The sequence below is a fragment of the Paramisgurnus dabryanus genome, chromosome 18 (genome assembly GCF_030506205.2).
Source record: "Paramisgurnus dabryanus chromosome 18, PD_genome_1.1, whole genome shotgun sequence".
In the NCBI taxonomy this organism is placed as follows: Eukaryota; Metazoa; Chordata; class Actinopteri; order Cypriniformes; family Cobitidae; genus Paramisgurnus; species Paramisgurnus dabryanus.
In genome coordinates this window covers 24365804-24654161 of record NC_133354.1, presented here as the reverse complement: position 1 = coordinate 24654161, position 288358 = coordinate 24365804, and the positions used below count along the sequence as shown (strand labels likewise).

The window sequence follows — 288358 nt, the reverse complement described above, 5'->3', positions numbered from 1 at the left end:
GGGAAAGGGCCACAACCCATCACCCTTATGCTTCATTTCTTTGCCGAACACTCTTAAAAATGCTGGGTTATTTTTAACCAACCCTTGGGTCAAAATGGAACGAACCCAGCCCAGGTTGAATTTTAAAGTACTGTATACTGTGTTGTTTCAACCCAGAATGATTTGTTGTTTAAGCGAAATATAAACATTTTCTGGGTTAATTTAACCTAGCGATTGGGTTTTCCCCCATTTGACCCAGTGCTGGGTTAAAAATAACCCAGCAATTCTTTAGATTGCACCGGCTAAAAACCAATTGGTTGTCACATTGTGTCAGAGTGTCTTTGATGATTTATTTACTTCCTGTTACAATACATTCTAAAAGTAAAAAGTATACACATTTAAAGCCAAGACCCCAATTTTTAATTTCATGTAGGAATTACTGCTGAAAGATTTTTTGAAGATGAGCAATTCATGCATGGGTAAAAATTGTGACAACCAACCCCGGTGTCCCATAACCAATATGGTAACAGATTGCCCCCATTTTCCAAGTACAATATATCTATTTACATCTCTGTGTATTTCAGTAGATGGCTGCATTACACAACAGTACCGCATCAACACCTAAATAGTTATTTGCATTATACTGTATATCTTACAGATTTGACATGAACTATTTTAACACAGGTTGTAATTTTTTCTTATCAATCACTGTGTTTTAAATAGTGCTCAGCGGTTTTCTCTCCTATCATATTCAGATAATAGAGAGACTAGAGACATAAATGACAGTGATCAATAACAGAGACTTAACAGACTTTCCATCGCAGACTTCCATGAAAGCTAAAAATACACAAAATACACGTGCTATCCTTTCAAGTGTGTGTGCGTGTGTTGTGTACTTTTTTGAACCCATCCTTGATACACTAAACCCATCCTTAAAAAAAGAGACATTACTAATTGTACAGCCTGTTTATTGACTTTCAGAATTATGATACAAATATGAATAATATCAGTTTTATCATTGAACTAACTCAAATATAGAAACTTAAATAAGTTTCTCATCTTTTCTCTGACAGGTCCTTCTCCTTACATCCTAGCCAATATGTGGCAATGGATCTTGGGTAAGGAGGGGTCACACGATCAATCCGCTTGGTCTGCAGGTCCACTCTGTAATATTTATCTAGAAGACAAATAACGCAGATATAATGTAATGTATCTTTACATGATCCTTGCCATCAGTTAAAATAAAAAATGTTAAATTAACATTACATAAAAATCTATAAAAAGTACAAATAAATGTTACTTAGGATATTGCTTCTTATACCTTTCTGAAAGAAATAAACATTCTGCACTGGCGTGGCTTTTTCTTTGGTAACATCCATATCTGAATAGTCATCTGTGTCATCATAGCTCATTTCAAAGAGAGATGGGCGTCTTCCACGACCCTTTCTCTGATGTTTACCATGCTTTTCTGCTCCAAAATACCTATAAAACCCATACACACAGGGTTATGTGTAATATATACATCTTATAAATGGCCTTTCAGGGGTCTTGCTCATCTATGTATATAATTGTGCTGTCAGACCTTTCCTCATAGTCCAAGCCAAAGTCTTCCCAAAACAGCGAGCGACTAACTCGAGATCCTCGACCCCTGCCCTTCTTTCTCCGGCCGCTACGGCCTCTGCTCGGACTGGTCGATGAGGGCGGTGAAGGCCCGGGACTCAAGTACAGTCTGCCTACCATTGCAGCATCCACAGGCGGTTTGATGCCGACCCAGTCTCTGGAGATGAGCCGTGGTCCTTTGTCATACCTTTGAACTAAAGCGAAAGAACTTAAGTGAATTATAATTGAAAAAACGACGAGTGTATGTATGAAGCAGGTCACAAAAAACAGATCAAAGGTCTGTTATGGACTGCAAGGGAAAACAATGCAACTATTAAAATTCGACTTATCATTTAAGCATGCATTGCAGTTTTTAATGAGGACAAAATGTTTCTTATAACTTTTTATTGGTGAGGTCAAAGGCTGTATTGCAATAAAACAGTGACTTATGTAATATAGTTAATATTAAGACATAACTTGGCTCGCTGTTGGATTTACAGTACTATATATTTTATATGTCACGTTGTGCTTATTGTTGGGTATATTGTTAAGACATTTTCTGCTTTGTGATGGCTCTCCGCTTGATAACATTCAGTTAATTTAATTGTAAAGTAAAAGTCACTGTATAATGATGTAGACAGAAACTTACTGCTTTGAAAGAGCGAGGACATAATGTTATCCAAGTCACAGTACAGACTTGTGTAATGCGTGAATACCACCGAGGGTGAGGACTTGGTCATTTGGACACATTCTTCATGGGACGGCTGGTGTTTGAACTCATACTGGTAATACTGATTCCCTGTGGGGGAATAAATCAATTGGGGTGGGGCTTTATAAATGCTTTCTTCTAACAGTCATTTATTTTAATACAGTTCACATCACTTTATTTTAATTTTACATACCTTTGAAGAAATAAACTTTTTCCTTCCCATGATGCCCTGGGGCAGGGATTGCAAATGCAGCATTGATGTCACCCGGAATGGACTCGAATCCCAGAGATATGTCTCTCGGGTAATCTTTATCCATGACATCGCCATCAAAACGCCAATACTTATTGCCCTGCCATTAAGCACATGCCAGTTTTTTATTTTTTGCTTTACATATTTTAGTTTGGTTCAAATGAGTTTACGCCATTAACATACCTTGAATAAGTAAGTCTTTCCCTGGCAGTTAATGCGAGTGAACGCAGCATCAATGGGACCTGGGATGCCCCACACATCTTGAATGAGTTTGGGATAGCCCGGCATTACAGATTTCTCATCCAACTCAAAGAAATATTCTCCTGAAACACAAATTTAAATGAAATGCTGGATTACTCTAACCAAGAGAAAAGCGCATTATTGTATTTAACATCCAAACTCACCCCTGAAAGCAAAGATAGAGCCATTCTTTAACTGCATGAAGGCGTCGAAGGGGCGGCCACTACAGGCTACGGCGTCTGGATCGGATGGAGGTGTGGCGCTGTGGTTTGCAGTTGTCAATGGGAGGATGGTGGTGGTTGTCAAGTCCGGTTCTGCTGTTGCGTTTGTTTCCGTAGGCAATTCCTCTTCAGGCTCCTCAAATGTGTCGCCACGAGCTGAGAAAGAGTTTAAAATATGTATGACATTCGCTTAATCTTTTATTAGGTTGTTAAATGTTCAGTTTAGTGCCATTGGAATGATTGTTTTCAAATTGGTTTCCTGAACGCTGGCCATCTGCCACTGATTGAGTCGGTTCAAACAAGAAGCAATGTTTTGATCAATACCAAAGATCATACACTTTTATGGAAAATCAGACAATAACTGACAAGCTTACACACAATCTTAGCATATAGCGATTGACAGTGCATAACGAGCTATACATTTACTTAGTATGTGTGGATTTCTGTAGGATTGAACCTGCTGCTAATGCAAGACTGCTGACTTGACAGTTTTCCAAAAGACAACCATTGACACCTTGCACAAGGAGAGCAAGACAAAAAGGTCATTGCAAAAGAGGCTGGCTGTTCACAGAGCTCTGTGTCCAAGCACAATAATAGAGAGGCGAAGGGAAGGAAAAGATGTGGTAGAAAAAAATGTGTTACAGTACTGATCAATCTACAGGTTATTTAGTGCTCTAACATCCTAAAGTTTGACTTCTCAGAGTTTTTCAGAATAACAGTAAATCAAGTTTATATGTCAGGAGTTCCTGTTCGTAATACTGTTGCATTATGTTAAAAATGTATATTATACTCATTTAATAAAATTTTCATAGCATTCATACTGTTGAAAAAAAAATATTATCAACAATTCAAGTGTGTACTGTCGAGTTTATATTTTTATGCAAAGATAAATGACAAAATATTTTTACAGTTTCATAATAACAAGGTCATAGTCCAGAATCTAAAAAATCTATCTTGTACTGTTGTATTACTTTCATCCACACTGATGGGGTCAATAGTAGCAATGTGCAACTTATGTTCAATGTGAAATTATACTAAAGTTGTTCTACATTTTTGTACACCTGGTATTGACAGACCACACACTGTAAAAGCAGCAGAAAGTTAAAACAACTTGGTTTTGCAAGTCAATTAAAAATCTACTATTTTAAATTTTGACTCGTGATAAGTTGACATAACTTATAAAAACAAGTTGAAATTGTTTAACTTAATTTTTTAAAATTAAAGTAACATACAAATATATATGATTTTTACAGTGCACTTGTGAGTTATTGACTACAGCAAAATATATATCTCTCTAAAACAATTTTTTTCATTAATTTTTTTCTGAAAATTTGTCCTTTCGCTCCTGCTGTCGCCTACTTAACAGGTCAAAAATACAGGAAAACATTTGTTACGATACCAGTTAACATGTCTTACCGTTAGAATTTTCATGAACCAACAATTAGTATTCTATATTGTAATAATGTTGTTTTAATGAAATATAAGATAATTTGGCTTGCCATATTATTGAAAACTCAAAGTTGTACTAAGTTCTTACTCTTTTTGCGACAGGTGCTGTCGAAATCCGTGCAACAGCTTCCATAGTACTTGCACATTTGATCACACTGACATTTCTTCAAAGGATCAAATCCATTTTTACAACGCCCCACGCATGATTCTGCACAAAATACAATAATTGTTTTAATAGCACAGTAAAAATAAGCTAGAAATACACACAAAATAGTATGATGGAATGGTATTACCCTCCGCAGCAAAAGAAGTGGCCAACACGACAACAAGAGACAATAAGATCACAAATTTCATTTTAATCTGCCAGCAGTGAGTAGCTGAACTCTTTTCTCTTAAAAACAGTGTGACTGAATGAAAGAGGACAGCTCATGAAGGCGATCGATTGTTCCAAAAGTCACCAACCCCCTTGTTTGTTCAGCTTTGACCCAAATGTCGTCCTCTTACCCGTAAATAAAACCACAGGGTTGATTCAAAGACATTTTTCCTAAGATTTAAACGAATCGGTCAGCACTGTCAGGAAAAAAATGGTCAGGTGGGACAATACCCTTTAAAAAGGTCCTATAGGTACCATTTAGGTATGTATACATTAGATACTAACATGTAATTTTGAGGTACTAATATGAACTAAAAGTGTACGTTTTGAAAGGCTCCTGCCCCACTGACATTGGACAATTTCTGGACCATTTTCTCTGACAGCGTATAATTTATAAAGATATTGCCAGTGGGTTTTTAAAATGTGTGACCTAAATAAAGTATTGAACTGTGAGCCACAGAGTCTCACATTAACTCCTCTGTTTGTTTATAAAATGCTTGATGTTTAGACTTTGACATTCAAATTGGATCCACAGTAAACACAAAAGAGATTAAGATTATTGCTATATTTAATTTACATTCACAGTATATGTAAGACATGAAAGCTCTATATGATTAAAAAATGATATATTCCAATCTGAGGATGATCTGGAGTGTTTCTACAAGGGCTATTAGCATAAACTTTAATGTAAATAAGTAAGTAATAAATAAATGTTGGTCTCTTTACATTTCTATGGCATGTGCTGACCAAGGTGCTGAAAAGCTTGGGTTTAGTTTAAAGGGGACATTTCACAAGACTTTTTAAAGTTAATCTCTGCACTAAATGGCTTGGATAGTGCAGATCAAGGGGTGGTATTATACTCTTCTGACAACACAAAGGGAGCCAAATTTCACCCAGATATATATTTCATAATATAGTTCACCCAGAAATAAAATTCTGTCATTGTCTCACCCTCTAGTTGTTACAAAGTTGTTATAAACAGAACGTTTTTTGCTAAACAGAAAGAAAGATATTTGTAATGAAGAAGGAAACAGGAGCAACATTGACTTTCATAGTAGGAAAGAAAAATACTATAGAAGTCAATGGTGCTCACATTGGTTACACAAAATATCTTTCTTGGTATTCAGCAGAACAAATAAATTTATACAGGCTTGTAACCACAAGAGGGTGAGGGTTTGACTCACACAGTCATATATGTGTGTGTGTGTGTGTGTGTGTGTGTGTGTGTGTGTGTGTGTGTGTGTGTGTGTGCGTGTGTGCGTGTGTGTGTGTGTGTGTGAGTCAAACCCACAGCCCTTTATGCTATAGGCCTATATATACACAGTACTGTGCAAAAGTCCATGCCAGAATTAGATTTGTTGTTTTTGCAATATTATAGTGATCAAAAATAATTGTTTATCAGTCTCTTTAATAAAATACATCCAGAAAATACAGGAAATGTGTGTGTAGTATTAAAAACTGTATAAAAGTCTTTTTACTTCATTCTGCTCAAAAACGCTCAAGATGTGTTTAGTGCCATTGCGAGGTCCCACTGAACACAGACGATGTCTAAAAAATACATTTAGTCCTGAAAATTTAATTTTTTTATTTTTTGTACATATTTCCTGCATTTTCTGTTTCTATTTTAATAAAATAGTATTTATTTTGTAGTATAGTAACATTTGTCCATGTGCTGTGTTTAGATAACCCTCATAATCTTTCCATTAAGCGGTGAGTTGATGTCCTTGATTCTCTGACTATTTTGTAGAATGACTGAACTTTGGCTTTTATTGAGGTCAAAATCCATAAATGGGTCATTCAGGAAAAGATAACAGACTGAATTCAAGAGCAAAGTTCATTATTAATTTACAGTATTAATGCATTTAATACATTTTAACATACCTGCTGCTTAAAAGAAGTGTAAGGTGGGTTAGCAAAGACTGGGCAGAAGTTTTTGACAAGAAAGTAACAAACTTTTCACCCATGCTATATAATCACTGGGTATTACATATTTGCGGCACAACTTTCATATTTTGATCCAAGAAAAAAAACAATATGTGTCCTTGAGAGTTATTTCCCAATCGATTGTGTTTGGACGACAGCCAAAAGCCATTAGGCAGTGTCGCAAGATAAAATTAGCCTTGGTGTCTGTTAGACTACTATGAAGATGTTACAATGCCCATAAAAGCTGTCTATGTCTATAATAATGCTGAATATACAATATCCATTAAACTATATAAAAGTTCAGTCTATTCATTCCGTCAATAAAATGCCATTGGAGTCAAACCAGACTTAGAAATATCATCCAAAACAGTAAGGCTTAAATAGGTTCTCTATTTATGTCGTTCTTTAAATAAGATTTATCCAGTGTTTAACAGAAACCCGTCCTCAACACTCCAAAGGTTGTGAAAGTGAGATTGTGCAACATACAAGGAAACTTTATCTCTAAGGAACAGACTCGGAAGATGAATAAAGCTTTGGAAAAAAAATTGAAAAAATATGTTGGACCTTTAGCACGCATCAGGCGGATACAGCTATAATAGGACCACAAGTCCGTTAAAAAAAATGTATCATGGCACTGAGATTTTAAAATGACACAGATAACTTCATATGCAGCCAAAACACAACATCACAATTTTCATACATACCTCTGTATTTATAGGAAGACTGTAGGGAAGATTTCTTCCTATATTAAATCTGATTTAATCTGAGTTCAAAGTCTTTTAGGATTAATAATTAATAAAAAAATTGTAAGTATAAGCAATGGTCTCTGTACTGTACTGTACTGTACTGATGACTATAAGGCGTTCACATGCTGATATTGTTGTTCTTGATCTTAATCATTGTTTTTATTTTCATGCTTGAATTGAGTGTCATAAAACATATTCACTTCCTTGTAATTGATTTTATGATTAGGCATTCACAAACCATAATCATTTTTGTCATATATTATGAACAAAAATATGTTTTTGAATTTGAATACCTAATGTATATAATTGTTTTGTTAATGCAAATAAAAACAAAATTTTGCTGAATACAATGAACACACGTTTTACCTTCACACGTGATCAGATGCATCTCACTTCAAATGTTTTGCCTGTGATTTCAACCATTTCCTTCTGTTTATCTGTAATTCTTACTCATTATCACATGTTTCCAAATAACAAGCAGTTTCGGTAACCTTGCATGAAAAGCGGTGATGTACAACATTCTCGGGATTCCTAATGTTTTGTTCTTTGCTGACACAGTATGATAAGTTGAAAAGTTTTTAAAACACCATCAGATTAAGTCTCAGAACAGATAACAAAAGTGTTAATCTTTTGACCACAGAGTAATTTACATTTTCAGTCCATCTTTATCCCTCCCCTTTCCATACCCCCGTTTACCCTCCCCTTGATCACAAAGTTAATGTTTAATTTTTCTGATGTGACGATGACTATAAACACATTGACCATACTCAGCCTCTTGCGCTCGGCTCCCATCATCAGCATTGCTTGCTCTTCCTTCACCACACGCCTGTCATCAGTAGTTCGGGAACAGAAGACATGGACATTAAGACGGTTTTCCGATGGCTGTGGGTTCACAGAAACTACCTGATCATCTTCATCACCCCCTTTCTGATTCTGCCTCTGCCTTTGGTCATCCCTACATCAGTAAGTGCTTCTGTGCACCTGTATTTTGATCTATAATGGCTTCTTTTTACTTACTCTATAAAATATGGTCGCACTTTAATTTAGGCTACAGCATGTACACTTTGTATACTCACTCACTCATTAAAATACTAAATAAAGTAAGATAACTATTTAATATTGAATTTGGGTAAGGTTAAAAAAAGGTAAATTAACATCAATAGTTACTTTAACATTTAAAGGGCACTGCCCAGGGGCCATTTTTGATTTTTTTCCTGACACTGTAGGTGAATATATAAAATAATAGGATGGTAAAATAAAGTGCTACCAAATTTATTTGTCAGGTAACCTAAAAATGTGATACTATTTTGGCATAATCAATTAGACTAAATAGACTATTAAAGTTACACTTTTCAGTCTACGTTTGTGTTTGTGCGTTTTTACTGAAATTGAAAACAAGAAATGAGCATAACTAAAATAACCCTGTGGTTTAGCTCAGATATCTGTTTATCCATCTTGGAGCTAAACTTTATTATAATACTGTAGATTTAAGATGTGAACAGCTGGATTTACACAGCTTGCAGAGGTCATCCAAAACAGCTGAGGTTACAAACAGAGAAAACAAAGCAATGTGCCACACGGTTTCTCCAAAAACTTTGTCCTCAAGGACCCCACTGAGGATCAAAGATTGATCGTACAACACTGTAATAAATGATTTGTTGACTTAAGAAGTAAGTTTCCTTGTTACCTCACAATTTTAAGTTGATTTGACTTAAAAATATCAGTTTATTAGTGACGCAAAAACATTATAAATATTATGTATATTGTATATATAATGTTAAATATTTTGAATTTGAATTTTAATGAAAGCAGGTAACTTACTATTTGATTTTACAGTGAATGCTTTATTTCACTGTAATAATTGCTGTTTGCCAGTAACTTCCTGTAGATTTATTTTTATCTAATTTATTGCAAACAGTTTGTTTAAAGAAAAATTAATATTAATATAAATTTATAAAAAACCAGCCTCATGCAAAGCAATCTGGGAATCAGAAATCCTACTTCAACCTTTTCCAATTTTTTTCTGATTTTGGTTCCCAGAAATGCTTTGCATAATGCTGTACTTTTTATAGTTTTTTTCCTGTAAAGATAAAGTCTTGTTAATGTGTAATATTCATTTATCTTTGAACAAGCTGTTGCCAGTAAATAACATACATTTAAATCTACAGTAAGTTACTGGCAAACAACTGCGAGTCACTGTCATTTCTATAGAAATGTAAAACAGGATTGAATTTGGCAGCAAATGGACAGCAGCTCCTAGGAATTATTTTGCCACAACTCTTTTAAACATCATTATTTATTTTTTATATTAAATGCCTTACACCATTTCAGGTTAATTTTCCGTACAATAAACTGATTACTGTATCGGAAAGTTTAAACATGTTTTAATGCCTTTCATCTAGTCATAAAACTCAATAGTGCCTTCATAAAAGTGAAATGCATTAAAAGATGTTTATGGTGGTTTATGATCAAGGGTAACAGTTATCAGTGTTCTGAGATTTAAAAGAGATACAGTATATATTGACCCCATGCATGCACAACATGTAATAGAGATATAAATAACCACACTGAATGCTTGAATCATGCTGTTTTCACTGTAAAAAAACATTACTTCAATTGGTAACACTTACGTGTAACTAAAGTGAAATTTAAAGTTAAGTAGTAAAACACTTCAAGTGTTAACAATTTAAGTAATTTTTTTAAGTTGATGCAACTTTTCCCTTTTTCAGTGTATGATTAATCATTTCTTCCTCATTGCTGATCTTGTTACATTCAAAATGTGCCTGTTGTGATCATTAGGAAGCGAGATGTGGTTATGCCATCATCCTCATGGCGCTGTACTGGTGTACAGAGTGTATCCCATTGGCCGTCACAGCCTTGCTGCCTGTTGTCCTGTTTCCTATGATGGGCATCATGGAATCTGACAAGGTATCAGACTGTTAATGTTCACATGCACTGTAAAAAAAAAATCTTTGCTGCCTTTTTTGTTAAATCAACTTAGATTTACAAGTCATGTCAACAGAGATGAGTTGACACAACTTATAAAATATAGCAACACAGTCTCACACCCATGGCGTCAATATTTGACGACACTTGACCATGCGTCAATATGTTGACGCGGAGGGTATACCTTTCGCGTCACTTTTTGACGAACTGGGGACTTCAATACTATTAGGTACGCGAAATTAAACAGTTGTCAACTGACATTGGGGTTAGGGATAGGTTTGGGTAGGGATGTCATTATGTAAATCTAACCCTAAACCGACGCGAAAATGGTAGAAAATGGTAAGAAAATAGGAAAGAGAATTTCGCGTACCTGATAGTATTAAAGTCCCCAGTTCGTCAAAAAGTGACGCGAAAGGTATACCCTCCGCGTCAACATATTGACGCATGGTCAAGTGTCGTCAAATATTGACGCCATGGGGTGAGACTATAGTTGAGAAAAGTCAACTTAATTTTATAAGTTATAGCAACTCACCTGTACTTATAACAACTCTGTATCTCTAGTCAAGATAAATAATGGTAAGTTGAAATGACTTGTAAATCTGAGTCGATTCAACAAAAATGTTTTAAGGCAGTAAAGTATTTTTTACAGTGTGTCTTGACAATGTTATACTTCAAAACATGTTTAAAAAAATATATAGCCTATTGCCTTAGTTTGTTTTATATCAAAGCATGACTGAAATGATCATGGTCACGTGGAGTAGACTGAAAAACATTTAGGACTTTATCACATGCCTCGTCAGTATTATTGACATCATCATGAGATCTACAGTATCTGTACATATCTAATGATTCAAAGGACAAAACTTTAGAAGCTATAAACGCACTTTTATGAACCTCACATCAGATCTTAATCTTTTTTTACATTCTTTATCTTTTTCTCCACGTTGTAAAAAAACACACAAGCATTTTTGACAAATCAACATATATTTTTGTTACTTTAACTTTAAAAATGAAGTTAAACAAATTGAACTTGAAGTTATGTCAATTTTTCACAACCTATAGTAGGTTGAATAGACTTCCAAAATCAAGTTGTTTTAACTTCATGCTGCATTTTAACAAATAATGCGGTTTTAATGGGATTGTATGCTTGTCAAAAGTATAATGCACTGTAGTATGATTTAAATTAGTTGTTTATTAAACACGTTTCATTTTTAACATTTTGATTGGATGGGTGGATTGCTTGGTTGTATTATTATTTATAAATGTTACATTATATTGTGTAATTATATTATATATTTAATGGTTTTTTCAAATAATTATATTTTTAGTAGGGCTTGGCATAGATTAATCTCATACAAAATAAAAGTAATTTTAAGTTTGTGATGTGTGTAAATATTATGTATATATAAATACGCACACATTCATATATAAACATTTAAGAAATGTTTTATTTAAATATCGTTTTTTGTGTATATATAATTTAGAATATATCAAAATATAAATAAATATATATACACATGTAAATGTTTCTTAAATACATACATGAATGTGTGTGTATTTATATATACATAATAATTACACACAGCACATACTCATATATTATGCAAAAAATTACTTTTATTTTGTATGAGATTAATTTAGATTAATCTATGCCCAGCTCTAATTTTTAGCTATTTATATAATTTGTTACCTATTGTCATGGATTACAAGATGTTACAGGCCATAAGAGTATCATCAGTTTTTTTCATAGTGTTCACTATTGACTCATGCTCTCTATTTACTCAAGTTACTTTTATGCATTACAATATTAAGTTACTCCCAAAAATTAACTAATTGCGTTACTTAGTTACTCTTCATGGAAAGTAATGCTTACGTTACTTTTTAGTTACTTTTGCGTTACTTTTTCTTGGCTAAGGCTCGATCTCTTTTAGGTCATGCAAATGTTTTTATGACTGAAAAGTTTTGCAGAAATTGCATATTTCATCACAAAAATGTCGAGCTCTGGCCTGCCATCTCATTTTCTGACTCAAACTATTCCCACACGTACGCGTGTATGCATAGAGTGCATAATGTGACTATGTTTAGTTTAATTCATTTAATAATTTTTTTTATTGAATGAATTAAACTAAAAAAGTAACTTGCATTACTGTTTTCAAAAAGTAACTCAAATATTAATGTGTACATTTATAAAGTAATGCATTACTTTACTCGTTCCTTCAGAAAAGTAATATTATTACGTAACGTTTATTGTTAAATAAAACCATTAGTAGTCACAATTAGCATATGTTTGTCTTTCAGGTGTGTATTGAGTATTTAAAAGACTCCAACATGCTTTTTATCGGGGGACTGTTGGTGGCTATTGCTGTTGAACACTGGAACCTCCACAAACGCATCGCCCTCCGGGTTCTCCTGATAGTTGGAGTTCGACCCTCTTTGTAAGACCACAGTCAGACAAAATGCCAAAAACTTGTGTTTTTAACTAATAAGCTTCTTCAACGATAACCCTCTGTCGTCTACAGGCTGATGTTGGGCTTCATGGTTGTGACCGCCTTCCTCTCCATGTGGATTAGCAACACGGCCACCACAGCCATGATGTTGCCCATTTCTCAAGCTGTACTCGAGCAGCTCAGCGCCACAGAAGCAGAAGCTGATGAGAAAGAAGGACAAGATAACCAGGCTTTCGAATTGGCTGAGGTCTCCGACACCAAACCTGCTTTGGAAAATACTACCGGGGACAGACTCAATAGTATGTCTGACATCTTGATATAACATATCGTTTGATAATACACAAGGGTTACTTCACCCAATAATGATAATCCTCTTGTATTGTTTTATACAGAATATGTATTAATTAAAATGTTTTCCATACAATGAAAATCAATAATGACTGAGGCTGGCCATCTTTACTACACTATCCAGTAAATGTTGGAGACAGACAACAGAATCATCATTTTGGGTGAATTGTCCTTTGTTGTTGGGTAAAGTTTTGACAAATGTGGATCTTTACAATTCATTTAAACCAGTGGTTGGCATTGTTCATATTTCATACAAAAGTTAAAACAGTTTTTATGGGCAACATCCAAGATATATGACACAATCCAACACGCTTTTAAATCTTGACAGACAGCTCAGATCCAGAAACGGGAATCATTTCAGCATCTGAAAGCAGGGCGATGGAACGCAAGGCTCGAAATCTTCATCTTTTTAAAGCGATGAATCTTTGCGTGTGTTACTCTGCCAGTATCGGAGGAACAGCGACTTTAACCGGCACAACACCAAATCTCATTCTGAAGGGCCAGATGGATAAGTAAGTACATCAAATCTCACACCACATCTGTGACAATAAATCAACATATAGTGAAATAAAGAAGCAAGCCATTTTAATAAGAATAATTTATATACATTTTCACACTGGAAAAAAGTTGGTTCAACTTGAAAAAGTAAGTTACCTGATTGTCATTTTGAGTTAATTGAACTTACAAATATTTTAATTTTTACACAACTTTTTTTGAGTAAACTAACATTTTTAAGTACAATCAACAAAAAATTTTAAGGAAACCAGTTAAATTACATTTTTACATTGAACCAACAAATCTTTATTTTTACTTTTCATCTGGATGATATAGGACCTGGCTACTGCTTTATCCAAAATAACAGCTATTACACCAAATAGTAATTTAATAATGGGTTGCCAGGTCTGCTAAAAAACAGCCCAATGACCCTAACCCAAATTCCAAAACACTAAATATGCCCTCCCATACCTAAAATACATCTTTTAAAGTCACTGTTATGCATTACACATAATATAATCTTTAAAAAATAAATAGTAATCACACTGTCTGTTTTAAAAAAAAACTTTCATCTTCAACCTGTGGAAAAAAACAACCCACGGCAACAGTTTAATATCAGCCTAATTCTGTAGGAAAACTGCAAACTTGGCAACCTCGATCCTGTTAAAATAGCTGTAATATCGAATCGATAGAATCATTCATAAAATGATTTTTTTTTATTAAAAAAAAACACCACATACAAGATTTAAATGATAAGATTCTCAGTGCTTTGGGCCAAAAAAAGAATCAAATAAAAAAATGTTATTGTATGTTTAAAAATGTATGTTAATCTGTAATACTGCGATTATCCACTAGCACTTACCCAATTTATAAAAAACTGAAGCAAAAAAATTATTTACTAATTTTAAACTGTGTGTGTTTTGAATTCTGAATCTGATCTCTAACAAATTTCCTTCACAAAAATGTAACTTTGATTTTTTTTTTTTTTTTTGAGTTTATAAGCAGGTAATTATAGATAGAATAAAAAGTGTTTTATTCCAGTTTTGTTTGTTTGTTCATTGTTTGTTTGAAAGCAGAGGGTATTTTCTTTCATTTGATATGTTTTATGTTTATTTATTTTTAGAATAATTTTTTCCTGGAAGGAATTTTGTGAAACTTGTTTGAAAACCACAAAAAATTCTGAGGGGCAACTTTTCCAAAAAAGGCTGGCAGGGAATGAATTAAAAAAGATTTGTTGGTTAGGGTTACTTAAAAAAGTAAGTTACCTGGTAGCCTTAAAATTTTGAGTTAATTCAACGGAAAAAAATATTAGTTACAAAATGTAAAAACTGTTATATCAACTAATATTGTTGAATTAACTCAAAATTTTAAGGCAACCAGGTAACTTTTTAACATTGCATCAACCCTAATTTTCTAAGATTCTTTTCTATTGCCTTATTACATTTTTATTAAAATAAATAATGTCTCTCGTTGCACTTTTTACAGGATTTATCCACAAAACGGTAATGTCATCAACTTTGCCAGCTGGTTCGGTTTTTCCTTTCCAAACATGGTGTTGACACTTCTGCTGTCCTGGCTTTGGCTTCAGTGCATGTACATGGGTTTGAAGTAAGTGTCTGTGAAGGCAATCTGTGCTATCAGATTGAAAATTTAGAATGCATTGTCCTAAAATGTAAAATGTGTCCTTAAAGAGACACTCCACTTTTTTGAAAATATGTTTATTTTCCAGCTCCCCTGGAGTTAAACATTTGATTTTTACTGTTTTGGAATCCATTCAGCTGATCTCCGGATCTGTCTGTACCACTTTTAGCATAGCTTAGCATAATTCATTGAATCCAATTAGACCATTAGCATCGTGCAAAAAATAACCAAAGAGTTTTGATATTTTTCCTATTTAAAATTTGACTCTTCTGTAGTTACATTGTGTACTAAGACAGAAAACTGAGAGTATAGTTTCTAACCATATCTGCCTAGAAAATCACAACTTTTAATTTTCTGTCAGTTTAAGTACACGATGTAACTACAGAAGAGTCAAGATTTAAATAGGAAAAATATCAAAACTCTTTAGTTATTTTGGAGTTCGACGCTAATGGTCTAATCAGATTCAATGGACTGTGCTAAGCTATGCTAAAAGTGCTACCACCAGACCCGGAGATCGGCTGAATGGATTCCAAAAAGGTAAGAATCAAATGTTTAACTCTAGGGGAGCTAGAAAATGAACATATTTTTTTTAAGTGCTGTGTCCCTTTAAATGTAAATTATATCTTTGAAAATAATACTAAATTTACAGTTTGCTGATTTCTTTTATTTCTTTAGTTTTAAAAAATCATTCGGCTGCGGACAGACAAACGATGGAGACTCACAAGCCTACAATGTGATGAAGAATGAATATAAGAAGTTGGGTCGCATGTCTTTTGCCGAGTCTGCGGTGCTCACCGTCTTTATATTACTGGTGGTATTGTGGTTTACAAGAGAACCAGGTTTCATGCCAGGCTGGGCTAGTGAGCTTTTCAACAAAGACGGAGAGTGAGTTCAAAAACATTTCACCCCAAAACTATTCTGCAATCATTTACAACAGTACTCACCTAATTACAAACATGATTTACTCTATGAAGAAGTTTGGCCAACCTGATCTTATTGGAAAACTATTTCAGTTTTATTTGAGTTGTATTTGGTGGTGACAAAAATTTTTTTCATTTTCTTATTTGTCTTTTCACAGTTATGTCACGGATGGCACTGTAGCCATTTTCATGTCAATGCTGTTCTTCATCATTCCATCACGAGTTGAGTGTTGCTCTTCACAGAAAAATTTGGATGATGATGAGTCTGAAAGAGTAGATCAGGATGGTAAGATCCTCCTCCAATAAGAGCATCCTAAATACAGTATTTGCTTCAGACAAAAAATATACTACAGCTGCTGGCTTATCTGTTTTACAAAGCAGGAGAAAAACAAAATACAAAGAACACACAGGAGAAGGCGACAACCAAGTGGATTGCTCCTCCGACTCTTTTGAACTGGCAAGTGGTGCATGAACGGATGCCCTGGAACATAGTTCTGCTGCTGGGAGGAGGATTCGCTTTGGCGAGTGCCAGTGAGGTAAAATATGCTTAAATAACACATAACGAGTATTTTGGGGCATTGAACATCACTCCATATTGTGCTCAGTCATGGTTTCTTAATTCGTGTGTTTGTGTGTGCACAGGAATCTGGATTGTCCAAGTGGTTGGGTGCAAGTTTGTCTCCTCTGCAGAGCATCCCACCCTTCGCCATCGCTCTGACAATCTGTCTGGTGGTGGGGGTGTTCACCGAATGCTCAAGCAACACAGCGACCACCACTCTCTTCCTCCCTATTCTTGCTTCCATGGTAAGTTTGCATGTAGAGCTTGAATCAGCCTATGTTTTTTTCCAAACAAAAGACAAAGTCATGGTATTAAATCATGTATCTGCTAACTTGTGAATGCTTAAAATGTCCTCAGGCCACAACAATCGAGCTCCATCCTCTATACGTCATGATACCGTGCACCCTTAAGGCGTCACTAGCGTTCATGCTTCCTGTTGCCACTCCACCCAACGCCATTGCTTTCTCCTACGGCAACCTCAAAGTTGCAGACATGGTATGGTTGGACATTTATCTACTGCGAGCTCAGTTAATAAAAAAACAACAAAAAGGTTTCAAAGAGTTTATTGTACATAACATATGACATTCACAGTGCAAACTCAATGCAAATGTTACCTTAAATCGATATCTCAGTATTTAGACACTTGAAGGAATAGTTCACCCAACAAGGAAAGTTCTGTCATTGTGTTGTTGTACACCTGTATGAGTTTCTTTATTCTGTTGAGCAGTACACATTGACTTGCCCATAGTATGAAAAACAAATACTATGGAAGTCAATAGGTACTGTCAAATGTGTGTAACTAATATAATTATAGTGTGACTATATTCTCTCCTCTTCTCTCCTTTCCTCTCTTCCCTCTGCCTTCTTTCCTTTTCTCTCTCTCTCCTCTCTTCTCTCCCCTCCTTTTCTCTTCTTCTCTTCTCTTCTCTTCTCTCTCTCCTCTTTTCTCTTCCCTCTCCCTCCTTTCCTCTCCTCTCCTCACTTCCCTCTCCTTTCACTACTCTCTCCCCTCTTCTCTCATTTCTTTGCTTCTTCTCTACTCTCCTTTCATCTCTTCCCTCTCTTATCACTCCTCTCTTCCCTCTTCTCCTCTCTCCTTTCACTCCTCTTTTTCTTCTTCTCTCTTTTTATCCCTCTTTTCTCTTCCCTCTCCCTCCTTTCCTCTCATCTCTTTCCTTTCCTATCACTCCTCTCTTCCCTGTTCTCTTTTCTCCTCTCCTCCTCTTCTCTCTTCCGTTTTCTCTCCCTGTCCTCTTTTCTCTTACTTCTCCCTCTCTTCCCTCTCCTATCACTCCTCTCTTCACTCTTCTCTCCTTTTCTCTCTTCCCTCCCCCTTATTTCCTCTTTTCTCTCTCTTCCCTCTTCTTCTCTATTCCCTCTCTTCTATCCCTCTCCTCTTTTCTCTTCCGTCCGTTCCTCTCATCTCCTCTCTTTACTCTCCTTTCACTCTTCTCTTCCCTCTTTTCTCCCATCCTCTTTTTTCTCTCCCTTTCCTCTTTTCTCTTCCGTCTCCCTCTTTTCCTCTCATCTCCTCTCTTCACTTCCCTCTTCTATCACTTCTCTTCCCTCCTCTTCTCTCCTTTCCTCTCTTCTTCCCTACTCTAATTTTCTCTCTTCCCTCTCCTATCACTCCACTCTTCCCTTTTCTCTCATTTCCTCTCTTCCCTCTCCTCTTCTACTCTCTTCCCTGTCCTCTCATTTCTTCCCTCTCATTTCTCTCTTCCCTCTCCTTTCACTCTTTCCTCTCCTCTCCTCTCCCCTCCTCTTCTCTCTTCCCTCTTTTTTATCCATCTCCCATTCTCTTCCCTCTCCCTCTTTTTCTCTCATCTCTTCCCTTTCCTATCACTCCTCTCTTCCCTGTTTTCTCTCCCTGTCCTCTTTTCTTTTACTTCTCCCTCTTTTCCTCTCTTCCCTCACTTCCCTCTCCTATCACTCCTCTCTTCACTTCGCTCATTTCCTCTCTTCTCCCCTATTCTCCTTTTCTCACTTCTCTCTCCCTTATTTCCTCTTTTCTCTCTTCCCCTTTCTTCTATCCCTCTCCTCTTTCTCTTCCCTCTCATCTTCTCTATTCCCTTTTTTCTCTCCCTCTCCTCTTTTTCTTCCTTCTCCCTCTTTTCCTCTCATCTCTTTCCTCTTCTCTTCTTCTCTCTTCCCTTTTTGCTCTCCTTCTCTTATTTTCTCTTCCTTCTCCCTCTTTTCCTCTCATCTCCTCTCTTCCCTCTCCTCTCTTCACTTCCGTCTTCTATCCCCTTCCCTCCTCTTCTCTCCGTTCCTATCTTCTCCCCTACTCTCCTTTTCTCTCTTCCCTCTCCTATAACTCCTCATTTCCCTCTTCACTCCTTTCCTCTCTTCTCCCCTACTCTCCTTCTCTCTCTTTCTTCCCTCTCATTTCTCTCTTCTCTTCGCTCTTCTCCATTCTCCTGTTCTCTCCTCTCCTCCTTCTCCTTTCACTCTTCTCTTCTTTTCTCTTTCTGCTCTTCTCCTACCTCTCCTCTTTTTTCTTCCCTCTCCCTTTTCTTCTGGGTGCACTGTGCCTTTAAGCGCGATGTAAATGTCACTGTACATTCAAAATATCCCTGTGTGCCTGAATACATTTTGTTGTGTTTTCTCTGAAGGCAAAAGCAGGATTAATGCTCAACCTCATTGGCATTCTGTGCATCAGCCTCAGCATTAACACTTGGGGATCAGCCATGTTTCAGCTCAACACTTTTCCCTCATGGGCCAACAGCACAAGCAACAACAACACACATGGAACACCATGATCGACGTCCCATTAAATCCTTTGGTTTAGAGAAAGTACTGAAGGGCAAAAAGCATCATAGTATGCAGAATCCCACCTTTATCAATGACCTCTGGTGCTAGAGCTCAATTTTCTCTCAAACATCTACTTTTCACTGTATTACGTCAAGCACTCATGACCAAATGGTTTTGAATTTTGCATCTCAGTATTTAAAAATTCACTCTCAATGATCAGAAAGACAAGCCAAGCCAAGCCAAGCAGGTCTTTGTAAATGTGAGTTGGCCCCATCTAGTGGTTTTGCTGCCCCATTGTGGTGGAAGATGATCTTCATCAGAAAAGGTTCATACAGAGCTCTGCTGGACATAATGGGTTTGGGGTTTCATGAGCTCGTCTGTTCTTCCATTTGTGCTGGTTCACGAAAATTTAATTTATAGGGTCTCGTTCAGACCTTTTATATTTCTGATCCCTTTTTGGATCACTGAGCCTGTGTTTACTTTTTTAAAACACATTTGAATAAACATATACTCCAAACTAAACTTGCTAAATAATTGTTTTATTTTTAAATTAGCCCTATTTATAATAGTATATGGCATGTGTTCAGAATTTGTCTCTTTTATGAATTAAAACAAATTGTATAGATACATGTGACAACATTTACTGTACATCAAATGCGTAAAATAAATATATTCTTACTTGAGAGTTACAATGTAAAAAGAGAAAGTTTGAATAACTTGAAATATTTTAAGCTTATTTAAGTATAGAGCTTATTTAAGTGTTACCAATTGAAATAAATTATAAAAAAATGTTTTTTCACCTTACATTAATACAACTTTACAGTATATAAAATGCTCATTTATTTTAAGAGTCTGCAAATACTTTTTAGCTGCCTTAATTTTAATCATATTGGCTTTACAAGTAATTTCAATTTACCATTTAAAATTTGACCTACACTTGAATTTATCAAATTTACTTAAAGTTCATCAAAAAAAGAAAATTTCTGTCATCATTTACTCACTCTCATGTTGTTACAAACCTGAATATTTATTTGTTCTGATGACCAAAAAACAAAATATTTTATGGAATGTTTGTAACTAATCAGAGGCCCCATTGACTTCCATAATAAATAAAAGAATACTATGGAAGTGAATGGGGCTCATGATTGCTTTGGTTACAAACATTACTCAAAATATCTTCCTTTGAGTTTATCAAAACAAAGACATTTATACGTGTTTATAACAACATGAGAGTGACTAAATGATGAATTTTCATATTTGGAAATTGGGATTGTAAAAATAACTTGTTGCACATACATTTTTAAGTTTAATCAACTTGATATTGTAATTAATTTCAACTTTCTTGAATAGTGACGAGTTGCTATAAATTATATAAAAAAACTTAAGGTTAATTCAACTTAATTTTTATAATTTATAACAACTCCTCCTTGCTTGTCAAAAAAGTTAAAATTAATTGTAAATTCAAGTTGATTAGACTTAAAAGTTTACAAGGTTTTTTTACAGTGCATCTCTTTAACCATTTTCAACTTGGTTTTAATAAGTTATAGCAACTCATACATTTTACTTAATTTAATAAGATCAATAAGTGTCATAATTTAAAGTTTTAAATAGCCAATTTAATTAAAAATAAATATTTAAGGCACCAAAAAACATTTACAGTGTAGTTATTAAAAGAAAATATTTGGTATATTATAAAGAAACCATTTATCTCAAGATGAATATATCTTTAAGCTAAAAGGATTTTTTAAATTAAATTTTAAGCATCATTGTATAAAAATAATCCCGTCTTACTTAACTAGATCTAAAGTGACAAGTAAACATTTAATTAATTAATATTTATTTATTAATTACGGTTTTTATTTATTAAACAATTTATTTACAAAAAGTACAATAGAGACAACTTCAATATTTTCAAAAAAATTCAACATATACATTTATTTCACTTTTATTCCATACTGGCATTGAACTGTCCAAAACATATGTTTTTATTTATTTCATCAAAATCATTTACAATAAATCACAATCTTAAATAAAGTTGTTACATCTTTGACTAGAAACATTTTCAAGTTATTCATCATCGGCTTTGACGCTCAGAATTTTTTAAAGTATTGTCTTTACCCAAACCAGAATTGTTTTTTCTTACGTCAGTCTCCTAAACACACATCTTGCACTATGAATAGAAGGATCATAGTTACGATACATCCTTGGATGAAACGTTAGATCTAACCTCAGTTACGTGCACTAAACATCCATGAAGGAGCTCACTGGAATGTGAGAAAAAGGGAATGTTATATAAAGACAGGAGATGCCTTCTGACCTCTCAAACTTTAACTTTAAAGTACTTTAGAAAGTTGAAAACAGGTTTCTTATTCTGTGTTTTCTACGAATACAAAAACAGACCACAATATCTGGACAGTTGAGATGTCAAGGCTTGTAAGATCCGCTGTGATCCCGTTTCCATTCTGTTAGACGTTTTCCATAAACATATTTCAACCTTTAAAATGTGTTACCAAAGCGACTTCATGTATACTTAACTGCACACCACTGGATATACAGATGACAGATTCATGATTTTTATTTAATTAAGTTTTAATTTTTTTCTTCGTTTTAATCCACACAAATATCAACAAAATTAAGTTTATATCAAAATATATCTAATGCAACACAAATCTATCAATATTTTGTCAAGGTCTCGCCATAAAATCATATTCTATTTACCAGAGCATGAAACATGATGGGATGTAGCTTATTCGGCCAGAGAAAAGAAATATTTGACATCTACAATACATGATGACCTTATCTGTTTCTAATACCCACACATACAAACACACACAAAAAATGATTTCATCAAAACCCACACACACACAAACAATAAACATTAAACCTAAGTACCATTCACATTACCTTACAGTGCCTTGCCCGTATAAAAATGGGCTGGCACTTAATTTGCTTGTTGGGGAATCTTACAAAATAAACGAAGAGAAATACTTGCTGATGTACTGTGAACGATGGCAGTGTTAAACTCAGAAGGATATGTATGCATCAGACCAGACTGTACAGTAGTAAAACCGCCTCGACGCACTGCAGGCCGTCATCTGTGACACTGATTCAACTGTTGGACAAAGACATGTGATTGGTTCTTAGGTCTGTCAGTCAAACACACTTTTGTCCTAAGGTCCTCCGCTGTACGAGTAATCTGCTTTGTTGTGCATGACCAGCTTGTTGTCCACAAAGTAAAAGCTGTCAGACTGCGTCTCATAGGGATGAAGGATCATCTCACGTACTGGATGAAGAACAAAAACATATGAGAGCTCAAAGTCCCACATTTATTTATTTTTAACAAAAAATAATTTTCACATATTGTGGCAAAGATATTGAATATAACAAGATTTTGTGTAAAATGTTCGGCAAGTGTGCGTTTCATATTCACATATCTAGAGCCCTTTGAAGCTGCAATTTTGAACTGCATAAAAGTTAGACATGGCAGCGTTCAATGTTAAAACCTCAGCTTACTAAAGATCACGGCACTTACTGATATCTTCAGAGAGCGGTGGAAACTCATAGATGTGCTCGCATGTGTTCTTGCTGCTGGGGATACAAAAGCCGAACTCAAAGTCGAAACTCTTGAGCAGCTGTTCACGGGAAGTAATGCCTCTCGATCATCCGAAAGTTATTGATGGGGATATCCCCTACTGTGAACTCAACGCTGAAGAAAGAGAAGATATTCAGTTCTGGTACCTCAATATTCATTCATCTTGGGAATTCATTTACTTGGGGAAGTGTATCTGCTCTTTAGCTTCCCCAAGGTGAAGTTTATTTTAGCTGTTTAGCATTTATTACCTCTATGTGAATAGGAAATGCTTTCATTGGTATATTATGTCTGTTTTTTGATCGTCTGCATGATGACTTTACTAAATAATAATTTATGTTGATTTATATTGGTATCTGACCTCAATAATCAAGAATCTACTGAAAGTTAACACTTCTTTAGTAATGAATGTAGTTTCTTTGACCTACAGTATATGCTACCTTGTTTATTTTTGGAATTTGTAATTTCCTTTAAAAAGATCAGGCTATGAAAGTATAGCACAGTCTCTTTATATACATTGCTGTACAGAGACTTCATTTATCACGTCTACAACATGTATTGAAAAAAAAAATTCTTTCATGATGAGATTTCTCCTATATTTACAAGAGCCCTATTTGGAAGGTAATTGTTTCTCATGGGGACGTAAGTTAATTCAGCATTTATATGGGGTAGTTAGTGATTTTATTGCTGTCCGAAACCAAAATGTCATTGTTTTTCTCCGACCACCCAGCTAAAAAAATCCCTGCCAAATTATGTTTTTTGACAAACACAAAGGTCAGACTGCGTCTCATAGGGATGAAGGATCATCTCACGTACTGGATGAAGAACAAAAACATATGAGAGCTCAAAGTCCCACATTAAAACCTAACAGTTAACTTAACTCAAACCATTTAAGTAAACCGGATGCATTAGACCATTTAAGTTTTAAAACACATAAATTTAAGTTCTGTGAACTTAAATATAAGTGCATAACTGCATATGACTCAATTTGTTTAAGTTCACAGTACTTAAATGTATGTGTTTTAAAACTAATGCAACCGGTTTACTTAAATGGTTTGAGTTGAGTTAACTTTTAGGTTTTACAGTGTATGGTAATTTATTTGTCATCCGAATCCACATTTCTTCATTTATGAAAGAAGATCAAGGCAAAAGTCATTCTGAAAAGCACTGTATTGGTCATGTGTTTTGCGTTATTTTGCATTAGTAAAGGAGCTTTTTTGTGCATTTAAAACATTGACACATTCATAACTGAAATGATAAAAAGTAGGCTATATATATATATATATATGCTTATAATTTAAAATATATTTTTTCATAATATACAAATAAAATTTCACCAGTATATTTTTTAGCATTTTTGTATATTTTGAAATATATTTTAAAGCATTTATTATTAACATATATCACATTGGAAGAAAAACTTTGTATGATATACAAACATGTAAACGTAACAGGTTTGAATAGAATAAAGTTTAATTTAAAGGACAAGTTCGGTATTTTAGACTTAAAGCCCTGTTTTCAGATTGTTTATGGTGAAATAGAATGGTTTTGACTGAAATTTCGACATTTTCGGCTGCCCTGAGAATTTTTGGTTGTTTGTTTTTCAGCTCCTACCTTTACAATGGGTTTAATGGTGCACTGGAACAATCCTTCCTAAAATGCATTAAACTTTCGTTTACAAAGACGTGAAACTCACTGAGTGGTCAGGGGTGTTCACTGATATGCTCACACAAAAATCGCTGCAAAAGATGCTTTCCAACAGCTGTTTTAGCATTCGTTGTAAACTATTTTTCCAAACGCCTCACACCCATATATTCTTCCGCGTAGAGCTTGAATAATAAACACTCCAGCCCAGGTGGTGGCGCTAATCCGCCATTGACAATTGCAAAAATACAAACAAAGTTCCCGGCGTGGAGTAATACCGTACCTCACAGGACATCTAATACAAGTCAATGGAGTTGGTAAAAACTACGATAAAACAGCTGTTGGAATGCGTCTTTTGCAGCGATTTTTGTGTGAGCATATCAGTGACCACCCCTGACCTCTCGGTGAGTTTCACGTCTTTGTAAACGAAAGTTTAATGAATTTTAGGAAGGATTGTTCCAGTGCACCATTAAACCCATTGTAGAGGTCTGAGCTGAAACACAAACACGCGAAAATTCTCAGGGAAGCCACAAATGTCGAAATTTCAGTCAAAACCATTCTATTTCACCATAAACAATCTGAAAACAGGGCTTTAAGTCTAAAATACCGAACTTGTCCTTTAAACTGCTCAACTGCAAAAAAATATAATTCTAATTTTATATTTTATACATACTTATACATTTTATAAAAACTTTTATATTTTGGCCAAAAAATATATATTTTTTTCCCTATGGGTAATTAGAAATGTATTTGTTACCCCTGAAATACATTTTGAAATGTATGTTAATATATGAAGGTTAAAACTAAATATATTGTCAAATATCACAGGCCCGTCGCCAAGGGCAGGCATTAGGAGGCAGTGCCCCCCCCAGATGACACAGCTTACCCCCTAATCGTATGGCCAAACGTATTATTTAAGATTAAAAAATACTGCGTGAACTTGAGCACTTTCATTACGTATAAGAGCATGCGCTCTCTCTTGATTAATATGCGCCCTTTTCAGTACTATTTAACCATAGCAAAGGTACTACTGATATCTTCAACGGTAAGAAAAAGATCTTTAAAATTTATATCAGATAATTTAACACATTATTACACTAAACGTAAAAATATAAAACATAATTATATGAAACTAACATTTATATTAAAACATCTCCAAAAAAATAATGTTGCATTTGTAGGCTGCATACGTCATTAAGTCTTATTTCAGAATATTAACATTTATAAAGTTGACTATTATTCTTAGTTGATTGTAAATTCTTGTAATGTGCTTATGACTTGCGAATCTAATACTCTGTTACCTAAAATTAACCAGTCTTGTTTACGTATGCAGTCTTCATATGCCACCTACGGAGGCTAGCCTTCAGATTGAGAAACGGACAGTTTCTCATTTTATGAAGTGTGCCCCCCGATGAAAACAAAATTCCATCCATATACAAATAAACCAAGTGTTTGGGTCATGTAAATGATTATGTGATTGATTTAACATATGAAAAGTGCATTTCCAGGTGTTTAGAATTATAAACTCACATATCCACCGTGAGTTTATATCCATCTGAATGAGTATCATCACTAAGAAGCCATGGAAATGTATTTTTAACAGACATCCTTATTAAAAACAATTACCATCAGAATAGGGCTGAAGAGAAATATATAAAAACATTTCTGACCACAACTGTAAGTCACAGATTGCTGTTTTTGAACCCAAAACATTACAGACTAACAGTTTTGTCCTTTATGTTTTTTTTTAATGATTTTTTGCTTTATGTATCTTGACTTTTATGCTTATGGAGGACTGGAAGTGGCACTTAAAATAATAATTAAAGCTATTTATTTAACATTTACTTAAGTAGTACTTACGTGGCTCCTACTTGTCGTAGCCTAAGGAAAGCCGGTGTAAACTGATACCGTACAAAGCGTCCTGCGTTTGGATCGACATCTCTTTTATCCCCTTTGTTTAAAACATAAACACACAATTATTAGAAACAATTCATTATATCACATATATACAGTATGTGCCTAATCATAATAAATATATCATGACTAGGTGACATTTTGAAGTTAATTGTGTAAAAACAAATTCCTTAAAGGGGACATTTCACAAGATTTTTTAAGATGTAAAATAAATCTTTGGTGTCCCCAAAGAACATGTGTGAAGTTCTAGCTCACAATACCATATAGATCATTTATTATAATATGTTAACTCATTCCCCACCAGTTTTTTTTTTTTTTAAATTGCCCACCAGCATATCTTTGTGATTTTCACAAAAGTTTCACAAAATGCCTTCCAGAAAATGTTCTTCTATAAATATATAAACATACAATGCTTCAAATGAAAGAACAGACCCTCTTCAATATGGGTAGTTTTCTTCAAAAATACCTAATTTTGAGCGAAAAGCTGAAATAATTGCATTTTTGTAAAGGACTTTTGTTTGAGATCAGATTCATAACGATGAATAAAACATTCACTGAGTTTCTATGTTGTTAAATTACTTCAACTCGTCAATGGTGGGGAAAGAGTTAATATTGACACTTTGTAGGTGTGAGCAAAAATGTGTTGTTTTTGGGTGTGTCCTTTAAAATGCAAATGAGCTGATCTCTGCACTAAAAGAGGCTGTTTACACTTGGCATTAACATGCGTTTTCGTCGATCGGATCACAAGTGGACGACGTTAATGCCAGGTGTAAACGGTGTTCAAAACGTTTTGAATGTGTCCACTTTCGACCACTTTTAACCACATCCAGAGGTAGTCGAAACCACTTTCGATTGGATCACTTTGGAGTTGCGGAACGCATATGTGGTTGAATGTGTTTGAACAGCCACACGCGACCGCCTTCCCTCCGCCCATTTATCTAATCTGGGGTATTTAACACAAGTTTTACGTGTTTTTTCAACTTCTGGCGTGAACATACGGTGAACAGCGCTATTTTTAGCCTTTCATTGATAAATCTAAAGCGGCTGATCTCCGTAGTTTCGTTTTGAAAGCGTGAAAGTTGCGCGATCCTATTTCATCAATTGCGCTGAAAATTCAGAGAAAGCTCTAAAATATACACGTACAAAACTCTGTGCAGCATGTTTACTTGCTAAACAAGCAGTGGACTACGACATAATATTAGTCCATATAAACTCATAATTACTCGCGCTCGCGTTTGAATGACAGCAGAGAGACTCGCCCACCGTCTTACGGACCTTCCCCTCACAGTATTCAGGACAGAAGCTGTCGAAAGTGGACAAAAGAGTCGGATTTAAATACCAGGTGTAAACGTAATGTGTCTCTCTCGTCCACTTGTGATCCGATCGATGAAAACACATCTTAACACCAAGTGTAAACAGCCCCTAAGGCAGTGCCGAGGTTGGATAGTGCAGATAATCCGATTATAATAAGATCCCCTTCTGACATCACAAGGGGAGCCAAATTTCAATTACCTATTATTTTTTATGCTTGTGGAGAATGGTTTATCAAAACTACGTTACTGGGTTGATCTTTTTTTATGTGTTCTAGGTTGATACAAAGAGGCTGTTTAAACTTGGTATTAAGATGTGTTTTCATCGATCGGATCACAAGTGGACGAGAGAGACACATTACATTTACACCTGGTATTTAAATCCGTCTCTTTTGTCCACTTTCGACCGCATCTGTCCTGAATACTGTGAGGGGGCGGTCTGTGAGACGGTGGGCGAGTCTCTCTGCTGTCATTCAAACGCGAGCGGGAGTAATGATGAGTTTATATGGACGCAAACTAATATTAAGTCAGAGTCCACTGCTTGTTTAGCAAGTATACATGCTGCACAGAGTTTTGTACGTGTGTATGTTAGAGCTTTCTCTGAATTTTCAGCGCAATTGATGAAATAAGATCGCGCAACTTTCACACGCTTTCAAAACGAAACTACGGAGATCAGCCGCTTTAGTTTTATCAATGAAAGGCTAAAAATAGTGCTGTTCACCGTATGTTCACGCCAGAAGTCAAAAAAAGCCGTAAAACTTGTGTTTAATACCTCAGATTAGATAAATGGGCGGAGAGAAGGCGGTCGCTTGTGGCTGTTCGAACACATTCAACCACATATGCGTTCCGCAACTCCAAAGCGATCCAATCGAAAGTGGTTTCGACTACCTCTGAATGTGGTTGAAAGTGGTCGAAAGTGGACGAGTTCAAAACTTTTTGAACACCGTTTACACCTGGCATTAACGTCGTCCACTTGTGATCCGATCGACGAAAACGCATGTTAATGCCAAGTGTTAACAGCCTCAAACACTGGGGACCCACTTAAACATGGAAAAAGTGAGATTTTCATGATATGTCACCTGTAAAATTACCACCAAAAACAAATACAAGTGAAACAATGAATCATTAAAATAGTCAACAGGAAATAAAAACTTTCTCTAAAAGGAAAGTCTAACCCAGAGTCTGAAATCGCAGACAGTAGGTACTATAGGGGGGCCGCGAGACGGTGCCAAGTGGGCCCCAGTTTTATGATATTTTATAAAATACATTAATTTATCATAGATTTTGTGTAATTAAAAATAAAAATAAGCCTACTAACCTACATCACTACTTTGTATAATTTAATATGTTTTGTTTAATTAAAATATTACATTTTAGAACCGTTTTTGTCATAAATTTTCTTTGGGGGGGCTGCGAAAGAATGCACCGTATACAAGGGGGGCCGCACGCAGAAAAACTTAGAGAACCACTGCTACAGAGTATGAATATGGATAGTATGAATAAATTCGGACATACTACATCCGCCATGTTGATACATCACATGTCATAAGTCATCATAACAAGTTATTAGTTAACTGGAATGACGTTAAACCAGCGCAGTTGGGTGCATTTGTATTTGAATAGAGCCCTGTTACGGCTTTTGGATGTTTTTGAGTATGACAACGCCTCTCCTTCCTCTTCATTGGATAACTCCTCTCCTGGGGGCTCAAGGGGCAGTAAAGTGTCCATTGAGTGATCATGCCAAAAGTAGTAGGACATCCAGGTACTGTTTTAAGAATACTATGAATTCAGACATACTACTCGCATCGCCTACTACTACTACTACTACATACTCTGGAAGTAGGCGGTTTCGGATGCATGTAAGTATTTTTGCAAGTCAAATATCATGAGCCTTTGCTATTCACGTGGTTCAGAGTTTTCCAGGTATGTAAACCTCCTGGCAACATACACCGTTATAAGAAAACAACAGACATCTGATACATGAGCATCAAGTATCACTGCATTACATTAATAATGGATGCATTTATGACCACACGAAGCCCGGTTCAACGTGATCTACTTTACAGGTACACATTCAGATATACAATGCCTAGACAGTATCAAGCTGTATCTCTCACCTGTGGACGGGGGTTTGGTGATCTCAAAGAGAACCGTCCCTGTCTCCATGTCCCTGATCTTGAACCTTGTGAAGTCAATGTTGTATACATTGTCTTCTGGACTACACAGATAATCTGCAGACAAACACAAACACAATGAGTTAAATTTGCATATTTATGTTCATGGCAGATGGTTTCTTACCATAATAACTTATTACAAAAGTTATATAATGGTTCTTGGAAGTTTTGTGCATGTCAGTGTTCTAAATGTCAATCTGTCCACCACAGCATCATTTTGACATTAAGCAGCTGTAGTGTGGCTACATTATATCCTGTACATATACAAGTTAAAGTGAACAATATGAGCGTAGTGACTACAAACAAAAGTACTGTGTAGTTCAATGTTGATGAAATGATTAGTACATTCAGGTCCCGATGCCTCAGAGTAGGTATAGTATATTATTTGGCCATTTTATCATCTATATCAGGTAAATAACAGTCAGGATGTGTCTCTTTTGGCAGGGACCTTGACTGTTCACACTTACCCTTTAAACACACATGCACTTACATGTACGAGTTATTTTTGCATCAGTAATCCCTGTAACCATTAGGGCTGCATAACGATTAATCGCGACTAATCGTTTGCAGAATAAAAGATTTTGTTTACACCATATATATATATATAAATTGTTTAATAATATAAAATGTATACAAACACGTAAATATTTCAGCATGCACCATTTTTTTTTAAGGGGGCACAGTTTGCACAGCTCACAGAAACTGGTGCATAAACAGACAATAATGTTAACGTTTGTTGCTCTACAGGTGAATCTTGGGAATTTATAAGAGTTGTCAGAATGCATGTGGGCTGTTATTTGACAAACACTTTGAGTCTTATACAAACAGAGAATATTAAACACAAGCAATTTTGTTTTACACAGAGCAAGGTTATCAATTCATATTTTAGCTTAAGTACTGTGACTTACAATTTCCTGTTTTAGAGTGTGCAGAAATATGCATGTTGTGCATGATGCATCTTCAACAACCTGATCGATACTGTAACCTTTGAAACTGTGATCAATCCTGTGTCATCTTTAAATAAACACCACTTGAACTAATCTGGAGAGAATAAAACGTCTGAAATGATTCCCTTCTTTGTTCAGCGGTACAATACAAGTGCAAACAATAATGTGAACAGAAACATCAGATGCAATTCACATCAGAGTGCTTACACAACAATGACATTTCAATTGCAAATGAGCTTTTTATTAAGATGCACAGTCGCTAGCATTAATATTCAGAGTTTGTTTTCCGATTTCCTAAGCAGACACCCGGGAGAGTGACTTTAGGGCTGAATATTGTGATTCAGTTTGCATTGGACATCCACGAATCTAATTTTACATCTCTAACACTAAATAATTGTTTAGAGAAAGCACCGTATTAACCAATAGTGTGCATTTATGTTGTTACATTGCTGCTTTTGATTCAAGTCAGAAAACTTCTGATATGAGATTTATACATATACCGAAATAATAGTGGATCTGTGATATATTGCAAAGTGTGAAAATGTAAAAAAAATCACACATAATGGCTTAAGATCAATCGCAAAAATGTATGAATATATACAGTATTGTACTTGAGAATGCTGAGGATATAATTTATAATGAACACATTATTTGTGCAGTAGAAAAAAAAATATTAAGCTTGCTTGAAAATTCTCTATGGCAGTAAAAGCATAATAAACACAAAAATAACAATAGAGCTGCAAGCAGCAATTACCTGGGTCAAGCTAAAAAAAGGCACAGAATGAAATAGTTTGAATGAACAGTTTAAAGAACCTAAGGAAACCTTATGATTTCAGATGAGAAAAATGCAAAATAGATCAACAAAAACAATCTATGTTCTTGCCCATTGCAATCGTCATTGCAATCGTCTCACTCCTATTGAGAATCATGTAATGCTAGATCTCTGAAGAAAATTATGTGAGTGGTGCTTGCAGTGGCAATAATTAATTAATTAATAATTAGTTACATTTATATAGCGCTTTTTCAGTGCTCAAAGCGCTTTACATATGAATGGGGGAATCTCCTCAACCACCACCAATGTGCAGCATCCACCTGGATGATGCGACGGCAGCCATATTGCGCCAGAACGCCCACCACACACCAGCTTATTAGTGGAGAGGAGACCGAGACAATACTCGGGTCACAAAATGTTACAGTGGTGCTAATGAGTCAAAAGAGCCCACCCCAACGTCTCTACGATGTTCTGATGCAGAGATAAAGCTCTTGCAAAAATGGTTGATAAGGTATTCTCATTGGTTGCTAGGGAGTGATTTGGCATCCACCAATGATTATACTCCAAGCCATGAAAGGAATAATCCATGATGACTTAAGGTTTTAGATGTACTGTTGCAGTAGTTTTAGAAAAAAGAAATCTCTCTCTCAAAACCACTAGGTGGCGCAATGACAAAATTGTGCATGCAACCTCAGGTAATAACTGTGTCACATCTAGTTAGTTTTATGACTACACACTTTAGTTTAGTGAAGAAACAGTTGTATGACCATAGGGTTGCTTGATATCAAAGGTTTTGTTTAATTATGAGGCCAACTAGTGGTGCAAGCATAATTTTTTTTGTGTAACCTCAGACTGTGGTTATACATCAGCGTATCAAATCTGGTGAAAAAATCTATTTTCGTTGCGAAGAATTTTTCATTTTTTGCAATTTTCTGCTATTTCTGATCAAAATTTTTCTAAAATCTCCAATAGAGTTTTTTGTTCAGAAGGAATGTAATGTTCTTCCTATGGTGTTTTCGAGTCGATCGGAACAACGCTCGCGGAGGTATTCGCGCATGTTTTTTAAGGAATTTTTTGCTGCGCAGGGCTAACCGTATGGCGAATCCTGGCATGTTTGGTAGCGTTGGCCTTGGCAACTATTCAGGACTCCAAGGAAACAAGTAACATCAAAATACTTCGACCGCAGCTAAAGTTATAGGCGTGTAATACATTTGTATGACCACTAGGTGGCTCTGCAACGAAACTGTGCATGCACCCTCAGTTCCTGACTGCCATCACATGTACCAAGTGTTTTGTCAATACGCATAACTTTGGTGAAGCCTCCAATCCATTTTTTTGTGCTCTACATAAAATTCGTTGACATGGTATATGGAATTGGGTAAGCGAATCGTTATGAATTCCATAACTTTTTGCATTGAGGGTCTATAGATGATACATATCGATTTTCTTGACAATCAGGCAAAAGCTCTAGGACGAGTTCGCAAAAGTAGGTTTTACGAATAATTCAAAATGGCGTAAAATGTTCATGATGGAAAATGATTATCCATTCGAATCGTCTTGAGTCGATGAATCAGAAGAAACAATAATTTTGTTTGTAGGCCTTACGGATCAGAAGTTATAAGCAAAAACGTAAGTGCAACTTTGGACTGTTGGTGGCGCTAGCGGGTTTGATATAGAGACTCCAAATTTGCTGTGGAGACTTTTTGGACAGTCCTTTAGAAGCGTGCCAAATTTCATAACTTTCCCATGTACGCTGCGCTATGGGCTGCCCTAGACGCAATGGCGGAAGAAGAAGCCGGAAAGAATAATAAGAAAACTAACGGATACAATAGGGGTCTTCGCCCATTCTGGGCTTGACCCCTAATAATTTCTGCATATATTGAAAAATTAATTTAGCATTTACTTTATTCTGACCAATCACTTTAAATGCACATTATTACATTATAACAATTTTTAAATAGAGTACCGCAGGGATGACGTATTTTTGTAGGTTAACCCGGAAGTTTAGCCCGGGACAAATTGCAGGATTTTTGTACTCCTATAAGATCCTTACCTTATCACACTGTGCGAAATGGATAGTTAGAACTTGGATACGGCAAGCATGTGTAGACTGTACGATGATGACACCGCAGCTTCGATGGCTGCGTCACACGTTAGCTTCAACTTCCACCATGCGCTAGTGGTAAACAAATACCAGTATGCAGGTCGTAAGCAGCAAACACACAATGGCAATCTTTCGTCAGGGATAGCCAAAAACCGTGCAGTGTATCCTGGGTCTTCACAAATGAACACAAGTTTTATTCATTTTTAAGTCAAAATTCGTCTTTTAATATTTCTGTTAAACAACGCACTTACACTTCAAAAATCATATTCATCTGAAAAGATGAACTTTCGTTAAACACAGAGCTTGTTTTTTGCACTAATCCAAAAGTCTTTGGGAAAAATGAATGGGCTTTTTTGCGAGAGAACCAGTCTCCCGCTAACTTCCGGCTTGGCCTACAAAAATATGTCATCCCTGCGGCACTCTATTTGCAAGTAGAAATTTCCCAAGTTTTTGTCCAATCAAATGCTAACTAGAATGGGAATATCCCCCATGTAGCAAAAGTATCAAATAAAGCCCAACTCACAGTACATGTGCTCTTCAACAAGCCCAGGGCTCAGATTAGGCCCTATAAGCGGCTTTAGCAACTCTGGGGTGAATGGGAGGCGATCAGGGGATTTAAGGGAAAGGCAGGTTTCTATGTACCTCTCTGTGACGTAACGGCAACACTGACCAAACACAGCCCGCAACCAGACCCCATCCAACCAAAACTGTTTTTTTAACAGTCTTAAACTCTCACAGAGCAGACAAAAGCATGCTTGAGCTCTTAAATAATAATTCAGAAGAGCATGCCAAATCACCCATCATGCAAACATGAAGACAGCAGATCAGTGTTTTTGTCAGTGGAGTTGTTTTAAGCAGTGGACACATGGGTGATCTCAAGGCGACCTTAAATGCAACCTATTATGCACTTAGGTTATCTTTACAAATAATTTAAAGTTAAAAAATAAAGTTATCTTCTGTGGCATTAACCTTTATAAAAATCTTTCCATTCCTAAAGTCCTTATGAAGGTTATTGTTGTTTATATGTCTATGTGGTTTTTATAAAGGGCACCTACTTCATTGCTAAAAACAACATAATTTTGTGTATTTCGTACATGTTATGTAAAAAAATGTAAATGTCAATCGTGAATAACAAGGCATGACCGATCCATGTTCTCATTCTGTTTACGACAAATTCTGACTCTACTATCTGAATGTCTCAACAGAAATCAAGACTCATCATCAGACCAGACAACATTTCTCCAGTCTACAACTGTTCAATTTTGATGAGCTCGTGCAAATTGTATCATCTTTTTCCTATTTGTAGTGGAGATGAGTGGTACCCCGTGGGGTCTCCTGCTGTTGTAGCCCATCCGCCTCAAGGTTGTGCGCGTTGCAGCTTCCCAAATGCTTTGCTGCATACCTCGGTTGTAACGAGTGGTTATTTCAGTCAAAGTTGCTCTTCTATCAGCTTGAATCAGTCGGCCCATTCTCCTCTGACCTCTAGCATCAACAAAGCATTTTCAGCCACAGGACTGCCACATCCTGGATGTTTTTCCCTTTTCACACCATTCTTTTTTAAACCCTAGAAATGGTTGTGTGTGAAAATCCCAGTAACTGAGCAAATTGTGAAATACTCAGACCGGCCCGTCTGACACCATAATGGCTTAAAATTGACCCAACTGCTGGGTTATACCCCATGGCTGCATAACACAACCCAAAATTTGGTCAATTTTAACCCAGCATGCGTTCTGTTCAATATTAACCCATTATGGGTCAAAAATAACCCGGAAATTTTTAGAGTGTAGATTCATTCACAGAGAGGTGTTTACAATAACTCATCATACATCAATAACAATGACTCATCATAAAGCTATTAAATAATCTGTTTGGTGAATGACAGCAAAACTAATAAGGATTATTGCTCTGATCTTATTCCTCAGTATCGTGCTATATAAAAACTGACACCTTGAAACATGAGTTCATTTGTGCACAACATTGACTGCCACCCGACCACAAATAAAGTATCACATAAATGAACTCACCACCTCATCACTCCATCTGGCTAGAAATCTACGCCAGCATTTTGTACAAGAGAGATGAGATAGAGAGTCTATGTGAGTGTGTATAGGAATGTGTGCGTGGTAGTACATTAATAATAGGTGGAGTGTAATCCACTTTCAGGCAGATCGCCCAGAACAATGAGGTAATTCACAGGGTAGCAGGTGTGTGTGTATGGGTCAGGACATCTTTCACAGTGGATAAGACACTTTAGAAATGTCTTTCAAACATGAGATATTCATACGTAACATTACATTACATTTAGCAGACGCTTTTCCCAAAGATTAGAAAACATGAGAAATGTCATAGGGAGGCAATAGTAGCAGCATGTATATATGTTTACTTAATACTGGATTTCACTGAAATAGGAAAGTTCCAGTGATATAAACAACCGGGTCATGAGTTGTGGGCGGAAAGTAAAACTGCATCAAATGTCTGTGTTTGGTTGGCAATCGGCGCGTAAGTGCATATAATGTAAACGACACGAGCATGTAGTGAATCATAAGTTATCCAGAGATAGTGAGATAATGTTTGGTGTGTGTTGCTTGCTCGTGACTCGCGGTACACCTCCAGGACCTCTGATTTTTTCGTAAAGTAGGGTTACCTGATCTGTCTTTGATAAATCTGTTAAAACGAAAGACTCAAGATTAACAAGAGATAAGCAGAAACAGCGTGTGTTACGTGACCTTTACAGCTAGCGGTTAGTGCATGTGGTCTGAGACATGGTGTTTATGAAAGCAATGCAGATTTATATTACAGTTTGAAAAGTGTGTACACAGTCAATAATCTGTAAATTATGTCTAATAATAATTATGCCTGACTAAATAAAACTCATGGTAATCGACAGATCGAAAATGCATTTGTTAAAGTTTCATTGACTAATATTAACTACCCAGCCTTATTTCACGAGAATTCATACATATTATATGAGTTGGCTAACAATGTAAATCGTAGAAAAATGTATGATTATTATAAAGAAAACAATAATGGGTAAAATTTTACTTAAAGTGGTGTTCATAAGACTGACATGACACCTTCATAATCATGACATGACACGTGTCATGAACATGAAGGAGATTTTATGCAAATTTATGACAACTGTCATTAAGTGTCATTGACTCAATTATGTCATTTTTAATGCAAATATGACATTGTTTGAGATGTCTTTATGACAACAACTTGACATTAAGAAGACAATATAACTTTCATAATTTAAGCGCTGCCACCGAAAATGCTCGGTCTCCTCTGTTCTTACGCTTACACTGTAGAACATCGAGAAGCATCTGATTGGACGACCTCAATTATCTACCGTGAGTTTGGACATGTAGCATGTAGTCATTATTAATAAACAGACATATCAAAAAATAGGTAACACTTTACAATAAGGTTCCTTAGTTGACTACATTAGTTAACATGACCTAATATGGAACTGCACTTATACAGCATTTATTAATCTTTGTTAATGTTAATTTCAACAACTACTAATACTTTATTAAAATCTTGTAAACGTTAGTTAATGCACTGTGAACGAACATGAACAAACAATGAAAAGCTTTATTTCTATTAACCAACATTAACAAAGATTAGTTAATACATTAACTAATGTTAACTAATGAACCTTATTTTAGAGTGTTACCAAAAAACATTTAGATTTATGTATGTGCACAATACATAAAAAACTGACAATTAACAGAACTTGTTCTTCTCAAGAAGAAGAAAAACTAAACAAAAAAAAGTGTAATTAATTTGAATTAATTAACATTAAATTAAAGTTTTTGCAGCGATATGGACCAAAAGCTGCATGCCTTAACCCACCATTGTACAGTTTTAATTTAATTTTAGGTAAATCTGTTTCCAAATGCAATAAAATATAATTTTATTAATTATTATTATTATTATTGGATGATTGGTTTTATTTCTCCAACACCTGGAGGAAACAAAAATCTGAAATGAAGAATATTCATGAAGCTGTTATAAAACTATATGACAGAGTATTAACACTTAATGACATTTTAATGACAAATTTAATTAATACCACTCGAGTTGAGGTCAAGAAAAATGTTTATGATTCTATTATAAAACTATTTGACAGAGTATTGACACTCAATGATATTTTAATGACAGTTTGTATCAGCTGTAAAAAGTGGTCAGACAAAATTATAATTACATCATGACACCCAATGTCAAAACCACATGACAGTTTAATGTAATGTTAACCCATAAAGCTAGGTAGTTTCTTAATTTTGATAATTCATCTGCCATGTCATGTTTATGATAGATTTATGACAAGTTATGTTGACTTGGTAAAGTCAAGTTGTCATAAAAATGACAACTCAAACAATGTCATCTTTACATTAAAAATGACATAATTTAACAAATGACACTTAATGGCAGTTGCCATATACCTGCATAAAATCTCCTTCATGTTCATGAAGCGTGTCATGTCATGATTATGAAAGTGTCATGTCAGTCTTATGATCACCCCTTTAAGTAAAGTGTAACCCAATGATTAAACCCCAATGTCAGGGGCGAAAGCAAAGCGTACAAAACATACGAATGAGGTCATACGAATTAATATAAATTATAATACACGTAAACAATGTACGAATTGCCATGAGGTTGTGTTGAAATCAGATACAGTGATGAAAACTAAACATGACGCAGTAAAAATAGGGCATCAGTATTTACTGACTTTCAGAAACAACATATTTTAGTTTTAAATTGTGGGTATATTTATATACTATAATATTCTCTTAATCAAATAAATTACAGAAAAAACAGCTAATTCACAACACAATAAGCCTAAAATAAATAAGAAACCATTCAGCCTTAAAATACATGAATCTGGTTCACTAATGCAGACATCTAATATCAAACCAAATTAGGACTCTTCAACATGAAAATAAACGCTTGTGCATATTGTGACATATTCCTCAGCCCCGTGCATGATGTCTTTTGCAAGCCGTAGCTTGCAATCATTTCCTGACATCTGAATTGAAATCATTACTAGATGACTTATTCGATAAAGTCATTTTGAAAGACTTAACCGTTTAGCACCATCTTGCAACACTTGAGTGCACATAAACATGAACAGGATGTAAAAACATGCGGCGAAAACCCCAAAAGTACTTGATGTTCTCATCTTTGCACGCAAACAATCGTGAACATGACATAAAGAGAAACCTGATAGAGGTCACAAAATAACAAGCATGTCTGGATGATTTAGGCTCAGTATAGCAAATGCCCGGTCGAGAAATTTGCATCACGGCCAGCACAAACATGACCACCGTGCCTTTGGCGGTTTGTATGTGACCCTGGATCGGCCTGCATCAGTATCAAGCAGTGAAAGCGTCAAGTGAGGCTTGTCCACTTAAAGCCACGTGTCAAACACAGCGACCTATAAAGACTCTACAGTGAGAAAAAGTGTGACAGGAAACCACCAACTGTATGTCAGACACCGGCCGTTCTGAGTTATGTTGTGAACTCCTTCACTATGTGCATAATATCAATGCTTAATATAAGATGTATAAAGTGTTTACTGATCCCAGACACCAAATCTATGTAAGCTATAAAATGTACTTTAGACTGTTGAAGTCAAATACAATGACTATAAATGTCCATAAAGATGTACAGCAAATATTTTCTATGCAAAAGTACGCAAATCACTTGATCACCACAGTATTGTATTTAACTGTATGTCACATATTACAGTACTAAAGGCGCTGAAGGGTCAGACTACTAAGGATACTTGGTTGCAAAGAAGCGGTGTCCATTTTTAGCACATTAAGCTTGGCAGATTAGCCATCTGGAGTTTACAGGTGCAGATTTAGACACAGGAAACGACAGTAAAAGCAGATACTGGAAAGCAAAGGTAAAGGTAAGGGTGAGATGTGCTGTTGAATGTCATCCATTCATTTAAATCAAAGCTAAAATTAGAGACAAAAGCGCACATGAGTGCAATTTTATATTCTATAAAAATATTTTTATTAAATTTATTTCTTTAGGTGTTAAATGCATAAAAAAAGTGTAGTGTCTCTTTAAAATTGTGTCATTGTATTCTCATAAAGTTCACTGAATCTTGACAGTTTAACAATAAATGAATTTAAAGGCATGATTAGTGAATTAGTGAGGGTGTACTAGCACTAGTACCATATTACGCTTGAACCACAAAGGACTACCGGTCTTATATCTATTCTGAGTCACATAGGCGAAATTATGCACAGTTCTTTCATGTATTAGGGCTCTTTGATCAGTAAATCTTATTAATCTAAAATCACTGTGAGTTCAGTGGTTTATAACATGCATTTAAAAAATAATAAACTTGTCAAACATAATTAGAGATCGAATGATATTTTCAGATATTTTCCCCAATATTTAAGCATTTTCCCATTATCAGAAATCGGTTTTGTAATTTCGGATTGACCGATAATGCAGCCATCAGTTAATGATTCATACAGATACCATTAAGTATTAAAGAAGACACGTGTCGTCATCGCAGTTACGCATCTGGACTGAACTTAACTTCCGGTGTCTGTTTGTTTCATGTTCTGGCTAGTGGCTAAACTATACTCTGGAACAAATCCCTTGCTGAAAATAACAAATTGTCGCTGTCTGATGAAAACCATGTGTCTATTTTGCCGATTTTTAGATTTTTCGACGGATTGAATGTCCAGGTTCATTTCCGTATACAGTATGCTTCACATATCTAAATGGCCAATGAAAAGTTGATTTTCATGTATATCCATTTGGTGTCAAAGCTGTCAATCACGCCGCATATCTCCCGCCCTGTGGAAGCATCTCGCCGGTCTCGTGAAGTTTCATCAAAGCTCAGCACTGGATAGCCGAATAAACATAGCCTGGTGAGAAAATGACTTTCCTTCATCGAGGTAAACGTTTCCCCCCTGACGCCAGACGTACGTCTAGGAGTGACAAAATTACAGTAAGTATCTGTCTAGCATTATCATGTCATTGTATTGATTCATTGTCCCTTTATAGTTTGCAAGAGACATTTAATAAATGTATAATTAATATTAAATAAACTAAGCGTATTTAATAAACTGAGCGTATTCATCTCTCAATATAAAACGCGACTTGGCCATTCTAATTAATGATCGGAAGAACGCGTATCGACCACCGTTACTGTAAAATATGCACGTATGTCCATTTAAACTCAATTTTGGTCAAATGTAGATTACATCATTACACTGGCAAGAATATGGTTACATGTAAAGATGCCGTAGCGTTGTCATACATGGTATTCAACTGCTTTTGAAATACTGAGTTTTTTCACTTCATGAAAAGTAACCGTTTTGGACATACGTGAGTTTCATCGGGCAGCGGCGAAATGTTTTTGTTTCCTAAAGATGAGGGTAGACGCGATCATGGATCATCGCTATGTGAAGGGACATTTGGCACCTGATCTGTAGTTAACATTGTATACATTAAAGGAATAGTCTACTCATTTTCAATATTAAACTATGTTATTACCTTAACTAAGAATTGTTGATACATCCCTCTGTCATCTGTGTGCGTGCACGTAAGCGCTGGAGCGCGCTGCGACACTTCGATAGCATTTAGCTTAGCCCCATTCATTCAATGGTACCAATCAGAGATAAAGTTAGAAGTAGGGATGCACCGATACTGGTATCGGCCTCGATACCACATTTTCTAAAGTACTCGTACTCGTTAAAAGTCCCCCGATACCAGGGATCGATACCACGGTCTGAGAAATGTCTATGTTTGAGCGGCGTGTAAGGGGTTAATGCCTTTTGTGTTGTCCAAAGAGGCAGAGTTTACAACAAACTGGAAAACTAGTCCCTTTTTTTTGTTAAATTATATGACTAAGGCTGTTACCTGTAAATTTAAATCATGTTTTTTATTAAGTACTCCGTATCGGTATCGGCAAGTACTGAAATGCAGGTACTCGTACCCGTACTCGTATTCCAAAAAAGTGGTATCGGTGCATCCCTAGTTAGAAGTGACCAAACACATCAACGTTTTTCCTATTTAAGACTAGTAGTTATACGAGCAAGTTTGGTGGTACAAAATAAAACGTAGCGCTTTTCTAAGCGGATTTAAAAGAGGAACTATATTGTATGGCGGAACAGCACTTTTGGGAGTACTTCGACTCGGCGCAGTAACACCCTCCCTCTCCCATTATGAGAGGGAGAAGGGGAGCGGACTTTTTAGGCGAGTTGAAGTACTCCCAAAAGTGCTGTTCCGCAATACAATATAGTTCCTCTTTTAAATCCGCTTAGAAAAGCGCTACGTTTTATTTTGTACCATCAAACTTGCTCGTATAACTACTCGTCTTAAATAGGAAAAACGTTGATGTGTTTGGTCACTTCTAACTTTATCTCTGAGTGGTACCATTGAATGAATGGGGCTAAGCTAAATGCTATCGAAGTGTCGCAGCGCGCCCCAGCGCTTACGTGCACGCACTAAGATGATAGAGGGATGTATCAACTCTTCTTAGTTAAGGTAATAACATAGTTTAATATTGAAAATGAGTAGACTATTCCTTTAATTTTAAACAGTAACATTAGCTTAGTGTAGCTTTTGATACGATTTGAACTAAATCTAGTTGTTGTTTATTTTGCTTGTTATCCGAAATAAACTACTCTAAAATGACTCTGTTGTTACTGATTCTTTTGAAAGTATACCTGAAGTAAAATTTGTGCCACAAAAGCTTATTGTTTATGTTGTTACTATTGAAAATGTCTATATATAAATAGAAATCCAAAGGTGCATGGTTACAGTTGAGTGGGGTTTCTTAATGGCCGTCTTCACTGTCTACATGCAACAGCAAACATATAGCCCAACCACTTATGTCAACATCACACACAAATGACTCAGAGATATTTTTTAATGAATACATTAAAATACTTAAGGGTTATCTGTATGAATCATTTACTGAATCCAGTCATTAGTTATTAAATCCACCAGAAAGTTATAAAATTAACATCTGACTGAAGCACAAATCCTCATAACTCACATCCAACACCAAACTGTTACTATGTGTATTCATTCAGTCTACTAATTTATTGTCATGGTTTAAAGGTCCGGTTTTTCCTTATTCCATTTTTCAAACTTTAGTTAAGTGTGTAATGTTGCTGTTATAAATAATAAAAATAATAAAATGCAAGCTCAAAGTTCACTGCTAAGCGATATATTTACTTTAACAGAAGTCCCCTTTCAAAGCCTACAGACGGCTTGGACTACAGCCCTCTACTTCCTGATTGAATGACGTCAAAATAAGAGTTTCTGACTAAACTCCGCCCACATGAATACGTCAGTCACCAGCTTTGGCTCAAACGGCTCTGCTAAGCTAAGCTGCTGTTAAATCACAACATACTAAATAAACTACACAATGAGAACTCTATACGCATTTCTGAAGGAGGGACTTCACAAAACAAGGAAGACATCAGCCCGTTTTTAGGAGAGTGAAAACAACGCTATAGAGTAAATTGTGTAAAAAATACTTTTACGTTTTTTTACACGTGAAACATTAACACATGTTTTATTGCGCACCGTAAACACAATCAAAGATCAAAACCGCATGAAAAACGGGACCTTTAAAAAAAAATTCTATTGCAAAAAGGTGCTTTAAAAGAGCTATGTATAATTTGTTGAAAGACACAGCCTGAATAACCGAAACCATTAGATTGGTGTAAGACTTAAGGACTGTAAAGAAAAATCTAATTCAACTGACTGAAATATGAGTATTTTAACAATACAAAATAAGGGGGGAATGGAAACTAGGCACACGAGTGAAAACCTGTCTTTATAATGCACATGAGGTCACATAAGACTTTCATTCATATGCATGCAAATGCAGCAGACCGGAAACACAAGTTCATGTGAAAAATTATGCTTTTCAGCACATTTCTCTGTTTGGTGAACTCTGACGTGTGAATTCATTCGCGCAAAGACGTGTGACCAATACATCATCGATACGTCTCAAGAAACTGAAAATAACAGTATTGAACAGTATCCCATTTTGTACAATTTAAAAACATTTCCACAGTGATAAACACATCATCATGTTTAATTCATTGGGGTAGCAGTTAGGTTGTGCGTTTTCTAATCTGTCAGGGTGCTGCACCACTTTCGCAGTAAACTTGTGCCTTTTTTGTTCAGACAGCAACACGTTATTATAAGGCTGGGCAATGTGGCCAAAAAATTCACACACTTGTTTTTCGTATCCGTCAATATCGATAATTATCATGATAAATGACAAATCTTTATTTCTGTCCAATTTAAAGGCAGATTTTTTTAAGTTGTAAAAACCAGACAGTTAATTATGGTTTAAAAATGTTTTTTTTTTACTCAGAACATGACAACTACTTTCCAAACAAGTGATCAATTGAAGTAGAATGGAGATTAGAATATTAGTAGTAAAATCAATATCACAACGTCGTCTTAATGCCCTTGCTGCTAGTGCCTGCATCAAAAATGCTACATTCCTTCTTCTTTGCACAGCATTTAGTTTGGCAATTACAAGCTGCACTGGTAATAAATGAATAACTTGCCCCATCGTGACTACCATGTAGTCCTTTCTTAACTTTCCAAGCGTGCCTTGTTTCGTTTATGTTGGTTACTAGGTTACCAATACCACTGACATTCGCTCTAAAAACTTGATGGAAACGACACCTAATTTCCTTTGTTTGTTTTTCTTTTTTGGAAATTTTGGAAAGATTTTTTTTAAATTATATTGTGATAGTAATCGTTATCGAATTATCACCCAGCACCATGTTATTATATTAACTAACATTTATAAAGTGACATTTGTGAATTGATACAAATTGCTAGAAGATAGTGACTCCTGTGTGATCCATTATCCCCCCACCCATAGTATATAATGCTTAACTTGTACGTCTTGTCCTTTTGGGAGCTTGACATCCCTTGGTACCATCCACTTTTATTGTACAACAGAGAGCAGCTAAGATCATAAAAGGTCTGCATGACAGAATGAATTTGAATTATTGGAAAAATTTCACTATCACAATCAAAACAGAAAGTGTCACTTTCCTTTTTTAACCTAAAAATTACCAAAGCAAGAGACTCATCTCACATGCAAATGATTTATGTGAATGGAAAAATAGCCCCTGTCTTACATGTTTGTTGTTGATAGGCCTACCTAACGGTATCATAAACTAACATGGGTGATTGTAATTTAAGAGTCATGCTTAAACAACCAAAAAATGTCATTCAACATCCTCCGACCTTTCACAGTGCTGACAGTACACAAACTCATTATCATGTGTCAAAGCTTTAGTAGTGAAGAGATGTTATTCAATACACAGCAATTTGGAGATGACTTCACTGAAACATCAGACAAGGCATAATTAAATGCAATTTCTGAGAAAGGACAGGATGTTAAGAGTGAACAGATGATGAAATGATCCAAAGTTTAAATGTTGATGAATTCATGAATCATATGAATGAATTACAACTCTTAACATCTTAAAATTTGTTACTAAGAGGCACAGTGAGGTGAAGTTTAATTCTCCAAGAGACTAATAAGGCGTTTACAAAGATGTTCCACCATCCCATCTCAAATCTGATGTTTTTCAAACCGGTTACATGGTTAAATGTCAACATGTGCCTCAGCAATTACTATAAGCAAGCAATGCATTAGTTCAATGTTTCCCAACCCAGTCCTTTGTGGCACCCCTCCCAGGATGAAACACCTGATTCAGCTCATCAGCTTCCTCCCAGAATATTGGAGATGTCTCCTCCTAATTAACACTAACAAGCTGATGAGATAAATCAAGTGTTTTATACAGGGAGACATGTAAAACATCCTGGGAGGGGTGCCATTGTGCCACATAGGACTGGGTTGGGAAATAATGTATTAGCTCATGGTACAATTGGTGCCAACAACATTTTTAAATGCTATCAGCTGTTCGCAAATAATGATAATGGGTCTTTGAAAAAAATGCAATTATTTTTACGCTTAACTATAATTTAGCAAAAGAATTAAAAGACCTAACTGTTCAGCCCTTAAAGCCACAATATGTAAGATTTTCACCACTAGAGTTGCTATTTCAAATTAAAGGCGAACCTTAAAGGCGGGGTGCATGATCTCTGAAAGCTAATGTTGACATTTGATATCACCTAAACAAACACGCCCCTAGCCCAATAGAATCTGGACCTTCTTTTGATAGGCCTGCCCCACACATACGCAACCCAGGCAACAATGTCGGTTAATTGACACGCCCCTAATTGCTAATTGGCTACAAGTGTGTTTTAGGCCCGACTCCCTTTTCCAAAGTGTTTTTCAAAAATCATGCCCCCCTCCTTTAATGACGTTCTGAAGAAGAGTGGAATGATGGTAGATGTTGTTTTAACCATCCAGAGGCGTATGGAATTCGCTAATCGTACGTGAGGCCGTGCTGTATCGTGGAAGCCGAGCCGTGACTTATTCATAATACAGCACTAACCTCGACTATCCTATTGCATTTATAAAACGGTTACCACACAATGCAAACATTAAAGTAAAAATATGTATCAACAAAGCTTTTATTACGTTAAATCACTAAAGGCCTTTCTTCCCCTGGAAGAAATAGTCCTTGAACGACTGAGAACAGCAACAGAATGTGTCACGTTTACATTGCTGAGGATGCTGTAGGCCTGGGACGATTAATCGCTATCATATTAATAATACTTGTCTGAATCAAGTCGCAAAGGTGATATTATGCACAGCTCTTTCATGTATTACGGCTAGGAAGTCCTTATCTGAAATCACTGTGAGTTTGAGTTGTAGCGCCCACTGCGCCTGTCAGCAGAAAACAGCCGAGACGTTTCTGACTTATTAAAATAAATATGTAATCAGAAAAATATTAATTTCTTTTAGAAAATATGACACATTGATGTAGATTAAACTATTCAACAGTATATCAAATCAATCAACCTTAGAAATATACGCAACATAAAAAGAATAATATGTACACAAAACATAACTTATAATACTAAAACAGTGACAAGAAAAATTTTTTTGATAAATACACTTTTATTTAATAAAGGTTTTAATTGTTTATTTTAGAATATCCAGCCGTTATATGCAGCAGTTGCAGACGCGCAATGACTCTTGGGATATCCTCGGCTGTTAAGGATCCATTCGTTCTATCCTTAACAGCGCGGAGAAATAAGGACGCATTTTGAGGCTTCATTCTAAGCACCCTTAGTTTGAATTGGGACAGCCTTACTAGCCTCAAGTCGCGCTGCTGTGACGCAATTGGTCTTAAAATAGAAGGTCGCAGCCTTTGAATTGGAACACAGCTCAAGTGTAAATGGTCCTTTTTCTGCAGCGCATATTGAGTGTCTGCACAAGAGCGCCCTCTGGCTTTTGGATGTAGCAGCATTTCACCGTAATTCATTGAGAAGCATAGCACGCAAAATCACACGATTAATCGTCCCAGGTCTACTGCACAGAGATACACAGAATCGTGTGAATTACCACCACAGCTATTGACCAATCAGAATCAAGGACTGGAACTAATTATTTTATAAAGATGTTTAAAACTTTATCTTTGTAATTATCTTCATTGGTGCAAGCTGGCCTTTATACATATAAAAGAAATCTTAACTTTAAACAGCCACTTTAGAGCACAGTAGAGCAGTTAGAGGGCTTCAAATGCTGACAGATAAGAAGAACTCACAGGATCTGACAGAACTAACATTACATGTTTAAACAGAACTGATGTTAGATCTGTGCGATGAGCAACCAACCAAGATAAATATGTCATGAGGAAAAAGAGCAAAGCATAGGTTTGTTGATTTGTGTGGGTTGCGTTTTTCAAATGTTTATAGAGGCCCAACACGACAGCATATATAGTCAAATCCTTCAAAGCAGGTGATATTATGCAAGTGCATTAGTTGAGCGGGTTCAAATCGAATCTAAACTCCACAATACTGCACTTGTTAATGCACAATAGAAACTGAGTTTCTTAGAGTGTTCACAAGTTTGCATGTAATCGGATTTAAAATAAAGCATATTTGGAGTGTTGAGTGACCGGAAGGGCTCAGAGTTCGGAATATTACCCCGAACCCTTAACTGGGATGATATACTAGCTGAGAGTGTGGTGATGGGGTGGAGGAGGGATGCTGCAAAAACTGTCTCCCAAGCCAAGTTGCTCTTGACTCAAAGTAAGAAGTATACACAGCAAAGAAGGATGATGTGTTTGCATATAAAAAAAAATAAAGAGATCAATGCCAAGTGAGGGACATAACAAGAGTAAATGTATGCATGAGGAAGTGCAAGGTAAACTCATTTGATTAACACTGTGTGCATTTACATTACATTTCTTTGGAAGACGCTATCATTCAAAGTCTGTTGGTTCGAAACCAGGACCTTTCGCACTGGTAACACAATGCTCTACGCAACTGAGCTACAGTAACATTAGTCATGTATATGTACAACAATACAATTATCAGTGACTGCTGATTCAGATTAACCCTTTTTCACATAATAAACCAAGCAGAGAAGATGCACAGTTCTGTCTACAGTTGCTATAAAAAAATCTAATTGATTCACATTTAAACTTTTTATGTGGCCTCTTTATTAAGTCTCACTGAATATGTTGTATAAGCTTAAGGCCTTTAAAAACAGTGATTAAAAACAGAGGGCTTATTTGCCACCTGTTACCTAACCATGCTTAGGTCTGCAAAGCGAAACAATCTGAAGAGGTTAATTATAGTTGATCCTTGGGAACTCATTGTGTACGCCATATACTTGTCTTTTATACTTCAATTGTAGTAGTATACATAACCCAAATCTGTATACTTTATACAGTATTGTAATGTTTAGACGTCATTAGGTTGAAATGTTGATGGTAAACACTGATGCTTGAGATACACTGCCTTTGTCATCCGATTATTAAGCACGTTTCTTTAAATTACTGATTTTTATTTGGCCAAATATAATATCTAAGTGTTCATAAACATAACAGTCTGTGTTTTCTCGGCATGCCTAAAAAGCCTGAATCAGCCTCCTGCGTCGCAAATTATTCAATAGCTTAGCGATGTATGACGGAAAAAACCGAGTGCGATACGAAGGCTCGAGCACTTACTTTCTGTGATCTTCTGCAAACCCAGCACATCTTCAGGGGTGATCGTTTTGTTCGCGAGCAGCTCTTCTTCTGTTGTTACGGGTACCCCGACATTTGTCGCGTTGCAGCCCTTCTTGACTTTCATGGCCTCGGTTGAATCGGGCTTCGAGTTCGGTCTGCCGCCGTGGATGCTGAGGCTGTTGTTTCCTTTGCCGGTGTCTCCGCCGCCGCTGCAACTAGCGGGATTAACGCCGCCGGACTTCTTAGAGCTCGATGGGTCCTGGCTCTTGCCTGTGCTGGTACAAGAATAGCTCATTATCCGTTCCTCCTCCTCCTCCCCCTGCTCTCCCGGTCTAGCAAAGACACAAAACAGTCACCCTCCCGCACCCGAAGGGCTGAGCAGGTCGCCCGCTTATGGTATTTAAATCCTACCGTTCTCTCAACGTCTGTCTGCGTGAGACAGGGGTAGCTGCAGCTTGGAGCAATGGGCGTGGCAAGAGGTAGGGGCGTAGCAAGAGGTAGGGGCGTGCTAAGAGGTTTCTCATTGGTCAAAGGAGCTTCCTCCGGGCAACTGCTTTGGCCAATCAGCCGTAACCATAGTTATACGTCATTTCCTTTAGCTAAAATGAAATCGTAATTTTCTTTTGAAGGAAAGAAGAAGATGGATATAATACATGTGCGATATAATTTGATGGTCTCTTTGCTTGACGTCTTTTCAGCTTCGGGGATTATTTAATTGTTGTTGACAGATACGTTACAGTGAGAAAAATTAATGACTGCATTTGCATCGAAGACATCCGAGTCGGCGATTTATGTCGATGTCCGTTCTGTGCTCTCAGTGTTGTTAGACTTTGTGATACAAAGCCATTTGCAAAGCCACAGGTTTCGCGCGGTTCGCCATGAAGGGGGTCACTATGCGTTCTATTTAGATAGAGAGTTTGATGGCTTCTGTTCGAAGGAATGAGTTTTGAACACAAGAACACAAGCCTTTGATGACAACTTCAATTGACGTTTAAAAAAAATTATTGTAAAATTACTGAATAAATGTTTTTTGGATAAAATGGTGTTTGTTTTGCTTAATTGATTAATGTCACTTAAAAGAAGTTTATTAAACCGTTTTTACTTCATTTAATAATTATATGGTGAGTGTTTTATCATACACGTACATGCCTTTATACAGCCAAAACATTTGCTGTACCATTTTTATAAAAATAACATTACTTTTAGATACATTTTTATCTTTAAAATAATAATTAGTTTTTTAATGATTTTTTTATTTTATTATTTAGTTCAAATACAGACATTTCAAGTATAATGCAATAAAAAACGATGAAAACAAAGCATTGTAAATACAGCTCAAAATGGGTAAATCGGAGAATAACAAGTATAAAATGAAAAATACAAACGAATACAAAAATAAAAGTTTATGAATCAAAGTAGTTATAGATATTTTCGAAAACGTTTTGTTTTGTGATCTCATGTTTGAAATGGTTTCAAAGTATACTGCGGGGTCTTATAAAAGGTAATATAGGAGGGTTTCTTTTATTTGTGTATTATGCATATAAAACGTCGACAAAATAATTTAATTATATATTTTTTTCCAGAAAAATATGGGTTTTGGAAACAAAGTAAAATGTCATGAGGTTCTAAATTCTAATACTGGGAATTTCTATTGTAGGAATACCTATTTTGAAGTCAGTCCAAAATGAAATAGAAAAAGGGCAATACAAAAATAAATGTTTAATATCTTTAAGTGATGTTTTACAAAAAGGGCATTTATCACAAACATTATGAATGTTTTTAATGATTGATCCTGAAAAAGTTGCGGTGGTGATGACGTCATGTAACCCGCGTCATACAGAAGGTGTCGAAGGTAACGTACTTTTGAATGAATTCTCAATATCATTATTGTTATTTTTACAGTGAAAGAAATGTATTTTGTATAGTGTTATATATGCAACTAAATAGTGTGCTATATGAATAGTTGCCATTAGGGGGCAACGTTCTATATTAGAGTGAGTTCTGTACTGAAAGCAGTAAAAGAAGTGAGTGAATCAGCAAACAGCGTGTGAGTGTTGCTCTGTGTGTTACGATAAAATTGCTTATATACATACATCAGCAAGCAACATAATATATAGTGATTAAGTTTAGGGCTCGCTTTTATGCGGATCATGAAGCTTTTCGCGTCCAATTGAAAAGACCTTACGGCACGCCCCATTCCTCGTGGCACGCCCCATTTCTATCCGAACTCTTGCCACGCCCATTGCTCCAGCCTGCAGCTACCTCTACTTGGTCTGCGTTCAATATGAATCACTCCGGCGCTTCTGTTGAGGACTGTACCATTTTACAACGGAGGGGGGTCGCTTGACGTTCACTGGACTTTTGCGAGGCGACGGCTGATACGATTTGATGATTATCTTTTGAATGTTGTACACAATGTCTTGTTTGGAAATTACTTGGTATAAAGATGACCTGGGAGCATTCTAGTATGAAGTGTGTTTTAGAGAAATTTTGTGAAGATTTATATTTCCCCTGTTTGTCGTGTGGTACGATCGAAATTGATTCGTGAATTGTTCGAGAGTGCATCATCAGTCCAACAAAGACAAACAAAAACAAAGCACATAATATAAAACATTTGCACAGTAACTACTATTAGAATTTTTTTTTTGGGGGGGGGGGGTACCGGCACCATTTTTATTTAAAAAGCGCCTCCTAAACTATTTTGTAAATATATAATTAAATGTTGAGTGGTTTTGTAAGCTCAAATAATTTAATTCAGTACAGTACTGAATTAACAAGCGTACAACCACACAGTCACACGGGGGTGCGTTTCCCAAAAGCAGCTATTGTCGAAAGTTTTTTCGTTATTAAAGTTCAATGGTAAACAACAATTAGCTAACGATGCTTTTGGGAAATATACCCAGCAGGACGAGATAGGAGTTACTGCAGAACCATACGTCATGAAAGTCTGAGGATAATAGTCTGACTTGTATTCAATTTATTTATTTATCTATTTTTATTTTTTTCTTAGTTGTATTAGTTGAATTTTTAATACAATAAATATTTTTTGTTAATGTTTTTTCACTCCCTATACATTTGTTCGATGAGAAAAAAAGTTTAGTTTACTTGCGAAATGCTTTTTTAATTCAAATGCTCAAGCTTTGTTTATGTTATTATTATTATTATTATTATTATTACTATTATTACCTTTAACTCAATAATATTACATTATTACATTAAAAAAATTAAAATACATTTTATCTTTTTTACAGTCTATGCTTTTACATTATTTTAGAACACTTATAAATGACAAAAAAAGTGTCACAATATATATTTATATATAATATAATTGCATTTCATATATCGTAAATATATCTTTTTAATTCAAGCTTTTTAATAAATTGCTTGATAGTAATGTGGTTTGAAACTTTGAAACGGTCCAAAACACGGAAGTAGCGGGATGCCTAGTAAGGCAACACTTGCTCCGCCCACTTCCGGCCTCAGACTGTATGCTGGCCCTTGTGGCATAATGGTTCTGCGTTTCTGCAGTTAGAGAAAAGTGATTCAGTTGTGTTAGAAGTGTCCACGAGAGGACGCCACAACACCGATTAGGAAATAAGGCTGATAAATGGTATTCAAATAAATGCCCCATATGTTCTGTATAGTCCCCAAATAAAGTAAAATTTAAAAAGACGTGCTGAAATCTGACAGGAGTTAGGAAAAACATAGACAGTCTACCTTATAGTAGACTTTATAGCTGTATTTAAGTATTTTCTAAAAAGTGTCAATTACTTTTCTTATGATTTAATGCCATAAAGAAGGCAAAACAAGCTATTTTCAGAGGAGTTCCATTTAATTGTTTTGGTCAACTTTCTTATTTGGTTCAGTCATTTATTATGAGAATACTTAATCACAGAAACAGTAAACAAAGGTATTTTATAATGCAACCTAGCAGTTTTTATCTGTTCATATCATACTTAAAAAAATCCCTTTTAAGCTATTTAGTTTTGATGATTTTTAAAACAACTACAATACAAAACCTAGGACAGATTTCAGACCTGTTTTAGACATTTTTTTGTGCTGTAATACCTCATAATGTCTCAGACAGAGGAAGCATGTGTGTTGAAGTGGGCAGGTTCATTCATCTGGGCCTGCTGAGCTGGCTCATCTCTTTGTCATCACAGCGTGCCTGCTCTCATCAGCAGAAACCCTGGTACACACATGCAGAGATTTTTACACACATCTAACTACGTTTAAACCACACACATACACTAGGCCTGACAGATACACACGATGCACATATTTGACGCACACATGGTTGGCATTCTGGCCTAACAATGTGCTGACCTCAGTCTGTGTACCGCTTTTGTTTTCTAAAGTTAAACATCAAACATAGATTTAAACTGTGGAATGTATATTCCTATTATTTTAATATCACATGATGCAGTATAAATTATATAAAGTACATCCTCCAATGAAAAAAACTAATTCCTAAGGTTCATATTCTTTCAAGAAACCCATGAATTTAGCCACCTTTCCCCACCTGTTGCTTTTTAGATATTTAACGCCTTAACTGGCACAGCCCTTTTTGACTGGGGGGTATGAAAAGGTTATGTACACCTTTAAATAAATTTAACTATGACAATTTTTTGGTCCAGAAGCCTTATCTTGGTCTTGTTTTAAAGAAGGAGGTGAAAATTTGGTTTGTGTTACACTTTTAGTGGTTTTACCAACAACGACCACTAGGTGTCAACGGTTTGCTGCATACTCTTGTCACAAATTAATAAATTACTCTCTCTGGATTATTATTACTGCTTAAATGTTTTGAAACAGAAAACAACATTCTTAGACCTTTCCAATGATATATAGTCAGGGCCGTCACCAGAACATACTCTGTAAAAAATACTTTGCTTTTAAAATGTTTTAAAAAAAACATCAACTTGGATTTACAAGTCATTTCAACTTACTATTATTTATCTTGACTAGAGATGAGTTGTTACAACTACAGGTGAGTTGTTATAACTTATAAAATTAAGTTGACTTTTCTCAACTATATTTTGTAAGTTGTGACAGCTCATTTCTGTTGACATGACTTGTAAATCTGAGTTGATTTAACAAAAAAATTTAAGGCAGCAAAGTATTTTTTACAGTGTATAGAACAGGGGGCATTTTGTTTTCATTGGGGGGCACACTTCATAAAGTGAGAAACAGGTTAAACAAACAAAACTTATTTGAAATAGACCAATACAACTACAAGGTTGTCCAGTCTAAAATGACAACAAAACACATACTTCACGCCTATACATGGTAACTACTAAAGTAAACTCAGGTGTCCCGCTCATGAGACAGCACCAGTTAGCCTAAGGGTTAATATTGTATCAGCTTCATCTCTTTAGAAAACACTGAACATTACTACAAACATATATTGAATTACAGCCTCACTGAAAGTACTGTAAACCTTGATATTATATATTTATTTTATTAGTATATAGTATGCATTGACTTCTCAAAAGTATAAAAATGGACTGATCAAAGTAGCGCGACGTGAGATTGCTCCACGCCTGTCATTGGTGCAGGTCACATCATTGTGAAAAGTGCGACGAGGAAAGAAAAGACTGCAGCTCAGGTCAGAAACAAAAGGCATCCAAAGCAAAGTGCTGACGGCAGACTGGGTCTGTGTGTTATAGAGGCAGCGTCTGTATAAATACCCCCACAAATGCTTGAACGGGTGACCGCTTGGTGGATTCCCCTCAACGCACATAGCTCGTTCTGTTGGTAAGTCTGGGAAAGCCTCTAGGATTCAACAAGCTACATCACATCTACACATAATGACCAATCTAAAGATTTGATGTACAACTGATATGCATTATGAAATGTAAACCATTTACTTCAGCATCGTTCAAGCTTGTCAGACACAGACAGTTTAGTTAGCACACACTCAAAAAATGGGTTTTGTAGCACTGTTCATTATACACAAATATATTTAGTTACATTAACACATACACATTTATTTTTAAGACAAAATACAAGTGTAATTTGTTATGCTAAATCAATTTGTTATTCACTCTGGTTTACCTAACTACCTATCTTTAAACTAAAGTAATTGGTTTACTTTTGCGATAGAGAGTAGACCTATTATCAGGTTCATATTCCGGAACAGAGGGGGCGGTAATGCTCCATTAAGCTGGTTACCAACCGCCGGTAAAAAAGAAAGAAGAAGAAGAAGAAGAATTTTTTTCAAACTAAAGGATGTGACGTCATTTTAACGACTTCCACGAAGACGGCGCGCCGGTGATGGTGTGGTAAGTAAACTAAATACGTTTATTCTTCAATCCATCTTAAAACATTGTTGAGGCAACTTTATTTTATGTTTAAGGCGATGGTGTTTGTTTTTGATGGTGATGATTTCACGTCATTTGTGCAGCAGTGAGGTAAAGTGTGTGATTTGTGCGTTTCAAATGTAATGGAGTGCTTCACGCGATCTGTCGTGTGACGTGTTTAAACCGTATTAAACGTGATGTACTCGTGTTTAAACAGTATTAAACGTGTTGTTCAATTTCGGCCATTATTAGTGTTTTATGATAGCAGCAGTGTTGTAAACTGCGTGATTTGTGCGTTTCAAAATGAACGGATTGCTTCACGTGTTCGTGGTGAGTTGAACTTCGATTTTCCGTCGTGTTCCGGTGGTAACGTTAGCCATTGAACTTGTTTTACTGGTGATAATAGTGCTTTTGAAACGTATTTTCCTGTGTTTAGTCAGAGCCTTTTCTCAAGGGGTTCTTAAAGTTTATTTTTATTTGTTACTCTGAATGAATACTTAAATTAAGTTATGTTGAAATGTAAAATTTGTGATCTAAAGTACTAAAACATGAAAGACTGCTGCACGTGCGTTGTGGTGGTTATCATAGATATCATAGTACATATTCTAATTGATATATTCAAGACATGATATGCTCTACTTGTTCATTTAAGTAGGAATTATGCTACAGATGTAATATTGCATGACGACAAAGGCCCACTTTCACTTGTAATTTGTGTGCATGGCATGCAGTGCACTGTCATCAGAAAAAGAATACTTTGCTGACATAAACAGTCACTTAAAGAAGAGTAAAACGGTATTTTGCATGTTATCAGGTTGTGTTTTCCAATCAAATGTCAATGGGACTTCTATATCACACAAAAACAGAAAACACAACCAGTGAGTGATTTTAAGCCTGGTGTAGTTTCCATTGCTGAAGTATTACAGGAGGTCAAACGTTTTTATGGTGATGAGGCAAGTGATGCTTTTGTTCATGACTGAAGCCAGATGTGTTTTATTAAAACAGATTATTTAAACTAGAGCATATCACACATTTTTTAGGTAAACTGCATTGTATGTTAAAGTCTGTCAGTGCCTATTTTAGTTAGCTGATGATTGATTATCCATTGCTTGAGTTATATGGTTGGTGCTTTGTTTGGTGACTTTGAAAAGACAAGTCCACGCATACTGTATTGTAAAATATGCTTTTATTTTGTTAAATGGACAATTCATAAGTTAATGTTTTTTTAAACCATACTTACAATTGATTTAAAAAAAATAATTAACTAAATTTTACTTGTTTTCCACAGTCATACCACAATGACTTCTCTAGTCTGGCTAAAAGTTACAAAAGGTGATCCTTCAGTATGCCATTCCTACTTCAGTGAGTGACCTGTCAAAGGAAATAGAAAAACAATGTAATCTACAAGGACATTTAAGGCTGCAGTTCATGGATTCTGACTTGGGCAATTAGTTTTTAAATCTCATGTACACATCTGAAATTCAAGACAAAAGTACACTAAAGGTGGTATTCCTGACAACACCAAGTGATTGTGACAACTTGCCCCCACCACAACTGAACAGTTCTCAAAAGGAGTACCTGCTCATCACCAGCTCTTTCACTTTCATCCTGTGACACAGTCATTTTGTCAACCCAATCTACATCATTAAGCTCTGACTGTGTTGCAAAAGTGTGTATTGCCAAATATATAACAAAACTGAGAAAAATTGGCTTTAATGAAGTGAAATTAAATTTACTCAAGCCCAAACCAGCTGGAATTTCCAGTGCTGTTTACCATATATATATATATAAAAAAAACATGCAATGCTGAGGTGAACTACTGCCCTTACCATCCACAAACGGAGACATCCAAAACACTGGAAGTAGTCAGTTTAATACTTCTGTCTGAAATGAAAAAGAACAATAAGAAAACATTATGAATGCTGATGGACAAGACCTTTTCTATCAAGAGACATGAGGTTGTCAAGGAATCGCCTTCAATAGCAGATTTCAAAACTAGATGGCCTGCTCTTTTCAGAAGGGAAGAGGTGAGTGAAAAGTTTTTGAGTCATTTATGTTTAACTTTATTGGTTTTGTGGTAACAATAATTTATTTTATTTTGTAGATTTGTGCAGAGTTTAAAAGAATCACAACAGCCCCATTGGTGTCTACATACTTGGCGAAGATGAATCCATATTCTGCAAAGCTTATAAGGATCTATGCAAAACAATGGACAGAGAATTAAAAACCTGCTGGTCTCCACAACACGGGTATGATGAACTGCACTCATTAAAACCTTATAATAAAACTTCTTTTTGCACTGGTGAAATTGGAATTAGAAAGTTTCTGGAACTTGTAAAAAAAGAAACATAGGTACAGTTTAAAGTGTCCCTTTTTGTTGTTGTTTTCCACTTACATGCTGTATTTTGCATAATAATCTAAAAATAAAGGTAAATGTTTACCTGATATTGTGAATGCTACAATTAATAAAATTTTGATATTTACATATTTAGACTGACAACATTGATCAGACTCCGATCTTTCTTTGTCTACCTGAATGAAGACCCGACCAGTCTAATTAAAGAGTATTTGGTAAGTATATGTGCATATATATACTTTGCTGTATTATCAAGGAATTTAAATGTTGTGGTATCCCAGGTGAAAAAGTAGTACACTTCCATATTGTACTTACAGTGCTCTATTTTAAACTAATTTATACTTGGTATACTAAAATTTATTCTTTAGTACTTTTTAAGATGTTCTTAAGATTATCTAAGTGTACTTATTTGTGCTGTTTTGAGACAACATGATTACGAAACTAAAATGTGCTTTGAATATACTATCTCTGTATTAAAAATGTATTTAGTTAAAACTTGTAAACTTGAACCCAACTTTCATACAAAGATGGGTTCAAGTTTACTACGAGTGGTACTTAAATACATTTTTAAAATAGATTTTTAGAACATTTTAGTTCATATTCATGGTGTCTTAATAATAGAACAGGGAAGTACAATTATACCTTGTTCACACTGTCAGTCTAAATATGATTTTGGTGCATATTCGAATCCATCAATTCCAATTCAATCACATTTAGAACGTGTGAACGGCCAAAAACCACATGAAATCAGTGTTTTTTCAAATCTTTTTCGGGCTACATCCATGGGTGGTTTAAAATCCTTTTCAAATCGCATTTCTGGAAATCCAAGCCAGTCTGACCGCTCTGATCGCATTTGTGTAGCTTTTCGGTTATGTCATGCTGTTGCGTCACATAAAACGTAAACACGTCAGATGTTGAGGCAGATTGTCGTCCATAGTTTTACAGAATCAAGTGATGTGTTGGTTTTGAATAACATTAAATGGTAAATGAGATTTTTCTGAACTTATTAATAAACATAAAATAATTTTATCATTGTCATTCTCACCTGCAGGATACAGATGCACCCAGTACCCAGGAGGCGATCCAGAAGATGGTGATGGGAGTGCTTGTTGTAAAAATGTATGGTTCAGACATCGAAGACAGCCCAGCAGATGTTGGAGTGTTATTAAACGGATTAAGAGTTCTCGGACCTCAACAACATTGTGTATGCGACAACCATGCTGATGGGACTGAAATATGAACTGAACTTGAATTCAGGTACACTTTTGAAGTATTGCAGTTGTTGTTTCTGGAGCTAGATGGGAAGTAACTATCTCATAAAGTTCAGACGCTGAAGACCAAGCCTTTTGCAGATGTTTTGAGAAAGGAATGTTTTAATATTTCATATGTAAATGCCATGTTTTTGAAATGGCAGTACAATAACATTCAGGAAGTAAGCAGTGTCGTCAATTTATTTTGATAGTTTTGCAGTGTGTTTTTATTTAATTAGATTAATGTAGAGTTGTTTAAAGCTTTGGCTGTACGTAAATGGTCCTGCATCTAATTTGTCATGGAATGTTAACGTTTATAATGTTTTTACAGTACCATTTAACTTAAAATTATACCAAAGTTGTTGAAAAATCTTTGAAAGTCGCATGTGCCAGCTCTCTGAATGGAGAGCAACCTATTTTGTCAGTTAGCATTACAGTTGTGTAATAATGTTGTTTAATTATACGTATCCGGGGGCTTGAAAAAACTGCCTGAATGGTGCTTCGTGCATTTCATTTGTCAGTAAGTGTAAAAAATTGTAATGTTGTTATAAGGTTACATTGTAATATCCAAAGTCCTTGAAAAACTTTGCAAGTTTTTCAAGTTGATGAGTGCATCTCATTTGTCGGTATATCCTTTACGGTATCTGTAGTTTAAGTGCAATAAACATGGCTTGAAGAACTGGTGTCTGAGAATCTTTTATGAATAAAATGAATGTTATATAGAGTTTATTACAAAAAGTATATTTTTGTGTGTGATTTAACTTGAAATAGAAATTGTTGTGTTAAAGTAAATAAAAGTAATTGGATGGAACCACTGTCCACAATGTAAATGAGTTGTATGAATAAACTACTCTTGATTTGGACAAGCAAAAAATATTTGATTAGTTTGTACAAGTTAAACACATGTTCAGAAAATGTAACAATCTTAAGTTATGGATAAGTAACTAAGATAATTTTGTTAAACATTACCACTTCACATTAGTTATTTATTATTCAATTGTGTTGCTGCAACAAAAGAATTTGGCATTGACTGAAAACAACCCTTAAATGTTAATAAAAACTAACTGGGTTGTGTGGAACCACTGTCCACAATAAAATTGTGTTCGTTTAAAGTATCATTTTTTTGAGTGCAGACAGCAATAATGTTTCACGTCATTAGCGTTGACAAGCAGTTCAGACTGTCATGTTTTGCATTATTGTTTTTGATTCTTATGGATATTAGCTCATTTATTGCTATTATAGGTTAAATGTTTGTGTGTGTGAACTCTTCTGACATGTTGACCAATTTTTTGCATACAGGTCAGTCAGCGTTGAGATTTACCTGAAACAATGGCTCTTACAAACCCTGTGTCCATGCCCATGGGACCATGGAAGGTACAGTGACTTGCAACTCTTCAGTGACTACTAGATTATATTAACCAGCAAGACTTATCTAGCTCAGTAAACCAGAATCACCTACTGCAGTAGGCCAGCTTTGTTGGTTGATGGCATGGCTGTTCTGGTTCAGCTGGTAGACTAATATCAAACTAGAACTAACCAGCATGGAAATTTATGCTGTTTACACCTGATATTTTGATGAATTTTGGTCGATCGGATCACAAGTGGACAGTGCTAAATACAGGTGTAAACATGGTGTAAAACATTTTGAGTTCATTCACTTCTGACCAGATTCAGAGGTTGTCGAAAACGCACTCGACTGGATTTCTGTGCCACATTTGCTCATGTGATCGAATGTGTTCGAATAGCCATAAAATTTGACCCTGTGGGTTCTCCAAGGTTATATCAGGTATAAACAGGGCCTTAAATGGTCTTTTTAACATTTAAACATTCAGCTTATATCAAAAATATGTCACCAAATTTTATTTAATTTTAGAGCATCACAGCGTCTTCTTGTATTATATCTGAATCAAATCATTTTAAACTCTAAAGCAAAAACATCTAGTGAATGTTTAACTGTTTCCTTGCCAGGGTGGTGATGGCGCAGTGGATAAGACACTTGCCTTTGGTGTGAGAGACCCGGGTTCGAATCCACTGTGACACACCATGGTGTCCCTGAGCAAGACACTTAACTCCTAGTTGATCCAGAGGCGTGCGACCTCTGATATATATAGCAATTGTAAGTCACATTGGATATAAGCGTCAGCTAGTTGAATAAGTAAAAGAAAAGTTGGCAGCACCAGCATTTTCTTCTTTAAATATATAAACATACAATATATCAAATAAGAATAGGCGCTCTGCTTTCAAACAAAAAAGTTTCATCCTACCTTAATTTGTTCTCTTTTAATCATCTCTCAAATATGGGTAGGCTTCTACACAAATACAAAATGTTTGAGCAAAAAGCTGACATAATTGCGTTTTTGTGAAGGATTTTTGATAGAGATCAGATTCAGATCGATTCTCAAAATATACACAGAGTTTGAGCTGTTTGCCCTGAGGGAATACCTTCGGGTTTATAAGTTGTGTAAGAGCGCCACCTGGTGGATGATAGCGGAAATACGGATTGCCAGAAAAACTCGTCATTGGCAGAGAAGTGTTTTCTCTTACTTGACGAGTTAAATCGTCAATGGCGAGGAAAGAGTTAATAAAGACATATTTCCGAAGTGAAACTAGAGGAAAATAGTGGGGGCTGCTTGTGTTAACATTGTGATTGGAAATAATAAAGTAGGCGTTTCTGGCATCAGACTGACAGTTGGAGGGGTGGAGTTAACGGATGCTCCCGCCCAAGCTGTCTAGCTGAAGTCATCAGAGAATGATCGCCACAAGAGGGTGGAAGTACATTTTCAGATTTTAATAAAAGTTTGAGGGCACATAAATTAAAAAGACTTACACTGATAAATTGTTTATAACAATCACTGCACCATTACATAAAATATACACTTTACATTGGCACTTTAAGTTGGCTTGTTTGTTTTCCAGATCACCGTTTATGACCAGGAGCATTTCCAGGGCAGGCGTTGTGAATTCACCTCTTGTTGCCAGAACATTATGGAGTTCGGAATGGAGACCATCCGCTCCCTGAAGGTGGAGTGTGGCGCGTGAGTAAAACCTAAAATATTTTTCATTACCATCTTAATTTCCACATTGCTCCTAATGTCTCCTAATCACTTCTTCTTACAATAGCTGGATTGGTTTTGAGCACACTACCTTCAACGGCCAACAGTTCATCCTGGAGAAGGGAGATTACCCTTGCTGGGAGGCCTGGAGTGGCAGCAATGCCTATCGCATTGAGAGGCTGATGTCCTTCCGCCCCGTCTGTTCTGCGGTGAGTGAAACCATCTGCACACTTATAAAGACTCACCTATATGTTTTCAATATGATTAAAGCATTGAGCCAAAGTATAGTCGCTGTAATGCCCATACCTGACACTAGACTGTGGCTCAACAAAGCAGAATTTAGAGTAGGAATCATTATATCCTTTACATTTCTTTTAGCAAAGCTTTTTTATTCTTTATTCTGAAACAGATGCACAAGGATTCCCGTATGACTCTTTTCGAGTGTGAAAACATGACTGGAAAGGAGTGGGAGGTGTGCAATGACTACCCCTCTCTGCAGGCTATGGGATGGTGTAACAACGAGATCCGCTCGATCCGGGTCATGAGTGGCGCGTAAGTACGATTGCTCAAAGGCCTCACATCTGATCATTTAGTTTATATCATAATGAAATAGGGTTGTAATTTTGTATTTCATCTTTATGGTAAACTTTTATCTGGGTTTGAAAACTGAGTAAGCTTCTGAAACAACATGTGCTCCACTCTGCCTCTGTGCTTTACCACTGCCTCTGTGTATCTTTCCTATTTCGCTAGCTTTGTATGCTACCAGTATCCTGGTTACCGTGGTTACCAGTACATTATGGAGTGTGACTGCCACGGAGGCGAGTACAGGAACTACAGAGAGTACGGATGCCACGCTCAGACCCCTCAGATCCAGTCGATCCGCAGGATCCAGCACTGAGATCGGCTGTGTCCTCTTTAACTTTACCTCTTCATCCTTCTGACCCCCAGTTCCTTTCATTCTCACTATCCCTCTGTTCCCAGCCTTGCAGGATGGTCTGTTGACCAGGCAGGTTGGTAAGCTGGTGCTACACCAAAGCAACAAGTCCACGGCACTTTCTAATCCACTACGCAAAGAAAGACAAACTATTGACGGCAGGAACGATGAGATTTGTTTCACTACAAGCGAATGGACGTGGTGTGATGAGAACCCAGGAACAGTGCTCTGCTTTCGTCATGACTATTATCATGATTGTAGCCTTCGCAGTTTTCATGGTCAACTTCTGTATGATATTTGATGAATAAAGAAAATAAGCATAAAAGCCAAATACACAGAAACGAATAATTGATTACGACTGAATGTGGTGTGTTGATCTCTATCAGAGAACATACTGTAGGGAATAAACCCTCCAAAGGATAAAAGTCATTTTAAAAGGGAATTAAACAATACAGTACATGTACATGATGTGTGGGCATGTACAATGTGTAATGAAATGTTTAAATATTCAGAATATTCATTGAAACGTAAAAATGGGGAGGATGGCCAAAATGTATAAACAGCTTTATGAACTACATAAGCATGTAAAAATATAGATTTCTTAGAGTTTCTAGTTGTATATAATTGTAAATTGAATAATATTTTTGTTCAAAATTAATCTCTTTAACAACAGTTTAGATGCCTCAAGAGTTTTAAACAAGCATTATTAAGTAATATCAAAGATAATGGGAAACAATGCAATGCTCAATATGGCCGCTCTGGCAACAGAAAGTCCCGCCTTCCAGTTAAACGAACCAATCATCAATCAATGAATACTGACATTCTGTAGGGGAGGGGCTTTAGACGAATTTGCATGAGGCACTTGCCAACCTGTACACATGTGCAGCTGAAACGACTTAAAAGTGTTTTTGGGCGCAATGTAATTTTAAGAATCTAAATTTAAAAAGTGGTATCGGTGCATCCCTAAACTGTACATTTTGGGATGCACCGATACCACTTTTTAAAGGACAAGTTCGGTATTTTACACTTAAAGCCCTGTTTTCAGATTGTTTATGGTGAAATAGAATGGCCTTGACAGAAATTTGGACATATGCGGCTGCCCCGAGAATTTTCGGGTGTTTGTTGTTCACCTCCCATCTCTACAATGGGTTTATAGGTGCACTGGAACAATCCTTCCTAAAATGTATTAACCTTTCGTTTACAAAGATGTGAAACTCCTGAGTGGTCAGGGGTGTTCACTGATATGCTCACACAAAATTGCTGCAAAAGATGCTTTCCAAAAGGTGTTTTAGCATTCGTTGTAATCTTTGGAAAACTTTTTTTCCAAACGCCTCACACCCGTACATTCTTCCGCTTAGAGCTTGAATAATAGACACTCCAGCCCAATTGGTGGCGATAATCCGCCTTTGCCAATTGCAAGAATACAAACAAAGTTCCCGGCGCGGAGTAATACCGTACCTCACAGCACATCTAATACAAGTCAATGGAGATGGACAAAACTACAATAAACCTGTTGGAATGCGTCTTTTGCAGCGATTTTTGTGTGAGCATATCAGTGAACACCCCTGACTCTCTGTGAGTTTCATGTCTTTGTAAACGAAAGTTTAATGCATTTTAGGAAGGATTGTTCCAGTGCACCTATACAGCCATTGTAGAGGTGGGAGGTGATACAAGAAACACCCGAAAATTCTCAGGTCAGCATCATATGTCCAAATTTCAGTCAAAACCGTTCTATTTCATCATAAACACTCTGAAACAGGGCTTTAAGTGTAAAATACCGAACTTTTCTTTTAAGGATCGAGTACGAGTACCGATATTTTTTTCCTGGTACTCGCCGATACCGATGCTTGTTCTACTGTTTTTTTCATGTGGCAATTTTCTAAGAACAACACAATGAGACTAATGAACATATCAGCATCTTTATTTTTAACAACTTCAACTCATATTATAAAAAACAAATAATTATTTTGTGCTTCTCATCACAAATTTTCAAAGCCAACATTTCATACTGTCCAATAACCTCCAAAGGGCAAAACCAAGGTCGTAATGAATGTAATTTTTACCTGCCTGTCACAAAGCTGTCAAAGTGCTAAAGAAATCACAGACAACAAGACAATCAAATTTGTCATAAAGTGTCATAAAGTACTTCACGTGAGCTATCTGTCTTTGGTATCGGAGTATTTTTAAGAGTATGAGTACAAGTACATGAGCTTGGTTTCGGGCCTGATACCAATACTGGCATCGTTATGGGTGCATCCCTATATCAGGTTAAACTGTTGGATCGAAATATGTTGTTTAATTGTGACTTTAGCAACCAATTTCAGAGATATCTGTCTTTCCTCATTCAAGTTGACTGAATATGACTGAAATAACTGTCCAGAAACATTGCATAGATGGCCACTAGTGGCACAACTGACCTAAAGGGACTTTGGTACAGTAATATGTCCCAGTTCACATAAGCCCTCTACACACAGACATTGAGGTTATACTAGTATGCACAATTAGAATTAGTTTGTCTTAAACCGTGTTGGGGGTAACGCATTACAAGTAACTTCCATTACGTAATAATATTATTTTTCTGAAATAATTAGTAAAGTAACGTATTACTTTACATATTATTTATGTAAAGTTACTTTTTAAGAGTTACTTTTTAAGTTACTTTTCAGTTAAATTAATTTGATTAAAAAAAATTTACTAAATTAAACTGAACATAGTCACGCAGAACTATGCACTCTATGCGTGCATGCCTGAGCGGAAATAGTTTGATTCAGAAACTAAGATGGCAGGCTAGAGCCTCAGCCAAGTAAAAAAAGTAACTTAAAAGTAACTTAAGTATTGCTTTCCATGAAAAGTAACATAAGTATTACTTTCCATTAAAAGTAACTGAGTAATGCAATTAGTTACTTTTTTGGCGAGTAACTTAACATTGTAATGCATTACTTTTAAAAGTAACTTTCCCCAACACTGGTCTCAAATTGTAGTAGCCATATGAATCCAGCAGCCATATCACCTTGTAGCCCAAGACTGATTGCCCACTGAAGCTAAGCAGGGTTGAGCCTGATCAGTACTTGAATGGGAGACCTCTTGGGAAAACCAGGTTGCTGCTGGTAGAGGTGTTAGTGAGACCAGCAGGGGGTGCTTGCCCTATGGTCTGTGTGGGTCCTAACACTCCAGTATAGTGTTGTGGACACTGTACTATCAGAAAGCATCGTCCTTCGGATGAGATGTTATACCGAGGTCCTGACTCAATGTGGTCATTAAAAATCCCAGGATGTCTTTCAAATAGGTGTGCCCTGGCATCCTGGCCAAACTTACCCATTGGTCTACTTATCATCCCCTCATATACTGATTGTCTATATCACAATGTCTCCTCTCCACTAATAAGCTGGTGTGTGGTGGGCGTACTGGTGCAATATGGCTGCCGTTGCATCATCCAGGTGGATGCTGCACATTGGTGGTGGTTGAGAAGAATCCCCCATTTATATGTAATGCATTTTGAGTGCTGCAGAAAAGCACTATATAAATGTAACTAATTATTATTAGTATGTTCAAATAAGTATCCTTGAAGTACCTAAAATGGTTTACTTATTCCAAACTTTGGAAATGCAGATTCATGAACCGTCCAATATTACCCATAACTCACTGCGAGAAAGAAGGAGTTTAATGATGCTTTACTAAATTAATAAATTAAATTTGCCTATACAGCAAATATTACTTGAGAAATAATTAATTAAGAAAACACAAAAAGCAATGTTAATCTAGGCAACAACAGTCATGCGATAATTAAAATGTCCCAGTGTTTGCATACTTTTTGCTATGCACTAAAATGTATATACCTTCCCATAACAACAATTTTAAATAGTTTTAGTACATATATATGTAAGTGAACTAAGATGCAGCAAATGACTGACAGTAGGCCTAAATATAAATAATAAAAACAAAAGAAAGATCTCATCAAACTATATGATGCTTAAACACACTGCGATATGTAGAGGTAAAGTGTTACAAAATATTATTTAATGAGCAAATATAGATCTTGACTGAACTATACAAACACAGACAAGTCAAAGCATCATGTGAGATGTAACATCTTTATTAAAACAGCATATGATAAACAAAATCCTCTCTTTTAAAAAAAATATAGGCTACAGCTGCATTTGCAAGCTGATTGAAAAGCTTACGCTTGACCTCAGTGTACATTTCTGGCAAAGCTTCTGTTGCAAAGAAGTAGGGTCATATAGCGATATTGACCCTATTTTGTCTTGTATCCCGTTGGGAAAATTACTGATACATTATCAAAACTCAATATACGGCCCAAGTCTTACTTCAACAGTAAGTTGTATTAATCAGAGACCATATGACAGTGGTATCCAAAATGGTGCCCGTGGGCACCAGGCTGCCCGCACAGAGTCTGTTAGGTTCCCACCATATCACATTCTATTAATGGTCTGAATTGTAATATTTATTTATTTATTTATTTATTACATATTTTTAATATTAGATTGGCTTCTTTTATGTATGTTAACATTTTAAACAATGATAAAACATATCAACAAGTAAAAATAAATAAAATAAACAAGTAAAATAAAAAAGTTTTGAGTAGATTATATCAAAAAAGTAGCCCTCCAGATCGTTTTATCTGTAAATAGCACTTGCTCACAAAAAAGTTGGAGACTTATGAAATATGTAGGCTAACTTTTTTAAACCAAATTTAAAACAAAAACCTGACCAGTTTAATAACTGAAATATAACATTTTCTTTATTCATATATTTCTCATGCTGTAATGATGGCGGTAAAAACAAATTTACCGATACAGGCTCATTCATTCCTCACCTTGATACTCTGCACAGTCGTTTCGTTAAACATCAAAGTATCGCGAGAGCGCAGCTTTCGAATCGATCTCGCGGTAGCCTACTACTTTGACGTCAAAATCCGAACGGTCTGCGCAGAGTCTGATAAAGTCGAAAACACCTGTAATTTGTAAATTACCCGGTAGTAGCATGCAGCAGTGGTAAAGTCCTGCGTGTGTTGGAAACCAATTTTATACTGATTGTGCCATGTGTGAACTATTAGTGTCCGTAATTCACATTCAAACGGTTTAATCTACTCACCGACAAACCTACGATGGTGCAACATAAAGCAAACTATAACGACAAAACAAAATATTTTAAAAATACTTTATTGTAAGCTACATGACATACTACCGAACACAACATGCATATTTTGTTGCTCATTTTGCAGAATATTTTAATATTATCATTGCACCAAACGTACGGTTTCAAACACAGTAATGACGTGAACGACGAAACATTCACTGAATATTACAATTACGTAGACCTGACCGATCGCCTTCAAAGTCTTTCCAAAACATACGCACACATTTGCAGCCTCTCGAGTATCGGACAGTCTGTTGAAGGACGGGAACTTTGGGTGATGAGGGTGACAACGAGTCCCAGTATAGACGTGCCAGGGAAACCGAGGTTCAAGTATGTAGGCAACATTCACGGTGACGAGGCGTTATCCAGGCAACTGTTAGTGTATTTAATTGAGTACCTGTTAAGTCAATATGATCGCGATGCGCGCGTGAGTGAGCTCGTGGACCGGACTGATATCTATATAATGCCAAGTATGAATCCGGACGGGTTTGAGAAGGCTGAAGAGGGAGACTGTAGTGGCCGCGGTGAGGTCCGATACAATGCCAAACATCACGACCTTAACAGAAGTTTCCCAGACCAGTATGAGCCTTCCACTAGCATCTTAAACGATATACCGGAGGTCAAGGCTGTGATGAGCTGGATACTTGAGAAAAAGTAAGTTAGGTTTTGCCTTTTTATAGATTCCATTAAAATCAATGTTTGGTAACAGTAAATTCTATAAGATGTGATTTCTATAGTTTTAAAAATGTTATAAATTGCTTAAATTAAAAAAGTACAAATTATGAAGTGCCTAAAATGTTATCTCGAAACTTTTCCTAATTTTTATAATAAATAACACCGTAGTGGCAAAAAGTCATTTCCGTGGAGAAATTGTACAATATTTAACTTTAAATGCCCCTCTGTTTATATCAAACCAACAAAATATGAGGTGTATGGTACAAAATTACTAACACTAAACTTTTAAAGTATGTGTTGGACAAAATAATTTAGCAAAAATGCAAACCAAAATGTCTAAATCTGGGTTTTATTAAAATGTAAAAAAAAATGCTTAGAAAAACTAAAATCTCTCATGTAAGTAATATTTTTGTGATTCTCTCTTGTGGTACTATTTTAGTCATTGTCCTGGTCTATCTTCAAAAACGTTGCCGTTTTGTGGTCTTATTTTTGCCAAGCTACCTTAAATTCAAAAATAAATAAAAAATAATTAAAATAATTTAATAAAAAAATTAGTTTAAAGAATACTGTACCAGGGCAGTAACCACAATTGAGGGGGACATGCTCCCCAAAATCAGAAACCGACCAATCCCCCCAAGTTTGATTTAATAATGCATATAGCCCGGAATGTTTTGGTCTCCTCCTACATTGTTTAAGATGTACTGTACGAGTCATTTGTGTGAAATAATTATTGAAATGTAAAAAGGGGATGTCAATGTTTTTTTAAACCATTTTGTTTAAACAAAGATTTCTTAGGGTTTCTAATTGTCAATTAAATTTTAAAAAATTGTAGCCATTGTCCTGGGCTGTGTCTTTAAAAGTTTTGTGCACATTGTGCTGTAATGAAGAAGTGTTTAAAAAGTTTCTAACCTGAGTTTGTTTAAACTCCAAATGCACCAATGCATCTTTTATAAAATATCTAAATAAAGACATTTCACAAGATGTCTTTCTTAAGATGTCAAATAAATATTTGGTGTCCCCAGAGTACGTTTGTGAAGTTCAAGCTGAAAATACCCCACAGATAGTTTATTATAACATGTTAAAATTGCCACTTTGTAGGTTTGAGCAAAATTGTGCTGTTTTTGGGTTTGTCCTTTAAAATGCAAATAAGCTGATCTCTGCACTAAATTGCAGTCCCGTGGTTGGATAGTGCAAATTAAGGGGTGGAATAATTATAATAAGATCCCCTTCTGACATCACAAGGGGAGCCAAATTTCAATTACCTTATTTTTCACATGATGCAGAGAATATTTTATCAAAACTAAGTTACTGGGTTGATCTTTTTCACATTTTCAAGGTTGATAGAAGCACTGGGGACACAATTATAGCACTTGTAGCATATTGAGCGAAAAAACCTGTTCGCGCATTTCATTTTTTTTTCACTAGTGCCTTGCACTAGAAGCCTACCTTCTATAGGAATGAATGGAAACACGTTATCCATCTCACGTCGTTGCACACGCACCAGCACCAGCGGGCACACTGGCGTGGCGTGGAGCAGAGTGAGCTTATAACGGTCCCAGACAGGCCCCGGCTCAATTGAAACCCTGATTACATGCTATTGCGAACTCGTGAGATGTAAAGGGGGAGTGAAATTGCAGATTAGTGTCGCCTTTGACAGATTTTTGAACAATATTCGCTATTCAATATAAGGGCTGCACGATAAATCACATGCGATATCACGCGCATCTCGTCAGTAATGCCAGTTCCTTGATTAGTATTAAATCGCCAACAGCTGCTTTCAGATGGCGCGGCATTAAATGCACAGAGCCGTAGTTCCCTGACAAGCTGGGCCATATCGCATACATATCGCAGGCGATAAGTCCGCGATAATTAATACGAAATTGCCCCGATTGTCTGTGCAGTTAATGCCGCTCCATTTGAAAGAGCTGATGGCGATTTAATACTAATCAAGGAACCGGCATTACTGACGAGATGCGCGTGACAATCACATGCGATTTATCGTGCAGCCATATTCAATGTTCTGTAGTAATTATTCTTCAGTACAGTTATTTCTACAATATCTAATATTCAATATATCACCCAGTCATACATAGCATATACCTCTGTAATCTTTGTCAGGTTTGTTCTGTCTGGTAGTCTTCACGGTGGTTCTGTGGTGGCCAGCTACCCTTTTGATGACTCCAGCTCTCATAAAACCTCAGGACTTTACAGCTCTACGGCAGACGATGCTCTGTTTCGCTATCTAGCGCAGACGTATGCTGAAAACAATCCCATTATGAGAATGGGTGAACCACATTGCCCTGATGATCCCAACAAACACTTTAAAGATGGTATCACCAATGGTGCAGAGTGGTATGATGTCCAAGGTAAGCCAACTGTCATAGCATTTTATCTTCATGAAGCTCTTTTGCACTGCTGTTTGGTGTCCTGTGCTTAGGTGGGATGCAGGATTACAACTACCTGAAAGGGAACTGTTTTGAAGTCACTTTTGAATTGAGTTGCTGCAAGTATCCTCCAGCGTCTCAGCTTTACATCGAGTGGGTCAACAACAAAGAGGCACTTCTTCTTTACATGCAGAATGTGAGATTATTCAAATTCTTAGCATTGCATGCGTAATATTCTGCATGAATAGTGATCGTTGTTTTTTTGCCGATTTCAAGGCTCATATTGGTGTGAGAGGTTTCGTAATGACCAGGTCCGGCCTTGGTCTTCAAGATGCGACCATCTCGGTTTCGGGAATCGATCACAACATCACAACCTGGACGTTTGGTGACTATTACCGCTTGCTGCTGCCTGGAATATACGACTTGACTGCTAGTGCCCCTGGGTGATTATACTGTGTGTAACATCACTAACGGTGTAAAGGTTTTAAACAAAAAGGTTTTAAGTTTTTCGCATCACAGGTATCTCCCAAAAACTGTGAAGGAAGTACCAGTGGTCGAAGGCAAACCGACGGTGCTAAACTTCACTCTTGAGGAGACTGAAGAGGCGATGGTAATGTCAGAGCCTGTGCTTTCTGAACAAACCACCGTAACCAATGAGGTTTTCATCACCACAGTACCTTCCACCCCGAAGTCTCAAATCCAATCCTTGGACTTCCGACATCATAGTTATGATGAAATGGAGATGTTCCTGCAGCTGTTCAGCGCTGTCTACTCATCCATCACATACCTATACTCTGCTGGAAAATCAGTGCAGGGCAAGAATCTATACGTGATGGAGATATCCACCAATCCTGGAGTTAGTCAGCAAGGTACAACTTTATACAATCATATTTGATCTATAGATTTCAAGTTAATCCAGCATGCTGTTTATGTACAATTTCTTGAATGTGATAATCAACCAGGCAAACCCGAGGTCATGTTTGTTGGTAACGTACTTGGAAATGAGGTTATCGGCCGTGAAATTCTTCTGAACCTTATTGAATACATTTGCCGCAATTACGGCAAGGATCCTTTAGTCACCGGTCTGGTCAACAGCACAAGAATTCACATCATGCCTTCCATGAACCCCGATGGTTATGAATTGGCACTTAAAGGTGAGAGCGAATACGTTTGGTTTGGTGTGCTGTCGCAGTGTCATCTTCTGTATTGATCATTTTGTATTCCTTTAGCCCAAAAGGGACATTTAAAGGTCTCCGTTCTTCGTATCATTGGACATAGTAATAGTCACCGTGTGGACCTGAACACAAACTTTCCTCAACGTACAAAATCAAAACTTGTTATTGAAGAGGAAACTCAAGCAGTGATTAACTGGATCAAGTCTCGCTACTTTGTGCTGTCTGCAAGTATTCGTGGAGGTACTGTGAGTTTTATTTTTAGTTTGTGATACATTCAATGTTTCAAGTAAAACTGAACTGTATCGTCTTTAGGGTTCAGGGGAGTAGAGTATCCTCATTCCATTGACTCTATTGATGAAAATTTGTTTAAATATGTTACAGAAGCCTTTTATATGGTAAGTGTGCCGAATACTAAAGTATAGCACTGATTTATGTTTTTGTCTTTCTCAGTTATTTTGGACGCTTACTGTTGTGTTTTTATTGGTTCCAGCAATCTCAGGCTTTACAGGAGCCCCAGGCCTGTGATGTGCCGAGAACCAGAGAGAAAAAAGCCAACAGGCACCGTCGTCCGCCAGTGACTGGTTAAAATATTCAACTGTTCAACCCCTCCTAAAACCAATTACTGTTCTTTTTATTGTGAGATATACATTTTTGTCTTCTGATTGTATGTAGGAACTGATATGCTGACTTGGGCTTATAGTGACACAGATAATTTAGCTGTTAACATTGGTCTGAGCTGTGATTTGCGGCCACCAGAGGAGTCGCTCTCAGAATACTGGGAGCAGAATCACAAAGCCTTGCTACAGTTCATACAGCAGGTAATGTACTCTAGATAACAAATTTAGCCAAGTGTATCACCTTCCATCCTGAAGAGGTGGAATTTCGGTCCTTGGCCCTCTAGAAGTGGAATTTACTAGCCATGTTCGTGGTTTGTGTGATGTTAGGTTCATTTGTTTGTGAGGGGTATGGTGACTGATGCTCATACTGGCAAAGGCATCTCTAATGCCACAGTTGTGGTGGAAGGATCCAGGCACCAGGTTCACACCAACAGTGCAGGACAGTACTGGAGACCCCTGGCTCCTGGTTCTTACCATATCATAGCTTCTGCTCCAGGGTACGATACAGAACATTAAGGGACCATTTGAGGCCTTCTGATCAGTTAACAAGCACACTGACACTGTTGTCGTGCTTTACCTTCAGTTACAACACAATGTCTGTATCCGTCCGGGTGTTGGAGACTCGAGTGGAGCAGGTGGACTTTAAACTGGACAGGGACACATCAGAGCCATCCTTGGAGGAAGAACAACAGAAGGACTTTGAGAAACTGGTGGAGCGGCTTTTACCCGTTGGTGCGTTAGATAAATTTGTCCATAGCCTTCTGCCAGCGCAGATCCTGCAGTATCGCAACTACAGAGAACGTGCCGAGTTCCTCCGAAGTCTTACGTTCAACTTCCCTCGCATCGCTCGCCTGTACAGGTAACTGCACTTCTTCAAAATGTTATTAAATCTGTTGTTTCTGTCTTGATTGAAACAGTTCTCTTAATGTAACTTTGGCAAAGGCATCAAAAATAGTTTCCTTTTAAAGCTCACATAACATGCTGTTTCTGCTTATTCCCGAGTACCTATTCATGAGTATCAGTCAGTCATGTGACATTTTACGTCATTTCAGTTGCCTGCCGCCATCTTGAAAACCTAACGAGTACCAGTAGGCTACTGACAATCATTGGCTAGCTTGCTACGATTTACGGATTTCTTATCTTTTACGGTCTATGATCCTTACAGATACGGGAAATGCCAAGAAAGACCACATTTCGCACCTCGACTGTCATGAAAAGAAACGCTACTTTAAAAAAATATCTTTGTTAGGGTGTGATGCCTACTTGATCCCTGATGCGTTCTTCCAGCCGCTGTCCACTGCTACAGAACTACCACTATTTTTATACCACTAAGAAGGCGCAACACAACATGAAACTTTGCTCGAAGTATCAGCTTGATCTCTACACATGAACGCGAGCATTGAGAACATTGTTTGTGCACACAGAGTTTACTAAAAAGAAAGGTTTTAAACAACTGACTTTGGTGTTTTGGTGTCCGCTCGCTGTCTTTGCCAGACATAAAGAATCGATTTCCGAATGCGAATGAATGAATCTCATATGAGGCTCCTATTTTAACTAGAAGGTCAATATTGTTTTTCACTTGCGACAAAACAACGAAATTATCTGGCATTTATATGGAACTATGCTTTAGGAGCTATCCATCTTTACTCTCCTCCCTCCTTACGTCGCATTCGGACATCGATACATCTTGACCGACAAGATGGCAGCGAGCGGACGCCAAATCAACCAAATTCAGTTGTTCAAAACCTTCTTTTTAGTAAACTTTGTGTACACAAACAATGTTCTCAATGCTCAAGTTCACGTGTAGAGACGCAGGTGATACTTCGAGCAAAGTATCATGTTGTGTCGAGCCTTCTTAGTGTTGTTAAAATAGCGATTTTGATGCTCACAGCATATTGAAGGCATACCTTCTAGTTCTTTTGCGACCACTTCAGGTACTCAAAATGGTGGAAGACAAGTTTTGCGATGTGAGTGACATCAGCTGATATTCATGAATAGAATAGTATTGCATCATTCATATATTCAAAGAATCTATAGTTTTATCAGATTTATAAGATAGAATTGGTACAAATTATCTTTCTAAATAAATACGAGCTACTGGAGGCATACCGTTTTGTGTCCACATAAAACATTATCCCACTATCTCTGGATAACCATATAGTGAATCATAAGTTATGTCGTTTACATTATTTATATGCAAAACACAGACGTTTGATGCAGTTTTACATACTGCCTGCAACTCATGACCCGGTTGGGACTGCCCCATTTCAACAAAATTCAACACACACGCACAACTCCGCTGCTACGCCAGATAAATAAACTATATCCATTGTTTTCATAATGATGGGTTCATTGGCAAGCGGAACAAGATTAAATTTCCCTCACAAACAATAACACACTTCTTTGGGGACTTTGATTTCATGTCAGCTTTTGGTTGGTGTGTGCATGCGATATTTCATGTGTGCCCATATAAGGACTTCCACTGTACTTCCTGCACTGAAATTGCTCATAAAAGAAATAAAGTGAGATTGTTGCATATGAATATTTTTTTTGTTTGAAAATAACTTTCCCAAACTTGTACGAACCCTGGTGAAGCGCATTCGGCACAGAAATACTTGTCACACATCCAACTACTTTTTTTTGACACTTTGCCTTGTGTTTAGCATGAGGAGTCCAACTCTTAAGGGCCATTTACATTATAACAATAACTAAAAAAAAAAATTTTTTCAAGTTAACTCAAACTTTTCTAGCGTCCAACTACGGTCAAATAGCATGATTTATGTGCTTCATTCGTGTCTGTTGTGAATGCACAGTTAAACCGTGTCAGAATGCATGAAATAGCATACCCCCCTCCCAAAACTATGTTCTGCAATGTGACTGCAGATATGCACATTGAGAAGCTGATGCTGAAACAATATATTGTGCAGCCCTATGTAAAATTGTTTTTTAGTTTGGGTCAGAGCGTTGAGTTCAGGACAATCTGGGCCTTGGAGATCTCTGGCAATTTGGAGATGCCTCAGTCTGCTGAGCCCAAGATTCGTTATGTGGCCGGTGTCCATGGTAACGCGGCAGTCGGCCCAGAGCTGCTGCTCGAATTTGCCTCTGTTCTCTGTCTCAATTACGGCAGGAATCCCACCATTACCAAGGTAGACAACCAAATCCTCTCAACCAAAATTTCCTCTCTCACTTGCTTTCTTTCTCGTAGTGAATCTTAATCTTTTCTCCAGTTAATTGACAGAAGCAGGATCCTGATTCTCCCGTGTGTGAATCCTGATGGCCGAGAGGAGGCTCAGGAGGGTCAATGCTCTTCCACTGAGGGCTACACCAATGCACAAGGCACTGATCTGGATACCGACTACATCTATGGTCAGTCAGCTGCTGTGAAATCAGGTTATTGATAACCAGTTTAATGAAAAGCCCTAATTGCTATTATATTATTCTCTCTTACAGTAGGCAACGTGTCCGTCCAGCCAGAGACTCGTGCGGTGATGAATCTGATTAAAGGAAGTGGTTTCTCTCTCTCTGTAGTGCTGGAGGGGGGCTTTCTGATGGCCACGTATCCCTACGACAGACCCAACCAACATCGTAAAAACATCACATTATTAGTTTTATGTGCTAGCTGGGGTACACATTTGAACATCCTGGCAACCTCCTAGTATTGTGATGGCAACCTTTGCATGGACAATCACCAAAATCTTTCGTGTTGTCCTTTATAATTTTGGAAAGTCCATTTATATAGAAATAAGGATGTTATGAAATGCTGTTGTATTCTGTTTTAAAGCTCAAAATGAAGAGACGTTGAGATATTTGGCCTCCTTGTATGCCAGCATTCATCCATTCATGCACATGGGTAATGTGGAATGTGCAGAAGAACCAGGTACTATTAAAAGCTTTTAAAGTCATGAAGTAGGTGATGGTTTAATATGCTTTATGATGTGAATAATATTACTCAGCCATAGAAATCCCAGGAGGCGTCCTGAAGGGTGCAGAGTTTAACGCTCACACGGGCAGTTTGAAGGTACTTGAGAGATCTGTGCTGAACATCTAAATTTAAAATTGATGGCGGATGATAAAAACCTTTTTTGCGATATATGGGAGTTTATGCAAAATTGTTGTTTCCATTGGCACATTTTCATGACAAAAAAAGACTTTTTGGGTGCACTGTTCCTTAAAGAAAATACAACTGCTGCACTTTCAGGACTTCAGTTTGGATGTGGATAATTGTCCTGAGATCACAGTGTACACTGGCTGTTGTATGTACCCACCTGAATCTCAGCTCTTCTCGTTGTGGATTGAAAACCGAACACCCCTTTTCCGCATGCTGCTGGAGGTTTATTTAATAATGAGTATATGTATAAGTATATACATTTAAAGCAACACTATGTAGTTTCCATGTAAAAATGATTAACAGCTCCCCCATGTGGTTGAAAAGCGCAACAGTGCCTGGTATCAGACACTCTTCTGCAGGGGGAGGGGCGGGGCTGTGTTTCCTACCCTCCACCGCCACTTTCAGAGTGTGCTTGTAGCAGCTAGGAGGTTGCTCAGGTTGCAGCAACAGTACAATTTGTCCAGTTAAAAGTTGTTCTATCACTGAAATAATTTTAGAGACATTATTTAAAGGTAAAAAAACTACATAGTGTTGCTTTAAGGATATGTCACACTGAATAATCTTTATTCTCTGAAGGCTCATAGAAGGTTGAGTGGTGTTGTAAGGGACAGTAAAGGCCGACCCGTGTCAGATGCTGTTGTTGTGGTGAATGGATCGGTAAGCATCTATGCGGACAGTCAGGGTTACTTCACGACTCTGCTGGCTCCAGGTACACACCAGCTACAGGTGCAGGCCCATGGATATCAACAAGAGCTCCAGCAGGTATTGCTCTGGTTCACAAACTGCAGAGTCCAATCATGCTTTTTTATTTAGCTCATGTCCAGCAGGTTAAATCATTCTGATCTCTTTGATTTTAGGTGAATATATCCTCTGACAGACTGACCAGTCCCATTGTGATTGACTTTACAGCAGATAGGGTTCCCCTTGACCAGGGGGTGCTCATAATTGCATCAGGTAAAAACATCCAATATTGTGCATATGAGATTATTCCTTTATATTTTTTCTTTTCATATACTAAACGGTGCACTCAGTAGTGGACAGCTTTGAAGTAATGATGAAACTTCTTGTTTTAGCATCATTGATGAGCGTCTTGTTTTGCGCTCTCCTCGCCTGGCACCTCCGCTCTGCCAAGTTCAGCAGGATACGGGACGGCTTTCACTGGTGTCACAGTAACAGAGAGAGTCTTCACATGGAGGCCATGGCTTCTGAAAAGTCACCGTTGCGACAGGAGTTTTTGGAGGACAGCGAGAGTGAGGACGACCCTTTCTTTGTGGAGTGAATGTGTCAGTTTAGACTGATGAATAAGTGTTGTAACATTAAGAAGGACTAGAGTGACAAGAATTCATTGGTACTCCAGTTTGTTTGTTTTTTCATTGGGAAATAAATGGCTTTCATTTTGCTTATTTTGTGTGCTTATTATTATTATTATTATTATTATTATTATTATTATTATTATTATTATTATTATTATTATTATTATTTGTTGTTGCACGTTCACGAGTGTTGTTGTTGTTGTTGTTATTAGTGGTATTATTTTGTTGTTGTGTTGGTTGTGGTAGTATAAGTATTTTGGTGATGATATTAGTGGTATTGTTATGGTTATTAGTATAACTAGCGGTATTGTTATGGTTATTATTAGTATTACTAGAGGTATTGTTATGGTTATTATTAGTGTTACTAGAGGTATTGTTATGGTTCTTATTAGTGTTACTAGCTATATTGTTATGGTTGTTGTTGTTATTAGTATAACAAGCGGTATCGTTAAGGTTGTTATTATTAGTATACCTAGCATTATTTATGGTTGTTGTTATTAGTATAACTAGCGGTATTGTTATGGTTATTAGTATTACTAGCTGTATTGTTATGGTTATTAGTGTTATTGTTATGGTAATTTGTTGTATTGTTATGGGGATTATTGTTATTAAGGGTATTGTTATGGTTGTTGTTATTATTAGTATAACTAGCGGTATTGTTATGTTTTTTGTGTTATTAGCGGTATTGTTATGGGTATTAGTGATATTAAGGGTATTGTTATGGTTATTATTAGTATTACTAGCTGTATTGTTATGGTTATTAGTATTATTAGCAGTATTGTTATGGTTATTAGTGTTATTGATATGGTAATTCGTGGTATGGGTATAAGGGTTATTAAGGGTATTGTTATGGTTATTATTAGTATAGCTAGCGGTATTGTTATGGTTATTATTAGTATAGCTAGCGGTATTGTTATGGTTGTTATTATTAGTATTGTTATGGGTATAAGCGGTATTGTTATGGGTATTGTTATGTGTATTAGTATTATTTGTGGTATTGTTATGGTTATTAGTATTATGGTTATATTATTATTGTTAAATCATAATAATAACTTATTATTATTATTATTATTATTATTATTTAGTGTTGTTATTATTAGTGTGTTGTTGTTATTATTTTTATTGTTATTATTTTTATTGTTATTATTACTATTATTTTTATTTAGTGTTGTTGTTATTATTAGTGTGTTATTATTAGTGTTAGTGTTATTATTAGTAGTAGTAGTAGTGTTGTTTTTATTATTATTATTATTATTATTATTATTATTATTATGATTAGTGTTATTATTACTTTTGTTGTTATCATAAGTGTTGTTAATTTTAGTATTAATAATAATAATAATATAACAATAATAATAATAATATGCAAACAGCAGGTGGCAGTAAAGCACAGAGATGGATAAAATAATATTCAATTGAATTGCTTAATATTGCAGTTAATTCATATTTGATATTAATATTAACATTTGACATATTAATACTTGATGACGTTTCATATTGAGATTTCTTTCTAAGATATCTTTCTAAGATATCAAAGATAATTAAATGATGTATTCATGATTTGTGTGTGGTCACTAATGGTCACTAAGCAAATTCACGCTCTACCATCACCCAATTTTTAGATTTTTCTCTGCACCTAAAAATATAAAAATGCTACAAAAAAGATTCACTTGAGGCATCCTGGACAAGGTTTAGATTAACCCAGGACTATGCCTTGTTTTTTTTTTTGGACATTTAAGTAGTTTTTTTTTTTTTTTTTTTACAAACAAATAATATAAAAATAGTTTTTTTTTTAAACAAAACAATGGCACTGATATATGTTAAGATGTGTTAGTGAAAGTTGTTTTTTTAATTAAGGCTCAAACATACATTTTAGTCTGGGACTGATAAACCCTGTCCTTGAAACCGCCCCATAATGTTTTGCTTCTGACTTCATACTCCTCCTGGCACCTTTATTTTTAAAAGTGCGCATTTAATTTTAATGTTTATTTATTGAGTCATCTGAAGCATCTAGATGTTGACATTTAATATTAAATATTAGTATTGATATTAATTTTTATACCTCAGATAGCTCTAACACTTAACTGCCCACATCTTTATCAACAGAGTGCATCCATTATAATGTCCTTTACATTGATGCAGAGTAGGTTGTATTTCTCTGTTCTTCAGATGGAGTTATGTCATGATCACTAGTATGCTCTGGCATAGGGCCATTATACCAAGGTGCACCCTATGAGAGATTTCTGAGTGGATTTGAGTGGTAAAGTCCATTAGGAGTTTCCTGGAATTGGCAGCCTAACAGCTGTGGTTTACCTCAACATCTCCATCAAACCGCTCGCTCTGCTCATGATCGGCGTATTCAGCAACACTTACAGGCAAACGATCCAAGCTGTGCTTTTAGACGTTCGGAAGACACCGATGTGCAGAATTGAGCTGAGACATTTGCATGCCTCTGTCAGTTCTGCAGGTTATAACGTGCACGGGCGGTGGGCTCCATAAAACACAATCCTGAAAGCTTTAATGCTATAGGACAGGGTTCCCGAAATCTTACCCTGAAGGGCCGGAGCTCTACAGAGTTTAGGTCCAACCCTACTCAAACGTACCCACCTGTGATTTTAGTGATCATGAAGACCTTGATTAGCTTGTTGTGTTTGATCAGGGTTGGAGCTAAACTCTGCAGTGCTCCGGCCCTTCAGGGTGAGATTTGGGGAACCCTGCTGTAGGAGATGTAAGCTGAGGAGGTTTGTTGTTCAGTGGACGACTAACTGTGCAGCACTACCCCTCTCACCAGGCCTGCTCTGTATGTGAACGTATGGATAAGTGCTATTGATTTTCTTCATTTGGCAGAATCTTTAGTCTGTTTAAACCCTTTCTCCAAAGATCAAGAGCTCAGTGCTGTTGGTGTTTGGTTCAGATATAAAATAAGATCATAAAGATCTTTAAAGGGTAAGAACTTTATTTCATATAACATGTAAAAAATCAATAATTACTTGATAATTACTAGTAAATAGCATGTAAATTATACAAATGTCTTGAGATTTTGTACATTATTTCAAAGATTTGATTATTTATTGTTCAAAATCAAATGAATAAAATCATAAATAACTTTTTTATTAAATAATAAACAGATGGAAAGCATAAAATATCAAGAATCAACTTGAGTGTACAATTTGTTTGAACTTTCTGTAAGGAGTTGCTAGAAATTATTTTTAAACAGTTGGATTAGCTTAACTTTGTTTTATAATTTAGCAAATCCTCACTGGTCAAGAAAGTTGAAATTAATTATAATTACAAACTGATTAAACTTTAAAATCTTAGTGCAACAAGGAATTTTTACAGTAAGTGATCATAAAAAGTTGCTGTTTGCCAGTAACTTTACTGGGAAGCATTCTGGGAAGCAGAAATCCTTATCAACCTTTTTCTGTTTTTTTTTTTTCGTTCAGATTTTGGTTCCCAGAATGCTTTGAATGAGGCTGTTATTTTAGTTTTATTCTGTAAAGACAAAGACTTTGGACTTAGGAAAAACAAGTATGATGGAAGTCAATGGTTACAATCAGCTGTGTGCTTACCATCATTTATCAAAATATCTTCTTTTGTGTTCTTCAAAAAAAAAAAAAAAAATGAATACAGGTTAATAAGAACATGAGGATGAGAAAATAACAGATTTTTAATTTTGGGGTAAACTATCCTTTAAATATAACTAAGGACATCAAACTTGCTCCTAATTTCATTATCAGATTATTTGATTATGAGACTTCAGCATGGATTTTACAGGCAGGGTCACATATGTTCTAATGTTCAAACCCATTTACAAGAAAGATGCTTTCATCATTATCATCCCCAGCTGAATGCTCAGCCATTAGTGAAGGTTAAAATCATTTTGGAAATGATAAAAACTAAAATATTTTGGTTTTGGAGAATAGACGATTACTTCCAAATGTCTTCCTGGTGGAGATCTTGTATCAAAGAGCTAATTGATTTTGGGCATCCATAAACACTTGACTTGTTGGATGTGGTCAGGCCCAACATCTTTTTGAAAATGCACACAAAATGAGGCATTTTATGCGCTTAACAAACAGGATATCAATTACAAGATCTCTTTGTGTTTATTATGGTTTGAATAACCAATTGATAGCAGAACAGGATGTATTTTGCTAAATTAAAATAATTGCACTGCATTAAACCCTTGTATGTCAGAATATAATCTGTATACAAATTACTAAATATTTGTCGGCCCAGCATACGCAATTGCACAAATATATGTTTTAATGCAAATGCAACACATTAAAAACACATTAACACTAGAAAATCAAGTAGGGTTTGTTTAATTTAAAACGTGCACAAAATATAGCACCAAATTCAGATTTTCAGACATGCATGTGCTTTTCGTTGTGGTGAAAGAACAATGATTTGCTAAATCCATTCATATAATGGTCTTAATCATTACATTCACCTGTCTGTCCAACATTCTGAATAAGTGTGTTTAAAGGCTACTTGTTAAAACACATTTTTCCTTGGCGGCAGTATAAATCTGTTAAACAAAAGGCAAAGTATATATTACAATCTTATAAACTGTGCTTTGTGATGCATTACAGTTAGGGTTGCAAAGGGGCGGAAATTTTCCAGTAAATTTGGAATTTTGGAAATATTCCAAATTGGAAAATTACATTTATGGAAATTTAGGGAAATATATATGAACTATATCATAAATAAACATAAATAAACATTTTGTTTGGTCATGAGCAGACATGCATGCAATGTAATACAAATTTTGAAGAATCCTGATACTTGTGCTCATCAAGCCTGGATTTATTTGATCAAAACCCTTTAAAAAAAATCATTCTAATATGAACACACAGCACAATGAGATTTTAAATAAATGTAATTTAAGTGAATACATGCAAAGGTTAACATTTAGACTTAATTTAAGAAATGATATGTGCATGTTATGGAAGAATGCAAGTACATGCAGGAGGTGTGGCCTCAATGGCCCTTCAGTGTGCTATGACTGGGGAATTTTAAGGGTAGATATTCAACTGAAATTGCATTAAATCTTGTTGTTTTAAACTCAAATTCCCAGTATATTCACATTATTCCTGTTTATTCCCGTTAATTCCCATGGAAAGTTTCCAGCCTTGAAAATTCTTGGAATTTTGCAACCCTCACTGGATAAATAAATAAATCAGGCTATATACTTAAGTGTTTACATATCTGTTTAATATGTTTTAAGAAAAAAAAATAAACAGATTGAAGTTTGATTCTTTGAATGGAATACAACATGCAAGACATTTGCATAATACAAGAAATACATTTAGATTGTGTTTTGCATAGAGTTGACTGATCTTTGAGAGAATTGAAATGTATGCATTAGTGTTTTTAAAATTATGAACAGAGCTTATGTATGGTGACAAAAATCATAGTAATTGGAAATTAATTAATAAGATTTGTGCAAAATTAGAGCTGCTAACGCTTTGTTGGATAAGCCATAAGCCTTGCCTTGTCCTGGTAAGAAAAATGAGAAACTCAAAAGACAAATTTACAACAAACCTAAATTCCAAACATACATTCATATGTCATATAAATAATAAATAGATAGATAGTCTGAAAGCTACAGAAAGGATAGAATTCATTGTCACTTGGCTTTGGTTTTAGCTCCAATAGCTGCTTACATTCATGCTCTTGTTTTAGATTCTGTAGGACGTCCATGACTTCAGCCTATCAAAACCCTTGGGGGGGGGAAGAAAGAAATTTAGGTGTAGGCAAACAGTATATACATCACATTTTGACTTGGTAATATAATACTATCTCTATTGACAATAATACTAAAAATTTGTGGTTAGGATCTGCACATGCTATCCTATGAGTATGAGCAAAGAGAGAGAAAGAAAAAGAGGCAGACACTTACCTGTTATCGTCAGATAGAGGACTATAGCCAGACCCACAAAGATGGAAACGACACTGAGCAACAAAGACAGACGTCCAAGTCTCTTGCCACCTTCATAATCTTTTGCTTGTATCATGGAGCGAGCCTAAGTGAGGAAAAACCACCCACGTATTAGTTTAAATAAACTAACATTGAATATGTAGCATGACAACAATGACTTTTACTATAGTAGGCTAAATACTGTAGCCTATAGGCAGCCATAAATTTGACATTATTATCATTTATTATTTAGATTTATTTAAACGCAAATGGTAGCATTCAACATCTTGTCTTTATTCAGCATAATTGCTTTATATCAATTCAAAATTATAAGCAATAACTTCATGTGATCTCTAACTGTCTGGCACCAAGTTAAACTCACCATATGCGCAAAATAAAGCGCAAACACGTTTATGGGGACCGCAGGACAGAAGCATGAGATCACGGCCAACCATATGAAACTACAGGGCTCGGGCTCGTCGGGTGTGGGCGACGAGGCGCGGCTGAAACTGCCCCGGGATTCAGAGAGCGGTTCGGTGCCGACCTTCTCCTCATGTTCATTCTGGTCCGTTTGAAGAGACTTAACGCTGTCGTTATCCGGCTTGTGATTCAATTCACCCTTCAGCTCTTGGGTCGAGATGTCAAGAAGTTTTTGGGTGTCCCCGAAATCAGAGGACTGAAGCGCGGCGCTCTCTCCCAGCGCACCTGTCGCGTGAGGGGCATCCGTATTGATAGCCATCGCTTACGGGGAAAAAACTCTTATGAAGTTACGTCCGTCAGGATTTCTTCATTTAATCCAATTAATCACAATGGTGACGATTGAGGATTTCGCAGAAACGATGAAACGGCTGTTGGACATCCACTCATCAATATTTCATCAGACGCGTATGACATTTGAGATGAGACTCGAGTGGATCTTCAGCTCGTTCTGGATGCTTTGCGTTAATCAATCAGTTTGCATCGGACGCATCTTGAGGGCGCGCCACCGGCGCGTTTTTTTATTGGTGAGCTTGCGTTAATTGACGCTGCGCGCGTGCCGTTTCACTTCTGTGCATTTTAAATAACATTAACTCTTCTAATACAACGATTTACAATTATTGACTGTTCGTTTTTGTTTATTCTTAGACATAGGGATGATTTATTTATGCATTTGTCAGAAAGAAATACACGTAAGGATTTTGCTGACTTGGTTATGCCTAAACTTTTTTTAAGTATTAACAACTTTTTATCGTATTTATTAATGATATGTTATATATTTATAATATTAATAGAAGGTGGGTTTGGGTTATTATTTGTTCTTGGATTATTCATTTTATTACGGTAAATGCATTAAACTGTGTTGTGCTCTCTACCGACCAATGTCGCCCCCTATGGGTCATAATTTTACATCATACTTCTGAAACGTTCACTATTGAAGGCGTGCATTTACACGTTCAACTGATTTGTAGACTTTGTATATAATATAAACTTACTGACTAAACTTGATCAATTAAAAAACATTTACAATTTACATAAGGCTATATTTCATTTCAGACCCTCTCTAGCCTTTATCTTCTGGTATGCAGGCACAGGAACAGGCCATATAAACATTATAGAAGTTCCTTTACGAAAATTTGGGATGAAAATTACCCTTGTAAAACTTTGTGACAGCCCTGGTTGTGAATGGATGAATCTTTTGAAACTGATTAAGTTGAGTTCAGTTTAAAGGTCCATCAAGCCAACAGAGAATGTGTTCAACTAACAATTAATTGATAAATGTATTACATAATCTTTTTACATTTTTAAATTGTATGATCTGAATAAACATTAAATATTTTCAAACTTACTAAATATTTAGTTGATCACTTAATTATTTGTATTTAATTAGTTTACAGTATATTTGTAATTAAATTGAATATATTTAATCACAAGTACACTCTTTAATTTACGCTTCAAAATAAAAGTGCTTCACAATGCTTTGGATAAAAAGTATGAAAGAAATGGTTTTTCTAATCTGAAAGATAAATTGAATATCTTTATTCTCTCTTTTCATGCAATGTGTACTTAGAACAAACCCAGCAATTGGTTTAAATTAAACACAAAGGGGTGGTTTCCCGGACAGAGTTTAGATTAAGCCAGGACTATACCTTAAAAACACATTGCTGCTGGGCATCTTGTAACAAAGCGGTGGCACTGATATATTTAAAAATAAGTCAGTGCAAGCTGTTTTTATACGAGACAGCTCAAACATGCATTTTAGTTTGGGACTAGTCTTAAGCACTGAAACTGCACCATAATGTTGGAAGTTCGATATTTGACACAACCATGGGTTTGAACAACCCAACATTTTGGCACAACTTTTTATATTTCTACAACTTCATTTCCAGACTTACATAAATTACATTTTAACAGAGTAGGCTTTGGGCCTTACAGTATATTGTATTAAAGGATCACATGAAATTGTGAAGATTATATTTATTGATAGAAATTCTCAACTAAATCTGTCAAATATGACCCTGTCTTTGAAATCCCATGTAAAGTCATTTTTTGTTTTACAGTTTTCTACATAGAATCATCATTCATAATTTAAAGATCGTTGTGTGAAAATATAACACTGTTTTGTTTAACATCGACTGAGTAAGGTCATGTAAAAGATTAAAATCACAGTGAAATTAATAGGTGAAATCATTGATCTCAGAATTAGATTTTTAGACTTTTAACTAGTTTTTGGACAGGGTCATGTCTATGTGTTAAAAAGTATTTTTAAAATCATGTATTTTCCACAAATGAATCATCAAACAAACATGATTTAAAATTACACACCAGCTGTCTAAATGCTTCTTAAATGAACCTTTAGTCCCGTATCAATTCTATTGGAAGCCAGACAGCGCAATAACAATGATCTTAGGGGCTGTCCACACGGAGACGCGAATCACTGTATACGCATAAATTTGTTATCGTATTGGCGTTTCATCCACACGGATCCGGCGATTTCAGAGAGTGAAACCGCTATTTTTTGAAACCTGGTCCTAAAGTGGATAAATCTGAAACCGACACCTTTGCGGTTTCGTCTGTACAGCCAATCCGTATATTTTGTGAAGCGAAAACGTCATCACATCACGTGTCGGAAGCGTCCCACGTAACAGCAACAACAATAACGGCGGATTACGTGATTGTGTTCGTGCTACAGAAGCTACTAAAGCCTACTAGCTTTATTACAGCAAAATCTATTGCGTCTATGCAATTGTGGTGACCAACAAGCGATAATGGACAACACCATACGTTGGCTATGCGCATGCTCGTAGTGATGGTCGCTTTCGAAGCACTGCTTCATGAGGCTTCGAAACCTTTACGAATCTTTTGTTTCGAATCATTGGTTCGGAGCTTGTTTCAAATTTGGCCAAGTCACGTGATTTCAGCAAACGAGGCTTCATGACGTCATTACTGTTTCGAAACGTTTCGAAACTCCGTTGGTTCACCACTAGGGGGTGTTTGAGACTAGAAACGTGTAAAGGATTAAAGTATGTATGTCACTCATCTAATTACATTATGTTAACTGGATAACACTGGATATAACTATTGTATAGTTTAATAAAATAATGTATTTTGATTACACAAATCAAACCTAACTATATGATTGTTTTAGCTGCTGACCAGCATAGGGAATCTCTATGGCTAATTTATAAGACATGTTGATGATACAGTACTGTGTGTTGTACCTTTTCTTCTTAATTGAGTCTTTTGGGGCATCTTATGCCTAGAATTATTCAAGGAGGTTGATTCTTTTAACTTCCTTTAAAGTTTGATCAGTTGTGCATAATGACATGTGCAACAAATGGATATAGGGTGTCAAACTCATAGATTTGCATCATTTAAAATTCAGATGCTCTTTTTAAAATATTTTGGGTCAACCTCTGGCACAGCTTTAAAGCTGAAACTTATCAAATCCTATCAGAGGTCCAGAATGTCATTGAAACACACCAGTGGCTTTGCTATCATCAGTATTAAACATGTTACCCCTTGAAGTACCCCTCCCCGCAGAGCCCCCCCACATAGCAAATCCCAATTTAACCCCTGCAAACAACTGAAAAAACTTAAGACAGATATTAAAATATGCCAGTGCTATTGTAAAGGGTTAATAAATGTTTATACAATAATTAATTGAAATTTGACACCCCCCTATATTTTTTTTAATGTGAACACCAATAGTTCAGAATCAGTTCACCGCCACGCCAGCGGGTGGCGCTTGAGCGCTCCTGTGAATCACACTATAGAGACTAGCTTTTCCCCGGGTGTGATCTCAGAAGTAAACAGATACACCAAGGGAACAACACTTATTTTGTCTGTCTCTTTATTATTTCACAGATACACAGTGCTTCATTGCCTGTGTGTCCTTTGCTGCCAGCTCAGATATCCCCTAGGTCTGAGGCCGGTAACAATTGGGGGCTCGTCGAGGGATTTGCACATCTCGTCTGGAACGGTTGTCATAGGAACGTTGGAATTCTGTGCCCAGTGTTTCAGGGAAGACTACTTCGCCAAGTGTCATCCAGAGAACAGCTGCCACAGGTGAAACATCAGCATGACTACTTTAAGCCCACGGCGAGTGTTGCTCTTCAAGATCCAAAAGAAGCTTTCAGAATTGAGTTTTAGCCAGCTGCAGACTGTTGCAAGTTCGATAGATGATGGCCGTGAAACTTATGATGTAGCAGATCTAAGTGAACCCGAACTTTACGACCTAATTGTCGACTATATCAGAAGTGAGGAGTTAAAAGCTACAGAAGATGAGGGCATGACTCAACTCCTCCTACTTTCTGACCTACTTAATGACATGCTATCAGCTCCAGGAGCCAGAGACGCCGAAGCTGGTAATGTGGCACCTGTCCTGAAGGGAGATTCACCAACACAGCACGAGGGTCACACTCCAACTGATGACAATGGAGAAGTTCGCACACAATCGTTACACGCGAACAGAGACACTCGCACTCAATCGTTACACATGGACAGAGACACTCGCACACACTCGCTACACATGAACAGAGAGACTGGCATACACTCATCATTTCAGGGCAGAGACACCTATGCACTTACCAGAGAAGTCACCTCATCAACGCCTGGTATGCCCAACCACATTGGTGCTGCTCCTTTGGGTAGGATGAACTCATCTAACATTTCTGACCATGTTGTAAGATTGTCTGATGTTTCAGCTTTGTTACCACGTAGAGAGTTTAGGTTACATGGTGGTCAAATTTGTGATGCAGGCTGTGACATGTCTTTTAATTGTCTCTGTAAGCAAATGGATGAAGGGTTGCAGGAGGGTTTTAGTGAGTCTGAGATTATCAGAGCTGTCCTTAAGATAACAAAACCTGGTACATTCAGAGAGATGTTGGTTAATAAGGATGACCTCACTATTGAAGGGTTGAAAAGATTTCTGCGCTCTCACATTAGAGACAAAAATGTAACTGAACTTTTTCAAGAACTAACTAGTGCTAGACAAAATGACAAAGAAAGCCCACAACAGTTCCTTTACCGAATAATGGGTCTAAAGCAGCGTGTTCTTTTTGAGTCGCAACAACCTGGTGTAGGTTTTAGCTATAACAAAGAGCTCGTTCAGGGCACTTTCATGCACACTCTTTATCAGGGGTTAAATGAGAGAAACGGCCATGTCAGGCGTGATCTTAAACCTTTTCTCTCAGACATGCAGGTTAGTGATGACTTGCTCTTGGAACAAATAACAAAATCAACAGCTGAGGAAGAAGGGCGATTGAAAAGACTGGGTTCAGTAGGTAAAAACAGACCAGTTACTGTAAGCGCAGCTCAGCATTTCCAAAGTGAACTGAACACCCAAACAAAAGTTGACGCTGAGTTACAAGCAAACCGTGATGCTATCAAAGAATTAACTGCTCAAGTTTCTTCTCTAACCAAGCATCTAGCCCAGATGTCTACCCCCACTGAGGCTGTGAAACAGAAAGACTGCCACTCACCTACTGATCGCACACAACCACCGTTATCTGAGACGAGAGGTAAATGCAATGACTGTGTACAAAATAACAATACAAACTGTGTTCACTGCTTTGTTTGCGGCCAGGCAGGACATCGCGCTATTGGCTGTCTCCAACGAAGGTTGTCGGGAAACGGGAAGAGGTCGCTGGAGAGGGGCAGCCAGCGATCCTAAGCGGTGATGAGCCCCGAGAAAAGGTCAAAACACCTAAACACTCACAGTCAAACTTACAGTACCAGTCAGACCCAAAGAAAAGAGTAGCTCAACTCATTGGTAAGCGATGCATGGTCTCATGTTCCATCAATGGGGTACCTCTTCAGATGCTGCTTGATTCAGGGGCACAAGTGACCATGGTGAGCAAGTCGTGGATTGAACAAGCACTACCCTGTATCAAAATACAGCCACTTGGATCGTTATTTGATAATTCCCTTGAAATTTCTGCTGCTAATAATACGCAGGTTCCCCTTGATGGATGGGCAGAGATTGATCTTCAGATATGCAGCCAGCATTATGGGCGCCTGACAATCAGAGTGCCACTGCTTATCAGTCGTGACTGCAACTACCCTCTTTTAGGTAGTAATGTAATTGCGGAGATGATTAAAGCAAACATTGATCAGAACGATGTTGTTGATGTAACTGCAATATTGAAAGAAGCTTTGAGTGTCAGTGACAACACCGTGGAAGCATTAGTCTTCACTCTCCAGACCATTGGACCCACAGAGATGCCACAGTATAATGTACGCCTTGGCAACAAAGGTGTAAATATCCCTGCAGGCAAGATCCGTGAAGTCCAGTGTAGAATTCGAGGATGGCACAGTGGAGGTACGATTATGTTTCAGCCTAGCCCTGAGAATCTTTCCTCTGAGGGTCTAGAATTGTTCCCAGCTTTAGTCGATGTCCCTGTTGGCTCATCCAAGCGCATCAAAATCCCGATTCAGAACTCGACAAAACATGACATCTATCTGGCAAAGAAAACCGTTCTGGGTACTCTTGAAGATATACTTGATCTTAAACCAATCCCACCTTCCTCCATAAACTGTGAGCCAAAACATCAGAATACAGCCCACTTGTGTACAGCTCAATTGTGTACTCATGAACAGACTTCGAGAAATGAAGGAAGGCATAAAACTACACACGAGATCAAAGACAAATGGCACCCTCCTGTTGACTTGTCTCATCTAGCTGAGGAAGAGCAGGAGATTGCGAAATGTATGTTATTTGACCAGTCAGATGTCTTTGCCAAAGATGACACTGATATTGGTTGTATTTCTGACTTACAACTCAAAATCTTCTTAAAAGATGATACACCGGTTCAAAAGTCCTATAACGCAGTCCCGCGGCCCTTGTATAGAGAAGTTAAGGAACATGTTCAAAAGCTTCTAGATCATGGATGGATTAGGAAGTCTGTATCACCTTATTCCTCTCCCGTGGTCTGCGTAAGGAAAAAAGATATGAGCCTACGCCTTTGTGTTGATTTTCGTGGACTAAACAACAAAACTATCCCTGACCGTCACCCCCTTCCTCGTATTCAGGATCTATTGGATAGCCTGGGAGGTTACTCTTGGTTTTCCATACTTGACCAAGGCAGTGCATATCACCAGGGCTTTGTTGAGGAGAACTCCAGACGCCTAACAGCTTTCAGCACGCCTTGGGGATTGTATGAGTGGATCCGTCTTCCTTTTGGCCTTTGCAATGCACCGGCGGCTTTCCAAAGGTGTATGGAAGGTGTGTTGAATGGTCTGAGGGATGAATGTTGTTTTCCCTACTTAGACGATGTTCTCTGCTTTTCCAAATCCTTTCAGGACCATGTTAAAGATTTGAAGAGAGTCTTTTGCCGCTTACGGCAGCATGGTGTGAAATTACGACCAAAGAAGTGTGAATTATTTAAACAGCAAGTGAGGTATGTTGGGCGTCTAGTTTCAAGTGAAGGCATTCAAGTCGATCCCAAAGACTTTGAAGCAGTGCTGCAATGGAAGGACCGTGAACCAAAGAATGTTGGAGAAGTCAGAGCTCTTTTGGGATTTTTGGGCTACTATCGGTCCTTTATTCAGGATTTTTCTAGAATAGCCCGACCATTGTTCAAGCTTCAAGAGAGTCCTGATGAGTCTAGAGAGAAACCTGTCAAAACTCGAACAACTAAGCAAAGTATAAAAAAGGGGCAGCTGCCATCCAAGACACCAGTCCAGTGGACCCCTGAACACCGTGCTGTGGTTGCTCGCCTTGTCGACATGTTGACCACCTTTCCTATCTTGGCATACCCAGACTTTAATTTACCTTTTGTCCTTCACACCGACGCATCCAATGAAGGTCTGGGGGCTGTACTCTATCAGGAACAAGGGGGTAAACTACGTGTTATCGCCTATGGCTCAAGGACACTCACACCTGCTGAGAAGAATTACCACCTTCATTCCAACAAGCTTGAGTTCCTTGCCTTAAAGTGGGCTATTTGCGATAAATTTCGAGATTACCTTTACTACGCCCCTACGTTCACTGTATTTACAGATAATAATCCCCTTACCTATATCTTGAGTACTGCCAAGTTGAGTGCTGTTGGGCATCGTTGGGTGGGTGAATTGGCCGACTTTCACTTCACCATAAAATATAGACCAGGCAAGACGAACACTGATGCCGACACTTTATCACGGTTCCCAGTGAAGCTTCAGGATCACATCAAAGAGTACTCTGAGGTTTTACCTCCAGATGTTGTGTCTGCCATATGGCAAGGAGATAAAGCTCAGAGTGAAAGAGAAGTACCATGGGTTGCGGCCCTTCAGCTGAGCTCCAGTGATGACACCATGCATCCGGCCAGCACAACCTTGTTCCCTCCAAAAGACATTCGAGCTGCCCAAAAAGGAGATGCTTCCATCTGTGACGTAATTGCGTTGAAAGAGAAAGGATGGAACCCCAATGACAAAGACAAGCGACAAATGGGACCCACCACACGACGGCTCATACACGAATGGAGCAAACTTCGACTTGACCAGGGAATTTTATACAGACAGACTGAACAACACAGACAGCTGGTTCTCCCTGACTCTCTAAAGTCTCTTGTGCTCAAACACCTTCATGATGACATGGGGCATGTCGGGGCTGACAAAGTTACTCACCTGGCGAGGCAAAGATTTTATTGGCCTTTCATGCAGCGTGATATAGAACAATATGTCATCCACCAGTGCCCATGTATTAAACAAAAGCGGCCGGCTGTTCCAGAAAAGGCACCAATGGGCTCTATTACAACGAGTGTACCATTTGAGCTACTGTCTGTTGATTACCTGCATCTTGAACCGAGTAAGGGTGGCTACGAGTATATCTTGGTTCTGGTAGATCACTTTACTCGTTTCGCCCAGGCCTATCCAACTCGGAACAAATCTGGAAAAACCGCAGCTGAAAAGATTTTCTTTGACTTTATACCACGCTTTGGGTATCCACAAAAGCTTCACCATGATCAGGGCCGCGAATTTGAAAACAACTTATTCCAGCGGCTTCAGCAACTGGCTGGCATTACCCATTCTCGAACGACCCCCTATCATCCACAGGGGAACCCTGTTGAGCGCTTGAATAGAACACTTCTTCAGATGCTACGAACACTGTCAGAGGAAAAGAAATCAGAATGGAAAGACCACTTACCACACATAGTGCATGCATACAATTGTTCGAGGCATGAAGCCACAGGGTATTCACCATTCTTTCTTCTCTTTGGAAGGGCCCCACAGTTGCCCATTGATTTGATTTTTAACCTGGATCCTGAGCCACAGTCTGAAAACCGTCAGGAATATGCGCAGAAGTGGGCTTCCCGGATGCAGGAGGCATACAAGATTGCCTCTGAACATAGTAAAAGGAGCTCTGCAAAAGGAAAAAAATATTATGATCGTGGTGTCAGAGGAATTGTGCTTCAGCCCGGTGATCGTGTGCTTGTACGCAACCTGTCAGAGAGAGGCGGGCCCGGCAAACTCCGTCCTTACTGGGAGAACAAGGTTCACCGTGTTGTTGAGAGGATGGGAGTTGGTCCTGTGTATCGAATTCAGGCCGAAACCGGTGATCGCACTCTACGTGTCTTGCACCGTAATCTTCTATTGCCTGTGAATGAGCTGCCCATTGAACATAGTGGAGAGGACAATCGGACACGGAAACAACAAAGGCAGAGACAAAACCACCAGAACAGCCGACATCACAGGTCTGATACCTTAGAGCAGGACTCCAGTGATTCAGAGGATGAGGAAGAATATGCTTGTAATCCCAGACCAGTCCCAGTATATGAAAGGGGAAAAGCCACCCTTAAACAGTCACATCATGAGCCAGGTAGTGCTTTGCGAGTAGCAGCACCAGAGTTCCACCCAGAACATTATAGAGCTGAGCCAGATAACCCTAAAACATATCAGCAACCACCTCGGGTTGTGACACCAGAACCAGTACAAGCACTGGGTGACCTGTTGCCATCTCGGGAACCTCAGGAACAATTAGATGACTGTCTAGCTGGAAGCAGTCATGAGGATACGGACCTGGGGGTGGATCCGGTTGCACAGCCAATCAGTGGGGAAGACATCACTTTGCGGAGATCTGCACGTGCAGTAAAGCCAAAGGAGATGTTCACATATAATCAGATGGGACAACCCACATACCAACCTTGGAGACCAGGAGTGAATGCAATGCATACCTGTGTACTGTACCCTATTCATGCTTACCCTGTCATATCTGACGCTTGCCACTATCCTTCACCACCTGTGTGGGCATATTAGACTTAAGGAAAAATTAGGCAGTATTGTTGATATTCAAATACTTACCTGTCCTTTCATCAGACTGATAGCTCTTTATTTTTATTTTTTTTTTCCTCTTCTTCGGAGAAATACAACAACTTTCTGCTATTCTGTTGGGTTAGTTCTGGATGCCCGGAGGCATCTCTAAAAGCAGGGGAGAGTGTAAAGGGTTAATAAATGTTTATACAATAATTAATTGAAATTTGACACCCCCCTATATTTTTTTTAATGTGAACACCAATAGTTCAGAATCAGTTCACCGCCACGCCAGCGGGTGGCGCTTGAGCGCTCCTGTGAATCACACTATAGAGACTAGCTTTTCCCCGGGTGTGATCTCAGAAGTAAACAGATACACCAAGGGAACAACACTTATTTTGTCTGTCTCTTTATTATTTCACAGATACACAGTGCTTCATTGCCTGTGTGTCCTTTGCTGCCAGCTCAGATATCCCCTAGGTCTGAGGCCGGTAACACTATTGTTTATTAATTCACACTCTAGTAATGTCTAAGGCAGGTTTATTGAATTTGCTTAAACATCTTAATGTTACCAAGGCCTAGAACAGGCTTCAACAAAGCCTTGACTGAAACCAGGCACATGTATATGAAATAATGACAAAGTTTAAATAATGAATTTTTATTTTTCAGCAAGGCAAAGGGACATTGATGAGGCACTGGTGGACATGATTGTGAAGGATTCCCAGCCATTTTCCATGGTGGAGGATGAGGGCTTCAGGGCTTTTGTGCAGAAACTGGATCCAACATATGTGCTTCCATCAAGGCATGGGCTGAAGAACATGGTTGCTGCAAGATGTAAAGTGACAAAAGAGAAGGTGGTGGAGGAAGTCAAAAGCGCAAACACTGTGAATCTTACATCTGACATGTGGACATCAATAAATACGGAGGCATACCTTGCAGTAACATGCCATTATATCAATGAAGAGAAGTTGTGTAGTGTTGTGCTGGGAGTTTTGAAGTTTCCTGAAACCCACACAGCAGAGCACATCAAAGAAGCAAAGTCCATTTTGCTGGAGTCCTGGGGAATAAGAGACAAAGTGACATGTCTCATCACAGACCATGCCTCGAACATGACACTGTGTGCTAATCTGCTTCAGATTAGACATATTCCTTGCTTTGCACACACCTTAAATCTGGTTGTAAAAAGTGCGCTCTCTCAAACAGCAGATCTTAGTGCCATTCGAGATCACTGCAGAAGAGTTGTTACCTTCTTTAGATGCAGCACAAATGCCACTGAGAAACTGTCAGCAATTCAGCAGCAGATGGGCAGACCGAAGAAGAAACTGATTCAAGAGGTGGAAACAAGGTGGAACAGCACATTTTTCATGCTCCAAAGAATATATGAAGAACGTGAAGCAGTTGGTGCTGCTCTAACATCCTTAAACACCAATGTGACACCCTTGAACAGTGGACAGTTTGAAGCAATCGCACAGTGTCTTCAAGCCCTTTCAGCCTTTAACCATGCCACAGTTGAGCTCTCTGCAGAGAAAGTGGTCACAGCTTCAAAAATTATACCCATTGTCAGAATGCTGTTTTATAAAATAAACGAGAAGGCACAGAAACTTTCATCAACAACAGCAATTGAGCTCACAAACAACTTGATAAAAAACCTTAAGAAACGTTTTGGAACAGTGGAATCCTTGAGGACCTTGGCTAAGGCTACACTTTTGGATCCCAGATTCAAGACTGTTGTGTTTGGCTGTGCAGCCAATGCTGACGCTGCGGTCAAGGACTGCATTGCTGAATGCAGTGCAGTGATGCGCGAAACATCATCGGCTCCACCACCTGGGTCACCTCAGCCATCAACTTCAGCTGCAGCCACTTCAGCAGAAGGACAGGAAGACAGAGAGAACCTATGGGAACTCTTGGACAATAAGATACAGGAAACACAAAAGGTCCATAGTGTCACTGCTGATGCAACAGTTGAAGTACAGCGATATTTAAATACACCATACATGAACAGAACAAGTGATCCACTGGAGTTTTGGTCAAAACATCAAACTTTCTTCCCTCATCTCTTTCAGCTTGCCAAAAAATACCTCTCAATACCAGCTACATCTGTGCCATGTGAAAGAGTTTTTTCCAAAGCTGGAGAAGTTCTGTGCAAAAAAAGAAACCGGTTAAGTGCTAAAACACTACAACAACTTCTGTTCTTAAATAAAAATTCATAATGTAATTTTTGCATTGGTCTTGTGTTTATTTTGTCACACTTCCATTTTTTAAAACACAACTTCAATTTCACACACAAGTGCATGTTTATCTTACTGTCCAAGAGTCCCCATAGTGTTCATCTCCATTCAGTTCACTTTGACTTTGCATGTGTTTTATAGGCAGCTTTGATGACAAACACATGTGAGTATAGACGGGTTGCACGGCGACGTCACTAACTGGTTGCGCGCGCAACCGAGGGGCAGAAAGAAGAGACGTGCATTGTGTTGTATGCTAGTAGCGGTGTCTGTAAGTCAAAATGCCAAGGAATTTTTGCGTGGAAAATAGTACCAACAGAGTCAGTGCTGGGTGCCTGATGTTAACATACCAGTAGATGCGACTATTACGTTACTAGCATTATAATTATAAAATTATAATTCATACATGTATCACAGTAACACTGCAAAAATAAAGACAGAAAAACAGATACAACTAAAATCAAGTCTAATTTATGTACAAACATTAAAGAACGCTTCAATAATTAAGGTTGTTGCAGTAGCAGATCAGCTCACCAATCGGTCTTTCTGCCCCTTGGTTGCGCGCGCACCCTGCAATGTTTGTAAACTTGCAACCCCTCTATAATTTAAAAGTAAAAGCAGGTGAATTGTCTAATTAACAAAATACCCTAACTGAAACACATAATCCAAACACTAATTTTTAATGGTATTTAATGACTTAAAAAATATTTTGACAATACTACACTGTTGTGAACATATTTACAATAGTTTGCCAAATGTGTCATTATGTTTGGACCTAGATTTCAGTGTTTACACTAATTTGACCAGCAGGTGTCGCCAGCGTGTGCGGTGTTTCGAACGCTTCGAAAAACTGAATCAATTTGCGAAGCAATTGGTTCAATTGATTCGAAGCTTCGAAAAGCTTCGTTTCTCCCATCACTACATGCTCAAAGTCTTCTTCTCCGTGTATAGTGTATATCTGTGGCAGAATTACAGCGCCCCATACTGGTCCGGCATATATACTACACCGCTTTCAGTCGGTTTCAGTGGTTTCGTGTTTACGGATTATTTTTTTAGAGCAAGGAAAAAAAATGATCGGATAGGGAATGCACCGGCTTCGTGTGGATATAGCCTTAAATTTGTGATAACTTTTATAAGGCAACACTTATGCTATTGTCTACAACACAGATCATTGTGCCTAAGTGATATGTGTGTGTGATTTAGAGACTGCTATAAAAGTGTGTGCTATTGTGGTGAGACACCCTTCAGACTAGATTCACCGTTAAAACAATAGAGATTTACAATGCATGTTAAAATATTAAGTTTTATCAGCTCTAAAACCTATGCACAGAAACTTGCATAGAATGATCTCATGCATGCAGAACTCTCATTTTCTTATAAAAAGTGAATATAAACTACTGCTGTGTATGTGTATTTTTTACTTTCATGAATGTGATACTTAAAAGTTTCCACACTTTTCCATGAACTTTCAGATCCTAACAACTTAAATATTAAGTGCACAAATGTTTCACTAATAATAAAGAAAAAAACACCCATTAGCTTTAAACATTTTATTGTAGCAAAGAAAATCTAAATGGATTAACAATGACAGTTTTGTCAACTTTACTCACCTATATCTAAAAAGAAAATGCTATTTTCTTCAAAATATTTAATTCAGAAATGCATACATTTTACTAATTCAATTTTTAAATGTCACAGATTTGTAAAAAAAAAAAAAAAGTGAAACACTAAAGATCCACCTATAAAGAAACAAGTCAACCTCTGACAAGACACTAAAATCTAGGCAACGTCCCACAGAGAAAGATTTACAGTGGAGTTGATCCAAAGTGGAAAGGGTCGGAAGCGGTTTCAGACGGACAGAGCTGACCACAACAGTTCTTCAGCTGGCAGCTTTAGCATCAGGTCACGGTCATAAAGTTTGCCAGAGAAGAACTGCTGTAGGTCAGTCAATATTCAACAAAAGTCACAAGTCATCCAGGTCCACTATAAACCTAGAAGAGAAAAACAAGGGAGAAAATTACTATGTGACAATGCATACAGTAATGCAACTGTGTTATGACCAAACAAATAGTTGTTTTCTTTCCAGTTTTATAAAGAAGAGCATTTGTTATATGCAGCATCTGCAAATCCAGAGGATGGCACAGTTTACCATCAAACCTAAATGTATTGAGTTAATTCACAATATCAATGCTTCTTTAGCTTTAATTTCCTATCTTAACAACCTCAACATCCAGAGTCTGTAGCCTTTACTATCAGAGTTAAATAAGTAAGTTTAAACCTAGATTGTGCAAACTTTGTTAAACTATGACGAGGGCAATAATGTGACCTTAAAATGGTAGGAAAAGTAAATATATAAAACCATAATAACATACATTTTCAAATTTTTATACAAGTATCACTGTCTTTTAATACTTTCAAGGCATGTCAAAGTAAAATCTTAAAAAATGAGATTAAAGTTCATGTAAAGTCAGATATTAAATGTCTTCAGAGATCGTCACGATACAGAAAGTGTGTTATTAACCACACACCCAAATTTGAATGCTATAAAAAGAATGATTTTTCGATTAATCGTTTTTTTTTTAAACCTGGTCGATTCTCAAAGTCCATGAATAACCTGATCCTGTTTGATCAAGGAATGACTTTTTTTCTGTATACATTTTTCATGTTGCATCAAAATTTAATTGTATTTAACATAATTGCATGCATTTGAACATTAGAGATTGGTTCTGTTAATGTACCCAAGTGTACCTAAAATAAAAGAGTTTAATATACAGGTTTGTGGCTATTAATTTCTTTTGATTAATTACCCTTGTAAACTTATGTTCACAGTTCTTTTTTAGAAGTATAGAATTTGTATTAAATCTATATTTATTGAGTCGAATCGAGCATCGATTTGATAGCTTGGGAAGCTGAGATCTCTCTCAAGTGCATCAGAAAAACAATCCAACTCTGCATTTCAGTACATAGTTTGCAGTCTTCTGGGCATGTTTCAGCAATAGATTTCTAACATTGATAATGTGTTTCGAAACTATTCTCAAGACTGACTTTAAAGAGACTTTGTGTAATTGAGTATGCGTTTATACAAAAGCAACTACTTAATCATAAAACTATTCTTATATTCCTATAGGCTCACAGTCACATTGCACTGAAGGTGACAAACGCGTCAATCACGGACTTGTGTTTCATGAATGGGGCCCAATCAGAATGCCTGTCATTCCTTAGATTCCCAATAAGTCATGAAGATATATGTCTCTCACTCACTGTTGCTTTAAACAACCTAAACCTAGTCTCTTCGGTTCTTGTTGAAAATTTTCCAGAAACCCCTTTTTATTCATATAAGGGAGTCCTCCATATCAGGGGTTACCAATATAACACTGAGGCAGCAAGGAAAAAATATGCTAATTTTAAAAAATAGACTGCAATAGCAAAAATAACAGGCTTATCATTAAAGGACAAAAGAAAACAATTCTCATCTTTTGTTGTAGACGTCAAAGGCTAGGTGTAGTGAAATACAATGAAATTTTAACACAAATTATGTTGTGCTAAACACCACTTGTGAATTGTTGACTGCTGCAAGCATAAAACTCATCACCATTTTCAATGTACCTATTGTAAGGCCTATGCAATTTATGGTAATATTATGCAATATAGTAATTGTAATATTAAAGGAACACGCCCACATTTTGGGAATTTAGCTTATTCACTGTATCCCCAGAGTCAGATAAGTCCATACATACCTTTCTCATCCCCACGTGTGGGTAACGCTGTCTGACGCAGCCCCCGCTAGCTTAGCTTAGCACAAAGACTGGAAGTGAATGGCTCCAGCTAGCATACTGCTCCCAATAAGTGACAAAATAATGCGCAAACATTTTCCTATTTATGTGTTGTGATTTGTATAGTCACACCGTGTACAAATAAAAAGGACTTATGAGACACAGCCATCTATTAAAAGTATACATATTGGGAACTATAAAATGTAGGAAAATGTTGGCGTTATTTTGTCACTTACTGGGAGCAGTATGCTAGCTGGAGCTATTCATTTCCAGTCTTTGTGCTAAGCTAAGCTAGCGGGGGCTGCTTCAGACAGAGTTACAGCATGCATGGAGATGAAAAAGGTATGTATGGACTAATCTAACTCTGGGGGATACGGTGAATAAGCTAAATTCCCAAAATGTGGGCGTGTTCCTTTAATATAATATATAATGTTAAAGGGGACATTTCTTGAAAATCTGACTTTTCCCATGATTAAGTGCTATAACTGGGTCCCAACCAAGTGCTTCTATAGAAAATAGGGATGTAACGATTCAATCACGTGTCCCATTAAAAATGCCTATGTGAAATCGATTCTGAATCGCAAGGCTGCGATTCTTTGTTTCATGCACAGCTTGTGCGTGTAACACAGCTCTGTGATCAGTAGAAAGTCCTTATCAATCTAAAATCCCTAAGTCTGAGTCGTTTATAACGTGAAATTAAAAAAGCAACACTCGTTAAATAAAAATCATTCAAAATATGATTTATTATCATGAAAATACCAGAAACAATTTGAAGAACAGCGTATAAACATTCCTGTAGACATTTCCTGGAATAGCGTTTGTAATACTACTTCTTCTGTGGCACAAATGGAGTTTCTGCACAAGAGCGCCCCCTGGCGTTCGGATGTACCGGGATTTCACCATAACTCATTCAAATTCATTCATTGAGAAAACGAGCATTTGCACGGTTAATCGTTACACCCCTAATAGAAAATGTGAAAAAGATCAACCCAGTAACTTTTGGTTTTGATAAACCATTCTCTGCAAACATGTAGGTCATTGAAATCCTATATAATCATTATATAGTCATTATAATAATACCGCCACTTAATCTGCACTAACCACGGCACTGCCATTTAGCGCAGAAAGAGATAGAAAATAATTGACAGCACAGTTGAGTTTCAATTACAACAAAACACATTTCCATTTCATCAGGTCATTTGCATTTTAAAGGACACACCCAAAAAAGGCACACGTTTGCTTACACTTACAAAGTGTCAATTTTAACATGTTATAATAAATTATCTATAAAGTATTTTGCTCTAAAACTTCACATATGTACTCTGGGGACACCAAAGATTTATTTTACATCTTAAAAAGTCTTGTGAAATGTCCCCTTTAATAATACTTATAAGCTACAATCTTGTTAATGTTACCACTTTTTCACCATGGCTGGGCCTGGGTGGCACTTGGTCAAAACCAGCTTGGATTTCCACTGAAAAGGGAGCCGAGAGAGTCACCAAAAATGTGAATCACAAACGTGCATCAATTTTTTGAGCATACATGACTTCTTCAAACAGGTTTCACACTGAGGTCTACAATAAAACCTTCGCTCATTGACATCAAAAGGTTAACTTTGCTGAAGACCAGCAATGTTTCAGGCTGGTTTAAAACCAGGACCAGATCACCGGTTCAGAGTTTTCTGGTGTGGAAAAGCACAGCCCTGTCCAAATTGTGCAGTCGCCTCCAGCCCCAGTAAAAAACCAGTATGAGTTGGATCACCAACATAAAAGTTATCAAATCACAAGCATATAAAACACGTCTCCAAGCAAAAGCCTCCGTAACAGTTACCATGCTCATAATTAAAAGGTACAAAAGCTATCACTGGGGCAGTGCCCTTTCAAAAAGTACACCTTTGTACCTAAAGGGTGCAGATTAGTACCTCAAAAGGCACATATCTGTACCTAAATGCTACATATTAGGACCTTTTAAGAGAGTAGCATCCCAGCGACAGCTTTTGTACCTTTTTATGACAGCGTAGGAATAATAACTCATCAGACTAAACCTATGACAGACCGCTCAGACCTTGTGTTATGTCTCCCTCCCCATCCTGTGATTGGTAATCATCTACCATTCTTCTGCTGTACTCCGTGTCCCACGTTCATGCCACCCTCCCCCATCCGGCAGACCGGCACAGACACGCAGACATGAATCAGCAGGCATGGAGGGGAAGCCAGAGAACAAGGTAGGCCTTGACTGCATCGTGTCAAGAGCAAAATATAGACATAATGTCATCTATGAATCACAGAACAATCAGGGACCCAATAAACTACTGCAGTATTAATAACCTAAATGTTTCGTTTCCACACTTAAAAAAAAAATGCTGGGTTATTCTTGTTACCCAGCATGGGGTCAAAAAGAGACGAGCCCAGCAGCTGGGTTGAAATGAACTCAGAAAGTGTTTATATTTGACCCAACAATGGTTTAAAACAACCCAGCATTTTAAGTCGAAACAACCCAACATGGGTTAAATTAAAACCCAGCAATCTGGGCTTGTCCCTTTATGATCCAATGCTGGGTTGAGAATAACCCAGCATTTTTTAGAGTGCACCTTAACTATTGAGGGCGCTTGATATAATTATAAGGGCTCCCTTGCAAAAGAGATTTGAATATATCAATGGGACATCACCTGGTAAAATAAAGGGTAAAAAACACTCATTAAAATATTTAAAAATTGAGCACAATTACAGCATGTACTTATTATATTATTATAATTATTATTATTATTATTATTATTATTATTATTATTATTATATTATATAACAAAATGACTGGGGTCATTACATAAATGTGACCCAGTCTGTAAAGTTCATATTATTTTTTGTTATTTACCTTTTTATGTAAAATCCTCTTTCATAATAAAAAGAACATTCTGGATAAAATATAACCTTACTCTGTCAATATTAAAGAGATCAAGGTTGTGTGTCAAAGATCAATAATTGAAATCAAACTTGCTCCTAGTCTCATCTTTTTTTACAGACAGTGTTACAAATAATGCAAATAAACAAATGTGTGTTAATCCCAAACATTATGAAATGCCGAAGAGTTCGATGTGCAAACAAATCAGTCTAAAAGAAGAACTGAATCATCCCTTTCCCCGTCACAAGTCAATCTATTGATCCGGTCTGGGTGTACACAAGCTGCAGTGCGTGAATGGAAAAGGAATCATTAAGGTCAGCACGCTAATGCTAATGGCTAACACAGTAGACTACATTGTAAGCACTTAAGATGCTCTTATGGTACCAAGACACCAAACATTTGCACAGAAGGAACAATTACACTGCTCATCTTATGCCAACACGATAGTCATCCACACGTATGCTCCTTATGAATGGACTCTGACAAAGTGATATCTATGAGCATGAACTGAATCAGTGTGACTACAGAGAAGCAGGGTGGAAAGATGTCTCCAACGGTCTTTGACGTTTGAAGGGAAATATAAACCATGGCATTGTGAGGCCTGGGGCTGAATCAAATGTGGCCGAGTACTGACTTGCCATAGAAGCTGCAGGGAGGGCAAAGGGTGGCCATTTTAATGCACTGACATCAATGATGAAATACGCCATTCTGCGATGGTTCTGAATTTATTCTACGATAAAGGTTTCAATGTATTTGCCATTTAAAAAGTTTATATAATGCAACATATATACAATATAATGAAAAACGCAGATATAATATAACAAGCGTCTCCTCTTTAGCAGCATCATAACTGGGGGAAGTATGACGCACACATTCCTTACCATCTGAATCATCTATAAAAGCGACACTGGGGTGTCATTTGGAAATATCGTTTCCTTTCCAATTTGTTGAAGTACACGTTGTTGATCAGATTAAACGTAAAAATATTTAAACTATACATTTAATTCAAAGTGACTTACAAATAAAGAGCATTTATATTTAAATCTAAGTATGAGATGGGAAGTTTGATATCAATCTTTGACATAACCATACTCAATCAATATTAAAGATATCAAGGTTATATTTTTACAGAATAGTCTCTATTCAGGATGATTGTATGTAGTAAAAAGTGACTTTAGCTGGGTTTTCCCAGGCAAGGTCACATATATAAATCATGCTAGTATCCTCACTGTTGTTTAAAGGTCAGGGTGTTGACATATAAAATATATTTTTTGTAACTTACAGAATAATGCTTTCACGTCAATCTCTGATTCATTTACATCTGATTGGACCGTCCAGACTGTGACGTCAAATGCGCCTGATATTTCCTCATCAGGACTAAATGGGTTACATAATGACGATCTTACCCAACCATATCAGGAAACAGTTAAGCAGACACGTTGGCATATATGCAGCAATGAAAGAATTGACGTGGTTTACTGAATAATCATACATTTACTAAACGTGTCTCTAAAAGGTTGAATTAAACTTTTTTTGAAAAAGAAAAACTATATAAAAAAACACTTTTAAAACGCCATCGAGTAAAGGCTTTGTAGCCTTGAAGTTTGGCCGGTGTACAGCAATGAAACTTATGTAATAATCTACAGCCATTACACAATATATTCGATAAGGGTTTGTTGGTAGAGACAACATTACGTTATTTTCTTCAAATTCGTCGTGAAAATAAAACATATTCGTTTCTTTAAAGCTCCCGTTTCTTTCCGCCCCACCTAAGTCACGCATTGGCTTGGTAGAGAGTAGAGTAGGTGAACTGCCTCGCCTTTCCCCGAAGCTAATAAAGCTGTTTAACGCAAACCCGACGGAGGGCACGCTGCGGATTAGATAAAAGACGAAGCTGAAAATGTAAAAAGTTGTTTAACAAAAACGCTCACCTCAATGTTAAAGTCATTTCTCCGTTCCTCCTCTCACGTTTACCGGCGTCTGCGATCAGCTGGCGAGGGAGTGACGCGATTTGTAACAGCTGGCCGCTGGACCTGCGACGTCAACGGTTCGCTATGACGACTGTCTTCCGTAGCACGTGAATGACTTCAGTCTCAGCCAACAGTAAGCCTAGACACCAAGGAAAAGGGGCGGGTTAGTATTTTGCCAACCAATGGAAATATCTTCTGCTGAGTTATCAGCCAATCATTTGCACGTGTGACAGTTTTCCGAACACTCCCTAAAGTTTTTATTAAATCTCCAAATAACTTTGCATTTATGCAAAGAATGTTCACTAAGCGTTTATCACGAAAATGTAAAATAGTGAATATACAAATAATTCAACTCTTAACTAAAGTGTGCCTTACTGAATAAGGTTTCACGTTTTGTTCAACTTATGTAACACAAAATATTCCTTTTTTTTAAATAAATTCTTATTTCATAATTTATCATACGCATTATTTTCTTTCAGCTTCCTACATTATGTATATGTACTTAATTCATTTTTGTCTGGATTTACATGGTCTTTTCGAAGTAGCACATGTTATACACAGATGTTACCTTGACAAAGTGTTTGTTGGCTACATACCCAAACTAATAAAACGTTTGTTAATGAAAATGCCATTGAACTGCATTTCTTCTCATGCTTCCCTCTGTAACCTTTATTACTGTTGCTAAGTTTGGCTGCTCAACACCATGTTCTGCACTTTAACTGATGGCCTTGTTCTAAGTATAGGGCCAGTGTCTGAGCCAAAAGCAGATATCTGAGGTCGTATCACTTTTGAATGAAATCTCAAAGAAAATTTATAATTTCAGCCTAAACAGAATTTTTACATAGCTTGTGATAAAAATCTTTATTGGTCAAAGGTTAAGTTTTAACAGGGTGTAGACATAGCGTGTCAAATAGCAGATCTTGTGAGTCAACAGGACATCGGTGTGTGTGTGCGCGCGCGCGCGTGTGTGTGTGTGTGTGTGTGTGTGTGTGTGTGTGTGTGTGTGTGTGTGTGTGTGTGTGTGTGTGTGTGTGTGTGAGAGAGAGAGAGAGAGAGAGAGAGAGAGAGAGAGAGAGAGAGAGAGAGAGAGAGAGAGCTGGGAGGAGGATGGGAGGAGTTATGTTTCCATGGAGACGCGTCATCACGCACACGTAATGACCTTTCACTCTGATTAAATACTGTGAGTTATGTAAACATAGTTGGTATGATCGTTGTAATCGTAACGCATTGGATAAAAGTGTCTGCCAGATGCGTAAATATAATGAAATGTGTATTTTAGTTAATCTGCAGCAGTATGTGGCGATTGTCTGGTTACATTACTGGTAGACTTAGTTATGACATCGTTTAGAGATTGACGATTAAAAGCCGCTTCTCAAACAACAAACATGAATGAAGAGATTTCAATTAAAAGAGGCTTTCATGTGCCACCATTGACTGGTGCCACAACGAAAGAGAGTAAAACAAAGAGGAAAGATACAAATAAGAAGAAAAAGAAATTGAGTAATGGAGCAAATCCATCCAAGAATTCAGGTGAGTTGCTGGTTCAAGCTCATATTACATAACACTATTACTTATAACATAACAAATAACAATGAAAGGTTAGCTAAATAATGCTCACAAAACTTAAACACGAGAATAGAAAGTATATAAAGTGTGGCAATGAGGTGAAAGTCTTAAGTGCAATTTTTGTATTTACATTTCTATCTCACTTGTACTTATTGCTGACACTATCTCACATTGTGTAAAAAAAATTTATTTGACACAATGCATCAATGTAATAAATTAAACTTGTGGTCTCTTTATGTTGGGAAATTAAATTGTTATTCATCTTCCAATTTTACCACCATCTAGAGAAACTACAGATGGAACAGTGGACCAACGGAGAGATGAGTGATGCTCAGAGCAAAGGTCTTGTCAAAGCCAAAGAACTGAAGAAATTCAAATCCAAAAATCTCAAGATGGTATCACAAGTAGCTCCTGTTCCAACAGAGGAGGAGAAGTCTGACTTGACCCATCAGGATCAGGATAGCTTGAGGTGGGAAGGAGTTCTGGATGATCCCATTGCAGAGGCCCAACGCCTGGAGGTCTATAGAGCCAACCGCCGAAAGCGATATTTGGCATCCAAACAGGCCTTTCTACAAAACAATCAGACTGGTTTATGTATAGACTCAAATGCCTCAAAACTGAATACACAAAACAAGGCAGGAGGTGGCATGGCGAATTTAGTCACATTATAAACCTGTTTTAATGTTAGGAGTCTATTTGAAAGTACTAATAAAAAAGCAAGAGGCAGGTCATGTGTTTAACTGTTACATTTGATGTATTTTAGGCCATGAAATCTCAATTTGTTAATTTAAATAATTTGTTACAATATAATTTTTTTAAAAGTATAGCAATCCACAGATCTGCAGTTTCTAATTCACTCTGTAGCAGTAGCAAATGTTATATGCAGATATTTTTCGCCTTCCTGGATCGGTCAATTAAAACCCCTTAACTGGCACTGTCCTGTGAGCGGGACACCTGAGGCTACTTTAATTTTTGCATGTAAATTTTAATCTATCTCAAAACTATATATTTTTGGGAAGGTCTAAGAATGTATTTTTCATATTTCCAAACATTATAGCATTAATAATAATGCAGTGACAGTAATTTATTAATTTGTGACAAGAGTGTGCAGCAAACCGTTGACACCTAGTGGACGTGGTTGGTAAAACTACTAAAAGTGTAACACAAAAATAATAATTTTTGTGATCATTTTATGTATAGTATACATTATTTTTATTTATTAAAATAAATGTAAACTATTAGGGCTGTAACGATTAATTGTGTGTCCCATTAAAAATGCCTTTCTGAAATCGATTCTGAATCGCAAGGCTGCGATTCTGTGTTTCATGCACAGCTTGTGCGTGTACTACGGCATTTGGTCAGTAGGAATTCCTTATCAATCTAAAATCATTATGAGTCGGAGTCGTTTATAACGTGCATTTAAAAAAGCAACACCCGTTAAATAAAAATCATTCAAAATATTCTTTATAATCATGAAATACCTGAAACAATTTGAAGAACAGTGATATAAATATTCCTGTAGACATTTCCTGGAATAACGTTTGTAATGATACTTCTTCTGTGGCACAAAGGGAGTTTCTGCACGAGAGCGCCCCCTGGCTTTGGGATGTGCCGGGATTTCACCGTAATTCATTCAAATTCATTCATTGAGAAAACGCGCATTTGCACAATTAATCTTTACAGCCCTATAAACTACTATAAACATTTTTATTTAATATTTTCACCTCCAGACCAAAATTAGGCTTTTAGATAAAAAAAATTATATTAATTTGAAAGTGTACATCACCTTTTCAACCCCCCACCCCCCATTCAAAAAACGGTGGCGCCAGTTAAGGGTCTGCTGTTATGAAAATAAAATCCAAACAAATGAAGCAACTCATTTATTAATCTTTAAAAATTACATAAGTGTGTGTGAATGAAACACAACTAATATGAATACAGTACACTCTTAAAAAATATTACTATTTATTAAGGGGTGTAATAAAGCAACACTGTATTTCATAAATGAAACTTCCAGCCGTCTTCAAATGCTTTGTGCCTCTTTTGGGTTTTATGGCCCATATTTCACTACTTAATTTTGACTGTCATGTATGACCCATATTTCCTCCATAATTCTTGCTGGTTAGGACAGGAGAAGTGAATTATGAGGATTTGGAAAAGAAAACTGGGTTGTGTGGTGAAAAAGAGAATAAAAGATGAAATAGGAGAGCAGCTCAGCATTTCTTTTGTAATATGGCCCTTTGTAACACGTTGGTCCTGCTCTATTATATATGAGCACCTTTTGTGACCACCGTCAAATTCGGCACACATTGCCCAGTGTTTTTCTAATCCTTATAAGCGCTATGATTGGATGTATGCTCGGTGATGGTATGTTTTAAAACTTGATGACCAATTACGCCACCTAGACCCATCAGTGTAGTGATGTACTAAATAACTAATTTAATCTGCAATAGCTATACTGTTGTTTATAAATGATAAATGAACATGAACTATACAAACAAAACATTTTTCAGTGTTATCAGTATACTTGGCCTCTTAAAAAGTTTAAGAATAACCTCCTGAATAAAATGTCAAAAAAAGTTTCCTTTGATACTATTCGATTTGTATCAAGTTGTGATCTACACTCCAAAAATGCTGTGTTAATGCAACTAAGCGTTAGGTCAGAAACTCTATAAAAATGATATCATATATATTTTTATGTCACTTTAACTTAACAAATTAAGTAAAACAATTTGAACTTGTTTTTCTAAGCTATGTCAACTTATCAAAGTAGGTTGAATTGACTTTTACAATTAAGTGGTTTAAACTTCATGCTTTATTTTTTTACAGTGAAGGGACAGACCCATCTGATGTTTATTTTGTCCCAATAACCCAGCATTTTGAGTTGAAACAATAGTTAAATTACATCCCATCGGGTTAACCCCCTGCTCAATGTGTGTGTGTACACAGTCACATTCCATGTATAAGTTACCATACACTGCGTCACCTTTACACTTCACTTCTCTTTTTATGAAATCATACTAATTAAAATAATGGGTTTGAAATACTGTGTGTGTACGGTTCACAATAATTCTGACAAAAATCAAACTTGTGAGCCAAAGCTTACATTCTGTCATGTAAAGCTCAGATAGCAGTGGTGATACAAGAAATACAGTTATACAAAAATATCATAAAAGTTTCTGCTTCATCTGTAGTTGTGTAAGAGTTGCAAGTTTCTGTTCTGAATATGAATATAAAAAAGGCAAAATCTGTGAACTGTGTACAAGACTTTTGCTGAGACATACTGTAATATACCCGCCTCTATCAATGAATATCAAAATATCTGAGTTTGAATCTGTTGAGTAAAGACACAAGTGGATGGGATGGATTGTGGACAGAAAAACTGAATCAAGTTGATTCTGAGTACAGGCTGTTGTCAGTGGTCACAGGGGCTCGATCTTCAACCAGCTGAGGTCATCCGACCTACAAACAAAAGAAAACACAGTAAAAAAATTACCACAGAAACTTAAAGGGATAGTTTACCGGAAAATAAAAATTCTGTCATGGTTTATGCACCTTCAGATTGTTCCAAACTTCTATAAATTTCTTTGTTCTGCATAATAAAAATTAAGATATTTTGAAGAATGTTAGTATAAAAGGGATAGTTCGGCCAAAAATGATATTAAACCCATGATTTACTCACCCCCAAGCTGTCCGAGTTGCATATGTCCATCGTTTTTCAGACAAACACATTTTCGGATATTTTAGAAAATGTTTTAGATTTTTCAGTTGATTAAATGTAAGTCCAAAAAAAGTGCATCCATCCTTCATAAAATAAATCAAAACGGCTCCAGGATGATAAACAAAGGTCTTCTGAGGGTAATCCACGTGGTGGTGTTGTAGAAATATCCATATTTAAAACTTTATTAACGAAAATAAATACCTTCCGGTAGCGCCGCCATCTTAGACTCTTCTGTATTCAGGAGAGAGTATTAGCGTAGTGTACGCACTTTTCTTAGTGACGTATGACAAATTCGGAGGGCGGGGGCACACAGCAGCAGCAGAGTAACCTCCGTAGGCTGCGTAAGCTCTCATCCTGAATGCGAACGCGACTAAGATGGCGGCGCTACTGGAAGGTATTTATTTTCGTTAATAAAGTTTTAAATATGGATATTTCTACAACAACACCGCACGGATTACCCTCAGAAGACCTTTGTTTATCATCCTGGAGCCGTTTGGATTTAATTTGTGAAGGATGGATGCACTTTTTTTGGACTTGAAGGTCGTGGACTATGGGTGGACCCCGTAACATTACATTTAATCAACTGAAAGATCTAAAACATTTTCTAAAATATCCAAAAATGTGTTTGTCTGAAAAACGATGGACATATGCAACTCGGACAGCTTGGGGGTGAGTAAATCATGGGTTTAATATCATTTTTGGCCGAACTATCCCTTTAAGCAAGCAGATCTGGGGCACCATTGGCTTCCATTGTAGGAAAAATAATAGTATGGAAGTGAATGGTGCCCCAAATCTGTTTGTTTATTATCTTCTTTTGTGTTCAGCAGAACAAAGACATATATACAGTTTTGGTGCAATTTGAAAGTAAATAATGACAGAGTTTGAATTTTTTGGTGGACTATACCTTTAATGCAGTTCCTTGGCTTGTATGTATGCCTATACGTATTAATGATCCCTCTTTAATAATTCACCATGTAATATTTTCTAATGTAAAGTTTCAGATGTTTTCTTGTTTTGCTTAGGGATAATATATTTTTTAAATGACAACTGGACATCCTTAATAAATTATATATGCAAAGTGACATTATGTGCTACCTAAACTTAAAAAAATCCTAGGTTATTTTCAAGCAAATGTCAGGTCTAAAGGAACCTGTTGGATTGTAATTTAAATTCTTCTAAGTTCTTTCAACCCAAAATGCTGGGTTGTTTTAAAACCTATTGTTGGGTAAAATAAAATTGTTTTGGTTTAATTTAAAGGGGACATATTATGAACTTTTTAAGATGTAAAATAAGTCTTTAGTGTCCCCAGAGTGTGCATGAGAAGTTTTAGCTCAAAATACCCCACAGATAATTTATTATAGCATGTTTGTAGATGAAAGCAAACTTGTGCCGTTTTGGGTGTGTCATTTAAAATGCAAATGAGCTGATGAAATAGATGGTGGGTTGTTGAAATCAAAACTTAATTGTGCTGTCATTTTTTTCTCTCTGCAGATAAAGCGGTGTATTAGTATTGTAAGATCCCCTTTTGACATCACAAGGGGAGCCATTTTTTCACATGCTTGCATGGTTTACCAAAACTAAGTTGATCTTTTTCACATTTCTAGGTTAATAGAAGCGGCGGGGACCCAATTATAGCACTTAAACATGGAAAAAGTCAGATTTTCATGATATGTCTCATTTAACCTATCTGCTTTAACCCAGCACTGGGTTGAAAATAACCCAGCATTTTACCACAGTTGCTGATATGTACTGTACGTCACTGTGAAGCTATAATAGTATAAAATGTGTATTTTATTTCTAAAAAAAAATACTTGGTTCATCTCAGTGAGGTCTGTATATGTTAAAACCGCTGAATTGGTGTTGCAAGTTTTTTGGCTCACTCACTTTGCCTCGGCCTTGGTTATCATTCGTCCCTCTGCCAACCTCTCCGCCACCACTGAAACTGCAGGTTCAACATTCAGTCCTGCTGCAGCCACGACTTCATCATGCCTGTTGTTAATATTTCATCGTCAGATTAATATATCATGTACGAATTTAGAAAGCTGTTGGTTTTACATGATACTGCTTCTTACTTGAGGTAAAGTGCCAAAAATTTCATGTTCTCAAATTTCCCTTTCAGCACCATCTCAGTGTATCCCTCTCCATATCCTGCACATATATAACTTTTAACACATTCACTTACATACAAATACCAACTTTGCACAGTATTTGTGAAATAAGTAAGATGAGCAGACCAGCGTATCGAATGGTTCTTCCCAGCAGGACGGTCCAATAGAATGGCACTGTGTTCAGCTCCACCTCTCTGTGCAGCATGCTGAAGGCTGCGATCCTTCCTAACAAAGCAAATATTTTATTAATATTTGCCAAATCAAACAACGTTTAACCTCTCTATCACATTTCTATCAATTGAAAACCCGGACTATTTCATCATAGTCCATTTTAAGTTTCATAGTTCCAAAGTCACAGTCATGCATTCAATAAAACGTGAAACTAAGATTGGCAACAAAAGTTATGGATTACCATGTGCCTGTGCTACCTGCCAATGGCCAATGTTCACTCTCTGGCCTTTAGCTATTTTCAGAGGGAAGGAGGTCAGATCTCCTGCACAGTAGACGTCTCTTATATTGGTCCTCATGTACTGTAAGGCAGGTGTACGATTCATTTTGAAGAATAAAGACATTGTCTGAGCTGAAAGAATGAGCTCTTACTGTACCTTATCTACAATGACATAGTTTTTGGAGTCCATCCTTATGGGACTCCTTTTCAAAAACTCTGAATTGGGATTTACACCTTGAATAGAGAGTTGGGAGGATGAGAGAGGCGTTTTAGAGAAAGTTGTGTCAGAAAAATAAAAAAGGTGTGGTGTATTTGACAAGGTTTAAAGTCTTTCAAAAGCATATTTTAATAACACACCTTTATAATATAATAATACAATATTGTTTATTAACTCTACATACCAATTCCAACTATTAACACATCCGCTTCAAGTATGGTGCCACTCCTCAGTTTCACAGCCTTAACCTGTAAAAAATATGTAGTTTTGCTACACTGTAAAAAATGTTTGTTGGTTCAACTTAAAAAAGTAAGTTACCTGGTTGACTTGAAATTTTGAGTTAAATCCACTTATTAATATAAGTTAACTAAAAAATTGTTGTGTTAACTAACTTACTTTTTTTAAAGGGGTCATATTATGAATGTTTTTAAGATGTAAAATAAATCTTTGGTGTCACCAGATTGCATATGTGAAGTTTTAGCTCAAAATACCCCACAGATAATTTATTATAGCATGTTTGTAGGTGAAAGCAAAAATGTGCTGTTTTTGGGTGCGTCCTTTAAAATATAAATGTGCTGTTGAAATGCAAACACTGATCACCATAATGGTGGTTTGTTGAAATTGAAACTCAATTGTGCTGTCAATAATTTTTCCCTCTATTTGCACTAAATAGCTTATTGTAGTAAGACTCGAACCTATGTCACAAAACAGGCAAATTTTGAAATACCTATTTTTTTACATGCTTGCAGAGAATGGTTTACCAAAACAAAATTACTGGGTTTTTCTTTTTCACATTTTCTAGGTTGAAAAAAGCACTGGGGACCCGATTATAGCACTTAACCCATATTTGTTGTTGGGGCCATTATTGGCCATTATTGCTTTGAAATTTAAAAAAAAAAACTCAACAATATATTGTGGGCAAATTTACTACCCTTTCGTGTTGTTAATGGCCACTAATTTAAACGGCTGTAAAAATGTATCAGATTAATATTTTTTTCCAAATTGTTTTGGATAAATCTGTTAATCAACCTCAGTACTGATCAAAACTACCAAATGTTTACAAAAATTCCACATTTTAACTCTTTAAACTCAAGTTTATAAGTGGCATCACTGATTTGGGGGAAAGAAACACAAAAATACTGATTTTCAATATAAAAAGTGATTGTGGTCTTGGGCATGTAAAGATTGGTAAAAACATTGGCTTTGATGCATTTTTAGTTTTTGTGCAGCATTAGATAAAAACAATTTCTCCCAAATGTATTGTTTTGGGCCATTTTTGCCCCATTGACTTCCATTATAATAACAATGTTTTTTTTTATTGCAAAGCCATGACACATTATTATCATGCATGTTTGATTCTTTGTGGTTTTTCCTTTTGCAAAGAGGTAAAATGTGTCATTTTTACTGTTGATCACCATGTGGCACCATTAACCCTTTAGTAAGCCTGTGCAAAAACAGCTTAATTCAAAGCCAATGTTTTTACCAATCTTTGGCATGCCCAAAACTTTGAAAAAGGTGAAGAAAAATCCAGTCCACAATCACTTTTATATTGAAAAACATTAATTTTGTGTTTTTTCCCCTCAAATCCGTGACATCACTTATTAACTTGGCAATTAAAGAGTTAAAATCATGATTTTTTTTTTTGTAAACATTTGGTAGTTCAACACAGTCTCACACCCATGGCGTCAATATTTGACGACACTTGACCATGCGTCAATATGTTGACGCGGAGGGTATACCTTTCGCGTCACTTTTTGACGAACTGGGGACTTCAATACTATTAGGTACGCGAAATTAAACAGTTGTCAACTGACATTGGGGTTAGGGATAGGTTTGGGTAGGGATGTCATTATGTAAATCTAACCCTAAACCGACGCGAAAATGGTAGAAAATGGTAAGAAAATAGGAAAGAGAATTTCACGTACCTGATAGTATTGAAGTCCCCAGTTCGTCAAAAAGTGACGCGAAAGGTATACCCTCCGCGTCAACATATTGACGCATGGTCAAGTGTCGTCAAATATTGACGCCATGGGGTGAGACTGGGTTGGGTAGTTTTGATCAGTACTGAGGTTGATTAAAAGATTTATGCAAAAAAATGTGAAAAAAAATATTCATTTGATACATTTTTACAGCCATTGAATTTAGTGGCCATTTTTTACGGCACGAAAGCGTAGTGAGTTGGAACAATGCACAAGGGTTAACTTCTTCCTCGCCATTGATGAGTTAACTCGTCAATTAAGACAAAGTGTTCCCTGTCAATGATGAGTATTTCCGGCTTTCCACAATACCGCTACTATCCACCAGGTGGCGCTCTTCTGCAACTTATAAAACCCGGAAGTATCGCCCTAGGGCAAACAGCTGTATGTCCATGTATATTTTGAGGAAAACTCTGAAACTGATCTCTATCAAAAGTCCTTCATATATTTATATATTTTAAAAAGAACATTTTCTGGAAGGCATTAAACTTCATGAAGAATGCTGGCGCTGGCTGGCAACTTTTTAAAAAAACACTGGCGGGGAAAGAGTTAAACATGGAAAAGTCAGATTTTCACGCTATGACCCCTTTAAGTTGAACCAACTTTTTACATTGTAATAAGTTAAATGAACTGGATAACATGCCATTCACCCAGTTTGCTTTCTTTATAATAAAAAAAGAAATAAAAGAAACTCCACACCCTCCTGTTCTCGCCTCGAACCTCAGCAATGGCGTCATTCATGTGAAACACCACTCCCCTTTCCTCCAGCATCTGAACATACAAACAAACCTGAATAATCTTGTTTCAATAACAAACCAGATATGTACACGACTGATATGTTTCACTTACTGTCATGGTGAGCTTTCCTATCTCTCGGCCCAAGGTCCCCTGATAGGGTAGCTCGGTGGCTCCAATGATCGTGATACTGCTGGCCATATCTATCATGTATCCTGCCACTTCCATTCCTTTAAATTTTACACATAATGGATGAGTCAGTCTTGCGATAATAATAAACATGTTAAAGAAATAGTTTATGTTGAAATGAACATTAGAAGAATGGCAGTATGTGTGTACCAACAAATGAAGTGCCCACAATGACTGTCCTGCAGCCTATACAGGCATAGTGGATGCTCCTGGCATCTTCAGGTGTCTCCAGCATGAACACGTTATCCAGGTCTGCACCAGGGCAATCCAAACATTTTGCTCTAAAGAATTAAGATGAAAATGTCTGTAAGTTTTGCATGGACAAAACTGGCAACTGCAAAGAACAACTAACACTCTAAATCCATCTGACATTAAAGGGAATGGGAGATGAGACTCTCATTTGTTTATTGCACGTTACACCCAAAACACACCCATTACTCATTATAAGAATAGGAACAACCCTTTTAGACTGTGCACCAGGCGCATAGACCATTTTTCCTATCGTTAAACTAGCAAAAGTGGATTCGGACACACCTTAAGTGCACTTGCGCCGTGTGCTTTAGACCATGCTTAGATCGTTAAAATAGGGCCCATGATGTATTGAACACTTTATTTTTACAGTGTTAAATCCTGCACACACCTTATCGTGAGATACTGTACATACCTGCACCCTGTTGCAATAAGGATTTGATCATAGCTCTGGATTAAGCCATCATCAAATGTCACTGTTTTCTTATTTGTGTCTATTGATAAAGCCTAGATATAGAAAAAGAGCAACACATGGTTTGTTTCATATAAATTTGATGACATGAAAGAGACAACATAAGATTTAGATCTCACCTCTTTTTTTAGCCAGACCTCAATATCATACCTATGGAAAAACTCCATTCTTCTCATCAGGAGACTGTCACTCTCCGCGTTCATTACCTACATCAGGATTTAAATTAAACTTTAAAGTCAGTCAGATATTAAATGTGTTCTCAGTTTGTCACACCACAGAAAATGTGTTATTAACCACCCAAAGAAATTTGAATGATTTAAAAAACCGCTTAGTAAATAAACTAAGTAAATAAAACCACTAAGTAAATAAAATAAGTTATCTCTGCTCTCAAACGCTGGGGGCGTGTCCCCTGTTAGCACTGAGACCACGCCCACTCATTGAAAAGCTGCTGTCTCTTTAAACTTTCAAATACCGCTGGAACTTGCATAAATGCACACGATTGTTTTAGGGGCGGGGCCATGCTTGTTGGCTCCAATGCATCATCGAGCCACCATTTTAGCCCCGCACAAATAACACAGAAATGTAGAAAAACTGTTCAAAGGTAACTCTACAATTCAGTACTACATAGTTCACAGTCTTTGTAACGTGATTCAGCGATACATTTATAAAATTTATAATTCACTTTACATGAAATTTAAATGTAGGTAAAACAGATCCATCAGATCTTAAACCATCAACTTTGTCTTTGTGCTTATTTTTGTTAATGTTTGTTCATTTGTAACAGCACCAAGGATTGTTTTACTGGCTGTTCTGTTTTAAATTGTTAACAATATTGATATAATTTATTTTTGTAAAGTGCTGATGTAGTATACCATATACAAATCATTCAAATCTCACCTTACTTAGTCTGGTTTTGTCATATGGAAGGAGATCATCTCTAGACACCATGATAATTCTGCCACCGTAGTTTTCTTGCCGAAGTGTCTCAGCACAGATCAGGGAAGCTGCCCCTGGACTCAATAAATCATTAATACTTTCTTCATGAAATGAAATAAATGGGATCTATACACACAGGTCAGATTCAAGCGTTTCTCTCTCACCTCCTCCTAAGAGCATCACAGTTTGAATTACTCCTTCATCTCTTTCTCCCATCCACTTTAATCTCTTGGGTTGACCCTGAATCTGCACAGAGGTCAACAGGAGATAACAGATTTTTACGGACATATAGAAATGATGGAGTGAGTTTACTGACTACACTGTAAAAAGTTTAAACAACTTGGTTTTGCAAGTCATTTTGTTCTAAGCGTTGACCTGTGATAAGTTGACATAACTTGTAAAAACAAGTTGAAATTGTTTAACTTAATTTTGTTGAGTTAAAGGGGACAGAGAATGAAAAACCATTTTAACCTTGTCTTTGTTGAATAATGGTAGTCTACCCGCATTCACGAACATACAAAAAGTGCTAGACATGCTAAACATCTCAGTCTCATAGAAATTCCTCTTTTAGAAATGTCAGCCAGAAAACGGCCCAATCTGAAAAACTGATGCTTATGACATCACAGGCATCTCATTGCCCCTCCACTTTAAAATAATTGGCTACATTTTTTGAGTGGCAGCAAAGTCGGCCAATCAGTAATGAGATTGCAAGTTAAGCCAGTAGGAGGAGCCAAATAGGTGCAAAACCACTTGTTTAAAATCCCCCACCCTAATAGAGCTATCTGAGAGAGGTTTTTAAGAAGCTTCTAAGGCATTACAGACCCAAACAAAAATTTGTCTACATGTCACATCACAGAACAAGGATAAATACCCCGTTCAATCATTCTATGTCACCTTTAAATTAAAACTACATGTTGATTCAACAAAAAATGCTGCATTTTTTATTGTGTACTGTCAAAACTGACCAAACTAATTATATAATTTAGCCAAGTATTAACTAATTATTATATTTTTTATTTATTTTTTAGGGCTTCCTAATGACTTCCTAATGACTAACAAATGCAGTAAATTGAAATAATTTGGTTTTGTATGTCAATTCAACCTACTATTTTAAGTTTTGGCTTTAAAAATTAACTTATAAATTAAAGTTAAATTTTTTTTACTTGTTTTTTTAAGTTAAAGTAAAATAAAATAAACAAAATTGCTGCAGATTTTTTTGGCGCAACTAATCGTTTGCAGAATAAAAGAAAAGTTTATGTAATATATGTGGGTGTAGTGTGTTATGTGTATATATAAATACACACACATAAATGTATATATTTAAAAAATATTTGCATGTGTATATTTTTTGCATAATTTATATATACATATTAAATATTTTAATAATTGTCATAAAAGTTTAATATTTAATTTAGGGTTTTCAATAATCATTGTGGAACTTTACCTTTCTTTTAACAGACACGTAGACTTTGCTGTTTTCAATTTTTACCTGTTAAGGTCAGACAATAAAATTGTTAGCATATTGTGAAAAAATTTACTATTTAAAAACAACACTGTGGTTTAACTTTATAGTACACAATTATATCATTAACTGCACTGCCATGATAAAATGGTCCAAAATGGTTGGTATTTGCCACTGTGGCGGTACCCGGTAGCCTTTCAAAAAGTACACTTTTGCACCTTAAAAGTGCACATTAGTACCTCAAAGGTACATATTTGTACTAAATGTATACATATCTTAACCTGGCTAAATGGTACATATTAGCACCTTTTTAAAGGGTACTGCCCTTAGACATTATATACATAGACACCTCAGGACGTGCTGGAACGTAATCCAGCGTCGCCACCATATTGGTTAGGTCTCCTCACTGTACGCTAGCACCAGAGTCAATGGGATTCAACGGAGAGCAACTATGCCCGTATTTTGTGCAGCTTCTGGTTGCAATAACCGGTGCAGTATTGATAACAGATCTCATGGAATTATCTATCATAAGTAAGATTGAACAATATTTGTGGTTATTTTACCATTTATAATATTAAATCATCGTAACTTCAGTTACTTACGTGTAACCAAATTGTTTGAAAATCTAGAAAAAAATTAGGAAGTTATGATTATTGTAGTTGGGGATACAAATTCATCAGTAGAAATAAATGCAGGGGAGCGCACTGGGGACCCATCTGAGATGGCGGCCGCACTGATACGTCAGCTTCAACAGGCAGCGTCAGTTTATGAGACGTCTACGTATATAATGTTTATGGTACTGCCCCCGTGACAACTTGGGACCATTTTGCTACAAAAGGTTCTACATAGTGGTGCCATAGAAGAACTATTTTTGGTTCTCCAAAGAACTATTCAGTTAAAGGTTCTTAACCCGGTTCTCATTTGGCCCGAACCAAAGGCAAAAAAAACTAGTAGGTCTGGTTCCGTTTTACACAATATGGATTGCTCTGGTCTGAACCAAAATGCAGTTGCGTGATAACATCCACATCACTCGTTGGCCAGAAGTTACACCGCTGTTTATATAGTATAGTTTTGTTGCTCATGCTAACTGTCAACAAACACTTCCTCATCACATAATCCACAGTGCTGCTGAATATGGCAGTTGGATTAGTTCAAAAACACACAGTTCATTTTGCTGTTAGGTATGTTCGAGGTCAGATCACGTTTTCACCACAAGCGACCGCTCCAGAGTTCCCTTGAAAGTGTACCGCGACCACCTCTTTAAGGAGGTCTCAGTCCTCTTGTTTGGTCCGCTTCTGGCGCGCACACAAGTTCGATTACTGAATTCTCACCTGCCCAAACGAACCGCACCAAGGGGGATAACGAACTCTGGTACGATTCAACTGAACAAAATAAGTCAGGTGAGAAAGCACTCTACAAATGGTTCTTCTATGGCATCATGTAGCACTTTTATTTTAAAGAGTCTATGTGTGTGTCTATTTATTGCAAAGTGCCTTGTGGCAGGGCAAACAGTCGATTCCAGGATACTCCTCCACATCTCCAGTCTTCACATTGAAACAGGAACCATGCCAGGGACAGCGAACCCTGTGACCTGACAGGACACCTGCAGAGGAACCATACATTTCAACTGTTATCAGTGGCGGCCGGTGACTTCTTTGTCGAGGGCACACAATGCGAAGCTCTTCACAACATGTATGTGTGGCTCGTCATGTCAAAATATGTGTTCGGCACATCACGGCGCTTCGAATGGGTTTATGATAAAAGAGACGCTCAATTTGCTAGATACTCTTTTATCTTAAACCCTTTCGACACGTGCAGCAGGCATGTATTTTGACAAGACACATGATGCACATGGTTCACATGCAACCAACACATATTTTGTCACTGTCCACCACTTACTGATATATTACAAAACCGCAAGATTTTTCCACTTAACTGTTATCTATATGGTAAAATCAATGTGTAATATAATAATTTATGAGATGGCATTTTCTCAGTATGGTCCTGTATTTATTCTTCCTGTAGCTCAAATGGTAGAGCACTGTATTAGTGAATACACATACTATACTAATAAAATGTACACTGTAAAAAAGTTTTATTTACCTTTGCTCAGTGCAGCACCATAGTGTGTGCATTGGTTGCTGATGGCACTGTAAACCCCATCACAGCGTACCAGCAAAACATTGTGTTGACCCACCTCCACCTCCATCATTCTGGATCATGAGAAGAAGTCACATTCACAAATCTTACATTTGCTCACTTTAATTAAAAAATGTAAGGCAAAAAAAAACTTTTAGAAACAATTTCGATTGGTTAAACCTAAAAAATGCAATTTCTTTTAAGTTAATTAAATTTACACTTAACAGTGTATTTATTCAAAACATCCCTCATAAGTATGAGACAAAGATGTAACTTACTCTCCATCTTTAAGGTGTGACTCCACACAAACCGCCTCTGTCACCTCCTCCTCCTCTTGATCCAAACTGACCTTTAAATCTATGACAATAACATTCAGGATTCATCAAAAATGCATATTAAAAGTCAACACATCAATGGGTTTGATAATATTGCATTTCACCTGAGAACAATTTCAGGGAGAAAAGCATATTAACACAATGATTCAAAAGTCAACAAAATTATGAAAGAGTTTATATCCGATAGAGACTTCCCACAGCTTGTGAATTTTCACAGCTCATCCAGTAGTCATAAGGATCTTAAAAAATAAATTGATAAAGATTGCGCTAACAAATAGCAATTTCCAGCTAATGTAATATTTACAGCAGAGCACAAGAAAAAAAATTCCTGTCCTTGTCAAGACTTTTAAAGACTTTGAACATTTATATGACTTTCACTGTTTAAATAACTGTTTGAAATCTATAAATAACATATAATACTAAAATATATTTAACCTATATTCATTTTATAGTGTGCATTCAAAAAATATTGCATTGTTTTAACCCATAGCTGAGTACATTTTGCAAAAAAATCAAACAATAGGTTATAAATAAACCTATACTTGGTTGCTTTAATACATGGTTGGTGGGTTTGTACATGTATTTACCCAACCATGGATTAAAAAATCATGTATTTTTTAAGTGTGGAAACCTTGTAGATATTTGTATAGGCTATATGTTTTACAAATTTTGTACAAAGTGAATTTTACAAAGCATAATTATTATAAAAATTAGGGCTGTCCAAAGATTAATTGCGATTAATCGCATACAAAATAAAAGTATGTTTTTGCATAATATATTTGTGTTCAATGTGTGTAATTATTTTGTATATATATAAATGCACAAACATGCATAATATAATATAATATAATATAATATAATATAATATAATATAAGGTAATATAATATAAGGTAACGTAACGTAACGTAATATAATATAACATAAGGTAACGTAACGTAACGTAACGTAACGTAACATATATATAATATAATATAATATAATATAATATAATATAATATAATATAATATAATATAGATTTTTATAGATTTTATTATATATCTAAATGTAAAAAATATATACATAAATAACATGTTTCTTAAATGTATGTGTGTGTGTGTTTATTTATACATAATAATAACACACAATTCACACGCAAATATATTACGCAAACACAAACTTTTATTTCGTATGTGATTAATCGTGATTAATCTTTTGACAGCTCTAAAAAACATTATAAGGAAACCCCACCCCTAATCCAACGTCACAGGAGTGAAAGAAAATCGTACAAAAAACGTACAAGTGTGGTCATACGAACTAATACGAATTAGTCAGCTTGTAAAATACGCACAATATTCAATTGGTTAGCGTATTTAGTATAGACTGAGGCTTTACGTTTATAAGTATGCAAAGAATGCAAAGTATATGTGGACACACATGGACGACCGAATGTTCAACAGATGCTTCAGGTCATTTTAAAAAGAGTGGTGATGAAAACGTATAATGCATTAAATAAAAATATGTAATGTAACAGAACTCCTTTAACATGATAAACACTGTAGTTTATAGATGATTGAAAAATAAAATTTAGTGCTAACACACTGTGAAAGGTGTTAAGTATTCATTCAAATTAATAATAAAAAATATCCTAATAATACAAAGCCCTAATATTTAAATAAATCTCCTGATAAAAATTAGATGTATTTATTGATTTATCTTGAAGAGAAAAGAATACAATTAAATAATGTGCGTACCTGATCGCTCCTCAGACATCACACAATTGATTTGCGGGAAAGGGATTGTCCAAAAAAAACTCTTAAAAACCTTTTTCAGGTGACGGCTTTCCAAAACCCAAACTCTCTGGATGGCCGTCATGAATGTAATGATTGGTTAAAGAGTCTCCAATCACTGAGACAAAACTGTCCATTAGACATTATATTATCCTGATGCTTAAACTCACTTGTTACACCCCTCAAGAGGCCACATTTAATGTTTTTGAACAGAAAAAGAAAACTGTGTTTCCAAAGCTGTTAGTCAAAGGGATTGCATACATTGTGATGAGAGTGCTGAGCCAGCAACACACAACAATAGACATGTGAGTGTAAGGCAAAGTAACTCTCTCTCTCTCTCTCTCTCTCTCTCTCTCTCTCTCTCTCTCTCTCTCTCTCTCTCTCTCTCTCTCTCTCTCTCTCCTCTCTCTCTCTCTCTCTCTCTCTCTCTCTCTCTCTCTCTCTCTCTCTCTCTCTCTCTCTCTCTCTCTCTCTCTCTCTCTCTCTTTCATAGTAAACCACTCACATAGTTACAGTTTACAATAGGAATGTATACGAACATTAAACCATATGCTATAAGTCAAGACATGGTCTGTGTTGTCCTTTACATAAACAAGTTCATAGTATAAAATGTGAAGCCTTCTGTGAAATCCTGGCTTAAGTCTAATTATTAGGAGCATCAAATTTGATTTTACTCATTGATTTCACATCGATGTCTTTAAAGGAAAAGAAAAGTAAGCAGTAAATGAATATAATTGAATGCTGAATCTTTTAACCAACAACTGATAGACTGTAAGTGGCCACTAGAGGTCACTAAGTTTACCTTTCCATTGAATGTCAATCACATTACCGGGTTGAGACTGCAACCCCGGAATCTGAATAGCGACAGATGGTTTCTCTGCTTGTGTTTTCTTGCTTGTGTCCGGGGGACTTGGATATGCTTTTTTGATTATAAGTCAGCGATTGTTGCAAGCAGCATTATATTGAGGATTTGCAGTTGCACCCCTTGGTGAGCGGAATGAGGTGTGTAGTTTGTAGACACAGCCCATAACCCAGCGGATTATGCATCTAGAGGTCTTCTTGTTCCCAGTGGGAGCACTATTCCAAACTCAAGTCCTCTTCGTCACCTCGACCCCATTTTGGAGGAGGGACTTATTCGCGTTGGAGGAAGACTTAAAGGTTCCACTCTCAGCCAAGAACAAAAGCACCCCATCATTCTCCCTAAGGACAGCTACATTACCAAGCTGATTTTATCCCATTACCACGAAAAGACCTGTCATCAAGGTCGAAATCAGACTATGAATGAGCTGCGAGCAAACGGATTCTGGCCTCTCGGTGGGAATAAGTCAGTCGCCAAATTAATACATGAATGTGTGAGATGCCGGAGGCTCAGAAGACCGACTGAAGAGCAACGAATGTCTGAACTCCCCAGAGAGCGCTGTGAAGTCTCTGCTCCTTTCACATTCTGTGGAATGGATTGTTTCGGCCCATTCATCACTAAACGAGGCCGCAAGGAGTGTAAGAGATATGGACTTATCTTCACATGCTTAGCTTCTCGAGCAGTTCATCTTGAAATGCTGGAAGACATGACCACGGACGCTTTTATCAACGCCTTGAGGTGCTTTATTAGCCTTAGAGGAGCTGTTAGTCACCTTTACTGCGATCAGGGCTCAAACTTCGTGGGTGCGAAGAACGAGTTAAAGGAAGCGCTCAAGCAATGTGACGCAGAGGCTTTGAAAGCTTTTCTTGCGGACAGACAGTGTGAATTCATTTTCAACGCCCCGTCTGCGAGTCATGCAGGCGGGGTGTGGGAACGCCAAATTCGGTCTATTCGTAATGTGCTGAACATCACAATTGCTCAAATGTCCAGGAAGATTGGACGATGCTTCCCTGAGAACCCTACTCTACGAAGCTATGGCCATCGTCAACAGCCGTCCACTAAATGTCGATGGAATTAATGACCCAATGACTTTGGAACCTTTAACTCCAAACCACCTTGTACTGATGAAGTCTAAGGTCGCCTTACCACCTCCAGGAAAGTTCGTCAAAGAAGATATGTATGCTGCAAAGAGATGGCGCAGAGTACAGTTCTTAACTGAACAATTCTGGAGCCGGTGGAAGAAAGAATACCTCTTGAATGTGTCTACGAGGCAAAAATGGCACGTACCTCGACGCAACTTGCAAATAGATGATATAGTCATCATCAAAGAGGATACACTTCCAAGGAATCAGTGGCAATTAGCTCGTGTAGTCGAGACTACAGAAGGATCAGATGGTTTGGTTCGTAGAGTAAAGGTTCAAGTTGGAGATAAAGGACTACAACAGAAACAAAGTCATAGCTACAAACATTCAATTATTGAACGGCCAATTCAAAAATTGGTACTTCTCATTGAAGATAAAACCAGTAAGTTAACGCCTTGTTAACTAAGGGAAAACACTTACATCAGACGTGTTCAGTTAAGGAATGTGAAACAAGTTTATGTCTGCTTGCTACTTATATTCATATGCTTTATAGTCTGCTTTTCCATAGTCTAGAAATCATGTTCTGAATAACTGTTGGTTAATTCCTTTCTTTTGCATTCATTAAGTATAACATGATTTGGTGGGAGTGTAAGTGGCCACTAGAGGTCACTAAGTTTACCTTTCCATTGAATGTCAATCACATTACCGGGTTGAGACTGCAACCCCGGAATCTGAATAGCGACAGATGGTTTCTCTGCTTGTGTTTTCTTGCTTGTGTCCGGGGGACTTGGATATGCTTTTTTGATTATAAGTCAGCGATTGTTGCAAGCAGCATTATATTGAGGATTTGCAGTTGCACCCCTTGGTGAGCGGAATGAGGTGTGTAGTTTGTGTTATGTTTATCAAACTTTTATTTATATCATTGTTTTGCAAGCTGTTCGCGTGGTCTGAACGCATCACGTGTTAACAATGTTTATATTTTGTACCTTTTTATTTCTATGTCTTGAATGTAATTTGATGTGAAAAATACTGTGATAAGCTTATAAGTATAAAAAACAATGTTATAATCAGGTTTATGTGACCTGCTATTTGTGTTTACTTTTAGTTTTCACGGTGCTTATGAAGAAGATTGAAAATAAATGATTAACGTTACACCCGTTAGAGACTCTCTGCTTGTTATCGGGAAACCGGGGGGCAGCTATAGTGAAAACTCAGCCGCTGAGCCATCCATCCACGCCATCTTCGTTCAGCTGATATGAGATCGGCCAACGCTACACGTGCGAGTGTGTGGATTCCATGGCTGCAGCGAGAGGCCTTCATCGACTAAGCTGGTAAACTCGACTTGAGACATCAATATAGAAGTCAGTGCCACAAATGGAATTACATGCTCAGTTAATTCATATGGGACTTTGCACATTTTAAGAAAATAAAGAAAGGCAATATCCAAATTACTTCAAGAGGATTTTGACTGTGCTACAAAGTACTGTAAATGCTAGACCAGTAAGACAAAGCACAAAGTCTAATGGCACAATTGTTTCACTTCTCCTGAAAGACTTTAACCCTTTAATTCTGACATCTTTGAGAAATAAATTGTCTGTTTGCAAATTGTCAGCAGTAATCTTGTTAAGACATTTGTATTGTATCTGTTTACTCTTTGGGGTCCAGCACAAGTGTAAACGTCTGATGTAAGTGGCAGCATAGTTGAGAAGTCTAAACCGTCATTTACTTCAAATTGAGTTTAGATGTAACCCCCCCCCCCCAAAGCTTTATAGTTTAAACAGATCTACTGAGTCTTTACAATGTCATCTCCTGCCGACAATATGGAAAACCCTTCAGAAGCACACCAGACTAGGTCAAGCTCCCGTGAGCGTAGTTTAACAACAAAGGGTCAAGAGTTACGTGAACAGGAAGCAATAAAAAATGAAAGGATATTCAACAAAGCCTATGATGCCTGGAAACACGTAGCAAAGGAGGTTAGAACCAAATTAAAAGTTTTCTGCTCTGCTGAGGATCTTGATAGGATTCAAACAGAAGTCAAATCTAAACAAGCTATAGTACACCAAAATTATGAACCCATTCGACGCAATCAAACCGCTACTCCAGTTATCACCAAAAGAATGGATGCATGTGACACTCTAACAGTTGAGATCTGCGACCTTGTCAGCAAACGGCTAAAGAACATAGACGAGGCTTTCAATGACCAACTAGAGAAAGCGAGAGTGAGAATAGCGCTAAATAAGGATGATTATGGGTCAGTTTTTGGGAATACTAAAACAGAAACAGTAACTTCTGAATCATTACAAAGATCAGAACTTAACTCAAGCGTCAACTCAAAATCCTCTAGCAAACGTGCAGACGCCGAAGCAGAATTAGCAGCCAAAGTAGAAGAGGCTAAAGCCATGCAAAAAATACAAGCCCAACAAGCGAAACTCGACAAACTGGAAAGTGAATGGAAACTCAAGGAAACTCAAATGTTAGCAGAAATAAAGCAAAGGGAGGCTGAAATAAAACAAAAGCTAGAAGCGGAAAAGACAAAGTTGCAACAACTACAGGTAAATAGCGAAGTAAGAGTAGCAGCAGCTCGCGTGAGAGCCTATAACAACTTTGATGGTCTCGAAAGTTTTAAGGAAGACACAGATCAGGAAACTCAGCATGATCAACAAGACATGGGACCCGAGATCTCGCTAAATCCGCAAGCAGCACCTTTCCAGCCTCACTTTATACCCTCCAACGTGAAAGTAACTCAGGACGAAACAAGTCTCGCTCAGGCAATTGCAAGCTCACTTACCTTAAGCCGCCTACCTGTTCCCGAACCGACTGTGTTCTCTGGTGACCCCCTAAAGTTCATAGACTGGAGGATATCTTTCTTGGCTCTCATCGATCAGAAACCCCTTCCTGCTAGTGAGAAAATGTTTTACTTAAAGAACTACCTCGCTGGGGAGGCACGTAAGGCCGTAGAAGGATTTTTCTTCCACAACTCAGAGCAAGCATACAAGGGCGCCTGGGCAGTCTTACAGGACAGATATGGAAGTCCATTCATTGTCCAAAGAGCATTCAGGGACAAGCTCACAAAGTGGCCAAAAATTGCGGCAAACGATCCAATAGCATTAAGAGAGTTCGCAGATTTCCTTCAAGGCTGCGCCGAGGCCATACCTCACGTCAAGGGCCTGAGCATTCTAAACGATTGTGAAGAAAATCATAAACTCCTTAAAAAGCTGCCTGAATGGATGATACGCAGATGGAGCCGTATAGTTGTAGAAGAGCTAGACAGGTCTGGAGAATTTCCAAGCTTTGCACACTTCACAGGATTTATGCAAGAAGAAGCTCGCGTCGCCTGCAACCCCATTGCATCCCCTCTCTTGATGAACCTTAAACCTAGCGACGAGAGATTCGCAAGAAGAGCTAAGGCACTCAACACAAGCATACAAACGAAAAGTCCCATCTCAGGAACCATCGAAAACCCAAACTTGAGGCTACCTTGCTTAGTCTGTAAGGATGAAACACACGGCGTCGTCAAGTGCCCAGCCTTCGCAGCAAAGACTCCAGATGAAAAGAAAGCCTTCATCCTCGAAAACCACCTGTGCTTCGGATGCCTAAGGAAGGGGCATATTACCAAGGCATGTAAGAGGCGTCACACCTGTGGTACTTGTGGCCGACGTCATCCAACCTGTCTGCACATAGACAGAGACAGGAATCCCGCTGAACCTGCAGACAGAGAGTTTACGGCTCCAGGGAACCGTACAAGCAAGGAAATTCAAAGGGTTATGTCTCATGCTTTGACCCAGCATAGCTCTGCTACATCTAGCATTGTTCCAGTTCTCGTGTCGTCAATCAAAGAACCCAAGAAGGAAACACTCACCTATGCCTTGCTCGACACCCAGAGCGACTCCACCTTCATCTTGGATGATCTGGTTGCTGAACTTAATGTAAGTGTACAGCCTGTGCAGCTTAAACTCAGCACAATGACAGCTGTCGATACAGTCATAGCAAGCAAGGCTGTGTGCGGTCTACAGGTCCGGGGACTCAACTCTGAAATTTACGTCCAACTACATCAGGCGTATGCACGAGAGTTTATTCCAGTCGATAAGTCTCACATCCCTACTAGAGATACAGCCCTCCATTGGCCTCATCTGAAAAGTCTGGCAAAAGAGTTGCACCCGCTTCAAGATTGCGAGGTGGGTTTGTTAATCGGCTACAATTGTCCGTCAGCTCTGGCTCCTCTGGAAGTGATCACAGGTGAACACAGCGAACCATTTGCGCAAAAAACTCTGCTTGGATGGAGCATAATCGGATCAGCCAATCCTTATTTGGACAGACGAGGAGATGAAAGCTTTGTGCATCGCGTCGCAGTGAAGGAGGTACCATTGGCCACTGATGTGTTGAAAGTACTGGAGTCAGACTTTAATGAGAAAAGTTACGAGGACAAGTACGTATCACAGAACGACGTTCACTTTATACAGTTTCTTAATGACAACAATATACAGAAAGATGACGGCCGTTTCGAGATACCTCTACCCTTCAAGGACAATTGTTTCCCGACTCTACCGAACAACAAAAGGCTGGCTACTCTCCGACTGCAACACCTAGAGAAAAAGCTAAGGGCTAACAAACAGTACCTCGAGCAATACATTGCTTTCATGGGTGAAATTATACAGAAAGGTCACGCTGAGCCAGCCCCTCCACTCGCTGAAGGAGAGACGGTGTGGTATATTCCCCACCACGGAGTGTACAACCCCAAGAAGCCAGGGAAATTAAGGGTCGTGTTCGACTGCTCGGCAAAGTTTCGAGGGATCTCCCTGAATGACACTCTGCTAACGGGGCCCGATCTGATTAACTCTTTAGTAGGAGTTCTTTGTCGCTTTAGAAGAGAAGCTGTGGCTGTGATCTGCGACATCGAAAAGATGTTCCACCAATTTAGCGTTTCGCCCAAAGCCCGCAACTACTTGAGATTTCTGTGGTGGAAGGACGGATTGCTCAACACAGAACCACAGGAGTATAGAATGTCGGTCCACCTTTTCGGAGCTGCATCCTCCCCAGGATGTGCCAACTTTTGTCTTAAATATCTGGCACAAAACAACAAGGAAAAACACCCTGTAGCCTCTGAATTCGTGGAAAAGAACTTCTACGTGGACGACGGATTAACCAGCGTCCCTACAGCCAAAGAAGCCAAAGAGTTAATCATCAGCGCTCAAGAATTGTGTCAAGGTGCCGGCCTGCGGCTGCATAAGTTCAACTCCAACCTTAAGGAAGTTCTTTCCTGCATTGCTCCCTCAGAAAGAGCCATAAGCACTGATACCTTTAACTTCCAAACTGATGCAACCTCAGAAGGACTCGTACTTGGTATCCAGTGGTCAGCAGAAAACGACACATTCAGTTTCCACGGTAATGTAAAGGACCACCCCCCAACTCGCCGTGGTCTCCTGTCAGTTGTGGCTTCCCTGTATGACCCTCTAGGGTTTATAGCCCCCTTCATTCTGAGTGGCAAACGCATCCTGCAGGAACTATGTTGCAAAGGCATTGAATGGGACGACCCTATTCCTGAGTACTTGCGTTCACGGTGGGAGGAGTGGAAAAACGACTTGCAGAATCTTAAAGAAGTCACCATACCTCGTTGTTATCATCCTCAAAACTTTGGCAAGATCGTCAGAGTGGAACTGCATCACTTCTCGGACGCTAGTACCACAGGTTACGGGGCCTGCTCCTACCTAAGATACAAAAACGACAGGAATGAGATACACTGCAGCTTCGTTATGGCTAAAGCGAGGGTAGCTCCTCTGAAGATCACAAGCATTCCACGATTGGAACTCTCTGCCGCAGTCACTGCAGCCAGAATGAGTATCATGCTAAAGGCGGAGCTTGACATGAAAATCGAGCAAGAATTCTTCTGGACAGACTCACAAGTAGTACTCGCCTATATTAACAACGAGGCGCGAAGATTTCATGTGTTCGTGGCGAACCGTGTACAATTGATAAGAGAGATTACAGACCCAAGCCAATGGAACTATGTAGACACAGCCCATAACCCAGCGGATTATGCATCTAGAGGTCTTCTTGTTCGTGACATCTCCTCCACTAGCTGGTTGTCAGGACCCAAGTTTCTGTGGGACCAAAAGCCACTGCCCTCGCTTAAACCATCTACCGAGTTGCTTGTAGGTGACCCTGAAATCAAGTCAATTCAAGTGCATGCTACTCAATTTAGCGAACAAAACGACATCTTGGAGCGACTGAGTCGATTTTCCACCTGGACGACACTGATTAAGGTGGTAGCCAGAATTAAAAGACTTGGGTCTAGGCAGAGCCATTCAGCTGGTGAAGTTGTGACCGTTGAGGAACGCTCGAGAGCCGCTAAAGTGGTGTTTCAGCTCGTTCAGCTGCAAGCCTTTCCCCAAGATCAAAGGACGTTGCAAAGAAATCCCAGTGGGAGCACTATTCCAAACTCAAGTCCTCTTCGTCACCTCGACCCCATTTTGGAGGAGGGACTTATTCGCGTTGGAGGAAGACTTAAAGGTTCCACTCTCAGCCAAGAACAAAAGCACCCCATCATTCTCCCTAAGGACAGCTACATTACCAAGCTGATTTTATCCCATTACCACGAAAAGACCTGTCATCAAGGTCGAAATCAGACTATGAATGAGCTGCGAGCAAACGGATTCTGGCCTCTCGGTGGGAATAAGTCAGTCGCCAAATTAATACATGAATGTGTGAGATGCCGGAGGCTCAGAAGACCGACTGAAGAGCAACGAATGTCTGAACTCCCCAGAGAGCGCTGTGAAGTCTCTGCTCCTTTCACATTCTGTGGAATGGATTGTTTCGGCCCATTCATCACTAAACGAGGCCGCAAGGAGTGTAAGAGATATGGACTTATCTTCACATGCTTAGCTTCTCGAGCAGTTCATCTTGAAATGCTGGAAGACATGACCACGGACGCTTTTATCAACGCCTTGAGGTGCTTTATTAGCCTTAGAGGAGCTGTTAGTCACCTTTACTGCGATCAGGGCTCAAACTTCGTGGGTGCGAAGAACGAGTTAAAGGAAGCGCTCAAGCAATGTGACGCAGAGGCTTTGAAAGCTTTTCTTGCGGACAGACAGTGTGAATTCATTTTCAACGCCCCGTCTGCGAGTCATGCAGGCGGGGTGTGGGAACGCCAAATTCGGTCTATTCGTAATGTGCTGAACATCACAATTGCTCAATGTCCAGGAAGATTGGACGATGCTTCCCTGAGAACCCTACTCTACGAAGCTATGGCCATCGTCAACAGCCGTCCACTAAATGTCGATGGAATTAATGACCCAATGACTTTGGAACCTTTAACTCCAAACCACCTTGTACTGATGAAGTCTAAGGTCGCCTTACCACCTCCAGGAAAGTTCGTCAAAGAAGATATGTATGCTGCAAAGAGATGGCGCAGAGTACAGTTCTTAACTGAACAATTCTGGAGCCGGTGGAAGAAAGAATACCTCTTGAATGTGTCTACGAGGCAAAAATGGCACGTACCTCGACGCAACTTGCAAATAGATGATATAGTCATCATCAAAGAGGATACACTTCCAAGGAATCAGTGGCAATTAGCTCGTGTAGTCGAGACTACAGAAGGATCAGATGGTTTGGTTCGTAGAGTAAAGGTTCAAGTTGGAGATAAAGGACTACAACAGAAACAAAGTCATAGCTACAAACATTCAATTATTGAACGGCCAATTCAAAAATTGGTACTTCTCATTGAAGATAAAACCAGTAAGTTAACGCCTTGTTAACTAAGGGAAAACACTTACATCAGACGTGTTCAGTTAAGGAATGTGAAACAAGTTTATGTCTGCTTGCTACTTATATTCATATGCTTTATAGTCTGCTTTTCCATAGTCTAGAAATCATGTTCTGAATAACTGTTGGTTAATTCCTTTCTTTTGCATTCATTAAGTATAACATGATTTGGTGGGAGTGTAAGTGGCCACTAGAGGTCACTAAGTTTACCTTTCCATTGAATGTCAATCACATTACCGGGTTGAGACTGCAACCCCGGAATCTGAATAGCGACAGATGGTTTCTCTGCTTGTGTTTTCTTGCTTGTGTCCGGGGGACTTGGATATGCTTTTTTGATTATAAGTCAGCGATTGTTGCAAGCAGCATTATATTGAGGATTTGCAGTTGCACCCCTTGGTGAGCGGAATGAGGTGTGTAGTTTGTGTTATGTTTATCAAACTTTTATTTATATCATTGTTTTGCAAGCTGTTCGCGTGGTCTGAACGCATCACGTGTTAACAATGTTTATATTTTGTACCTTTTTATTTCTATGTCTTGAATGTAATTTGATGTGAAAAATACTGTGATAAGCTTATAAGTATAAAAAACAATGTTATAATCAGGTTTATGTGACCTGCTATTTGTGTTTACTTTTAGTTTTCACGGTGCTTATGAAGAAGATTGAAAATAAATGATTAACGTTACACCCGTTAGAGACTCTCTGCTTGTTATCGGGAAACCGGGGGGCAGCTATATAGACTAATACTTAAATAGACAAAGATGCAAAAAATAAATCCAATAAACACCCAAGTGTCACGACAGCTTGACTGATCACAGTTGAAGACCTTGTGTTGTTGAACTTCAGCCAATGTTTACTCCATTAAAGCTTAAATGCATTCAGCAAGGACATTAAGCATTGAGAATGAATCAACATTCATTTAAACCTCTCTGCACAGATGCGATTTGTGCTCAAGAAGCTGATTAAAAAATTTGTGTCGGTGGATTCATACAACATCATTTGCATTAAGAATAAAGATTGTTTTGTGTGAAAAACAAAGTGTGATGTGATCTGAAACAGTGGTGCTCAATGGTGTTCAGCCCACTAGAGGGCAGCAATATACCACCAGTGAGCTGTGCATGAGTGAGAATGAACAATATGACGTTCATAAACATCAAGATTTTTTGTGTTACTGTACATGATACTGTATTCTTAATATAGTAAAATTATAATAATGGTACAAAGGCTGTTACTGGGATGGTAGCATATAAAGAAGCGTAATATGTAGGTACATATATGTATACCTTTGGTATGAATCTTAGAAGTACTAATATGTACCATTTAGGAAAGTGACAGCTTTTTTCTACCTCTTTTCTCTAAGTTTAGTATTACCTATATTGAACTGATAAACTGTAGTTAACTCAATGAGCGGGACACCTGAGCTTACTTTAATATTTTACATGTAAATTCTAATCTATCACGAAAAACTATGTATCATTGAAATGGTATAAGAGTCTGGAATACATATTTCAACAGTGTTTTATAAAATATGAATTGATTCATTTATGAAAAGAGTGTGCCTCAAAGCATTTTTATCCTGCAAAATATCATTGTCCTGGCAGCGGGACGGCTAAGTTTACTTCAGTGTTTTGCATGTGAATTCTTATCTAATCATAACAAACTATATTGAAAGCTCTAAGAGTGTAGATTTCATTTATCATCACCATTTTGAGACTGTACGACTAATTATGACTTAGTGAGGGTCAGTTTCGAAAATGTCACAGGTGGACCCATTTTGTTTTTATGTATAGCACCAATACCCTATTCTAAAACTACACAATCTTGACAAACTATATATCACTGGAAAGCTCTCAGAATATAGTTTTCATATTTCCCAGTCATCTGATGGTAGAAATAATATACACTCTAAAAATAGCTGGGTTATTTTTGACCCATAATGGGTAAATATTGGACAGAACACATGCTGGGTTAAAAATGACCCGATGTTGTGTTGTTGTTGTTGTTGTTATGCAACCATGGGGTACAATAACCCAGCAGTTGAGTAAAAACAACCCAGCATTGGGTGAATTTTAACCCAGCAGTGTGTTCTGTGACTGTCCAATATTTACTCATTATGGGTCAAAAATAATCCAGCTATTATTAAGGTGTATGGCAGTTTTTGTTACATGACCATTCCCCAATCAATTGCATATTAATTATTATATATTCATAACACACTCATAAAAGCTATATATCATTGGAAAGTAATAAGAATGTAGTTTTTATATTTCAAAACCTTTTAGCAATAATAATAATGCAGTGACAGTGATTTATGAATTTGTGACAAGAGTATGCAGCAAACCGTTGACACCTTGTGGCCATTGTTGGTAAAACCACTTTTTTGTGATTTGAACTTGAAACTTGGATTACAACTACTTTACAATTATGTCTTAAATGTTATAGCTTTTCCTGCATGAAACATATTCATTGTTATAATTGTATGTATTAAATATATGCCTTGTTGCATTATATTTATTTATTACAATAAATTTAAACTGCTATAATTATTTATTTATTTAATATTTTCACCTCCAGACACTTTCACCTCCAGTGAAAAATTTCTAGACCAAAAACATGGCAGAGTTATATTCATTTAAAGGTGTACATCACCCCCAACACTCAAAAAGGTCTGCCCTAGTTAATGAGTTATTATTAACTATCAAAAGATTCAAAACACTATTAGTACTTAGGAATACAGTTTACTACATTTTACTATGGTAAATAAATAGTAAAGAATCTTAAAGTATTTTTGTGGGAGTGTTTGGACAGCACCCACGACGTCCACAAGGGAGCACTGTGTCGCTATCCAAGGTGCTGAAAGCAAACCATTGAGATTGTGAATGTGAAATTAAAGTGCGACAATGTTTTCTTTTTCTTTTTTTGCACGGTTATGTGCGTCACACAGTACAAGTCTCTATGTGGCAAATGTACCTCATCTCATTATATACCAGTGGCCAAACGACCTTGAGCACATCAAGATATGCGATCTCTCAAAATAGATGAAAAACACAAGGACTTCGTTGTCACCTGAATCCACTTCATTGGTTAAATGAATGAGATTTTGGCAGATTCCTGTCTCTTACGCACTGGTTTAATGGAGATGCTTCGCGCAGGAGTCCTTCATCAGCCCTCATTTGTTAATAAGTAAGTACCTGAATGTGCCTTATGAAGCATGTTGTAGCATAGGCATGTTGTAATGCCATTATCATTGTTGACCTTGAAAACAAGTTGTCTCTAAAATCTTAAACAGTGCAGTGATTTTAAGGCATCGAGATGACGGAGGTAGCCTAGACTCTGTAAGACTTTTTACATAACCTCGTCATTAAAGCACTGTAAAGACAAACATAACATAGTCCATATGCTACATTTGCATGTGTTTCATCTGGTATTGCATAATGTTCCCTGTTTATTAAGTTTACCATCGTTTATTGACATTTTCCAAAGAATGAATTTCTACCCGAAGATTAAAATCGTGTAGTAAGATGACGTTAAAATCATTGTGGTAAAGGCGTTTAATTGGTACATATACTGTATGGTAGCTTATGGTTGTCGATATGTAGACGATAGATTGCGATGTTTACAGTCATTTTGCAGTTCCTGGGTCAAAATGTCCCGGCTGTATCAATGACATAATCATTATTTTCACCTCAAGATGCTAAAACAAAAGAGACAAATTCTGCCAAAAACATTTTAGTTTTAACACATCCAGACTGTTAAAATAGTTATTAAATGGAAAGTATTTCTGCACATACATATTGAATACATTTATGATTTATGATCTAATGGCATCAAAAAGTAATTTGCAATTAAATTAAACATTTTGTGGCTCAGGTGTCCATAAACCTTCTTCACTGGTAGAAAAAAATTCAGAAATGGTCCCTAGCTGTCACCATTCCAGTACACATTTGCACTAAAAGGGCAGTTTCCCAGACAGGGTTTAGATTAATCCAGGACTAGGCCTTAGTAATGTTAGGAAATTTAAAGAGCACCAATTGTTTGATTTATGATTTTACATTTCCTTTGGTGTGTAAGTGTGTATTAGTACATGTTAATGATATGCAAAAGGTACAAACCCCAAAGTAAACAATGACGCGAGTTATCGCCTCCAACGTAAAAAAATTCTTGGACTACAACAAACACACGGATTGTAGGCAACAGTTTACTTCCTGGTATTGGTGATTTAGACAAGACCGACATTATCATAATTCCTCTCGCTTCAGACTCATAGCCTGTAAGTTAACTCCTGTTAGCATTGCATTGTGAGCGAATCTTTCAAACATAGTAAGGAGCGTCACATTTCTGGCTGATGTCAGAGGTATTCAGGCCAATCACAACGTACAGATTCGCTGGCCAATCAGGGACACAGAGCTTTTCAGATCGGTGAGCTTTATACAAAATCAGAGCGTTTGAGGAAGGCAGGGATATCTGGAGCAACAAAAATGTACGGTGTGTAGAAAATAATGTGTTTTTTGAAACATAAATCACGCGAACACATTATACCATAGTATTATACCAAATACACAAAATAACGTTGTCTTTTAGCAATGAAATAGGTGCTCTTTAAGACAGCTCAAACTTGCATTTTAGTCTGTGACTAGGATAAACTCAGCCCGGGAAACTACCAAAATCAGTTATTTTCAACTCATCATTAGGACAAAAAGGGTCGGACTCGAGCGCACCCGTTAAGTTAAATTTACACAGAAAGGGTTTACATTCAGCCCATTGTCATGAAATGCATATAAATAGCACAAAAAGTTGTGCAATAAATATGGCAAATTCCAATTTTGTGTGCATATGATACGCCACTCCATCCCTTTTACTTTATCTTTTCATGCCATTTTGGTTTCTCTTTTTTTTTTCTTTTTTTTACCATTGTCACTTGGGTTTGGGGTTACAGCAAGTTTTTGACACAAAAAATGACATCCTAAACCAAACCCCAATTTTAACCCCAACTCTAAGCAACCATGGTTTAAAAATACACAAAACATGAAGAAACCTACAGTATATGTTAAATGACATCCTAAATCAAATCCCATATCTAACCCCAAACTCTGCCCCAATGGACCAGTTTTGACCATTTTTTTTAATCTCACAGTGTATGGCCTCTTTTTATTGAATATATTTCATAATAAACTCTTTATTTATTCATCAAAACAGTTGCATTAAACCGCAGACCTCTTGAAGTTTTCTATGGATAGATCTACACTTGCCCAACAGGTGGAGAGCGTTGAGCGTAATGCAGCATTCTTGCAGCAGGAGCATCGCATCCTGCTGAATGGTCTTCGTCTGGAGATACGACACTTGAAGAAACGTTGCAATGGTCTTTCACTTTTTTGATAGTACAGTGTAAGGTTAATGAGAACAAAATGGCTTTATAACAACAATACTTATCTCATTTGTTATCTATCACATTTTTGCAGAGCTGAGTTGTGATCTTAGTGCAATGCCACCAGTAAGAAGCAGTGAAGGTCAGTCTTACAAAATTTTCCGCTCTCTTACGCTTACAAAGCACACACTTTACACCTATATGTTATTACAGATATTGAGCTAGAGGAAGAGTTGCTCCAGGCAAGATTATTGGAGACAGAGCAGCATCTGGCCGAGCAGGACAGTTCAGTGGTGGAGCTGCGGGCAGAGCTGCGGAGAAAGGGGGCAGTAGCGAACTCACTCCAGGTTCGGCTTAGAGATGAAGAGCGACGTTTTCTCGAGGAGCTGAAACGGCGCAGTCATAAGATAACGACGCTGAGTCGTGACCTCCGCAAACAGACAGACGTGGCCGCTCAGCTCTCCTTCCAGTTGCATTCTGCACACTTTCGTCTATATCACCAGACAGAGGATGATGAGGAAGAGGAGGAGGAAGAAGAGGAAGAAGAAGGAGGAACCATGCAGGTAGGAAGATCTGCGTTTCTTATGTAAATCCGTCTCATGCATAAGTCTTATTCTTTAACCTACTGAAGCGGGAGACACGCACATCCAAACACTAGCAGGTGCCGGAATCCAAAAATAGAACTAAATAAGAAAAAAAGGCTTCCGCACACTGAACTCACAAAAAATATATAGATTTATTAAATTGAAGTAACGTTTCGAGCTACCGCCCTTCTTCAGACTTCAACAATCAAACATTTTCACTCGTACATATACCCACTAAGGGTCACCTGACTAGTCACATGACAAAGGTAATTAACAAACACGTATGACATACAAAAATATCTGTCAAAAAATATATATATCAAAAGTATACACACATTCTCTGTATCTACATCCACATACAACAATCAAAATCGAAGTAGTGCCATCATGACACTGTACACAGTGATTAAAAACTACTACTCCATCACCACAGCAATACTCCACTCTTACAAACCTGCTAAATCGAAGCAACCACAAAATGGTTGAAAAGATAGATACCTTCATATACACAAAGCTCTATTAGATATCTACAAATATATATGCATACACATAGCAGTTTGGAGAGCTTTTCACCTTAACAGAATTATTAACCATAAAAGATACATAAGAAAACACAAATATATCAATATCCTATATACACAGGGACATCTCATACAGCTAGAACTACACATGCACCCCATCTCCCATGAAGAATAGGTGAAATATTCACCGTGATCTTTTACTCTAGTCCTTTACTCATAGAATTACACAAATACATGTCTCAAAATTTTTTTTAAAACAATTCAACCCTCACATAGTCCACAAATTCAATCATAGGAATGGTCGCAGATCAAACTCTTCATTCATTCCTTTTGGAGAACGTGTATCTAAGGTGTATATCCAAAAGGCTTCTCGTTTTAAAAGTAAGGAATTGATATCACCCCCTCTCGGAGGTGTTTTGACTACCTCAATTCCACAATATCGGAGAGAAGCCAAATTATGTGAGCTTTTAGTAAAATGAACAGCAACAGGGCTTTTTGGATCACAATTTCTAATGTTAGATCGATGTTCAGAAATTCTAGTCTTTAAAGGTCTCATGGTCTTTCCTATGTACGCACGACCACAGGGGCATTTCAGCATGTAAATCACATTCGATGTATAACATGTGATAGTACCTTTAATGTCAAAAGACTTCCCTGTGTGTGGATGGTTGAAGGTTTTAGTCTTATAAGTGAAATTGCACTGTGCGCATCGCCCACATCTGTAATTGCCCGGAGGGGTCTCCTGTAAGAAGTGGGGAGAGGTCAAAGATGGAAGATGGGCTCGAACTAAGCCATTACGCAGGGGTCTCTTGAAGACTACTCTGGGGGGTGATGTAAAAACTTTTAATCCAGGGTCGGATTGTATAATATGCCAATGTTTATTAATGATATCTGAAATCTGATTTCCAATAGGGGAATACTGTACAATACAGTTCACCTTAGATGTAGATTTCTGAACTTTAGTGCGTTGAAGACATTCATCCTGAGAGACCTGTTCATAACGACACCGTGCATATTCGATCCATTCTGGATTATATAGTCTTTGCTTAAGACGCTTCTCCAGATCTGTAGCTTGAACTTGAAAATCCTGATCTTTGCTGCATATGCGACGTATACGGCTGAATTGTGAAATAGGAAGGCCCCTCTTGAGAGCTATGGGATGAAAAGATTCACCATGTAGAATCTAATTCCTATCTGTGCTTTTTCTGTAGAGTGTTGAGCCCAATATATTCCTATCTCTGTATACAAGAATGTCCAGAAAATTCATCTCATGTGCACTCTGTTCTATAGTGAATCTGAGAGATTGTGCATTGGAATTAATAAAGTTGTGAAAGTCACTCAATTCTTCTACAGATCCCTTCCATATGAAAAAGATGTCATCAATATATCTCTTCCAATGAGAGATCTTGTGAAGGAATGGATTCCGCTGTTCATTGAAAATGACCTGATGTTCAAAGTGTCCACAATATAATGAGGCAAAACTCGGGGCCATTTTGGAACCCATACTCGTGCCTGATATCTGTAGATAATAATCTGAGCCGGAGAGGAAAAAATTAGATGTAAGTACAATCTCAATAAGGTCTACAATGCACCTCGTACTAGGTCTGCACATTGGCCGTAAATTGAGAAAAAACTCAGATGCTCTGAGGCCACCTTCAAAAGGTACATTGGTGTACAAGGATTCAATGTCCATGGTCACAAGTAAACATGGTTCATCCGTTAGTTCAATCGACTTCAATAATTTCAAGAAATCCATAGAGTCTTTCACGTACGCTGGTAGGTTAATCACCAAGGGTTGTAAAAAATAATCAACAAAAGCTGAAATATTTTCAGTGAGAGAACCTATAGCGGCCACAATAGGGCGGCCCATCGGTATGTCTTTGTAACTTTTGTGAATCTTAGGTAATGTATACAAAACTGGTGTGACTGGAAACTTGATAGTCATAAAGGTGTGTTCCGGTTTAGAAATGTCCCCTGACTCAAGAAAATCATCAAGTTTTTTATAAATAATCCGTTTAAATTCCTGTGTAGGATTATGACTCAATTTTCTGTAAAATGTAGTATTATTTAATTGTCTTTGAATTTCACTGTCATACGCAGTTCTGTCCATTATGACAATAGCTCCACCTTTGTCTGCACTCTGAATCACAATAGATTTATTTTCTCTTAGTGCTGTCAAAGCAGTTCGTTGTTCTTTAGTGAGGTTATCATGGATTTTGTATTCCTTCTTCTTCTCGAGGAGGCATGTTACATCTCTCTCAACAAGTCTGCAGTAGGTGTCCAAAGACGCATTTCTCTTATTAGGGGGGATAAATGTACTTTTACCTCTGAACGGAGATCGTATCATAGGCTCCACTTGTGAGTCTCCTGCCTCCGTAATAATAGGGTTTCCGTCCAGCGTCTCGGTGTCACTTCTGACTGTCATAATAGAATCAGAGTCATAGGTGGAACTAAAAAATTCCTTATGTCTTAAAGTTCGAAAGAACTTATTCAAATCTACGATGGTGTCATAATTACGGCAATGTTGTGTGGGTACAAATGACAGGCCCTTGCTTAAAGCCAACTGACACGTTTCTGACAAAGTTATACTTGACAAATTGATCACATTCTGTACCTGTTCGGCATCCCGCGTGTCAGGTAAGGATCCCTTGTAATGGGAGCTTTTCTTCCTCCGCCTGCATTTCTTCCTCTTTGTGGTTTTTTGCTGCGTGATGTTGTGTTCCTTACTTTTAAAACGAGAAGCCTTTTGGATATACACCTTAGATACACGTTCTCCAAAAGGAATGAATGAAGAGTTTGATCTGCGACCATTCCTATGATTGAATTTGTGGACTATGTGAGGGTTGAATTGTTTTAAAAAAAATTTTTTTATCTTTTATGGTTAATAATTCTGTTAAGGTGAAAAGCTCTCCAAACTGCTATGTGTATGCATATATATTTGTAGATATCTAATAGAGCTTTGTGTATATGAAGGTATCTATCTTTTCAACCATTTTGTGGTTGCTTCGATTTAGCAGGTTTGTAAGAGTGGAGTATTGCTGTGGTGATGGAGTAGTAGTTTTTAATCACTGTGTACAGTGTCATGATGGCACTACTTCGATTTTGATTGTTGTATGTGGATGTAGATACAGAGAATGTGTGTATACTTTTGATATATATATATTTTTTGACAGATATTTTTGTATGTCATACGTGTTTGTTAATTACCTTTGTCATGTGACTAGTCAGGTGACCCTTAGTGGGTATATGTACGAGTGAAAATGTTTGATTGTTGAAGTCTGAAGAAGGGCGGTAGCTCGAAACGTTACTTCAATTTAATAAATCTATATATTTTTTGTGAGTTCAGTGTGCGGAAGCCTTTTTTTCTTATTTATTCTTTAACCTATTCACAGGAATCCGACTGGACCTCAAGCTCTCCGTGGGAATCAGCGGAGAGCACACGTCAAAGCCGAGCTGCAGGAAGGATGCGGAGGTCAGAGAGAGTGAGAGAATGTGTGCCCCGTGAACGGGTGCTTGGGCCAGAGGAGCCTCGCTCTATGCCTGACCCCGCCCTCTTCCTTTATCCTTTCAGGCATAGGCTCCTCCCCTTGCACAGGTCACTCGGAGGTCACTGGAGGAAAAGTGGCCTTTCGGAGACTCGGATGGGTCGATTCAGGGGCCGAGCACTGAGGGAGGACATTGGACCAGAGACTACAGAGTTATAGGCCAATGTAAAGGCTGGGTGTGAAGTTTTTGGAAATTGGAGAAGGATGTTACTGTACATCAGCTGTATTCTGTCATTTCTGAGATTTTAAATATAAGCTTTGGGATAGTGTTACACAGAATCTCTCTTTAGGTAGTATATACAAGTCAATAAGCTGTCTTATTTTGCAAATGCTGACACTTGCTAAATTCGTAAATGATTAAAAGATGTAAAGAGACTTTTTTGTAGGTTTCTAAGTAATTAAAAGATTTGGTTGTTTCTTTCAAAAATGCTTGCAGTATTGTAAAATCCAGAAGTATTCACTTGCTATGAGGTTATATTTGTTGATAAAGTGAATTATTGAGATATATTTCTGTATAATCCAGCTGGTGAGATAAACAGGTGCATCAGAATGCTTTTTTGTGCTTTTGCTCTATCTGTCTCTGTTTTATGGAAAGGATATTGTACTAAGAGTGGAGGAGCAGCATATGAATTATTATGAAGGAGTGTTTTTAAAATAAATATCATAAAATGTTCCATATTTCTTTATTGTTCTTGTTTTCTTGTTTGTTTTGCAAGAAGGTTTATATTGTTTCTTATAGGCCTTTGTATCCTTTTTTGTCAGGTGCTTCATATTGTATATACAGATGGGATCATTTTATTCATTTTGAATTAATCAGTTAATTAATTTGCTTGCATTTGTTTATTTTGATAACATTTTATGAATGAAACCTTTCCTAAATGTTTACATTGTCATTAAAATAAAAAATTATATAATATAACCTGTTACATATCTATTGTACAGTAATTTTATTGTTTTATACAAACATTAAGATTGTTTTTAATGTTTTTTTAATTTAGGAGTTCAAATTAGGCTACATTGTAGTAAAAACAAATATATATATATATACATAAAACGATGACAGGAGGTCGCGCATGCGCATAGAGTAAAGGTAAACGTCCGACCTCATGTAACTAGACAGTAAAGGACATTTTCGTAAAAAAAAAAAAAAAAAAAAAAACATATATATATATATATATATATATATATATATATATATATATATATATATATATATACATACATACAGGAGGTCGCGCATGCGCATAGAGTAAAGGTAAACGTCCGACCTAATGTAACTAGACAGTAAAGGACATTTTCGTAAAAAATAAATAAATAAATAAATAAATATATATATATATATATATATATATATATATATATATATATATATATATATATATATATATATATATATCAAAGCGAGCGATGACAGGAGGTCGCGCATGCAAATTTTATATTTATATAAAATGTATATTAATAAATATACACACATATATATATATATATATATATATATATATATATATATATATATATATATATATACATACAAATATAATATATATATATAATTTAAATAATTATTTAAATAAATATTTAAATAAAGAATTAACAAAATTCGTTCGTTGTATAATTTTATGCATTAACAGAAAAAAAACAATTTATATACGTATATTACATTTAATTGTTTTTCTAAACATAAACATTACGCAATAATAAAACAATAAAAACGCAAATAAATAATAAACTGTGTAGGTAGGTCATTTATCAAAGCGATGACAGGTAGTCGCGTGTGCGCATGCGCATAGAGTAAAGGTGAACGTCCGACCGCAGAGAAAAAGCAAAACAGATACAAATAATAATTTGCTTAGACCAATAAGAAAGCTTAGATGTACTTAAGACATGACTTTAGTATTCATATGGTGTTCTCGTTGTCCCACTTTTCAGACTGCTAAAGCTTCTCACAGTGTGTTTGGATCGCACCGGTACTGCAGCATTCATCCACAGCGATGAGCCAGCATAGGCGACAGCAGAGAGATGCGATTTACACAGCTTTACCCCGTTTTGTACTGCATTCTTCATTGAAGAAATCTGAATGTGTTTGCACGAATTGATGGATACTGGAAGCTATCTCGTGCACTGCTGCTTTTTCCTTGTAACTGGAGCAACGAGTTGGGATCTGTTAGGAAGAGGACTGAGATGCAGAGACTATTGAGACACCCCCTCCTTGAATGAATGCGTGTGGGGAGAGATTGAGGAGAGGTGGTATAAAGGACGGAGGTATGGAAATGTAAAGCGGATAGCAGAAAGTCTTTCCTTATAAAAGCTGCTCTTGAGGACACATTTATGGACCAGAGGCAGATTTATGAAGAAACTGAGGAGATGCTTACTGTTATGTAATGTTTTAATATAGAAAGAGCTTAATAATATTTATTTTTCTATTCAATTATTTTACTCTATGCAATTGTAATGATTTCATATATAGTACCTAAAAAGGGTTAACCTACAGTTTAACCTTCCTCTCACCAGAGCATTTTATGCATTTAAGTTTATTTATTATTTTTGTTTCAATGCATTTTTTCTATTTATGAAATATAATGATAGAATTATGCATTCTTTTCTCCTTATACGTTTAGAATTAGTCATTTAGTTGATGCTTTCATCCAAAGCGACTTAGAAAAGTTTTTATTTTGACACTTTTTTATGGTATAGCAGACTTTATCAGCAGTCATTTTTAGTCTTTAAATCAATCATCTATATGATCTAAAGTTTAATATCTTATAGATAATATGATTCTGCTATTGCTTAGATGCGCAATAGGCTTGTTGCCAGATTTGATAATTGGGCATTTCAGCCGTTTGTCAGACAGTCCACAGCTTTTACAAATAAAGCAAAGCTTGCATTTCTGCCAGTGTCACTTACAAGCACTCTTCTCATTTAAAAAAACAAATTAGCTCCTAACAGAGTATTTACAGTCACTTTGCTTGAACTGGAATCAAATGCTGGAACTTGGGCAACATGGGAAACCTATTGTATTGCTGTCGTAAGGTATCAGATTTTATTCACGGTAACGCAGTCGAAGACCAGACCGAGGGCCGGTCTCCACTCCTTTCCAGTGAGAATAGTGATATAGAAAGCCTCTCTCCTTCAAGAACCGTCTGTGACCCGCTGGCATCTCCTATTTTGGACCAAGATCACCTCCTCTTCCCTGACATTGTGCTAAGCAGCAACATTGCTGCAGAAGACTTGGACCTACTGTTGGCAACACGAAGACAAGCACAAGATGTCAAAAGAGAAGAAAGTAACCAAAATGGGGGAGAGGGAGTAGTAGTGGGCCAGCCAAGCACAAAAGTCATCCATAGGGAGTTCACAGAGATGGGCGCAAATCAATTATGCATCACAGAGGATGAATGGCCGTTGCTGTCTCCGCTCTACCGAATACCTACAGACCAACCCAGTGCCAAAAATCGAATATGCACTTATCGACAGGAAACGGACGCAACTTTGATACGTGCCGCCGGTAGTAAGGTCAGATATGGACTCATGTGCATGGACTCATCTACACTGGACACCTCACAGTATGACATCAGTCAGATAGCAGGTGATACAGAGCAGCTCATAAGATGTGAAGAACAGGATGTGAGGGTGCTGGCTAAGACCACGGGGGAAAAAGGAGTGAACCTGGATCACAGGGAGGAGCAAAACAACGAACAAGACCCAAATAGTGTAGTGCATACAAATCTAAATGTTGTTAAAGAACCTGCGTGTGGTCCAAGTGAAGGTCCTTTACTTTACGAGAAGCAAAGCCAAGCACAAAACTGGCAACTCATAGCACAAGCACATGAATCTGAAGATCCAACTGTACCCAAAAAAACAGACTCAGAGCTAAATATAGAGACTCTTGAGATGGAAATCATAAAAAGAAAACATCTTAATGATCAAGATACCACACATGAAGATCTTTTCCTGAAGAACAACTCCACTCGCTTGGACTGTATGGAGAAGAGAACAACTCATGAAAACCAAAAGCCAGTGAAAACAGAAAAAGACGTGTCGGTTATGACAAATACGTCCCCTGGTCTTGTGGAACATCAGTTTGAGAAGATGCATCAGTTGGACCAGGATGCAATGTGGAAAAACAAGGAGGTGGAGCAGATGAAGTGGGATCTGTGGGATTGTGAACCGACGAACCTCGCTGTGACCCAGGTTGAACAGAGAACGGATCAGACTGAACGCTACACCCTGTTCGTGGTTGATAAGATGTTCCTCGCCACTCCAAACTTTACAGGTGTGTATTCTTTTGGGTATTTGTGCCATACTGGAGCTGAGAAACCTGTTAATTCAGCTGCATAAACTTATTATATTGTATGTGTTTAGGTTTGGGAAATTCTGGGAATTTTCAAGGCTGGAAACTTTACATGGGAATTAATGGGAATATGTGGGAATAAACTGGAATGAATGGGATAAACTGGGAATTTGAGTTGTCTAATATAGAGAACTTAAATGTTTATTTATTTATGTATATTATATAGTTATATAAATTTCACAAAATATCCATATAAGTCCCATACATTTAAGTTTCCAATTTGGAATATTTCCAAATATTCCCCAGATTTAGTTCCTATGGAAGTTTCTGGAAATGTACCGGAAACTTTCTGCCCCTTTGCAACCCTATATGTGTTAATGCAGATCTGGGAATGTAATATATGATCCTGTCTGTGAAATGCAGGCTAAAGTTTCATAATGAGATTAAGAGGACCAAAGTTTAATTTCACATTGATTTCAGCCTTTGACATGATCTTACTCAGTCAATATTAAACATATTAAGGTTATATTTTTACAGAATAATCTTTGCATTACGTAGGATAATTTTATATTAATTCTTCTGTTTCCAAAAAATCAAGGACTCAACACTGACATCCTGCTCGATGACCAAGAACTAGACATCACAGCAGACAATATGACTGAGCAAGTCGAGGGCAACAGCAAAGAACAAGATTTTCCTGCTATTCCTGACATGGACCCATCTGAAGATGCAGGGTTCACCATCAAGATCCAGGCGCCTGGCACAGAAAGCACTGACTTTCAGGTGAAATCCCACTACTTACAGTACATATGTGATTGTGACCCGTGCTGGCAATAAGAGTCGGAATGCACAGGTCTAATTTTGAGCTAAAGGGAAAAGAAAGTATAAATGTTGCTTATTTGAGGTTTTCATAAAAATAAATACATTAAGCCTTCATCTAGCGATCTCAATGCTCTAAATAGTCTAAACGTTTAAAATTATCTTTATTTGTATGTTTTCTGAGACGTGTACAAAGATGTTTGTCAATCCACATGCACGTGGCATTTTGGTTTTGTGTTTTAAATAGTGCAGGGAAAAGATTAATCGTGATTAATCCATTCAAAATAAAAGTGATTTTTTTGCATAATATATGAGTGCTGTGTGTATATATATATATATATATATTAATGTATATTTTTATATATTCTATATTATATATAAATTTAAAAGAAATTATATATAAATAAAAAAATCTGAAATGACTACATTTATATGTGTGTGGTTAAATATACATAATTACACACAGCACACACTCATATATTATGCAAAAAATCACTTTTATGTTGAATGCGATTAATCGCAATTAATCTTTTCCCAGCACTAGTTTTAAAACATGCAGGAATGGGAAAATGCAGGTCTTGCTTGGTGTTAAAAGAGTTATTAAGAGAGATAGGACATGAAAACGATCTACCTAGCGCTGACTGATGCATCTGAAGCATGCACACAGATGAGAGAGCACGCGACCCTGATATATACACCAAATTATAGTACTAAAGTGCACATATTTCATTGCTAAAAGTTATTTTGTGTATTTGGTATAATACTATGTGTTCGTGTGGTTTATTTATGGTATTAAAACACATTATTTTCCGTTAGGGATGTAACGATTTAATCGCGTGTCCCATTAAAGATGCCTGTCTGAAATCGATTCTGAATCGCAAGGCTGCGATTCTTTGTTTCATGCACAACTTGTGCGTGTACTATGGCTCTGTGATCAGTAGGAAGTCCTTATCAATCTAAAATCATTATGAGTCGGAGGCGTTTATAACGTGAAATTAAAAAAGCAACACTCGTTAAATAAAAATAATTCAAAATATTTTTTATTGTCATGAAAATACCTGAAACAATTTGAAGAACAGCGTATAAATATTCCTGTAGACATTTGCTGGAATAGCGTTTGTAATGCTACTTCTTCTGTGGCACAAAGGGGGTTTCTGCACGAGAGCGCCCCCTGGCGTTCAGATGTGCCGGGATTTCACCATAACTCATTCAAATTCATTCATTGAGAAAATGTGCATTTGCACGGTTAATCGTTACACCCCATCATTACACATACTTTACATTTTGAAGCTCCAGATTTCACTCTCTTCCTGAAGCACACAGATTTTGTACAAAACTTATCGAGTTGAAAAGCTGTGCCTGATTGGCCAGCGAATCTGAACATTGTGATTGGTCAGAAGATTGTCAGAAGAACGTAATGTAACCAGGGTTGTTCTTGGAGAAACATTTCAATGCTGGAAACTTTCCATGGGAATATATGAGAATAAATAGGAAAAAATATTTTTCCTATAGCTATTGTTCTTGATTTTGTGTGTGCCAAATCTATTAGTTTTACAGTAATTTTAGTGTATGGATGCAGTGATTTTGCTTTGAACACTCAAAAATAAATCAAACTCTTAAACTTGACTTTGCAGACTATATCAACTTGAAGTTTTTGTTTGTTTTGACGAGAATGTTAAAATATAAATAAAAATCGCTAATTCCGACTCATTTTGATAGCACAGGTTACATACTCAAAAGTAGGGCCATTCACAATATACTTTGAGGGGGACATGTCCCCCAAATAATCAGAAACGCTGATTTTTTTAAATATACATACAGTAAATATAAACCTGAATGTTTTGGTCCCCCCAATGTCCAAGATGTGCTGCTCGAAAGTAGCTGTGCACTTAATATTCCTGTACCTTGAATGCACTTGTTGTAGGTCACTTTGGATAAATGTCTGCCAAATGCGTAAATGTAAATATATGTCAATACATATTTGTCTCTGTTAAAGGAATAGTCTACCCTTTTGCCATATTAAACTATGTTATTACTTCAACCTAGACAAATTAATACATACCTATGTTTTTTCGATGCGTGCACTGTACAGCTTGTTGTGAATGTGTTAGCATTTAGCCTAGCCCCATTCATTCCTATGGTACCAAACAGGGAAGCCACCAAACACTTCCGTGTTTTCCCTATTTAAAGACTGTTACATGAGGAGTTATACCAGTAAGTATGGTGCCACAAAATAAAACTTTTTTTGGTACCATAGGAATGAATGGGGCTAGGCTAAATGCTAACACATTCACAACGCGCTGTACAGTGCACGCATTGAAAAAACATAGGTATGTATTAATTCGTCTAGGTTGAGGTAATAACATAGTTTAATATGGCAAAAGGGTAGACTATTCCTTTAAGAACAAAATGAAGTCGAAGTATTTTATATATCTACTGGGATCAAGGTGTCACCTTTAGCGATGGTGCAGGAAATTAGGCAAGTGTTGATGGATCGAGAAGAAACCTGTCGACGCACCTGCTTCTCCCTGCAACTGAATGGCGTCACGCTTGACAACTTTACCCACCTTAGATCCATACCAGGTCTTCAAGAGGGCTCCGTTCTCAAGGTTGTGGAGGGTAAGATGTACAAGCTTGGGTTTAAACAACTGTGCATAGATCAATTTAAACTTAGCAGTCAGGTTTGTCCATATTTTACCCAACCATGGGTTGAAACGTCAATATGATAATGCCATTTATATTCAGTAAATATTGTACAAACTTTGTATATTTGATGATAGACCTATCTCCCCCCTTTTAAAAAAACCAAGAGCCATATACTGTTCGAGAAGTGCGCATTCATCTACGCCACATCAGAGAGCTTCTGAAGAGTCTGGATATCACTGAGGGCTATAATGGAGTGGAGGGAAGCTCACCATCATTTCTCTGCTACTTCATAGAAGATCGTACGGAAGGTGCATAAATGTTGAACGCAGATTATGTGTAATGATCAAAGTCTCTACGCAATACCGGCATGATGGCAACAAAATGTTTGTTAAATACTTTTTAATCTCACTTTTATTTTTAGAGAGCAGCAGGCCTAAGAGAAGAAGTGACGGACTGAAGTATGCAGGCTGCAGTCCCCCAGACCACATTCTTCCCGGATGTAAGGAGCGTTTGCTGGTACCCCTACATCCTCAGACTAACCTTGTGAAGGTAGGATGATAAAGTATGTACTACTAGTAATTACTATAATAAAATGATTGAAATGTGAACTAAAAGGACATACATTTGGTGCATATTGATGCAGAATTTTGTACGTGCATCTGTTGAGCAGTCCACAGAGTGCCTGAAGGTCCTGACCATGAGTAGCTGGAATCCACCTCCTGGAAACAGAAAGATGCATGGAGACCTTATGTATCTCAATGTGGTGACCATGGAGGACAGATACTTCAGTGTAACGGCATCAACTCGAGGGTTTTACGTCAATCAGTGAGTTACTGCTATTCTTAAAAACAGTCGTACTCGATAGGCTACTTAAACATTTATTTGAACGTTTTTTTTTGTAGGTCTACATCTTACAGCTTTAATCCAAAGCCGGCAAATCCCAGCATCTTTAGTCATGCTCTGCCGGATCTCCTGAGTCAGATCAGTGCCATATTTAAGAAGAATTTCAGTACTTTGCTAAAAAGAAGGTAAGCTAATTTCCTCTTGAGATGTAAAGAGTATAGAGAAATTGATTTTATGTAAGTATTGGTGCTGTGTCAAAATCTTAGTATGTTCACATTAAAGTGATCATTAGTTGTAGGCATACAGTGTAGGCGTAGCTTGACATTTGAGCTTGGTGGGCCAGGCTTGTCTATTCTAGAATCTATATCGAAACTTGTGCTATGATTTTTACTGCAAAATTAAAATTAATTACATTTTCGTCTACCACATTACAGGGACATTCAACTTTTTTTGAAAATATACTAATTTTTCAGCTTCCCTAGAGTAAACCATTTGATTTTTTCTGTTTTGGAATCCATTCAGCTCCAGGTCTGGCGGTACCATTTTTAGCATAGCCTAGCACAATCCATTGAATCTGATTAGACCATTAGCTAAAAAATAACCAAAGAGTTTTGAAAAAAAAAGAGATATTTCTCCTATTTTAAAACTTGACTCTTCTGTACTAAGACTGACGGAAAATTAAAAGTTGTGATTTTCTAGGCAGATATGGCTAGGACTATACTCTCATTCTGGCGTAATAATCAAGGACTTTGCTGCCGTAACATGGCTGCAGGAGGGCCAATTATATTACGCACTGCCCGTAAATAGTTCCCTGCCATTGAAAGTTACTAAGGGGACTACTTTCGGCTGCTGCGGAAAATGAGCATATTTTCAAAAACAGTGGAGTGTCCCTTTAAAAAAACAGCCTGGAGGTTAGATAAAAAAAATTGTAACACATAATTAAAAGAAAAGAATGAAGGCTAATTGTACTATTTTTATGAATAATATTAATACTATAATCCAGTGGCGGCCGGTGACTTATTTTTCTAAGGGGTGCAAATTCAAAATATGTGTTCAGAGTGTCGTGTGTGGCTCGTCATGTCAAAATATGTGTTTGGTGCATAATGTGAACCTATGTGCATCATGTGTCATGTCATAATGCGTCCCTGCTGCACATGCGTCGAAAGGGTTAATGATAAAAAGACGTTGCGCAACTTAATCGCAAATTTCTATCTGTTCTGTATTTACCTTAATTTAACACTTTTCAAGTTTTTATACTCTAATAAACATGGGTATGGACGAATGGATGCTTTATGTAAATGTATGCTTATTAGTAGTGAAAGAGTCAGCAGAAATACTTTTGAAAAAAATTCAGTTTAAAGGTGCTCTAAGCGAATTCACGCGTTTTAGACCATACATTTTTTTTGTTACATACAGCAAACATCTCCTCACTATCTGCTTGCTGCCTGTCTGCTGATCAAACTGTAAAAAAACGCGGTCTCTGTAGACAGCCCAGGCTCTACAAACTGCAATAAAAACACAGTGGCCAAACCTACCACCACGAAACACAACAAAGTGTTCCAGCCAATAAACGACAAGAAGGATTTGGGGGTGGGGGTCGTGCGCGTTCATAAAAGCACGGAAGGGAGGGGGAGGAGTTAACTACGCTCCGTTTGTTTGAAAATAGTTCAAACATCAACAAAAAGTGACGTCACACAGATTCGCTTTGAGCGCCTTTAAGATTTTTTAAGGTTTCAAAACAAAGTCAGCGCACCCATAACTTAAAATCACTTAAAAAAACTACTAATTTGGCACAAACAAAGTAAAAAACAATGTATATTAAACTTTTTTATTGTTTGATTGACATTGAGACAGACAGCTTTAAGATCTACTGTAATGTCTTGTCGCTATTAATGACGCTTTAAACATCAATCAGGTCCCGAACTTTATCTCTCTTAATAGCTATTTTAACATCAAGTCCTGCACTTTATTTTCTAATTACTGCATGCTCTAAAACTGAAACCAAAATGTCAGATGCGCAAGTGGATGGACACGCACCTTTTGTATTAGTTAAGACGTTTGATGCCTATTTACTGTTTAAGTCTGCGCCTCAATTTAACCAACTACGTGCTACGCCTATGGTCAAACCGAAATTGAGTGTTGTTGTAATTGCACGTTAATAAAATTTGTATCGTTAAAATGAATTTACGTTAATGCGTTATTAACATTAAAAATCCTATTTGCTAGTAGGATGGTTATAGCATGTCAAAAATGCCCCTAGTTAGATGGGTGCAAAAACGCACTCTTTTCACGTGTGTACCTTTTAATGCAAATAATGTACGGCCCTCACTGCCTTAATACCAACAGACAGTGAGTGCTTTTGGTAAAAAAAGATCTGATTCACAGTCTGGGAGAATAATATATTTAGCCAGATTAGTGCTATAACATGCTAACAAACACATTTTAAAAAAGCTTTTGGGTAAAATTAACCAGTCAGCCAGTGGCCTTGGGCGGAGCTTTGTTTGTGTTTTGTCACATTAACAAGATAATCAAAACAACATGTCTAATGAGACTGCTTTGCTACATTTATATCCAAACACCTTGTAAATGTAGATTTTGCATAATATGGGCCCTTTAACATCCACAGAACCTTTACGTTGCACAAAATGAACCTTTTGACCTCAACACTGAAAATTATTAATGATGGCTTCGTTTTAGAGAATGCACGCACCCCTTTGAAAGAATTGCAACACCATTCCAGGTGTTTAGCTGGACTGCTCCAGCTCTCGATCACACTATGGACTGCGTTAGAGCAGAAGATGTCAGCTTCTTCCGCTTGGGTTATGAAGAACATCTGCCTGGACAGGTACCAATGTGTTGAGAATAAGTCACATGGCAGTAATATAAGATGATCTCCATCAAATTTACTGTATCTGTGTTGAGCACAGGCTCGTGACTGGAACGAAGAACTACAGACCACAAGAGAGCTTCCCAGGAAAAACCTAACCGATCGTCTGATGAGAGATCGAGCTGTGTTTAAGGTGTCTTTACATCTTATTCTTTTGTTCGTTGATGAACAGTGATGCTATAGATGTTTGTCTGTATATGGTATTAGCAGGGTTCCCACGGGTCCTTGAAATCATTGTAAGTTTGTGAATCTGAGGGAAAAAATTCAAGACCCTGGGAAGTTTTTGAAAATATACATACATCGAAAGTCATTGAAAGTGTTTGAATCTATTTTATGCAAGAAGTTTTCTGGAAAAAAATCCCATATTATTCCCTGTGTAATGTAGGATAATTACATTTTAGACTTTTTAAGCACACGTGCTAAACCGTTCACTTTACATGCTTATATCTTCTGTATGCGAATGTTGATTTATACCAAAATGCTTTTATGTAACTGTTGTTCCCTGAGAAGGGAACGAGACGCTGCGTCTCCCTTGTCATACTTCCTGCGTCCCTGTAACGGCGTCTTTGACAATATTTCAGATAGCGATATACTTCCTGGTTCCCGCGTCACCTTGTCTTTGTCGTTATGCCTCACCATTGGTTGAATTTGATATACACATTCATACGCACTTACCCCTGGAGGCGCCCCCAAAGTGTCACCGCAGTGACGCAGCGCGAGTTCCCTCGAAAGGGAACTGTAACAATGTATCTTAAAAGTTAACAAAATGTAACCTTGCTCTCACTTCAAAATGTGTCCCCACATTTAGTCCTTGAATTTGAGGGTATTGGACCTGGAAACTCCTTGAAAGGTCCTTGATTTTGAAGTTAACTCAGGTGTGGGAACCCTTTATTAGGTACACTGTCAAAAAAGCTGTCATTAGTGCAGTACTTTTTAAAAAGGTCCTAACTGTTCATTGACTTCATCAGGCAAACAGCGATTTCGTGGGCACAGCGACTCGGGGAGCCATGGGAGTGATCGACGGTAACGTGATGCCCATCAACCCCAGTGAAGAACCGCAGGAGCAGATATTCATCTGGAGCAACATTTTCTTCAGCTTTGCCTTTGACGTGCGTGACCAGTACACAGATCTGGGAGGAGAAGCTGCGGCACACGCCACCCCTGTTTGTGATTTGAACGGTGTAGGAGCTTACTGGACAGTGGATCAGGAAGGCCTTTACCTGCTCGGCACAGCAGTGATCGATTACCGTGGCTACCGCATCACCGCACAGACCATCGTGCCAGGAATTCTGGAGCGTGATCGAGAACAGAGTGTCCTCTATGGCTCTGTTGACTTAGGCAAGACTGTTGTCTCTGATAACAGGTGAAACATATGTTTCTTTGGGTGGCAAAGGTTCTTTATGGAACCAACCCAAAATGTTCCTCTATGGCATAGAATATGAAAATTGTATAGTGGTAACCTGTATACATTTAAACATATACATTGTTTCTTAAGGTATCTGGAACTGCTTGACAAGCCCAGTAGGAAACTGAGAATGCAACGCCACCTTGTGCTAAACAAAGATGATACAGCCGTAGAGTTGTGTTCATCGGTGGAACACAAGGGGATTGTGGGTAATGATGGTCGTCACTACATCCTGGATCTGCTTTTTACCTTCCCACCTGACCTTAACTTCCTTCCTATGGAAGAGGATTTAAATCCTGTTTGTCAACAGCTGGGCTTCCCAAAAAAACATCCTCATCATTTGGTTTGCCTGAGACAGGAGCTCATTGAGGCCTTTGTGGAGCAAAGGTGAACATTTATTCAATTATTTATTCATTCAAAGAGTAATATTAAGGTGTGTTCATAGAGAGTCCCTTGTGTAGTGATCCGGAATAATTCACTCAAATATGAAATTATGTAAGAACCAATGAGATTACGAGTTGCATATTGGAGCTTTGCCATGTTGAGCTCATATAATAAAAAAAATAACAGCATTTCAAATGTTTTAGTCTGTGTTCAACTGAAGAAAATAATTCATATACATTTTCGGATGACATGAGGTTAAATTAAAGAGATGTTTACTATTACTATTCCTTTAAGGCAGTATGCTCAACATGAAAAAGCTTTTAATGCAGAAAAAATGGTGAAAAATACTTTAATTTTTTATTTCACAGATACCAGATATTTATGGAAACTGTCTCCCAAAATACAAAGCAAGGCAGAAACATCAATAAACCTCCTGGCACATCTCCAATAAAGAGCGATTCGACTGAACTCACTCAATTTTCCATAATGCCTGTCACGCACCCAGATCGAGTTACAATACATCATTCACCACAGCCTGTGCCTGTCAACATCCAGCAGGATTCTTCAATCGAAAACATTTTCTCCTCCCTCCGGAATACGTTTGATATTAATTTCAACCCAAATGTGTACTGTTCAGGTGAATTTTTTTATTTTAAATAATCGTTTTATTTTAAAGGTCCACTGTGTAGATTTTTAGCGGAATCTAGTGGTGAGATTGTGAAATGCAACCAACGGTTTAGTCCACAGCTCACCCCTCCCTTCGAAACGTATAGAGAAGCTATATAGAAAGCCGCACGTGAAATTCTAGTCATTCGAGAAATTCACGCGGAAATTCGCTTCTGTGACTCCACCACTCCGCTCGCTTCCTGTAATCAAGTCACTACTACAGCAAGGTCCTGATTGGTTGACGCGCGCGGAAATCCGCCGAAGTTCAGATTTTTCAACTCGCTCGTTTCCCGTGTAATCACATCTTTGCATTTACTTAACACGTAAATCATCCGCGCTTGCCGCCTCTACCGCGGCTGGTGTAAACGCAGCATTAAACATGCTGTTTTCTCTTGTTAATGTGACGTCACACAAACAAAGTCTTGCCCACAGCCACTAACTCACTGGTTAGTTTTACCCAAAAGATTCTCTAAATGTGTTTGTTAGCACATTGTAGTGCTAATGAGGCTTAAGATATTACAGACTGTATTTGCAGAAATCCAATCTATTTTTAACCAAAAGCACTCATCGTCTGTTGATAAGGGAGTGAGGAGCTGTAGCTCATGAGTCATTTGCATTTAAAGGTACGGACATGAAATAAGCACTTTTTGCTCCCGCCCAAATATGGGCATTTTTGATAAAATAAATGATCTGTGGGGTATTATGAGCTGAAACTTCACAGACACATTTTAGGCACACCTGAGACTTATATTACATCTTGTATAAATGGGAATAATATGTGCCTTTTTATAGACCCTTTTATAGTTGGTAAACAATGTGACGTATTTGTGTGGGCGGGGCTTAGCTGGAGGCAGAAAGATTCCCCTCAACGCTTTAACAGACGGTAGCTAGCGAGATTTTTTAGCTTTAACCAAAGCTGTCGTCGTTTTTTTTTTGTCTGGCAGTGGCAGCAAGTATCCGATAAAACTTCAAATTTTCTGTTCTCCGTCGATTCTGGCAACCAACAATACAACAAGACGACATTTTAAAAGCTCCTTGTGTAGCCGACCCTGTGTTGGTTTGTATTAGCCGCCTCCAGTAAGTTTTCCATTTGTTTTGCCTCCAGCTAGCGCCGTGACGTATCTGTTACGTCCGCGCTAAAGGGGTCTATAGACACTAACCCATAGTTAAGTACAGTGTGATAAGCCATTACTTTTGGTTTTCTTATAGGTGTACGCTTTCCCAAGGAAAGTATGGAAGATATCCAGAAACAGAAACAGCTGCTGAAGGATGCAACAGAATTCCTAATATCCAATCAAATCCCTGCTTTTGTAAGTTTGCATTACGCAGATAAAACAGACGTTAACCTTGACCCATCTGTGTCCTTGGCAGAAAGGGGAGAAATAACATCTTTAATATTCATTTGAATTTTTTTACGCAGGCCAAGAGTTGCCTTGACCACAGAGCATTGCCTGTGGATGGCATCACATTGACAGAGGCACTGCATCAGCACGGCATCAATGTTCGCTACCTGGGCACTGTGCTTGAGTATATTGAGAAGATACCCCAAAAAGAAAGACTTGATCACGTCTACGTAAGTGTGAATTTAAAGGTGCCGTAGAATGTAAAACTGTATTTACCTAGGCATAGATGAATAATAAGAGTTGTGTACATGGTAATGACACATCATTACATATCATCTTATGTAAATCTCGTCCATGCAAAAGAGAGCTGGAAAACAGGCCAATCTCAAAATAACACCAACTGTGACGTTACAGTCGAGATGTACGCCCCCAGCATTATATTACACATTAAATTACAATGTTGTTACAATACTAAAAACAAAGTTGTGACTGCTGAGTTAGCCCAATATGCTAGTTAACATCCATAAACAATTGATTATTCCTCAAAATCCATATCTTCATCTGATACAGACTCAAACATAACACAGAGCTACTCAAAAGAGCTGCTCTGAGAAACAGCCAATCAGAGCAGAGCTAAACATTATTATTCATGCCCCTTTAAAATAAGGTAATAATAGACTATTTCATTCTAAAGGCAAATCCTAGGGTTGTAAATGGACATGTAAAACCATCTCTAGATCATTTTTTCCCTTAATAAAGTCACAGACCTTCTATGTAGCTATCAGAGGACAATTTAGCATATTGTTTCAATGCATTCTCCTTTGGCACCTTTAACTTCGTAGCCATTGAGATTAGGCACCATGCCCAATCACAAGGTATATGACCAAAGATTTGAACCCTAAATGCGACATGAAAATAGTACCATGAGGGCTAACATGAACTACTATGGAATTATTACAATCAGTCTTACAGATTTTTTCAAACCTTTTTCAGAGAACAGCACTATGTGAGCTGATCACCAGATGTGCGAAACATCTGTTTAAGACTTATCTTTTGGTAAGTGTTCAGATTTTGTTTGTGGTATATTTATACCATATTGTCCTGAATATAAGACGTGTTAAGACATTTTTTTATACAAAAATGCTGTCTTCTTATCCACCTTATTTTGGAACGCAGAAGAAAGTGATGTGACGTATTTTCCCTTCTTCCTGTTTCAATAGCCAGCTGGTAGAAAAAAGTGTAGTGGGAGCAGGCATAAAACATGATTTAAACAGTTATGGTGAATATTTACTACACCCGCCATGTATGAACCAGTGTGAGAATTAAGTTAAGTAGTGGCCTGATACATAATATGAAGATATATTTAATAATTTCGTGCTGTTGCTTGGGGGTGACGGGTCTTCAATGTGCAACTTTAGAAACACAGAGACATACCAGTATCTTTACAATGGGAAAGTCAGTCGAGTGTTTGTACATAGACCAAGAATTTGTTTTTTAACTTCTCAGGCGATGGTTTAATATGTCACAACTGTCCCTCTGGTGTGAGTTTTTTTTTAAACTGCAATTTTTAATTTACTTTATTTGAGTTTTTATGGCGACACATCAAGCTTTACGTGGTCCTACAGTCAGCAGCATCTTTCTCATTTAACACATTGTAAGTTATAACATATTAAACTACTACATGTATTCAGTATTGTTTTCGTTTTATGAAATTATTATTATGCAGTAGATAAGACATGAGCTAATGAAATTATTTGCTTATTTAAAAAAATTATAATTTAAAACATACCATAAATATGTGCAAACACATTACGAACTATAATAAACATTAACCAATATGTGAGGATTAGCGGGACAGATGAACCCAAATGCAGACGGTGTCGGGGAAAAACAGAAAACACTTTATTTGACAACAAAACAAAACCCACGAGGGGGTATGAAACATGAAACACTAGACAGATAATACTACAACTAGACTGGGCAACTAGACTCTAAATATACATGCAACACGAGACTTGACACAACACAATGATCCTGCACAGAACTAAAGAAACACTGACATTAAATAGAGCAAACCAAACAAGATAACGAGCAGGGAACAGGTGATGGGAATAAGTAATAATTAACAATAAGCAGGAGGACGAGGGGGCGGGGACAAAAGACAAGACACCGGAGGCACATGCCAACATAAAAACAAGGCATGAACCTCCACACAAGGCCAGGGACTGCCAGAACTCTGCCACCATGACAAAATACAAATATAACAAGACTTCAAGGCAGAGTCCTGACACAATAAGCAGTTTATGTCGTATATATTCTGTACTGTAATTGCATTTTTGTAATAATATATAGTAACAGAATAAATAAACCAGCTAAATAAGCATATTTTTATCATTGTTTTTAAACAATTATTGTATTTATTGTTCCTTGGCAGTGTCTATGAAAGGTTTTACTGGATGGATTTGTGAATACAGATAATGAATAGGTGCACATGCGCCACATACACATTCAGCTCTTGTGCGTGGATTATGGTTAAAACAAATGTTTTGTAGAGATTTACTGCATTTTTATCAGCTATTATGGCAAACCCTAACTGCACAAATTATGCCGGTCTTCCAGGTTTTTATAATAAACATTAAAAGGCCGGTCAAAAAGGCACACTCCTGTCCCTCGCAATGCTTCTACCATTAGCTTAGTGGCTCACCGGAAGTCTTACACAAAGGAGCTCAAAGATGGCAGCGCCCACATTTACATCAAAGAAAAGGTGGATATTCGACCTGCAAAAATGTGGTAGGTGGCGCCAAATACACATAAACAGGTTCGCCTGGACTGAAGCAACCTCATAAACTACAGTCATTTACAGTAAGACAGACTTCTACTGTTAATTAAACATAAATAGGCTATGTGTTATTTACAATGAGATGGACAGCCTAGGGTAAATTTTATGAAATCCAGATTGACTGCAGGTTATATATGGTATTGTATGACATATGAAAAGTATAAAAAAATGTGGGGAACCAAACTAGTCCCCTATGACTTATAAAAGTATTTAAAGCATTTTCTTTATAAAAGACAAGAGTTGGTCTTCAAACAGCATTTTCCTAAAATGTAAACTTTTAAAAGGGAGGGTCGTCTTATATTCGGGACAATACTCTAAAGCTCTGCACGTCAATAATATAATGTTGTATATTTTGATACCTTTCCTAACCTGGCATCTCCTGTACCCAAAATTAATCCGCTTACTTTACCCCAGGCAGTGGAACCATCTGCTCTCTCTGCCTCCGTCAGCCATTTCCTCAACTGCTTCCTGAGCTCTCACGCAGATGCCAGGGTTATCCAGCAGAACGACAAGTGGGCATCCAGACGCAGGAGTCGGAGGAGTCGGATTCACGCGTCGGTGGCCGGTACCATCGCGGCCTGGTCCAACCTCACCCCGAGTGACCTCTGGAGGGCCATCAGTGTTGAATCTCAAGAGTACTATCACTACAGTATGCCATGGTGAGTGTTTTGATCTGTGAAGACAAACAGATGCCGTGCTGTTATTTGACACATGTCTCCGTCTGGCAGTGGAAGTGTGAAGGAAGCTGTGGAGAAATGCAGTCTACAGAGAATCACGCTCCTTAGAGAGACTGCCATCAAAACTGGCATTCAGGTATGTCAGATTGCATTAATTAAAGTTAAACGAATAGTCATTCCCAAATATGAAATGTATTCACCATCATGTCACATTTGCTATCTACACCTAAAGGATTATAAGGAACACCTGTTCAATTTCTCGTTAATGCAATTATCTAATCAACCAATCACATGGCAGTTCCTTCAGTGCATTTAGGGGTGTGGTCCTGGTCAAGACAATCTCCTGAACTCCAAACTGAATGTCAGTTTTGAGCGTGGCATGGTTGTTTGTGCCAGACGGGCCTGTCTGAGTATTTCACAATCTGCTCAGTTACTGGGATTTTCTCGCAGAACTCGCATTTACAAAGACCCAGTTCCTGTGGGCGAAAATGCCTTGTTGATGCTAGAGGTCAGAGGAGAATGGGCTGACCGATTCAAGCTGATAGAAGAGCGACTTTGACTGAAATAACCACTTGTTACAACCGAGGTATGCAGCAAAGCATTTGTGAAGCCACAACACGCACAACCTTGAGGCGGATGGGCCACAACAGCAGAAGACCCCACCAGGTACCACTCATCTCCACTACAAATAGGAAAAAGAGGCTACAATTTGCACAAGCTCACCAATATTGGACAGTTGAAGACTGGAAAAATGTTTCCTGGTCTGATGAGTCTCGATTTCTGTTGAGACATTCAGACGGTAGAGTCAGAATTTGGCGTAAACAGAATGAGAACATGGATCCATCATACCTTGTTACCACTGTGCAGGCTGCTGGTGGTGGTGTAATGGTGTGGCGGATGTTTTCTTGGCACACTTTAGGCCCCTTAGTGCCAATTGGGCATCATTTAAATGCCACAGCCTACCTGAGCATTGTTTCTGACCATGTTTATCCCTTTATGACCACCATGTCCTCTGATGGATACTTCCAGCAGGATAATGCACCATGTCACAAAGCTCGAATCATTTCAAATGTTTTTTTTAACATGCCAATGAGTTCACTGTACTAAAATGGCCCCCAAAGTCACCAGAACTCAACCCAATAGAGCATCTTTGGGATGTGGTGGAACGGGAGCTTCATGCCCTGAATGTGCATCCCACAAATCTCCATCAACTGCAAGATGCTATCCTATCAATATGGGCCAACATTTCTAAAGAATGCTTTCAGCACCTTGTTGAATCAATGTCATGTAGAATTAAGGCAGTTCTGAAGTATGGTGTTCCTAAGAATCCTTTAGGTGAGTGTATGTAACACATATTAATATGTGGTAAATACTTTTTTACTCCTTAAGATTCTTTTAAGGGAGTATAATTTTAATTGTGAAAACAAAGCAGTTTTCACAGAGGAGGACATCCTGAACATTTTCCCTGTGGTGAAGCACATCACTCCAAGAGCAAGTGATGCTCTTCATCTCCTGCATCTTGGTCAGTGTAAGGTACAGCAAGGTTTGTATCGGTTATTTTGAACTGTACAATGGTAAACATGATCACTACTGTGGGAAAAATATGTTTGAATCTTTTCTATACACCAGGTTGTCTAAAAGAGGCCTGCGAGTTAATAAGCCAAGCGCTTGGTCTTTTCACTAACGTGTACGGAGCACTGCATCGCGATGTTTGCGTGTGCCTGCGACTGCTGGGACGCATACATTACATCCTCGGAGACTACGCTGAGGTATTACATACAAGGAATTAAATTTTACAGTACATGCATAAAGACTATATGTGGATCCTTATTTGTATAATAAAAAACATTGAACTTGTGTTGTTAGTCCCTCAGTAACCAGCAGAGGGCAGTACTGATCAGTGAAAGAGTTCTTGGGATTGATCATCCAAACACTATACAGGAATATGTGAGTATACACTTATTTAGTAAAGGTCATTTGTTCAAAGGCACACATGTGTACAGTACATTACATTATTACATTACATTACAGTACATAGTTATACTGGTGTCAATATTTGTACGGTCAACATATGAAGATATGTATGTTTGTGTTGGAAATATCTAAATGTGTTTTTAATTAGTTTCTCTTTGTGCAGAAGCATCTTGGCCTTTATTGTTTTGCTGGTGGGCAACCAGCGACTGCTTTAAGATTGCTGTACCGAGCTCGCTACCTGATGCTCCTGGTGTGCGGAGAGGACCATCCTGAGATGGCTTTATTGGATGTAAGTTGTACTGTATATACTGTAAACTTCAGGCAGTGTGAAAATTAATATTTGACGTGTCAAGCAGTGTCAAGAATTTGATAAACTACAATATCCAAAACGATTTTAAACAGAAGTTTGTAGTGTACTGTAATTCGTGATTCATAACCTTTATAAATATGCAGCCTTTATAGGATTACAAGCACCACATGGTGGGTAATAGCGGTATTACGGATTGCCGAAAATACTCGTCATTGGCAGGGAAGCGTTTTCTCATAATTGGCAAGTTAAAAATAAATGTATTTATAGGGTAAGGTTAAGGGTCGGTGAAAGGCTTTAATTCTCCCTAAAATACAGCATCTAAAAGCATGAGTTAATTATTATTAATTCTGAGAGGATATTAAAGATAGTTAAAGTGGTTTGGAGTGTGATATCACAGCGGATTACAGCCATATACACACAGCACCCCAACCTAAAACATCTTCCTGCATCCCTGTACGCAGATGAATATTTACAACTTTTTTTTGTTTTGATTTACTGTACAGAGTAAGATAGGTCTTATACTGCACAGTATGAAGGCCTGTGATCTTGCTCTGAAGTTCCTAGAGAACGCCCTGATCCTGACCTCCAAATACCAAGGAGCCTCATCTCTCAAACTGGCACAGAGGTTAAACAGAAACACATACACATGTTTTGTGATAGATGCAGTCAAGATTGAACCTGAATATATATGTGAAATGTGTGTATGCATTAGTATATCTGTTTATGTTCTCCCCTCTGTAGTCACCACCTGTTAGCAAAGGTGTATGAGAGTAAAGGAGATTTCCGTGCCGCATTGAGGCATGAAAAGGAACGTTATGGCATATACCGGAAACAGGTGAATACGGTCTTTAAATGATGGGATGGTTTGTTTATGGGGCATCTAATTAATTCAATAGACATCCATGTAAATTTGCTGAGACTATTGTGGTCCTCATTTGCTCATGCGTTATCTTCAATAGGTTGGAGAGACTCACGAGAAGACACAAGAAAGTTCAGAGTACCTGAAACATCTTACACATCAGGCTGTTATTCTGCAGAAAACTTTGAACTGGATCTACAGGACAGGCTCAGACACCAATATTGCCCCTCTCAATGTTAGTATTAAACCCATCTCAATGGATGCCCACATAATGTATTGTATTATAATGATGAATGATGCTATTCATGGCTCTGTTGTCTTCTCATATAGCTAAATGCTCCAAGTCGTGTCTGGATATTGGAGCAGCTAAATCTTGTCACTGGCATCGTTCTTATTCCTCTCAGGTAAAAAAATAAGCATTAATGTAAGATTTGTGAATGTATTATTTATTAAATTTATGATTGCATTGTGTTTATAAAATAAATGTGTTTTTCAAATACAGTCAACATTATGTCCAAGCAGGGAATGATTCGGTAACACTTTACTTGAAGGGGTGTTCATAAGACTGACATGACACCTTCATAATCATGACATGACATGTGCCATGAACATGAATGAGATATCTTTGTTATGACAACTTGACATAAACCAATACATCATAACTTGCTATGACAACTTGACATTACCAAGACAACATAACTGACCACTTTTTACCATTGATACAAATTGAATTTGTCATTAAAATGTCCTTAAGTGTTAATACTCTGTCATATAGTTTATAACAGCGTCATGAATATTTTTCTTGACCTCAACTGCAGTGGTACAAATATTAATTGTGATTAAAATGTCATTAAGTGTTAATACTCTGTTTAATAGTTTTATAACAATGTCATGAATATTCTTCATTCATAATGTTTTTTAATGTGTGTTTCCTCCATTTAACAAATAAAATCAATAATTTAATAATAGTAATAATAAACATTTATACAATTATATTTTTTTGCATTTGGAGACCATTTCACCTCAAATTAAATGAAAACAGTACAATAATGGGTAAAGCCATGCAGCGGTGGGTCCATATCGCTGGAAAAACAATTATTTGGATTAAATTCATTAATTAAATTGATTAAATGTTTTTTCCTCTGTCAGAAAATTTCAGAACCCTCTGTGTGAGGAAGCTCAAACTGATTTTCCCAAGTGGTTGATGTCCTCAGGGCAACATATTGTGTTGACCCAAGGACAACATTTTTCTAAATAAAACCTAAACCCAACCCAAACCCTAACCATAAACAAACCCTAAAATCAGAGGGACATGATAAGTGAAAAACAATGGTATAGAAACAGCTAATTCTGGTTGTAAGCTTACACTTACAACAAACTGTAAACTTATTTCTGAAATCTGATTGGTTGATTGAAATGTCGTCCCAGTGTCAACATAATGTTTATTTGTATATCTACTGTTAAAATTTTAACTAAAAATGTGAAAATTGTGTTCATTTTGTGTTCATTTTCAAGTCCACATAATTGTGTTCTCTCTCTCTCTCTCTCTCTCTCTCTCTCTCTCTCATACTCTGTTTATGATTTTTATTCACATTTTTCCCTGAAGTAAAAGAGACATTGAGAAACTCAGGACTGACACTCAAAAAACAGCACAGCTGCCCAAAATCGATCAGAATGATGTCCAGTCAGCGGATGATCTACAGGTGCCGTCTGAGGACCATAACACATTTCCAGCTAATACTCAAGTGGACTGATGCTTAATAATATAATAATTTATTAAGAAGCAGATGTGAACAAATCTAATAGGTTTTCAGATAATTCATGTTCCTTCATAGGTTAAGAAACAATTATATACAAAAATTTGAAAATGCATTAACAAACTTGACATGCTGGATGACCTTACAGTTTAAAGATATTGAATAAAATAGCACACCCTTAAGCATGAGTTTAACTGGCTGTTGATACTGAGGGTACCTAGACAAGTTTTTGCACATTTATAAACTAGACTTTGAGTTTATTTTTAATTTTTTTGTATGTTTAAATGTGTTGAATGCACTGTACTGTGTATGTATAAGAGCCACAGAGGCACTTAAAAAGAGGGCTAATGCATGCATTTCATATTTCACTGGGTTTGGTTTGATTGATGCATTGTGACATATGCTTTGTGATAGTGCCAACACAAATAAAGCAAAATACAGCAGAATCACACAGTGGTCTCTTTTTTCAGACATTTGCATCACAACCTATCGAAGAAGCATTTACTTTAATTATTTATTCTTAATTAACTGAATTTATAATGGCTCAGACAAAATGCAATGAGTTTTGAATATGTAATGCCTTGCTGTCCATGAGCATTTGCCCTTAACATAGGTGTGAAGGTTTCAGACATAAATTTTTAATCTGTTACAGTATTCATCTTCTTAGTATGGTAACAAAAATGTAATATTACTTGCCTCACAAGTGCGGCAGAGTTCTTAAAAGTGTAAAAGTTAAAAGTATAGCACATTATATTAAAAGATTAATGCTTGTGTTATATTTGAATATCTGAATGTTAATTTAGCAGTATAGCTATTAATAAGTTTTACTTTTGTAACAAAGCATTACAAACGTATATTAGCACTACAATAATCATATTTTAACCATGATATTACTGTAGTAATATAAATTTTAATTAATCTGCCAAAACTGATATGCATATAATTTATAAAACTATATTGCGTGTGTAGTTATGTATGTATGTATGTATATATACATATATATACATAGGGTAAATACGATTATTTTGTTATTCTACTTTTCGTTATTTTAGAAAACTGTTGTAAATTGAATTTTGTTTCTATAGTGACCATTTAATTAATAACCTTTAATAAATAAGAATTAATTATTGGTATTTGAAAGGTCTACCAAAATACTGACATTTTTCTCAACATTGATAAGCTCGTAAAACGCGCCTCGTCCGCAGTGTCGGTTGAAGGTTATGATGTACGCGACCGCTGTGACTCTTCAAGGCGGGCGCGTCCCCGACAGCACCGTGCGCGTGTACGCATCCAGTAGACGGTTATGCGGTACAGAAATCAAGGAGGAGAAACAGCGCTGACTGAGCCGGAAAATCGGAAGTGACTTTCAGCAGAGACACATCTCATTCGTTTTAAGTTTTTTTTACCTGCTTGTGTGACTTGTCAGAAGCGAAGAGCCTCATTCGTAAAGGTAAGAATATTTTGTGTTTGTTGCTGGGTGTAACACAGTGAAAGTGAGTCGGTTAAAGTGTGTATGTGGCTGCGAAACTGGAGTCACCGACTCAAAATGGCGGACAGGCCGTTAGAGCAAAATAAGGGTGGGAATATCTGAGAGCAATGAAAAGTAACCCCTATCAATAGCATTATGCATTTGAAAAAAAACAATGCTCATTTTCAATTCTCAGTTAATGAATTTACATTTCATAATTCACGGAAATCTGACAGCGGCCTGAAATGGTTTGACCCATATGTTAGCTAGTCAATGTTAGCATTCTCTTCGCTATAAACTCACTAAATAAGTCATAACATCTGGTGTCAGTTGTACTTCTGTTTTGAAAACCCCAATTGTACACTTATATGGCTAAGTAAAGCCCTTAAAGTAACATGTGAATGGATGTTGTCAGTAATATTTGAAATTGGGTGTGCCTGTGATGGGTCAGGCCGGGAATTCATCATATCGATGATGCCGGTTGTTATTGAGTTAGTCAGAAAGAGCGTGTGTGGTATTTTGCTGTTTTGTATGTTTATTAATCGTAAAGAAGATCATAATTTTAGTCTGCAAACATGATCAGCGCTGACAAACCTTGTCTGCCTCTCATGTTTGGACTCTGATCAAGATGAAATGTTTTTGGGATGATCACATGAAGTAACTGAAGTTCTTTAAGGGTCTCTCAGCCACTTAATATTTAACAGGCATTAATAAATATTGACTAAATTCACCACCTCAAAAATCATAACATGCACAGATTATTTATCCGCCCTAATTCATTTTAGGTTACTTGCAAGGGCTACATGGCCTAACTTGTCGTCAGTTTGACGTAATTCGATGTGACGTCATCGTTTATATTTAATTTTGAAGTAATTCAATTTCTCTTCACTTTATCGTTTTGAAATGGCCATTTTAAACATTGACATCATATTGTATAAACATTTTAGGTTTAATTTCTTAAAAATGGCCCAAATATAATGTAATAAAATAAAAAAAATCTTAAATATGGATTGTATATAGCACATGTTCATTTGATATTAGATAGGCTTGTGGTAAAACATAGAATAACTCAAATGCATACTGGGAATAAAATAACTTAAATACATAATGGTAAAATAAATAGTACACATACACAACATAAATGGTTATATATTCAGATAGAAATACTTGATTCTTGAAACTTTTATATTTTGGTCAATATGATCTTCAATTGTAGCCTGGTTAGCCAGCCCAGACCTACATCAATATGTAAGGTCTGGCAACTCTTCACACAAACGGCTCAATGCAAGGGGCGGGATATAAGGTTGTCCCTCAAAATGCCTCTGCACGCAATAGGATAGCGCTATGACCAATCAGAGCAACGAAGAAGGTGACGTAGTTACCGTAACCAGTCGGCAAAACTCCAAACACATCTTTCTTGCTTAAAAAGGACTTCAGTAGGGTTATTTGCTCTTCTCTCAAAGAAAAACATAAGTCTAAGTCCTCCAGAGTCGCGGCCAAAGCCGCTTCAAAAGAAAGCTGTTCGCCAGCAGCAGCAGCCATTCTTTGTTTTCAAGTAGGAACCGTTGCAGCTCTGTCGTCATCATGTTAAGCCCGCCCCACAGACGCTACACACGATGTGATTGGCCTGACCAAATTTTGGTTTTTGGAGCTGTTAAGTGTATTGTGAGTGTCTAGACTAAACCCTGGCAGCAAATATATTTTGCGGCCGCTAGGGTGCGTCTAGATTTCTAGGCTACTTCAATTGTAAATTTGATAAGGTTTGACTTAGCTTAGTTTTTGGCTTTATTCGTAGCAGGGATCAGTTCATGGGCTTGTGCAGTACTTGGCTTGCATCACGTGTTTGTGTGTTAGCTCCATAGACTGTAAAAATATGGACGTAGTGTCCGTGACTTCACCCATAGGTTGTGAAGAGCTTTTTTGAAGCCAATAATAGGCAGTGCCTTCCGTCGCCATCTTGGCCGCGTGTCAATGTGTATCACACGCCGAAAATGGGTAAAGAGGTGGGACGCGGGTCAAGCTGAGGTGCTTTGCAGATGCGGTACAGCAGTGTTGCGATCATGCCGAGTCTATTTTTGCTGTACTGCTTGCAAACTGCACGCGCTGATTTAAAGTGATAGCGCATGTTTAGCTTTGAAAATGAACGTGGATTGACACGAAAATGCAGGCGTTTTACCATACATGCAATATACAAAAAGTATGCTCTTAATTTTTACCATTGTTTAATTTTTATTATAACATAGTTTTTTAGTTTTATTTGTAGTAAAACAACAGTAACCACAAATTTACTATGGTCTCACTCTCACCACAATAACCATAACCATGATAACCATCTGTTTGAAAGACGAGGAAGCACGCCTGTCAATCATAACAGAGCGAGGCCAGAGATGAACATGCTCATAAATGGGAGTAATATATAGGATGATGTGTACATCTTTGAATAATTGTAATACAGTTGCTTTAAATATAATTTTTGTCATATAAAGTTTTGAGAGATGATAATGTTTTTTTTTATTGGGTTTGAGCTTATTTATTGAAGTGTGGTTAACAGCAAGTTTGGCACATTTACCTCAGAGTTTATTTCAGTAATATTTATGTTTAACAGGTAATAATAATACAATTTGCATGTCAATCATGCTTCCTCGTCTGTTCATTCATGTCATTTATGCTGTTATGTTAAGTTATATGAGGATATTTATTGCCATAGTAGACGTTCATTGCGTTATTTAGAAATCAGGGCAGCTGATGGCCGATTTTCTTGGCCGATATGTTTGGCTGATTTTCTATTTGTACATAATAATCAAAATGTCCTCATCATTAGCAGATATTTTGAATGAAAAAATGTCACTATTTGAGTCAAAGTTTTGAAAAAAGTAATAAAAAAGGTATTTCTGAAGAGTTTTAAAACCTCCTCTGCACCATGCATTTATCAGACACAGATATTACCTGACACACTGCTGTCATCATCTTTGATCAGTTTTTTTACCATGGCTTTTATTGCTTTGTAGGATTAAATCCTTCTTTGGTTGACCTGATAAATTATTTATTCATCATAAAGTTAACATAGTAAACGTCTAAGTTATTTAGTTGAGACTGTTATTTAGGGCAAATCTTACTAAACACATTTACTTTCTCATTTCTGAGGCGCTATGAGTGACTGATTGTGCTGACAGTGACGTCTTGTGAGTTTAGTGTTGGACAGATCTGTTTTTTCAACCGTTTATTCAAACGAATCGGTTCAAAGTAGTCAGTTCGTGAATCAGACGCGCTGTGTGCTAATCCAGGCCGAGCAGCGCAAAACTGTAAACAAAGTGTTACTGTAACAACACAAAAACATTTCCTCGCTGGATATGATTTGGTCTTCCAACCTTTCGCCACCGTGTCCGTTTTGTTTTGAGTAATATGCGCGAGGGACACAGAAGAGAGACAGTTTACAGACAGAAAGCGTGCGCGCGCGCGGCTCTGCTCACTCTGTCATGCAAACAAAGATCATCACTCGTTAAGCACATTAAATGAGCCCAATCTTTGTGACCGCATGGACGGTGACATAAGCCCATCGCACTGTTGTACTGGCTGCTTAAATACCACAATCCCGCCATCGTTTACTAAAGCTGTTTGTGAACAATGCACGGCTGCAGAGTCTTACACACACAGCCTCAGCAAGCTGCAGGCGGATGCGCCTACCTATTAATCGGCCTAATTTTGCAGCAAAATCGGCCAAAACTGATTTCTTAAAAATATGCCAAAAAATGGCCAAATTATCTGCCCGGCCGATAAATCAGTCGACCTCTAAATCCAACCCAATTGTTTAATGTTATGATTATTACAATCGATTTGCATTTGTTTTTGCATTTTTCCAGCTGGTTACTTATATCCATATTTTGATTTAATAACGAGAGAAAGCAAACTATATGCAGCTGTCGGCTACGTTAACATATCCAACTAATCTGATTTCACTTCATTTTTTTATCATCACAGCAATACATCTTTTGAACAAATAAAGCACAATACTACACATATAATATTCATTTATGTAATTTGAATTTTACCAGTGGAAGTATTTCACAGAAGTATTTACTTTAATACTTATTAATATAATTACTATATTTTTATTTACACATTTATTTAATTTAGCAAATTTTCATGGTTCATTACTGTTGTTTTATTACTTTTGTAATACGTTTTAGCACTTTTTTACTTTGATTGTCATGTTTTTTTATTCAGTATTCAGGGTTTCCCGCAGAAAATGTGTTAGTTAAGGTGGTAGTGTTGGGCGGGTGGGCAGGCCGAGGGCGTGGTAATCAATGTGTCATGATGAAAATTAAAATATTTTAATAAAATAAATAAATAAAATATTTCTTTTTAAAACACTCAAATAAAACGTAATTTTGAAGAAACTATGACAGAAAATGAACACATACTAGATTATTAATGAATTAAATGTTTTACCTCTAACGGGAATAGCTGCATGATGAAGTGAAACTAAACTGAAGCAGATGTTGTAGAACGTCTGGCGAACGATGATAGATAGCTCAAACATTTTCAAAACTGATTATTTCCCTCTATTAATTACATTATCTTAAAGGAGTGTAACTACTGTAGCATGTGAATAATGCACATAAATAAAGTGAGCAAGAGCGCTCAACAATTATATCTAATCAACAGATATGTGAAACCTTAACAGGTTGCTCAAACAACAAAATCACCAGCTAACTTACTTTAAAATTGCAAGAACTATAGACGTATACAATAACAGGCTTAAATAAACCAAAAACATAAGTCCACTTACAGTTCTCACAGACACACGTTTTATCAACTGGCTATCCTCCAGACATGACGGATCAAGTCTTTATCTCATTTCGGCCGTGTGGTGTGCATGCACGCTCGTGGTGTGACCCACATGCACGCTCGCGGTGTGACGCGCGTCTGCGCTATTCTCAGAGATGTTTTATCAACTGGCTAGTTATCCTCCAGACAGTGACGGTCCGGACCATGTCTTTCTCATTTCGGCTGTGTGGCGCGCGTCCCCGCTCGCGGTGTGATGCGCATACGCGCTATTCTCCGAGATGCACTTGACGGCCTTTTGTTTTGTTTTTGGATGACCTAGTTAAGGCGGTAGGGTTTCCAAGCTAAGGCGGGCCGCCTTAACTGAAATATGCTGCGGGAAACCCTGGTATTCATTTTAAAAACTATTGTCAATTAATAATTTATTAGCAAGCAGGGACCAACTTAGTTATTGGTAAAATCCACTATCGGTCAACCACTAATACAGACACATCTGCATTTGCTATCTCTGGATGACCATTTTAGGCAAAAGTGATGCTAGAGATGAAGGCTTGGCTACCGCTTCATTATAAAAAGTGTGAAACTCCGTAATGATTGTTTGTCACATTTGACTTCATGCTAACCTTGACTGAAGTGCCAAATGGGTTGCATCGAAGTCTGTTTAATAAATCATTACGCTTTCAGCTCCACAACAATATGAAGCGATCAGTGGCCACGTCTAGACCAGTGGTCTCCAACATGGTGCCTGCACAGAGTCTGTGAGTTGCCCGCCAAAGCACAATCTACTAATATCCTCAACTTTAAAATGTATTCATTATTATTTTATTTTTTTTGCTTAGGTTTTTTTATATAATATTGTAAGCAATGATAAACCAAATTATTGTTTTTTTTTCAATTGTGGTTAGAGATGCTCCGATCAGCATTTTTGGGGCCGATCGCCGATCACAGAATGGCAGTGGAATGGGAATCTTTTATCTATAATCTAGCAGAGTTTACACCATTTTAGAAATGAAACTAACTATAAATTAGGTATATTATTGTTTTAATAGAGAATCAAAAAAATAAGCACAACAAATATTTCTTCTTGCAAAGAGAAATGTAATATGCCTTTAAAAAGGTTTATGTCTGTTAAAAGTAATTAAAATAAAACAATTCACAGTCTTTACTGTATGAATTAAATATACACGCATTCGTATGAAGTACAACAGTTTTTCACTGATGAGCAGAGAGTAATTTTATTGAGAGATGAATTAGGATACTGTAGCTTTAAGACGTGGGAGAGATCGTTCTCTTCACGTGCACTGATGACAGGCTGCTGTGTATGTGTGCGGCGGGTGTCCGCAAACAAGAGCAGCTGTGAGGAAAATGGAAGTTTAAACCTTCAAAACTTTAAAACGAATGCAAGTAATAAACATTCGAGATGAGGATGCAATTGTCCACGATAGATATGTGTTGTGTATACGCTGTTTGATAGGGATGTGAAGACGCATCGCGCTTAGGACCGGCGCGCGTCCTCATAGAAAATACGCCTATCTCTGTAAAGGGAGAGAGAGAGAGATCCAAATCTGCACGTCACACATGAGCAACGGGTTACAAAATGCTCGCACTGTCTGAAATGGTCTCTAATTGCAGCCGCATCAGGAATGCTATGATGACAAAAGTAAACAGAAAGATCGGCTCTTGAAATCGGCAAATTTAGCGAGTGCCGATTGCGTCATTTAATGCCGTTATCAGCCGATTACGATCGGCGGCCGATCGATCGGAGCATCCCTAATTGCGGTAGCTCTTGCTTACAGAAAGGTTGGAGACCCCTGGTCTAGACACTGCCTCACCAAATCCGCTTTCAGTGCAAGTTGAGCTGAGTGGTGATTAGATCCCATTAGCATCCACATGTTTTGGTGCAAATAATTTAAAATTTTACTAACATCCTGTTAGAGATATAACGATTACCAGTTTAATAGTTAACCATAAAATGTCCAACGCAAAGTATTACAGCATAATTTTTATTACCGTCTAAGGGGATAATCACACCAACTGCGCTTTAAACGCTTCGAAACGCAAAGCGCGACGCACTGCCTTTTTTTAAAAAGAGCAGTGTGACGCGGCTTTTTATATTGCTAAGCAACCACCGAGTCAGCACTCTTGTCAATCAAATATTCAAGCGTGAGCGCTCTTTTGCTGTTGCAGAAACTTTAAAAAGAGGGCGCTTGCTCTGACCTTGTTTGAGGATGAGAGGTGCACAAACACGCAGGATAGAGTGAGCGAGTGTAGTCCGGTTCTACAAAGCAACTGTAAACGTCCCTCACCACAACGTAATGCCCGCCTCTCCCCTCATTCGATTGGACAATGGAAAGACGTGAATGATGTCGGGCGCTTCTCCGCTCTCAGCGTTCCTTTAAAGGCGCATGCTGCGGCCAGCAGCAAAAACCGCAAGGCGCTCGGCGCGCATAAACAGCGTGCAAACGCTCCCTGTCCATAGAAAATCATTCAAAAAAGGCGCCTGCAACTGCAATAAACGCTTTTGGTGTGACTGGCCCCTAACTGTGCCAGTGTCATGGCTTGAAAATCCCTGTCCAGCCTTGACCAATATAAGCAATAACATGAGACAAACACATTCATTCATGTCTGCTCCCTTGTGTTTGTGATGACAGTGCTTCAATGACTAGGAATTTAAATCCACATTTAGGGAAATCTAGTTATACTGACACATGGTAACTTAATTTTTTTTTTGACAGATCCATCTTTTCTATTCATTTTCAATTAAATGATGCAATCTGAGGAGTTTAAAGCTCGTTTCTTTCGAGATTGCTGTGAGCGCAGGTGTCGTGTAGCTTTACTCCTGGGTCATAAAGTACACCCGATTTCTCACAACATATGCAGATTGATGACTTGCTGATTCGTCTTGTGTTTATATGAAAATCTGATTTACTCAGTTTAGTTGTATCTGAACTAGATAAACATTTACCTCAGGACCCCAATGTTTGTTATTTATATGATGTTTATGCAAACAAAAGTGCACTTACATGTAAAATCAATTTTAATTTGGTTTGCATCAGTACTTTTTGACATTTCAAAATATTTGTTAACAAAAACATGGTAATTGATAATAAAGGGCGATTTATATTCGTGCGTAGGTCCTACGGCCTAGGCTATCCGTAGCCTGTGCGTAGCTCTGCGTAGCCTGACGCGCACCTCACAAAATTTCTAACAGCGCGTCGGCTCTACGCGGACCGTAAGCGCTGTGATTGGTCCACCAGAACCCCTCCCATCAGGTAAAAAAACTGCGTCATAGGTATTTCCGTTTGAGACGGTGAAAACAAAGATAAGCCAAGTTGAGGAGTGATTTAACTCAAACTGAAACATAAGTCGCTGTTTATTTACTTCCATCATTGCTGGTCTTCTCAAATTATACACAACAAGTTGCTATTTCTTCTTCGTTTGTGGGTTAACTTGCTTAGCTTCTTCTTCTGTGACGACTTCTGCTACTACTGTAGATACACGCGTGATTACTGCTAACCAGCGGTTTCGCGTGTGTTTGCACGTCGACGCGGACGGCGACGCACAAGTATAATTGAAAACCGACGCAGAACCTACGCCGTAGGAGCTACGCACGACTATAAATCACCCTTAAGGGTGTCACGAAATCGATTGAAATTAAGTCACAAGTAGTTCTGGGCATCGTAAAAAAACAATTACCGGTTCCTGAATGATACTTTATTTAATACCAATTTTATGAATTACATTAAGGTACGAATTACATTAAGGTACACATTACCTCAAATAAACTATGTTTTTCAGTTTGTCTGCTTGAGCCACTTCACAGAGAAACACATGTGACAAACACAATAAATCAGTTCAAAAAGTTTGAATAGTCTTAGTGCAAAATGAACAGTTTTAAGTAGGCTTGCTCCGATCATCTAAATATCTATATAACACGAAGCATCGTGTTTATCAGAAAAAAAAAATTATACAGGTTTGTAACATCATGTGAGTGAGAAAAGGGTGACAGAATTTTGATTTTGGCTGAACTATCCCTTTAACAGTCCTGTTCTGCTAATAGGTTTAGCCATAAAAGGTTATGGCTGCAGAGGGGTGATGTCATGCACCATCAAGGAAAAACATTTCTCGCCTTTGTTAAAGATTTTTTGACTGTATGCTTGTGTTGGATGATCTTATAGTCAGATCCATCTGTCATCAACATGTAAGATTGCCGATACATAATATCATTGGGTGGCGGTTCAAAGGTTACCTAATTACTTATGTATTTACTCAATTATCAGTGACAAACCACCTGATTGGCCAATCTCTCTCTCGTGAGGAACAGTACGCAGTGCACGGTAATCTCACAAGTCCAGGTGTTGCTGTAATGTAGATTATGCTGGTGCTATAATAATAATTTAAAAAATGTATGGGCAAACAATGCCCTGCTTCGTGATTTTTGAATTCATGATTTCACAAAGATTCATCTTGCTTTTCTTAAAAAGTTGAAGTGCCATGCCTGTTATCACAGTATTGACCTCATATGTGGCTGTCAGAGTTACCAGAGTTGTAAGAAATGTTATATGGTCATACAGGCCAGTTTTGAATTATGACTGCAAAATCTCCTTTGCAACGTTAAAAAGTGTTGTAGAATTCATAGTGTTTATGATTTAGTTAAAAAAATAAACTGTTAAATCCAGAGCCACATGGTAGGATTTATTGTCTGTTTGCTAAAGGCCAGATGAGATATTTTTCACCTGCATCAAGCTATTTTAGTTTGCACCATGCTAACTCTGCATTAGCGCATGTTAGACTGAGTGTGATGGAGAAACGTAAAATAATCCACTCATGACAAATAAACAAGTCATTTCATAATAAGCGCCAGTGAATCCACTGTGGGTCTCTTTTGTGCAGGGGTCTCTTGAGAAGTGTGCAAGGAGCTACGTCACCAAATAAGGAAACTTAATTTGCTTATGGTACAAACATATTTGATCAGAAAGAGATACAACCCTTAAGGTCTAATAGAAAGGAAGGAGCGCCATGACCTTAAAACAGACTCCATGGTCATTGCTAGGGATGGGTATCGTTTGGGTTTTTCCCGATACCGGTGACAAATCGATACTTTTAATATGGTTCCAACGCCTAAACCGATACTTTGGGGAAAAAGTCACAAAACCACTGTAGTAAAAGTACAGCATAAAACATTTTACCCACCTTATAACAAAATCTAAAGATCCTATTTTTCAAAACAAATGATTGGTTTGTGTTTTTCCTTAATCAATATAAAACTGCAACAAAATGAAACCTAGATGGGTTACAAACCTTTCACAATCATGTAAATGGTGATCATGTGCAGTGCTGCTGAGAGCAAAATATTTCAGTTGATCGTTCAAGCATTTAAGAGGCACCGAAATCTGGGTACTGATTCGGTCTGGTAGATATAGGCACTTTTTCGGTACCCAACCCTGGTCATCGCCTCGTAGCACCTGCCATATTTATAATATCCATATCTAGAGATCCGTCTCTCATATACAGGTATTAACCCTGCCTGTATATTTTTGTATATATACATTTATACCTGTACATTTTACATATTGTGTATGTTTAACTCTTTCACCGCCAGCATTTTTCATGATTTTCACAAAAGTTTAATGCCTTCCAGAAAATGCTCCTTTTTAAATATATAAACATACAATATATGAAATCAAAGAACAGACCCTCTGCTTTCAAACAAAAAATCAGTTTCATCATACCTTCATGTGTTTTTATCACCTCTCAAATATGTGTAGGTTTCATCAAAAGCACAAAATTTTGAGCAAAAAGCTGAGATAATTCAATTTTTGTGAAGGACTTTTGATAGAGATCAGATGCAGAGCAATCTTTAAAACATGCACGGACATACAGCTGTTTGCCCTAGGGCAATACTTCCGGTTTTTATAAGTTGCGGAAGAGCGCCACCTGGTGGATAATAGCGGTATTGCAGATTGACGAGAACTCGTCAATGGCGGGGAAAGAGTTAATAAACTGTATGCACAAATAAAAAATACAATGCACACTATAGCTTCTGAAAAACATGAATACCGGTCCGTTACTGTGGAAATAAAGACTCGTTTTTTGGTCATACCCTCCACCCCTAGTATTTATGAATGTTTATTGTCTGGGTACGTGACTTGAGCCTATTGTAGACTTCGGTCAGAGTTTTTGCCACTTCACCTTACTCTTTTATGAACTGATTTCATGTTTCTTTTACTAATGAAGACTTCTTCATCTTCTCTCTCTAGATGGCAAGTGAATCACACTGTTGATCGTTCAAGTGGGTCTGACCTGGTGCCTCACTGCAGAGAAAGTCACAAGCTAAAGGTGCTTCCAGTGACGTCGGTTAGCCTGAAAGTGTGAGATCGTGTGTCTCATCCCACAATCCATCCTGCTGAGGAGCTGCTCGGGACTGTTCACCAGCTCCCTACTTGGGGCAGAGACAGCACCCCCACCCTCTTGCCAAAATGGTGCTGTCACAGAGGCAACGAGATGAATTGTAAGTCCACATTCACACAAACAAGCACCCAGAACATGCGTCATAGGTCAAGTGTGGAAAACGTGGTGTTGTAAAGAGCACGACTGCCTGTGCCTCGGGCTGCTGCCTATGACAGCTAGTTAGCTTTAATATTTCATAAAGCATCATGAATGAGGAGTGAAAGAAGGGTTTGTAATTGCGTGACCATCCATGTGCATTCTTCATGCTTTACGTAGCACAAGTGGCCACTGAATAATCTAGAATTTGCAGAAAACCTGTGGATTTCCCCATATTCAGATTTAAACTGTGAAAATGATAACTAATAAGCTGCTGTTTGTTTGCGGTCACGTCACAGGGTCTCTCGCTTGCTCTACCAGCTCCTAGATGCATTCTCAGTCAGGTACCGAAATTAGGCACAGATTGATTTAAGGTGAATTGGTCCTTTGTAGTACCGACATAATTCGGTCGCTGGTCTTAAAAACTGGGGTCAGTACCCAACCCTATAAACTACTTAAAGTAGACAAAGCTTAAGGTAGCATGCACACCAAAACGTTTAGGCCGGCATAGGTTTTCAATTGTTTCCAATGGAAGCACACGTTGAGTTAAAAGAAATTTAACTTTGGGTGAAACGCTCACCTTGTCAATGTCACTTCTCATTCGGCTGTCCAATTACATTGTGTGGGAGGGTTGAACAAATCACAACAACCAACCGGCGCTTTGTTCAATTACTGATAAACAAAGCCGAAGTATCACCGCAGAAAAAAGCAGTGCCCACCATTGCTTTATAGGTGCTGTGTATAAGTTTTGCACAGTTATAGCGTCACTGGTTTCCCAAACACATGCGTTTAGGTAAAGCTGTTGCCGTATTGAAAGCGACCCAGTGTTTACCTGTGCAGAAAGCCAAAGTATATATCTGTGTACTTTAAACATTAAAGTAGGGTTGAGTATTATAACAGAAGTGCACATTGCCATGTCTTTAAATAAAAACTTCATGACGTAGCAGTTGTTCAGGTCTGGTTACTGGACTGCTTGTTTCCATTCAGTCAGTTTCCTTTAGGAAAGTCACTGTTATTAAAACTAGACTCAAGGGTTTGGACTTGCTAAATTTAGCTCATTGGTTGGCTTATGAAATATTCACCATCTGCTTAAGGGGTACTGAAGTCTTTTACATAATGAAACAAAGAAAGAGAACCCGTGGATTAAGAAAATTAAAAGTGTTCTTAGAAATATAATAAGATCCGACAAAAACTTAAGATGACATTGTAGACTCTACTCATTAAAAAGTAAAATACATTCTGTTTTGAGTCATTATGGTGCTTTAAGTTTCTATGAGGGTTATGTTTTATAGGATAGGTGTCTTCATCTTTATAGGAGTCTTTCTATGGAGTTTGCATGTTCTCTCTGTGTAAGCATGGGTTTACTCCGGGTACCCCAGTTTCCTCCCACAGGCCAAAATCATGCAAGTTAGGTGAATTGGAGATGCCCAATTGGCCTCCCCCACATGGATTAACTTGTGTATGGATTAACCAGTTCTTGCCATGAATATAGCCTTGATTGGCGTGAAGAGTAAATAAATAAAGATCTACATGTACACACTGGAACTTAAAATGTTTGTCACATTCCCATCATTTCCACATAAAAAATAATTATATATTTGACTGGCCAAACAAATAAATAAGGACAATCAAGTTTACATTAGTTTGGCTTAATGTGTACAAATAACTGACTGTTAAAGTCGCCATAAAATGGACGTAGCAATTGCCTTTTTCCATGTGCTGACGTGTATCCGAGTGAAACCTGCTTCTGAAATGAAAAATGGCAGGGCTGGATTTGAATTTGTATTTTAATTTTAGTTTAATTTTAATTTTTCATTATTATTCGTTATTATATAATTATTATTTGTTACTTTACTTTATTACTTCCACTTAAGAATAGTTGTGCACTTTTTTATTTTAATACAGATTTTTACATAAATACTATTTTGTACTTAAAAGCTATAATTTTGTTATTTTACGTACCCAACGACTCCTCCGCGCTTTCCAATAGGTTGCACGTAAATATCTGTGCATATGTGCCACCAGTACTCCGAGCGGGTCTTCAGCACCGCAGGGAGCAGCCAGCACTTCCATCCGCAGTTTATTAAAACTAGACAAAGTAAACAAGTTGGTATTTCTGGCCAGAAACTAGGGCTGAACGATACATCGAATTTTCATCGTCATCGCAACATCGTGAACACATCGCAACAGAATGCCTTGACACGATGAATAAAGGGAAAACGGTAAACGCATGTAATAAACGTTTGACCTATCACGTTTAGTCCTTAAGACATGCCCTGCGTCCCAAACCGCATACTTCCATACTATATAGTAGGCACTACTTCTCGTAGTATGGAAGTAGGCAGTTTGGGACGCACGGATGGTTTGCGCGTTCATGCTATTAGGCCAATCAGGGAACCAAATGAAGCGATGATTCACATATTGCGTCTATTGCGCGCTCAAGTTCATTACTTCAAATGTAGGCGGGCAGTATGTGCTCTCTGGAAGTGCCGCGGTCGCGACTCGCACACAGTGCGATGTGCTCGTTTTTCCAGGCTTTTCAAAAAAAAAATACTTTTCAGAATGACACAAGCGCAGCGTGCAGATCATGTGACAATAACCTACGTGTCTAGCGTTTTTAGGCGCGACATGTGAATGGCCCCTAAAACATGAAAAAATATAAAATATTTATCGCAACTCGCATCGTCATCGCAACATTATACAATGTCACCACACATCGCAACTTTTCCTCACATTGTACAGCCCTACATCAGAATTTAAACATGGCTTGTGTATGTAAATCCCGCGTTTAGGTCGGGGTGTTTGTTCCCGTTTTCCTGTTCTTGGCGTTCGCTGAATTCTGGGTTTATAGCCTAATCTGGCGCTTCAGTGCAGTATAGCCACATAGTATGTAACAATGAGCACGATCTCCCGAGACACTTCAATAGGCTACTAATAAATTATTAATATGGGCTGTTTTCTTGTACAAAATTAAATATTTTAAGTTAAATTAGGGATGCACCGAAATGAAAATTCTTGGCCGAAACCGAAAACAGAAAATGAGGAAACCAAGGCCGAAAAACCGAAACCGAAACACCGAAATAAATTATTATGCCAATTATTAGTACAAATGCATTTATGGCTATCACTGTGTACTAACTTTACTAGGGGTGTGTGACAGATCACAAAACTCACGGTTCAGATCACATTACAGTTTTTGAGGCACGGATCGGATTACTTTTCAGATCAGCAAAAAGGGGGTGGGGAAAATCTAATAACAAATAAAGAAATTACAAACATTTATAAAAAAGAACAAAGCTGCACATTAATAAGGGCTAACATTAGGTACAGAAATCGAATTAAATGAGTCATAACACTGTCTTTATTGTATAAATTAAATATATTATTATTTTTAGAGCTATTTGTCTCTTTGTTAGACTTAAGTAATTGAGGTGTCTCTTTAAATAAGCAGAGACTGGTTTATGACTGTAATCTATACATACACTTAAGACATAAACAAATGTTTTTATTAGAAAAAGAATACTTTGGAGATAATTTTGTTTATATGTGCCCTGTCAATAACAGAAAGATTTTACGTTCGCTTGTTTGCGTCTCACTCGTGTGTGTACTATTGAGGGCACTTAAACGCGCGCGCACACAGAGAACGAAGGCAAATCCCAAACAGCGCAGCATTGGCGGGGAAGCGTTTTCTCTTAATTGACGAGATATCTCGTCAATGGCGGGGAAAGAGTTAAAGAGTAGGACTGAGCGGTATATCGAGTTTTAGTAATATATCAGTATTTTTCCCCAGCGGGAATACGGGATGAGACAATAGTATCTATATCGGTATGGTCTGATATGACCCTACTTCCTTGCAGCAGAAGCTCTGCCAGAAATGTACACTGGATCAGGCGTAAGCTTTTCAAACAGCTTGCATGTTGTAAAAAATCATAGTTGCCGATTATTCACATTGAAGTTTTAAAGTGTTTTATAACTTTCTGTGAAGCAGCTGCATGAAAAATGCATGATAAATTCTAAACATCCAAAACTAAATAATATAAGGTAAAACACAAATAATTATGGTAATTATGTTGTTAGTAAAACATCAAATACCAACGGTTAAAAGAGATGTCAACTTAACCATTTTTAAATCTCTGATTCACCTCTCTATTTGTTGGCCAAACAAATGGACACCTGTAATTGAAGTTTTTGGTGATTATGTAATTGTTTCAAGCGTAATTGTAATTCCTGATTAGTTTTTCAATGAATTGTGCAGCCCTACCGGGATATTTATGGTATGTCGCCATTCATCCCAAAATTAGTGGTATGAAATTTGGTCAGTATTGACCAGCCCTAGTAAAGAGTATGCTGTTTAAAAGTACATGAATAAAACACTGCTTCTCTCCCAATGGGTGTTTAATAAAGTTGAGAACAGCAGTACATGTTTAGTCACATATACTTCTTTTCATCCACGTAACACTTTTGAGATACTTGTTTAATAGCAGCAATATGTGTATTTTATTCACAAACACAGCAATAATTGAGGCATTAATTCTCACTTTTAATGTGGTTGTCGCTCCCAAACATTTGCAGTGTGTATGTGGCAAATGATGTTCCTAACAAGTTTTGCATGGATCTAATGTTATATGACCTCCCACTTATTGATTTTTCTATGGCTCTTTGCTAATGTGATAAGTCCAGTCTCTTCGATCGCTTACCGTACATGCATTACATCTTAAGTGATTTGAGATATCCCACTCTACTGAAGAACCTCATTTTAAGAAAGGAAGTCTGAGATGATACAGCATGGTTACATATCTCTGTCTTATTACGTCATCTCTTTGTCTTCCAGAAATCGAGCTATAGCTGATTATCTGCGCTCCAATGGCTATGAAGAGGCATATTCTGTATTTAAGAAGGAAGCAGAGTTGGATATGGTAAAGATTATTTTTTACACTAAGCTTTTAGAAAAGACAAACTGCTATTCAGAAATAATTATTCATTTTAAACAAGATACAATTGTAAGTATGCATTTCAAATGGCACCCATCACTTACTATCCATTTTATATAAACATCCTATCACTTGCCCATGCTGGCTGGTAATTTTTGCCCCATTTGGTGATTTTAGTACGCAAGCCGTGTTCCCATTCTCGCTTTTAATGTTTTCAGAATGAGGAGTTGGATAAGAAGTACGCAGGCCTTTTGGAAAAGAAATGGACCTCGGTCATCAGATTACAAAAGAAGGTGTGTATGATTGCTAAAGAACAACGTCTCTGGTCTTCTTTTCAATGGCGAGATCTAGGACATGTTGTAATGGTCTTTTCAATATCTAACCCTAATGTTGTTAGGTAATGGAGTTGGAGTCAAAGCTAAATGAAGCCAAGGAGGAAATCACTTTAGGAGGCCCTGTTGGTCAAAAAAGAGACCCCAAAGAATGGATCCCACGCCCTCCTGAAAAATACTCCCTCAGTGGCCACAGAAGCCCTGTTACACGTGTCATCTTTCACCCTGTGTTCAGTCTTATGGTCTCTGCTTCAGAAGATGCCACCATCAAGGTGTGTTGGGTGTTTGCTTGTTCTGATATTTTGTGTTTCGGGTGTATTAACGGCTGATAGGCTGGGAAAATGGACTTAAAGGGATAGTTCAAATCTGTCAATCATTTTTTCATCCTCATTTTTCGTCTTGTTTATAACAACATGAGTTTTGAGTGACGACAGAATTGTCATTTTTGGGTGAACTACCCATAAAAAGACATTTGCATTATATTTAGCACTTCATGGATCAAGGATGCTGTGCTAAATTTTGGTTTTCAAATCCATCTGCTCTTATTTCTTTCTGCTGAGTCACTGATGATCTCCATGGAGAAATGATGATGCTGTGGTTGCCCAGGGCAACAGCACAGTGAGCAGATCTCTGGACATTAGGCAGGGCACTTACAAACTCTCTCTGCCTGATGTTTTATCCGTCTTTATGCATTTCTGTGCCTTTATCTGGTGTGAGAGCGGCATATTGATTTCAAAGAAATATCATAGCTCATGTTTTAATCAAAGTGTCAGATTTTTACCTGACTGTCTTTTGTTTGCCTTGCTGCAGTACGCAATGATTTAACCTTAGAGGTCTTTCTGCTATATGTTATTTTGATGTTAATTATTGAGATGTGACTATTTCATGGTATTTCAACTCCTTCAAAGTAAACTTTTCAAGTAAACTCGCTATGTTGGGTTTTAAAAAAGAACCAAACTGTTATTTTTACTGCTGCCTAGGGCTGAAACTATTGATGATTTTCAAAATCAATTAATCGGGCGATTATTGATATTATATATTTTTTTCTAATAATTGACTAATCGGTTTAAAGCAATATTTGCTCAATTAGATTTTTTACCTCTAGCTAATAAGGAAATAAATGAGGGTATTAATGTGTAGAAGTATTCATGTTTAAAAGTGCAAAAGCCAAACAGTATTACAAAGTTTTACTAATATAATATTTTTGATATTTAAAGCCTTAAATAAAAAGTTTGTGCAGCTTTTAAATAATAAAACATCTCTTTTTTTTGTTATATTTTTTTGGCCAGTTTTTGCCTATTTAAAGGAACAGTATGTAAGAAATTTATATCAATTAATCATTAAATGGTCCTGAAATGTCACTAGACATTAATAAATCATTTTCATTTCAAATATTTATATCACTCACAACAGCGGTCCGGCCAGGATATTGTCATTTAAAAAGTGGAGTTGCAGCCCTCAACTGATGTTTATGTTGTCGTTTGGTATATTGGCCACCAGCTGTGTGATTGCAGTACCAGTTTTAGCCACACGTTTTGTGATTGCAGTACCAGTTTTGGCCACAATCCTACATATACTGTTCCTTTAACAGTGACTTTTTTTAGGAGAGGGCAGGAAAGTACAGGGATGAGAGAGGGGTATGGGATCGGCAAATGACCCCGAGCCTGGAATCGAACTCGGGTCGCCGAAAGTGCGAAAGCACCACATGTCAGAGCGCTTCCCACTACACCATCGGCTCAGACATAATAAAACATCTTAAAATGTCAAAATATAAATAAGCAAAACGAATTGAGTCTCCAGGGATGTGCGGAGGAAATTTTAAACCCCTTACTTTAAAACAGATGCTTAGTTTGTGGTTCATTACTATTTTTATGAAAACCAAACAACAATTAAACACATACAAATTCACTTGTATTAAAGGAAATTAAACCTTTATAAACTAGCATTCGTTTGCGCTTTTGCTTCCATCATTGTCCTTGTCAGGGTTGCCAAATCCGAGTAACAAAACCAGCCCAATTGCCATTTCAAAATTTGTCCAAAAGCATCCCAATGATTTTTACAGCCCAAATACCAACAAATAATAACCCAAATTCTTCCATCTCTAAACGCCCAAAAAAATCAACCTGCAGAAACGGGTTGGAAAGGCAGAGGACATGGCAACGCTGCCTTGCTTTTAACCAAGCTGGTTGTGCGGTAAGAATAAGTTGTTGATAAACATGCAGTTCACGCTGTATGAGGAAACATCATCTGACTTTAATTGTAAGTGTGTAAAGCGGACGCGTGGCCACACTGTCCAACGGTGGTGCGGACTACAACGTTAACGTTACAGACAAAGTAGTCGATAATGAAATTGATTGACAGCAAATCTCATTATTGATTTTATTAAGTTAAATAAAAAAATTCTTATCGGTTTTATAGATTAATAGTCTGTATTGACTAGTCATGGATCACATAGCTGTGTAGATTAAGCTTATTGTTATTAAACGGCATTTAAACTGTTTAGCGTTAACTGAAGGTAAGAATTTATGACTGATATAATATTATCTGTTAATAAATATTTGTTAATGCACGGTGCGTGTCGACACATGCATACAGACAGTTTGCCACTTTTCTATTCCTAATTTGTGAATGGCCTGTAAATGACGTAAACTATTGCCGCCCTGGCGGTCTGGTAAAGAAATCATTTGTATGAGAAATCATTGAACTACATTTGTGTCCATGCTTGTATTGTTCGGAAGATGCACAGAGACACGCGCACATCCGGACAGACTAATCGCCTCTTTCCTAGACCCTGACTATAAACATCTACCTTTTTTGCACAAACAGAGAAAGCTAAACTTTTTGATATGTTTACTGCTTTAGAAATGGCCACTGTGGTAGATGAATCAGAAAAAATTGTTGTGCTCTCATTTAAAAAAACATCTAAATGCTTCAATCAAGTCTTTAAGTCTGTCCCACTGTGTCATCCTGCAGGTTTGGGATTACGAGGCCGGAGACTTTGAGCGTACACTGAAGGGTCACACTGACTCTGTACAGGACATCTCCTTTGACCAGACTGGAAAGCTGCTGGCATCCTGCTCTGCGGACATGACTATCAAACTCTGGGACTTCCAGGGATTTGAGTGCATCAGGACCATGCATGGTAACCTTTGACACCATATGATACTACTAAATAATAGCTACTGTTTTGCTGTACAAATCGGCCTTTAACCCACAATCTACCGCAGCCACTTCCAACATGGACTTGAAGCTTATCGTGATCTGTATTAGTGGGACTTAAAATCCTCTCTTTTTCTGAGTGTCAGGACCTGTTGGCCTCGGGGGGCTGGAGGGGGGGTAAAGGTTTGTTTGGGTCAGGATTAACAGAGCGGACGGCTTTAATCTCCCACTCTAATAAGAGACCCTCTTTAATCATATGCTATAATCAGGGCTAGCCTTAGTCACTTCAGATTCAAATGAGTTAGTTTGAAGATTTAAATAGATTTTTATCGTAGTCTTGAGTAGGAGGGTTGTTGTATAATGCTAGTTTATTATTTTATTAGTCAAATATATTTTAAACAGAAAGTAAATATATTAATGTATGCAAACATATTAATATATATTTATTATTCTTTTACCATAGTAAAGTTTTAACTCCACCATTTAAAAACACACTGCACTGAATTTTCATGATCGTAAGCCAGCACACAAGGAAAAAATAGTATTTTAAAAAACTAGTTAAAAAATAATTTTGTTTAAAAAGAAGAGTTGTTAAAGGGGACAGAGAATGAAAAACCATTTTTACCTTGTCTTTGTTGAATAATGGTAGTCTACCCGCATTCACAAACATACAAAAAGTGCTAGACATGCTAAACATCTCAGTCTCATAGAAATTCCTCTTTTAGAAATGTCAGCCAGAAAACGGCCCAATCTGAAAAACTGATGCTTATGACATCACAGGCATCTCACTGCCCCTCCACTTTAAAATAATTGGCTACATTTTTTGAGTGGCAGCAAAGTCAGCCAATCAGTAATGAGATTGCAAGTTAAGCCAGTAGGGGGAGCCAAATAGGTGCAAAACCACTTGTTTAAAATCCCCACCCCTAATAGAGCTATCTGAGAGAGGTTTTTAGGAAGCTTCTAAGGCATTACAGACCCAAACAAAAAAAAATGTTGTCTACATGTCACATCACAGAACAAGAATAAATACCCCGTTCAATCATTCTATGTCACCTTTAAGTGTCTGGCATACATGGGGTACTCCTGTTGTGAATGCTGGCTATGTATGCTGTCAAAACATGTTTATGTACTGCAAAATAATAGATGTTAAAAATAATAATATTAATAAAAAAAAATTCATGCCCTTAGGACACGATCACAATGTGTCGTCAGTTGCCATCATGCCCAACGGTGATCACATAGTGTCTGCCTCCAGGGATAAGACCATGAAAATGTGGGAGGTGGCCACTGGGTGAGTAACACTGAACATCATTGTTTTGAGTCGAACATAGTGGGGTGATTGTGGGCTAAATATTTTCCAAGAGAACACAACTGGATTTCAACGAGTCACATGTCTAGCTCTTAGTGTCGTGTAGTTTTTGGTAAAACCTCAAGGAGAGGTTACTGTTCGTGTTATAATAAATCATATTTGATTAGGGGATAAAATGTAGCATTTATGTGTAACCCATGCTGTATCGTGATTAATATATACGTCTCTATATTCAGTTACTGTGTGAAGACGTTCACGGGTCACAGGGAGTGGGTGCGTATGGTCCGGCCCAATCAGGATGGGACGCTGTTGGCCAGCTGCTCCAATGACCAGACGGTGCGTGTGTGGGTGGTGGCAACCAAGGAGTGCAAGGCGGAGCTGCGGGAGCACGAACATGTGGTGGAGTGCATCTCCTGGGCTCCTGAGAGCGCACACCCCACCATATCTGAGGCCACTGGCTCTGAGGTGAGAGATATAGAGAGGGCAGTATTGGGACTCATCCTGCTTAAATTTGAAATTGTATTGCAACTTTTGTATTGCAAATTTATACCATTAAGCTTAACAATTAAAGCGATAGTTTACCCAAAAATGAAAATTCTGTATCATTTACTCACCGCCATTTTTGTGACAAACCTACGTATACATTTCTTTGTTCTGATGAACACAAATAAAGATATTTTGAGAAATGTTAGTATTTATTTTTCTTACTACAGAATTTTCAATTTTGGGTAAACTATAACTTTAAGGCTGGACTATTTTTTACGCTTTTCCACTTTATCTGCATGATTGTGATGTTTTTGAAAGGTTTCATATGTTGTTGTTAATGATTGCATGTTTAATATTCCTTTGCAGAACAAGAAAAGTGGAAAGCCTGGCCCATTCTTGTTGTCCGGATCCAGAGACAAGACCATTAAAATGTGGGACATAAGTACTGGCATGTGCCTTATGACACTGGTGAGTAGAGCTACAACAGTCTGATTTATATATACACATCACTAATAATAAACATACATTTGCATGAAGCATCCACTTGTGCATGCCCATGTTGATTAGAGTATTAAAAACTTAGTTTTAAATGAATGTAAATATTAGGGGTGACCCCGAATAGTCGAAGATTCGATGCATCGATAGGAGAAGCCTGATTCGACTACCAGTCTCACAGTCGAATCGTCGCAGATGTGTTATGAAATGAGGATCATTCAATTTTGGCCGTACTGTATATGGGTGCACACATTATCTGATTTTACATATAACAGCTTTCTCACAATATATTAATATACTGCATATTATGATAATGCTGCAAATAATATGTGAAGTAGCAGCTTTCAATAAATATTTTTAAAATGCGTTAATAAATCCAACAACCCCTGTGACCGGGCTTCACGTCCATAAGAGGTCTCTATCTTAATAAAGCCTTGCCTCTTTGTTTCGACATTTAAAAGACAAAGCTGGCAAATTAAACTATGACTTTCGTTCTTTTAATAATTTCTATATTTTATTTTATTTATAAATCACTTTGGGTTATCTGATTTAACTATTTGGCTTGTGTTTTGTTTCCGTGCACTTGAGGCATTTTGCATATTTGTTCTGCACTTTGTAACTTCTGACCTTATTTTATTTTACAAAAAATTATTTATTATAAACGTAAATTCTGATCTAATTTAAGTATGTAAATTTTGGATAGCTTTTCGTTGTATGGATGTTGCGCTGTTGCGTGCTGGCCATGCTTGCGCATGCAATTTAGCCGAACGGGCTAGGTGCTCTGCGTCTCATATTTAGGAGTTCATCAAACTAAACATTAAAAAACGGATGTTTTTCGACGAGTATAAGTTTTTAAAATGTATTTAAAACATAGTGGTTATCTTGTCAAAACAGGTAAGCCGTTTTTATTTTATTTCGGTGATAAAACGGAAACTAGTATCTGCACCGAACCTATTTCTGCCTGACACGAATGTCTTTCTTGTGATTTAATATTATGGTGGGTCGGTGTTCACTTTCAAATGATAGCAAAGAGATTCCTGAAATAAATAATATCATCCGGTCTTTCTGTATCTAAAGTGAATACAGAGATGATCAAAGTCAAAGCAAGCAAGCAGGTATTTCTGTGCTAAATAATAACGCATAGTGTCTATAAAATCATTAATTTCAGTGTTTTTCTTGTTATAAATTAACGTTTAATGAATTGTATATAAAGATTAGTTTTTATCATTTACAGTCACAATCACAAATTCATCAGTCATTTCTCATTTGTCCGTTTTTTTTTTGGTCATGACTGCTTTGACGCGCTATCTCCAAATTAAATAAAAATACTTAATTGTAGCTGGAGTTATTCACCTTTGTTATTTTTTTAGGTTTAGTTATCAAAATGTATTTTTGTGTGATGTTCTGTAGATCGTGGCTGTAAAATGTTATGAGGAATAATTAAACAAATGTTGCCTTACATTTGACCTTAAAAATATATATATAAATGCATCGTCAGTTTTGTCTTCGTTTATTACTTGAAAGACAGTTTTGGTCACTTTATCAGAAAAGTGGTTTATGTGTGCTGCTTGTGAAAGAAAATAAAAGTTACCAATTTGTACCTGGTCTGGCCCCCTCCCAACCCACAAACATAGATGATTTGACTATCGGTCGACTATGGAAAGATTCGACAATTCTGATTCGAATATGTAAATCCTTAGTCGAGGACACCCCTAGTAAATATAGAACAGATAAGATCTGCGATGACATCATGAGATTAATCCAGATGAAATATTTTAATCGATTGACAGCCCTATTATTTATACCTCAGGACTGTTGAATGCTTTATTCTGATTGGATGAAATGTTCCATGGGTGTTGATTATTTTTCTGTAAAACGCACACTTAACCTGTTAAATGTCTTAAAATAACCACCATTTACCGTGGTATAAGCTGAATAATTGACTCGATAGTCTAGATTGTTGCTATATTCGGTATTACAGGTGATTACTGGTGCTTCAGCCTCTCTCCGGTTAGATCACTTGCCAACTGTGTCACCGTCTTCCACCGTCGTTTTGATTTTTTTTGTAATTAAATAATTTGGTTTTGTTAGAGAAAGCAAACACTAACAAATGAATGTGTGAATTCCGCTGAGCTGTATGGGCATCACGTCACAGAGCAACAGGTGTCAGATTTCATTTATTACTAGTGTGCGAGGCGAGCTGACTGACCAGATGATAGCAGAAGCCGCGTGCTTACTCGTTTTTGTTATAATTTACATATAGAACGTTTAATATAAGTCAGATCGTTTTGTTGTTTTGTTTTTTATTAAGAATAATAATAAACCCTTTATTCAAGCAGCACATAAGCGATTTAACACAGCGTACGCAAATGCTGCATTTAAAAGGGTTCCCACGGGTCCTTGAAAGTTTGTAAATCTGGGGGGGTCAAGGCCCTGGGAAGTTTTTGAAAATATGCATACATAGATACAGGTCATTAAAAGTGCTTGAATCTATTTTATGAAAGAAAAAAATCCATATTATTTTCTGTGTAGTGTAGGATAATATTATAAAAATACTAGACTTTTTAAGCACACGTGCTAAACTGTTCACTTTAAATGCTCTTATATCTTCTGTATGTGAATGTTGATTCATACCAAAATGCTTTTTTGCATAGTTGTGTTTGACACATGAAAACGTCTTGGGTTACGTATGTTAGGTAACTGTTGTTCCCTGAGAAGGGAACGAGACGCTGCGTCTCCCTTGCCATACTTTCTGCGTCCCTGTAACGCCGAAATGATATTTCAGATAGTGATATACTTCCTGGCTCCCGCGTCACCCTGTCTTTGTCGTTAAGCCTCACCATTGGTTGAATTTGATATACACATTCAGACACACTTACCCCTGGAGGCGTCCCCAAAGTGATGCAGCGTGAGTTCCCTCTAAAGGGAACTGTAACAATATATCTTAAAAGGTAACACAATGTAACCTTGCACTCATTTGAAATGTGTCCCCACATTTAGTCCTTGAATTTGTGGGTATTGGAAAGTCCTTGAAAGGTCCTTGGATTTGAAGTTAACTAAGCTGTGGGAACCCTGATTTAAACAATTGCCTCTAATTTTAAAGTGAAAGTAAAATGCACACGCCTGCATGTGCATTTATAAGCCACACCCTGATTAACCGGTGGGAAAATTCGGTCACCGCAACAACCCTACTCCAGTTATTCAATTATACGAAAATAATGCACACTCCTGCCGCAAAGTGAGCATAAAAATCAAATCATTTATTGGCTGTTGTCAATTATTCCTTACATGTATCAGAAATCTTATCATTGCCACACAAGCAATATCAAGTAAAATCAATAAAACATCATGTACAAGTGAGACAGAAAAATAGATGGACATGGTTGTTGAATGGCACCCAAAATACTTTTGAGCAAGACACATTTCCCACAATTGCTCCCCGCTGCAGTGAAGGCTGCCCACTGCTCTGTGTTTGTATTTGTGTTTTCACTACTCACTGGGATGTGTTGAATGAAAGAGTCACTTTCCAAATATGCCTTACCACACCTTTGCCACTATGCGTTGCCACCTAGTGGAACCTTCTGTAATTGAAATTCTGTAACCCACTTATTTATCATTGAACTTTTGGTTGTTTTTCTTCTCAGGTTGGTCATGATAACTGGGTGCGTGGAGTGTTGTTCCATCCAGGTGGGAAGTTCATAGTGAGCTGTGCTGATGATAAAACACTTCGTATATGGGATTATAAGAACAAGCGCTGCATGAAGACCCTGAGTGCCCACGAACACTTTGTTACCTCTCTGGGTAAGCCAAGTCATTATTTATTCCTGGATGCTTTTATGGGAAAATGTCTGTGACTCATTGAAATAGTGACTCATAGTGAGCTTTCATTTATTTCCAATGAATGTTTGGCCTTTTGAGAAAACTATTGTTGTTAGACCAGAGGTCACATCTTGTTTTTAACATTTTTGCCTTATGTATGTGCTTCTCTCCCTACCTTTCCTCCACAGATTTCCATAAGACGTCTCCTTACGTGGTGACGGGAAGTGTAGATCAAACGGTGAAAGTGTGGGAATGTCGCTGATCGACATAGGATCCGACCTTTCCCTCTCCCCTACGCCACCACTTCGGCCACTCCCACACCTGTTGTTCAGGATGCAGTCATTACTATGGTTACCACCTCATCCAGCTCTCTTCTAAATAACTATTGTCCTTTTATGTAAATTACTCTGGATGTAGTTTGAGCTTATTAAATGTTACACAAGACACTCACACAAGGAGAAAAAATGAAACAAGTAAAAAGTAAAACAGGTATTCTTGCATGAATCCAAAACTTGTATACTGTAAATTTTTTGCTTCTCATCATCTAAAAGTATCATAGGGACGTAGAGCACAGGTGATGCTCGGGCCTCAAGCGTTTATGAACAGAAGGCAGAATGATGCTGTTTGGGGAATACAGGGCACTCAAAACTATTCGTTTAATTTTCATTTCTTTTTACGAGAGATACTGGGGTGCTCGCCTGGTTCTCCCCGTTGCTGTAAGCATTCATGTAGTTCATATTTTGGGCACGCCATCCATGTCATTTTATATTAGCCAGACAGTTTTGAAACGTTTACCACATTTGACATCCCATTAGACAAGGAGGATCGAAACACTTATTAAGAGAAGACATAACACTTTTACAGTGACGTAAAATGCACGTGTCCATGCAGGAGTTACAGTTTTACGCAAGATTTACATTTTCTTTATTATTGTACAGAAAATAAACTCTGACACACCCTCCATTACCACAGATTTTGTGCTTTTGGAGGGCTTTGACAAAATTAATTTACTGACAGAAAGGGGCAGGTCGAGAGCCACGTTACTCGTGGTTCTGAATGAAATCGCTTGTGTATATTTGCGCATTAAATACAACTTTAGGGACATCAAAACACCACTTCACAGTTTCACTTTAACCATCCCCGTTCTGCAAGCCCAAAGGAGAGTTTGCTTCCTAATAGGTTACTATTCATTATGCAACACGCTCTACATTGAGCATCCATGCTTTATCATTCTGCTGCTTGTCTGCACCATCGTCTGTCTGCTCTCGCTCACGTTTGCGAGGAGTTCAGGAGACGTCGCCTTTTGAAGTACTCCCCGGCAAACTTTATGCTCATCTAGTCGAATAAGGGAGGTCGTTGCATTGTGGAATAAACACAAAGTCACTATTCTGGGCACCTGTGTGATAGATCAACGTGCAATAACTAACTCTAAGTTATGTATGTGTTTGCCATGTTGGAAGGTGTGGTGAAGACGTTCTGGCTGCCATACTAAGGCAACAATTAGCAACTTTTAAGACTACATCTGTGATGAGTAGTTTGCTGTGCTTGCTGGTCTGCAGCGTGCTGTACTTTAACAGTAGAGTCATGTATGCACAACCACTGCCATTTCAAAGCTACGTGCGTGCGTGCGTGTGTGTGTGTGTGTGGGGGCTCTGGCTCCAGCTGTCCGCCTTTTCTGCCTTGTTAATGTACTGAGAATCCCCAATATCGAGGACTTCATTCTGCTTTTTGTGGTCTCACTGTTGACACGCACTCGTGCGCTCACGTAAATAAATATTTGTCCATCAGTATATCTTGATGTCATTGTTTGCAGCATAATTAAATAATAATAAAATATCTGTAAATACAAAGCAGACCTATGGTGTTTTTCATTCTCCACGAAATTGATGATGGTGGCCATCTGTGTATTTGTTTTTAGTTGAGTATTATAAACAATTGACAATTACTAATTAAACAAATACAATTCGCTTACATGACCTGGATCATAGTTTTGGCACTTTTTAGATTTAATATTTGGAGTTAAAAACCCATTATAATCTCCATGATTGAAAAAAAATGTTTATTTCTTTGTGCTGGAATTGTGTAACATGCTTCTTAATATATAACACATGACATTGCACATCTGATAATGCCAAAACGTGCACAGACTGTACCAAAACAGCGGTTTCTATGGAAACAGTGAATGATGCAACAATGTCACACTGATACACAGTCTAGCCTTAGCATGTTGGTTTATTCATCATATTTAAATTTCCATCGATGGAGAAATCACTTTAAGAAAAGTTTATTTCAACCCCAACCATTGGTTTAAATTGTGTACTTTAATTCCTCACTGTAAAAGAGCAATTATTTGCAAATACTTGTAATGCAAAATATAGAAACCTTAAACTATAAGGGATTTATTTACTTCTGTACAATATGTCTATATTAATAATCTGACAAATTTGATAAAATGCAACCTCAAGATATGTAAAGAGGCAATATCATTTATGCAAGAACGAATAGAAATCTGATATTATTGGTGGCTGGAGCAGTGGCCCACTCAGATTGATGGCTGGCCCACCCAGTCAGAAAAGGCACAAAATATTTTTGTGAAAAGCAGAAGAAATCACGCATAAATGATCGTCTTTAATAAAAGTCTTTATACTTATTCAATAATAAATAGCTATTTATATCTAAAGTATCATTTGCATGTGTTTCTAATTCTTGCAAATGTTCACATTCAAGCCAATTTGAGCACAAGAAGATGTTGAAGTGAGCTGTTTTCTGTGCGCAAAGACACATCCATGTAGAGACGCATTTTAAAATGCATGCAAACACAGAATCTCTCTGCACTTGACAGGACATAATTATCTCAAAATATCGCAGTCTTGGTAAGTATTCTCATGAAACAGTCAGCTATGTTTTAAAGTGAATGCAAACAGGTCAGAAAGAAATCAGTGCACTCTATTCAAAAATTGAAGTGTTAGGTTTAATTAAAAATATTGTGTCAACAGGTTCCACGCAATTTGTTTAAGTAATCTCAACAAACAATCATTTAGTTCATTTAACAAAAGAAGTTTAAGTAAACTCAACAAACCTTAGTAGAGTCAAAAAATAAAAATTGAGTTAATTGTACATAAAGAATTTAATTAATGATAACAAAAATTTTGAATAATGCTATTTTATAAACTTCACCCCTTTAAGATTTAGGATTAAAACTTTAGGATTTAATAAATCCATAACACCCAATCAATCAAAATGCAGCTTCTCAATACAACCTGTTTTTAACTCTTTCCCCGCCATTGACGAGATATTCCGTCAATCAAGAGAAAACGCTTCCCCGCCAATGACGAGATTTTCCGTCTTTCCGCAATACCGCTATTTTCCACCAGGTGGCGCCCTTCCGCAACTTTTTAAACCCGGAAGTATTGCCCTATGGCAAGCTGCTGCATGTCCGTGTCTGTTTTAAAGATCGCTCTGAATCGGATCTCTATGAAAAGTCCGTCACAAAAATGGAATTATTTCTGCTTTTTGCTCAAAATATGGTGTTTTTGCAAAAACCTACCCATATTCAAAAGCTGATTGCAAAAGAACCACTAAAGGTAGGATGAAACGGTTTTTTTTGTTTGAAAGCAGAGGGTCTGTTCTTTCATTTGGTATATTGTATGTTTATTTATTTAAAGAAGAACATTTTCTGGAAGGCATTAAACTTTGGTGTAAATCATGAAAAACGCTGGCGCTGGCTGGCAACTTTTTTTAAAAACGCTGGCGGTGAAAGAGTTAATACAGTTAATTAAACATATCACAGACATATTTGAAATGCAACGTTGCACATTTGTTCTAATTTATATTATAACAAGTTAATTAACTCATATTTGGCCACTTATTACTCACGTACCTATCTAATGGCGCTACACTTCTGCAAGAGGGAACAACAATACCCATAATACACTGCAAAATCCTCAGCCAATGAGATGCAAGTCTGTATTGGTTTTATTAATCTGTTACTTTTATGCAATAATGTTATGTAGGCTGAACAATTAAGTTTTAAGTAAAGCTGACAAGACGCATTTGTTGAATGAACTAGATTAAATTAAGTTCAAATTGTTAAATAGATTTTTTTAAAGTTGTCACAACATGAAAGAATTAATTAAAATTGGCAAAAGCGAAAGTTCATTTTTTTGAATGTGTGTGTCATTATGGATCCGTGCTTATCCGGTCTTAAAGTGGCAATATATCTCAAGAAATCTGCTTGTGTTTGTGTCATTATATTAATCAAACAACAGAAGATATATGAATTATATTTATTTTATAGAATGACAGTGTTATTATTTATTTACTTTATATACTACTGTTATACTTTATTTGAAACTGTGTTCTTTTCTATTTTTATATGCTTATAATTTCTTGATTTTATTTTCCTTCTTTCCTTTTTTTTTTTTTTTTTTGCTGATCTAAAAATTATTCGATCCATGACTCAAAAAACGTAATCTGTTTTAACCACTACTAAGGTCCACCCTATTTTACCAAGAACCATAAGGCTGGAGGCTCATCTGCATGACACATTGAACATTCGGGATGTTTTCAACCACTACATCAGTTCAAGTTTATTCATTTCCTGAAAGCAATTTTGTTGTAGCATACAGGCATATCACATTTAAAAAACACATAAACAGTCATTTATATGAGAAAGCTATTGCTTCACATTTCCCCATATCCTGGCAACAGTCCATGTGTATGAGTAATATGAGGAGATTCTCTCACATGAGAATTAACATTGATAATGAAAGGCAGAACACAGACACTATTTAATGCATGAAGTACGAATCAACAACATTCATTGATTTAGGTTAATGTTTTCATTGTTAATATCATAATACATGAATGTCAATTAGAGCTTGAAATGTGATTTGGATAAGTGTGGAAATGAACATTAACTGTGTTTAATAATGCTGTAAAAGATTTTAAGGAGGATATGTAACAAAAATGGAAAACAGCAAACATAGTATGCTGTAACATGTGAGTGTCAGGGAGTCATAGGGGTGAGCGGGACACAAACTAATGCAGGGTTAATGGTAACATGGCTACTTTACATATTTATACGGGCGAGCAATCTTTCAGACTATTTGAGAGGCCATGCCCTTTTGTGGTTTCTTCATGCAAAGATAGACAGACATAGACATCATAAATCAAAATTTGATGCTGTTGTAAGGGAACACGGCTGCATCATCCTTATCTTTTATCGTAACAGACCGGATAATGTGCCATTGGCTTTTTATGTCTATAACTGTTTATTGTGTAAATATGTCTGCAATCACACGGACCAAACAATGTAGATTAAACAAATCACATTTATAAACTAAACTGAAAGTTAAAAAAGCTTCTTGAAGAGGATTTGCTCATAAATGTATGAAATAATGTAAACTTATATATACAGTACTGTGCAAAAGTCTTAGGCCACCATGCTACCATTAGATTTGTTTTTGCAATGTTATAGTTATCATATATAATTATTTCTCAGTCGGTTTATTCGAATACAACCAGAAAATACAGGAAATGTGTATTTAGTATTAAAAACAATATACAAGTATAAGCTATCAAGTATTTAGGGTAAACTTCCCTTCCACTTGAGCAAAAGCAGGCAGCTGCAGGAACTCTTAAACCTAAATAAAATTAAATCCTAATTTTTAATTCGAATCGAATGACTTCAGGACTTCAGTCTCCTCAAAAAAGCTCAAGATGTGTTTCAGCCAAGAGAGGTCACACTTAATACTGACTGATGTCTGAAATAGACATTTAGTTCTTAAAATTGTTTTGTTTTTAATTTTGTGTACATATTCTCTGTATTTTCTGTTTGTATCTTAAAAAAGTGTGCAAAAAATAAATATGGACGGACATTAAAACTTTGCTTAAACAACAAAGCTGGTGATGGTGGCCTAAAACTTTTGCACAGTACTGTATATATAAATAGCGTTATAGTGTTCGGGTTTCAATCATGCATAAAGGAATTGTTTTAAATTATTCTCATACCTTCAAAAATGTTACATAATTAGAAAAGAAGATGGTGGTTTGCTTTAAATGTTGTTGTTGTTTCACATGTGCGCTCTGTTTGCCTTAAGGGTGCCTTAAAAACATATAAGGTCTGTTTATTAATGTGAGCTACTGGCATGAGCCTCAGAGCAGAGCAAAGCCAATCAGAGCAGAGCTCAACATTATTATTCATAAACGTTCCAAATAAGGTAATAATTAGGGCCGGGACGCGTTAATTAAGATTAATTAATTACACAAAAAATAACGCGTTAAACATTTTTAACGCATTTTAATCGCACTTATTTTTGCACCGCGGAACATTTCTCATTGAATGAGTTTCGGCGGACCGATTATACTGGAGCACCAACTAGCGTTCATGACTTCAGACAACAACAAACCACAGTGAACATGAATGAAGAAGCTGATGAGATCGCTTTGGTTGGCCCCATGGATGGGACATTTTTTTATAAAAAACTAACGGATGGAAGCGTCGATAAGAGCATGGTTGTGTGTAAGCTATGCAACAAGGAATTCACATATCACCCGCAGCACATCGAGCCTCAAGTATCATCTCAATGCAAAACATATAACATCTAGCGTGGACGTTAGCCCGACTCCGAGTACAACGACTTGGTTGAACAAAAATAAACAATATTTTGTTGCTTAAGCTTATGTATTCAGTCATTATTCATGGTATACTAAAAATCCATGTGAAAAAATAACTTCTCAATGTTCTCAGGTCAAATATTTATATGTGATTAATTTCGATTAATTTATTACAAAGACTCTTATTAATTAGATTAATTTTTTAATCGAGTCCCAGCCCTAGTAATAATAGACTATTTCATTCAACATGTAAAATGTTTCTGGATAATTTTTGCACTTAAAAAAGTGACATACCTTCTATGTAATATCAAAGAACAATTTAACAGATTATTTCAATGTATTCTTTGGCACCTTTAATAACATGAGCTCCATTATAAAGTTTTAGCTATCACTCCACAAGAGGGAGTGCTTACATTAAAATAAGCATAATTGGATAATATTGTGTATTATTATTTATTTTTGCATTATTCTTGATAGTCAGTAAACCTGTTAAGTGAGTCATGTGGTCATACTCCAAACTCTCTGTGCTATAAGGTGTACATTAGCTATTTTAGTAAAGTAAGTTTTTTTGTATTTCCTGTGTGTGCTTTTGTGAAACAGGTAACATCAACTGAACTTTAGCATATTTAATTATTTAAAAAAAATAACATCACATAAGAACAAATGCCTTAGATTTTATGCATGTTGGCTGTCTGTGTAGGCGTGTGTATTATATGTGTGCATCACCATGTCTTACGCACTTAAAATCACAGCGCTGATTGGCTGAAACAATCCACCTTTTTTTTAAAGTCATCTAGGGTATCCCTTCAAATCAGCCAATCACAGTCTGTTGCCATGCAGGCGCTCATTCATAAAGAAAAGCAGCATGGCCTGAACCATTACGCATACGCTGTTAGCACCACAAGCACGCGCTTATTTTTGATACCTGGCAATACCCAATCTAAAAATCATACACGTTTCAATAAATTATTTATATTTTATAGTAAAGAGTAGTGGCAGCAAAATCACTATAAAGATTGAATTAATCATTTTAATAATAATATAAATTTGAATTAATATTATAAACATATTACGTATTACATATTACACTGTATCGTAAATTAAGTTTTTCTCATCACTCATAGAAAATACACTATTTACTATGGTAAACTGTAGTACAATTTTGTTTCTTTACTAAAGTGAATACTATAGTATACCACAGGCACTACTGTAACAATATACTTCACTAGTAAACTGCTGTATAATTAATGATATAGTAAATGTATATACAGTATTCTTCACGTGGGTTACCACTTATCAGCTACTATCGATAACACGCAAATTATTGTTAAATATTGTTTTGGGCTTCTTTAAATGTAATTCAGACATAAATGAAGTGCTCATTCATCCAGAATAACAGTGATGGTTTGTAAAACGAGCCACGTGCAAAATTTGACAGTCACGTTATGAATGCGTCATGTTCACCGCGCCCTCGATTTCCCAAGAACTTTGAATAATAGCGTTTCAAACATCAAACACGCACCAGACACACATTGCGCCTCGTGACTAACACACACAAAATAAAAAGATGAGGAAACACGCGCTCTTTGACTTCTTCACAAATAGGAACGTTCCCTCCTCAGAAACGCGATCTGGGCGTGGCTACAGGAGCTCTCTTTCCGGATGATTGGCAGGTAGCGAGACAGCGAGGACGCGCTCGACATGCAAATGTGCCGCGCGCAGCCTTTAGCGGCTGCCCATGTGGACGGACACCATGCCTTGTTGTTCTCCACGCCCATTGGTTCCCTCGCATTGACATGTTTTAATCATGCGCTAATGTACTGCGGGCTAGAGTCGGCGCGAAAACGCGGAACGTGGATTCCGCGTCGTTTCGCTTCATTTCCTCCTTATTACGCTTTAGTACGTAAACGGAAACACGTTTAAAAAGGCGTTTACTTCGAATAACTTCATTCTGTAAAACTCCATAACTTAAATAACCATTTTGATCCCGCTTCTCTCCACGTTGACTCCCGATCCCCTCGCCCCGTGCTCCAGCGTGCTCTGCCCTACTTTTTAATCACTGATAGTATTAGGGAGGAGTAGCGCTGACGAGGGCGGACCTTGAATGGTATGCCTGTAGACTTGTTGTGTTTTCTGTTACTCCAATCGCCATCTTGTTGCCAGTGAAGTAATGTGTTTCTGATGTATTTCGGGAGCGCTCTGGATGTCTTATGACTGCGTTTGGAAGCAAGTGGATTATACTGTGAATAGTCAACCACGCGTATCCGCACCGGGCTTTGCATACAACGTTAAATTCTGAATAGGAGCGCACCGTGTCGGTGTTTAAAATGAGTATCGATACTCTATTGGAAGCGGCCAGGTATTTGGAGTGGCAAGCCCAGCAACAACAGATTACACGTGGTAAGGCGGGGGGGAATGAACTGCCGGGGGGAATCGTTTGCTTGCAGATCTACAGAAAATGTGCCTTTGATTTATCCCTGCATATATTGCTGCCTGTTTCATGCATACTATATATAATAACTACAAAGATATTTTAGGGTTTGCAAATAAATATGTATTATTATATTAATCCCAGTGAAACGAGCTCTGTCTCAAAGGTCATTTACGTGGATTTCCACTCTTTGTAGGGTGCAGTCTTCGTGAGTGGGGCATAATTCTCTCACTCGGTTTCCGGGTTAAATCCGTGCTATATTTAGTGTGCTACTATACTCACCCATAGCTCTGCGGTGGGTGGTACATTAACCCCGACAGATATACTTGTACATGGCGCGTCTTTTCTTTTCACCCATATAAAGTTACACATTTTGCAATGATGTCGGGCTGTGTTGAATTATGAAACAACTGCACACCATTTAGTAAACGTTTAAAACGTTGAAATGAACGGTCTTATTGCTTATCCCCTGGGCGGTGGCAATAGACCAAAGGTTTTTTTTACATAATGACATCGCCGAGTGGTTATCTCATGACTTTTAAGACCAGCCTACTTTTCCCGTCAACTTCCTCAAAGTCTTTACGCACATTCTCGGATCTGTAATCGGCCAACACTTAAACTTACAGTCATGTGTGCGTTTTTACGCACGAAACCGATGGGGTGTGTATTTTTCATGCTGTGAATGCGCGAGGGCTTTTTGTTTCATTCTCGAGGCGACGTGTCAGTTTGGCCACACCCACTGCAAATACCGCGTGCTAAAGGGCCGCCCACTGCAACCACGTGCGCGCCAGACCCCCCCTCCCTCTATCGCTCTTTATTCTTGTTGAAGACAACCCAACCCACCCGACTAGCGCATGTCACAACTGGGGAGAAAATAGGGCAACGCCACCCTCCCTCTTTGCAGAAGTTATATAATTATACATTTTTAATGCATGCTGGGTGTCTGCAGACTGAGACTACAGATTAATCGGTGGTTAAAAAAAGTGAAACGCGTTTGTTGGCACAGTTTGAATAAATCTGCAAGGTCGTCTTCTTCTTTTTTTAAAAGACCTTGTGCTAAAAATGCATAACATTAACTTAAGTATGCTGTAAATGTTTTTAAATACAACATAATGTATATTAAAGTATTCTTGATCATTTATTTACTACAGTTATCTATTTAATACTAATAAACATTCAAATATATGCATTTAATTATGCATTATACTACAGTTGAACAAACTTTATTATAGTAAATACTAAATTAAATACACGTTATTAGTATCTATTTATTAAAATAGTAATAACTAAAGTGTATTTTAATGTGGCTTTGGCAGATGCTTTTCTCTAAAGTACCTTACCATGCATTTATACATTTTATGAGCATGTATGTTCCCTGGGAATCAAACCCATAACCTTTGCTATGCTGTTCAAAATGAGCTTTAACGCAAAGTGAATTAAATAGTCTGTTCCTTTTTTAGTAGTATCATATTTACTTTCACTTGCTCTGTGAGCTTTGCCGCTTGTTTTTCTTTAGTCTGTGACAGATTGTTTCGGTTTATATTGGGAGTTAAGGAAGGTTTGACTAATCCTCCTTCTTCATTCATTTAATATTGTACATAATGGCCATATTTAAATAAGGGTTATACACATCAATGCATGCATGTATACAAGCAGCAATTCAACATTTATAAACAAATTTCAGTTTTGCCAACATTTCATTTTTTATTATTGCCCGAGGTGTGAGGACCCTATTTTTCTTCAAGGAGTTATTATTATATGTTGTTTTTTTATCCTTATTGGTCCTTAGGCTAAATTTACACTGCAAATCTTGATGCCTAATTTCGATTTGTTTGACGACCCACTTACATCATCTTTTAAAAGCGACTCGTATCCGATATCTGCATTTACACTGAACACTTGGCAAAACAATTTAAGGTACATACTGACCCGGAACAGCTTAAACCACAGAGGAAGTAAAATGTTCAATATGCAATAGACACAAACAAAATGATTAAACATTTAAGATTATATAGCTTTATATTTCTGTAACAAGACATAAAACTTTAACATCAAAATCTTGTCGTCATTTGCCAGCGTCGCATTTTCAATGACGCGCAACACGTCTTGGGATGAGGATATACGATCTGTCCGCTTACATTGCAGACGTGAATGTATCTGATTCATATCCGATTTATTTCCCCATATGAATGAGGCCTGAAACCGATTGGAGAATATCGGAATTTAAGCGCTTTTTTCCTGTTTACATGTGAGTCACATCCAATCTGTGCCACACAAGTAGGGGTGTCATGATTCTCCAAATACTCGATTCGATTACATTTTCAATTCTAAGGTCACGGTTCGATTCTCGATTTTTACCTTTTTTTTTTTAAAACACAAAAATGTTATGCCATTTTTAGACTAGACTTTAATGAAATATAATATCTGACCTTGAACCCGGAGATGCCCTGCCATGTTAGTTGTGCTGCCAGTGGAAAAATGGTACACGCACATACATGATAAAACGAAACTTTCTGTCAGATGAACATTCCTGACAGTACTTTGCACCTTGTCATTTAAACGCGAGCGTGAGTAATGACAAGTTTATATGGACGCGAACTAATATTATGTCCGTGTCCGCTGCTTGTGTTGTAAGTAAACATGCTGCACAGTGTTTTGTACATGTTTGATTTCTCTGAATTTTCAGCGCAATTGATGAAATAAGATTGCACAACTTTCACACGCTTGCAAAATGAAACTGCGGAGATCAGCCGCTTTAGTTTTATCAATGAAAGGCTACAAATAGCGCTGTACACCGCGTGTTCGCGCCACAAGTCATAAAAGACGTAAAACATTGTGTTCAGTACCTCAGATAAGATACTGTTCAAACACATTCAACCACATGTGCGTTTACACTACAAAAGCTTGGCAAGGCGACCGGACATGACATGGGGGCGTGGCAGCATCGACGATTCCATTTTTGTTATTCGAAGTTGTGACTTAATTTCAATTTATTTTGATTTAAAATCGAAATCGTGACACCCTTACACACCAGGCAAAAAAAAATCGAAATGGAGTCACTTCAAACATGCAATGTAAATGCGGCCTAATGCTGTCTACACACCAAACACGAAGCATCACGTTCCTCGCTCTAGATTACTTGCAGGATTTAACCATGCCATGCAAATTTTTCGCTTGAGTTGAATATTTTTAATTTGCACCAAGACGCGTTTAATGTGAATATCGCGTGTTTTTGCAGCAATTGCATCGCCCAATTCTCCTCTTTCGCATTACCCTGCACAAGTTTAAATCTATTAAGTCTATCCGCATTTGCTTTGTATGTAATTTACTTGCGCAAATCATTTAATTTGCTTTTTGTGTGTGCGCCCCGTAAGTCTAGTTTGGTTATTCGTAACTTTTGCTGTTTTCTGCATTATTCTGTGTAATATAATGTGTGTGCTACATTACTAAACTCGCTGTATGTCGGTGAACCTCTTCAGGTTACTTTGTCACAATTACACATTTTCCACGTTTATCACCGTGTCACACTTTTAGCTGTCATTTAAGTGTCCTGTGGACCACCATGGTATCCCATCTGTTGTCTAATGTCTCAAGAGCTTTGCATGCTTATTTCTGGAGAGCATTCGAGTGCACTCTCATAGTTGAGTTATTCCAACACAGAGCTGTTCAGAGCTTATTAGCTCGGCTATGTAATGTTTGCACAATGACACGGTTCACTTCAAGGGTTTGAGAGCGAGTTTGAACCCATTTCCTGTCTGCATGATATTCACTTGTATTAAGTATGTGTTCAAATGTCAAGAGTGAAATGAAACGGCGTCACTGCGTTTCACTTTCTGTTTGTCTGTTACATGATGAATTTGACTTCTGGACTGGATCATTGTGAAACTGCTACATTTTACAATGTTTTGCATTCCTGCTTATGTAGGTGAATGTCTTGCTTTGAACCGCAGTAAAGACATGTTACAGTCTGTGGTGTGTTCAGTGTGGTGCAAATGGCACTGCTGGACCAAAGACAGCCCAAATCACACATGAAAATTCAAACGTGGATCTGTAGTCGTGACTGAACATGGCTTTACAATAGATCCACCTGTCAATCACGCGAATCGCCCAATGGCGACGTGAGTTCACGCTGCAGACGCTGCAGCCCAGCCTCAGATTTCCCAGGACAGATCTGCTCTTCTGTGTGACGTCAGTGATCTAAAGCTGGAGATCAGTCAAGTGTCTTACCGGGGCTTCTCTTTTAAAGAGACAGCACACCCGGTATAGTTAGCTTGCAGTACAACGTTAGTCGTGGGATAATGCTCCCTTGATTTGCATTACTGTTAAAAATTGAGGCTTTGGTTCCATCAGAGGTGTTATGTGTGAACGTCACGTGCAGGTTCGTAATGCATTGTATTGCAGAGTTTTCTGTAAGTGTGCTGCTGTAGAGACGACCACATCTCATTATTAATTTACAACATGGCAGCTTCTTAGACAGAGCCGAGACATCAGAGAGAAATGCTAATTATTTTTATGACTAATGCGCTAATTTGCTATCGATCCTGCACGCAAAGAATAATCCAGAAACTCATTGTAAAGCTATAGCTATGAATTAGATTCTCAGACTCATTGCTTGATAATAAGTATTTAATAATGAAATGCCAGTGGAAAGCAATTTGTACAGAGATATGGCATGCATATTTAAATTCATGAAATATTAATTTCGGCGTGTATTAAAACGCTCTCCTTCAAGTCTGAAGAAATTAACAGCAGCAGAAAGTTAAAACCGAGTTGAGAGACATGAAGCACTAAGCTTATGTGACAGTCAGTGCTTACTACAGATCGATAACTGGAGAGCAGGTTGTCTAATATAACTGTGCAATTTAACGCCAGCAAATGAGTTTGACAATTTTTTTACAATGACAAATAAATGAATATAATTTTAATGAAGAATATTTAATAGTAACAGACATTTGATAGAAGCAATAAAGTTAATTTAAAATAGCTATTACTCACTTTTATGTGCTTTAAGTTTTCGACACAGACAGACAAATCTTTGGTTTGCACCGATTACATACGGACTTGTAGCTTTACTGTTTGTTTCTTTAAGAGACATGAACTTGGACAGATATGGCCATGGGCAATTCATCTCTACATCTTCAGATTCTGCCGTCCTGATGCTTCATCATGGGCATTATAATATGAGTGTCGACGTTACCCCTGCATGTTTTGTATGTAATGTTCAGACGATCTCCGCAAAGACGTGTGACGTAACAATAGATGGCGGTGAACAATTGCTGCTCTTTGCTAAAAGGCATTGCAGAGGAGGCACAACTTTCCATCGCATAGTACCCCACAGTTTGGTTTGGGTCAGGTCGGGTCAGCTCACCTCACTTTGGCGTGGTTAGCTTTTCCATCGAGTTTAGTATCACTTCGGAGTAAAGGGCGATTTATAGTCGTGCGTAGGTGCTACGCCGTAGCTACGGCGTAGGCTATCCGTAGCCTGTGCGTAGCTCTGCGTAGCCTGACGCGCACCTCACAAAATTCCTTACAGCGCGTCGGCTCTACGCGGACCGCAAGCTCTGTGATTGGTCCACCAGAACCCCTCCCGTCAGGTAAAAAAACTGCGTCATAGGTATTTCCGATTGAGACGGTGAAAACAAAGATGAGCCAAGTTGAGGAGTGATTTAACTCAAACTGCAACATAAGTCGCTGTTTATTTACTTCCATCATTGCTGGTCTTCTCAAATTATACACAACAAGTTGCTATTTCTTCTTCGTTTGTGGGTTAACTTGCTTAGCTTCTTCTTCTCTGACGACTTCTGCTGCTACTGTGGTTACACGCGTGATTACTGCCAACCAGTGGTTTCGCGTGTGTTTGCACGTCGACGCGGACGGCGACGCACAAGTATAAATGAAAACTGACGCGGAACTTACGCCGTCGCTGCTACGCCGTAGGACCTACGCACGACTATAAATCGCCCTTAAGAGGGATTATAGGCGTGTCGTTATATTTGCGCTGCCTACTGCTGTGACATCATACAAGTGAGAGAGTCGTTGTACATTCTCATACATTGAATTATTTCTCAGTCCGCAACAAAATAAAAAATTGACCACCACAAACAGATGTTTGCACATTGCGTTTATCACTACCTCTGTCTCACATGACAGTTTCTGTACAAACATCGGTGGCGTCGGTCAACGCGCTCCGCTGAGCATAATTTAAGTTGCATTTAAGCATATATGTGGATGTGCGCGTCACGAATGTCCCGCCACAAACTGCAAGTCTGTAAAAAATTGGTATGGTGTTCCTTGTTCTCAACCTGTGGATGTTTTTCATCACCAAAAGGGAGTTTGGGAACTTATAGCAGAGCAGAGATGATAACAGGTTTACTCGTTGTGTAAGTTAGCATGAAGGTAAAGCTAATCATTTTCATTATAGCGATGACGCTGGTAGTGACGATTCTCTCAGACCAATCAGTGATCTACAGTGCTTTGCATCACGTTTTGGTATCAGCTCGGGTCACTTGGAACCCTGACCGAGGCTATTCTAAAAATAGTATTGGGTACTACGTACTGCACCCAGTGGAAAAGCTCACAAAAGTAAACTGACCCGACCCAAACCATGGGGTACTATGCAATGGAAATGCGCCAATAAAATTGTAGTGTCTGGTTGCACTACACTGCTACTTGCTGGAAAAGTATTTGAATACTGTTTAAGCTACACCGTTTTAAAATTAACTAAACTACTGTAAACCAACAGAAAAATGTGTTAGTAGAGTTGCTACTTGTAGTTAGCTACTCCCAAACACTGATTTTGGAACTGTTGGCTGATCATCTCATCCCCAAATATTGGCTGATATGTTGGTCTGTCACTATTTGAAATCATAGGTGCCCCGGCCAGGTCAGGTGGTCTTTCTGTGTGGAGTTTGCATGTTCTCCTTGTGTCAGCGTGGGTTTGCTCCGGGTACTCCGGTTTCCTCCCACAGACCAAAAACATGCAGGTTTCTCCCTCCCCAAACCTGTGTCTGAATAAACTTGTGTATAAATGAACCAGTTCTCACCATGAATAAAGCCATAAAGGCTGGAATGGCGTAAAGAATAAAGAAAAAAAGAAATCATTGGTGAGAGTACACACATATTATGTGACCTGGTTAAAGTCTCAATCTTATTTTGAGATTAGGAGCATCAAAATTTAAATACAATTTTTTATGTTATATTTTCAAAGAATGTTCTTTACATTATAGGATGAATTTTATGTAGAAAAAAAGGTTTTCACACACATACATTTTCTTCAATAAATGATCAAGTGCACATTTATCCTTTGCAAGGGCGTAACATTAATCTTAATCCATTTCAATTTTATATCCTACAGAGGAGGAGGAACGTCGAGAGAAGACCAAGCTGTCCCGTGAGGCCGAGCAGAAGCTCTTAAACCCCATAATCCAACCTGTCCAAATCAACCATGTGACCTGGACCGAAGACTTGTGGCCGCAGCAACATCACCAGCATCACCCTCCGGTGGTCCCGCCCCCTCCGCTCCCACCACCTGTATCCATCGCTGTCATTCCCATCCCGGTGGTCGCCGCCAACCCTGCGGCTCCTTCAATACAGACATCTGCACCTCTTCATGCGGCTTCACCCCTGCCAGTGGTCACGCCCTTGGCCACAGCCCTCTCTCCACCAGCAGCCCCTCTCCTCAGCCCTAACGGCAAGGACGCCAATTGCCCCCCACCACAACAACAACAACAACAACATTGTCACTTAGTTGCACACATAAAAGCGGAAGCCAACAGTTTGCCTCAGACCAACAACAGTCCAAAACCGCAACAGACACAGGCGTTGCTGCAGCCGTATCCAGCTCCCATTATCACTGCTCAACATCCGCCCCAGCAACACGCCCTACTACCCCAGCCGGCTCTACCCCAGCCCTCGCTGGGCCAGGTGCAGTCGAACCAGCCGCCCAGGACTAACGGAGCGTTTGTGGATGATGCACGCAGCCTAGATGGGAAAAGGAGGCCGGGAGGGTGAGCAAAGAAATAATTTAAGGGCTTATAGTACAAAATGCACTTTTTTCAAAGATGTTAACAAAACTGGGTTGGCTATTTTGTTATACAATCGCAGTTTTATAAAGTGGGCTGCTTTTTGTACGGTGACCCAGGATGAATAATAACGCCATACTGTGTATTTGTAGGTCGCAAGTGCAGAATTGGATTTTCCAGTATTGGAAAAAAATCATGTTGAAAGGAAAAGTGAAAATTGTGTTACTTTTTATTAATCCTCATGACTTGGTGACTTTTGCTTGAACTTTCCCTTTAATGGGCACACGTGTGCAGGTGGCCATAATATGAAACTAGTGTGTTGATTCATAAATTTTTCCATGCGACCTAAAAACGTCAATATGTTTTTTTTTTATAGTGCTGGAACTCGAGAAGTTCACAACAAGCTGGAAAAGAACAGGTGTGTAGAGTTGTTTACTTTATATTTATTTTTTTAAACTTAACACACACCAGTTATTTAAATCATGGATATTTAATCCAGTTCAGTGTGTTGGCTCTGTATAATATACAGTAGGTTGTCCAGGTCGCCTGCAGTAAGTCAGAAATACACAAGCTTCGGTTGCTTTAGCAGTCAGTATGCTATTTCTTTATTTTGGCTTTAAAGCATTTGCCTAATGTGTAACAGCAGCAATGAAAATCATATTACAGAGCGATTGCCTGTTGGCTTCTTCATCACATCATATTCTCTGTTATTTCCATCACCAAAAAGCTTTACCCAGACATCTGCTAAAACTTGCACGAACTTTTGTGAAATGATCAATGCTTTTCTCTGTGTGTTTGTGTGTGTTGGCCACAGACGAGCGCATCTTAAAGAATGTTTCGAGACTCTCAAGAGGAACGTTCCTAATGTGGATGAAAAGAAAACGTCCAATTTGAGTGTCCTGAGGAGCGCCCTTCGCTACATCCAGGTAAATCTAACATGTCTGCTGTGGTTTAGTGTGAAAAAAAAGATCAGTCTATCAAAATATTAAAATACCAAGTGCATATTTGACTCTAATCAAAAGAGACAAATATAATTATAAGTAAAAATGAATGTCATTTTTATTGTTGTTAATGTATTGCCTATTACTTGTTTGAAAACCTCTATTGTGTATTGTAGATGTGTATGTACATGTACTGTACATTTGTATTACATTAACATGAATCAGTGATCAGTTTTTCAGAATCAGCACAGATGTAGGACAGATTCAGCACAATTTTTTGCCTGACTCATACTATAGGAAACATAGTCATTATTAATCTACAGATTGTGAAAACTAAAAGGAACATAACTCACAGCATGTGATGCAACACTGTCAGTCTTATGGCTTCAATATGCAGAATGGCATCAGGAGCAGAGCAAGAGATTTCTGTAAACTCCATTCTGCTCCTCCTTAAACAAGTTATCAAGTTTCATTTTGTGCATGCCTTCATATGAATTTAGTATACTTTTTGGATTTAGTATACTTTAAATGGATTTAGTGTGTTTTTATGGATTTAGATTTAGTTGGATATAGGGGTGGTTTCCCAAACATGGATTATCTTAACTCTTTGGCCGCCAGCATTTTTCATGATTTTCACAAAAGTTTAATGCCTTCCAGAAAATGCTCCTTTTTAAAGGGATAGTTCGGCCAAAAATGATATTAAACCCATGATTTACTCACCCCCAAGCTGTCCGAGTTGCATATGTCCATCGTTTTTCAGACAAACACATTTTCGGATATTTTAGAAAATGTTTTAGATCTTTCAGTTGATTAAATGTAATGTTACGGGGTCCACGACCTTCAAGTCCAAAAAAAGTGCGTCCATCCTTCACAAAATAAATCCAAACGGCTCCAGGATGATAAACAAAGGTCTTCGTGCGGTGTTGTTGTAGAAATATCCATATTTAAAACTTTATTAACGTAAATAAAGACCTTCCAGTAGCGCCGCCATCTTAGACGCGTCCGCATTCAGGATGAGAGCTTACGCAGCCTCTCGCCCTCCAAATTTGTCATACCTCACTAAGAAAAGTGCGTACACTACGCTAATACTCTCTCCTGAATACAGAGGAGTCTAAGATGGTGGCGCTACCAGAAGGTAGTTATTAGAGTTAAGACAGGACTAGGCCTTAGTTTAATTAGGAACTAGTTTTAACAAACATTCCTTACTAAAAACATTACTTGTGTGCATATTGAGGCAAAAAAGGGCACTTGTGTATTTTAAGATATGTCAGTGCAAGTTGTTTTCAGTTTGGACAGTTCTTACATTTATTTTATTCTAGGACTAGTCTAATCCCTGTCCGGGAAGCCGCCCCTTAGTGTGTTTTTATATATTTAGTATAATTTTATGGATTTTGTATTACTTATTGAAATTCGTATACTTTTATGGATTCGGTATAGGCGCAATCATCGGATGGGCGCGTGTTGTCGCAGTTCCTCGTCTGGACTGAACTTAACTTCCGGTTTGTTTAATGGTCTGGCTAGTGGCTAAACTGAACACTGGAACAAATACCTTGTTGAAAATAACTAATGTTTTGGTTTCATAGACAAGGCACATTAGCTTGGCTTATAATTATCGAGCTAAGCTAATACCGTTGAATATTGTAGGATTTTCGCTGGTAAGAAAGATAATAATTTTTAAAGTCGCAATGAAAGTAAAATAAAAAACTGTAATTTGTTTTGTAATATTGTGGTATTTTTTTACAAATTATTTATCTGTGAGCTTCATTCATTTTTAAAAATTCATGTGCCTTCATAATCTTTAATCAAAAATGCAAATCTCCTCCCCTCCTAAAAACGATCTCTCTTTACTTCTGGTCAAAATGTATGGCAGGTGGGCGGGGTCCGGGAGAATATCCCTGCGATTAGCAATTAGCAACACGACCCAACTTCAAATGATCCAATCAGATCTCGATGGACAAATTCAAATCCAGCCCCACCTTATTTAATTTCAGAGGCCGGTTTTACTCAGATACACGTCACCACGGGGAAAATTAGGCAATTGATACTTCCATTTTATGCCGACTTTAAGACATTATTAGGTAATTAAATAGATTTGAAATTGTTTTTCATTTATATTTAATTAATATTGACTGTTAGGCCAATGTATCATATTTACATATTAAATATATATTTTATATATATATATCTCCTTTGGAATTTAAGAAACTTGAAAACGATTGCTTATTTTGTTATGTTACTCACATTCCTGAACTGGTCAGTCAATGGTGTTACCAAATGGGAGCGTTTTCTTTTTATGGGGAGTTGCATGTCTTTAATTTTGTGTTAGTAGCAAAAACAAAATAACACGGATGAAAAGTAAATGACATGGTACATTAACAAGGGGAATAACATTCACAGTCCAATACTTGCTACTCGCTATACTTTTTAAACAGCTTCTTTTTAGTCAAAAGTTTGTATTTAGTACAGTCACACTGCATGTTTGGGAAGTATGACAGTACTCTTCCGTAAATAGATTTTTCAGTATTCCCACTCCTGCAAATATGACTCTTGCACAGAAATAAGTAGCCTACCTTTTTATATTTCTCCATAAACCTTCGAATAATAACCGAAAATCTGCTGTGATTGTAAATTTATATGGAAAATTGATATTTAAATATTTTTCATTTAATTCCAAATGAATCCTAAACTCGGCATACTAAATAAACCGTGAATAAAAAACAATATTCACATTAAAACGTGAATAAGATTCTGAACCAGTGACGGCTTGTGATTGCTCATCCGAGGGGTGCTAATTCAAAATAAGTGTTCGGAGTGTCATGTGTGTGTTTCCCTTTTTCAAAATATGTGTTCTGTGTGTCAAGAGATCCTGTGTGCATCACGTGTTTTGTCAAAATAAGTGCCTGCTGCACACGCGTGAAAACCGTTTATGACAAAAGAGACACAAAATACACACAAGACACTCCCTAAACAGTAAACTCTGATTACACATGAGATTATGCGAGTATCTGGCAAACGTGAGCGTCTCTTTTATCATAAACCATTTAGACGCATCTGCAGCAGGCACTTATTTTAACAAGACACGTGATGCACACAGGAAAGCGCAGAACACATATTTTGAATTTGTGCCCCTCGGAGAAGTCACCAGCCGCCACTGTGGTGATTGATACCAATCCTGGTATCAGAATGATGTGTCCCTTGTCAGAATTTTGCTTTAAAGGCGTGAAAATAGTGTCACAATACAAAACGACAGATTGCATGGTGTATGGCAAAACATTTGTGGCAATAAAGGTTAATGTTTAAATGTGATCATGGCTACAGGTCAGACATGCTGTTATATGCTGAAGTTGAAACCCAAATCAAATTTTAGTATTTTATTTTTTTTAAACAGTCACCCACACACACAGTCATTCTTTGCTTATCTATACTGCCAGAATTGCCAAAATATCTTTACCTTAAGTTCAATGTCTCCTGTTTCAATTTTCAGTAGTAAGTTCAGCTTTTATATTTAACTTTTTTACTTAATTACTGACACATTTTTGCATGATTGTATTGGTGGTCAATGACAAAATTAAGGTTAACATTGTATGGTGCAAAGTCATTCTCTTCATTTTTATAGGAAAGCATTTATGTTGTTGCAGAAATCAGGACAAAAAGCATGGTTATGTTAATCACTTTTACCAACAGTTACTATAAATGCATTTTCCGTATGCAGAAAAATGATCTGTTTATATCTCTGTTGGCTAGTCTGCCAGATCTAAATCTGATCTCAAAAGCTGTAAAACCGATGTCAGTAATGATTATAAAGACACGATAAACGCAAATGTGGGCCGCCTCTTTGCACGCTACTGCCTCTTTAAGATTCCTCTCATGCCCCACCCTCACCCGCTCCCCGCCTGCTCCTGCATCCACGTGAGTCACGAGCACATGGCGAGCGTGAGCCCAGTGACGTCAGCTCCTCCTCTGTGCTTGATCATCCTACTCTCTCTCTCTCGCTTGCTCGCTTTCTTTCTTTCTTATGCCTACTAAAAACAATAGTGCTGAAAACGCCTTAAATACTGTTTAGTTGATGTGATGCATGGTTGTGTAAAGTAGGATACACATCATTGTTCATGTCAGTGTAGGTTTTTTGGGCCATAGTCTTGTAAAGCGTAACCATAGAAATGGCATTGAACAGAGCGAGTGGTCAGTAAACAGCAGGGAGTCTTTCTCCATGTGCTATGCATCAGTAGCCTAAATCTTGCTTTGTGGATTTTATGATTGCCCACTAAGTATGGGGTAATAAAACATAGACACAACAGGGCTGTAAGCTATCAGTTAACATTTTATAGCCACAATGTTGGACCCGTCACATCAATATTGATAAGTGTTCAATCAAACTGCCATAGCCATAGATGGTGGACTACAATAAATGTGTTTAAAGGAAGTGAAGGTTAAACCGGGATGTAAGGAAGCAGGTAAAGAGTGTTTTATTAACACAGTGTGTTAAGAGAGGGGAGCGGGAGGGAGTGCGAGAGCCATTGGGCTGTAAAACACTAGAGGTTGGTGTCAGCCAATCGCATTAGCCCTTGCCTCACTATTACACCTTCTCATCACCACGCTGCTCCTTCCCTGCTCTGTTGCCAAGGAGACCATGGCGGGTTCCAGCTGTTGCTGTGGTGATATCCTGTGGGATCTGTATATCTAGTCAGTGGGGATGTCTATTTGTTTTTTGACACACAAAAGATGGTATCCGTCAAAACTGACCTGGGGTCAGTCAGTGCCGGTTTTATTTGTGCTGTGGGAAGAGATAAATTAATTTGTTTTGAAGTCAGGTTTGTCCAATAGCTACTGTGTATATATGTAAAGTGTATACTTGTTTTACTGTGACGGTAAGCAGGGGAGGAAAAAAGAGGCAGTAGTTATTTTCAAATGTCAGTGTAGAATATGGTGGTATTCGTGTTAGATAGCTAGTAACATGTCAAGATTTTAACTAGCTTGCTTCTGTTGAATTGTGGTTTTTAGATGAGCTTGAGTAGCAAGAAGTTTCTAAGTTGTTTTACTTTGTTTTCTTTTTTGACAACCATGTATGTTTTATGTCTAATGATCAAATAATTGGATATAGTCCCTTCAGTCTAATGACCAGAATATTACAGAAACTCGTTTTGATCTGGGACAAAAAATAACCACTCCACAAACACCTAAGCAATACCAACCCTATATAACCCTAACCCTAAGACAACCACATACTATAGAATACCCTAGCAACACCCTGATAATCACCCAGAACACCCTAACAACCACCCAGAACAGCTTAGCAACAACCTCATACTCAGAAGACCCTAGCAACACCCTGTCAACCACACAGAACATCTTAGCATTTTGCTGATAACCACTCAGAAGACCCTAGCGATGCGCTGACACCCATAACACCCTAGCAACACCTTGACAACCACACAGAACATTCTAGGAACATGCTGATAATCACCCATAACACCCTAACAACACCTTGACAACCACCCAGAACATTCTAGCAACATGATGATAATCACACAGAACACCCTAGCAATGCCCTGACACCTAGAAAACCCTAGCAATGCCCTGACACCCAAAACACCCTAGCACCACCCTGACAACCACCAGAACACCTTAGCAATGTACTTATTACCACCTAGCAACACACTGGCAACCACACACAACACTCTAGCAACATGCTGATAATCACCCAGAGGACCCTAGAAACACCCTAACAACCACCAAGAAAATTCTAGCAACATGCTGATAATCACCCAGAACACCCAAGCAATACCCTGACACCCAGAACACCCTAGCAATACCCTAACACTCAAAACACCCTAGCATCGCCCTGACAACCACCAGAACACATAAGCAATGTACTTATAACCACCTAGCAACACCTTGGAAACCACAAAGAACACTCTAGCAACATGCTGATAATCACCCTGAACACCCTAGCAATGCCCTGACACATAGAAAACCCTAGCAATGCCCTGACACCCAAAACACCATAGCGAAGCCCTGACACCCAGAACACCCTAGCGATACCCTGACACCCAAAACACCCAATCATTGCCCTGACAACCACCAGAACACCTTAGCAATGTACTTATAACCACCTAGCAACACCTTGGCAACCACACAGAACACTCTATCAATATGCTGATAATCACCCAGAGGACCCTAGAAACACCCTAACAACCACTCAGAACACCATAGCAATGTGCTGATAATGACCCAGAATACCTTAGCAACGCTCTGCCACCATAATACCCTAGGCAACACCCTGACAACAACCCAGAACACCTTAGCAATGTACTTATAACCACCTAGCAACACCTTGGCAAACACACAGAACAACTAGGAGCATGCTGATAATCACCCAGAGGACCCTAGAAATACCCTAACAGCCATCCAGAACACCATAGCAATGTGCTGATAACGACCCAGAATACCCTAGCAATGCTCTGACACCCAAAATACCCTAGCAAACACCCTGACAACAACCCTGAACACCTTAGCAATATGCTGATACACCACCAAGAACGCCATGATAACCATCCAGAAAGCCTTAGCTATGGGCTGACAACCAGCCAGGACACCTAGCAACACCCCGACAACCACATGGAACACCCTAAACCAGTGGTTTTCAAACTGGGGGCCGGGGCTCCCAGGGGGGCCGCGAGATGGTGCCAGGGGGGCCCCAGTTTTATGACATTTTATAAAATACATTCATTTATCATGAATTCTGTGTAATTAAACCTAAAAAATAATAAGCCAACTAACCAACAGCACTACTAGGTATAATTTTATATGTTTTGTTTAATTAAAATATTTCATTTTAAAAGTGTTTTTGTCATAAATTTTCTTTCTGGGGGCCGCAAAAAATGCACTGTACACAAGGGGGGCCGCACGCTGAAAAAGTTTGGGAACCACTGCCCTAAACAACTGGCAGCGAGTTTAAATCCTACTTAAATCTAAAAATCTAGTTATTGGATTTGTATTTTCTATAAGTTAGTGAATGTATGTAATAAATAAAACTCATTGCTATGCATCGTAAATGCAGGAAATGTTAGGTGTTGTCTTGCATGTATGGCTTTGTTTTTGTTCAGTGTTAACCTGCTGTGTGAAGGGGGTTTAGTGCCAGACAGCCCAATCTGACTAATCCTGGATCAGGCTTCAGTAGGGCAGACTCTCTCTCTCTTTCTCTCTCTCTCTTGCTCTCTTTGTGTCTGCACTCTCAACCAACTGCACCAAACTGCATTCATATTCTCTTGATACTGTATCACTGGGTTATATAACCTCAGGCACACATGATTACCACCCTCCACCACTCCACAATTACACTATCAGCATGCACACTAACTGTCCAACTGCTTTCCATTTTTTGGCCTGTGCCCTGTCTGACTGCGCATACGTTCCTTCGGGGGCCTGGCCTGGCTCATGTTTGGTACCCAAAATGTTCGATCTGTCACACAGTTGCACATATAAGGTGAAGAAGGAAACTGTCTGATGTCGAAGTCATCACATGGTTTGACTCTGACAGATGGAGTGTGGAGCATAAACAGCTTTGCACCTTGGATAACTTGTTTCCTAAAATTGCATGCAACATATGTTGAACATGCTGTCACAAAGCAATAACACTATTGCGTGGTTGCACGCCCCCATTCTCATACGCACCTTTTTTTGAACGTGGACCATCATACCTGCTTCTGTTTCAAGGTTTTAATCGCCTAAACAGTTTGTTCCCGTTAGCCTGGTTTGATGTTTAACTGTCAGCTGACTAATGCAAAAAGTGGGTCAGCATGTGTGACTGACACATACCTCCCGTTTTTTTATTTTTTTCTTCATGACTCCACACTGTTGCTCTCCTTTAATGTTTTTCTTTCATTTAGGTCTTTTTAGTCACTAGATATTTGGCAGTATAGTGGTAAGGGCTGTTGAATTTCTTTAAAAAAACGGCTTTCGTGAGCCATACAAACGTATGCAAAGAATCAATAACAATAAAGTCCTTTTAGAGTAGTTTATTTCTCCGAGCAGACATCAGTCTATTGGCTAATAATCTCAAAATGCCAAATACTGCTATTTTATTGGATAATATAATTGATAAATGGATCATACTTGAAGAGAGTACCGTTAGGAGGAAATAAAAATGTGTAAGATTGAATGCCGATAAGCATTCATATGAATAAAGATGGTGACTTGGGTATTACACAGCAAATCCTACTGTAGGTTTGGTTGAAGAGAGAGTAATTTAATGTGTTTTTCAGACGTTAAAACGAAAAGAAAAGGAGTACGAACACGAGATGGAGCGTTTGGCACGGGAGAAGATCGCCACTCAGCAGAGACTCGCCGAGTTAAAGAACGATTTGAGCCAATGTATGGACGTCATGGAGATTGACAGGTTACTCAGACAGACGGTCCAACCCGAAGATGACCAGGCATCTACATCAACAGCATCGGGTATTGTGTTGTTTTTTTACTATGAATAATGCTAATCAGGGTTGCTTTGGAGTTTTAAAATTGTAAATTATTACAATTTTAAGTCAAAACTTTTTCCTAATAATAAGTGTGGCCATGCATTTAAAAATCTATTTACCTTTATCGATTTCCACTTTTCACAGAGGGCGAAGACAACTTCGACCAAGACGTAGATGAAGACATCCTCTCGTCCCCGCCCTTGTCTTCTGCTCCCAAACCGCCTGCGCCGCCCGAGCCCCGTGCTGCCATGGCTCCGCCCACCATCCTCTCCACGCACATCTCCATCCAACACAGACCGACCCCCCTGCCCGTTGCTTCATCCAACCAGCCTCAGCCCGCCATGGTCACCCCACAGGCAATCGCACCCGCGCCCCCTTCTCACATGGTCACCCCTCCTCAACCAACGGTCATCACCCATGCGTCTGTATCTCACGCCTCTGTCATCCAAGCCGTCAACCACGTCATCCCAGCTGGGCCTAAACACTTGGCACACATTGCGCCCTCTAATGGCGGCCAGCCTATCGGACACATCACCATGCATCCGGTTGCCCATCTCCCCGCTGCCATTTATCCACAGTCGGTGGCCGTCTCGCAGCCTACAGTGGTTGGGCACATCACGCACACGCTAGCGCACCACACTCACGCCCAAGTTAATGGCACTGCGACCCTGGCCCAGCAGGGTGCCATGGTGGGGAAGCCCACGGCGGTGGTCGCCCATCATCACGCCGGGCTTATGGGTCAGACGGTGCTCAATCCAGTGACTATGGTAACAGTACCCCCCTTTCCCGTCAGCACGCTAAAGCTGGCCTGAAAGTGAAAGACTTCAGCATCGGTTGAAAGAGCTCTCTGTGGCAAGCCGCAAAGCGAGCAGCAGAGACTGAAGATGAAACACACGAGCTAGATGATAAAATCCCATTTAAAGTTTCACTACATCAGTAGGGTTTCATTTAGGGGATCGTCCTCTGGCTGTGTGAGGGAAAGGGGCTTGCGTGCCTTTGGCATGCAGCTTAAGATATGAATACGTGTAATGCACTTCTTTAACTAAATTATGAGATGGGTGCCAGTTTTTAGTAATGTGAGTGCTAAAACAAATCAAATCTCTTCTTGTTCCCACTCTATTTCATGCTATACTTTATGTAATTGCTCTGAAATACAAGGCAAGCAGTCTGAAAATGATCGAATGTTTCGCAAAAAAAAAAAAAAAACAGTGTTAATGAGCGCTTAAAAGGTCAAAATATTGGAACCGTGCAAGGGAAACATTTACTGTGTTACCATTTTTAACAGGGGCTTTTAAAATCTCTTTAAATAGGGCTTTTGAATCAAAGCAGGCAGGCAGACATTCAGACTTCGATTAGATCAAGTTTCTTCAAGTTGTCTTGGTACACGAGAGAAAACGTCAAGTGCCTGAAACCCCGAAATTGAGGCCAACTGTGCCACCTGCTGCCTACACGATGCAACGATATTGGATTCATGCTGCGCAGATCCAGCAGTGAATGACATCATAGTACCACGAGAACACAGCGTTCGAATCGCTCTCGCGGTACTTTGAAATAATGCTCGGCGCTGCACAAGTCACACAAAGTTCAACAATTTCAAATCTGATAAAGAAACATAAGCATCTAATTTCCCGGAAATCGCACTAAATACTACAATAATTATACTTATTATGCGCAAATCACACTTCAAAGTGTAAAAAACGGTACACTGCATGCCGAGACGTCGGGCATATTAGCTTTATTTTAAATTAGCTACATTAGCAACATACAGCACACACTCGTGCTCACACAAAATAACAAATTTGTGCGCACGTGTCCGGTGCTGTCCACACTGTGTTTATTGCATTGCCCAGACGCGTTAATTTGCCGTTTTTTCATTTATAATTGATTGTGTGAATTGTCGTGTAGTTGGTGGCTTGTGTATAAGCATTTGGCTTTAGGAGGTTTAAAAACCCTGCTGAAATAATAAAAAGCCGAAAACCAGCTTTACCAAACTGGGAGGACAAGCTAAACCAGATAAGACCAGCAGACCAGCTTAACTGTTTTAAGCAGGGACTCTTAGCAGTTTAATGCTTGTGTCACAAGTTCTGTTATTCTCACCATTGCTTTCTAAAGGCACACGCTTGGTCTAACCTGCACAAAGTTTGCTGTCTCGCTCTGTTTTCTCGTCCAAATGTGACAGTTTACTGCTAACGGATTGGTAAACCCGACGAAGTATGTGAATTGTTGCTTTATACTGTCACTTTCAAACTGAACACTGTGATTTCTGCTCCTATTATCATCACCCTGCTGCAAAACCCCAAAGCTGAGGTTTTTCTTAAATTTTCTGTTGTATGTGTTGACTTTGCCATCTCCTTTTTGAGGATGTGAAGATAAAATGATACAAGCTGTGCTTCACAGACTCACCCAACAAACAAAAATAGCATAACATTTGTGAAATTTATTAGTGTGTTTTTCTTTTTAATATATGTGTATGGATGGATGTATATATGTGAGGTATATGCACGCATTCACGTATAGACGGTTTTACGGTGGCTGAAGTTAACTTCCGATCTGTGTATGTTTAACGGGCTGGCTAGTGGCTAAACTGACCTATGGAACAAATACCTTGTTGTTTTGGTTTCCTAATGAAAGATGATCGGAGACCGTGGGCAAAGGTGAGGCAGCCAGACAAGAATTCAAGGATCTGGAGCTAACATTGTATACATTAATTTAAAACAATAACGTTAGCTCGGTGTAGTAGTTGATACGCTTTAGCAGATGTCTACCAGAGGTTAAGTTTGGGCCACAAAAGCCATTTATGTATGTTGTAGTTGAAACCGTCTATATGTGTATGTATTTTTAAGATTATACTGATGCCTCGTTTCGCATGTAGATTTCAGTTTCTTGTTGGTTTAAATGTTAACCCCCTCCCTCTTTCATTTTTTGGGACCATGTATCATACTGTATGATGTGGGCGGGACCGTTAGACCTCATTCTACATTGATATTATATATGAATATATGAAAAACGGTGCATTTTCCCTATGGAGAAAGTTTAAGTTATATATATCGCCTGTACATTTTGGGCTGCATTAAGATCGAATTGTCCATCATGTTTAACTGAAATAATAGTAATACGACTTATAAAATATGCTAGATTACTACAAAAACATAATGACGATTCATAATAAATCTTATGACATTTACAAGTCAGTTGTATTGGTCTTTTTTCATAGGTAATACAATATCGGGTCATATTTACAACAACAAGTAATGTGCTATACATCCACAATTTTTTTTTTAAAGTTCCAGGATAACAGTTCACAAAAAAAGATTTTACCTGCATGTTGAACCTACACATCTCTAAACATATGTCCATCATGACCATATTGAAATTAATAGATAAATCTGTTGCCTTAGATTTGCAGTGTTGTTTTAATGTCCATGATGCATCTGTTCTTGAATCCTTTGCAAAACCTCCTGCATTTGCCGCAGCTGCAGAGATGATACAAACATTGAGATTAATTTTAAGGAAATTAAAAAAGTAATTTAAAGATTACAAAACACACATGTAAAAATATGACATTATAATAACATACTACTATGACTGCAGTATAGGTGACACTGTATGCAGTATGCTAATTTCTCTATGCACATGATATCTTACTGACCTACATTTACAAAAATGTTTTTTCATACTGCATAAAAAACTGCTAATGCAATATCCCACAATGCATTTCACATTACAATTTAAGATCACATCAGATGACTTGATTAGACCAAAAAAATATTTTATACACAACCCTGAATTCAACTGTTTCATTATTTTTCACTATTATACGTATTGCAGTGTATTCTGCACAGTAAATAGTAATCTTGTATATTATATTCCAAAGACAGAAGACACTGGTCTAATAGGCTTTATGCCCAGCTGCACTACTTCCTGATTTTCAGCCAGCTCCTTGTTTCCTGTCTGCCATTATTGGACAAACTGATTAATCCAGGTGTGCCTGACCTCATTAGTCACAACAACAATAATCAGACACACCTGGATTAATCAGTTTGTCCAATAATGGCAGACAGGAAACAAGGAGCTGGCTGAAAATCAGTAACTAGTGCAGTTGGGCATAAAGCCTATTCCCAACAGAAGAAAACACTGGGAACTCCGCTTTACCTCCTCATCCTTTTCCCAAATGAGACGTTCAGTTTCACTGTCCACTGGTACCAGAGGTATAGGCAGGTCGGAAGCACTGTCTCTCAGCCGGTTACAAAGACTATCGGTAAAAATATCCATAAGGGAAACATACAAGGATAGATTATGCTCGAAACAGCAAAGCATCTCAGTATGTATACAACATCAATGTGATGGTACTAGATATGTTCACACAGTTACCACACCAACAATGCACGAAAATGAAAAAGAGTCTAAAAGACATTTCCTTTCATTCATCTTGTTCCTGTTAGTCGTAACCCATATTCGGAAGGTAATTGTTTTTCACTGAAATTGAGTTTTATTGCGGAGAAGGCATGGACATTTTTATAAACACCCTCGTGAGAAACTATTACCGTCCGAATAGAGCTTAATACTGTTATTAAATGAAATGTGTATCCTTCTGACCTGCGTTTCCTTTCCCTCACCACCATTTGGGTCATTTTCTGGATGCACTGAGCGCGATAATTTTCATAATGTGTTTCCCGCATCACATCCTTCAGGTCCTGCATGTGTGTGCGCACCAACATGTTCCTCAGCTTTAAGAAATCTGAGTGACTGGGGTTCTCCACTGAAAGAACATGAGGTAACACATTTACATTATCATCTGCATGCACAGGATTAGACTAAATTTGTTCTTAGACTAAATTACTAAGTGTTAAGATTGCTTTGACTCTATTACACTACAGTCTACAAGTACCTTCCACCACACCCCATGGATATTGGCGCCCTCTGAAACGCCTGCCATTGCTCTCAACCTGAATGTTACTGCCAATCACTGTAAATGGAATACAGTCCTGTAACAAAGCAAAGCCATAACAACCGTTACGGTTATAAACATAATATAAACATGAGATCACTGAGAAGTTTAAAGACCTTTAGTTCTTGGTGCTGATGTTTTAACTCCTCATCTTCATCTGAGTCACACTCGGGGAACTGATATATGTTGATGTCAAACCTCTCAATATCCTCACGAATCTAAAAGGGGACAACAAACCAATTCAGGTTTGACTGAGTATATACTTAAAGGAAAACACCACTCTTTTTCAATATTTTAATATGTTCTATATTCAACTTAGACAAATGAATACATACCTATTTATTTTCAATGCGTGCACTTAATCTTTGTACAGCGCGTCGTGAATGTGTTAGCATTTAGCCTAGCCCCATTCATTCCTTAGGATCCAAACTGGGATGAATTTAGAAGCCACCAAACACTTCCATGTTTTCCCTATTTTAAGACTGTTACATGCACAAGTAAGTATGGTGGCACAAAACAAAATGTGGCAATAAAAAAAAAAGAGAACTATATTGTATTGCGGAAAAACAATTTGCAGCACTTCAAGCTCGGCACGCAGTAACATCATCACTCCTGACTACTCCCCATCTGAATCAAACTTCCCTCAATATTGCTGCACCTGAGGTCAAACTGTTGCAAACTAAGTGCTCTTCCACCATACAATATAGTTCTCATTTTTTTAAATCGCTTAAAAAATCGCCACGTTTTATTATGTGCCACCATACTTACTCGTGTAACTACTCATGTAACAGTCTTTAAATAGGGAAAACATGGAAGTGTTTGGTGGCTTCTAAATTCATCCCTGTTTGGATCCAAAGGAATGAATGGGGCTAGGCTAAATGCTAACACATTTAATACACACTGTACAAAGATTAAGAGTACGCATTGAAAAAAGATAGATATGTATTAATTAATCTAAGCTGAGGTAAGAACATAGTAAAATATTGAAAAATGTTGGTGTTTTCCTTTAACTCAAATGTATTTACGGTGTTACATTGTTTTAAATAGCTTTACATGAAAATATAGAAATCACAGAAAATGGGGGAAACTAAATATTAAATTAAATACTAAATATTTAATAAAGTGTTTAGCATGTGTACACATTACTAATTTTTTGTCACACGTTCAGAAGACCATTTATTGTCAATGGGTAATAATGATTGCCTTTTTCACCAGCTACCACCACAAGTGTATTTCAGATCTGTGGAAAAAACACTAATTTGGGCGTGGGTGTGGTTTCAGCACAGATGGCGGACATGCACCAAGCGTTTGAGAGCAGAGAATCCTGTCGGTTTTTCCAAGATTTCAATAACTTCTTTTATTAACTTGCCATTTTTTCTTCATCCTAATTCAGCTGTGTGGTTAATAACACATTTTTCTGTGGTGTGACAAACTGAGAACAAATTTAATATTGGACTTAACACAGACTTTACAAATAAAATTATATAAGAGCAAAAAATATTTTTATAAGAACAGAGAATATGCAATAAAACCAAGAACATGAATGTAACATGTAATATTTGTGTATGCACACACACCTTCATTTTCATTTTTATGACTTCTGCTGCAGTCAGACTGTCGGCTTTGGCCAGCACGGGCACTATGTTGACCTTCTCATGTAAAGCCTTCATGAATTCAACATCTATCGGCCTAAGACTGAGAAAAGTGTTAACACAGCTATTAATATGATTGAGCCAAATGGCAAAATAACACCATTTCACGCTGAATTAAATTTTTTGAATAGTAGAAGACCAATATCAGATATTTCCAATGGCAATACTGAACAACTTTGTATGCCTGAGAAAAAAACTCACCCGTGGCCAAAAGGTGAGATGAAGTAGAGACAGCAATGCACCCGGTTGTCCTGAATGTTCTTCCGGTTCAGTCCGCTTTCATCACGAAAATATTGCTCAAATTGTTCATCGATATAGTCCAAAACTGGCCTCCAGCTACAAAGATAAAACCAAAACTCAACGAAGTTTAGACAAAAACTTACTAACTGATTGCGAACATTACTGTACAGACACAGTCGTACCTCTCTGTGTTATTGACAGCATCACCGAAGCCCGGCGTGTCCACAATAGTGAGTCTCAGCTTGACTCCTTTCTCCTCAATAGCCAATGTGTGTTTTGTGATCTCTATTGTCTGTGCGATTCGCTCTGTGTATAAAACATGATTTTTTCATTAACAATAAGCATTCTTCAAAATAAAGTTTAAAGAGTAACTAAACCCCTGGTGAGAGCGTGACTCCACCCACTGGCAATATTTGAAAAATGCTAGAAAAGTGGGCAGATCCCAACGAAGATAGAGGGGACGAACTAAGCTCGTATCAAGTGTGTGGTGAGATCGTAACAAGGGCGTGGTGAGCTTGAACCTGCTTACGTCACGAGTCATTTTTTGGACCCAACATCCAATAGGAAAATTCAACTGCAGTAGCCACCGTTCAACCTGAAGAGGGCAGCAATCAGACGTTTTTACACTATATATTGTAGTATTAAAACACTTTATATCCAAATGTCAAAAAAATTACTAAAATCAATGAACAGCACTAATAAAGCATCATTCTTACAGATCATTTCCTAAAAAAAGTTGGTTTAGGGTTTAGTTACTCTTTAAATAAAAATAAACCGTACCCTCTGCATTCAGCATCTTTCGGTCTTTGTAAAGGTCTGTGATGAAGAGACTGTTGACAAGTGTAGATTTCCCTAAACCAGACTCACCTGCAGCAATCAAAGACGAAAAAGTTAACAAGATTTGTAAGTCATATAAATACAGAATTGATCTCTTTATACAGAAGAAATTATAACATTACCAGCCACCATAAGCGTAAACGCAAACCCCTTTTTCACCGATTTTCTATGCACTTGGTTAGGCAGCGTGGCAAAGCCGACATACTCCTTATCTTGATCCTAAAGTGATCAGATATTCATGTAATTGTAAATCAAGTGACTTTATGTATTATTCACGACTTTCTTTTCATTTTTACATTACCTCGGCAGAATCATAAGGATCAAATCTGGCCCAAGGACTTTTCGGTCGAGAGGGGCTCAGTGGACACTCCAGTGAACTCATGGAACTGAGCTGACCACGGCGGGGTAACTCTGAGTCCGAGTCGAGAAGATTTCTGTTCCTGGGACATGCGAAACAGGCCGATCCTGGGGTTTGGGGAAGGGTGCTGCTATCTGACTCCCTGTCCATCTCACGTCCAGGGAAGGTGTGGCTGGGTCTAGGGGGAAGGTCTCTCATGGTATAGGCCAGTTCAGCATCCTCACAGTCTTCAATGGCTAAACTCGATATCTGCAGATACAAGAATAACATTTAACTCACTGCTTGTCAGAACAAACAGGACAAAACATTTAACAGATTCATAAATGCCAGCAAATGTCTGTCTGTGTATAAGAAACAGATTGTCCTTACAACAGAGTAGGGGTGACCCTGAATAGTTGATGTTTCGATAGGAGAAACCTGATTTGACTACCAATCTCACAGTCAAATTATCGCAGATGTGTTATAAAATGAGTATCCTCCAATTCTGGCTGTATAAGGGCCCAATCACACCAAAAGCGTTTGTTGCAGTTGCAGGCGCCTTTTTTGAATGATATTCTATGGGCAGGGAGCGTTTGCGCATTGTTTATGCGTGCCGAGAGCCTTGCAGTTTTTGCCGCCACCCACAGCACACGCTTTTGAAGGAGAGCTGAGACCGGAGAAGCACCCGAGGGGAGAGGCGGGCCTTACGTTGTGGTGAGGTAAGTTTACAGTTGCTTTGAAGATTCGGACTCCACTCGCTCACTCTCTCCTGCATGTTTGTGCACCTCTCATCCTTAAACAAGGTCAGAGCAAGCGCCCTTTTTTTAAAGTTTCTGCTAATATGACAGTTAACAGCAAAAGAGCACTCATGCTTCAATATTTGATTGACAAGACAGCTGACTCAGTGGTTACTTAGCAATATAAAAAGCGGCGTCACACTGCTCTTTTTTTAAAATATGTGAAAAAGTAGTATTATAATATTTTTCAATAAATATTTTTTAAGTCCGTTAATAATTCCAACAACCCTGTGACATGGCTACACAAACCATTGTGAATTGGTAGTGAATTTATAGGGTTATCTGATTTAATTTAAGTGTGTATATTTTGGATTACTTTTCATTGTATCGATGTAGCGCTGGCACATGCAATTTAGCCCAATACGCTAGGTGCTCTGCGTGTCATACTTTAAGATCATATTTAGGAGTTCATCAAACTAAAAATCAAAAAACTGATTTTCGACAGGTAAATGTATTTAAAACAGGTTGGTTACCCTGTCAAAAGTTGAGCTACAAAACAAGTAAGCTGTTCCTGACATTTCGGTTATAACGTGAAAAATATCTGCACCGAAGAACCTATTTGTCTGACACGATTGTCTCTCTTGTGATTAAATGTTATGGTCGGTGTTCACTTTAAATGATAGAAAAAAAATATCTGATACAAATGTTATAAGAATCATCAGGTGTTTCTGTACCTAAAATGAATACAGAGAAGTTAGCAGGTATTTATGTGCAAAATAATAAAGCATAGTGTCAATAAAATCATTCATTTCAGTATTTTTCTTGTTTATAAAGATTAGTTTTTATCATTTACAGTAACAATCACAAATTATATGTCATTTGGCTTTTTTGGTCATGACTACTTTGTCGGGCTTAATTTCAAAATTAAAGAAATATTCCATTTTCTTAAAAAAACCCAAATAATTTACTCACCACCATGTCATCCAAAATGTTGATGTCTTTCTTTGTTCAGTTGGGAAGAAATTATTTTTTTTGAGGAAAACTTTGCAGGATTTTTCTCATTTTAATGGACTTTAATAGAGCCCAACATTTAATACTTAACTCAACACTTAACAGTTTTTTTCAACGGAGTTTCAAAGGACTCTAAACAATCCCAAACGAGGCATAAGGGTCTTATCTAGCGAAACGATTGTCATTTTTGACAAGAAAAATAAAAAATATACACTTTTAAACCTCAACTTTTCGTCTAGGTCCGGTCCAGCGCGACCTAACGTAAATGCGTAGTGACGTAGGGAGGTCACGTGTTACATATATAAAACGCACATTTGCAGACCATTGTAAACAATAAACTGACACAAAGACATTAATTAGTATCAGTTCACATACAACAACGTAGGAACGGTCCTCGTTCTCAACACTTGTAAACACTGGGGCGTTGTTTTGCATTCGTCCTCTGTGACCTCTTGACGTCATGACGTCTTGCGTGGGGTCACGTTGGCGCATCACAACCGGATTTAAACAAGAAGTTGTGCTTTAAAAGTGGATATTTGTTATTTTTCTTGTCAAAAATGACAATCGTTTTGCTAGATAAGACCCTTATGCCTCGTTTGGGATCGTTTATAGTCCTTTGAATCTCCGTTGAAAAAAACTGTTAAGTGTTGAGTTAAGTGTTAAATGTTGGGCTCTATTTAAGTCCATTAAAATGAGAAAAATCCTGCAATGTTTTCCTCAAAAAACATAATTTCTTCTCGACTGAACAAAGAAAGACATCAACATTTTGGATGACATGTTGGTGAGTAAATTATCTGGATTTTTCTTTTAAGAAAATGAAATATTCCTTTAAATAAGATTGTTGAACTGTAGCCAAAGCTTCCCAGGCAGGATCACATTTGTTATTTTTTAGGTTTTTTAAATTATAAAAAAATGTTTTTTTGTTATATCTTTGTGTGATGTTCTGTACATCGTGGCTTTAAAAAATTATGAGGAATCATTTAACAAATGTTTATACAGCTTGCCTTTAATTTTAACTTTAAAAAAGATAAAAATGCATCGTCAGTTTCATCTCGTTCATCACTTGAAAGGCAGTTTTGGTCACTTTATCAGAAAGTTGTTTCTGTATGTTGCTTTTGAAAGAAAATAAAAGTTAACCATTTGTTGGCTACCTGGTCTGTTCCCCCTCCCAACCTATGCACACACACATAGATGATTCGACTTTAGGAAAGATTCGACAATTCTGATGTAAATCATTAGTCGGGGACACCCCTGCGACAGAGCTTTCAACACAGAAACTAGTAGAGAGACTAATGCAAACAACGTCACTGTGTATCCAGGCTGTCACTATTAGTTAGTCTACACAGATTTATACCTCACACTAATGCTCTCATCTCCAGTAAGATGTTGGAGAAGTGGGGGTTGTCACTGAATGCACAAAACATATACAACTTAAAACTGTAACTGAATGTCAATCCTAAATGAGTACATTGATAAATTGTTATAAATCCATACCTCATGATCTTGGTCCAAGTTCAAGTGTGCGTGTTGAGAGAAAAAGAGGGAGAATTAAAGCACATAAATTTGTTATCAAAACAGTATTTTAAAGTCTACCTTATGAATCTCTTACCATGCTGTCTGTACATTGCATTCACAAACCGGTTGGTGGTTGACGACAGGTGCTCCATATCCAGATGAATGAGTTTACATCCAACACTCAATAGTGTTGAATATTTCGTCCTTTATGCAGTTTGTCAGTCGAGATGCAGTTTAGAGGAGAAATATCCAAACTTGGTACAGCAGGTCAATGCAGGGTTAAATGGTTTGTTATTATGGAGGACATCAGCGGTACAGCACACGAAAAACCATCAGACTTACTACATACAGTGACGGAAGCCTGTTTACTGGATTATAATCTGGCAACAGCTCAATGGATTCAGTGAGAGCCGTGCTTGTTGTGCAGATGGATGAGATACCGTTGGCAAACATTTCTTTTTACAAAACTGTAATGTTTTTTTAAATCAAGACATAATTGCTTTTGCTTTTCAGGTGAATATATATTGCTTGTTGTAAGGATGTTTAGATAATTGTGTTGTAAAACAAGACAAAAAATTGTTTAGTGCACAACAGTCCCATATAGGGATAACACATCCCCAATGGAGGATCTATAAATCACAGTTTGACCATGTGGTAGATTGATTGATTATCATTGTTATATGTTGTAATATTTAATTAAACAGAAAACTTTGTGTGATCAAATCATGATGTTTGGATAAATGAGGCATGTTCAATGTCTAGGGTGACAGTTGCTTTATTGTAAAGCAGTTCATTAAGTTATATAAATATACAGTAATTTATCATTAAATTAAATTTAGCTATACATCAAACATTTTGTTGACATCCCAAGGCAATTCTGTTTTAAAATACGCTTTAAAATATTGTTCTAGTGGTTTACATTTTAGCACACTTAAAATAGCATTAATGCTTAAAATGTCTAAATAATAATCACTTAAAATAATTTATCTTATCTCTTAAATTTGTATTTTTATTTCATCTGACTTTGTAACCCTATTGCTGTATCCTTCTTCTGTTATCCACCTGCAACATCCTTATTCATTCTCCTATTGGTAAACATAATTATTAACATGATATTCTCTATTCAATAAAATAAGATGAATGTGTCTCAGTGTGTTTTTTACCAGACATGGGTTCTTGCACAGGACATTTATACGATAGTTCTCATACAGCGTGCGGTGGGTCACATCTTTCAGGTGCTGCATGTGTGTGCGTATCAATGTATTCCTCAGATGCACAAAATCATTGTGAGATAGATTCTCAACTGTTAGAGAATAAAAATAAATGTCTAAAGAGCGGACACAAGGTAAAAAGCTCATTTACTTTTCAAAATGCCCACAGTTACATTTTGAACAAACTTAGGCCTTCAAGGGTCATCAAACTTCAAATTGGACCAAAGACATCATAAAGGCACAATTAAAGTAATACATATGACTGTGTTATATTACAAGGTGGTTCATGGCACTGTATTTTTGTTGTAAGTTGAAAAAGTATGATCAAATATACACTACCTCTCAAAAGTTTAGGATCACTTACTCATTATTTATTTCTATTTTTCCACATTACAGAATTAGTAAACTAATTTGCATAATTTTACTCGTGGCATTTTGTCATTGGCGTAAGTATATTTCAAGCATTTAATGAATAAAACAAATATCATGGTAAACATTTCAAGTGATCCAAAACTTTTGACAGGTAGTGTTTTTGTCTGGTTTCTCTTATCTCGTAGGAATGTAAGTAAAAAAAATGTGTGTTTATTTTTTTTAAACATTTTACACACCTTCGACAACACCCCATGGATATGCACGAGCTCGTACTTTCCTGCCATTGTTTTCCACTACTGTATTACTTCCAATGACAGCAAAGGGTATAATATCCTACGAGAAAGCACGGTAACACTGCAATGTTATCAGAGAGATGATAAAAAATTACCAAGGCTACAGAAGCTACAAGACATGGTACTAAAGTCCTCACCTTTAGGTCTTGCACCCCAATGAGATTATTCTTATCCAGGTCAGACTCTGGCAACTGGAAAATCTTGATTTTATACTTGTCAATTTCACTTCTTATCTATAAAGACAATTATTTATGAATGCATTGTTAGAATTGTTATTTATGCAATGTAAGTATTCACTTAGCATTGAACATTTGAATTCATGATGTTACAATAAAGTTATGTCACTTTTGGAAACAACATTTGTAATCTTTCTTAGTTTTTTAGCCAAAACTTGCTTATTTTACCTTAGCTTTCATTTCGTGGATCTCTGTTGGGGTGAGACTGTCCGCTTTGGCCAGCACAGGCACAATGTTGACCTTCTGATGCAGGGCCAACATAAAGTTCACATCAATTGGCCTGAGGCTGAGACGGCACACAAAAAATGTGTTAAGTGACTACAATCACTGTTATTATTAATGCGTAAGTAATATCCCGGACTCATCCCTAAGAAAACTAGCAGCAACAACAGGGGGACTTTTGCATCTCCTAAAATAGCTCGCCAACAAGGAATAAAAAGGGACAAGAGAGTGACATCTGGTTTGAAGGCTATTTCTATTTTAGTCCACTAGAGGGCAGTTTGGACATTTAAAACATTTTTAGGAAATTCACATACAAGGCTTAAAGGGATAGTTCACCCAAAAGTGAAAACTCTGTCAACATTTACTTCAAATCAGTATACATTTCTTTGGAAAATATTTGTAATAAAGCAGAAAACAGGACTACTGTTCAAACCAGGCCTTAAATTGCAGTTGCTTATTTTGTTGCAAATCCAGAGATAAAAAGCAAATGCAGAAACGGCGCCTGTCTTACCCATGACCATGAGGTGAGATGAAGTAGAGACAGCAGTGAACTCTATTGTCTGTCATGTTTTTACGGTTTATTCCCATCTCATCTTTGCGGTAGTGCTCCAACTGCTGATCGACATAATCCACAGCCCCCTGCCAGCTGCAAACAAACCCATGTGTTAATATATATCAGTCCATTAATGACTGTGGGATTACATCAGGTATAATAATAAATGTCCATCCAATTATGTTAAAAAAAAAAGAAAAAAAAAAAGGTTTAACTACAATGCACAATAACATTTATTTAACACTTATTTCATGTAAAATACCTTTTATCATTGTTAAGGCAATCACCAAAACCGGGGGTGTCTACGATAGTGAGCCTCAGCTTTACTCCGTTTTCAAGAATGTCTACAGTAGTCTTTGTTATTGATACTGTCTGATTTATCTTCTCTGTTTAATCAAATAAAAAAACACACATTTCATAACAGATCCTCACTGAAAACATAAGCATCGGGTTATAATACTGGCTCAATTCAGAACTGCTAGTATAAATGTTGTGGAGTAATGACGAGTACCTGAGGCATCATAAAGGTGTCTGTCCATATAGAGGTTTGTGAAGAAAAGATTGTTGACCAGTGTGGATTTGCCTAAGCCAGATTCACCTAAACACACAAATCAGATTAGATATGAATTCAAAAACTTAACTAAAAAACACGATATACAATAAATACTTGGAAGCACACAATCAATTTGACCTAAAATAAGTAAAAGGCCCAATAGATTTTCTCTTCTCATATACATTTATTTGTTATTGACAGAGGTGGACACTACTTCAATATTTTAGTTACATTTTCCAAGCATCTGTGCTTTATCTATGTGTCTTGGGAAAAATGTACTTTACTAAAAAATGTTCACTACATTCTAAAGCATAGAATCATACTGTGTATTCATTTTATATTGCATATTAAAATTGATTAAATACCTAATTTACTTGATGTTTGATGTACTTAAATATTAAATATAAACCAAAAACTTGAAATTATGAAATGTAGTGATAATATGCTTTGGAATGTATGTTTTCCAAAGAAAAACACTAATACAATACGAATACGTGAGAATGTACTTTTATGTAAAAAGTAAAAATACTTTAGTGTCCGCCCCTGGTTATTGAGCCGTTTATGCTTCTTACCAACAACCATAAGATTGAACTCAAATCCATTTTTCAATGTATTACGATGGACTTGCTTTGGCAGAGTATCAATGCCGACATATTTCTCCTTTTGGTCCTGTAACGTAAAATAAAACAAATCTAGGTGTGTGTCACAGTTATGCTTCATCCAGTCATTGAAGTTGTCATGTGTGTAGCAAGTGTTGTTCTTGTATTTCTCAGTGGGTTAGCAGGGCATAACATCATGTGTTAGAACTGAGCTCTTACCAAGTTTGTGGTTAGATTGTAACAAGGACCTGGTGAGCTTGAACCTGCTTACTAGGGCTGGGTATCGATTCAGATGTTCCAGATCGATTCGATTTCGATTCACAAGCTATCAAACCGATTCGATTCCGATTCTCGATAAAATTTTCGATTCCGGTTCTCAGGTAGGTTTTTATACTCGATTCTCGATTCAACTCAATGAATATAGATTTGATACACATACTATATTAATAAAAAAGAACAGTGAACAGCAGTTTACAAGTGGGTAATTAATAAAAAGAAATTAAAAGCCACAACACATCTTGCTTGCGAAATCTAAAATGCTTCCATTCCTCTGTTCAATTTTTGCAGAATTAAATATGTAAAAAAATCGATTCTGCTCTTTGAGAATCGATTTTTAATCGACCACGTTTAAAAAAACGATTAATCGAAAAATCAATTTTTTTGCCCAGCCCTACTGCTTACGTAGGATCATACCGCTTACATCACGCAGTACCGCAACATCCAACAGAAAAATTCAACTGCAGGTCCCACCGTTCAACTTGAAGAGGGGAGCACTCAGACGGTTTTTTTTTTGTACACCATATATTGTAGCATTGAAACACTTATACCCAAATGTCAAAAAAGTTACTCAAATCAGTGAACAGCACTAATAAAGCCCCATTCTTACAAATCATTAACTACAAAAAGTTGGTTTAGGCTTTAGTTACTCTTTAAAAAATGTGCTTAAAGCTACCAAAGAATGCTTTCAAATAATCTGTTAAATTGTTCTCTGATTTCTACATAGAAGGTATGTGACTCTAAAGGGCTCGGTATAGTTGTGCGTAGGTCCTACGGCGTAGGTTCCGCGTCGGTTTTCATTTATACTTTTGCGTCGTCATCCACGTCGACGTGCAAACGCGCGTGCAGACCGCTGGTTGGCAGTATCCACGCATGCAACCACAGTAGCAGCGCGACCGTCAAAGAAGAAGAAGCTTGGCAAGGTAACCCGCAAACGAAGAAGAAACAGCAACTTGTTGTGTATGATTTGAGAAGTCCAGCAATGATGGAAGTAAATAAACAGCGACTTTTGTTGCAGTTTAAGTTAAATCACTCCTTAACTTGGCCATTATTTGTTTTCATCGTCGTAAACGGAAATACCTATGAGGGGTTCTGGTGGACCAATCACAGCGCTTGCGGTCCGCGTAGAACTGACGCGCTGTAAAAAAATTGTGAGGTACACATCAGGCTACGTAGAGCTACGCACAGGTTACAAATAGACTACGCACGACTATAAATCGGGCTTAAGTGCAAAACATTTCCAGAGATGGTTTTACATGTCCATTTACAACCCTAGGATTTGCCTTTAGAATGAATGGTCAATTATTACCTTATTTAAAAGGGTATAATGAATAAAAATGTTGAGCTCTGCTCTGATTGGCTGTTTCACAGAGCAGTTCAGTAGCTCTCCCTGTGTGTAAACAGACTTTATGTTTGAGCCTGTATCAGACAAAGATACAGAATTTGAGGAATAATCAATTGTTCGGAGATTGTTAATAGATGTTTCAGAGTGATAAGTTTGTGTGTTTTTTTTCAGTATGTACCTGTAACATCATTAGAAGAACTTCAGCCTAAATGCTAGCATATAGCATAAACTAGCATATAGAGCTCAATCACAACATTGTGCTTAATTTAAAGTGTAATTTAACATTGGGGTGTACATGTCGACTGTAATGTCACAGTCTGTGTTTTCCAGCAGTCTTTTGTATGCACAATGTTTACATTAGAAGGAGGAAACAATCGTGTTTGAGGCTCACGATATGTCATTACCATGTACATAGGTCTTATTATTCATCTATCTATGCCATGGTAAATACAATTTTATATTCTACAGCACCTTTAAAGTTTTTTTTAATGGAGCCATAGCCCGACATAAAGAAGCTTTTAGAAACCTTTATTTTGAAGTGTGAATGTTACTTTACCTCTGAGGTGTATGGGTGAAATTGTCCCTGTAGGTCTATGGGACTAAGAGATGATTTGTCATCAGTGTGATCGGACAGAGGTGTGAAGCATAACAAATCTTGTGTGAAATCAACAATTTCTCCAGCATCACAAGCATCTCCATCCTGTGCTTCAGAGGTGCTGTGAGAAAATCCACCAGGAGAACCGAGCACTCCACTGTTTTCTAACTCGAACAGTGACATGCCAGAAAACTAGCAATACAACAAATCCATCACTTGACTATAACAGAGTCAAAATTAAATGTTTATTTTATAATGTATTACCTACCTCCTGATCTATAAGGCAGAGATTTAATGCAAAGATGATGAGGCATTGGACAAAAAAATAAATTAATACATCCATTTTAAGGTCATACTGTATATTTGACAGTATTATGTGACCCAGTCTGTAAAAAACATCTAGACATTATTTTTGTTTAAAAATACGTAGCCTAAAAGACAGTCTTTAATACTGACTAAGGTCATGTCAAAGAAGAAATCAATGTAAAATCAATGACTGAATCTATCTTTGATGCTCCAAATCCCATTAGATTATAAAAGCAAGATTTCACAGACTGGGTCACATTATTCATATTCAAACATTAAAGTTGGCAGAGCCTACTTGTTACCTTCAAGATCAATATCAGTCAGTGTAACTAGAAAGAGAAGTTTAATATAAACCATTATTATCGTAAAACTGTTTTGTATAAAACAGTTCATCCAAACAAGTAAAATAAAATATGAGCTAACGTTAACGTTACATGTATGATGATGAGTAAATAATCTGCTCTGCTAGACTTAGCTATGCTAATCACTCAACTCTGCTATTGATATGAAGTTACCCTGATACTAGTTTATTTAGTCCACCAAATATTTATTAAGTCCAACGCGCGATATTATAATCTTAAAATTACAAAATACTTACTGCGGTTTTCCATAGTCTCCGTCTCCTCGGGCGTTAGAAAATATGATATTTGTAAACTCACGAGCAGCCAGCAACTATTAAAAAGCAGTATGAGCGTGTCGTGTAAAATGTAAGGAAAAACTGTTGCAAATATATAAAAATTGTGTCAAAATTATGAAATTATTTACTTTACCAGAGAAACTTCGGTTAAAGAAGCGCACGACCGTTATCGTGCTGCTTTGTTTAAAATTCAATCGCATCATTTAAATGAAACCACGGCAACCAAGTAGCGCACGTGCAGTATCACTGCATTTATTCATTCAATCAGATGCACAGCTTTAATTTCACAGTATATTAAAAGCTTAGGCTTTACACACATGTAAAAACTGAAATGTCAGATGTACTGAAAAAAAAACTTCAAATTAATCATCAAGGAAATGTTTTGTAAGTTGAATTGTAAATCATGCTTATTAAACTTAAATTTAATACTTTCAAAAAATTGTATATTAGCTTGAACAATCTAATAGCACCTTTCTATGTGATATACAGTACTGTATAAATTATGCAACATTATTGCACAACTTGATTGCACAACCGACAGACTGTACAATATACAGTGGTGTGGTCTCAAAAAGTATGTAGACATTTAAACAACACCAAAATGTATAATGCAATTGCATTGCATAACAAAATATAAAGGGTCAATGGCATGCCATGCATATTTTTGTGTCCAGGGGCATTATTTACTTTAAAAATGACTGATACATTCATATAAAGAGTCACTTTATTCTATAAAACATATACATTTTCGGTATTTTAAAATAATTATTATTCATTCATGCTTTGGTGTCTTATCACTGTCTGTGCAAATGATCAGTTTAAGACACCTATTAAAAATGATGTTTAAGGGATAGTTCACCCAAAAATGAAAATTCTGTCATCATATTCTCACTCTCATGTTGTTACAAATTTCTTTGTTCTGATGAACACGAATGAAGATATTTTGAGGAATGTTTGTAACCAAACCATTCATGAGTCCCATTCACTTCCATAGTAGGAAAAAAGAATACTATGGAAGTGAATGGGGCTCACAAACTGTTTGATTACGAACATTTCTCAAAATATTTTACTTTGTGTTCATCAGAACAAATACATTTATACGGGTTTGTAATAACATGAGAGTGACTAAATAATGACAGAATTTTCATTTTTGGGTAAACTAACCCATTCAATTATTAAAAATCTGAAATGTATTGTACAGGCACACATATTGTTGATTTATATTGTTTAAAAATAAGATATTTCAAATATTAAGACACTTTTTTTACATGTCAGCTGTCGTGAATTATGTCTAGTTTGTGACATCTATGGGATGTTGAGTTGTAAAGGGGCCATGTCACAAGACTTTTTTAGGATGTAAAATAAATCTTTGGTTTCCCCAGAGTACACATGTGAAGTTTTAGTTCAAAATACCATATAGATAATTTATTATAACATTTTAAAAATTGACACTTTGTAGGTGTGAGCAAAAATGTGCCATTTTGGGTGTGTCCTTTAAAATGCAAATGAGCTGATGAAATTCAAACACTGATCGCAATGAAGGTGGTTTGTTGCAGTTGAAACTCAACTGTGCTGTGAATTATTTTTTCTCTCTCTCTCTTTCTGCACTAAATGGCAGTGCTGTGGTTGGATAGTGCAGATTAAGGGGCGGTATTATTATAATAAGCTCTCCTTATGACATCATAAGGAGACATCAAATTTCAATGACCTAATTTTTCAGATGCTTGCAGAGAATGGTTTATCAAAACTAAGTTACTGGGTTGATATTTTTCACATTTTGCTAGGTTGATAGAAGCACTGGGGACCCAATTATAGCACTTAAACATGGAAAAAGTCAGATTTTCATGCCATGGCCCCTTTTACATCATACATCCACCACCTATAATGGCAAAAATGAAATAAGGGTCTTATATTTGTTTGCAGATGTTTGCACATGTTGTTATCTATTCAAACATTCATACATTACAGCTGTGGCCCAAGTATCCTTTTTGGAGTCCACTGTAACAGTCTGAGAAATCCAACATGAAGATCATTACATGAAAAATGTACTTTTGTCTGCTTTACTGTAAGCACATCCAACATCAGCTTCTGCCAAACACAGAGTTCGCAGTTGTTTGGTTGGAATCTCATAAATTTGTTTGGATTGGCCATTGTTCTCCCAAAATGACTGACAAATTTTATCCACTTCTGACATAAGAGGAAGTCGAATTTCCAAATGCATTAACAGGTTCTCCAGCCACTCCTCTAATTTAGCAAAAGTGGGCCTATAGAAACAAAGTCGGTGGAAAAGGCAATGTTTTAGTGCAAGCTTTTTTGTATCACATTTGGTTTTGTCATTTGTAAATATAATTACCGTTTCTCAGCCTCCAAGGCACAACACAGAACCGCAATGGGAAAGAACACCGCAGGACAGTCTTTGGACCAGCAGCGCTCCAGAAATTCCTTCACATTTAATCCAAACTCCTGAGTACGGGGTAGGTCATCTGGATCAGCGTAAACCCTGCCGATAATCTGTCATGAGGAATAAGTTTGAATGTTCTGTAAGTTTTAAATAATTACCTTAAAGATGATACAGATTTTAAAACATAATAGCCATGCATTATTCATGAGCTACTATTAATGTTATTGTACTGCTGATTGTTGCTGTATGATACATTTTGTTATACTTTACACATCAGGGACAATATCTTCTAAAATATGGTATTTTGACCATAATACTGTACTTTTATTTTATGATAACATAGTCATGACTAAATGAGTTGCAGGCAAACCCTTCAGTAAGACTACTGTATATTCATTATATTAAATATAGCACAGCCTCTCGTACCTTTTTGCTAAATTTATTTACCTCACATAGCAGAATCCCAAATGAGAAAATGTCAACGTGTTCATCATAGACTTTTCCTGCAGGTAATAAATAAATAAATACAGTTAAGTGCAGCAAAAAGTATACATTACTATTATTGTTCATCCATCATCTTACCATTGATCATTTCTGGTGCCATCCAGTATGGGTTGCCCACTACAGTATACCGCTTTTTACGACCAAGCTTGTTCATTTTAGGCATTTGAGCAGGTGAGACATTCTTATCCTCCTTCACAAGCTGGGCCAAACCGAAGTCTGCAACCACCACTGATTGGTTCTGTGAGGAAAACCAGGACTGTCACACAATTCCTACAATTCAGGAGACATGATTTGCTTGAGAAATATGATGTTGTCTCACCTCTCTGACAAAGCAGTTGTGTGAGTTTAGATCCCGGTGGATGACATTCATTGAATGGAGGTAGGCCTGGGATATAGAGAGTGAATAATTGTGTTACAATTGTCGTACATGAATTAAAAATGAGGCTGAAGGCTAGAAGAGGTGTGACAAGATATTTATCACTAAAGTCAGTTGATGTAGTAACTGCTTCAGATTCTTGTTACCTGTCAGAACTAGTTTTTGCATTAAGGAATGAGACAATGAGTTAATAGCTATAGGAAATGTGAAACCCATAAGATAAAAATCACACACAAGATTGGTTTCTCAATTATTTCTCTTGGACACCAACGAGATTAAAAATGAGAAAACGTTTCTCCTGAGAGATCTCAGTAATGTCACAAACTGAGCTCGGGATAGGCAAGTCTACAATCCCAAAAGTCAAAATTATCCAAGATTTCAATAAAACTTAAACATTTCTCATTAAATTAACACAACTCCAGATTATTTAACCTATTTTACCGATCTACATTACTATTACAGCTCTATGCTCTTAATGTGTATATAAACTCCTGAGCTAATAAAGAGCAAACCTTGAGCAATAATATCTTCCTCTATAGAATCTCTGCAAATCTTTTCTTGCATTGTTTGGATACTGTTAATACAGCTTGTACATTACAATGTTCAATACATTTCATCAAAAAAAAAAATCACATCTTTCCTTTCTTTTACTTACCATTCCAGCCGATATGTCCTTGGCATAGCTCACTCTCAGTTTCCATGGGTAGTCCTTGTCCTAAATTGAAATTATTATCAGTTTATGGTATACATACACAAATACTCAGCAATGAGAATTAAAAAACAAATAAAATAGATGTTCGAACCATTTTCTGTATGGTATCCCTCAAGGTCCCTCCCTGCACATACTCGGAGATCAGGTTAAGCCGCTTGTCTTTGTAAAGAATTCCGATAAACTTTAAGACATTTGGATGTTCGAGGCATCTCATCACTTTGACCTACAAAGCCAAACGTCTTTCAGTTAGTAAGCAATTTAAAATATGCTCTACAATGCCTGTGCAAGATGGAAACGTGCACCACAAACCTCTTTGAGGAATGTCTTCTGTGTCTCTTCATCAAACTGAAGAAGTTCCTTTATCACCATCACCTCACCTGTTTCCACATGTGTCACCTGTAAATACAAAGAGCAATGCTTTTATTTCTGTTGTAAGAATGTGATCTTATTAAAATCTATAGCAATCTGATTCTTATACATGTTCTGAATCTGAATGCATTAGAATATCTATATAATAGATGATCTATATAATAGACCAGAACTTTTTGACTTTAAGTCCCTGTATTGTTCAGAACAATATTTAAAAGCACCCCAACTCACTCCCGCTTGGCAAAACCAAAAGGATATATATTTCTTATAAAATTAGGCTTAACCAAACACTAAACTCTCATAACTGTCCAAAAAAAAAAATGGTCCCAAGCTGTCATTGGGCAGTACCATTTTAAAAGTTTCTAATGTTTACTATTTATGTAGTATTTTTGCATTTAATTTTTTAAGTAAAATGAACTTGGTTTTACAAGTTATTTCAACTTAAAAAGTATTTTAACTTTATTTATTAAGTTACAGCAACTCAACACTAAAAATCAAATGACTTGTTAAACCAAGTTAATTGATTACTTAAAAATGTAAATGCCAAATCTTTTACAGTGACATTTGGTACCAATATGTACCTCTGGGGTACTAATATGAACTCATTAGATGAAAAGGTTTACTGTTTTAAAGGAGACATATCATGCTAAATCCACTTTCTTGGCTCTTAAATGCATTTTGTTGTATATTTGTAGTGTTTATAAGTACATAAAAGTTGAAATTAGTCTCTTCAGGTGCTTTGTTGATATCTTTATATTCTGTTTTGGTCATATTTTCCAACCGGTTCTGATTTTTCTATTATCTATTACGTTTTTTGAACAATTACGTCACAGTATTTGCAGCGGAACTGCTAAATAAGGACATCGACTTCCAGCCCAACACTACGAGCAATCCGCCATTTTATATTTCTCGCTGCGATATTGTAGTCCAAGCTCAAGGATGCAGAAGTTACGAGAGCGTAAGAAATGTACTCACATCTGTGGATAAAGTCATTTTTGTGTGCCCGTCTGCCCGAGGCACTTTAAGGATAACTACTTCACCAATCTCCACCAGTATAAAGAAGGAATTGCCGATAGACTTCGTCTAATTGAGGGGTCAATTACTTCTTTCTTTGGAGACGACGAGCAGAGCACTTCGGTAAGCAGTTTATAACTTAAAGTAAAAAAGTAAAGTACACGGTGGTCATGGTTTAGCAGTGCTGTTTCTCACTCCGAAGGCTGCAGCCTGCGGAGATCGCTTTTAGGCATCAAGCCTGGTTTAAGTTAACTGAGCATTACATTTGCAAGTCATGAGCATATTACAACAACTTACGATTTACTAAGAATAATAGTAAACTTTATAATTGTTAATATTCTGAAATAAGACCGTCTTGATGACGTATGCAGCCTAGATATGCGACCTCCGGAGGCTGGAGCCTCACACCATTGCGATACCTCCATATAAAGACGTTGTTCTGCAGGTTCGTCGTCTTCATTTTCCTCTCAGTCCGTTTCCGACTCTGGCGCGAACATATAAGGCTGGATGGACAAGTCTTCCGTTGTTGACATTTTGTGAATAACGAGTAAATAAAAAGTTTCTGTGCAGCTAGATAATCGTATCTCTGCTATAAAACTACAAAAATGGCCGAACGGGGTGGAGTTTAACCGAGTGTCACCTCTGCAACCTGGAGAGGGGGCAGGGTATGACGTGCATTTAAAAAGACAGCACCAAAACGAGTTGCTCTCAGATGCGCATCAGAAAAGGGGTAGAAAGGGGGCCTGTGGGGCTATAATAATGAGGAATTCAGACCCAAGCATTGCAGTTTCGCTTTACATAGACCACAAATAGATGATTTATATGTAAAAAGGACAGATTTAAAAGCATGATATGTCTGCTTTAAAGGGTTCCCCCGTCCCCCAGTGACAGTTTTTAACTTATGGTATATATCATTAGTTTAGTTTTTAGTTGTTTTGACTCTCTGGCTCTGCTTTACCTTGATGGCTTGTCCAAAACAGCCTTTCCCCAGGACCTCACCATATAATAGATCAGATGGACGGAAAATGCGCTGTGTTTTGTCAGTTGTGTCAAAACGCAGAGACTCTGATCGATTAATGTCTTTTCTTTGAGAAAGGAGTGTTAAGTGTCGCTGTGAACATGGGGCTTTGTCAATACTGCAACTGCGCCTGCAGGTTGAGACAAAGATGAATTAATAATGTTGAGAGAGACCATAAAACTGACATGAACTTATTACACATTTGGGTACAGTTAATATCTGATAGATTCATCTGTAATAATATCTATTGAATTTATCATCTAACATGTTTCATCACAGGTATAATGCTAATGGGTCATTCTTCAAATATTCAAATATTAGTTTGTAAAAAAAATCACAATATGGCTATGTATTTAAAAAAAAAAAAAATGCTGTATCCAGAAAAATTGACGCTTAAGGACATTTAGATTTTTATGTCCTTTTAACTTTTTAAAGACTGATGTTGACACAGTTGCATATGTCTGTGGTGTTAACAGGAAAGACAGTAACACCACAGACAATTTGACACAAGAAGTTGCTAAACAAGAGACTACCAACAAGAAATTCAATTAAATTTAATTAAAGTAGACCTTATTCACAATATAACCCTTTTTTGTATTAAAAAATCTGTGGTACAGTATGGCGAATATGTAGATTTTGTTACTCGTAACTCTTTTAATCTTATTTAAATATTTAAGACATAAATGTAACTTTTAACAGTGCACACCTTTTAAACATGCAAATACTGTATAATGTAAACTGTAAAAAAGATTTGTTGGTTCAACTTAAAAAAGTTACCTGGTTGCCATTAAATTTTGAGATCATTTAAAAAAGTTTGTTGTGTCAAGTTTAACTAACTCAAAAATTTAAAGCACAAATGAAGAATGACCTATTAGTATAGATTTTGACTATAGATTTTAGTATAGATCAGACAGATAAAAAAAAAAAATTTAATATTACGAAACAGACATTCCTGGATAGCCTATTTAATGAATGTAAGAGATTTTTTTTAAATGCATATATTGTAATACTTTAAGTACAGAATTTACATACAGTATTAGGTTAATGACTGTATTTCTTTAAGCGACTATAAAAAGGCTTCAGTCCATACATTTAGCGTTACAAAATCAAATTTTGGCAATTCTTACAGAATATTTTTGGAACGAATTCCAGTTCGTCTGTTGGGAAGAGGAAAGAATCCCAAGGATCCAGGCTGGTCCAGTTCTTCTCCCAGTAGGTCTTCGTGTTTTGTGAGATCTTTAGGGTCATGTTCAATAGTGATTTGCAGCAAGTGCTCTGTGTCATGAATCAACAGATCCAACTGTTTACAATAAAGGGTAAAATGTTATGCCATACATGTACATATACAACTTGTCTTTATTATTGTTTAACCATCTAAGACCCGAGCTTTGATTTGTCTTTTTTTTTCTTCAGATTTCTACCAGCTATTGGGGTTAGAAAGAACCAATAAATATAATAACCAAATATTTTTCTAAGAACATAATGCAGGGTAATTTTCCATGTTGATGTACAACCGGTTCCATTTACACAGAATTAAGAATTATAGTGCAAACATCAAAAAAATTTGATGTCCTCATATGTGGTCTTCCAGGTCTTAGGAGGTTAAGTAGGGATCTACCTCATCCAGTGGAATGTTTTGAACAGAGATCCCATTGATTTCAAGAATTCTGTCTCCAACATGGATCAAAGGCTTCACTTCAGGAGTTATGCTATCCAGGTCCAATCTGTTTCATGCAGGAAGATGAAATGAATGTAATGTTTAATAACCTCAGTTATTTGAGAAAGGGGGCATTTCACAAGACTTTTTAACAAATATTTGGTGTCCCCACAGTACATATGTGAAGTTTTAGCTCAAAATATCTTATAGATCATTTATTATAACATGTTAAAATTGCCACATTGTAGGTGTGAGCACTAAATGCAGTGGTTGGATATTGGATAAGGGATGGTATAATAATAATATGATCCCTTTCTGACATCACAAGGGGAGCCCGTTTCCAATGCCATATTTTTTCACATGCTTGCAAAGAATGGTTTACTGGGTTGTTCACATTTTCTAGGTTGATAGAAGCACCGGGGACCCAATTATAGCACTTAAACAGTAGTCAGATTTTCATGATATGTCCCCTTAAAATACCATATAGATAATTTATTATACCATGTTAAAATTTCCACTTTGTAAGTGTGAGCAAAAATGTGGTGTTTTAACAGTGGCGTGGTTGGATAGTGCAGATTAAGGGGCGGTATTATCCCCTTTTGACATCACAATGAGAGCCAAATTTCAATTACCTAAGTTTTTGGGTTGATTTTTTTACATTTTCTAGGTTGATAGAAGCAATGAAGACCCTATTATAGCACTTAAACATGGAAAAGTCAGATTTTCATGATGTGACTGCATCTGAACTAATGACTTACTGAGAAACTCTGATCACAGGGCTTGCGTCATCGACAAGACTTTGTTTCACAGCAAAAGTTAAACCTCGTCTGCTTTCTGCCAAGGGAGGAAATGACATCGATGTCACCATATGAGGAAGCCGTGAACATTTTGCCCCAGAATTCTGCACTGATGTCTTTTGATAATAACACTGTCCACTACAAGAAAAAGAGTGATAAAGGAAGAAGTTAAAAGACACAAGAAGAACGACAAAAATTCAATATTTGATATTAGTTTGAATGAAGTGTCATATATTTTTATTTGAAGATTTTTTGGTATTATAAAAATCCCATTCTACTGGAGGGGGGGATTTTATTCCTGTTCTGCTTTATTTATAAATTAACATAAAGTTATAAAATATTGGTAATTAATTAACTAATGTTTATGTCTACAACCTTACTGTGAACCTTAGTGTAAGTATTTAAAGAGATTAAAGACGAACAGAATAAAAAAAACCTTTGTTTTAGTTCCTGAAACTAACCAGTATAAATGTGTAAAATCTATTAAAGTGAAAGAATCGCCGTCTCCAATAAACACGTTGCAGCTTTCACAGAGGAAACACTCTGGATGATATTTCTGCTTCCCAGCCACCTGCCAGGATGAAAGGAAAAGGCAATATCTGTTTATTATTTTCCAGTATAAGTTATCATGAATTCGACTGAGAAACAGAAAAGGGAGGGAGATATTAAGGTGGAGACAGGACGGATTACATCAATGCACTAAACTGAAGCAGCACAATCAGAGGAAGTGAGATTGTGAACGGAAAACGGGCTGTCTGCCCTCAGGTCAAAGAGGGAAACGGTGACAAAAAACACAAAAGTTTCAAAACTCCAACCTAATCTTTCATGATAAGACAAGCACAATTGCTATCTGTTTACAGTCATCATTGGATGGAATGTTGTTTGTTTGTGTAATCCATTAGAGAAAAGCATATGAATTCATATTGGGTTCACACAAGGTGTGTGTCACTCAGTGACTCAAATAAAGGCTGAAGTTGCAGATTTCAATATGTTGAAATATGTTGTTTTAGTGAATGAAGCATAAGTTGACTTGTAAAGGTTATCTAATAGCTTTTAAACATTAAATGAACATAAAACATTAACAAGTCTTTAAAACTAAAATAACAGCCTTATGCAAAGCATTCTGGGAACCAAAATCTGAAGGAAAAAACAGAAAAAGGTTGATGAAGATTTCTGGTTCCCAGAAAGCTTTTGCATGAGGCTGTTATTTTTTAGTTTTATGCTGTAAAGATAAAGACTTGTTAATGTTTAATGTTGCCAGTAAATAACATCAATTTAGATTTACAGTAAGTTACTGTAAAACAGCTGCATAACTACAGCAATTTTTTACAGTGTACTTTCTGTTTTAAATCAAATTGAGGAAGGTTTGTAAAAAATATTTGTTGGTTAAACTTAAAAAAGGAAGTTATCTGGTTGCCTTAAATTTTGAATTAAACTTTAAAATATTAGTTAACAAAAAAAATATATAATTTGAATAAGCGAAACATTTGAAGGCAAGCGGGTAACTTACTTTTAAAGTTAAACCAACTCTTTTTACAGTTATGGTCAACATTTACTAACTCATCAAGGAAACCATAGATTATATTCAAATAAATATTTATAATAAATTATCGAAGGGCTGAGATGAATTGCAACCTCCAAGCTTTAAACAACTTTTCAAGTCAAAGCTAAGACATAATTCTTAAACATAATCAGTATAATTTTTTTGATATGGAAAATCAAATATGGATGCAGGTATTGGTCAATAAGTAAGTATCATTCAGAAACACACGGTTGTGTGTATTTATCATAATATAATTCATTAGACAGGGTTACGATCTTACCATAATAAGACCAGTGGTGATAGACTCTGAACAGCCATGACACTGCTCTCCGAATCGTGACCAGTAATGTTTCTTACAGAAAATCTTTCCGTCTCTTTCATGGTACCAATGAGAAAGAACACAGTTACATTCACAACACCTAACACAGAGAGAAAGGAAGAGAGAGGAACAGAGGAAATTAAGAAGCAAATTACATTTCTTTATTGTGCATTTTAAATTGTATTAATCTCATAATCCATCATTTCTAAATTATAAAACAAATATTCATTAAACCAGTCAATAAAATTTCCATAAAAATGTTATAATTACTTATACTTAAAAATTAATGTGGAAAATACATGGGGTACGGAAGGAATAATGTGCTAATGCAGCACGATGCAAAGCGAAGTGTGTATTATTTTCAAATAATTTAAAGGACCACAGTCAATTATTACAAAAGACATTGGTGTTAAGACTTTTGGTCTTAACACCAGGTCAGGTGTGCGTTTATCAAAAAATAATGCATACACTTGGCACATTACTTAACCAATCAGAAATTATATAATACACTCTTATATAATGGTAAATAATAAATAATTGTGCCCGCTAAGCTCTTATAGTTAAACATTGGACATACTCTAGCTGAAAATTGGACTGAACAAGACAGCACTCACAATCTGAAAAATCTCTTAACCATACTGGATTTTTCTAAACATGGATCAAATGGACATTTTCGACATGGTAAAAAGTGTTGGGTTATTTCCAACCCAGAACAGGGTTCAAAACGGGACTAGCCCCAACCAATTATGTTGTAATTTAACCTTGTTTTAAGCCAAAACACAGGGTTGTTGTTTTTAAACCCTTTATTAGATCAAATAGTAACATTTTCTGGGTTAATTTAACCCAATGGTTTCGTTCCTTCCCTTTTATTGACCCAGCTGTCATGGGTTTAAACAAACACAGCATTTTTTAGAATGCATGAAAATCATCAAATTTCAGCTTTGTACACTGAAAAAATTATTCATTCAATTTACTATTAACTACATCTTTTTAAGGTAAGTGGTTGCAATCAATTTATTTTTAGCTACATTTAAACAAAAGTTTTTTATTTAATTTTTTTCCTAATTTTTATTTTTGTTTAAGCTAAAGTCTAGCTTAAATAAATTGATTGCAACCACTTACCTTACAAAATTTAGTAAATGGAATGAAAATTTCTTCAGTGTAACACATCTAGCTGTAAAAAAAATGAAAGCTGCTTTACTTTACTTTAAAAAAATACTTCAATTGGTGACTTATAAAGTTGCATTTTCTCACTTAAATTGAAAAATGTAAGGTGAAAAAACTTTTAAAAAATACTTTAAATGATAACACCTAAAATATTTAAACATTAATTTGAGTTTGTGACCAATATGAAGTAATGTTTCATCCAGCTTTTACCTTTTACAGTGTATGTCTTATCCAAATCTATTTAATTTTTCTTTAAAAAAAAAAAAAATGGTGCCAACGAGCGATTTTAACCTTTATTGTTCTCAAATAAAAAAAACGTTTAGTGAAATGTTCTTGAAGACATACATTTAAATAGCCTTTTCCACGAAACATCCTTATGCAACACTGTAAAAAAATCCGTAAAAATTACAATGTTATTGCAGTTGGGTTGCCGGTAATTTACCGTAGATTTACATTTATGTTATTTACTGGCAAGAGTTTGTTCAAAGTTAAATAAATTTTAAATATTAACAAGTCTTTATCTTTACAGAATAAAACTATACAATAACAGCCTCATGCAAAGCATTCTGGGAACCAGAAATCATCATCAACCTTTTTCTGTTTTTTGCTTCAGATTTTGTTTCCCAGAATGTTTTGCTTGATGCTGTTTTTTTAGTTTTACTCTGTAAAGACAAAGACTTGTAAATGTTTAATGTTCATTTAACTTTGAACAAAATATTGCCAGTAAAAAACATAAATTTAAATCTACGGTAAATTACCGGCAACCCAGCTGCAATTTCTACGGAATTTTTTTACAGTGAATGGTAATAAGATGAAAAGAAACATTACAATAAAACTTTAACAGCAGGAAATAGCTTGACTCGTGTGTCAACCTGGATGACACATAAAATGAGTATGTTGTTCATCAAATCAGCACTTTACTGTTGTTAGAGTAAAATTGAGCAAGAATGAATAAAAACAAGCAAGAGTGAAGAGGCGTTTCCTCTCTGTGTAACAGGATGCCTGCCATGTGTTTCACATCTGGTGCTTATCTACCCTTCCATCCTTTGATATAACAACATACAGCCATCTCATTGACACACACATACATTATACACAACTGAATCAAACTGGATTCTTTAAATGCTGTGTACAGCAATGACGGGGAAAAATGTTTGTTTGAAAGTAATTTAAATGCTTTTAACACATCATTACGTTTTAAACATTAGTACAAAGGCCCAATTGCAACACTTTCACTGAAGTGATGCTTAATGCATTATTGTGGATGTTAAATGGATTCCAAATACAGAAGTGGGAGTGAGAAAAGTTTGGTGTGAAACAAACAAAGTCTAAATTTCATATCTGTATTAACATGAACACACTCACAAACATTATTGTACATTTGTTAACCATGAACAAAGGATTATACGTTTAAAATGCGTTGTTATAAGGAACAAAATAACATGTATGTATATAACAAACTCACATTTATAAAAGTTCAAAACAGTTTATGTTAAGAAACTGTAAGTAATGTTGACCAAGAAGAAGTTCCTGGTTTTGCTTTACAAGAAACGAACTGTGAGATGTATCACTATGACACCACTATAACCCATAACTCTACATTTCAAAGAATTCAAAAGCAGAAATTAAAACTTTAAAGAGAAAACAAGTAAACAAAACAAACGCACAATCTGTCTTACCTTGCCTTCCCCCCTCTCTTGCAATACAGGTCCTGACAAGACTTTTGCATAGCAGCTGTTATAGACCTGTACTTATCCTAAACTCCTTCACTCATTCCACAAGCGGTGAAAAGACACGGCGGGTGGAAAAAAGAAAATCAAACAGATTAAAATTGAACCGTTTATCTGTAACTACGGGTTTTCCTTTCATTTCAGTATATGAGGCACAGATCTGCATAGTACAACTTCCTGTCAAATGTCTGAATAGTTTAAATCCCTCCCACCCCTTCCAACTTTAGCCCACCTTCTCACACAGCTTCGTCGCAGAAAGTACTGTCAGAGGATAGAGTTACCCAACTCGTGTCACTTGATGAGAGCCCTTATGAACCTTATGGCCTGCAGGCATTGAGGCGTGTATTAAAATTCAAGTCCTTTCATAAGGAGAGGTTTTGTTTAAGTGATCACGCATACGAGTTTTTGAAAGGATCTTTTGTTGGTATTGCACACCAGCTATTGCATTCTGCAGACAAAACCTTAAAGCGAGGGGAGTGTAAGCAAAATGTAACATGTATCTTTAACACTTAAAAATGTCTGCAGTTAGACTTAACTTATGAAGAGCTCAGATGCAAAACTCTCTCTAAGTGCGTCTGATATGTTTACTTGTAAATGAGCATTTTTATCAGACTCAACAGATTCTTTAAAAAAAGCGTTATTTCTGAATGGCCTGAGGCCGGGATTAAGCAGATTTGAAGCGAAAGTATTTGATATCTGTATAATACATGCCGAGAGTGTTTGGTTAATATATCTGGTTGACATTATCTCATTTTTGATGGAGGTGGTGTTACTCTAATATCATACTATAAGAGTTAAAAAGAGAAAACCCCAGCCATAGGGTAAATTAACCCAGAATATGTTTGTATTTGACCCAATAAAGGGTTAAAACTACAGGTGGGTCGATCCAACACTTGGGATCGGGTATCGGGCCGATCCGGACCTTTTTTGCTGGATCGGGGATTGAACTAGCAGGGCCGATCCAAATCTGATACTGTGTGTTACTATTGTCATGCTATAGATAAGTCAGACTATTATAAAATCACCATAACATTTTTATACACTATATTCAAAGTCTTCCTAATATATTTGACAGCTTTATGCGAAAAACAAATGCAGATCTGAAGATATTTAAGGTCACAAAAACTGAATGGTGTGGTGCTCGCGGAGTTAATGGACTGAAGTAACGTTAGCGTTGAATTAAACGTAGAAAAACTAGGATGGGATCAGGATCGGTCGATACTCAGAATTCAGGTATCAAAATTGGATCGATATAGAAAAAGTGGTATTAACCCACCTCTAGTTAAAACAACCCAGCATTGGGTTAAAACAATCCAGCGACAGGGTAGGTTTAATTACAACCCAACAGGTTAGGTTTGTCCATTGGGTTAACCCATGATATGTTTGAATGTGACCCAACAAAGGGTTAAAACAACAGTTTGGGTTTGTCCATTTTCGACCCAACACTGGCTTGGGAAAAACATTTGACACAATGCTAATATTTACATGAAACATAGCTTAAAATTTGGCTTGGTTTTAGACGAAGTTCAGTTTTCCCAAACTGCTGGGTTATTGTTAATTTATACCATTTGGGTCATTTTAACACAGCGATGTGTTCTGTCCAATAGTTACCCAGCCATAGGGTAAAACAACCCAGCATTTTTTTAGAGTGTACATTAATTTCAGGAAGCCTCTAGTACATTTCTTACTTTCAGGTAACTAAAGCTTCTGGTTGCAAAGCTGTTGGAGTTTTTGACTGAATCAATAATAATTTAGCACGAATTTGGCTTTATTCCCCAATATTAGCTCTCATTGTCTTTGGTCAAAGGCAATGATCTCATCCAGGAATCGTAAAATCAAAATGCTTAAAAATGGCTTACGTCTACCGCATTCATCGGATCTTGTACATCCAACTTCCACTCCGTTAAATCCATGTTAGTAACGAACGTGCTTGCATCGGGATAATATCATTTAACCAGAAACAACTTCTCATTTCTTTCTGATTGCCTGGTTGGATGCATAATATGTGTGTACGACTTCATGAGGCGATGCAAGAAAGACAAATGGATGACATCAGAGTAACGCGAGAGCGGTTTGAAATTAGCCTTCTCCGCAAGATTTCTCGCGGTACTCTGATGTCATCTGCTTCTCAGTTCTTACGGTGCTGCGTCTAAACTCGGCAGAAATGCCCTGCTTATGCCTGCGCCAAATCGTGAGAAATAAGGTGTGCCGTGTGAACGTGTGAACTGACCGAAATGCGTGTGTCTCACGGTGAATACGTGAGACCGGAGTATCCTGAGAGCCAATGGTTTGCAATAACTGAAATGATTGTAAAACTCAAAAAGTTACGCAATCTATGATGTCAAGTCAATGCAAAAAGTGTGAGACTTTCTTTAAAAAAAAAAAAAAAAAAAAAAAACACTTTCTTTTTGTAAACATTTTTTTAAAGAGTATGATGGTTATATCATTTTCTCTTGTTAAATATATTTGATTAAAATTGTATAAATTTTTACAAACATAAAGCATTTTTGTATTGCATCAAGAAGTTATTATATACCGTGGTTTTCTTCAACACCGTGCGTACTGTCCGAATAAAATGGCCAAAATATATATGGGGCATTACCCTTTAAAAAGATCCTAAATTAGTGGTTGGCAAAGATTAATTGCATTTAATCGCATACAAAATAAAAGTGAGTTTTGCTTTATATATAAGTGTGTTTTGTGTGTAATATTAAACACACACACACACACACACACACACACACACACATACATGTATACATTTCAGAAAATTGTTATTGTTATTTTATTTATATATAATATACAAAATATATAAAATGAATAAATATACAAATGTAAATGTTTCTTAAATACACACATGAATGCGTGTGTGTGTATGTATGTGTGTGTATATATACACACAGCACACACTTATATATTTTGCAAAAAAATCACTTTTATTTTGTATGTGATCAATCTTTGCCCACCACTAGTACCATTAGCTACAGATATGTAGACCTTTGGTACCAATATGTACCTCTGAGGTACAAAGCTGTATTTTTTGAGTAGATGCATGCATAATAGTAAAACAGGTGAAAACAAGATTTGGTTTTACACAATTTATTTTAGAAACATTTGATGCATAAAAGGCCCAATCAAAATCAAGTCATACAAAAAATCTGTAAACTGAATGGAGTTCACAAAATTTTAAGTAACAAGTGCACCCAACTGAAGCTCAATGGTGAAACAAATAAACTTGCAAGACAGTCGACTAGATGAATTTCCATGATCATACATACAGATCACATTTGAATAGTTGCACTTAACACAGAAATACCATCCACAACACAATATCCCTTACAAACCCCAAAAATATTTAGGTTAAATGCATAGATATCCTTAAAAACAAATTTTAATTTAATAATTGTTAAAATAATACAAACAAACAATGTGTTACTAAGTATTATAAAGAGAGAAGGCTCCCCATACTGTACAGCACTAGAGGGAAATACATAAAGATGGACCAAATGCGTAGCCTATGACACTGCTGCCTTCACTGTCACGGTTCATCCTGAAATAGCAGCGGCACGTCCCTAGACGTCATGTGTCTGGATGTTCAGCTACTTACAGTAAGTGTGAATGAGAAACTGAGAAGGCTGTTAAAGAGGAATGGGCATAACTGCAGCCGTGTGGTCTGCTTGAATATGCTGGCATGGCCGATTTGAAAAAATATACATAGATATTTAAAAGCTTTTTTTTGTTAAGGAAATGCAGTTTTATAGCAACGAGATCCTACACAGTGCAAAGAGGTTCACGACACCGGTTTAGTTCGCACCATTGTATTTTCAAAGTCTCTGTCACGCACCATCATTACATTTTAACTGTAAAAAGTGCATTTGAGATTAGGCAGTAGCACCGCTTGTTGATCATGAGGTCATTTCTAACTGCTGGGATCTCACTTCCTCTTCAATCCGCAGTATTTGCCAGGGCATCCTGCGCCACCTGCAGGAAAACACACAGCTTAGTCACCAACACCACCACCACAAAAAAGGCATTTCAGCAATCTGTAGCCATATAAAGGGGGCTGTCACTTGGGTGGTACCCTTAGAAAAGATCCTAATACGTATTATTTGGTACAGATATTTACTATTGAGATACCAACATACATCCTTTAATAGCAATGTGCTGACTCTGTATGCCTAATAGTTTGATTTCCTTACAGGCTTTTGAGTCATGCATCAAATAAAAGATGAAAATTGAGACCATTTATATTTGCTTAAGTACCTCTTGAGCCTCCTGCACCTAGAAAGCCTTGAAGTGCTGCGTATTTGGCTGCTTTCGCTAGAAAAAAACAGACACAAATGCAGTAAAACACAAAACCACCAGAAACCAATGTGGTCTGTGGATAGCGGATGGGCGTATGCCAACTGTTGATGAGTACTAGTTTTATTTAAAATTTCATTTCACTGGTGTACTGTGTTGGTATCTTACCTTGTTTAGATTTCATTTGGCCACTTCCAGGTCCACCAGCACCACCACCAATTCCTACATTAGATAATGAAAACACTTTCAGTCATCATGCTAAACCAAAGAGATAGTGACTGATGTAATGCACTCGAACAAAGAAATGTCACTTAACCAACCAACATTTATCCGTACACTACAAACATCAAACACCACTTCAGTTTGCATTTTACCTGGATATTGTTGTTGATATGCACCACCGGGACCAACGCCAGTACCGTATCCAGGACCAGCACCACCGGGACCTACACCAGTACCGTATCCAGGACCAGTACCACCGGGACCTACACCAGTACCGTATCCAGGCCCAGCACCACCGGGACCTACACCAGTACCGTATCCAGGCCCAGCACCACCGGGACCTACGCCAGTACCGTATCCAGGCCCAGCACCACCGGGACCTACACCAGTACCGTATCCAGGCCCAGCACCACCGGGACCTACACCAGTACCGTATCCAGCACCACCAGGACCTACGCCAGTACCGTATCCAAGCCCAGCACCACCTGCAAGATATACAGATCCTCTGTAACTTAATATGCAGATGCTGGATCATTCAAAACATTTTATACAAGAAATCAAGAGAAACAAAAGGTGTTTCTGCAAAAGAGAAGGAGGATTTGGGAATGATGTAATGACTGACCTGGCTGATAGCCTTGACCACTCAAAGCACCTGTGCCATAACCTTTAAAAAAATGCATAGGAAACTTAATAAAAATGGTCCATCTGATATAGTTATTATAGTTATTTTTGGACAAAATCATGCAAAATACTGAGTACATTTAATTACCTGGTTTGCCTGGTTTACCAGGTTTCCCTATTCCTGCCCCGGCTTGGTACCTGAGACCTTATAAAAAACAGAATCAACATTATTTAATGTAATTCTTACATGAAATATATCCATATTATGCAGTACTGTGTACTACATATGTAATATATTATTTTTCAAAATATATTATTTATATTGCAAACAATATGAAAAATCAAAAACATCATAGTTTAAGACAACAGTTGAATCCTTATTTAAAGGGGACATATCATCATGAAAATGATGAACCTAGAATGAACCTAGAAAATGTGAAAAAGATCAATGTCCCCTTTAAAATAATTTACCTCCAGTTCCTAAGGGGCTTCCAGGACCTCCCCCTAAACCTCCTTGGACTCCACCCGCTCCTCCAAAACCTCCCACACCTCCTTGTCCACCTAAACCTCCATAACCTACAATATAAACAACATGTCAAATGATATCAACAGCATTATATAATAGCAAATAATTTCAGGACTCTTTTAATTTAATGGTTGTCAGATATTTTCAGATTAACCTAAATCATAATTTATCAAAAAACGTAATTTCCTGAACAATTCTGCACATATTTAGCATCTTTCTACCAGAATTCAAGAATAATTAGTTCTGTAGGTCTATTCATGGGAAATGATCATGTCTCATAAATACAGTACATTGATATTTTACGAAATAAGTACCTGTTTTCCCAGCTCCCATGCCTGCACCTGGATATCTGGCACCTGCACAACAAAACATTATATCAACAATTTATGACCTCACATAAATGTGTACCTAATGCATGTATTAACATTGAAAAGATTTCAGCATTACTTGCAGAGTTTGAATTAAGATACGTGATATCCAACCTTGTCCTCCAACTCCTCCTGGTCCTACTCCTTGACCAGCACCAACTCCTCCAGGACCTCTTCCAGCCCCACCAAATTGTCCAGCTCCTCCATAGCCTGATAAGGTGTGTGATTATTAGTTTTGCATAAACAATAAATGTTTAGGTATTTTATTTATTACAATTTTAGCTTAGATACTTTTGGGTAGTTTAACTGTGTCAGGACCAAAACCAAGCCAAGCTTAAAAAAACGAATTTAAAACATAGTTGTGCGTTTGCAAAATTCCTTTCCTATGAATCTAATTTAGCCATGATATAAAAACAGAAACTTTATTTAAAAGGAAAACAAAGTGTAAATATATAAAATCTAAGAGAGCAACACTTCTCACCAGGACCGCCTTGTCCACCACCATAACCACCCTGACCAGCACCATATCCACCAGGTCCTGCTCCATATCCGCCTGGGCCTCCAAGCCCACCAAGCTGGCCTGCTCCTCCGTAAGCTTTCACCAAAAGCAATAGGGAAATTATGTTTTTCACATTGAATAAAAGCACCATCTAAATGCAGACTGTAAATGAAATAAAAAGAAAGTTTACTGATACCTTTTCCTTGTTTGATGCCCACTGCAGCCCCACTTGGAAACCTGAGGCCTGCGAAACATAATATGATAAAGTTTAGCACAACAAAACCAACATTTTCGATGCTAGTGTGTAAAAAAACAAGAAACTAACTGTACCAGTGCCTGGCTGGATACCACCAGGTCCTAAACTTCCAAATCCACCATAACCTAAATTATAAAGAGGAAATTTACATAACACACGCTTAATTGTAAGTTGTTTACAAGAAATCTATTTAAGTGAATAGCACCTTTATTTTTTCAATTCTACAACATTTAAATTCATCCATAGTGATTAAAAGTATCAAGCACTGTGCAATTAAATGAAGTTTTGCTTTGATTACTTTTGCCTGGTTTCTGTGCTCCAGCGCCTGCACCCCCAGTTAGCGGAGCACCACCTCCTGGAAACAGACCAGCACCTCCTGATAGCGGAGCACCACCTCCTGGAAACAGACCAGCACCTCCTGATAGCGGAGCACCACCTCCTGGAAACAGACCAGCACCTCCTGATAAAGGAGCGCCACCTCCAGGCAGAAGTCCAGCTCCTCCTACTCCACCTGGACCAACACCTCCAACACCAAGAGCTCCTGTTCCATAAGCTGTTAAAAGAAACATGTTTTAATAGTTTCAAACTGAAATACAAACATTTAAATGGTTTAACTAAACAGGCTCAAGATTAATTTCACAGTGTGAAATGCAAATAAATTAGGTGAGGACATTTTTGTCATTTGAGTCAATATTTTAACGGTAAATAACCTTTAGGAGGTTTGACTCCGCCAACTCCTCCTGGACCTCCAGCAACTCCTCCTGGACCAGTGGAAATTCCTCCTGGTCCACCACTGACCCCACCTGGACCACCGCTCACCCTGCCTGGTCCTCCATCAATAGTGCCTGGAGTATCTCCACGTCCAGCTACAACATGACCACTAGAAGTTGCAGTGCCTACAACAGAATAAATAAAATAGAATGCATAACCAAACAGGTTAAGTTTTTTTTTTCTCTATAGATTCGTTAAGAGTAATGGGTATAGAGTACCTGGTGATGTTAATGGTGTGACCTGTGGTAGGGTTCCACTAACATCAACTCCTAAGGAGCACAAATGTATTTATGTTAGAATGTATAGTTAACTTTAGATATAGATTTAAACGTTAGTTTTAAGATTATAATTAGTATTTGAATGTTATCCATAGCTTCACAATCCTGTGAGACCAAACAATTCGCTCTTTTATTCGGTCTCCCGAATGACAGTGGTCACGACTTGAACTTGACAGTTTTGACCGGAAGTGAATTGTTATCTGCTCTTTTGACGTAAGTGTTTAAATTTTTTGAATACTTAAAAATTTTGTTTGCATAAACTTAAAAGCTTAATAATTTCCAAATCCAAAATAATCCGTTTTAATATACTGTTTAGTAGCAACTACATCCGCATGTAAGAGACTCATCCACCGCTAGAGGGAGCTGCAACATTAGCGCCTGCCTGTGACTTAAACACGATGAAGGTGAGTCAAATACGGGAAATAAATATCTTTATATGTTTAAAAAAATTATTCCTGTTCCAACTACAGACGTTAAGAATATTATATTGAGTTTAGTGACCATCTGTTTGTCATTATATAATTATTTTATTATTTTTTAAGTTGAACTCATATCTTACCCTCTGGTGCTCCTGTTCCACCTGTAAAGGTAAGGTTGTGTTTTCAGTTAACTTAATTTTATTTGGACTAACTATCAATAATAAAACATAAATTATTACAAACCTGGAGCAGTTCTATCTGAAAGTAAAATATAAACATTTGGTAATTAATTTCATACATTTTAGCACAACACCTTTAAACACTTTATAAGCTCTCATTAATAATTTCGAACCTACACACATTTCTTCCTGTGTACAACAAATTAAAAGCAGTCTGTGATACTTCACACTATGGCTGTGTACGAAATCGCATACTGTGACAGTAGGTACTGAATTAGATGAAGTACTAATTGACCATAAAAACAGTAGGTACTATGGATAGTATGAATGAATTCAGATGTACTACATCTGCCATATTGATACATCACGTGACATACGTCGTCATAATAACAAGGTAGTCGTTAACTGGAATGACGTTGAACCAGTGCAATTTAAACATAATATATGTATTTGCATTTGAATAGAGCAGCATTACGGCTTTTGGAAATTTTTTAACAACGCCCCTTCTTCTTTGGATAACTCCTCTCCTGGGAGATCACGGGATAGCAAAGTGTCTATTAAATGAACTCTTCGGTTCAAAGTAGTAGGCCATCTGGGTACTTTCCGCCTACTGTTATTCAAATACTATGAATTCGGACAAACTACTTGTCTCGCCTACTACTATATAGTATGGAAGTAGGTGGTTTCGAACGCAGCCAATGACTCAATGAATGGTGTGCAGTTGGCCAGATATTGTGTTTAAATCATTTATCACCATAATCATTATTAAATGTGAGTTACAGCCAAAATCCAACAGATGAAAGGTGTACCTGAAATGGGTGATCCTGTCCCATTAACGCCATCAAATAAATCAATTTCAGTCTGCGCACCAGTAACACCTTCAATGACAAACAAAAACAGAAAAAATACAAGGCCAGTAAACACCACTTAAATTCCAGAATTTGACCACTTTGGACTCATCCAGTTAACATTAGGCAGTAAACTAATTTCTATGTTGCTAATTTCTATATATTTATTTAGGAGACACCTAAAGTGCCAAGTTTAGAGTACGAGCAGGATTAGTACACAAGCTAGAGCAGAAGTTATTTTTTTAAGATGAGATATAGTGGGGGTTTTGTTTATGGTTGTGGATCAGTCAGGTGTTTGCAGAAGAGCTGTGGTCTCAGCAGATTGGGTGAAGGTCGGCAGCTCATTCCACCAAAAAGGAACAGAAAGGGTGAAGGTTTTTGATTAAATGCATACCTTCACCCGGACCACCTTCAACAGACCCACCTGATCCTTCTATTGATCCTCCAGATTCTGTGAAGTTAAAATGATAATAAACTAACAGCTAAAAGGTGAAAACACCTGCTAATTTTCTCAAAATATCAAAAGGACAATTGTCAAAATCCAGATGCTAACTAGCATTTTTGCATCATGAATTATCCTTCCTGTTTGGCCTACAAATTGATAATCTAAAAACATCTTTACACAGGACCCTTTTTTTATTTTTCCCACTGTTAACTAGCTGTGTATGGATTGCATTAAAAGAAAAGTGACCAAGTGTTCTTACCAGTCTTGGGAGCTTTTGTTCCACCTGCATGTTCAACAAAATATTGCAATTACAATTTGGGAGCGAAAGTAAATATATAAAGTTATTCTGGAAAAAGTTATATAAACTCTTTATTTCATCATGACACTTTTCTTAAGAATTTTATATGTCGTGCTGAAGCAAGAATAACTCACCTGGACCACTGGTTCCACCATCAGGGCTGCTGATCACTGATGACAGGTAAGACTCATAGTTATGACACTGTTATGGATACTACACCCAAGCATATTGTTATATATTGTTATTAAGGACATTCCAAATGAACTGCATTACCGCCATCAACTCCAGCTTTAGATTGATTTGTACTGGTAGACGCTGAACTGGCTGGAATAGGTGTTCCTCCAAGCACACCACCTGGATTTAAAATGAGAATTGGAATAAAACAATAAAAAAATATCTTTTTGGCTTTATTCCCTGGAACTGTTTAGTTAAGTTAACTTTAGTTTTGTCCTTTTTCTCCAGTAACTAATCACCCACCAGTTCCAGGTCTAATTCCAGCGCCTGTGGCCCCAGCTCCACCTGTTCCTGGTACTAACACACCTGACACACTTCCAGCCCCGGGTTGCCCTTTTTTTAAAACACATACATGAGGTTAAACCTTAGTCTTTATTATAGTCTTTGAAGTATTAAAGGTAAATTGTTTACCATATTTAGGTGGTTTTTGTCCACCTCCATAACCTTTAGATTGAAAGATGACAAAACAGCAGTTTCACCAAACAATTAAAAACTAAACTGTTCGGTTATCATTTTAAAGTCTAAGAACATTTTTAAATCTTCACCTCCAAACCCCCCATATACAGTGCCAATGCCTCCAGGCAGAACTGAAACAGAGAAGTAGTTGATTTTTGAAGTTCTTCAAATATGTATGAAGTTCTTGTATTAGCTTTGTAAACTACTGTAACTATTACAGACTTTTAAATTACCTCCAGCCCCTGTCCCATAGCCAGGTACAAGCCCACCTCCTGTTCCAACAGCACCATAACCACCAGCTGGCCCTCCTCCTGCTCCAACTCCTCCAGCGGGACCTGTTCCCACCCTACCCTGCAGACCAATTCCTGGAGAACCTGCACCGCCAGCAGCACCTACACAGTGATTTTGAAAAAACTTTAAAACTGACCACTTATAATTTTGTTGATTAACTACATGCTTTAAAATATCTTACCATATTTTAAGGCCTTGGGTCCACCTGGATATGCTGCATTTGAAGTCAGATGAAAGAAAATCAATGCAATTTAGCAGTGAAAAAAGAACATACAACACCTAAATTGCATATATAATGTAATGTCAGCATGCCTCCAGAGCCAGGTCCATATCCTCCAGCAGGTACACCTCCTGGCCCATAACCACCAACAGGCACACCTCCTGGTCCATAACCACTGACTGGTGCCCCTCCTGGTCCATAACCACTGACTGGTGCCCCTCCAGGTCCATAACCACTGACTGGTGCCCCTCCTGGTCCATAACCACTGACTGGTGCCCCTCCAGGTCCATAACCACTGACTGGTGCCCCTCCTGGTCCATAACCACCAGCTGGTGCTCCTCCAGGTCCAGTTCCTCCTACACCTGTTCCAGCACCAAGTGCTCCTCCTAACCCTACAGGCAATCCGGTTCCACCAGCTCCACCAGGAACACCTTTTTGATTATGAAATGTATGGATAAAGTGTAATTTGTGGTATATTTCTACATGGACTCTAAATTTAGACAAAGAATATTTATACTTTCCCTACCATATTTGCGAGCTTTGGCCGCAGCATATCCTAGAATTTAAAAAGTCAGTATTAGCGCAGTGATGTTGCATTGCTTTTTTAGCAATGTACAATTCATGTTTGCTGTGACTCCTTAAGACTTATAGCTAAGACCAGTATTTATTTGTCAGGCCACTTCTTAGCCTTAAAACCCCACCTGTGCTTCTGCTGGAACAAGCTCTTAATCTTACACCACTTTCTACCTTTTACTACACTGACAACTAGTTACGTCACAAGAGGACAAGAAGATCTGAGCATGGACTTCAAAATCTTCACCTATGTCATTCACCTGCTTGAAAATGCATTGATGGCCCTGAAGTTAAACAGCTTCTGTAATGATTTGGAAGATGACTGAGGAATTTGACAGCTACCCCATGCATATGAGACATAGAGCCAGAGCATGTTTCCATTTTCAACTGTGCAAAAGCTTAATAGTATTGTACCAGCAATGTGGTCATAAAATATACCCTCTTGAAGTCTGGAACTATAGATAAAGGCTACTACAAGAGCACCAATTAGCTCAGCTTTCCAAGAGCTTGTTCTTCCACAACTATTAAGAATTGCATTATTTATCAGTGGGCACACCAATTTACCTCCAGGTCCATAGCCACCACCTGGAAAGACTCCTTGTCCAGGTCCGAAACCTGCTCCACCGGGTCCCACACCAGCACCTGGTCCCACACCAGCACCTGGTCCAACACCAGCACCTGGTCCAAAACCAGCACCTGGTCCAAAACCAGCACCTGGTCCAACACCAGCTCCTGGTCCCACACCAGCTCCTGGTCCATATCCTGCAATGCATCAGAGAATTTAATATTAATAACTCCAAAACCTGCTATACATCTTACATGATAAAATATGACTGTAGATACCAAAGCCAGGCAGTCCTCCAGCTCCACCCCCAGGAAGTCCTCCAGCACCTCCACCAGGAAAACCACCAAGTCCACTTCCAGGTTGTACACCAGTCCCAAGTCCACCTCCACCTGGCAGGCCTCCAGTACCCAAAGCCCCGCCAGATCTTCCAAGCTGAGCTGCAACAGAAATATGATAATATTCTATTCTATGACTGGAATAAATTATCAATACTTTCAAGATGGAGCTCAGAAGACAAATTATGGGTACATTTATCTCATTTTACCTATATATTGTTTAATTTTGTGTTTGTAGGTGTATATGATTTCTATCCAATTTACTCTACAAGACAGGTAAAATAGGACAGGGCTCCTTAACCACTGTTTCTGGGTATTTACATTTATAATGAATACATTAACATTTACAGCATTTACATTTATGCATTGCACACCAACATATATATATTATTGTAACATGCTGAATGTATGGTGTTTTACCATATTTTCTGGCTTTTGCTGCAGCATATCCTGAAACATTAACACATTGTAGACATTACTATGCTGTTAATGACAATATACATTTTTAAATAATACATTTACGCTATCTACCTTCAGGACTAACTCCAGGCCCAGACCCAAGACCACCAGTTCCTAAACCAGAACCGAAGGGTCCACCAAGACCACCCACTCCAGATCCAGGAAGTCCTCCAGCTCCAACACCACCTACTCCCAAACCAGAACCAGGAAGTCCTCCAGCTCCAACACCACCCACTCCAGAACCAGGAAGTCCTCCAGCTCCAAACCCACCCACTCCAGAACCAGGAAGTCCTCCAGCTCCAAACCCACCCACTCCAGAACCAGGAAGTCCTCCAGCTCCAAGACCACCCATTCCTAAACCAGAACCAGGAAGTCCCCCAGCTCCAGTTCCTATCCCTGAAGCTGAAAAATAAACAACCCAAAATTAGAATTTAGAAAAGTAGATTTTTTCCCTTTTTTGTGGAGTTTAGCTTGAATCTTGAGGTTTTCTTACCATATTTACGAGCTTTTGCCGCAGCTCCTGGTGACAGAGAAAACATGGATATTAGAAGACTTCAGAAAGTTTGATTGATTTTTATTTCATAATCCAAGAATCCAAATCATATCATTCAAATATTTACCACCAGGATAGGCACCACCAGCTCCAGGAATGAAGCCAGAGCCTGGAACGCCACCTGCACCTGGAACGCCACCTGCACCTGGAACGCCACCTGCACCTGGAACGCCACCTGCACCTGGAACGCCACCTGCACCTGGAAAGCCACCTGCACCTGGAAAGCCACCTACTCCAGGTACGCCGCCAGCACCAGGTACGCCGCCAGCACCAGGTATGCCGCCAGCACCAGGTACACCACCAGCACCAGGTACGCCACCTAGTCCAGGTACGCCGCCAGCACCAGGTATGCCACCAGCACCTGGTACACCTCCTGTACCAAGTCCACCACCTAGTCCAGACACACCACCAGCCCCTGAAAAGCAAAATTACAAAATCAAATTGGCAAACCCTGTTCTAAAAAACTGTTAAATGGTAAAAGTATTCTTCTCATATAGACTTTACATTTTGTATGGGCTTACCATACTTGGCAGCTTTGGCCTGAGACTTTGCAGCACCTTGAATAAGGTAGAAATAGAAAATTCCATTAATAAGCTTTTAAAAATAAATCTCTTTTGAAACAATGAGTGGTTTAGCTACATTTATTAGCCGTGCCATAACTGCTGAAGGCCAAATATGATATATGATAAAAACTCTCTATATGAATATTCACTAATCTAATTGATCTAACATAAATAACTAAAGGGGTTATATGAATTAATCAATACATGGGGGGGGGGTTCACAGTATTTATAATAGTTTTTTTCGAACATGGGTATATCTTACGTAGCATGGGTAGACCTTAAATATAATTTCTTTTATGGACACTTTCCCTGGAAAAACACGCCCACACGTCAATCAGTGGGAGAGCGAAAACCAAGGGTGCTAGAAGTCACTTTATGTGACAGCTTTGTTTTATATCAAAACTCAACAATGGCACAAAAGAAGTGTGTTTTTGGATGTAAGGAAAAAGTAAGCCAGCCTTATGGAAACAATAGATATAGTTTGTTTATCCGGGGTACCAGCAGAGTTTTGCGTGTGTGTCTTTAACGCTGGATTTCGTTGAAAAGTCCCAACCGGGACATGAGTTGCAATCGGCTAGTTAGAATTCTGTGTTATGCTGATCTGTCTTTTATAAATCTTATAAAGACTCTTTGGAGATATAAAGGATGTAATACTACTCTAGGTACTCAAGATTAACACCAGATATGCAGAAACAGAGTGTGTTATAGGAGCTTTAATAAATGTTCGTTGATACCTCCAGACTTTGGTGATATGAGTGGATATCCCCGGAACACGCCTGGTAATTGTTGACCAAAGCCTCCACGGACTCCTTCATCATGACAAAAGACAAAAATTTAGCTTATTATGGTAGACAAGCATACTTTTCTTAGCGAGTTGTTCTTTTAATTACTTTATATCTTACCGTTGGCTCCGAGTGCATCTTGACCAACCTGACCTGTAAAAATTTGAGAAAGAATTCAATTTGATTGCTCGATAAATAAATGCATTTACCAGTGGTTAACATAAGCTTACCAGTTTGAGATCCAGTAGCTACACCTGGCAAAACACCTCTACCACCAAAACCTTCAAATAAAAACAAAAATTAAGTGCTGGTGATAGGTGCAAATAAATCTAAGAACACCTAAACTTCTTAATTAAGGTTGAAAAATACAGAAACATGAAATATTTACTCACCTTGATCAGGAACTATACCTCCTTGGTATAGCCCAGGTATCCCAATGCCTTGTTGAGGGATTGCAAATAGAGAAAATACAAAATCAGTGCTTACTCATGAAAGGTTCATTAAAGGGACATTCCACTTTTTTTGAAAATATGCTAATTTTCCAGCTCCCCTAGTTAAATATTTGATTCTTACAGTTTTAAAATCCATTCAGCTGATCTCCCGGTCTGGCACTAGCACTTTTAGCATAGCTTAGCACAATCCAGGGAATCGGATTAGACCATTAGCATTGCTCTACAAATAACCAAAGAGTTTTGATATTTGTCCTATTTTAAACTTGACTGTTCTGTAGTTACATCATATACTAAGGCCGACAGAAAATTACAAGCTCCAGCAGATATGGCTAGGAACTATACTCTCAAACTGGTGTAATAATCAGTGACTTTGCTGATGTAACATGGCTGCAGCACGTGTAGTGATATTACGCAGCAGCCAAAAATAGTCCACTTGGTCACTTTCAATGGCAGGAGACTATTTTCGGGCAGTGCTTAATATCACTACGCCTGCTGCAGCCATGTTACATTAGGGGAGCTGGAAAATGAGCATATTTTCAAAAAAAGTTAAATGTCCCTTTAAAGCTGTTTTATCTACAAAAGTTACCTGGTACTGGTGCCTTTCCAGGCTTTCCGACTTTGCCCCCAGTTCCTACCCCAGTTCCAGGACCCGGTATTCCAGTTTGAGGGAGAAATGGTGCTAGGATCATTAAAGGATTTAAAGGTTATAAATTATTGATAAACATAATGATCACTTTATAAACAAATTTACCCTACCTCCACCTGGTCCAACACCTGTTCCACCAAGCCCAGTTCCAGTGCCTCCAGGTCCAACTCCTGCCCCACCTGGTCCAAATCCTGCCCCACCTGGACCAACTCCTGCACCACTTGGTCCAAATCCTGCCCCACCTGGACCAACTCCTGCACCACTTGGTCCAAATCCTGCCCCACCTGGACCAACTCCTGCACCACCTGCTCCAAATCCAGTCCCACCAAATCCTGGCCCAAAGCCCCCAGGCCCACCATATCCTAAAAGTTTGGCAATAAAGTTTCTCTGAAATTCATGAAGAAGCTCTACAATCTCAGCTAATGTACTCTGTGTAATCTGCTTTACAAGGTAAATATGTACAGCAGTGGTCACCAATCCTGGTCCTGGAGGGGCGATGTCTTTGCAGAGTTTAGCTCCAATTAAGCTAATTAAGGTGCTTCAGGTGTGTTTGATTAGGGTTGGAGCTAAACTCTGTAGAGGCACTGGCTCTTCAAGAACCGGGATTGGTGACCCCTGATGTCCATACATGGCCATAAACATGACCACAGAGTTCCTGAATATGTACTAAGCATTAGCATTATCTTTTTTATTAAACCAAGTCTTTGGCACAGATGAATCTTAATGAATAAACATAAACATTGTTCAATGTAGAATGCAACATATTTTGTGCCTTAGTGCAAAGAATAATAGCTACTAAAATTAATGATCTATTACATTTATAGAAAACATTAGACAACATTTATAACTGATGAAAATTGTGATCATTTACACGGTGTGTCTACTCGAAAGAAAAAAAATAGAATAGTTTTTAATCCTACCTGGTATCCCAGGTTTTCTGCCTCCTGCTCCTGTTACAGTGAAGAATTTATGAATGTTGATACATACGCAGGTAAGCAAAGAAACACATAACAGAAAGGCAGTAAAAAGGCATTTAATATTAAAAAAGCCTTACCAGGTCCAACACCACCCGGTCCAACGCCACCCGGTCCAACGCCACCAGGTCCAACCCCACCAGGTCCAAAGCCACCTGGTCCAACGCCACCAGGTCCAACGCCACCAGGTCCAAAGCCACCAGGTCCAAAGCCACCAGGTCCAACGCCACCAGGTCCAACGCCCCCAGATCCAACGCCCCCAGGTCCAACACCTCCTGGGCCATAACCACCTTTAATAATGCACAAAATTGTTTATAAATATTTTATATATAGGAACACTAAAGCTATCAAAAACTTAAACTGATTTTTAAATCTGCAAGGTTAACACATTTCAAGTACTAACCTATTTTGGGGGGCTTTCCACCCACACCTAAAAGCAAGAAAAAATAACTGTGTTAAGCAAAACATAATGTACTGTATTTAGAAATACTTTTAGAGAGTAATTAAATATAGATACTGTAATTTAGTTTAGTTTTATTTCTTACCTCTTCCTACTCCTCCAAGCCCGACTCCACCAGGGCCATAGCCTCCAACACCAGTCCCCACACCAGCAGGGCTTAACCCACCAGAACCCAAACCAGTGCCTAGACCTGCACCACCTAGACCAAGAAAAAAATGTATTGATTGCATTTTGCACCCTAACCAATCAAATACATCCTGCTTTAGTATAATAGTTAAGACTGAATACAAATTATTAGTAAGAATTCTGAAAGTTTCTTCCAAATATGTTTGGTTAGTAGCCCACCAGGTACTAAGCCTCCAGTGCCAGTACCACCTGGCCTGAGTCCAAGGCCTCCAACACCCCCAATACCTCCAGTTCCAAGAGTGATGGGAATACCTTGACCCCCATATCCTGTGTGTTAAAGCAAAACTGATGTCAAATTACAGCAAAATGTCATTTAATTAATGTGTGCAGTTGGTCACTATACAAATTGCAATTATACAGAAAACATTTTATGACTATTGATGTCTTGATGCTCACCTGGTTTGGGAGGTTTGCCACCAGCACCTAAAGACAAATGCAACATTTAAAAAAAATGCTTTTAAATGTAAAAAAAATAGTTGTTTGGGTAAAGAACACTTTTAGCCATCTGTTTTTCATAAACCATGGTTTGCACTGTTATTATACAGTAATTACTAAATTACTTTATATCAGATATTACCAAGGCCTGCAGTTCCGAAACCAGGTCCAATCCCTGTTCCACCTGGTCCAATGCCACCAGGTCCAAAGCCTCCTTGTCCAAAGCCTCCTGGTCCTACGCCACCAGGTCCTACGCCACCAGGTCCAACTCCACCAGGTCTAACGCCACCAGGTCCAACGCCACCAGGTCCAATGCCTCCTGGTCCAATGCCTCCTGGTCCAACGCCTGATAGACCTCCATATCCTCCTGTAATATGGCAAATAAACCTTTAGCCTGCCTTTATTGGCCTAATATAGATCTAATTTGGGCATTTGCGAAAAAATTGCCATACCACTAGTATAATCTACATTGTTCAATGTATATTTCTTCTATGGACAGTTTTTAATAATAATATTATTAATCAAGAATTTAACATGCTTCTAAAACATACCTGTTTTAGGTGGTTTGACAAATTGCCCTGTGAAAAAAAGATCACATTTGGTATTTTAGGAGTAATTCATTTTCCACTCTTGATAATGTGCCACTTCCTATCACTTATTGTTTGTGTTCTAAAATATGTTCCTTTAGATTCTGCATCAATGGTTTATGGTACACTAAAAAAGTGAATAAAATTGCATCCACCTGATCCAAGGCCTCCAGCGCCTAGTCCACCAGCACCAAGTCCTCCTGTACCCAGCCCTCCACCTCCTTGCCCAGGACCAGTACCATAACCACCAGGCCCAGTACCAAAACCACCAGGCCCAACTCCCCCTGAACCTCCAGGGCCAATTCCTCCAACACCCAGTCCCCCAGGACCTACACCACCACCTCCAAAGCCTGTCACAAATTAGATAAGTAAAGTACAAACAAAAATGTTTAATACCTGCAGACAGGTCATAATGCATACTTAGATTTCAAACTAAAGTTAATGACAAACATGCAGGAACAGTACTTTCCTCCTGTTTTTCCTGGTGACAGACCAGTAATTTCACCGACTCCTGCTTTAAATATTGTAATGACTGAGTCTTACAATATTTAGCAATGGACCTATGTGTTATGTACTCACTCAGTATAACTATTGTAGTCTGACCAAGCCAATGTTGTCTTTAGCACATTGTACATTATTGTATGCATTTGTAATGTTAGCAAACTGTGAAAATAAGTTATTTATTAGTTATATTACACTAAGGCACCAGACAGGACAATCAACGCACTGGCATTCTATAGATATTTATTACACTCTAAATAGTTATTTTGAAAGAATACCATAAATACCCACCGGATCCAGGTCTGATTCCAATTCCAGTTCCTGGCCCTGTTCCTGCACCTACACCAGCACCTAATCCAGGTCCACCCCCTCCACCAGCTGGCAGGAAGACTCCTGAGATAAAAAAAAATTTGTATTAATATTTTTTGAGATATTTGTTAAAGTCTGATGTCAGACAAGGATATAAAGATGACTTTCAGGGAGTCATGGCCTAATGGTTAGAGAGTTGGGCTTATAACCCAAAGGTTGCTGGTTTGAGTCTCATTGATCAAAGGTTACAACTGATGTGCCCTTGATCAAGGTATGTTTTCCCCAATTGCTCCCAGGGCGCTGCAGTGATAGCTGCCAACTGCTCCAGATGTATGTTTATACTTTAAAGTCACTTCACTGTACTTTAGTTGTGATCATTTGTGTGCTTTACTACTAACTATAACATTTTAACTAATAGGAAAAGCATTAAGATAATTTCAGGAGAGCTTGCCAAAATAATTAGAGAATACAAAGATATCATGTGAAACAGGATGACATTTTATGATAAGTAATTTGAAACAGATACACACATGCAAACTGTAAAACCTGCTCTCAAGCAAAACTGTGAACATGATTTTGGATTTGTGATGCAATCCCATATTTTTTTTAAGTTGTTATGCCTGGTGGTGCATATTAGTACCTCACTCCTGTAACACATTACCAGTTTATGAAGACAATTCAGTCTTTTACTCAGTACTGATGCCACATACCCAGGGGCTTATAACTACCCTCCACATCTTTCATGTGATCCCTCAAACAACACTGAATATGTTACCACATGAGGTCGTGTTTGCGTGTTCTCTTTCCTGAGTCACAGGAATGGTTAAGATTTAAAGGGATTGGGAAACACAAAATAGACTTGAATCACATGGAGAGTAAAATTCTTGACCCTGTCCAAGAGCTCTAAATTATAAAGCAAAAGTCCTTTCTTCAATAATCCCATTGGGAAAAGCTTTGAGGTTGTTATTGTATGATGTAATAATCTGGACTAGAACATTGTTTTAGACTGTTCCTTCTCCAAAATAAAACACGACATGTGGGAAACAAGTTGCAATGTCTATTAACATATGCTCAAACAGTCACATTAACAATGATTATGTTTATGATTAAACACCTGTACAAAACTACCTAATAAATACCTGAATAAGATATCAAATACCTAATAGTCAGCTTGTTGCTTTCCCTTAGTAAATTTTTGCAGGAAATGGACCTCAGATGTTGCATTGATACACACAACAAACTAAACTTTAGCAATACACTCCAGCATTCCCGAACTTTTGATATACTGTAGCTTGCTCATTTTTTACCCTATATTTCTCTCCACAACATTGAGAATTCGGATAACACAATGCAAAACCATTTTAACTGTAGTCATGGACTCAACAGTGTGAATGTGGGATGCTGTTGTTGCCATGGCTGCAGTACACCTGTAATGCAATAAGATAGAAAACCCCAAAATAGAAGTTTGAAGACAGCTTACCTCCTTGAAGGGAGGGTCTACACAAGACCAGCAGAAGAAATCCTTGGAAAAGCAGAAGTACCTTTCTCCCAACCATTCTGCTTCCTAATACCCCTCTCCACTCCTAAACTGAGGGTTTTATCCCCCAAATGCAAATCATTGCACACCCATGTCTTGAACAAGAAGGATAAGGGGTGGGTGGGTGTTTGGGTTGGTGCAGGGGGGGGGTCAGTATGAGGTATTAAAAAAAGAAAGTTAGGTTGAAGAAACACTACGTAATTAGGGAAACCAACACACTTGGGTCTTGTACAGTACATTATGTATATTCAGACCCCACCCCTAATCTCCCCCAAACGACTGGTGAGTTCACTTCTGCCAACACGAGTCAAAGGCTTGGCCACAAAACAGAGAAAGATATTCAGGGACACAGAGAGAGAGAGAAAGAAAAAAAATGAGAAAATTTACCATTCTACCTCACCAAGAGAAATGTCGCCTGCCAGATATTCTCTTGGAGTCCAACATTTCTTTCTTCAATCAAAAGCAGACACAAATCACATCAGATAAGGTTTTGATGTGATATATTCCTGTCCTGCCTACGGGGGAGTAAGTAACATTTAAGGAGCAGAACCATCATTCACTCATTCACGGAGGAAGAGAATCCCACCTCGGAGGTTTAAGGTCCCTTGGCCAGGCTCCAGTTATCAGTATGGGTCCTTGAGGAATGAAATCATGTGAGTGATGAAAAACATGAAATGGGCGTGCATTAGAGCACATTATTAAAAGTTGACAACAGCGAATTTAATAAACTCTGCCGCCCCATCCATGTCTTCAGTCTCTTTCAGGACTTTAGGAATAATAATACATCCTTACTGCCCAATGTGCCTTTTGGGATGGAGGCTTTAGACTTGGTCATGATGTGTATTTCTCTACTAAATAGGGACCGATAAATTGTAGGCCGAATGAGAAGATATGGCGAAACGAGCAGGAGTCATTTGTCACATGAATCACCTTAAAAGTCCTTATTCAGATTATTGAGCTTAATTCAGATTATTTATATTCATCTCTAAACATCTCACCATACGACTGGTCACTTACACTCACGGGTGGTTATAATAATAGCTTGCAACTGCCTGTTGGATACTTGTATATGCATGTATTCTGGCAGTTTGCATCAAAACTATGCAAAGAAACCGAGGGGGTTTTCTGGAACGGTACCGTACCCCCCACCCCTCGCTGAGTTTTAGACCTGATTGTCTAGCACTCCATGTTTGGTCTAAAGGAGTTTTGCCAGAAAGTCTGTGTTGTACTAGTTGTGTTTCAGGCTGTTGGCAAGGAAGACCATTAGGTCATTCTTCTACTGATAGACGCTTTCATGAATTGAATGTTAAACCAGGTACATGTGAACACCAGTGTGTGTGTTTAAATGGGTTTGATAGTATATGTGTGTGTGTGTGTGTGTGTGTGGCATGTTTTAAATACTTGGAAAAAAGGATATATCTCAATATCTGACAGTGGGGAATGTTGAATGAAGGTGATGATCAACATATGATAACAATAACGTAATCTATAAAGGGCACCTGCTTAAAGGCATAAACGTTGAGAGACAAGTCGTGTGGTCATGTTTATCGGTGTGTTTAAGTAGAGAAATAAAGAGGTCTGGGTAAAATGGATAGCTTGCTTTCTGTTAACACAGTTATACCTTTGATTCAGGGGTTGTGTTTTGGATTAATTTAGTTTCTTAAAATGAACATTGATATGCAGGACAGCTCTGCACTCAATCCCGTAATTGGACAGAAAGTCTGCTTTTCACAAAACATGGTTAAAATGGTTTTACATGGACACTTTAATGGAAGAGCAGCATTGTTATGTGATGAAACACGTTGAATTAAAAGAACCAGAGATAAATGTCTGTCCAAACCTGATAGCCAGTATGAAGAACTGCAAAAAAAATCTGGAAACTTTTGTGATAAACCTCAAGTGAATAAGAATACATTCAGACTTTGTACCTGCATTTTCATTGTGCTTTAACCGGCTGCTTATTATTACTGTACATTGTTATCTCACCCACCTCCTTTTTCTTATAAAACAGTTATGCATACAATCTTGCAGCGGTGTGCCCAGTGCTCGACTCTCTGTGTGCCAACGCAGACAGGCGTATCACAGTTATGAAAAGCCGATGACTGAAAAGTGCCCGTTTTTAGTTTACCTAACGTCTACCTTGGGTTTACCTAACGTCTGCTGTCTATATAAGGGCCGGCACGCTTCACGATTGAACTCTCCAGTGTCTCGTGTGTAGCGAGGCTGAGGAAAATTGCCTTGGCTTGAATGGAGGAGGGGTATGAGAACGGGCTTTCAGGGGCCTTTGAGATAAGCTGGCACTGGTGCTAATGTTTCGCAGCCCGTATCTCTTGCGCAGGTCTGTTTTATAACTGATTCATACGCAGAATACTCCCATTTTATTTTAGCCCCAAGGTGGCCCACTAAAGATATGGTGGCCCTCATTATTTAAAAAAAAAAAATGCACAGCTGGGTGGTTGTGGGAAGATGACCCAAATTTGTTTTGTTAATGAATATTTTAAAGTTAATACTTTGTACAAAATATTTTCAACACAACTTATAGTCTATTTAACATCAGTGTTGTAAGATGACCCACACTTTTTAAGGAATATCTTAATAATAATTCATAAAATATAATTAAATATGTAATATCCTAATAATTAATAAAAATCGCAGTATTTTTAAAACATCATTTAGTCTACTTAACATCAGTGAGGGAAGATAACCCAAATTTTATTAATCAATATCTTAATAAGTATGTAATTATTAAGTAATTAAATATTACATTAAAAAGTTAATAATTGCTAAAAAAACACAGTACTTTCAACACAACATTTAGTTTATTTAACATCAGTGTGAGAAGATGACTCACATTATCTTAATAATAATAATGAGAAATAATTAAATAATTAAAATCTTAATAATAAAAATTCCCAGATTTTTAAATAGAACATTAAGGGCCAGATTTACTAACAGCTTGCGCCAGCGCAAACCATCATTTTGTCATTATATAACAAAAAAATATTCAAAAATATTCTTTGCCAAGCCATGTTATTTCATTAGCTGGGGGTATGTCTCAGTCAGCTCCCTTTTCAGTACACTGATCAGGAAGTCAGCCATTTTAAAGGCTGTCTCAATCGCAAAATCCTTCCAGTGCACTGGAACGTTGGTTCCCTAAAAATTCCCGCAATGCAACGCAAAAACCAGTGAGCATCGATGGTTCCTATGTTCCCTTACCGGAAATCACGCTACCTTTTTGAAGCTTGCCAATCGAAAATCACGTGATCCAACTCAATAAACTTTATGAAATGTGACAGAACTTTTATAAAGACAAACGTTTGTTTTAGTTTTAGTTTTAAATATAAACACAGTAAGGGATCACAATCTACTCAATATTTAAAATAATAATATTTATTTAAAATTGTAAAAAAATATATATATATTAAAAATTAAGTAATTATATTCCATAATTTTATGCACGCATATGTAAGAGAATAATGACAGCGTTTTTCCACAATGTACTGTTTAAAATTAAGTCAGAGAGATGTTGGTTTTGCCGTTTGTTGATGAGTAACAGCTGTGAGTGATTACAACGCGCTTAAGCAGTCACGTGACAGAAAAATAAGTGAACAGTGTCCCAATGTCAAGTGAGCTAGGGTCCTTACCTGTGCCCAGACCTGTGTACACAATATACTGATTCACGACCTCGGGGAGCTAAGGAACGAATTGACACACTGGGTGGGTTTTTACTCCCCACACTTTCAGCTGCAATGTCCGTGGTGCTGAACTCAAGCGCATCAGGTGTGTTAGTAGTTCACCCGCACCTGAGGAACATCAGCTCTGCTTATTTGCAACCCTGAACTAATTTGGCTGCTCTTAGTTGATTGCGTATGGAAATTAGCTGTTGCGCCTGTGTTATTTAATTTGTGCCATTAAATAACCTGCATATATTTCCACTCCCATCTATGCTTTTTTGGAATTGCGCTCTCACACTAATTTGCCCCTTTCATTAAATCTGACCCATAGTCTGTTTAACATCAGCGTAAATATGACTTGCACTCTTTAAGTTCTAAATTTACACTTTTAAAAATAAAGTATAATTTAAGTGCCACCTGATGTCATAGCATTTTTTGCTATATGGTTCCATAAAAAACCTTTAAAATCTAAAACCCCTTTCTGTTACACAAAGGTTATTTAAAATATGAAAAGGTAAGGAAGAAATGGTCCTTTTAGAACTTAATGGTTCTTTGTCGTGGAACCAAAAATGGTTATTTGACATCACTATAAAGAACATCATTAGTATCTTTATCTTTTAACAGTGTAATACATTATGTATTTGAAGTTACTTTGGAGTCTTCACTTTTATTCTCAGTTTTGTAATTATTTTGCCATTGGTTTAAAAGCAGCATTAAAATCATTACAGACTAACAGTATACTGTCCAGTATGTACCCTGTGACAGGAATAGTATGAGAGCCCGACTGGACAATGTTTGATTGATTTAGACTGAGCAAACACACACACTGTGATTTTTATGAGGTAAAGTCTGTTCCATTTTTGATTTGACAGCAATGCATGCGTCAAGAAATACAACTATGAAGTAGTAAGACTGGCCAAATTCATATTTCAGTTTTAAATGAAGCATATAGTTTAGACATATAGTGTTTATGCAGTGCATACATGCAGAAAACAACTAAACTGTAAAGATCTCAAGTGGATGTCGTAATTGAATAAGCTTCATTGTTAAAAACCTAAGTTTCTGCAATGATCACCATCACTGCTTTAAAAACAATGTTGAAGTAATGTCAGTTGAGTTATGTTGCATGATGCCGTCATGTCAAGACCTCATCCCATGAGTCAGTGTGCTGGATTGGCCGTGTTTCAGAGGTTTGAAAATAACACAACCATAACATTGTCTCAAAAAAAACTTAAAAGAAGGGTAGTGTTAGAAGATCATTAATCAAACTGTTAAAAAATGATGTAGAAATGACAGTATTACACGCAGCTGTTTGCCAGTAACTTACTGTAGATTTAAAGTTATTTACTGGGAACAGTTTGTTCAAAGATAAATAAAAATTAAACATGAACTTTGTAATCTTTACAGAATAAAACTAAAATAACAGCCTCATGCAAAGTATTCTGGGAAACAAAATCTAAAGGATAAAACAGAAAGGTTTATAAGGATTTCTGAAACCCAGAATGCTTTGCATGCATGCATACTTTGTAAAGATAATGACTTGTTAATATTTAATGTTCATTTAACAAACTGTTGCCAGTAAATAACATACATTTAAATCTACAGTAAGTTACAGGCAAACAGCTTCATAACTACAGCAAAGGTCCAGAGATTTGTAGGAAACCAAAATTTATCCTGAAATCCGGATGTTACTATAAATGTCACAGAATTTTCAGAGAAATCTACAATCAGATCCAATATTACAGTGAGTGAATTGTATTACTTGATTTTTAAGTCTTTCACCATGAAGACCATCTTAAAAATAAACAGTGGCACATCATAATGCGTTGTCTCTTATGATAATCAATGTTTGTACACTTAACATGTTAGTAAACCCTAATCTCTCATTATGAAACCTTGATGCAGATGTCTAAAAAGTGAAACCGTGTGTGGTCATCAGATCACATGCACATGTCTCTGTATCTTATGCTTCAATTTACTTCAATGTGGTTTAACTTTAGTGAACTTCAAATGTATTCTCATTCTCAAGTCCAATCACTTGTTTTTGACAGGACAGTTGACCCAACAAGAAAAGACATACGTCCTGTCGTCCTGTCCAGCTGGAAACGTTTTACATTGTAACATTATGGAATTTTCTCTTATGACATCATTGTTATGTCATCTTTCTGTCCATATGTTGGATAACACAACACAAAATCCCTTAGAGTAAGAAATTGTTCGCATTTTTGAGTCAGGGGTATTTACAATAGCATAAGGGGAGGCAAAGCTCTGTAATTCAAATAGAACTGTGTTCTGTAGTTTATAAATTAATGATATGTTAATTGATTGTTTTTACAGCTAAAATATTCTCTTTTTTTAAATTTATGGTTCGCCCAAATGTTACACAGTATTTCTTAAACAGTATTATCTTACAGAATCTGTTGTGTCCTTGCTGCCCTAGTCAGGCATGCAATAATGTTTAGGAATGATCCATAAGCACAATACAGATTCAATGAACCACGTCTTTAGAGTTTAAAGGGACGCTCCACTTTTTTTTAAATATGCTTATTTTCCAGCTCCCCTAAACATTAGATTTTTACCGTTTTGGAATCCATTCACCTGATCTCCGGGTCTGCTGGTATTACTTTTAGCATAGCTTAGCATAATCCATTGAATCTGATTAGACCATTAGCATCGCACTCAAAAATTACCAAAGAGTTTCGATATTTTTCCTATTTAAAACTAAGATAGGAACATTGTGTACTAAGAACGACAGAAAATTAAAAGTTGCGATTTTCTTGGCTAGGAACTATACTCTCATTCTGGTGTAAAAATCAAGGGGGCTGTTACATTTGGTATTAAGATGTGTTTTCATCAATCGGATCACAAGTGGACGAGAGAGACACATTACGTTTACACCTGGTATTTAAATCCGTCTCTTTTGTCCACTTTCGACCGCTTCTGAATACTGTGAGGGGGTGGTCTGTGAGTCCACTGCTTGTTTAGCAAGTATACATGCTGCACAGTGTTTTGTACACGTGTATGTAAGAGCTTTCTCTGAATTTTCAGCGCAATTGATGAAATAGGATTGCGCAACTTTCATACGCTTTCAAAACAAAACTACAGAGATCAGACGCTTTAGTTTTATCAATGAAAGGCTAAAAATAGTGCTATTCACCGTATGTTCACGCCAGAAGTAAAAAAAAGAAACTTGTGTTAAATACCTCAGATTAGATAAATGGGCGGAGAGAAGGCGGTCACGTGTGGCTGTTCGAACACATTCAACCACATATGCGTTCCGCAACTCCAAAGCGATCCGATCGAAAGTGGTTTCGACTACCTCTGAATGTGGTTGAAAGTGGTCGAAAGTGGACGAGCTCTAAATGTTTTGTCCACTTGTGATCCGATCGACGAAAACGCATGTTAATGCCAAGTGTAAACAGCCTCAAGGACTTTGCTGCTGTACCAAGACAGCAGGGGGCGTAGTGATATTAAACAGCACCTGAAAATTGTCCCCTTGGTTACTTTCAATAGCAGGGCACTATTTTGGGCAGTGCATAATATCACTACGCCTGCTGCAGCCATGTTACAGCAGCAAAGTCCTTGATTATTACGCCAGAATGAGAGTATAGTTCATAGCCATATCTGCCTGGAAAATCACAACTTTAAATTTTCTGTCTGTCTTAGTACACGATGTAAATACAGAAGAGTCAAGTTTTAAATAGGAAAATATCAAAACTCATTTTTGAGCAGGATGCTAATGTTCTAATCAGATTCAATGGATTATGCTAAGCTATGCTAAAAATGCTACCGCCAGACCCGAAGATCAGCTGAATGGATTTCAAAACAGTAAAAATCAAATGTTTAACTCTAGAGGAGCTGGAAAATTAGCATATTTTTAAAAAAAAGTAGAGTGTCCTTTAAAGTCTATATTGCCTATTTTTTTAACTATTACTTTTAAGAGGGTTTTATTGGACGCATGCGGGTTGCCGTGGTTACACGCCTGAGCCGAAGTGAAGTCCTGGGCTATATTTTTCTACCGGTCTAGTAGCTAAACTGATCTCTGAAACAAATACCTTGGCGAAAGAAATGTTTTGATTTGCAGAAGGTGAGGGGAGACCATAAGCATGGATCACAACTGTGCGGAGAGGTTTGGCATTCAAGGACCTGTAACTAACATAGATGATTTTACACAGTAACGTTAGCTCAGTGTAATAGTTGATATGCGTTAGATATGAGATATGAGCGAAGGTAATTTACTTGTCATTTATATCCATTGTTATCAGAAATAAACTACTGTGAAAGGACCAGTGTTGGGGGTAACGCATTACAAGTAACGTGCATTACGTAATAATATTACTTTTCTGAAGTAACGATTAAAGTAACGCATTACTTACACATTAATATTTGAGTTACTTTTTTAAAAAAGTAATGCAAGTTACTTTTCAGTTTAATTAAATCAAATAAATTTTTTTATATTGTACTGAATTAAACTGAACACATTAACGTAGAATTACGTGCTCTGTGCGCCTGAGCGGAAACAGTTTGAATCAGAAATGGAGATGGCAGGCCAGAGCTTGACATTTTTGCAATCATAAAAACACCCGCAAGGCCTGAAAGAGATCAAGCCTCAGCCAAGTAAGAAAAAGTAACGCAAAAGTAACTTAAAAGTAAGGTAAGCATTACTTTCCATGAAAAGTAACTAAGTAATGCAATTAGTTACTTTTTTGAGGAGTAACTTAATATTGTAATGCATTACTTTTAAAAGTAACTTTCCCCAACACTGGAAAGGACTCTGTTGTTTTTGATTCTATGTGGAAGTCTACCGGAAGTTTAATTTAGTCCACAAAAGCCATTTGTTTATGTTATTGCTGCTGCTAAAACCATCTACATCAGTATTTTGTGGCCTCTTGACAAAAGTCAGCTCTATAAAAATTGGGTCAGCACATTTTGTGTTATTTTGGCTGTTTACAGAAATGTATTCCGGTAACAGTCAGATAATAGATTTTGGCTTAAAGTGCAAACTCTCAGCTTAGAGGGTATTCACATCCAAATTGTCTGAAGAGGTCAAAAGTAATGGACCAGTTGTCTCAAAAGCTGTTTTATGCACATTTTCTAGTTGTTAAATAATTTCCTCACAAATGAAGCATGTTAAAGATCTGTAGTTGATTTTAAGTGTGGTATTTGCATTTGAAATCTGTAAATGTGATCCTACATTATGCGGTTCAGGGAGATGTAAGTGATACAGACCATATTTAGATTTCAAAAACACTAACTGTCCATTAGACAGATAGGTGGAGGAACATGAGTAGATGTCAGATCAACAATTTGGTGCATTCTGACTAAAAAAACAACACACTTGACACATCTACCAAAAAAAAAAAACCTGCACGTCCATATAAAATAAAAAATGGTGGGCATTATTTTGAAACATTTATCTGAATGTTTCTGTCCTCGGTTACATCACCAAAAAACCCCAGCGACCCAGTGCCTTAGGAAGCCATGCATGGAAATGCAATCCCACTGCCTATTTTACTGAAGATGTTGTTTGCCCGTATCATGAGATTTTTTTAGCCTTCTCCATCATTTTAATTTTCATACAGGTTGATATTAGTTTTATCTCTCCAAATAAAGCTTTTTTTAGAGCTTTTAGAGTCTAATCTACCCTTTGGGGCTTTTTCATCTTGTGTTGAACCCTCTGTATTTCTCCTTGTAATATCTTCTCTTTATTGTTTTAATTGACAATGACATCTTTACCTCCTGTTGAGTCTTTTTTATTCGTCAGGACATTGTATAAGTTTTTTTTCTTTATCATGGAGAGGGTAGTGCGATCATCCACCACTATTATCTTATATGGACGTCCAGGATTTTTGTTGCTCAGAATGTACCAAATTGTTGATCTGGCATCTACTAATGTTCCTCCTATTGGACTGATGGATTTGTTGTGTTTTTAAAACCTAAATATGGTATCACTTGCATGGAGATCTCTCTGAACCATATGATGTGGGTTCACAGCCACATCTTCCAAATACAAATTAACACACTTTAAATCAACTCCAGACCTTTAACATCTTTCATTTATAAGGAAATGATTTAACAATAAAACAATACCTGTCCATAAAATTGCTTTTAAGTCAACTGTCCCATTACTTTTGCGTTCTTTAAAATGTGGGAGTTACATTTTAAATCCCTGTAATCCCTAAACCCTTCAGCAAATCTAGATGTAAATACTATCTAAGTAAAGCTGAGAGTGTGCACTTTAAGCCAAAATGTATTGTATGACTATAACTAAAATAAATTTAAGGTGATATATTATAAAAATCTTAGTTTTTTCATGTTAAAGTGCTATAATTGGGCCCCCTAAACTAGAAAATGTGAAAAAGATCAACCCAGTAACTTAGTTTTGGTAAACCATTCTCTGCAAGCATGTGAAAAAATAGGTCATTGAAATTTGGCTCCCCTTGTGATGTCAGAAGGGGATAATACTGCCCCTTAATCTGCACTATCCAAGCACGTCACTGCCATTTAGTGCAGAGATCAGCTCATTTGCATTTTAAAGGACACACCCAAAAATGGCACATTTTTGCTCACAACTACTAAGTAGCAATTTTAACATGTTATAATAAATTATCTATATGATATGTTAAGCTCTTAAAAAGGTCTTGTGAAAAAATGTCCTCTTTAAGTAAAACAGCTAAAAAACAGAAAATGTGCCTCTCTTACAATATTTAATGATATATAACTGGTATGTGATTTATTGTAAAAAAGTAGTTTTAAAATAATTATTTAATATTCATTTGCTAGGTTTCCCTACCTAAAACATTTTTGCACTACCTATTAAAATCAAAACTTACTGTAATGTTGCCAGTTTATTTAATTCTTTGATCTTTCAAACTTAATAGCAGAAACATATGTTTTTTATTCTTTAAGAAGGATTTTGTGTGAGGTTTAATGAAAATGGTTAATTGTCCATTCCTTATGTCGTTTTGATAACACACAGAAGTGTTGTGACTGGTCTGAACTGATATTAAACCAAGCCTGCTTTAGCTGATAAGTGTCCTTGATTTCATACCATCACATTTGGGTGATTCTCGCGAAATTAGACTTATGAGGTGTCATGAAACATTTTGATAAATGTAAATGTTTGAAAAAAAAGTAAATGCAAAGTAAGAGTTTCAAAATAAGAAGCATAAAGTTACAAACATCTCTTTGTGTACTATTTTGCACATGATTTCAATGACATCATACAAACCAATTTTGTTGTTTTTTCCACATTTAAGGGAAAAATGTTCATTACCGCAACATGTCCATGACTGGATTTGGGTTCTTTGACATGGAAATATTTATAATTAAAAAAATCTAAAAAATAAAAAGCTTCAGTGCATGTTATACTATAAACATTTACAGTAAAGAAACATGTGGTATTTGGTGATCATTGGGAAATGTAGAGACAATAATAAGGAATATAAATGTGTCCAAGACCAATTTTCTTATCCTGCAATAATTTTCAATCATTGTTTAAGCCTTCAAGGAACTAACATTTTTAACAAAAAAAATGTTGGAAGGGACATAATTGACTGTGACGATCAAGATGGCTACCAGGTAAGCAGTTCTTATTTTTCTCTCCAGATAAAAGTTGAAATGTTGTTTGTCATGGTACCTAGACAACTTTTTAGTTCTCATTACCGAAACATGAGTTTGTAAATATATATATTTAATGTAATATCATGTTGCGGTAATGATAATTTTAAATAATTCTAATCTAAAAAATGGAAATAGTTCTATAGGAAATATTTTTTAAATCCTCTAAAAATAATGGTTATAGTAAGTTCAGACCTTAATCTTATAAAAAAAACTGACTTGAAGGGCTTTTAAAAAAAAATCTGATGTTGGACACCTTCTAAATCTGGATTTCATGAGAACCACCCATTTGCCATTTTAAAGTGACACAATACCATAAACAATCATCAAAACTTACAATCATCTTATAAAAACAAAAGTGCTGCATGATAGAAAAGCCATTTTTGGAAGAAATCGTAGAAAAGAGGTCTTCAGACTTCAGAAAGAAATGTCACAAAAATGGTACCTAAAAGAAAAACTTTTCTAGCACCATTATTTCTAAGAGTGAATCTTGAAACCAGTATGGATCCTGTTGTTGTCCAGTAAGCAACCAATTTCAAAATGCTAGCAACCATCAAAAGCCCAATAGGGAAGATGCACCATTAGGCAGCCATGTTTGCAACGCCTCCTGGCAGTTATTTCACTCATGCAAGACTAAAATCATATCTACATAATGAGCGTTGCATTATCTCTTATTTATATTAGTAAGGGTGCACAACAGTGGCGGGTGGTGACTTATTTTTCGAGGGTGCACGATGCGATGCTCGTGAAAACATGTATTTAGACCGTCATGTGTGTGGCTTGTCATGTCAAAATATGTGTTTGGCGCGTCATGTGAACCAATGTACACCACGCGTCATGTCAAAATACATGCCTTCTGCCGACTTTTCGAAAGGAATTTATGATCAAAGTATTTTGACATAGCAACCACCCACAACACAATGGTGATGTTTACAAATTATAAAAAATAAATTGATCTTCAGCCACAAAATGTGTAACATGTAACTCTATACATTCAGCATACATGAAATCAGGCCATGTACTCCTCAGTCAGAATGTACTCATGCTTGGCCTCAGGCACTGATACGGTAATCCAGGCACCTATATTACATCATCTTTTTGGCAAACACCATGTCAAAAAAATTAAAAAAAGATAAAGTTAAGCCTCCTAGCATGTCATCGCATAAATCATGCAATGGTATCACCATAGTATAAGAGTGCCATAGATGTGAGCACATTATATACACATAGCATTACAGCTTTCTCTGAACACTGAAAAAACAATGCCGGGGAATTTAATCAGACTTGGACTTTGAGTCAAGCACTGGAGGGGTTACTGAGGGCTGTATCTGTCTGTCAATGTTCTGGCGAGAAGAAAGGCTCATTTTGGAGGGACATAAAGTACCTGTTACCATACATAGAATCAACACGTATCACAGAAATATTTAATTTAGACTGTCTGCCCCGCTTGCAAGCCAAGACCTTTATACTGTAACTATAAATAGAAAAACCTTTATGAGCTGTCTTTGTACACATTTGTCTTATCTGTCGCTTTACGTCGAGAGGATAAAGGGAATGGGCTTTTAAAACAAAACGTTACAATGAGAGTTGTCCTTTTGATCATTGGTGCAGTTTACAGCTTATTAAAACATACTTTTCATACTTTTTTACTAAAAGAACAACACTGAGACTGTGGAATGATGTTTGGTCTTGACTTGAATACCCAAGCTGTTCCTAGATCCTTTCAGTTGGCAAAAACAGAAATATGTACACAAGAACTTTCTTAACCACCCAGATTGTGTCAAACAGACGGTTGTGTCTGTGTGGTCACTTTATTAAGGCACAAGGCCAACTGGAATGAAATAAAGGGGACTGACTGCTGTCCTTTGAAGAAGAGCAAAGTAATGGCTATCGCAGTTTGTGGCTTTAAAATAATGTGGCTTTCTTATAAAGAGAGAATCTACTTGATTCTTTTAGTACAAAAAGTTTACATTTATTTATTTTTGTAATTTACACAACACCATTTTGAATTAAAGGTGCACTGTGTAACAGTGGCGGCCGGTGACGTCTTTTTAGTCACAATGCGAAGCTCGTCATAACATGTAGTCCGTCACGTGCGTGGCTAGTCATGTCAAAATATGTGTTCTGCATATCAAGTGAACCTGTGTGCATCACGTGTCTTGTCAAAATAAGTGCCTGCTGCAGATGCGTCTAAAGGGTTTATGATAAAAGAGACGCTCGGGTTTGCCAGATACTCGTATAATCTCATGCGTAATCAGAGTTTACTGTTAAGGGAGTCTCTTGCAAGTATTTTGTGAACGTGAG

General features: G+C 37.4%; 18 protein-coding genes and 1 long non-coding RNA gene across 39 annotated transcripts; 10 read left to right on the top strand and 9 right to left on the bottom strand.

The window, feature by feature from the left end:
* Positions 1–930: 930 nt before the first annotated feature.
* Positions 931–4898, bottom strand: vtnb (vitronectin b). Its single transcript, XM_065287439.2, has 9 exons — positions 4741–4898; positions 4536–4655; positions 2942–3154; positions 2721–2860; positions 2481–2637; positions 2228–2377; positions 1562–1793; positions 1301–1461; positions 931–1156 (listed from the first exon to the last, which is right to left on the bottom strand). The coding sequence occupies exons 1-9, from the start codon at positions 4799–4801 to the stop codon at positions 1035–1037; spliced, it is 1356 nt and encodes a 451-aa protein (XP_065143511.1). The 5' UTR covers positions 4802–4898; the 3' UTR covers positions 931–1034.
* Positions 4899–8099: 3201 nt separating this feature from the next.
* Positions 8100–20397, top strand: slc13a2 (solute carrier family 13 member 2). Of its 2 annotated transcripts, none has more exons than XM_065287437.2 (12): positions 8100–8452; positions 10289–10417; positions 12734–12870; positions 12955–13181; positions 13559–13742; positions 15211–15333; positions 16042–16251; positions 16445–16572; positions 16665–16822; positions 16929–17090; positions 17203–17340; positions 19461–20397. In XM_065287437.2, exons 1-12 carry the CDS (start codon positions 8345–8347, stop codon positions 19605–19607), a joined length of 1851 nt encoding a protein of 616 aa, XP_065143509.1. In that variant the 5' UTR covers positions 8100–8344; the 3' UTR covers positions 19608–20397. The 2 variants fall into 2 exon arrangements, with proteins under 2 accessions (XP_065143509.1, XP_065143510.1); XM_065287438.2 differs by having other exon boundaries at positions 8107–8452; positions 16668–16822.
* Positions 20398–21504: 1107 nt separating this feature from the next.
* unc119a2 (unc-119 lipid binding chaperone a2) lies at positions 21505–49595 on the bottom strand. Its single transcript, XM_065287436.2, is given in 6 exon segments — positions 21505–22882; positions 23132–23240; positions 23242–23305; positions 26693–26783; positions 30174–30287; positions 49167–49595. Coding segments are annotated over 6 exon segments (786 nt in total). The 5' UTR covers positions 49462–49595; the 3' UTR covers positions 21505–22769.
* Positions 49596–54630: 5035 nt separating this feature from the next.
* Positions 54631–63636, top strand: cryba1b (crystallin, beta A1b). Its single transcript, XM_065287442.1, has 6 exons — positions 54631–54920; positions 60371–60445; positions 61988–62106; positions 62192–62333; positions 62534–62676; positions 62875–63636. The coding sequence occupies exons 2-6, from the start codon at positions 60401–60403 to the stop codon at positions 63020–63022; spliced, it is 597 nt and encodes a 198-aa protein (XP_065143514.1). The 5' UTR covers positions 54631–54920; positions 60371–60400; the 3' UTR covers positions 63023–63636.
* A 4450-nt stretch (positions 63637–68086) lies between these two features.
* On the top strand, positions 68087–78577 carry cpdb (carboxypeptidase D, b). Of its 3 annotated transcripts, XM_065287434.2 has the most exons (22): positions 68088–68869; positions 71009–71256; positions 71328–71470; positions 71551–71717; positions 71794–71884; positions 71966–72143; positions 72237–72428; positions 72504–72689; positions 72762–72844; positions 72940–73030; positions 73122–73267; positions 73394–73563; positions 73650–73925; positions 76017–76212; positions 76294–76432; positions 76517–76651; positions 76848–76943; positions 77020–77084; positions 77265–77396; positions 77751–77936; positions 78032–78128; positions 78248–78577. In XM_065287434.2, the coding sequence occupies exons 1-22, from the start codon at positions 68274–68276 to the stop codon at positions 78451–78453; spliced, it is 3819 nt and encodes a 1272-aa protein (XP_065143506.1). In that variant the 5' UTR covers positions 68088–68273; the 3' UTR covers positions 78454–78577. The 3 variants fall into 3 exon arrangements, with proteins under 3 accessions (XP_065143505.1, XP_065143506.1, XP_065143504.1); XM_065287433.2 differs by having other exon boundaries at positions 68087–68869; positions 71794–72143; positions 76520–76651; XM_065287432.2 differs by having other exon boundaries at positions 71794–72143.
* A 4258-nt stretch (positions 78578–82835) lies between these two features.
* trarg1b (trafficking regulator of GLUT4 (SLC2A4) 1b) lies at positions 82836–86202 on the bottom strand. Its single transcript, XM_065287431.2, has 3 exons — positions 84793–86202; positions 84393–84516; positions 82836–84213 (listed from the first exon to the last, which is right to left on the bottom strand). Exons 1-3 carry the CDS (start codon positions 85147–85149, stop codon positions 84206–84208), a joined length of 489 nt encoding a protein of 162 aa, XP_065143503.1. The 5' UTR covers positions 85150–86202; the 3' UTR covers positions 82836–84205.
* Positions 86203–98877: 12675 nt separating this feature from the next.
* On the bottom strand, positions 98878–106083 carry LOC135776596 (uncharacterized). The gene is made up of 2 exons (XR_010544122.1): positions 105945–106083; positions 98878–99333 (listed from the first exon to the last, which is right to left on the bottom strand). It is a non-coding gene; the product is annotated as an uncharacterized lncRNA (long non-coding RNA).
* A 1001-nt stretch (positions 106084–107084) lies between these two features.
* liat1 (ligand of ATE1) lies at positions 107085–109379 on the top strand. The gene is made up of 2 exons (XM_065287429.2): positions 107085–107513; positions 107835–109379. Exons 1-2 carry the CDS (start codon positions 107369–107371, stop codon positions 108218–108220), a joined length of 531 nt encoding a protein of 176 aa, XP_065143501.1. The 5' UTR covers positions 107085–107368; the 3' UTR covers positions 108221–109379.
* Positions 109380–109414: 35 nt separating this feature from the next.
* Positions 109415–124317, bottom strand: aifm5 (apoptosis inducing factor mitochondria associated 5). The gene is made up of 19 exons (XM_065287430.2): positions 124269–124317; positions 122480–122558; positions 122166–122275; positions 121556–121665; positions 120045–120089; positions 118765–118846; positions 118562–118674; positions 117784–117870; positions 117608–117699; positions 117094–117224; positions 116869–116984; positions 116719–116790; positions 114228–114291; positions 113984–114060; positions 113791–113908; positions 113505–113603; positions 113343–113418; positions 113155–113259; positions 109415–111011 (listed from the first exon to the last, which is right to left on the bottom strand). Exons 1-19 carry the CDS (start codon positions 124285–124287, stop codon positions 110972–110974), a joined length of 1635 nt encoding a protein of 544 aa, XP_065143502.1. The 5' UTR covers positions 124288–124317; the 3' UTR covers positions 109415–110971.
* A 1927-nt stretch (positions 124318–126244) lies between these two features.
* Positions 126245–130851, top strand: LOC141279822 (uncharacterized). The gene is made up of 3 exons (XM_073812544.1): positions 126245–127124; positions 127351–130690; positions 130804–130851. The coding sequence occupies exons 2-3, from the start codon at positions 128045–128047 to the stop codon at positions 130849–130851; spliced, it is 2694 nt and encodes an 897-aa protein (XP_073668645.1). The 5' UTR covers positions 126245–127124; positions 127351–128044.
* LOC135776591 (uncharacterized) lies at positions 130758–134741 on the top strand. The gene is made up of 2 exons (XM_073812561.1): positions 130758–134413; positions 134640–134741. The coding sequence occupies exon 1, from the start codon at positions 130883–130885 to the stop codon at positions 133994–133996; it is 3114 nt and encodes a 1037-aa protein (XP_073668662.1). The 5' UTR covers positions 130758–130882; the 3' UTR covers positions 133997–134413; positions 134640–134741.
* Positions 134742–136851: 2110 nt separating this feature from the next.
* ccdc92bb (coiled-coil domain containing 92Bb) lies at positions 136852–144946 on the top strand. 3 transcript variants are annotated; one of them, XM_065287425.2, is made up of 6 exons: positions 136852–137184; positions 139198–139360; positions 139461–139508; positions 139580–139929; positions 143864–143943; positions 144043–144946. In XM_065287425.2, exons 2-6 carry the CDS (start codon positions 139231–139233, stop codon positions 144173–144175), a joined length of 741 nt encoding a protein of 246 aa, XP_065143497.1. In that variant the 5' UTR covers positions 136852–137184; positions 139198–139230; the 3' UTR covers positions 144176–144946. The 3 variants fall into 3 exon arrangements, with proteins under 3 accessions (XP_065143497.1, XP_065143498.1, XP_065143496.1); XM_065287424.1 differs by having other exon boundaries at positions 136857–137184; positions 143864–144946; XM_065287426.1 differs by lacking the exon at positions 139198–139360 and having other exon boundaries at positions 136855–137184; positions 143864–144946.
* An 867-nt stretch (positions 144947–145813) lies between these two features.
* On the top strand, positions 145814–168159 carry cluhb (clustered mitochondria (cluA/CLU1) homolog b). Its single transcript, XM_065287422.1, has 26 exons — positions 145814–148286; positions 148903–149087; positions 151571–151742; positions 151934–152077; positions 152191–152318; positions 152440–152594; positions 152672–152797; positions 155310–155457; positions 155540–155632; positions 156468–156862; positions 156995–157291; positions 157657–157925; positions 159164–159264; positions 159375–159527; positions 160291–160353; positions 162551–162795; positions 162865–162949; positions 164203–164356; positions 164443–164582; positions 164680–164760; positions 164951–165076; positions 165601–165722; positions 165839–165932; positions 166057–166191; positions 166287–166360; positions 167563–168159. Exons 1-26 carry the CDS (start codon positions 147017–147019, stop codon positions 167708–167710), a joined length of 5103 nt encoding a protein of 1700 aa, XP_065143494.1. The 5' UTR covers positions 145814–147016; the 3' UTR covers positions 167711–168159.
* An 842-nt stretch (positions 168160–169001) lies between these two features.
* pafah1b1b (platelet-activating factor acetylhydrolase 1b, regulatory subunit 1b) lies at positions 169002–196893 on the top strand. The gene is made up of 11 exons (XM_065287421.1): positions 169002–169163; positions 180227–180477; positions 185344–185428; positions 185662–185736; positions 185841–186047; positions 188749–188917; positions 190123–190225; positions 190480–190708; positions 191096–191197; positions 194869–195025; positions 195232–196893. Exons 2-11 carry the CDS (start codon positions 180446–180448, stop codon positions 195303–195305), a joined length of 1233 nt encoding a protein of 410 aa, XP_065143493.1. The 5' UTR covers positions 169002–169163; positions 180227–180445; the 3' UTR covers positions 195306–196893.
* Positions 196894–203754: 6861 nt separating this feature from the next.
* Positions 203755–224696, top strand: mntb (MAX network transcriptional repressor b). Its single transcript, XM_065287418.2, has 6 exons — positions 203755–204061; positions 211447–212098; positions 212490–212531; positions 212928–213039; positions 221319–221511; positions 221673–224696. Exons 1-6 carry the CDS (start codon positions 203989–203991, stop codon positions 222338–222340), a joined length of 1740 nt encoding a protein of 579 aa, XP_065143490.1. The 5' UTR covers positions 203755–203988; the 3' UTR covers positions 222341–224696.
* On the bottom strand, positions 222719–230054 carry septin4a (septin 4a). Its single transcript, XM_065287420.2, has 11 exons — positions 229507–230054; positions 229328–229424; positions 229149–229235; positions 228551–228674; positions 228330–228464; positions 228054–228171; positions 226593–226694; positions 226417–226513; positions 226125–226287; positions 225681–225780; positions 222719–225001 (listed from the first exon to the last, which is right to left on the bottom strand). Exons 1-11 carry the CDS (start codon positions 229831–229833, stop codon positions 224942–224944), a joined length of 1410 nt encoding a protein of 469 aa, XP_065143492.1. The 5' UTR covers positions 229834–230054; the 3' UTR covers positions 222719–224941.
* Positions 230055–233675: 3621 nt separating this feature from the next.
* Positions 233676–239327, bottom strand: LOC135776922 (septin-5). The gene is made up of 10 exons (XM_065287837.2): positions 239022–239327; positions 236818–236914; positions 236204–236290; positions 235955–236078; positions 235651–235785; positions 235086–235203; positions 234819–234914; positions 234625–234721; positions 233969–234108; positions 233676–233890 (listed from the first exon to the last, which is right to left on the bottom strand). Exons 1-10 carry the CDS (start codon positions 239241–239243, stop codon positions 233879–233881), a joined length of 1128 nt encoding a protein of 375 aa, XP_065143909.1. The 5' UTR covers positions 239244–239327; the 3' UTR covers positions 233676–233878.
* A 903-nt stretch (positions 239328–240230) lies between these two features.
* Positions 240231–253810, bottom strand: limk1b (LIM domain kinase 1b). 2 transcript variants are annotated; one of them, XM_065287417.2, is made up of 15 exons: positions 253548–253810; positions 250675–250813; positions 249313–249422; positions 248813–248989; positions 248016–248121; positions 247525–247697; positions 246338–246527; positions 244306–244392; positions 244088–244219; positions 243940–243999; positions 243228–243293; positions 242987–243146; positions 242852–242907; positions 242357–242514; positions 240231–242267 (listed from the first exon to the last, which is right to left on the bottom strand). In XM_065287417.2, the coding sequence occupies exons 2-15, from the start codon at positions 250675–250677 to the stop codon at positions 242036–242038; spliced, it is 1710 nt and encodes a 569-aa protein (XP_065143489.1). In that variant the 5' UTR covers positions 250678–250813; positions 253548–253810; the 3' UTR covers positions 240231–242035. The 2 variants fall into 2 exon arrangements, with proteins under 2 accessions (XP_065143489.1, XP_065143488.1); XM_065287416.2 differs by having other exon boundaries at positions 253560–253810.
* A 2883-nt stretch (positions 253811–256693) lies between these two features.
* elnb (elastin b) lies at positions 256694–274862 on the bottom strand. 15 transcript variants are annotated; one of them, XM_065287410.1, is made up of 54 exons: positions 274704–274862; positions 273206–273307; positions 272569–272763; positions 272378–272404; positions 271969–272193; positions 271788–271814; positions 271551–271658; positions 271291–271404; positions 271149–271175; positions 270826–271035; positions 270692–270721; positions 269882–270133; positions 269712–269804; positions 269066–269113; positions 268904–268954; positions 268794–268826; positions 268626–268700; positions 267850–267885; positions 267396–267743; positions 267269–267295; positions 266848–267177; positions 266737–266766; positions 266260–266418; positions 265981–266178; positions 265370–265399; positions 264936–265274; positions 264805–264837; positions 264566–264724; positions 264422–264463; positions 264288–264320; positions 264120–264209; positions 263916–263996; positions 263777–263812; positions 263604–263627; positions 263324–263350; positions 262861–262929; positions 262116–262130; positions 262013–262033; positions 261394–261444; positions 261115–261300; positions 260862–260957; positions 260703–260819; positions 260479–260529; positions 260345–260392; positions 260131–260244; positions 259764–259859; positions 259596–259637; positions 259227–259331; positions 258904–258960; positions 258757–258798; positions 258287–258619; positions 258081–258134; positions 257874–257930; positions 256694–257591 (listed from the first exon to the last, which is right to left on the bottom strand). In XM_065287410.1, exons 1-54 carry the CDS (start codon positions 274777–274779, stop codon positions 257545–257547), a joined length of 5316 nt encoding a protein of 1771 aa, XP_065143482.1. In that variant the 5' UTR covers positions 274780–274862; the 3' UTR covers positions 256694–257544. The 15 variants fall into 15 exon arrangements, with proteins under 15 accessions (XP_065143482.1, XP_065143480.1, XP_065143471.1 ...); XM_065287408.1 differs by having other exon boundaries at positions 260703–260957; positions 265981–266076; positions 266113–266178; XM_065287399.1 differs by having other exon boundaries at positions 260703–260957.
* Positions 274863–288358: the final 13496 nt, after the last annotated feature.

Bases quoted from the DNA above. Each gene is read 5' to 3' on its own strand.
- vtnb (XM_065287439.2), bottom strand. From the start codon at position 4,801: ATGAAATTTGTGATCTTATTGTCTCTTGTTGTCGTGTTGGCCACTTCT. The intron at 1,794-2,227 runs GTAAGTTTCTGT...CTTTCGCTTTAG, and splicing joins GTCCTCGCTCTTTCAAAGCA to TTCAAAGGTATGACAAAGGA. The intron at 1,157-1,300 runs GTATAAGAAGCA...TTTGTCTTCTAG, and splicing joins TGTTTATTTCTTTCAGAAAG to ATAAATATTACAGAGTGGAC.
- slc13a2 (XM_065287437.2), top strand. From the start codon at position 8,345: ATGGACATTAAGACGGTTTTCCGATGGCTGTGGGTTCACAGAAACTAC. The intron at 13,182-13,558 runs GTATGTCTGACA...AAATCTTGACAG, and splicing joins TACCGGGGACAGACTCAATA to ACAGCTCAGATCCAGAAACG. The intron at 16,823-16,928 runs GTAAAATATGCT...GTGTGTGCACAG, and splicing joins CTTTGGCGAGTGCCAGTGAG to GAATCTGGATTGTCCAAGTG.
- cryba1b (XM_065287442.1), top strand. From the start codon at position 60,401: ATGGCTCTTACAAACCCTGTGTCCATGCCCATGGGACCATGGAAG. The intron at 62,107-62,191 runs GTGAGTAAAACC...TTCTTACAATAG, and splicing joins CTGAAGGTGGAGTGTGGCGC to CTGGATTGGTTTTGAGCACA. The intron at 62,677-62,874 runs GTAAGTACGATT...CTATTTCGCTAG, and splicing joins ATCCGGGTCATGAGTGGCGC to CTTTGTATGCTACCAGTATC.
- cpdb (XM_065287432.2), top strand. From the start codon at position 68,274: ATGCATATTTTGTTGCTCATTTTGCAGAATATTTTAATATTATCATTG. The intron at 72,690-72,761 runs GTACTGTGAGTT...TATCGTCTTTAG, and splicing joins GTCTGCAAGTATTCGTGGAG to GGTTCAGGGGAGTAGAGTAT. The intron at 76,433-76,516 runs GTCAGTCAGCTG...TCTCTCTTACAG, and splicing joins GGATACCGACTACATCTATG to TAGGCAACGTGTCCGTCCAG.
- trarg1b (XM_065287431.2), bottom strand. From the start codon at position 85,149: ATGGCTATCAATACGGATGCCCCTCACGCGACAGGTGCGCTGGGAGAG. The intron at 84,517-84,792 runs GTGAGTTTAACT...TTCCTCACTTAG, and splicing joins CGCTTTATTTTGCGCATATG to GCTCGCTCCATGATACAAGC.
- liat1 (XM_065287429.2), top strand. From the start codon at position 107,369: ATGAATGAAGAGATTTCAATTAAAAGAGGCTTTCATGTGCCACCATTG. The intron at 107,514-107,834 runs GTGAGTTGCTGG...ACCACCATCTAG, and splicing joins AAATCCATCCAAGAATTCAG to AGAAACTACAGATGGAACAG.
- aifm5 (XM_065287430.2), bottom strand. The intron at 118,847-120,044 runs GTAAAGTTCCAC...ACCTCTGTGCAG, and splicing joins ACGTGTCTGTTAAAAGAAAG to ATTCAGGGTCAACCCAAGAG. The intron at 116,791-116,868 runs GTAAGTGAAACA...TTGTATGTTCAG, and splicing joins TAGGAAAGCTCACCATGACA to ATGCTGGAGGAAAGGGGAGT.
- LOC141279822 (XM_073812544.1), top strand. From the start codon at position 128,045: ATGTCATCTCCTGCCGACAATATGGAAAACCCTTCAGAAGCACACCAG. The intron at 130,691-130,803 runs GTTCACTTTATA...GAACAACAAAAG, and splicing joins AGTACGTATCACAGAACGAC to GCTGGCTACTCTCCGACTGC.
- LOC135776591 (XM_073812561.1), top strand. From the start codon at position 130,883: ATGGGTGAAATTATACAGAAAGGTCACGCTGAGCCAGCCCCTCCACTC.
- ccdc92bb (XM_065287424.1), top strand. From the start codon at position 139,231: ATGGATAGATCTACACTTGCCCAACAGGTGGAGAGCGTTGAGCGTAAT. The intron at 139,361-139,460 runs GTCTTTCACTTT...ACATTTTTGCAG, and splicing joins CTTGAAGAAACGTTGCAATG to AGCTGAGTTGTGATCTTAGT. The intron at 139,509-139,579 runs GTCAGTCTTACA...ATGTTATTACAG, and splicing joins ACCAGTAAGAAGCAGTGAAG to ATATTGAGCTAGAGGAAGAG.
- cluhb (XM_065287422.1), top strand. From the start codon at position 147,017: ATGGGAAACCTATTGTATTGCTGTCGTAAGGTATCAGATTTTATTCAC. The intron at 148,287-148,902 runs GTGTGTATTCTT...CAAAAAATCAAG, and splicing joins CGCCACTCCAAACTTTACAG to GACTCAACACTGACATCCTG. The intron at 164,583-164,679 runs GTATTACATACA...TTGTGTTGTTAG, and splicing joins TCCTCGGAGACTACGCTGAG to TCCCTCAGTAACCAGCAGAG.
- pafah1b1b (XM_065287421.1), top strand. From the start codon at position 180,446: ATGGTGCTGTCACAGAGGCAACGAGATGAATT. The intron at 188,918-190,122 runs GTAACCTTTGAC...TCATGCCCTTAG, and splicing joins GTGCATCAGGACCATGCATG to GACACGATCACAATGTGTCG. The intron at 190,226-190,479 runs GTGAGTAACACT...CTCTATATTCAG, and splicing joins ATGTGGGAGGTGGCCACTGG to TTACTGTGTGAAGACGTTCA.
- mntb (XM_065287418.2), top strand. From the start codon at position 203,989: ATGAGTATCGATACTCTATTGGAAGCGGCCAGGTATTTGGAGTGGCAA. The intron at 204,062-211,446 runs GTAAGGCGGGGG...TATATCCTACAG, and splicing joins GCAACAACAGATTACACGTG to AGGAGGAGGAACGTCGAGAG. The intron at 212,099-212,489 runs GTGAGCAAAGAA...TTTTTTTTATAG, and splicing joins GGGAAAAGGAGGCCGGGAGG to TGCTGGAACTCGAGAAGTTC.
- septin4a (XM_065287420.2), bottom strand. From the start codon at position 229,833: ATGTTATTCTTGTATCTGCAGATATCGAGTTTAGCCATTGAAGACTGT. The intron at 226,514-226,592 runs GTCTTTAAACTT...GCTTTGTTACAG, and splicing joins ATCAGCACCAAGAACTAAAG to GACTGTATTCCATTTACAGT. The intron at 225,781-226,124 runs GTCAGAAGGATA...TTTTACCGATAG, and splicing joins GTGAGGGAAAGGAAACGCAG to TCTTTGTAACCGGCTGAGAG.
- LOC135776922 (XM_065287837.2), bottom strand. From the start codon at position 239,243: ATGTCACTGTTCGAGTTAGAAAACAGTGGAGTGCTCGGTTCTCCTGGT. The intron at 236,915-239,021 runs GTAAAGTAACAT...TTTACGTTACAG, and splicing joins TTCACCCATACACCTCAGAG to GACCAAAAGGAGAAATATGT. The intron at 234,915-235,085 runs GTAAAATAAGCA...TTGTCTTTATAG, and splicing joins TCCACGAAATGAAAGCTAAG to ATAAGAAGTGAAATTGACAA.
- limk1b (XM_065287416.2), bottom strand. From the start codon at position 253,609: ATGCAAAAGTCTTGTCAGGACCTGTATTGCAAGAGAGGGGGGAAGGCA. The intron at 243,147-243,227 runs GTGAGACAACAT...TTTTCCTCACAG, and splicing joins ACAACTGCTTTGTCAGAGAG to AACCAATCAGTGGTGGTTGC. The intron at 242,908-242,986 runs GTAAGATGATGG...TATTACCTGCAG, and splicing joins GGCACCAGAAATGATCAATG to GAAAAGTCTATGATGAACAC.
- elnb (XM_065287399.1), bottom strand. From the start codon at position 274,779: ATGGTTGGGAGAAAGGTACTTCTGCTTTTCCAAGGATTTCTTCTGCTG. The intron at 271,405-271,550 runs GTGGGCTACTAA...TTCTTGGTCTAG, and splicing joins CACTGGAGGCTTAGTACCTG to GTGGTGCAGGTCTAGGCACT. The intron at 267,178-267,268 runs GTAAGAAAACCT...TTTATTTTTCAG, and splicing joins GGCAAAAGCTCGTAAATATG to CTTCAGGGATAGGAACTGGA.